Genomic DNA, 288,358 nt, shown 5'->3' with positions numbered 1-288,358 from the left:
TCAGCACAAAACCTGATTCATCAGATAAACAACCTGAAAACCATTTTAGAGCAAAAGGACACAGAAATCGAACACATAAAGCTAAGATTTAGAGAGCGAGAGTTGCCAGCTGGAAACAATGTGTTGACTGTTGGCCATGAAATGGAGATTAAGGAAAATAATAAAGAAATTGAAGCTTTGGAAAAGGAGTTAACAAGTATCAAAAGTCTTGCTGACCAGAGGTCCCAGGATATTATTCTCATTTCAAGAAAACATAGTGATGCAAAGCAATCCATAGATGAAAATCAAACACTTGCTCTGAATCTACAACATCAGATAAAAAACTTGAAGATGGCAATGGAAATGAAAGAGTCTGAATTATCAAAGCTACAAGACACACTCCATCAAACAGAAAAAGATCTTCAATCATCAAATCAAGCAAGTATGAATATGACCAAGCAGCAAAATGATTTGAAAGAACAAATTGAGCATCTCACGCAACAGTTTCATCAAGCTATTCATATCAACAACAGGCAAGAATTTACAATTAAGTCTCTTCATGGAGAATTGCAAAATGAGACCCGAAGAAATGCTGAAAAGGAAACAGAGATAAATAAGTTAGTGGAAGACCTTCAAATGAAATTGTTTAGAACGGGAGAAAATAATAGTATGGATATTACAGAATCTGTTGTTACTTCTCTTCAGAATGATCTTGCAGAAACTAGACGTCTAAAAACAGAGAAAGAAATGGAGATGGCAACTTTGAAAATTGAGCTTGTGAATGAAAAACATACTCTTCAGGAAGAAATGGAAGGCTTGAAGTATCAACTTGAAAAGACAAAATCTCTCCTTGATGATCAAATAAATACAAATTCATCGCTAGAAAATCAGTTGGAAAATCTCAGAAAGAAAGACCATGAACAAAGTGAGAAAATTATTCTGTTGGTGAAAAAGCATAGTGATGAAAAACAACATTTTCAAAAAGAGATTGATGCACTAAAACTTCAGCTTGCTTCTTCCGAAATTAAGTATAATATAGATTCCGATGTTAAAACATCTCATGAGAAAGCAATTGAACTGGCAAGAACATTTAGTAAAGACAAACATGTTCAATTGAAAATCATGACAGAAGAATCACAGAAACACCTACATGAAATTGAACAACTTAAGCTACATCACAAAGAAGAAATGCATGAAAAAGTGGCCACAATTGCATCTTTACAACAAGAGTTGAGAGATGCCAAACAAGTCGCTGAAAATAAAGAACATCAACTACAACTGTCATTGAATGCACATCAAGAACAGGAACATGACTTAGAAAAAGAAATAACTGCACTTCAGATGAAAGTAGTTAGTGCTGAGGTCAAGCATGATATGCATGAAACATCTGATAGAGCTGCCAGTGTTCAAAAAGAACTACAGGCTGAGTTGCAAAGGGTTAAAATGGAAGATATTGGGCGAGAAGCTGCAAAAGATGTAACAATTGCAACAATTAAAAATGTTGCACAAGATAAGGAAAATAATATGAAACAGGTTATTCAGGACAGTCACACACAGAAGCAAGAGTTACAGAAAGTCATTGATAAGCTTGATTTACAGCTTGTCACTGCTGAAGCCAAGCATGACATGAACACCAATTCAAATCTACACCAGAAAGAAATTGAATTGGCAAGAAAGTTTAGCCATGAGAATCATGCACAGTTACAATCCATAACTAAAGAAACACAAACACATCTGGAAGAAGTTCATAGAGACATGGAACAATTGAAGTTGCATCACAATAACGAATTACACAACAAGGACATTCTACTTGCAACTCTGCAACAAGAATTAAAAGATACCAAACACATGTTGGAGGTAAAAGAACAGCAATTTCAAGTGTTGGTCAAAGACAATCAGAAAGAACAACATGACTTGGAGAAGCAAATACATGCTCTTGAGTTAGAAATATCTAGTGCTGAAGTCAAGCATGAGATGCATGAAACTTCTGAGAGAACAACTGATGTTCAAAAACAACTAGAGCTAGCAAGAAAATTCTCACATGAGAAGAATGCGCAATTGCAGATGCTAAAACAAGAGAATCAGAATAAACTTGAGAAATTGCAGGCTGAGTTGCAGAGGGTTAAAATGGAAGACATTGGAAGAGAGGCTGCAAAAGATGTTTCAATTGCAAAACTTCAGCAAGAGCTGAAGGATGTTAAACATGTTGTAAAGGTTAAGGATAATCAACTTACGCAGGTTACTAATGAAAGTAAAAGAAAACAACAGGAATTACAGAAAGTGATTGATAAGTTTGAGTTACAACTGGTAACTGCAGAAGTCAAGCATGGCATGCATGCCAATTCAGATCTAAATGCTATCCACCAAAAAGAAGTTGAATTAGCAAGAAAGTTTAGTCATGAAAATCATGCCCAGTTACAGTCTGTAACTAAAGAAACACAAACACGACTGGAAAAAGTTCACAGGGATATGGAACAATTGAAGCTGCATCACAATAACGAATTACACCAAAAGGATATTGTAATTGCCACTCTGCAACAAGAATTAAGAGATAACAATCACATGTTTGATGCCAAAAAACAACAACTTGAGCTGTGCATGAGAGACAGTCAAAAGGAACAACATGAATTAGAGAAGGAAATACATGCTCTCAAGATGCAAATAACAAAAGTTGAAGTTGAACATGAGATGCATGAAACCTCTGATAGAGCAATGGGTGTCCAGAAACAGCTGGAGCTGGAAAGAAAATTGTCCCATGAGAAGAATGCCCAGGTACAGATGCTAACACAAGAATTCCAGGACAAGCATGACAAACTACAGGCTGAATTGCAAAAGGTTTCAATGCAAGAGTATGAAAACCAATCAAGAAAAGACATACATATTGCCTCACTCCAGCAAGAATTAAGAGATACTAGAAACAAGGTAGATGAAAAGGCTAATAGTCTTAAACAGGTAATTAAAGAAAATCAAATACAACAGCAAGAATTACAACAAGCAATTGCTGAGCTTAAACTAAAGCTTGTCACTGCTGAGGTCAAGCAAGACATACATAGCAGTTCTAATGGAGATACCCTACACCAAAAAGAACTAGAACTGTCAAGAACAATTAGCCATGAGAAGCATGTACAATTACAGTCAATAAATGAGGAAACTCACAGACAACTTGATGGGTTGCACAAAGAAATAGAGAAACTGAAGCTCAGCCACATTGAGGAAATACATGACAAAGATATCACTATTGCTTCCCAGCAACAAGAATTAAGAGATCTTAGACAAATGGCAGTAAATTCTGAACGTCAATTTCAATTGTCCATCAATGAAAATCAGAAGACACAGCATGAGTTAGAGAAAGAAATCAATGCACTCCAGATGAAAATCGTGCGTGATGAAATCAGATATGACTTGCAGGCAAATTCTTGTACAACTACTGGAATCCAAAAAGAACTTGCATTGGCTCATAAGTTCACATATGAACAGAATGCTCAAATACAATCAGTGACACAAGATAGTCAGAGAAGACTTAGTGAATTGCAAGCTGAATTACAAAAACTCAAAGTACAAGAAATAGAAAAACAAACTGAAAAAGATATCAAAATTGCTAGCCTCCAACAGGAGCTTAGAGATGCCAGGGGAAAAGTAGAAGATAAAGATCTTCGCATGAAGCAATTTTTACAGGACAGTCAGAAACAACAACAAGAGGCACAGAAGGAAATAAATGACCTGCACAAACAATTAATTAATACTGAGGTTAAACATTGTATAGGTGTGAGCACTGAAAAAAACATAGACAATCAAAAAGATCAGGAATTAACCAATCAGCTAGCTATATTACAGCATGTTCTTCAAGAGAAAGATCATCAACTACATCTATTAGCACAAGAAAGCCAGAAACAGCAACAGCTTTTACAAAACCAGATACAAGACATGCAATTGAGGTTAGCTACCAAACACGAAACTGTTGAAGAGAGAGAAATACAACATGAGATTATTAGCCTTAAAGGAGAACTGGAAAGAATGAAGTGTAACACTGCTGAATCATTGGACAACACTATGTTAAAGATGCAGTTAGAGAATACAAAGATAAATGCAGAAAGCTCAGCCAAGGATGTAGAGAAGGCTAAAGAAGAATATCAAACCATGAAAAAGATTGCTTCTGATAGGAAACATAGAATACAAGAACTTGAAGAGAAATTGCGATCACTAAAACTCAGAGCACAAGCCTGGAAATTAGATGATAGGGCATTACATGAAGAGCTTGATGTCATGAAGAATTTGGTAGATGTTAAGGAGAAACAAAGCAATACAATTCAAATGGAACTTCAGCATGTGTTATCTGAAAAGCAATATGCAGTGGAAAATGCATCCAAATTACAACATGAGCTAGAAATATTGCAGCAGATTTCCAATGAGCGACAAATTCAAATGGATTCATTGAAACTTGAAATGCAATCAAAGGAACAACGTATTCAAGAGAAAGACAATACAATTACCAACTTGAAACATGGCAGTGATACAAATAAAAAGCTTGCAGACACACAAAAGAGACAGGTTGAATCTCTTGAGCGTGCCATCAATTCTGCCGGTCAAACCATTGAACAAAAACAAGCAGAAATCAACAGTTTGCAAAAGAGCCTGAAGGTAGCAAAAAAAATAGTATCTCAGAAACAGACCAAACTTCATCATGTTCAAGAAAATGTAGATGGGGCAACAATTTTAGCAGCTGAGAGACAGAAGGAAATAATGAATTTGTTTGAAGATCTTGAGAAAAACCGACTGCTGACCTCTGATCAACACATACAGATCGAACTTTTACAAAATGATGTTTACAATGCAAAAGAAGTCATAGCCAAACAAAAAGAAGAATTATTGACTATGAACAAAGAACTAACAGAAGTTAGTGAGGTTGCAGTTGAGAAGCAGTCGCGTTCAGAGAATTTGAAGCTTGAACTTGAAGCAATGAAGAAATTATCAGATGAGTGTAAGAATGAAATCACAGAGCTGCAAAACAAATTGGAAAACATAACATCAGTTTCTAAGGAAAGAGAATTGAAGGTAGTAAAACTAGATACTTTGGTTACAGAACAGAAAAAAGAGAATGCAGGTTTACACAACCAGTTAGAACAACTGAAAGAACAACTGAGAGATATTAATAGAGATATCAAAGAATGTAATGAACAACTTAATCAAAAGTCAGCTGCACTGATGGAAGAAGAAAGCAAGAATAAGAGCCTGAATGAGAAAATAAGAAATCTCAGCACCGATGTTTCAGAGAAAACGAGACACATTGATCACCTTACTCAAAATATGAAGGTATCAACACAGCTTTCTGATGAGCGCCTTGCTGAATTGAAGTCTTCGCAGCTTGAAATTAAACAGCTGCTATCTGAGAACAAAGAATATGATAAGATGTCCATAAAATTGAAGCATGACTTGGAGTCAGCAAAAAACCATGCTGAAAATCGACAGAGAAAGGTTGAAGCAATCAATGGTCGCATTGAAGTGTTTAAAAGATTGGCTGATGAGCGTAGTGATCAGGTTCAAGCTTTGCAGAAAGATTTGAAGGATTCCCTTACATTGGCAACAAATAAACAGACACAGATTGATTCAATGCAGGCAGTGATTATGTAAGTATTCATATATTACTCTCTAAGTTTACAAGTTGTATTTTGATAATTTTCAATTCAGGATGCTTTCTAAGTGGAGCTTTCTGCTATGAGGAGTCATTGTTTCCATTGAATGTTTGGTCTTGGCTTTTTTTTTCATTTATTTTATGAACTCAGGGCACATTTTCCTTCAAATGGAAGTGCATGTTCATTGATTTGTGTACTTGTATTTGATGAAGTATTATTTAAACATTTATTCCAGAAACCAAACATCAGAACTGAAAGATCTAAATGATAAAGTATCTAAGTTTGCAACTGAGAACACCAATAGCATGAAGAAAATACAAGACTTATCAGAGGATCTGAAACAAAAAGTAAGACTTATAATTATTTCATATACATCAAAAATGATAGGGTATTGTGATATTTATGTATATTAATTACAGGAACATTACAAATATATAAACATGCAACAAGTGAAATTCCATATCACGATCATGGCAAATGTGCCTCTCAAACATTTCACTCCAATACATGCTACCACAATTGTATAGTGATTTCAATCATTAATTAATCTACTAATACTGTCCTGTTTTTTTAATATATAGACCAAAGAACTCTCTACGTTACAAGACATCAATCAAACTCTGTTCTATGACAAATGTAAATCGGAATCTGAGAAAAGTGAATTAAACGATGCATTGATTGCTGCTAAACACGTATTAGAGTCTGAGAAAGAAACCAACAAAGCAACACTTCATGCTAATCAACTGCAAATTGTTCAGTCAAGAGAAAAGGTATGTTAATTTCATATAACATAAAATCTCTTCTAAGGTCTCGGGAATACACATGAGCAATGTATAGTAAAAAACAAAACATTTTCTCCAGGTTTCATTATACTCGAATAGTAAATGCCATAGCTAGCATCCTTGAACGCATCATATGAAACTTCACCATGCCATAGTTTTTATTTGTTATTCATACAATTGCTTTAAGATTCAAGCTGCAGAAAATGAACAGAAGAGATTGTCACTTGCCATGGACGAAATGAAGGATCACCTGACTACTGACCTCAACAAAGCTAACAAAAAAGCAGAAAAACTTTCCAATAAGTTATTTGAGTGTGAATCTGAATTGGCATCACTGATACGTCATCATGATGCTGTTACTACATCACTAAAATCTGAGCGAAAGGATAATGGAACTCTCAAAGTAAGTGCAACTTTGATATCATGTGAACTTTCATATGACACATTTAGTAAATATAATATATGATGGAAAAATGCACCAGTTAGACACGTATCATAATGCTTCTGTATGTTATATAGTCCTATGTTTATTTTATGTTACAAGGAATCCGATAGAGAGAGTTTATCTTGAGTCCATTTTGTCTTCATAAGCTCTATATAGAATCACAGATCTTAGAAATACATCTACTGTGATATAATTGAATATTAATTGAAAATGAACTACTTTTATTTACTAAATTAGGAGCAATGTAAACGAGGTGAAGACTCAATTAATGGACTACGAGAGACAGTGAAGGACTTGACCATCGAGGTAGAAAAATCCAAGATAGCACTTCAAACTAGTGAAGATCGCATTGTAATGCTGACAAAAGAAAAGGACAATCTGATAATAGGTGTGTGAAAATTAAATGGATTAGTACTTTTGTCATATCTGTCTTGCAGCAACACTCAAATAAGCTGTACCAAACATGACATCACCAAAGCATGTCTTGGGGTCAATCATAGTGGAATCTACAAAATATTACTCTGAGCCACATAGAAATCACTTGTCAGATTGCGTACGAATGAAATGCTTAGTTCCCATGTATGTAGGAAAGAAACACACAGACAACAAAACAGAACAATGAAATACACATGTACATAGTTATATATTAATACTTTTTATCATATCGATGACATATCAACAATGAATGCAACACAAGGATGTGAAAACGATTAATTAATAGGAATAACATAACATGTTTTTTTTTAGATTTCCACAGTATGAGTGACAGAATTAAAGAGAAGGAACTCATGATACAGGACATATACGATAACAATCAACAAAACATAATTACTATGACTCATGAATTCACACATGAGAAAGACCAACTAGACAGGGAGAAACGTGAACTACAACTAGAACTGAATGAGCACAAAGAACAATGTGAGATGTTACAAAGTCAGATAAACCAAAGAAACACTCAACTGTTAAGCTTTGGAAAGACATTGAGAGATTTAGAAAATGCTAAAAAGTATGTATATTATAATATTATAACTATCCTTTCTGGTTATTTTCATGTGAAGTAATAGTGCAACAGGTCTTCACTGTTTGCTGTTTCTTTTATCAACAGAGTGGTTAAAGAACAGGAAAGTCGTATTAGCCAACTAAACAAAGAAGTGAAAGAAACAAACTCATACCTAACTGATCTGAATGCTTCTGTGTGCGACAAAGACAACAAGCTAGATAAAATGGACAAATCATTTGAGAAGTCACATCGACTAGCAACTACATTAAAAGATCAGCTGAAGCAGCAAAGAGAGACAGCTGCGAAGTCAATCAGAGAACGTGAACAAGAGAAAATTGCGCTGAATGCTACATTAGCTGATGTAAGTGTTCTGTTAGTGATGATTATAAGTGTCATATCCATCTAATTAAATATGTCTTTGTCTGATGTGCACCGCAATATACCCTCATAAACGAATTAACTTAGCTTGATGTTTCTAGAGAATGACTTACTTTGACATTCGATAGATTTCTGAGCCTGTGGGCAATAGGGTAATATATTTGTAAGTTTTTAGTTTATCTGCTCTTGTCACAGATGGAGCACTCATTGCACGCCACAACCCGTGATTTGGAAGGAGTTACAATGACCAAGAAGGCATTAGAGGACAATAACAAAGAATTAATGATCATGGTGAATAAATTACAAGATGATCTTTCAAGTGAAAGACAAAGTCGTGAAGAATCCGAACTTACAGTTAAAGAGCAGATCCGTTCCATAGAGAACTACAAACGAGCAGAGGTAAGACTTAATGATGAGGGGGTGTTGTCTGTGACCATTTTGTGATGAACTTTATAACATGTTGAACAATGTATAATACGATATCTTTGAACTTTTAGGTAATGTTGCAAGAAGATCTATGCCAACTGAGAGACAGTGTTGAATCTATGGAAATAAAATTGAGTGTTGAAAGAAAGAACGTCGACCAGATTAGAGCCGAAAGAGAAGATCTGAAAGCTGCTATTGCTGCAATGGAAAAACGTTCGAGTGAACTACTACAAAAAATGAATCAGTATCAGGTATTTCTATTTCGTTCGTAGAAAATCATTTCATTTACTGCGCGTAGAATTCCTTATAACAGAATACCATGTTATCGAGTATTAGAGTAATATTTTGACAGTTTACAAATAGTACATGTGTTTTACAGAATGAGGTTACCAATGCCAAACTAAAGATGAAATCAAAATTTAGAAATCTGAAAGAAGTAGATGATAAAGTAATTGCTGATTTGCAATACCAAATGTAAGTTCTCGTTTAAAATGTAAGCTGTAAATCACAATCATAATAAATAAACATTGTATTGTATTGTGTTGTATATCCTGGGTGCTATTATACATATTTCTGGTTGTTATTTTACTATGTAGTTCACAGTTTGTTTCATTTTTAATATTTAGTTTTTAGATGCTTTGTTGAATGTTGTTTTTCATAATTTTGTTTAATTTTATATTTTTACTTTATTATCGCCACCTTTATTCCACCTGTATAGGAATTTTCTATGTACTGAAAAGGACAAACAGACCGATCAGCTGAATAGAATGACAAAAGAAATTGACGAGTTAAGGTAAGAAATAGTATAGCCCACTAGTATATTATTTCACTGCAACATCATGAACACAAAACTACACAATATGAGAAAAGCATATCAGTCAGTAAAGCCACAATAAAATGTTAATAATAATACTATCTTCATTTCGTACTGTGGCCATTGGCCTTATGTACAGATACAAATAAATACATAATAAATTAGATTGGAATGCCACAATCAAATGTTATATGTAATGTTATTATTTTATACAGAGAGGTATCTTCAAATAAAAGTGAGACTTGTAGATCGTTAAAAAAACGTTTTGCAGAACTGGAATGCGAAAAGAAAGATATAGCAGCCTCTCTAAAAAAAGCTGAAGAATCTTTGAAAGTGGAAACAACAATGCAGGAGAAATTGAACGTGAGGTGTGTATATATAAATGTTAAAGCGGGGGAGTCGTCACCTGCGCATGCGTCAGATGGCCATAGCGTGTCATGGTTTACAAACAAGCGTCTACGCATGATCCTTTGCATTTTTAGCGCGTGTTGTTATCGTCGCTTGGGTCTCAATTATTTGATTATATATTATAGGACTCATGCACAAATACGTACATTTTTATTTTCTCGGGTAGTATTTAGTCTTATTTAAGCATTCCTACTTTGTATTCGATCAGAAATCAAGAATTGGAAGCTGAAATTGGAAGGATGAGAAAGTCTTTGGCTAAGCTACAGGAACAGATTACTGTATCGCAATATTGCCCGAACCAGACGCCTCCCAATAACAGTGCTGACCAAAGGTAAGACGAACTGTCAAACTAACTCGCCACTAAAAGTAACTACTGTATCTAAATGTTATTACAAGAAAATCTACAGTATTAATATTACTGCTTCTATTGTTTTGACAGTTCATCGGAATTGAAGTCGGCTTTAACTGAGTTAACAAAGCAAATACAAAAACAGCAAACGCCACCTAAGTTGGCCAGTCAAGTCGCATACAAGGACAAGGTATAAGCACACTCCTTTGAATGATATTTGCCATATTTTGACCTATTACTGTAAATTCTACATATTGTTATTGATGTTTCTTAAAGACGACAAAATGGTATGAACTGTATGTCTGGATAAAACACTATTGGATAACATTTTCAGATTTGTGAATTGTGCCTAAGACTAATTGTGCACCAGTATCATACATGCCCAGGCTACTTATTTACTTACTATTGATTTTTTATATCAATGTATTCAACAACAGTTATCACAGTTGGAGTCAGACCTAAATAAAGAGAGGACATACCGTCGAATGGAACAACAACAGTTAACGCTTGTTAACCAAGAAGTGGATCATTTACGTGAGCAATTGAGCAAGTTTAGGACACATAAAAGCAATTCGCCTGCAGCACAGGACAACAGGTGAGAGATGAATGTCCATGTGAATGTTAAACAACCCAGTTGTATTTATATAATGAACATCGTATTTATGTTATAACGGGCAGGGAGAAGGGCGGAGGTGTGCGCAGTAATAGGCGTGACGTAGTGAAGCAGAGAAACCGGGATGCACACGTGGCATCGGTTGACCAATTTAAATGCAACATTTCAGTAATCGACATTATTATAATTTTCTTTTCCACTATATCTTTTGTTTGTCAAGGAGCTCCAGTCGACCTAGAAGACACTGGGTTGATGACGTCAACACTTTAATCGCGGAATCTCAAGCTCGGTCGCAAGCACAAGCACTGTCATTCCAGCGGATGTTGATGGGGGACCCCTCTATGTCAATGGGATATCCATCTCCAATGCCCATATTCAATAACCGACGCCCCGGTTATGACTACTATCATTCAACGCCATTATCGTCCCCAGCAGCTTCTCAGTCTGGCGAACCAAGCGAGGGTGTTCCAGAATAAAACATAATAAAGTTGATTACGTCATAGAAATGAATACTTGAAATAAAGCTAATTGATTATACAATATATTACTGAGCCATTTTCATTACCCCCCCCCCCTCATTCTTCTGAAAACATACATTTTGAGAATATCTATATTTGGAACATTCGTCAACGTCAGCCAACATTGCTGAAAGACAAGAATATTGTATCAGAGCCATTCCATGAACCCTAATTAGCATATTGACTTTTTTCGTACTGCTGCACTATCGTCTTAAAGCGGGGGAGTCGTCACCTGGGCATGCGTCAGATGGCCATACCGTGCCATAGTTTACAAGCAAGCGTCTACACATGTGTGTTTTAGCGTGTGTTGTTATTATCGCTTTGAACGCTTTATGCAAATGCTTGCTACCGGGTCCAATCGTAGTCAATGTCCATATATTTGTGTAAAATTTTAACAATTGGCTTACATTAGTTAGGCCCTCAGTAAACACCTACTTACACAATGACAGATTATCCATAATAAACAACAACAAGTGACTTTCAGTCGCGTGCACAAACGTTCACAATATATAAACCGGCTTCTAACATGGCTGCAATCACAGATGCGTTTCATCCTAGACAACTTTTGTCGGTGACATTTTACTTTCACTGTCAGTCTCACAAATGATACTGCTATTTTTAGTTCATCAGTGTGGATTCCGACAGCAAAATTGATATATAAATAATCAATCCATCCATCGATCGATTTTTGAACAAAAAGGCAGTTCAATGCTTTCATTTGATACTCGTATTTAAAGCCGAGGGGTCGTCACGTGCGCACGCGCAGGAATTGAGTCCCAAGCGACGTTATCAACACACGCTAAAAACGCAAAGGCTCATGGGTAGACGCTTGTTTGTAAACAACAACACGCTATGGCCATCTGACGACTCCCCCGTTTTAACTACGGCCAAGAGTATTCTGGATACATGTAGCTGGGAACAGCCACTGGTGGCACTGTATAAAATCAAAACCTAGTAATCAGTAATCAGTTTAGTATGATAGAAAGAGTGTAGAATCTTCAAATAACCACAATAGACAGAGTGGAGGTAAAGACTGATTATACGTGATTCCGGCGTTTAATATTAAATGATTTCTACCAATAATTGCACTTTAAAATAATATTCATGTTAAAGTTATTAGCATATTGTATACGCAGTGCGCGTTATTCAGGCCCTTTTTTCGTGTCCCACAACGCATGCGTCATCACAGTGAGATCAATTGAAGTTTACGTTTTATGCTTGGTAACGTACAGCACCATCAGTGGGGTTAGTCAATCAGATCTCATTGCTGGTGCTGAACATTATTCTCGTATTCGAAGCCCACACATACGACACCAGATATATACACAAACTAACAAACCACACCAACCCAGCGACTGCTGAGATTGCACAAGATTTGTACACACTTCCACCATGTCATACGCTGTAATATTCAATTACAATTCTGGTTCCCCCATAATGTGTATCAGTTGTTTGTGATTTAAAGCACGGCAGCCGTCGCGCTGCGCATGTGCGATATTTGTGTTGATAAACATTGATATTCCCACAATCCAATGCGCTCTTCTAATGGCAATCACAAATATGTGGTTTTACCTAGGCGCGACTTTCATTAATTACCGCCGGTGACTTCTTTGATACCTTCCAATCACCTAAAAATACCTAATTAAAGTTTCGTAAACGTATCAGTTTGTACTCGTTGATCTGCGCAACAGTCAAAGTCGCCATCTTTGTTTATATGAGACCCACATATATCGCGCATGCCCTTCATTATACAGATTGTCTTACATTTGCTTAATTCACGTATGTCAACTAGAGCAAACATGAAACTACCAACAGCGGCAACACGTCTGTTTGAATGATAACTTACGACTGCTTATGATTTCTTTTGATCTTCGAGTTTTCTTTATTGAATACTGAAGTATTAAAGAACGCCATCATGCGGTCACTTACATTGTCACTTCCGGTGTGCTCTCAACACTCGCTACAGGCCCAAACACACTTTTTAATTAGATTAGATCAGGTATTTCTAAAATTGTGACCATGTATAATGTTAACTAGTGATCGTGAACATTTGGGACAAACAAAGAAACAATTTTAACAACAGGATGGGTGTGTTTGCCATGTAGAATGGTTTAGTCAAAAAATGTAGCGACGGCGATGAAATGATGGAGATATCTCCAATTGTTTAACGTTTTGAAAACGACTATATGATTGGTCGTGATAGGTTGTATTCAGGGTCAATTCATATACCCTGCCATTTCACTGATGACTGGCGCAAATATTTTCATATTTCACTCGCACCCCCCCCCCCCAAAAAAAGCAAAAACGTGCGTCCATACTATCTTGACTCTTAAACAACGTATATATCATCGTGGAATAACACAAACATATACAATATCAACACATGCGCAAATTTTGCCAAGAATTAATGTAGCACGTTAATGTGCGATATAAGTTCCGCTGTAGTATACCTTCCCCATGTTCTGTTTGGTTCAGGTAGCACTTCCTAAACAACAAGGTCAAAACATTTTCTTGTTTTAAAAAAGTACCCTTTTTCGGTTTTTGAGAAATTGCGAACTTTATAAAATACCCTTTTCTACGCGAAATTCCGACAAACATGGGATACATGGATACTCCTCTCGCTACACTTAATCGCCTCGACCGCCGCTCTCACTTAGGTATGGCCACAGTGGTTTGGCGTATTCGTTACCCTCTCCCAAATATCACATGCAGTCTTGTTGTCAATTATGAATACAACTACTATATCAAGACTTACTTATCGCATTGTATCTCTTTTCACTTATTTAGTTGTTATTTGTGCATAACCATTTTACATATCCACCGTCATTTTCAAGTTGGGTCGGAGAACAAGAAACATTTATTTACTGAACCAACACCGACCTGCAAAAAATACATCAATGATTCCTAATTTCACAGTTATATATAAATTATGTATGTTATTGAAAATTAATATTATAATATGTGATGCTATTGCCTGGTAACGACATTGTGTGTTTGTGTAGGATAGTTGTTTTATTAGAGCGTGGCGTGTGCATCAGCTGAGTTATTCGTGCAGTTCGTCTGTATACCCCGGTAGCATCATGATGTTTCTACTTAGAGGTTTAAGAACCTATCTCCTGGATTATATATTTGTCATTCTTCTGTATATAATAGTCGGCGGTGTTGTCGATTTTATGCACACTTTTCAATTAGTTCTAGAAATCGCCTTCGACGGGGAAAGGCCATTACATCCGGCTAACGAGACAAAAGCAGAGATAACAACGACGGCTACCGACAAAGCTTCGCCAAGGCATCCGTAAGTGATCACATTATTGAGTGTCTAAATATACTAATCTCAAGGAAGTCTATAATTTACTACATGGGTAGTGAGACGTAGTTAATCATACTTTTCTGTCATCGAAAGGAATGTAACCTTTGGCACGCCATTTTTTGTCATCGTCATTATTGGACTGAATGGACATTATTTTCCAATGGCTTCAACAAACATTCTACTTTTATTGCGTTTGTTCGTGTTTTTACTGACACAGGAACACATTAAATAATGAATATTAAATAATGTTATTGTGATGACCTCATTTTTTGTCAAAATTGTTTCCACCTAAATTTTAACCAGTATTAGTATTTAGTACTAGTATACCGAGTTTTTATCCAGTCTTGAATTGAACTCTTATTTGTTAATTAATATTTTAATTAATATGTAGATTCTCTAATGGATGCAAAGTTGCAATAGTTACGCTGTGTTCTGTAATAGAAACTCGAATACAAAGCGATATACAAACTTGAAAGGATATGGTTTGTATAGAATGAATGCGATCGTGTTTCCAAGAGAACGTCGGTTAAATTTTTAAAATTAATTAAAAACGCATTGAACCGGTACGTTGATATATTTTGGAAATGAATATGAGTTTGGATAGGTATATCTAATAAGGTACAATGTCATAGTCCGTTCCACACCATCACTTATACTAACTAATTTTTCGTTCTCTCGTTAAGGGGGAATATTACTCGTGTATTTTTTGTCAGCGTACAATGAGATTTTTTTTAGATCCAAGTATGCATATATAATTTATTATTTCAGCAATAGTTCTGGATATGGATACACGTTAATAGAGCACTTAATGTCCTCACACATTATGCACACCAATATTTTACAGTGTATAAATAGGTTCCAAGTTGCAAATACCTCTACGGTTTTAACAGTGCCAGGCCTGTGTTTACTACAAAAGAAAATGTTATTTTTTTCAGAGTTTCAAAACGTCGGTTCTAAGGAATAGTTTCATAGAAATAACAAGTCATAATAGTCCTATTATGTTTCTATTATGTTTTTTTAGATTATCATCGTCAACACTGCGTTTTGAATAGAAATTCTTGAAAATCGTTAATTTCGTTGATTGCTTGGTTTGGCGATTTCGGAAATTCTGCTGGCAGAGTTCGAAAGATGTTAAATTTAAAGGGCGGTGGTCGTCGCGCAGCGCGTGTTCGAATGTCATGTAAACAAACAAATACATTTTTTCACGCGCTGTGTATGTCGCTATGAACACGACTCGGCGTGACGACCACCGCCCTTTAAGTTGTTGTACAGGAGAATGTAGTAACTGGAGAATGCTTTAGTTCTCTGCCCATATCCTTTTAGTTAACATAAACTGGTAGTAAAATCATAAATAAATTTTTGACTTCTTGGAATACACAAGAAAAAATTAACAAGAGAAATTAATCAATTAACATTTTTTTAATATGGAAATTAGCTGTGCATTGAAAACTAATGGTTAATTAGAACACAATATCTATCCATATAGATTCCTTTGCACAACATTTTATGTGGCTAACTAATACACATACCATAAATGATTTACAAATTTGTTATATATTGCTGAGCGAATGGTTACAACAATACATGAAAAAGAGCAAATGAAAAACAAACAAGCTGTTCTCTGATTGGTCTGACTGTAAGATGTTAGGGTTTGGTAGCCAATAAGGTACACTCTTATAAGGAGCTTTGCATTGACTTCAGAAGTGTGTTAGCCAACTCGTATCTAACGCGGTGCTGCGCAACGATCACTCTTTTAATGAATAATATTAATATCTTTTTTTTTCAGAATATGCTGGGCGCAGACAAATGTCGGTTCCATTATTTCGAATTTATTGCCAGCCGTAAGTGAAAAGGCCATACTTGCATTGTTATGTGCTTGTGTTGCATGATGGGTTACGTCACGTCACGTTATGTCATGTCATGTCATGTCACGTTACGTTACGTTACGTTACGTTATGTTATGTTATGAACAACTCAGTTATTATGTCTGTAATCCACTTTTTTAATATTGCTTAATATCATTTTAATCTCATAATATATTTATTATATTTATACTTGTTATCGACTTACATTCTCTTTTGAAGACAGAAGCGATACATCAGTACGTGAGGAGCATACTTGTCCTATCATGCGTACAACACGATTTTCGTCGTGACGCAATGCATCCATGGGGAAGCCTCGTTCAAAGACTAATTTAACTGAGTAGGACATTGTTTTTACAGATGGCGGTTACAACGATATTCCTGCTTTTGACCAAAAGAAAAAACAAGCTCTTGGGTTGTTGTCAGGGACGAGCAGGAGTGGTCGCGTAAGTTTGCGTATGTCCGAGATGATGTACTCATTATTATTCATGATATGCAGAAAAGTTGTTTGTGATCAACCAATGAGCATGTCATATAGTGATGGTCGTGTAAGTTCGTATATGCACGGTTTCTAGTAGCCGTTGTATATGTTAGTGATGGTGTACCTATCGATATTCCTGATATGTAGAAACTATTTATCCACTTGACCAATGAGCACGACGAATAGTGATGGTCGTGTAAGTTGGCGTATGTTCGAGATGATGTACTATAAATATTCATGATATGTAGAAACTATTTATCTATTCGACCAATGAACACGAAGTATAGTGCCCTGCGTCAAATCAATGCCACCTGGCCTACAACGCATTCAAACGGTCAATAGTTCAAAGTTTGGGACAGACATAATAACACAATAGAGATCGTTTTTAAATCGTTTTTTTTTTCAACCAATTTCTGCTTAATTTTAGACCTGTCAACCTATTAGATGACCATAATAGACGTGCTGGATTCTTATTCGCATTTGGTATGACTGGCGCCACCATTGTGGATCTGTTCTATGGTAATTCGTACATTAAACTTGACGTTTCTCCCGAAGTTGGAGGTAATAAAAAAATTATAACATCCGACACGCAGTGCATCAAGGGTAAAACTGGTTTCAACTGGTTTTGAATTTGATGGGCTATATTGTTTTAGATTGACGTGGAGTCGATTCAAGTTTATATATATTGCCGTAACGTGAACGTCTAGACATACGTCTATAACTGTTATGTATCTTGAATTTACCACGTGACAAACAGTGTTTGAACAGTATTCAAAACAAACTTATGAAGATCGAAAATGGCGGCAATATTCAGTATGACGATAATATTCAGATAGCATAAATGTGAGTGTGTTTGTCGTCAGTAGCGTAAGCGACACTTACGTGAAACCCACGAATGATGTGTTGCCTTCAGATGACATCATTGAGAGTCTGGGTGACGTAAATCTGATAAACCGCACGTGACCATGAAAGTCACAAATGATCTTTTGTATTGAGATGACGTAAAGCTATATTAGGATGACGTCATGTTAACAATTGTTTCTTTATATTTAGTATGGGTGACAGCTCTCAATGTGGTGTACATCGCAACAGTTTACTTTCCATTTTTCGTGTGTGTAAGGTATGCCAATAAACTGGTTGGTTCGACGATAGCTGTTATGTTCTGCACATATCATTTTATATTTGACACTGCTAAACGTATCAATTGTAGACGAGAAGACGCCAACACCGTAAGTAACCGGGGACATGCATCATTTGCATTTTCTCAATGCATGTATCAAAACGCGGAATTCGCCTCAAGACTTGTCGGCGTTTATACATATCGAGTTTAAAAAATAACTTTGTTCTTGAATTGAATTTTGATGGAAACAGCATTTTGTAATTACTTGCGCTGATTCTTGATTTTATTTATTTTGATGCATGTCCTTGCAATTGTTGTGATTGTGAATCTTGCGTTTGTATAACAACGTCATCATGGATATTGAGTTGTGTAAAACGTCATCGTGAATCTTGCGTTATGTACAACGTCATTGTGAGTCATGCGTTATATTTCAGCATATTTAAGTAGAAAGTACATCATATCCAGGTCAAAGTTCATATTATATATACAGCGGAACATAACATATTAAAGGGCGGTAGTAGTTGCGCTGCGCATGTGCGACATTTGTGTTGATAAACATTGATTTTCCCACAATCCAATGCGATCTTCTAATATAAATCACGAGTATACGGTTTGACTTGGGTGCGACTTGCACTAATTACCGCCGGTGACTCTTTCAATATCTTTCCAATCACCTGAAAATTCCTAATTAAAGCTTTGTAACGTCTCTCAGTCTGTACTCGTTGATCTGCGCAACTGTCAAAGTCGCCATCTTTGTTTATATAAGACCCATATATCTTGCGCATGCGTGGCGCGGCGACTACCGCCCTTTGAGCAAACAAACGACAATAATATCACAATTGAAAGACACATAGACCTCAATGCAAACAGCCAAGCGATAACACGCATTTCGCAAACCGCCCGCCAGACATCAATTTGAGTAATATTTAATTACTCTTTCAAACTTTTCTTCTTAATTCCACAAATTTATCATTGTATCTGACAAAACATTTTGATTATTGGGTTATTTTGCAGTAATATTATATATTGCGTATTGTTTATATTACAGAATGGTATGTTTTTAACTATTTATTTAATGCCAACATATTTATGCTGTATCAGTTACTATGTGATGCATATTGTTATTATTATACAACAAATCTGTTTGCGATTGAAACAAAAACAGGTGAGAACTCACGTAACTTCGTTCTTCATACGTATACGTTGTGATAAGTTGTATGTGATTCATGTCTAACGCACACGGTTTCAACGTCGCGCCGCGGCCTGTTCGATATGGGACTCATAGCGACGCGTGTGAAATTGTTTGTTTACATGAAATTCGAACGCGCTGCGCGACGACCATCGGCCTATACTATTAATTTTACTGGGTATATTTACTTCAAACTCTTCGCTCTCGTTTTCTATTACATACAGGTGAAAGATCAACACGATGAACTACTTTATTTTTCCGACAGCGTTTATGTCAAAGAACGTTTAAAAACACGCCGAAAACGGTAAGCCACTATTGTCTCAAATCACAATCTTCTAGCGTACAGCAGGACACTATATACATGTCATAGCCGGCTCTTAAAGGGCGGTAGTCGTTGCGCTGCGCATGTGCGACGTTTGTGTTGATAAACATTGATTTTCCCACAATCCAATGTGCTCTTCTAATATAAATCACAAGTATAAGGTTCGGCCTTGGTGCGACTTGCACTAATTACCTGAAAAATCCTAATTAAAGCTTAGTAACGTCTCAGTTAGTACTTGTTGATCGACGCAACAGTCAAAGTCGCCATCTTTGTTACATGAGACCGATGTTTGGGGAGATGTGTATTTCATTCAAACGGACCAACTTAAAATTGTCGGAACCTGTAGAAGGTCGGGTCGGCAAGGGATATTTTCGTAAGCTGTAATCAATTGTTTTTATTTTCGTAATAACGTACTTTGTATAAATAAAACACGTAAATTCGTAGACATGGGCAAGGTATAAAATGTAATCAGCTATTTTATTCGTCCATAATTTGTACAAAGATCTTATTTTTTGTAACCATATATTAAATGTCGTAATTCGTACGCAGTTTCAAGTTTTGATTCTTAAACACAAATAATTAAATATATTATTAATAGGAATTTGCTTTATCTGTAAAGTGAACTTTCATTTTATTTCATGTAAAAACATATTTTATTTCCTGTAACCTGTGACAGCTACCCCCCCCCCCCTCGCGTAGAATAATTGACCAATGATTGGGTTGCCACGTGACTTTACTAGACTGATGAAGCCAGATGAGACTAGAGAAGGTCTGGCGGACACGGCAAATGATTCATTCCCAAGGCAAAACAAATCTGTTTTCGGACCAAATATTTCTTAAAAAACTTTGCTTTGTTATGGATATCAAGCAAGTCGATCGACGCATGAGTGAACGAGATACTGTACCTTCAACGGCAGGTACACTCCTTTTGTCCTTCTTCTTGTCTTTGCGCCGACAAGAACAGATCTATTTTTTTTTTTGGCCTAATATAACATATTTTTTACAGTCATGTAGATGTTGGTCCATACAGCTTCGTCACTCATGTTTGGAGTACATTCCGATCATATTTATATAAACCAGTACCTGGGTTTAAATATTCAACACGTGTGCTCAGCACCTTTTTCCTGTCACTTGCTGCTATTTATATGGTATGTTATTCAAATATTACCTTGCAATGCACGTAAAGTCGCGCTCAGATCAAGAGCGAATCCAAAATTTTATTTTCTCTGGTTCGCGTTTTGTGCTTTATATCCCCTCAAATAATTTAATAAAATGTCTAATGTAGACATGTCATCACATTGTAGGGGCACACACGCCCCCCTCTTTGTTTTAATCACCTGATGTCAATAATTTCGAGATTTCGCAGGCGTATTATTCTCACTGAACAATGAACGGGGAGTCATATTTATCTTGATCCCGATGGAGCCGGCGTTTTGGTACGCGGCGTTAACATTTTCATGCATTTGATTGGCTAAGTAAGTTACATGGACCATCGTGGTAGGCGTATACTCTAGAAACTTCGAAAAAACACATATATATCTGGGCTACTCACTGAAATGAATATCAGACTATATGATGCGCAGTGTATACAAATATTGTCACAATGTCTTGTTGTATTTCATACAAGTAATAAATAATAATAATAATAAGATAATATGTAACAAATTGTACTTTTAATTACAGATGACTGTAATTGAGTTATTTTATGTCATTGGGATCATCGAATCAGTCCAAGCTAGTTTAGAAGGCGGTATTTCCAGTATTCTCAATGGGACGAGGCATGAACATTTTCTTTTTCTCTGGGTTGATTTATCTGACCAATTTCAAGGTGATGTAATCTTATTTTTTACTACATTAGCTCGTATATTTTTTTTATTATACGACCAAAATATATGTGAAACTAAATAGGTTCTTTTGTGATCCTTGCGTGACCTTTCACCTTTACATCCGGGTATTTTCGTTGGTGATGTAAATGAACTGTGCATAATACTGTGCATTCAATGTTAAAATGTGTGGGTTCATGTATAAGAATATTGAGTAGTACTCTATATTTTGACAATTTGAGTATGATGTAAAGAATCACTTGAACACAGATAGTACGTCAATCTTTAGTCTTTTTTTCAACCTCAGTAAACATAGAGTAGCACACAGGGTATCATTATTATTACACCAGGTGGTTGTAGAATGACAGTAATTTGTATATTATTAAAATTCTTACCAGCATAGTACAGCTTATCTTCAGCATATGAGTTAAATTGAGATGATTTAACGAAGTAAAACACATTAAGAAATTGATTTACAAGGAAATGTGTAATATATTTTGACTAAATTTAGGTAGTTATGTAACAATTGAATATTAGCACTAGTACATATTGTAATTTAATCAGATGTTGTGGAAAGATGTTCAACACATCATATTACCAATAGTTTCCCAAAATTCCTTACTAAAAGACGCTGTTGCGTTTTCCCGACTTTCCTTAGCAATTAAGGTGGCGCTGCACCATGATTTATAGGAATTTTAAACAATAAATTACACTACTAAAAAATATGTTAATTTTGTCATGTTATATACCACGTGAAAGCTTATTTTGCCAGCTTTTCAACAGTATGATGCATTTTTTTTTGGCTGCTAACGGTATCGAAAATGGGTTGAAGATGTCTGTTTTGGGTTAAATTTTGTTTAAAGCTATTTAACTTCCGAACGCATAGGTTTATCGAATGACAGTTTGACTTGTTTAAAACATATGTTCACTAGGATTATAGAACAAAAGTTTGTAGTATTTCCATTGAATATTTTTTTCACAATGGCTTCTAAAAGTTTCACACTTTTAAATTGACACGTAATTAACGCTATTGCCGATTGACAATGCAGTTACTTTTTTTCTTCTCGAATTTTGAAATTTTCACTCAAGAACAAGGACGTTTTCTGCTATATAAAAAGTTAAAAAAGTGAAATTCTACCTCTAAATGCATTTTTCCCTGCATCGCCACCTTAATTTACGATGCAATTAGTTTAGTCTTCCCAGTGTTCACAATACTTTGTGTCACGAAATTTATTTCTTATCGATATATTTGTTTTTAATTCAGGTGTTTTCTTTTAATTGGTGCATCGTCACATCAGTATACAATATATTAAAGATCCAGAAAATGTCACCAATATCATCAAAAATATCAATAATATGAACTCAAATCCTTGGAAAAAGCAGAATTATCATAACAAAACAAAACATCTATATTGTTCATAACTCGAAGTTCGATTTACTATTAATTGAAAATCGATTTATAATTTGGGCGTAGTTTCGCAAAAGTGGACGTGGTTTCTAAAATACGGGCGTGGTCATTTTTGTAACTCGATGTTTTTGTAACTCGATATTTTCGTAACTCGATGTTCGTAACTAGATGTTTTCGTAACTCGTTGTTCGTAACTAGATGTTTTCGTAACTCGATGTTCGTAACTAGATGTTTTCGTAAATCTATGTTCGTAACTAGATGTTTTCGTAACTCGATGTTCGTAACTAGATGTTTTCGTAACTCGATTTTCGTAACTAGATGTTTTCGTAACTCTCGGTGTTCGTAACTCGATGTTTTCGTAACTAGATGTTCGTAACTAGATGTTTTCGTAACTGGATGTTTTCGTAACTAGATGTTCGTAACTAGATGTTTTCGTAACTCTCGGTGTTCGTAAATCGATGTTTTCGTGACTCGATGCGTTCGTAATTCGATGTTTTCGTAACTCGATGTCCGTAACTCGAACAAAGCTTATCATCTCCAGACTCTAGATTATTCAAACGAATAGTTACCTTGGCAACAATATTTGTTTTAGTTGTATCACATTACTGAATTCAATAACAGAGTGACGTAGTAATACATAAATACATTTCATCAAAGATGGCCGCCTTCGAATATCTTTCCAAGTAAACTTGACGTCAGTCATGTAATACGCTCTATTAGAAAGGTTTTTATGTTGCATTCGTAAAAGTACTTTCAACTTTCTAAAATCGAGCAATATTATATATTTATTTGTAGGAATTGTTAACATCACCATCGGCCTTACATTGACAATTATAATAACGTTCATGTTACAAATGCTTGTGAGATACAGGTGGGTGACAGGTTTAGTTAGGGATGACCCATTTGAAATCTGAGAGAGGGATTAGAGGGGATTGGTCAATTGTTTACTTTTTTCACACTACTGTGGTAAGCATTTTTTTTTCTGAGCATGTCTGAACTTATTTTTCCCAATAAGAGCGTTTTTCTAAAAGAGCCTTTTTTATTACTATCGATCCTGTGGATTTGTTTTTCTTGATTTCAGCTCACATCTTATTTTCCCAAAAATTCTCCACCCTCCCCGATTTCAAATGGGGGACTCCTTATTACTCTAAAATAACAATAACTACTTAAACCACGTAAAATGGAACTATGTCAACTAATCATTTTTAAAAAGCTATATCCATTTCTAAATATGAATAGATTAATATTACCAGCAATCGATCAAAGTGAGTGTCGGTTTATTAGCAAACTCAATTTTGGTGTTGTTGTGTGCTTGTATACATCTACATATTAAAGTGGGAGAGTTGTCATCTACGCATGCGTCAGATGGCCATAGCGTGTCATTGTTTACAAACAAGCGTCTACCCATGAGCATTTGCGTTCTAAGCGCGTGTTGTTATCGTCGCTTGGGACTCAATTCCCGCGCGTGCGCAGGTGACGAGCTCCCGCTTTAATGTCATACGAGATGGAGTCGGAGTCCACTCACTGCCCATTAAAATATTTACATACACTTTGCAACGAGGTCACGACTCGGTTAGCCTTGCTCAACTGGTTCGTAACCAGTCTTGTGATTGGTTGTTGACAAATGCTGAACAGGCCACGCCTCCAACTGTGTCATGCGTTCGGACTAACCGTTAGGAATTCCTAAATGGAGTCAATTTGTGTAGTTTTTTTGATTTATTCTGCAGATATCGGTAAAATGTAGGTAAGGCTTTGGCAAAATTCGAAGGAGCAACTAATATTCTTCAACCTGGTATTTTTTTTAGATTTTATTTTTCATTCTTTTCGTCTGTTTTTTCGAGTTTAAAAAATGTGAGCTGGCTTGAGCCTTCATCCCTTTGTCTATTTCTTACACTAGATACCAGCCGATACCCCCCCCCCTCGCTCATAGAGACCGCGTATTACAGTTGATTATAGTTCCTGGGCTCCCTGTGGACGAACGAGAACATTCGGAAGGAGGTTATTCGCCTCTTCCATCACTAGAGGGCGCGTAATTCATATGTACGATGACTATTGTCCAAACACATTAATGGGCTTGAATAATCGACAGAGGGAGGGATGACCGACCGATAATTGTATTGCTATAGAGGGCTTTTGTGCTTAGCCAGAGTGACATGTATATTTTACTGGTGAAGATGTGTAAATGTAATAATATGTGTACTACGTTAAACAACTGTTGGTATATACTAGATAAAAAGGTCGCCATGCCATGAAGAGTTGTTGTTATTATTAATAGTATAGTACTAGGTACTAATGTAACACACTGCTCAATAATCGAGTGTTCTCTTGAGAACTACTGATAAATGACCTCACTTCTTATTGTTTGTTCACAGGAAGCATTTATTATTGATGTATCGTGGAGACAAGACATTCTTGCCACCTCCAGGGGGGTCAGCCTGTAGTGCTATGGTATATATTTTACATTATCGCTATAGATAATTACGTGTCAAGTTTAGAGGATATGTCGTCAAATCTTAAAGCATCGATCATTTATTTTGACCCTAAACGACCTTAACATAAGTTGATATATAAAAAATTAAAATAAATTATTTTATTTAAAAAAATCATATGAAATAAACAAATGACAAAACTTATCTTTTGTTTTTGCTTTTTTGTTTTAGGTGTGCTGCTTAAAGTACTCGGGTTTCCAGATCGGTTTTATTTTATGGGGTAAGAGTGAAATGAAATGGTGCATTGGATCTGAATTTCAACTGTTAAATGTGTTGCCATGTTTTTTTGCTCCAGTAATTGTTCGCCCCGCTATCAGTCTTTGACCTGATTAAATTAAGATTAAAATCCGTCCATATTAATTGTATAATTTGCATAATAATTAGTAATTTATTTAGGTAAATGAAGCTTGGTGCACGTAGATACCATTGGATAATGCGCAAATGTGAATAGTTTGAAATCAGTGCATACTAATTACCTTATTTGCATAATTAGTATATACTAGTATATAATTGGAATGATGCGTATGCCTTACTTTGGAGTTGAAATTCATGATTAAAATTGACTTAATTTGCATAAAATAGGCAATTTTCATTTTTCATAAGAACCACCTTACTGACATGATAAATTCAATATTGGAATATGTGCATATTAATGACCTGATCTATATAATTAGCCATTTTTAGCTGATCATATTGATAGCTCAAGATACAACTCATCAGATTTCAATGAAACTTCTTACATGTTGTAACATATTGTAGTTCTTCTTCAGATATTTCCAGTATCACTCAACAAATGTCAGTGATACTTTGTATACAGAGGGTTGATACCTCTGTATATAAATTACCTAATTTGCACAAGTTATGTAACTTTTTAATGTCCCAATAAACACAAGCAGATTTAATCAAAACTTGGTTCATTTATTGCCAATATATAGCTGCATGTTCCAAAGATATCTATAAAGAAACTTGGTACACAGATTCTCTAAGGTAATCCACAGATGTGTTTAGTTTTGGGGTGACATCTATGCATCCACATATATCTCAAAGTGAAGCTTAGAACATAGGTGACCTGGGATACTCCACATACCACAAACCATATATGTACAATCAATTTGTTTTACAGCATTTCAATGCAGTATTATTATCATTGTTTTCACATTGTTCATCTCAACAACTAAAAGTTACTTGTTCGATAGGCTAGTCTTAATGTTTTAAGTATTTTTTGTTCATCCTATATCAACTTACGCTCCCAATACCAACAACACACGTAGTGTTTTATGAGATTTCTTTGACTGTAATATGTATTTAATTATTATTTTGTCATATAGTTTATTTTTATCTAAGTTATAAAATGAAGTATAAATAAAATAAACAAAATATACGCCATACAATACAATCTCGCGGTTGGCAATCTCGCGGTGTGCGATATCACGTGATAGCTTGTTGAACTATGCATAACTTATGTCATTACAGCATTCATAGTCCTTCAGTTATGTGTGGCAGTCACTGGATTTATGATTATGTACCAAGTGGTATTGCCATATAAATACGGCATTGAATCATATTTCGTCAGAAGTATACCCTTGATGTGGCAAGTAGCATTCATAGAGTTTAGTTTGGGTATTGGGACTATTATGGGATGGTCTGAATTTGCGTCGCATTGTGAAAAATAAGTTGGTTCGCTGAAAAAGAATCTGCCTTGCAGCGAGTCCGAATAGAACGTGAATTTGAACACAGTTAATTGGGGGACCGAGACTATTGATATCGTTCCGACGAAATTAGAAACATTCCGACAATGCAACTTTAAAGAGTCATTGAAAATTGTGAATATCAGGTTGTTAAATATTGCATGATGATATTATAACCAACTGTTATTGCTATGGTAAAATAAACACGCTTTATTTAAAGCGCGATTTAAATATTTACGTGCTTTGAATTATTAGAACGTACCATTAAGTCACAACGCATGCGCATTCGTGTAGCTCATTATATCATTGCATGAATACGATTTTGTGAGCGACCTACATATTTAGTTAAAGCACAAGTTCGATTGTTTAGGATGTTATCATTTTATAAATGCCTTTCATCATATCAACCAATCAGCCTGAAAGCAACCGGTTTGTGTTAGACTTGGCTTTTTTTGGGAATGTGAGAAATGTGTGATATGTGATTGAATTGTCGACAGACTACAGTTCAACGTTAAACAATAATCGGTCATCATATAGGTCTTTCTAGTCAATGGCTACAAATCTTCTGACAACTCGGAAATTGTGCTCTATTAATTAATTGTGTTTTTTTAACTCACAGGCCGAGTGGTGTTTTTGGTGCTTTGATATACCTAATACAACTTTGGCTTTCGAAATTCTTTTTTCTTCAAGACAATGGAAAAGTTATCAACGTTGACAACCGGTACGGTTTACAAATATTACTGATACGATCTTATAATTGTGGAATCGCTTTAAAGCGCCGCATTTGTCGCGCATCGTCCTTTTGGATATTGGTCCAATGTGATGGGTCACACGTGACGTATGCTACGTGACAACTGGGGTGCTTGACATGTCACGATAACCGAACATTTGTATTTGTTGTATTGCTGTTTCATGTCATTTTCTTCAACTGTAGTCACAAAGACCAACTGAAGTACATGTATATATCCTTTTCTTAGAAAATATGGAGAGGCTTGCTGATCGTGTACCTAATTGCGTGATTTTCGGAAAACTAGTGACATCTTACCAAATCAACGAATCACCAATTATACTTGTCTACATAATAAATATCAATCCGAAAAACTCTTGAAGGGTGGCAGTCGTCGTGCCGCGTCCTGTTCGACATGGGACTCATAGCGACGTATACAACGCGTGTAATATACATTGTTTATTTACATGAAATTCGAACACTGGCTGCACGACGACCACCGTGCTTTAAATTACATGATAAATTATAAATACTGTGCCCTATCAAACAATCAAATATGCTAAACGGGTGATGTATTTTTGTTTCAGGCGGTGTTTCCACGTGACGTCGTTCGTCATGGTGTACTATAATGTTATACTCGGTATATTTTCCTGTGCATCAAGATTTCTGAGGAACCTAGTTTTTGGTATGTTACTTCTTGGTCGTTTAGATCATAGTGTGTTACCCAGGGATTACGAGCTATTGGATCCAGGTTTGTAACCATGGCAACATGTTAATCATGTTTATCATCAAACGTAAATTAATCAAGAATTTAAATATTATTTATTAAATATATGCTCAAAAATTAAAACCTCGATGTTCTGTTTGAATACTCCTTCTAAAATTATATTCTCTAAACTGCAATTTATTTATCATAGTTTGTACATTGAATTGAAATGGCGGTGGCCGCACCGCTTCCTGTTCGATATGATATGCGACTAGTAGCGGCGAATGTAACGCGTGTAACATACCTTGTTTGTTTTCGAGCAGGCGCTACGCGACGACCACCGCCCTTTCATGAAGGCAGCATGGGACCCACACCGAACAAGTCGCGTCACTACTTACCATAGATTAACTAGTACTTTGACCACATCCCATTCCACTGCCACATGAGCGTTTGTTCTCTGCGCTCGATGATTGGTTGATTTATATTCATGATATAGTTTTGAGCTAATTTAACTTTTCCACCACCAGACTTTCTCGCCCAAATTGTTCTGTACTTTTTTTATATTCTTCAATATTTCTGAAAAATGAACTCTAATTTTGGAGCCAAAAGAAAAAATCTGAGTCAATTATCAGTGTTTACTCAAAAAAATCTTCTGAACGAAAGTGCAGAGTATAAACGGGACTACTTTGTAAATTTGTGATGAAAAGAGGGAACCGGTTGTGAAAAGGTTAATGCAACAGCAAATTATTTTTCTAATTCAGGTTACCGGGCTTATGTTGGATTTCTGAAAGTGGAAGAAGCCCATTGTCATCCCGTGATGAGAACATTCTGTCGCATTTTACAGAAGAATATACAATCAAAGAGAAGTAAGTAATATACCGGTATTTCCAGTTCATCCTTACCGTATATGTGTGTGCCGCCCTCTATCGCACTGTCCTCGGTAATACGGGTGGGGTGAGGGTGGGGGTAGAGTATTCATGATAACACAGTGAGAGTGGTAGTCACTAATAAAACAACAAAGCTTTTGTCGATTTATTAAAGCGGGGAGTCGTCACCTACGCACGCGTCAGATGGTCATAGCGCGTCATTGTTTACCTTTGCGTTTTTAGTGTATGTTGTTATTTTCGCTTGGGACTCAATTCCCGCGCATGCGCAGGTGACAACCCTCCCGCTTTAACGTATTAAATAAATCAGAGATGTTTAAAACAAAATGCATGAATACGACTCAAATATTCAGAATGTTGTCATGGTGACGTTCCTCGTTTGTTGACCTATTATCAATGATTATTTCTAGATTTGAATGACATGCCGATGACGTCATACAGGAAGAAGTCGTTGAGAAGCAAGAACCGTTGGTTGATTGCCTACACAATGATTCATAACCCCAGCCTGCAGCTTCAAAGATCGCCGAAATTACTCGAACGTGTCAGTGTTTTAGACACAAAAGAAAATGTTTTCGTTCGTACACGATACGCATACGCGACCCATACATGACTCATTTGTGTGGGTCTCACGCAGGTGCACGTGGTGTACACATTGGCCTGTACATACGTTCAATTTTGTGGCCAAAAAGTGTTCATATATTTGGAAAATCGAGTGTCTTGTATTTTAAATTGTATGTACCACAATAAGTTCATATATATATTTTTTGTATTGTATTAGTGAAGCACATAATAAATTAATAGTCTAAGCACGTATGTCTGTATCAAGCCAACAACATACACTATACATGTACTACTAAACGTGCTAAGAGAGGACGATAGTCATATTCATAAAATTGAGTTTTGTATTTTTAATTACTTCATTGTCTAACTTGATATTGATGCACCGATCTTAAAGTGTGAACGCGGCTCGTGGTTGGCTTCCCGGTCATAAACCTTTCAGACGAATCAGAGAGCAGTTTGTTGACAGGTTAATTTTGACAGAGTAAGTACTATACTTGTTTAAAGCGGGGGAGTCGTCACATGCGCATGCGTTAGATGGCCATAGCGTGTCATTGTTTGCAAACAAGTGTCTACCCATGAGCCTTTGCGTTTTTAGCGTGTGTTATCGTCGCTTGGGACTCAATTCTCGCGCGTGCGCAGGTGACGACCCTCTCGCTTTAAATGTTTATAAATGAACAAAAACACATACTTGACTTGATGAACTGCAAGCACATACTACTGTGAACCACTCTAATTTCACCAGGAGACAAATTTTATGAATTTCTGAAAATTGCGAAATTTAGTAGCAATTAAAATTTCTCTGTTGTGACATTCACCGGTAGGTCATCAGTTTCATTTTCCAAGCCAGCAACAACGTATTTTAAAACACGGGTACACTAACATATTTCAATGTTATCCAACAGTATTTTATTTTATATGATTCTGAATTTAACTACAGTAATAATACAGTTTCCAACTATTTTCTAACATATTTAAAGCGGGGGAGTCGTCACCTGCGCATGCGATGGCCATAGCGTGTCATTGTTTACAAACAATCGTATACCCATGAGCCTTTGCGTTCTTAGTGTGTGTTGTTATCGTCGCTCGGGACTCAATTCCAGCGCGTGCGCAGGTGACGACCCTCCCGCTTAAATGTTTGAGTCTGAGTGCCCAAGTAAGTTGACCAATGGGAAGAATACTGTTAACTAGGGGAACTAAATAGAGCCTATTTTGGTGTTTGTATTTATCAAGTTATGTATATTGATTATAAATTTGAAAAACAAAATTAAAAAAAATGATTATCTTCAGAGTTATGATGATTTAAATATGAGAAACCATAAACCTGCGAAGGACTTCCGTTTGCGCATCTTGCTATAAAAAAACGCCCTCATGAGGTATAAACAGGTAAGGTAACAAAGCATGATGACGAAATAGTATCTGATTAAATATAAGCAACTTAGGGAGCCATAGTTGGCTGGACAGGTGAATTGACTTCTACTCTAGGTTGTTTCGACTTTTACGTTACATGTAATGTTATTTACAAGCGTATCAACATACAAACATTATGGATGTGCGATTGATCGAGACAGGCATTTTGTTTTGTTTTTTGTCTAACTGTCAAATAAATGCTGTTTCCAGTACTGCACTGTGTGGCATGCAAATTATTCAAAGTATGGATGCTGGAGTATGCAATCTTGAGTTCGTAGGGTGGTGGTGGAAACATTTTCGTCCATGTATTCACGGGGCTGCACTGGCAAATCATGGGACAAGTGTCACAGGAACACCAAGCAGATTGTTCACAGACTTCCGTGTAATTTGAAATAAAACTGTCATCCGAACAAGGGGCATCGTCGACGATATACTCTCATCACTCACACTGGACTGATCTGAATCTTCACAGTATATCGTACTTTTGGTATGTTTTCGATCGTACGCAAAGTCACTACGCAAAGCAATTTTCCACAATGAGGTTTTCCAGCACGATTTGACCTGGAACAACTTCCTTTGACATAACAGGTTATGTCTTTCATTAACCAATCAAAAGTGTCGTAATGATGAAATTTTCCGATTATTCAGTTGACGATGATTTTTTAACGCAATGCGGAAGTGAATTGCCGCAATGTTAAAATGCGATCTGTAGCACTGATTGCAACGAAAAAATGATGATTTTTTCCCCTAAAAACTGGCGATTTGCAATTTCCGAAATAAAAACGACGGTTAATAGTAACCGTGGGTAAACTGAGTGTGGAGGAAGAATTTAAACACCTTTCTCGGTCGCCAACATGTCTCATCGTTCAAACCCTAGGCCTTTCATGGTAGTCTCAAAGTAAACCATGCCCAATAACCAGGTACACGACTTAACGATCACATTTTTGGCTTTTCGAAAGCTACTACTCAAAGAAATATGGATTACTCCAGAATTGCAAAATCGGGGTTCATCCTGAGTAAATGACAGAATAGAAAGGATGCGAACCACGTTGTGTACGTTCGCCATGCACTCTGAATTTAATGCGAGTTTTCTCATAAAACTAAAAGCATGAACCAAACTAACATGCCAATCACGATTATTATGAAATGAAACACACCTTTTACACGCATATTTTAAAGAATATCGTCGACGCCCAGTAAAAACACTCTGGGCTTATAATCGTGAATGCTCTCAACTCGATAAATACCAAGTAAAAATATAGGGATGGGCTTCATACTCGGGAGGGGCTTACGATCGGGGAAGTACGGTACTTTAACGTAATTGGGCTTTCACTCTCAGAATACTGTGGTTCAAACGCATAAGGCTCTAACCCAAGTTTTAAAAAGCACATTGTGCATATAAAAGTTGAGTTTATACTAGTAGTACCAGAGGTACATTACTTGGGGTTTGCAACATGCATAGTACTGTATGGTGACATCATGCCAAGATCCCATTCAAGTCTCATCTCGTAGATAGCGAGACTGGTGCTGCGACCTTCTAACATGACATAGGCGGTTTGTAATAAAACAATAAAACATGTATTACCACATTCATAGTGAAAAATGTAGTTCATCGAAAATGTACAGAAAATATAGTTATCGTAATCCATCATATCGTGAGCAGCTATTTTGATCCACCTGGACATCCCAGTATCCTAGTTACCTCGGGCATGCGCATTCGCATTTTTCTGAGTTGGAACGCTTATGCGAGAGCGAGATTGAAATGGGATCTTGATAACATGTCAACGTAGTTGCAAACCCCAAGTAATGTACCATGGCCTCCATGGTGTTTAATTGCAAGCACTTCAAATGCCTATCCAAGCCACATTTATAATTAAAACAAAATTAAACCACTGCAATATTATTTCGAATACAGTTTAGAATATAAACAACTATAAATTAAGGCCGCATTTAGGTTCGCTTTAAAGGGCGATGGTCGTCGCGTCGCGTCCCGTTCGATATGGGTCACGTGGGACCACCGTTACTTTAGTAACCGTGGTGGGACGTATACAATGCGTGTGTGTTTGCACACAACTCAAACACACGCTGCACGACAACGGTCGCTCTTCAGTGAAGTTTTTGAGACTTTCGGAAACGTGACGATCGATATCAAACGTACACAATAAAATAATCTGGGCTGAAAATTCAAATAAATCGATCAGTACTATATTATTATCTTCCCCCATTTATTAACGCTACTCGTCTAAAAAAAAAAAATCCGGGAAAATAATAATAAATAGTATTTATCATTTTGTTTTATTGTCCCAAATAACGACAATGTGGACGCAGTAAATTTGCTGTTTTATGTTTCGTAAGTTTAAGGTAGCGAGAAGGTTTTGTGACGTTTTTAAATAAAACATTCTCTGTCTGTTGTCTCGTTCAGAACAGTAATTTAGGTTATATATATCAAAAGACTAAGTATAGAGGTGCAAGTTCGCACAAACTGGACAGACATTGTTTACATAATTATCACGTGACATCAAAAATGGCGAACCTTGTAAAAATGACTAAGTACGCGATTGCGAGAGAACACTGCGGAATTTCCTGGTGAAATTTAAGTTATGCATTGTCCGTAATTAAGTCCATTGAAATGCGTCTCCGATAATCAAAAGACCTATTATTCCGATTTCTATGCAGGTTTGTTTTTTTGTCCCAAAATTATTTCATACTTGGCACCTTTAACAGACTATTATTTTGTGACAAAGCATTTTCTTTAAAAACCCAGACATATTTCGCACCATCATTATCTTTTGATCGATAACTGCGAGTTTGAATGTCCTAGTCCGAACGCACTTGATTTGGCGGCGGTCCCAATGAGTCGTTCTCGATCAAAACTTCAACTCGAGAAAAACGCGAAAAACAGTTTTGGTTAATAAAACACTGTAGATTTGCTGCATTATTATAAATATACACTAAAAATGGCCAAACATATTAACCACTGATATCATAGAACTCATAAAGAGTGTCAGATAATGAATAATTTCAAGCTCGAGCGCGAAAAATGAAGAAAACTGCTGGCATTTGAGTCCGTACTGCAGGAACGTTCGGGTTTTCCATTGTTATGCAAACGAACAACGAGGGATAATCCTCTGACAAACATTACTGTCCCACTGTACACGCTGACAGTTTACAAACAAGCTAATCCTTCAAGTGTCTCAGATAAGACATCTCATAAAACGGTTTTCATGGTGAAACAAAATGGCCGATGTTTGAAAAAAAATTGCTGTGTCAAAGTGCGACACTGAGTGGCAGATTTTTCTTTGCCTCGTCTGTCAACGCTTTCTTTCTTTTCTTCGCCATTGCGTTAGAAAAAAAAATGTATTAGTAAAATAGAATATTGACTTGGAAAATAAAACGATTTAAAAGAAAGTTGTGCAAAGTTACAGTACTCCTTTCGCACAACCTCCCGCCCGCTTCCGCTTTCCAATCACCTTTTTCTCTCGCTTTTGCGACCGCTTGTTGAATTCGACCGGACAATTTCCGCTTTGTTTTCGACCGCGCAAACCCCGAAATATCACCGCCCACCTGCTCGCTCGCGCGCATTTAAAATTCGGACTAACAGAATAATTTCCGAGGTTCACATTGTCTTATAATTGTCTTTCTGGTTTTTATAGATGTTGAACAGCTGACAAAAGTTCAAATACTTTTTGTTTTAACTATATATAATTATATGCACGCAACCTGACCCTTTGACCTCGATTTGGCTTGGACTGAATATTTTATTTTAAACAATATTCAGACGTGAAATACAAAATGTATTTCAACACAAGTACGACAGGGTTGTCTGGGGTTTCTTTCCTGATTGTTGAGTCTTCGCAATGTGTTTTGTATAATTATTGTTGTTTCCCCCCGATGCTGAAGGACCGTAAAGCTAAATGGCAGTTACATGCATGGGCTGAGTGAAAGAAAATATTTCTAAGCCTAAAATAAAACCTAATATTACACCTCTTTGTATATTTGTTAATTTTACATATGTTTGTCATGACAGTATGTTTGTAAATATCTAGAAAAATCTCGTCTTTCGTTGTTAATTTCGATTGTTTGTTTGGAATGTCGATCCCTGTTGGTTTCTCCATACTGAGTTTAGGAAGGGCGTCGATCAACACCGTGACAATCAGCCGAGAGAAGACAAACATTGACCGTAATTCATGGAGATCATGTCCGTAATTTGTGGGCTGAAACCCCAAATAATTAATCAAGTATTATTATTTTAATATATATTTTATTTTACATCGCAAAACTAAACCATGCCCAAAACAAAGCTAGAGTTGTTCGCGGTGAAACAACCGCATTGAAGACGATGCAACTTCAGCTAGCCATTTCTTACCTTGAAATAAAAAAAATAAAAATTTCAAAGAGCATCGGGGAAAATATTAATAATCATCCTTATCAATCGCTTGCTTTATTTTATTCGAATCCATGAAATTCACGATTTCTTTTACTTTTGTTGGCAACTTCCGCGCTAAAAATGATTGAAAATGTGGGTGTGGTTATTTTGCAAAGTCCTGTTGATAATACGGACAAATATGGTTCTGTGACCCAGTTCGTGCTCCGATCAGGTGACTCTCAGCCAATCAATGATGTTGTAACAAAGCATATTTGACGCTAATTGAAGGGTCGTCGTACAATCCAATCACCGGCGTCGATTCACATAGTTGTTTGTGCTGTGACAGGCTTCAAAATTATTCGCTGAAAAACATATATTTTGACAAACTGATGGAATTTGACCTTAGTTCAAAAAGAAAATACTAGGCTAAGATACATTAGAGCTCACGCGAATCAGTTTTCTCTGCAAGTTGTGAAATAAAGTAAACCAGAGTAGCGTCGATGATTTTCAGCCCTGAAGGACTTTGAATTGTTCATCGACTGGCCACCAAATAGTTATGGCTATAACTAAATGTGACACGTTTTTCTTTTAAGCCCAATAAATTATTCATACATGTCAAGCTCTGTTCGATTTTTTCAGGGCATGTGGCCGTTTTTAGTCGAAAATATTTTTGTGGGAACACTTTTGCGGTACGTATACGGTATAGACCGAGCTCATTCAATGATCGTGACTTAATTTTAAAAATTGAATGTCAAATTTTACCAGACGTGGACCGATGTGGATTCGATATCGTTATTTTTGGAATTAATCACTAACATTTCCTCGTTTCTCTGCTCTGTCAAAAGGAGTTACCTAGGCTTTTTTTCACGTAACTGTCTCATTAAAATAAAAATAAAAATATTACATCTAGAACAAGCACCCAAAACACGTAACAAGAAGTCCCAGTTCAGTTGCTTTCACGATACAAGTGTAATACAGCTATTAGATTTGAAGTGTCGTTCAGAATGTAATAATAGTTAATACTAGTTGTATGTTCACACTTTACTATCAAAACCACCATTTCGACCACCCATGTGCCAGTTTTCAGTGTTTGGGCGAGCGGTCAATGTTTTCAATGAGCGAGCGAGCGAAAAAAAAAACGCGATTAAAATGCGGTCGGTTTCCGGTCGGACAAGACCGCGTGGTCGGAAATTAAGCGATAAGCGGTCGATGTAAAAGCGGAAGGTTGGGCGAAATGAGTACTGTATGACCATGTTTCTCCGACGAAGTCTCGACTGACAATAATGCTGACAATGGACGTTAGATAAACACGCATTGTTTGCAACTGGAAGCTCATCACCCGTCATATCAGAATCGTCAACAACAGAGTATACAGATAAGATGTTATCATTTAATTCCTTCCAAAGATAAACACTATGCAAATATCCACGAAACGGCAGTTGTAGTCTTTTCTGCTAGTGTTTTAAAACACTAATTTGAGCAACGTTATTTCGCAATTTCGATCTTTTGTAAACCTGGGGTGATGTATCAAGGTCTAAAGTAACCGTTTTATCAATTTTTGAAAAATCAAGAAAAAAGTGAAAATTTCCCTTCTCGCTACCTTAAAACAATGAAATGGGCATCGGCGTCGTCTATCTTTCTTTGGTTAATATAAATTGTCAATAGACGTGGAAAATTAGCCACTTCTACGCAAAGAAAGGTTGTTGTCTATCGTGTGAAAGGTCGTAATGGAGATCTTGAAGGGCGGTAGTCGTCGCGCCACGCATGCGCGAGATGTATGGGTCTCATATAAACAAAGATGGCGACTTTGACTGTAGCGCAAAACTCGCACATGCACGGCGCTTTATTTACAACTTTTGTTTATACAAGGTTACTTAAAATAAATACACGAGTGTCCCTCCTGGTACTGAACCGGGGTAGGGAACTCACCATATAGGTCATTTGGTATCAATCATACAGGGAAAAGCACAGAGAACTATGTATCTATTTAGAAGAAAAACGTTATTGGGCGAGGGAAGAAAGTAAAAAAGTTGACAGCAACGTGGTCGTGAAAAAAAAAATAGGTAAAAGTGGTAAAAAGTAAAATTTGCGCAGCGTTCAGCGTTCCCCTTCCAGAGTTGATAATGGTCCTCCTCTAAGCCACTGTCTACATACTAGTATACCTACGTACAACACATAGTTTCGTTGTCATTATCTATCAACGTGAATACAGGCAGATGAAGTGTGAAAATAGATAATAAACGTTATTTACCCAAAATAACAAAAAAACTGTCAAAGGCCATTACTGCTGCTTTAAAAGGAAAATAGATCGACGCGACTGATTTTATAAATAGCAAGTTAAGACGGGCACTAAGCTATAACAATTAAAAATAAACATATTTTGTTTTATTTCATTGCAAGCACTTTGGGGTTGACAATTGGAAACTTAAATTTGGAAAAGAAATTGCACAGGAAAAGGCAGGGATAGAAATCAATAATAGAAAAAGTCTCTGAGAGAAAACAATTCACAAAGTGGGGGAAAATACAGTATTCCCATCAAACCTAGATAAAGAAAAACAAACAAACAATATTTTGCAGCGCTTTTCTGTCGTCGCCCCATCCAGTTCTAATGGGTCCACCATTTAGTTTATTTTTGTTCAATTACCTGACACTAGAGGGCGGCCGACACCATTTGAGAACGAGGCAAAGGTCAGGTTCCGCATCGCAAACCGCACGGAGCGGAATTTTTGTTTTGAATGAATTGTGTGTTTTACGGTCGCGTAATTATTCACGAACTTGATAATGTCTGTACTGTGTTATCGCTGTGAAGAAGCAGAACCCACATTTGAGTGCAAGAGCTGCTCAGGTGAAGAAGGTGAGTTTCCGTCACAACTTCAAAAATGAAAATCGACAACCAAATACCAATGTGGTCAGAAATTGCCTTCGTCAAGCACGGTAAACTCTGTTTCACTGGACACAGTCCCTTCTCTCGTGATAGAGGGACTGTCTTCTGGAATAGATTATTGTGTTAACGTTGGAGCTCTGCGTGAACAGAGGAATGCCATTGTGTAGAAAACGTGTACTTACAAATGTGTGTGGAATCGTCAGCTATTGATGATCTGATTGGTCGATGCACACAATTCGATATTGAGATGTCGTTTACAGATGTCTCAACCTCAACTTTATAGCAAAACACAGGATTCATTTCATCTTATGTACCAGTTGCCAAATTTTTAAACAATGCATAAAAAACACTAATAGAATTACCGTTAAAGTTTGTAAGACAATTACCATTGTGTCTCTAAAAGCGTAAATATAGTGATTTCCAGGAAAACTCACCAGTATATGCAAGGAATGGTGATTCTGTCTGCAAATGAGGTAAACAGAATATGCCAAAATAAAATGACACGTTCACAGAGATTATGTTTCGTTTGTATTTATGGTGACAGAAAAGCTGTGAAACGAATACATGGGATACTGAATTAGGATCTGCAATTTGTGATATTTATTAATTTATTAAACCTATGTCTTAATTTTCATATGCTTCTAATTTTAAAATTACAACACTTGTTAAATAAACTCACACAAGTCACCCATTGGAGATCTTCCGTATATCACAGCCTTCTGTGTTTTATGAATGCCAGTGATGTAGTATAAGAGTGTGATAGTCTTGTCAACAGAACAGCATATGAAATTGCATAAGACATGACAACAATACAGTTTTGGTGGGGAAATTTGGGTTATGGCTGGTGGTATGTTTGTATGTACCGGTATAATATGATTAATATATTGCCTGCTGATGCCGAATTATCCCATTCATTTTGGTTTTTCATGGAGTGTTTCAGACAGTGATGTGTTACGTTTCAGTATTGTTTGGGTGTTGAAACATTGTTAAAATAATAATTATTCACCAGTGTAATATTAAAAATGGTTACATATACCAAACTCCGCACCTTTTGTGTATATCAAAAATATATATGAACCCACAATGCTGTGTGAAATCATCCTGGCCAATAACTTTATTAGTTTACCTCCAGTGGACCATGTATGATCGAAATTAATTTAAAAAACTCATCTCAAATATACCAAATCTTCATAATGAAATTAACCACTTCATGAAAGAATAGATGCTTCAAAATAAGGTCAACAAGCAGTATCAGGTGACAGGCAATCTAGAAATCTTTGAAGCATTTGTTTTATAACATTCCATTGTCTGTCTACTCTTTCCTGGCCTCCCTTTGGCTCAAATAATTCAGCAGGACTTTTCATAACGCACCATACCAGGTATTTCCTTCATTCATAGAATTTATTGCACATTTTGGGGATTAACCTTTCATTCAATGTCAGTTACTGGACTGTTAACAGCACAGTAGTTGAAATTATGTTCTTAAGTATGCTTTGTTGTGATCCACTGCATGATACAAACAGTACAATTCAACAAGGTATAACTCGTGAGAATAGACCATTTTCAGTTTCCTTTCATCAAACGTAAAAACAAATAGTGCATGGAGTCAAACATTGTGCAGGATTTGACAAATGCAAAAGTATTTTGGGGGATATTTTCGACACTAAATATTGTGCTGTACACATTTGATGATGGTCAATTTTGATGAAGTAAGGGTATCTACACGCAATATTTCCGTGTCAAAGATCGGCCTTTTGATTTTGAGCTATGAAAAAAAGAAATTCAAGTTCAAAACCAAATCGTTCGTTTTTTGCAGCAGTTGTTCAGTCTGCGTCTTTCATGCAGTTTGGAGGATCTTGCAGTTGAACGGAAATCAAATATTTTATATGCTGCTACATGTATATATATTTCAGGAACTGTTCATAAACTGTTGATTGATGTTCTATCAAATGTGGTACTCCCATATGGCTACAACTCTATTGCAAGGTTCTTAAAAACCAAGTTCTACGCATTTGTTGGTTTGGGACAGAATAATGATTTAACTGCTGAGTGAGACAAATGTGCTAACCAATATTCCATGCCCATGTCTAAAAATGATTCATATTATTTGCAGATGGTGCACCATATCCATTTTGTGAACCATGTTACCAGGATATTCACAGAGGGAAGTTGAAATGTCATATTCATGGACCTGTTTCATATGCAGTAAGTTGCTAATATCTATACTGTTTTATATTTTTTTAATATTTTAGATATCAGTGCAGATAACTACTTTCCCAACTAAAGCAATATGTATATGTACACCAGAAACATTGCCTGCTTAGTGTGTTGTGGAAATCTCGTGGCTCGTCTTTGCTTATATGCCAGTTTGTACCATTATCAGTAGTTGACTGGTTGGTGCAGGGATTAGCATATCATTTCTGTGTACTGAAGATCATGGGTTTGAATCCTACACGAGGCAACTTGTAATTTTTCATATTGCATTTATACTTGTATAACCAATTGTTTGCATGAAGTACTGCCTGTAAAATTTAACTACTGAGTGATAGTGACAGCCATGCAGTGACAGTGACAGTTTATTTTATTCATAATGTAGTTGAGTTTGGAAAACATTATGGACTTCCGGCAGGACCAATGCACTGTTAATTTATTGTTTATGCCCTGTTAAGAATATAATTCACTAAATTACTGATTTGTGTTTTATATCAGACACAAAAAGAAGCATTGAGATCAAAGTCTGAGACATTGCACAGGTAATGTAACGTATACTATTCTTTATTTTATATGTTATTTACTCCCTTGTTCTACTTCTTGCATAAATGTGTCTACGATATCGTGATTTTTGTATTGGTCTTTAATCGTATGAATGCCAGTGGTGTCTGGTTGGTAGATGACACATTTATGTGTTGTTAGCTTGATAATTGCTATCTATATTGCATATAGAATTTATGTATCGTTGATTCCCCATCCAAGACTGCTGTCCAATAATGCCTTCCAATAGATCAGTGTTCACCATATATTTTTATGGGTATCAATACATCAGTATTACTTGGCTTGTTAGTGTATACCATGTTTTGTGCTTCATTATAATGCATGGTATATCAGAATGCCAAATTATAGGAATGATGGTTTTTGTGATTAACAGTAAGAAGAGGCGGGTGAATTGGATATTGAATGAACTGCAGTCTGTCGAAACTGACATTGATGAAAGGTAGGCTGGTATCAGGTTTATTTATGTCATTTGTTGGTTTTGAACCTTGTGAACAAATACTGTAGAATACTTTATTTTAGCTGGAATGACTAGTAATTTTCGCTGAAAAAAAACATTTTTGGATGTTTTGTATCAAATTTATTTTCACTGATTTTGGACGAGTTGATTGTACAATCACAGTTCCTCTATCTCTAGTCTAGAAGCGATGAGCGTTCTTTTGTCTCGAACCTTGTTGTGGGTAAACAAACCTTTCGCATCTGTGCTGAGGGAGTCAGGAAGTCAGACAGATTACAATACCATCAGAATATTCATTAAAATCATCAAATTTACTGGATTTTATTTTCACGGAATCATCTCTTCAGCGAAAATAGCGAAAATAAAGTATTCTACAGTATCTAAAATTCACTGCTGTTCCATTGTTTTCAAGTTGTAGATAGTGAAAATAAGAATTGAATGTTGATGTAGTCAACTATTTATATAAAAATGAAAGATGCACATGCTTCAATTTTGGAAAACAATTTGAAGATTAGGGGGTATTATATGCTAATGTAATAATCTTTGTGGTTGTTTGTCATCTATATGTCATGGGCTCTTAATAATGCAAAACAGGCCATTGTGTTACCCTTTTATGGAAGCTTTCAGAAAGTACACAAGTACCTGCAAGTTTTAACCAAGGTTCCCATTGAGTCTGTGGGTAGGGGTTGTCGCTTGTCAGTGTTCAACCCCAGGTAGGATTTGAACTTGAGTCTACCAATATTGAGTCTGATGCAACAACCACTATGCTACCAGTGATCGGTCTAAAAGTGTGTACTTTAACATCAATAAATCAGCCTCTAATGATATTGTGACCATGTCTGTTGTTGTTGTTGTCGTTGTCATCGTTAACAAATTCTCCCTGTGTCCCTGATAACTCAACTGATTTTTGTCCAACCTTTCTCAAACCTAGTTGTCATATCAATCAATGTAAAATTGTAATCTAGCTAAATTTTGGTGTGTTTGGCGTGTATTTTTCAAGATGGCTATGGTTATAGCCACATGGAGAGGATGTATGTTAATGTCACAGATTGTTTACATATTCAGAAAAAACAAAAAGTATATATTGTTTTTTCAGATCTTTGTGCTGTGTTAGGGTTATTGAAGAGTCCTTCTACGAGACACAAAAGAAGTTACAAGACAAAATGAAACAGTTGATTGTTGGAATTGAAAACATTAAGCAAGATAAGAAAAAAAAATTATCAGAAAGTATCACATTCATTGAAAATGAGTTAGAAGAGCTAAATAAGGTGAATTTTACGGGTTTTTTTAAAGTTACACTCAGAGATTGGTGTTTTTGGACTACTTTGTGTTTTGTTGGATGCTTTGAATATAAGGAAATTTATAAAGGACTCTTTTAGATTTACTCTAATTCGTAATTACTGTAGGCCACTCTAATTTCAATTGAATGACAATTGAAAACAATTTTGAATGAAGGGCTGGAAAAATTTTTGGAAATTTTACAGCAGACACTGAAATAAACGGATCAGGAAAACCAATGACAATCTCCCTTGCATATCATGTTACTTCGCAAAGTCTCCATCATGAGATGTCCCACATGTAATGCCTATGAAGAATCTTGAGTGTTTATGCATCTGTGTCCACCTGTATCATGTCGGCCATTTTGGGACCCTGATGCATGTTTGTTTTTAAGACCGGATTCAAATGGCCAGCGGCCGGACATTTTATTTTAATGAATGCTGTTCTAGAGCTATATTTTCATCCTGCCTTGATTGATCATGGTTTTATGTTATATATATAATTCGTACATCATATCACACATGTGCAGATCAGATTAAAAATGGCTGACTGGTGGCCATTTTGTTTTAATGAATGCAGTTCTAGAGTCGCTCACAGGGACTACGTAATGCAAATACTTGTTTAATATTCAAGTAGAGAATAAATCTGGTTTTATTAGCGAAAGTTGAAAAGTTTACAACATGTATCATACAACATTGTGTACTGTTAGGACAGTGATCGCCATGATGCATCTGCACAAAATATGGGACCCATATGAACAATTGTGGCAACTTTGATTGAAAAGAGACGCTATCAAGATTTAATGGGATGATTGTACTGTATCACAGAAGTCAGTGTGCATGGTGACCAGATAAAATCTTTCCTTTTGCCATTGGGTTGTGGAAACATCACCATTCATCAACACAGACCTCGCACATGGGTGGCGCGATTACCATATGATTGTACTGTATCACAGAAGTCAGTGTGCATGGTGACCAGATAAAATCTTTCCTTTTGTCATTGGGTTGTGGAAACATCACCATTCATCAACACAGACCTCGCACATGGGTGGCGCGATTACCATATGATTGTTCTTTAACATATGCGCAACTTGTGTGCTTTTATTACAGCTTGAAGAGGAGACTAACAGTGTTCTCCATTCAAGTGATATCACTGTACTTTATAAGAAGATTCCTTTACTGGAAGAGAAGGTAAGTGTTTACCATACTTGGTCTTCTACAAACACATCTCCAATAGAAGCGCAAATAATACAAATATTGCAAGTATTACCGGTATACACTGGATCATTAGATATAGTCTGACCTATTTCTGTCATTTTAATACGTGCATGTACTACTAATACTAATGGTATATATGCAGTAAGAAATGCATTATAAGACAGGTAAATACATAACATTTGTCTGACCTGTACATTAAGTATATGGATATCCATCATTGTATTATCTTTACCTATGTCTAGTACTGTAAATGCATTAAATAATTATTGGGTTTTAATTTTCTATTTTCGCTGATAAAATCCACTAAATTAAATCTATATTAACATGTAAAATAACAATAAAAATCATTGTTTCCTTGACAAATTTCTGAATTTCAAATTAAAACACTGTGAATATGCTCAAAACATCAAAATAGTGAAATAGTTTGTGAAAATAAATGTGTACTAAGTGTAACCTAGTCTGTACTGAACAGTGAGGAATTGGATAACAGTTCTTTGGTTTGAGTTTTTGTACAGGCAATGGAGAAAGACTGTTTGGCTAGGTTTAGTTATTATACAGGTTTCATTGCTTTTAACGAGTGCCATAATTATTTCTGCAAAAATGTTGGTGAAACATTTTCTTGATTTTTTTTTTAATGTATTTTTCTGTATTTTATTAAAAATTGCACATCATCATTTAACAAAATAAAGTGTGGGTTTTATTTTGTGAAACTCATACTAATAGGATTTTGCTCGTTTTTGACTCCAGTGTGCGAAGCACAAAAGGGAGTCTTTGCAGTTACCCTGTCTGTCTGTCTGTCTGTCTGTCTGTCTGTCTGTCTGTCTGTCTGTCTGTCTGTATGTATGTATGTATGTATGTATGTATGTATGTATGTATGTATGTATGTATGTATGTATGTCTGTACTTTCATTTGTTAATAAAAATTGGGATAATGTCTTTAACAAACTCGAGGACAAGCTCGATTGGTGGACAAAGTATGCTCCAGCATTGTCTTATAGAGGGCGCACTTTAATAATCAATCAACTGGTGGCGTCTAAGCTGCTTCATTGTCTTGTCACGTTAAGTCCTCCAAAACATGTCATTGATGAACTTCAAAAACATTTTCTCAATTTCTTTTGGCAAGGACGGCATTGGATCTCTGCAGAAAAAGTCTATTTAGCACCTGCCAATGGTGGACATGGCCTGATAAATTTTAACACCCGTATTCACTCCTTCCGCATTCAATATATTCAACGTTACCTGTATGCTAACAGTAATCATTCTTGCTTCATATTCACTAGTTATTTTCTTCGAGAATACAACCATCTTAACTATGACAAACAATTGTTTATTGTTGATTACCCAAAATTCAATGCGAACTTACCTGCGTTCTACTGTGGCCTTCTAGATATATGGTCTTCCCTCACAGCACTAAGGAAACACGGTCCGTCAACCCTTCAAGACATTTACCAAGAACCTCTTTTTTTCAATCCGTTAATTCTGCATCCAGTTACGAATATGTCATTCAATATCGTACAATTCCGTGACGCTGGCATTACAAAGGTCGGTGACCTGCTGAACAATAACACCTGGCTTAGTGTCGATGCCATTCACGATATTGTCTCAATTTACTCCAAAAGACTAGTCACTTCGATGCTTGATAATCTACATCGGGCCATACCAAACAAATGGAAAGAAATACTTGAAAGCCACAACATCAATGAAGATACTAATCCACATGACGTTAACTATTCTCTAGAATTAATCTACAGGGACGATGACAACGGTTTGCTCCTCAATTGCCCTCTCTACATTTTTGAAAGGGGTGCAATATATCAATTTCTGTTACTTAATCGATTTTTCACCAAAACCAACCTTTTATATGGTACAGTGTGGCACGATCTCCTCTCTCTGAGTCCACAGGAAAAACCCAACTTTTCAGAGTGTTATTTGCCGCCACTTACAAAAAAAGATGGGGACTTGTCATGGCGAATTCTACATGGTGCCTATCCCACTGGAGGCTTTCTGCTCAAAACTGGTTTCCAAGATTCAGACCTTTGCCCCTTTTGTAGAGAAAAAGATGACCTGGTGCATATATTTATTGATTGTCAACGACTCGTACCTGTTTTTATTCTCCTTAATACATTAATTTCTCAATTGCTGGATGTGCGATTACTTCCGTTGTCACATTATATTCTGGGATCACCTAGGAAGTCAAGAAAAGTGTCGCCACAACAACGCCTCCTATGCTTTATTGTTGGAAATATTAAAGCAGCTATTCATATAACGCGCTACAATAAAATCAAGGACTTAGCTGATACAGATGTGCTGCAATGTTTTAAAGGCCGTATCAGATCCAGGATAAAGAACGAGCACAATTACCATCTACTGGCAAAATGTCGTACCGGATTTGAAGCTCTATGGTGTTTCAACGACGTCCTAGCTGCTGCAGATGGCATGAACTTGCAAATACGAGAATATCTGATAAAATAACAATCTATCATTATCGATTTTACCGTTTTTAAGAACTTTTACTATACATGAACTTTTTTGTAATGCGTTTACGCTATTATCACAATATTTTAATATCGCACATATCTCGAGTATTATGTAAACGTGTAAACTTACCTTATCGTTTATTGACTCTCGAATATATTTTTTGATCGTAAACATGAAACTATTTTTAAATCTGTAACTAAATAATGTAATATTTTTATACTGAGAATAAAACAATAGAAATGTATGTATGTATGTATGTATGTATGTATGTATGTACATTTATGTCACTTTTTTTGTTCCACCATTATCTCAAGAACCACTAATCAAATTTTGGTGAAACTTGGTACATAGATGCTCTGGGATAATGCGCAAAGTTGATTAGGTTTTGGTAAAAATCTATGAATATTAATTACCTAATTTGCATGATAATTAGCTGATTTTTAGCTGTTCCAAGACTGTTCCACTGATATCTGAAGAAGCACTCATTGGATTTTGATGAAATTTGGCACATGGATGCTCTGAACCAATACGCAGATTTGATTAGTTTTGGGTAAAAATCTATGAATATTAATTACCTAATTTGCATAATAATTAACTGATTTTAAGCTGTTCTATGACTGTTCCACCGATTTTTGAAGAACCACTCATTGGATTTCAATGAAACTTGGCACATGGATGCTCTGAACTAATGCACAGGTTTGATTAGTTTTGGGTAAAAATCTGTTAATATTATTAATTACCTAATTTACATAATGATTAATCAATTTTCGGCTTTTCCACTGATATCTCAAATACTAATCATAACATTTCAATAAAACTTGGTACATAGGTGTCATATGACACTGCACATATCTGATAGTTTTTAGGGTAATATCAGTACATATTAATTACCTAATTTGCATAATTAATTAATTTTCAGCTTTTGATATTTCGAGTAGTAATGATCACGTTTCAATGAAACTTGGTACATAGTTACTTGAGGAGTGTGCAGAGACCTCATTAGTTTTTGGGTAAATATTTGTGCATATTAATCACCTTTATTAGCATAATTAGTTAATTTTCAGCTTTTCACCTGATATCTCAAGTACTAATCATCACATTTCAATGAGACTTGCGACATAGATATTCTAGGACTATGCAGAGACCTGATTAATTTTGGGATAAATAATTGTGCCTATTAATTACCTAATTTGCATAATTAGTTAATTTTTTGCTGTTCTATGATGTCTAAAAACCACTCATTCCATTTCAATGAAACTTTTAAAGAGTACCCATCACATTTCAATGAACCTAAGACTATGCACCATACTAGTTTTTGGTAAATATTTATGCTTCTTAATCACCTAATTAACATAATTAATTAATACTGATATCTCAAGTATTGATCATCACATTTGAATAAAACTTGGTACATAAATGCTCCAGGACAATAGACAGTCTGATTAATTTTGGGTTAAAATCTGTTCATATTAATTCTCTAATTAGCATAATAATTAATATTTTTTTGGTTCTAATCACATTTCAATGAAACTTGGTACATTGTGCAGACCTTATTAGTTTTACACTTAAATCTGTTCATATTAGTTACCTTATTTGCATAATTAGTTTTCAGCTATTCCATCAATATCTCAAGTATAAGTAATTTTGAATTAATTTTTAATATGTCTCCAAAACTCTCAGCACACGGGAGTTCTTTCTAAGCTTTCTTTGATTTACGTTTATGTTTTCATTCTTTCAGATTGAGACCAGTCTTGACAGGAAAGCCCTCAGTGATAACTATCCAGAAGGACAGTTTGAAGTCATGATAGATGTCAGTACAATTAAGACTGACATAGATGCCATACAAATTGTAGAAATTGAGTCTAGCACAAGTACTGATGACATTGATTGGACAAATAAAGAAGGTTATTATTAAGGCAGAATTATCAAACCAATTTAAAATTTTCACTACTGAGCTTGCTACCGCACATGTGCAATGCATTATTGTTGGAGAACCTTAAATTAAATATAACCAAAAATTTTTATTTTTCGGGAAACTCGTTAAATGTTAATTTTTTTAACAGTATCATATTGATAATAATTATTGATTTTTCACCTATTGATAACTGGGTAAATTGTCAAGATATGGAAAAATGATTTTATCATACATCATAGAAACTGATGCAAAAGCAAAAATGCTGTTATCTTTGCTGTTATCAGATTGTCTCTTGATAATCAAGTATTTTTGACTGCTTCAAATCACCACATGTGTACCAGCCGGAAGGTCTATTGACTGTTGTGATTGTAACATATTTCTACTCAAATTATGTTTTCCAAGCAAAAGCTGAGTCAAATTCCACTCTAATTCTACTGCACTTCATTGAATTTAACTAATGAGATTAACTCTGACCTTACAGGTGAAGAAGTTCTCGGTTTAGTAGAAGGTCGAATGAATGAAAAGGGTGAGTTCTGGCTGGTTAGAGACTTTGACAAATATCCAATGTTATCAGCTAAGTTGGATGAGATGAAGTTCAGGTACAGGTAAGAATGTCCAAGTATATTAATTACAGATAAACAATGAGGCAGTTTTCTGTAAAGTGATTTAATTTCATGAGAAACATTTGAGTTGCGAGAACTGCAACATTTTATAGCAATGAACATCCCTGGTATTATTAAAACAGAGGATCAAAGAATTAAACTAATTGTTTGGAATCTTTGTTTACAACTTGTGTCCCGATTAGTGTCCTGCCCAAAATTATGGGACAACAACCGTATTTTGCTTGCTTAAGTGACTCAGTACACATTTACTCGAATACCTAAGAATCCAGCCTTCCCGTGCATCTTGAAGTCCCTGTTTAATAATACATGATTACTTATTCCACATCTTTAGTTGTTGTAAAATGTCACCTTTCAACAATCCGGGTGATACAACTTATGTGTTTTGAATTTGTTTTGTAGAAAAGAAATAGTTCTTGGTGAAATTGACTTTGACCCAAAAGATTTGGAAGAAGGCAGTTTATGTTGGGGCTTATTTGATGAAGATAGATCTTGGTATAGAGCAGTCATAGAGAAACTGTTACCGGATAAGGTGTGCAATGACACTTGGATGTTGTATAGCAACACTTGTATGGTGTGTAGTGACACATGGATGGTGTGTAGTGACACTTGGATGGTGTGTAGTGACACTTGGAATGGTGTGTGGTGACACTGGGACGGTGTGTGGTGACACTGGGACGGTGTGTGGTGACACTGGGACGGTGTGTGGTGACGCTTGGACGGTGTGTAGTGACGCTTGGACGGTGTGTAGTGACGCTTGGATGGTGTGTAGTGACGCATGGACAGTGTGTAGTGATGCATGGACAGTGTGTAGTGATGCATGGACAGTGTGTAGTGATGCATGGACAGTGTAGTGACACTTAGACGGTGTGTAGTGACACTTGGACGGTGTGTGGTGACACTGGGACGGTGTGTGGTGACACTGGGACGGTGTGTGGTGACACTGGGACGGTGTGTGGTGACACTGGGACGGTGTGTGGTGACACTGGGACGGTGTGTGGTGACACTGGAACGGTGTGTAGTGACACATGGACAGTGTGTAGTGATGCATGGACGGTGTGTAGTGATGCATGGACGGTGTGTAGTGACACAAGGATGATGTGTAGTGACACTTGGATGGTGTGTAGTGACACTCGGACAGTGTGTGGTGACACTCGGACAGTGTGTGGTGACACTCGGACGGTGTGTGGTGACACTCGGACGGTGTGTGGTGACACTCGGACGGTGTGTGGTGACACTCGGACGGTGTGTGGTGACACTCGGACGGTGTGTGGTGACACTCGGACGGTGTGTGGTGACACTCGGACGGTGTGTGGTGACACTCGGACGGTGTGTGGTGACACTCGGACGGTGTGTGGTGACACTCGGACGGTGTGTGGTGACACTCGGACGGTGTGTAGTGACACTCGGAAGGTGTGTAGTGACATTCGGACGGTGTGTAGTGATGCATGGACGGTGTGTAGTGATGCATGGACGGTGTGTAGTGACGCATGGACGGTGTGTGGTGACGCATGGACGGTGTGTGGTGACGCGCGGACGGTGTGTGGTGACGCGCGGACGGTGTGTGGTGACGCGCGGACGGTGTGTGGTGACGCGCGGACGGTGTGTGGTGACGCGCGGACGGTGTGTGGTGACGCGCGGACGGTGTGTGGTGACGCGCGGACGGTGTGTGGTGACGCGCGGACGGTGTGTGGTGACGCGCGGACGGTGTGTGGTGACGCGCGGACGGTGTGTGGTGACGCGCGGACGGTGTGTGGTGACGCGCGGACGGTGTGTGGTGACGCGCGGACGGTGTGTGGTGACGCGCGGACGGTGGTGTGTGGTGACGCGCGGACGGTGGTGTGTGGTGGCGCGCGGACGGTGGTGTGTGGTGGCGCGCGGACGGTGTCTACTGGCAGTTAGTTGATATATAGCATGAGCAGCTAGCTGCCATTCCCCAGGGTAAGGATGCCTAACTCTTGATGCCTAACTCCTGGTATGTGTTTATACATCATGGTTCTGATAGAACAACATCTTTGCTACCAGTGACTGGTGTTAAAATCTACTTATTAATGTTTTTGCTAACAGAATTCTGCTGCAGTTCGGTGGTTAGACTATGTTAATGGCAGTGAAGTAAAGTTGCATGATTTACTGCCATTAAAAGAACAATTCAGACAATTTCCCTATCAGGTAGGAATAGTTTTTATCATTGTGAAGTTTTTGGGATTACCTTATTTAATGTGTCAGAATACATACTTTTGTAATGTTGTTATATGTCACCTGATCACTTGAGTGTATTTATATGTAAAAAGTAGTGCTGGTGGAAGATAAAAATGACAGAATATATATAAGTAAATTATGAAAACACTCTTTGATGTTCCCTTGATGTTTCTTTGCTGTTCCATGTGTTCCTGAGTCATGGACATTGAATGTGGAAAGATATGATTTGAAGCTTTAAAGCTATTGTGCAATGATAATATTCCCACTTTCACAAAAGCAAGGTTAAATTATTTTTACTATGTTTAATAGATGTACCAGAAATAGCAGTGGGTAGTTAAACAATGAATGTCTCTTTTAAAAAATGGGCATATTTAATGTTTTTTTTTTATTATTATTAACTTATAGGGACTTAGATGTACTCTATTTGATGATCTTGATGATGAAATGCCAAGATATGCTAGATGGCATTTTGCAGATGTTACAACAGGACATCTACTGAAGTGTACTCTAAAAAAGAAAGTGAGTGTTCACTTTTATAATTTCTTGAGATCAGCTACCTGCATTCTGCCACTCAGAGTTTTGTCTTATCAAAAGTGAAAAATTACTGCTCTGCACATTTTAGGTTTTTCAGATGGGTTCGAATGATCATTTATTTCCATTCAGTACATTTATTGCATGTTACGTGATTCTTTGTTATGAATATGTTCTTAATTTATGCGTCTATGTTGGTGCCAAAACTTTGTTACTTTGTTTCTGTTGTCTGCTTTGTCGCGTGTTGGTCTTGCATGGTACTTTTAGAGCAGTGTAATGGGAGGTGTATTATTATCATGTATTGCTTTTGTGGTGAGCATTAATCACATTATTGTTGTTGCTTTTGCATCATGCTTGGTTTGTATATGTGCATCACACATTTTAAGGTAGCATCAGGGGCAGATTGAGTTAAACATCTATCTGTGATTCAGACATTCTCAAAGAGTTACTAAGCGTGCTATTATAACAACCCATAAATGAACTGAAAGCCTTGAAATAGGCGAATACACTGATGCCGTGCCAATGTTTGTCTTAAACATCTTGTTGGTGATCAAAACCTTACTCTGGGAAATCACTAACACTGGTGCCCAACTACCATGATAGCACATGTCTGCAAAGTCCTTTCTTTAAAGAAGTTATGTAATGCAAAATTATAAAGGTTCTGCAGTAAAATATGTAAGAAAATGTGAGACAAAAGTGTGATAAATATGACGGGAATACGATAAATAAGCTTTGTAAAGGCAACAAATGACTTACAACATATGACTTATATGAGAGCTGTACTGTAAATTTAAGCAAAAGTCATGCAAATTCCTGTTGCAGGAGGTGTAGGAAGAAAACCAGCTATGTGTGTGTTAAAAATATGTCAATGTTTTATTAGCTTTCAGATGAAACTCCATTTCCCCTATGGCTTGTGGACATTGAGGACACTGATTCACCATCAAGTGATATTAAACAAGAGCTACAAGAAAAATGTATGTTTTTATGTTTATCTGTTCAATAACTTTTTAGGAACTAGAGTTGTAAGCAGTTGTGTTTTTATTGCAGGAATAGATTAAGTCTTGAAACAGATGTACTTTGTGTAATAAATGTAAAATATGATATTTTTCCTTCTTGCAAGTCTGATTGATTTGATATTATACATAAAGGTACTACAGGTGCACCTCTCTCAGATTTGTTAATTTCGTGATGATTTCTTCTATTTTTTAATTTAAATGTGTATTGCTTACAGCTGAGCTATCTCAGCCGAGAGGCTGCTTGTTAAATAAATTGAAATTGTCTCTGAACTGCAAAGACATTTGTGTGTCACAAAATCAAATTTGTATACAAAACTTAAAAACTAATTATTACTCTTTATATCTGTTAATATTGATACAAAATGGTTATGTTAATGTCGTTCTTGCCTTTTATTGGTTGAAATAATTTATTATAATTGGCTCTGGTGTGACTATGGGTTAGGGTGATTCAAATTCTTCTGCCTTGGTCTTCAAGATGTATTTGCTTTACAAACATAGCTACTGATCAATACAGTTATTCTCTGGCTCACTACTACTTACATGTACCTTTCTACTGTAATGTTACCATCAATACAATCATCAAAGGTAATTATCATTTTTCAATTATTTATTTCAGTGGAACAGAGAAAATACAATACGGTACGTATGACCAGTATAAGTATCCTAACCAGTGTATCACCAGTATAAGTATCCCACCCAGTGTATGACCAGTATAAGTATCCTGCCCAGTGTATGACCAGTATAAGTATCCCACCCAGTGTATGACCAGTATAAGTATCCTACCCAGTGTATGACCAGTATAGGTATCCCACCCAGTGTATGACCAGTATAGGTATCCCGCCCAGTGTATGACCAGTATACGTATCCTGCCCAGTGTATGACCAGTATACGTATCCCACCCAGTGTATGACCAGTACAAGTATCCTAACCAGGGTATGACCAGTATAAGTATCCTACCCAGTGTATGACCAGTACAAGTATCCTGCCCAGTGTATGACCAGTATAGGTATCCCACCCAGTGTATGACCAGTATAAGTATCCTGCCCAGTGTACGACCAGTACAAGTATCCTACCCAGTGTATGACCAGTACAAGTATCCTACCCAGTGTATGACCAGTACAAGTATCCTACCCAGTGTATGACCAGTACAAGTATCCTGCCCAGTGTATGACCAGTATAAGTATCCTGCCCATTGTACGACCAGTACAAGTATCCTACCCAGTGTATGACCAGTATAAGTATCCTACCCAGTGTATGACCAGTATAAGTATCCTAACCAGTGTATAACCAGTACAAGTATTCTGCCCAGTGTATAACCAGTATAGGTATCCCACCCAGTGTATGACTAGTATAAGTATCCTGCCCAGTGTATGACCAGTACAAGTATCCTGCCCAGTGTATGACCAGTACAAGTATCCTGCCCAGTGTATGACCAGTATAAGTATCCTAACCAGTGTATAACCAGTACAAGTATTCTGCCCAGTGTATGACCAGTATAGGTATCCCACCCAGTGTATGACCAGTATAGGTATCCCACCCAGTGTATGACCAGTATAAGTATCCTACCCAGTGTATGACCAGTATAAGTATCCTACCCAGTGTATGACCAGTACAAGTATCCTGCCCAGTGTATGACCAGTATAAGTATCCTGCCCAGTGTATGACCAGTATAAGTGTCCCACCCAGTGTATGACCAGTATAAGTATCCTGCCCAGTGTATGACCAGTATAAGTATCCTACCCAGTGTATGACCAGTACAAGTATCCTGCCCAGTGTATGACAAGTACAAGTATCCTACCCAGTGTATGACAAGTACAAGTATCCTACCCAGTGTATGACCAGTATAAGTATCCTACCCAGTGTATGACAAGTACAAGTATCCTGCTCAGTGTATGACAAGTACAAGTATCCTAACCAGTGTATGACCGGTACAAGTATCCTGCCCAGTGTATGACCAGTATAAGTATCCTGCCCTGTGTATGACCAGTATAAGTATCCTACCCGGTGTCTGACCAGTATAAGTATCCTACCCAGTGTATGACCAGTATAAGTATCCCACCCAGTGTATGACCAGTATAAGTATCCTACCCAGTGTATGACCAGTATAAGTATCCCACCCAGTGTATGACCAGTATAAGTATCCTACCCAATGTATGACCAGTATAAGTATCCCACCCAGTGTATGACCAGTATAAGTATCCTACCCAGTGTATGACCAGTATAAGTATCCCACCCAGTGTATGACTAGTATAAGTGTCCCACCCAATGTATGACCAGTATAAGTATCCTAACCAGTGTACGACCAGTACAAGTATCCTGCCCAGTGTATGACCAGTACAAGTATCCTACCCAGTGTATGACCAGTACAAGTATCCTGCCCAGTGTATGACCAGTACAAGTATCCTGCCCAGTGTATGACCAGTACAAGTATCCTGCCCAGTGTATGACCAGTATAAGTATTCCACCCAGTGTATGACCAGTATAAGTATCCTACCCAGTGTATGACCAGTATAAGTATCCCACCCAGTGTATGACCAGTATAAGTATCCCACCTAGCGTATGACCAGTACAAGTATCCCACCCAGTGTATGACCAGTACAAGTATCCCGCCCAGTGTATGACCAGTACAAGTATCCCGCCCAGTGTATGACCAGTACAAGTATCCTGCCCAGTGTATGACCAGTATAAGTATCACACCCAGTGTATGACCAGTATAGGTATCCTGCCCAGTGTATGACCAGTATAAGTATCCTAACTAGTGTATGACCAGTACAAGTATCCCACCCAGTGTATGACCAGTATAAGTGTCCCACCCAGTGTATGACCAGTATAAGTATCCTGCCCAGTGTATGACCAGTACAAGTATCCTGCCCAGTGTATGACCAGTACAAGTATCCTGCCCAGTGTACGACCAGTACAAGTATCCTGCCCAGTGTACGACCAGTACAAGTATCCTGCCCAGTGTATGACCAGTACAAGTATCCTGCCCAGTGTATGACCAGTACAAGTATCCTGCCCAGTGTATGACCAGTATAAGTATTCTGCCCAGTACAAGTATCCTGCCAAGTGTATGACCAGTACAAGTATCCTGCCCAGTGTACGACCCGTATAACTATCCTGCCCAGTGTATGGCCAGTATATAAAGGTGACAATGGTAGTATATATGCTTTGTTTTCCATTTGTGTGCCTGTCAATGTGGTCATTCAACTTCATTTCTAAGGTGTGCTTGGACTGATTGTGGTACAAGGTCAATTTGGTTTTTACCTTGCCCGTACCATCAAAGATGGAAGGGAAAGGTATATTAAGGGAAAAATTTTGTCCGGCGTTGTCGTTGTTGTTGTCGTCGTCGTCGTTAATAATTGTTATTGTGTGCATAATAACTTTACTAATTCTATTCCAAACTTCATCAAACTTGGTTACCTTATTCATCAGTATAAAGTCTTCCCTGAGTTTCAACAACAGATGTCCTGTATGAAAATATCATGCAAAAATTGAGAAAATCTGATAAAATATTTTGACTGTTTCTACTTGACTGATCACTGGTGATACACATCAAAGGTCACTGATCTCAGTGGAAATATGCATTGTTGTATGTGTTCAATGAAGCAAATGATTCATCTTGTAATAATGTCCTTGGTAATGTATCTCAGAATCCCATACTGGGTTTCAAAACCAACTCATGGAGAGATTGCACAGTCTGATACACATTTGCAAACCTACCAATAAAATCTTTACAGAAAACAAGATGTCAGAAAATCAATATAAGCACTCCTATGAACTGGGTGCCTAACTTTGATCAAGATCTGAAGCTAATACAAAATCTGTTTAGTTCAAAGTTATCAAATCAAAAACAATACATAAAAAATACATTAAAAGCAACACATTTCATCCACATTTTAAAAAGAAAATTATTCTAAAATATATGTATTCTGTATTTGACAAACAATTCATTCGACAAATGAAAACTCACAGGAATATGTTTCAGCTATTAGAACAGAATGATAGAGTTTTTATAATACTGGTTTAAAAACGCACTTCAAAGATTGCAGTGTTTGAAGATGTAGATTCTCAGGAGGCAACAGTACTGTTGACTTCTCCCTCCACTGGACACCAACTATTTAAGTTGATTTGCATACAAAGCAGAGCTTGCAACATGATAGCTATTCATAAAGGGTGTTTTTTTTACTTTTCATATAATACAGTAGTCACACAATGAGGCAGTTCATATTTGTCTCAGTGAATCATTCATTTTTGACAGACACCTGTACAAAATACTTGGACTAAAGCCAGCTAAATTTTTCTGTTATCTTGCATGTTTTATGAATCTATTCACATCTAAATGCAGCACTTTTTTTTTGCAATGAGACATTTGTTTTTATTCTAAAATATCTCAATTACTTTCAATAAAGCTGGAAATTATGTTCCTTAAAATAATTAAAGGGAATTATATTATATAACAAAGGGTAAGGTCACCAGAGTTCAACTATGTTTTTAATTTGTTTGTTCAATGACAGACTTTCATCAATTACTCAGGCATGTATGGGCCAAATTCATTCAATTTTAATGAACATCACTCATGGTAGAATACTTATGCATCTCATTATTTTACATGATTTGATTTATAATGGCTGACTTGCAGTTGTCTTACGATTTTCATGTTTTCTTTGCCATTTCAGGTTCATTTCAGATGAGACAAAAATTGTGCGTCCTCAAATGTTAATTTAACCAAGTATAGTGACTTGTTATAATTGATTATTCTGTAGGATTCTATTGGCTGCAGAGATGTAAGGCTCTCTCTGAACCCAAATGCATTTGAGACTAAAATCACAGTATTCAAAGGAGCAACAAGCACTGAGGAGGATCCTGTATCTGATATTCAAGTTACGAATGTTGATGATAATCATGAAGATTCTGAGTCAGTTAATGAAAAACAATCTATTAATAATGTGCTTGAAAATGGATGTAATGTTAGCTCAGACAAAGATCACAAAGAGGTGAGAATCCATGACCAGGAGAGGTGCATCAACAAAGAATCTAACGACGTGGCAAGTATTACTGACGCTCCTGCTCACCATATGGCTGATGTGAAAATGGAAGGTGATGTCACCAAATGTCTTCAGTCATTTATTGACAACATAGTTGAAAATGCCCTAATTAAAGTTAATTGTCAAAAAACTGATGAAGTTGGAAAAGCTGCGAGTGATTTCGCTCGTGATGATGAATCTAGATTTGTTAGTGTAAAGGATAGTTCAGAAAATAATTGTAAAGAAATGCTTGAACAGGAACATGCTGAGATAAGCTCCAAAAATTGTGATGCCATTGCTGGAGAAAAAGTTCATTACATTGAGCCTTTATTTGAAATGCAACCTGGTGACTCATTGATTTTAGATTACCGTGCTAACAAGGCTGTTGAATCTGTTATTGATGAATCTATCAAACAAATCTTGAATGAAGATAAGCTGAAGAAGTCGGTGGGTGCTCCATCACCGGAAGTCACTAAGCAGTCGGTGGGCACTCCTTCACCGGAAGTCACTAAGCAGTCGGTGGGCACTCCTTCACCGGAAGTCACTAAGCAGTCGGTGGGTGCTCCATTACCTGAAGTCACTAAGCAGTCAGTGGGTGCTCCATTACCTGAAGTCACTAAGCAGTCAGTGGGCGCTCCATTACCGGAAGTCACTGAGCAGTCAGTGGGTGCTCCATCACCGGAAGTCACTAAGCAGTCAGTGGGCACTCCTTCACCGGAAGTCACTAAGCAGTCGGTGGGTGCTCCATTACCTGAAGTCACTAAGCAGTCAGTGGGTGCTCCATTACCTGAAGTCACTAAGCAGTCAGTGGGCGCTCCATTACCGGAAGTCACTGAGCAGTCAGTGGGTGCTCCATCACCAGAAGTCACTAAGCAGTCGGTGGGTGCTCCATTACTTGAAGTCACTGAGCAGTTGATGGGTGCTCCATCACCAGAAGTCACTAAGCAGTCAGTGGGTGCTCCATTACCTGAAGTCACTAAGCAGTCGGTGGGTACTCCATCACCTGAAGTCACTAAGCAGTCAGATCATGAGCCTTGTGATATTGTGTCCAATAGTTCAATGTTGCTGCCAGATATATCAGATGTAGGTATGTCTGAAATGGATGAAGTTAACAGCGATGTTAATCCAGATTTTTACAAGGCGACAGTGAAAGATTTCAGTGACGCAGTAGGTCAACTAAATGATGCTGTGCAAAATTGCAACTCTACTACAGAAGATGTCATGTCTGCAGTGGAAAACGTCAACACTGTATTTGACCAAGCCATCGCAACTGTCAAAGGGGTTAACCCTGCTATAGAAAATAGCAGTGATGCTATAACCTTGCATAGTGAGGTGACAGTGGGAGATGCCAGCAGTGTTACTACTCCTCCATTGAAATATTACGCAATCAATCTTGAGAATGCTGCTCATAGCATGACTGGTGATGTCACATCCACAAGTGGTGATGTCACATCCACAAGTGGTGATGTCACATCCACAAGTGGTGATGTCACATCCACAAGTGGTGATGTCACATCCACAAGTGGTGATGTCACATCCACAACCATTGATGTCACATCCACAACTGGTGATGTTACCACTGCAACCAAAGATATCACTAATATAGCGTATAATACACTTAAAGATGATGTCATAACTACTAAGTATGATGTAATAGACAATGATATCACCAATACAGTTACAGATAGAGTGATGAAAGATTGTGTCACCTCTTCAGTGGATGAATTGACAAAAAATGGTGATGTCACCACAACAGTGGGTAAAGTAATAAAAAGTGATGATGTCATTACTAGAGTAGATGAATTGACAAAAGATGATGATGTCACTACATCAGTGGATGAAGTCAAACAAGACGATGATGTCTCAGCTAAAGTGGATGAAGTAATCAAAGGTGACATGACCAACAATGATGGCATTATGATCACTACTACAGTTAATGAAGAGATGAAAGATGTAACTGGAAATGATATCACTACTACAGTGAAGGAAGGAATTAAAGATGATGTCACAACATCAGTTGATGAAGTAATGAGTGATTATGATGTCATCACTATTGTGGATAAATTAATAACAGATTATGATGTTACCACCACAGTTGATGTCAACACCACAGAAAATAATGCCCCTAGTAACGAAGCAACTGATTCCAGTATTTCAGTTGAACATGATGAATGTGCAAATGGATGGCCTAAGGCTGATGAGCTAGTACAAACTGTCTATGATGAATCAGCTATGAATCAGCAACCTGTCGGATGCTGGACAAATGATTTTGTGGCCATGTCTGCCGAGAGTGATGGTGCCCCTATTCCCAATGTTGGAAATACTGACACACTGACAGCCCAAGCAAGAGCATTCACACCAAGAATGCAGCATGGGGAAGCTCCTTTTTTACAGAACCATCCTCATGGTCCACTACCATTAGGTTTGTATACATTTGTGGATAGTTTACATACCATATTTTATGTATTGTTTTGTGTCTACTATCTGGCATTCATATGAATGTATTGTTTTGTGTCTACAGTATGGCATTTATATGAATGTATGTTTTGTGTCCACAGTATGGCATTCATATGAATGTATTGTTTTGTGTCTACAGTATGGCATTTATATGAATGTATTGTTTTGTGTCTACAGTATGGCATTTATATGAATATATTGTTTTGTGTCTACCATATGGCATTCATATGAATGTATTGTTTAGCCTACTATATGGCATTCATATGAATGTATTGTTTAGTCCACTAAATGGCATTTATATGAGTGTATTGTTTAGTCTACGATATGGCATTTATATAAATGTATTGTTTTGTGTCTACAGTATGGCATTCATATGAATGTTTTGTTTTGTCTACTATATGGCATTCATATGAATGTATTGTTTAGTCTACTATATGGCATTCATATGAATGTATTGTTTAGTCTACTATATGGCATTTATACGAGTGTATTGTTTAGTCTACGATATGGCATTTCTATAAATGTATTTTGTGTCTACAATATGGCATTCATATGAATGTTTTGTTTTGTCCACTATATGGCATTTATATGAATGTATTGTTTTGTGTCTACAGTACAGCATTTATATGAATGTATTGTTTTGTGTCTACTATATGGCATTCATATGAATGTATTGTTTAGTCTACTATATGGCATTCATATGAATGTATTGTTTAGTCCACTAAATGGCATTTATATGAGTGTATTGTTTAGTCTACGATATGGCATTTATATAAATGTATTGTTTTGTGTCTACAATATGGCATTCATATGAATGTTTTGTTTTGTCCACTATATGGCATTCATATGAATGTTTTGTTTTGTCTACTATATGGCATTCATATGAATGTTTTGTTTAGTCTATATGGAATTTATAAATGTATTTTGTGTCTACTATATGGCATTCATATGAATGTATTGTTTTGTCTACTATATGGCTTTTTACCTTGCTCGTACCATCAAAGATGGAAGGGAAAGGTATATTAAGGGAAAAATTTTGTCCGACGTTGTCGTTGACGTCCTCGTCGTCATCGTTAATAATTGTTATTGTGTGCATAATAACTTTACTAATTCTATTCCAAACTTCATCAAACTTGGTCACCTTATTCATCAGTATAAAGTCTTCCCTGAGTTTGAACAACAGATGTCCTGTATGAAAATATCATGCAAAAATTGAGAAAATCTGATAAAATATTTTGACTGTTTCTACTCAACTGATCACTGGTGATACACATCAAAGGTCACTGATCTCAGTGGAAATATGCATTGTTGTATGTGTTCAATGAAGCAAATGATTTATCTTGTAATAATATCCTTGGTAATGTATCTCAAAATCCCATACTGCGTTTTAAAACCAACTCATGGAGAGATTGCACAGTCTGATACACACTTGCAAACCTACCAATAAAATCTTTACAGAAAACAAGATGTCAGATCAATATAAGGACTCCTATGAACTGGGTGCCTAACTTTGATCAAGATCTGAGCTAATAGAAAATCTGTTTAGTTCAAAGTTATCAAATCAAAAACAATACATAAAAAATACATTAAAAGCAACACATTTCATCCACATTTTAAAAAGAAAATTATTCTAAAATATATGTATTCTGTATTTGACAAACAATTCATTCGACAAATGAAAACTCGCAGGAATATGTTTCAGCTATTAGAACAGAATGATAAAGTTTTTATAATACTGGTTTAAAAACGCACTTCAAAGATTGCAGTGTTTGAAGATGTAGATTCTCAGGAGGCAACAGTACTGTTGACTTCTCCCTCCACTGGACACCAACTAACTATTTAAGTTGATTTGCATACAAAGCAGAGCTTGCAACATGATAGCTATTCATAAAGGGTGTTTTTTTTTACTTTTCATATAATACAGTAGTCACACAATGAGGCAGTTCATATTTGTCTCAGTGAATCATTAATTTTTGACAGACACCTGTACAAAATACTTGGACAAAAGCCAGCCAAGATTTTCTGTTTTCTTGCAAGTTTTATGAATCTATTCACATCTAAATGCAGCACCTTTTTTTTTTTGCGATGAGGCATTTGTTTTTATACTAAAATATCTGAATTACTTTGAATAAAGCTGGAAATTATGTCCCTTAAAATAATTAAACAAATAAGGCACCAATGTTTTTGTAAGATATTTACATCTTTAAAGGACATTCAGTAGACTGATTCCCCACTGTTGGTTCAACCCCAAAACTTGTTTGTATTCAAAATTAATTATGACAATGCATATTTATATTGAAACAAACTATGATAAAGTGAATTATATTATATAACAAAGGGCAAGGTCACCAGAGTTCAACTATGTTATATGAATGTATTGTTTTGTGTCTACTATCTGGCATTCATATGCATGTATTGTTTTTTCTACTGTATGGCATTCATGTGAATGTATTGTTTAGTCTACTATATGGCATTAATATGAATGTATTGTTTTGTGTCTACTATCTGGCATTTATATGAATTTATTGTTTAGTCTACTATATGGAATTCATATGAATGTATTGTTTAGTCCATTAAATGGCATTGATACAAATGTATTATTTTGTGTCTGCTATCTGGCATTCATATGAATGTATTGTTTTGTGTCTACAATATGGCATTTATATGAATGTAATGTTTTGTCTACTATATGGCATTCATATCAATGTATTGTTTAGTCCACTAAATGGCATTAATATGAATGTATTGTTCTGTGTCTACTATATGGCATCCATATGAATGTATTGTTTTGTGTCTACTATCTGGCATTCATATGAATGCATTGATTTGTGTCTACTATCTGGTGTTTATATGAATGTATTGCTTTGTCCACTATCTGGCATTCCTATGAATGTATTGTTTTTTCTACTATATGGCATTCATATGAATGTATTGTTTAGTCTACTAAATGGCATTTATATGAATATATTGTTTTGTGTCTACTGTCATTAATATGAATGTATTTTGTCTACTATATGGCTTTTATATGAATGTATTGTTTAGCCTACTATATGGCATTTATAAATGTATTGTTTTTTCTACTATCTAGCATTAATATGAATATATTGTTTTTCTAATATATGGCATTCATATGAATGTATTGTTTTTTCTACTATATGGCATTTATATGAATGTATTGTTTTGTCTACTATATGGCATTCATATGAATGTATTTTATCTACTATATGGCTTTTATATGAATGTATTGTTTAGCCTACTATATGGCATTCATATGAATGTATTGTTTAGCCTACTATATGGCATTTATAAATGTATTGTTTTGTGTCTACTATCTGGCATTCTTATGAATGTATTGGTTAGTCTACTATATGGCATTTATAAATGTATTGTTTTGTGTCTACAATATGGCATTCACATGAATGTATTGCTTTTTCTACTATATGGAATTCATATGAATGTATTGTTTGTCCACTATCTGGCATTCCTATGAATGTATTGGTTAGTCTACTATATGGCATTTATATGAATGTATTGTTTGTTCACTATACGACATTCATATGAATGTATTGTTTGTCCACTATCTGACATTCCTATGAATGTATTGGTTAGTCTACTATATGGCATTTATAAATGTATTGTTTTGTGTCTACAATATGGCATTTATATGAATGTATTGTTTTTTCTACTATATGGCATTCATATCAATGTAATGTTTTGTGTCTGCAATATGGCATTTATATGAATGTATTGTTTTTTCTACTATATGGCATTCATATGAATGTATTTTATCTACTATATGGCTTTTATATGAATGTATTGTTTAGCCTGCTATATGGCATTCATATGAATGTATTGTTTAGCCTACTATATGGCATTCATATGAATGTGTTGTTTAGTCTACTATATGGCATTTATAAATGTATTATTTTGTGTCTACAGTACGGCATTTATATGAATGTATTGTTTTGTGTCTACTATATGGCATTCATATGAATGTATTGTTTAGTCTACTATATGGCATTCATATGAATGTATTGTTTAGTCCACTAAATGGCATTTATATGAGTGTATTGTTTAGTCTACGATATGGCATTTATATAAATGTATTGTTTTGTGTCTACAATATGGCATTCATATGAATGTTTTGTTTTGTCTACTATATGGCATTCATATGAATGTACTGTTTAGCCTACTATATGGCATTCCTATGAATGTATTGTTTTTTCTAATGTATGGTAGCCTATGATTGTATTGTTCTGAATTAGATAGCATGAAAGAGGGGTAACCGGTTTCTTCTGACTGATCAAATTTTAAGTATTAAAATTTATGCAACTTTCATATTTTTACTTTTTTGTGACTAGTTAATCTGCCACATGTGCTGTTAGAGTTGTATGTATATGTCGTGGGTGAAATGACTTCTGATGGTAGATTCTGGATCCAGCATATAAGAAATGAGAAAGAAGAAGAAGAATATCACAAAATGCTGGACAATATGAGAAAGTGAGTCGTTCTGTTTAACACATGATTTTGACAATTTCTTTACTTAATGGATTCTAAATTCTTGTCAAATGACATTGATTGGCTACAAAAGATTAACACTTTGAATGCTCCTGTCAACTTTTTGCACCAGCAACAAAATTGTTTACAGTCTGTTCCTCCTTGCATGAAATGTTGATAAAAATTGACAAATCTTTTGGTCAAAAAACTAAAAGCAATATTTGAAATTGTCGTATGGACCAAAATGATGATAAAATTTAGTGACATTTTTACAAAATATGAAAAATATTTGGTCTTTTTCAATGCAAAGCCCATTTTTATACAAAATAAAGTTCACATGACTTGTAGTTGATGGGAATGTGTGTTTATTTTGTCCAAAATAAACAGAAAATTTGAAGAAAAATACATAGTGTGCAGAATGCTAAACTGAATCTTTGATTTGATTTCTACTTTGGTTTCTAGGCATTTGTCAAACCACCCTACATGTGTTTTTTTGTGTAAACTATTGGCAGCTTTTAATGGTGAAGAGAAGAAATGGTGCAGGGCTAAAGTAGAAGGGCAAAATAGTAACATGGTAAGGCATGGTAACTTATTTGTTAAGCTTATTATCCGCTGGCTTGTTGGTAGGTGATATTTAAATAATAACACATGACCAACAGCGTGAGGGCAGACAAAAAATTGTGATATTGCCCGAATGACCATGTGTTATTTATTTTATCACATCGAGCAGACATTCATCACGAGCAGACATAATCAAGCATTTCTCGGCTGTTTACAGATGGATTTCTTTCAAACTTGGTATATACATTAGAAATTATGGGTTCCTGATGCACGTCATTTTGTTTTTCAGATCGGATTCAAAATTGCTGACTGGCGACCATTTTGTTTTAATGAATGGGCTTCTAGACCCATATCTCTGACTTGCTTTGACTGATAGTATTTTCAAACTTTAAATATTCATTATACATCATGTCATAGATTTACAGATATATTGGTTTGACAATCCTATTCAAATTGGCCGAATGGCGTTCATTTTTGTGCTGAAAAATCATCAAAATCTAGCATTTTTCGGCTGTTTACAGATGGATTTTGTTCAAAATTGGTATATACATTAGACATTATGGGGCATTGATGCAAATAATTTTGTTTGTCAGATACATGTAAGATTCAAAATGGCCGACTGGCAGCCATTTTGTTTTAATGAATGTGGTTCTAGTGCCATATCTCTGACTTGCCTAGACTGATTATGTTCAAATTTTAAATATTCATTATAAATCATGTCATAGATATACAGATATATTGGTTTGACGATCCTATTCAAAATGGCCAAATGGTGGCCATTTTTGTGCTAAAAAATCATCAAATATCAAGCATTTCTGGCATTTATGGATGGATTTTGTTCAAACTTGGTATATACATTAGACATTATGGGTTCCTGATGCACGTCATTTTATTTTTAAAATATAAATTAATTATACATGTATTCAAAATGGCTGATTTTGTTTTAATTAATTCTGTTCCAGAGCAATATCTCTCAATACTTGTTTGACGATCAGATACAAATGTCAATCATTTTAATGTTGAACAATCATCATAATCATCTTCCTGACATGTTTATGTTCCAGCTATATTACTATAAACAAAACTATATATCTTAAACTAATAGGGACTGTGCCATGCATGGCTTGTTTTTCAGGTTAGATTCAAAATGGCCTACCGGCAGCCATGATTGTAGTTCCAGAACTGTCTCTCTGATATACCTTGACGATGACAATGACAGATTCAAGATGGCCAAATGGTTGTCATTTTAATGTTGAAAATGCATCAAAATCTGGCATCCTGGAACTAGATCTCAGTTGTACATGGATAGAAATGTTCTAGAGCTATGTCTCTGACATACGTTGACTGATCGCAATAAAACATCATGTAATTAGTTTCATGTTCTGATTTTAAATGACTGACTTGTTTCAGTTTTGTTTACTGTTGAACCAACGGGGACTTGAATATATGCTACATGTCTAATATATTAAACTACACTCAGACTCTATGTATGTTGCCTATCCTACAGGTGTTTGTGCGTTTTGTTGACTATGGTAATTGTGCTTGGATGTCATCTGATCTTGTACGTGAGCTGCCAGTGGAGTCCCAAGATTATCCATTTCAGGTATCAAGTTTTCTCAGGACATTTAACATGCCTGTTCTGATGCATATCAAAAAACTAGCTTGGGTAGTGCCATTCTTTCTATGTATTAATCAATTTTTCTCTGAAACTCTTCGACATATTTCAATCACTCTAGAAATGTTGTTGATAACTTTACAAGGTTAACTTGATCATTATTTTATTTTCAAATCTGCAAATACCAATTGTCATGTGTGTATTTTAAAGGGTGGTAGTCGTCGCGCCACACATGCTCAAAATATACGGGTCTCATATAAACAGAGATGACGACTTTGGCTGTTACGCAGATCGACAAGTACTAACTGAGACGTTACTAAGCATTAATTAGGTATTTTTTACGTGATTGGAAAGTATCGAAGGAGTCAACGGCGGTAATTAGTGCAAGTTGCTAATTACTAAAGGTCAAACCTCATACTTGTGATTTCCATTAGATCAAGTTTATCAACACATGCGACGACGACTACCACTCTTTAACAGTTTCCTATATGGATTTGATTATGGTTAAATTTTTTATAATTATTTTGTGAATAATAATTATCTAATTTGCATACTGGTAAGTAACTGTTTTTATCATATTTAGTTTATCTTGAAATCTTGCTCAAATAGGTAACAATTTGGTTTTATGTATATTTTTTTGTAGTGGAAAAGCTAGAAATGTTAACCAACAAACGACAAACTTTGAACACAGATATATTTTGAATAATATTTTATATTTGTATCTATACGTAGGCCTTTGAATGTCATATTGGTGGATACACTAGTCACGTATTTTCTGCTGTTGCACAAGCTGAGTTTACAAACTTGACACGTGGGGTGGAACTAAGAGCCTTCATTATGAGCCAGGTAAAGTTAATCCAATCCTGTCGTCTTGTATAAAACAGATTAATTCCTAGACTAGTATTTTTATACATCGCTAAACCTATTTTGCCTTATATTTCTACACTTATGACACATGTATGCTTTTCATTTGTATGTTGCCAAAAAGTCTTATTATCGATCTACATGAATAATCATGTGATTGATTAGTCATATGATGTACAGTAAATAGGTGGAGTGTGTTTGATGTAACTGCATGCTAAATCGTAAAAATTTTGTAACATTTGACATTCTACATGTACCCTTGGGTGGCAAAAAAATTATTTTTCAATTTTTTAAAAACATTTTGATCAACGTCTGAAGAGACTGGGATGTTATGTCTATTTAGCCCAGAATTAACAAAGAAGTGGGCAATGCACTAATGTTTTGAAAGGAGAAAAATGTGCTGCCAACGGTTGAAACAAGGAATCAAAGTGACTCAAATTCATACGTTCTCCCATGTTTCCAATATTTTCATGGTTAACAATATACAAAACATGTGTACATACTTTGTTGATTTCAGAAAGTTCCTGAAAGTGATGTCTATTTTACTAAACTAATAACTAAAGATGGTATCTGTTTGAATGAGAAAGTCTTGAAAGTAGGTGAGTGAAGAATAGGCATGGAAAGAAATAAAAAAAAATAATTACATTGCTGTTCCAATGCTGTACTCTCTGCTTGGTGCTATAAATGTTACTGGAGTAATTAAAAAATTGAAAATAAAAGGCAAATTACAACTTTAAAAAAAATTAAGTTTAATTTAAAGCGCGGTAGTCGTCGCGCTGCGCATGTACGAAATATATGGGTCTCATATAAACAAAGATGGCGACTTTGACTGTTGTGCAGATCAACGAGTACGAACTGACACATTTCCAAGCTTTATTTAGGTAATTTTCATGTGATTGGAAGGTATCGAAGGAGTCACCTGCAGTAATCAGTGCAAGTCGCGCCAAGGTCAAACCTCATACTTGTGATTTCCATTTGAAGAGTGCATTGGATTGTGGGAAAATCAATGTTTATCAACACTAATGTTGAACATGCGCAGCGCAACGACTACCACGCTTTAAGTTTGTGAGTATTTTACTGATGATGTATTGTTTTTTGTTCACATAGATGCAGCTATTCGTAAAATACTGTTACCATTCCCTCATGGGGAGCTTCCAATATACAACCAAAGCCAGCAAAGCATACCATTCGAGCAGTTCAGTAGAGCAGTATTTCAAAGTGATATTCGTCCAGTATATCTGCCGACAGCATCTCAACATTGGATGCGACCAGACTATTCAGCCAATGTACCAGTTATGCTACCACCAAATCGCTTCTCATTACCAAGATCACCACCAGCTCGTCAATTCATGGTGGTACCTCAGAGATTTGGTATGAATCAGGACAGACTGCCTTTACATATCCCACCAAGACAGTCACTAGAATCTTGCATTGATCAGTCATATTCACAGCCACTTTCTCCGAGTAGATCAGCCTCATTTGCTGTGAAACACAATCCTACACCCATATACAGTGTCAGATCAAAGCCGTTACTGTCATCTGGTGTCCACGGGCTGGATCAATCATCAACCCAGCACACATCTACTCCGGTATTGCCACCTAGGGGTGGAGAACACGGCGTTGTCAACGCTTCAGAAGTATGGGAAGAGTCACCACCAGTACAAACTGATGCATCTTATAATGCTAAGTGTGGTAAGTCCTGTATGTAAAAAGTTTTTGACCTTTGCTTCATCAGTATTTGTCCCTGTCGAAAGTAGTCAGAAACAGACTTGTTTGGATTCCACCTGAAAGTCTGAGTGTCAGACAACTTCATAACTTGGATATGCATGGACTAATTTGTTCAAAATTTATAATACCGTACTCGACCGCGTTGCGCCCATGCCCGGGCAAGCGCCCACTTTTGCGCAGTTTTTATATTTGGGGTCACATTCGGCAAAGCACCCACCCCTTCAAAATGCAACTAATTTAAAACTTGGTCTTGCGTAACAAATCTTGGTAATCGTTTTTATATGATACAGCGTGGATATCGATCGCTGTGAACATGTTGTGAATGCGTAGAACACGGTAACCGTGCGTAAACTACGCTTCGACAATGACCTGTTAAAATAAGTAAAATGCGATAAATATTCAGTTTACCTCTCAAAAATGGCTAGTTACTAGTATTTTGGAAAAACCATGTCGTTTATTCACTGAAATCAATTCCAACAGATCGTACTTCGACATCGATTATTCACTTCCGCATTGCGTTACCGGAAAGTCTTCGGGAATTTTCGAAGAATTGCGTCAGTACAACACAGCATTCTGATTAGTTAATAACCAACTTGACCCATTAGATCAAAGGACGCTGCTGCAGGTCAAATCTGCAATTGCATCATGGCGGAAAGTGATTTTCATCAAGAGTTTGCGTACGATCCAACAACTTCGTCAGTGGAAATAATATGACAATTTTGACTTCGACTGTGTTCCAACAGACTCAAATGTTTTTAATTCCGTAAATTATGGTACGTAATTAATATTGTAATAAAATGTGCGTATTTTTTGTGATCATTTCTGTTTCTTCATTGTGAAAATCAATGACGACGCAATTAATTTAGTAATTTGATTTTCCCTCAAAGACGTAATCTGTCACTTGATGAATCAAAATTTTCATTTGCACTCTTTTTCGAGAGGGGTGCTCGGGTAAGCGCCCACCCCTACAAAACCGTGATTTTCTGAGTTGAGGCCCCTGGGCGCTAACGCGGTCGAGTACGGGAATATTCATAAGCACAATGTTCTGTTCTTTGTTTTGTTGACATTTGTCTGATTAGTGTCTGTTTTTGTCCAAGAAACACCAAAGTTCAACATTTGATCATCTACCATGTTTTAAACTTGATACCGACATCACTTACCGGGGGGGTATATTTAGTTCCTGATGCATTTCATTTCGCTATTTAGTTCAAAATGGCGGCCATTTTGTTCTTCATTTGAAAGAAGTCCAAAAAACATTGACTTCTGTGCATCTGTCCATCCACTCGTATTCAAACTTGACATCTCAAGATATATGCATATGCATTTATTTTATTCATAAGATCAGGATGGCCAAATTGGTGGCCATTTTAGTGCTAAAAATTCATCATAATCAAGCATTTCGGCCATTCTGGGACCAATGTATGACAGATTTTGTTCAAACTTATAATGCAACATTCGACATAGATGACCGATTTTGTTTTTAAATGCTGTTTCAGAGCCATATTTCCTGACATGTCTGGACTAATTATCAATAGCTGACTGGTTTCACTGTTTTTTATTATTGCACAACAGGAACTGTCATGTCTAAAACAATGAGAACAGACTTGATCTACATGTTTAAAGTGTACTAGTTTTTGAGTTCCTATATTACAGAATCCGCCACAAAAATGGCTTTCTACAATGGCTGACTCTAATCAGGTGTAATATAGTACAGTTCAGAGATTCAGTGTCTCAATGACGTAACAAAAACAATATAACAGGCAAACAACGTTATTTTCAGTGTTTCTATGAATTACTAAAAAATAAAACTGAAAGTACTTCCAAGTTCTACAATGATAGTAATTCTGTCTTTTCTAGATGTCAACAGATCTGACACCATCCACACTGTCTCTATTCTCTCTTAATTGCCTCATGTATTCATCTCATTTATAGTTTACCAAGACAACCAGTTGAAGCCTTCATCATTTGGAGATACAGATGAGGTGAACCCTACGAGTAAATCCAACAAACCATTTGATGATGATGTCTGGGAAGAAGGAAGAAACCCTGTCACTAACTCTCCATTGGCTCCCGAGGACCAGACAGTCAAACCCAGGTAAATTATTCTAAAATAATACGACTATTATTTATGTGACAAGCATCATCAGTTGCCATGACAGAATGAAAAATGTACCAAAACTGGTCAAACAATTTTTATGATAATTTTTAGCAAATATATAAATCACAAAATATGTTATAATAAAAACTGGACATGCTCATAATTATGTATACTGTAGAATACTTTATTTTCGCTTGGAATTTATTTTCGCTATTTTCGCTGAAGGGATGATTCTGTGAAAATAAATTCTAGCAAATATACTTTTTTTCCTTTATTTCACATTAAACTCATCAAAAATCAGCGAAAATAAAAGTATTCCACAGTAACCTTAATTGAGGTTATTGAATTAAGGATAATTTGCCAGATTCATAAAGATCTAATAATTACAATATTTGTAAAAAATGGCTGGACCTAAGTGAATTCACTGTGAGATCCTATGTTAACCTTTTCACCACCAGTCCAAAATAGTCCCGTTTATAGTCTGCACTTTCCTTCAGAAGATTGGGACAAAAATAGCCAAATTATTGAAATAAAAATGGAAAATGTACTCAAATTTTGTCTGTCGGCTCCAAAATTAGGGTTCATTACCACAAATATTGAAGAATATGAGAAAAAAAGTGCAGACAAATTTGGGAGCGAAAGTCTGGTGGGGAAAAGGTTGAAATCAAACAGAAATACGGGACAAACAAAAGTCATATCATCCCAGTGGTATCAAAACATTGCATAGGAATTTTTATCACATGTATCATGCACTTTCGGTGTAATAACACCCGTGTGATATTTTTGGTATTACACACTTTGAAAGTGACGTCACACTTTAAGTCTGTGATGTGATTGGCCAATACAGCTAATTTCACCTTTGACCTAATCAGCAAAGTTAGTACTGAATTATGCAACACTTATGATGAGGCAGATTTTAATGACAAATTATGTAGAAATTATTACATATTATACTTATTAGATTTTTAGATGCTATATAATCTCTGATTTTATCGCTGTTAAATAAACAAAATATTAAAGATATTAATCACAGTCTCAATTCTCCCAACCCGAAAATAGTTCGGGCATGACAATGTTTCGTCTTCTGTCAATCGTACAAATTTGCATCTCAAAGTAAACAAACCTTCAGCTGATCGAACGTTCAAAATCATGATACATATGGGCGACTTAGTCAATACTTTTGATATAGACGTGACAGAATTTATGAATGATGAGCAAGAAAGACCAAGTGAAGGTACGTTTACGTTTTTTTCTTTCGTCAGAACTGATAAACTGAGATCATGATCACTCAGCATATTGTATGATCGCATAATGCATTGGGTAAAAATACATCACAATACTGCGAGTACTAAATAAAATGATTCCACAACATGAATTTATTTTTATATTTATAATAACAAATGTAACATTTCTTTTCGTCACAGAAAATGCTTCCTTGGGTGAAGCGACAACACAGACCACTGACAGCGACGGCGCCGAGGCCGGGCCTTCACGACCATATAGATTTGTAACATGTGTTGGGGAAATGTGAGCCTATGTACTGATAGTAGCGGTCGTGAATATCTTGAGTTCTCTGAACGGCAAACTAAAACTCGGACTGGAGAAAATCCAAGGGATACCAGAAAAGTGAAGCCAAAGATGTGGGACGTCCCTGCGAATCCCAGAAGATGTCCAGTTGCTATTTTCAAAAAATACCTCAGTTTACGACCAGCTAGTTACACAAATAGTGACGACCCATACTACATCGCCACGCATTCTCGCGGACTGCCCAGACCGGGTGAGCAGTGGTTCCGTCACCAGCCTATCGGAATTAATAAAATAGGTTCCCTGATGAAAAATATGGCAACTGCGGCAAATTTACCCCCAAACAAACGCCTCACAAATCATAGTGCCAGAAAGCATCTCATCCAGAAATTAAGTGACCAAAATATACCACCGACACAAATAATGCAGATCTCCGGTCATCGTAACATTCAGTCCGTCAATGCCTACAGCACTATATCAGAAAACCAACACAGAGAAATTTCTGGCATTTTGAATAATCAAGTAGCCACCCCTAACTATAGCACATCAAACCCGTGCCAAACATCAATACCTTCTGTTATGCAACCTCAACCACAACGTAACATCGCGTCCCAGTTGACATCAACCAATATCAGCCATCATGCCTCGACCTTGAGTTCACAATCCACACCGATATTTGGAGGCCCCATTTCCGGCGGAGTATTTAATGTACACGTACATTACAACATTGCCAACAATGATAGTTCAACAATTCCACCGAAAAGACGTCGGATATATGTGTTTGATTCCTCTCAGTCATCAGATGAGAACTAAATAATAACTTTCAATCGACGCAGCGTTGACTTCCATGTTTGATCTCGTGGACCATGTCAATGACGTCATGGAGTGACGGGGAAACCCCCGATAAATACTTGTAGTTCCTACAGCTTTTTGATGTATTTAATAGTTTTTACTGCTTTCGTTTTTCGCTTTAAGTATTTAAGTTAAAAATAATGTAATTTGTTTATTTGTATTCTAACTAGTTTGGTGTTTGGACCTTTATTAAAGTTCTTTTTGATCGCTTTTGTCTCTTCAATGACTCTTCACTTTTACTTGTTCGACCGAATCAATGCGCCCAGTGTTTGCGTTGTCGATTTCGGCTGCCGACGACAGTGGAAACATTTGGCTTTGAATTACAACAAAAAAGAATACATGTGATAAATAGGATCTCAAATTTGTGACCGTGTAATATCTGATTTATTAAACTCGTGTAGTAATTTTCATATGTTCCTATTACTACACTCGTTTAATAAATCCGATATTACACGGTCACTCATTGGAGATCCTCTATAACAAACGCAAAACTATTTTTGACTCCTGTGTGCGAAGCACAAAAAGGGAGTCTTTGCAGTTAGTGTGTCTGTCTGTGTCTGTCTGTGTGTCTGTGTCTGTCTGTGTGTCTGTCTGTGTGTCTGTGTCTGTCTGTGTCTGTCTGTGTGTCTGTCTGTGTGTCTGTGTGTGTATGTGTGTGTATGTGTGTGTATGTGCATGTGTGTCTGTTCCACTGATATCTCAAGAACCATACATTGATTTTTGATAAAACTTGGTGCATAGATGCTCTTGGCCAAATGCGCAGACTTGATTAGGTTTTGGTAAAAATCCATGCATATTAATTACCTAATTTGCATGATAATTAGCTGATTTTTAGCTGTTCCATGACTGTTCTACTGATATCTAAAGAATCACTCATTGGATTTTGATGAAACTTGGCATATAGATGCTCCAAACTAATGCGCAGATTTGATTAGTTTTGGGTAAAAATCTGTGCAATATTAATTACCTAATTTGCATAATGATTAATCAATTTTTGGCTTTTCCACTGATATCTCAAGTAGTAATCATCACATTTCAATGATACTTGGTACATAGATGTCATAGGACACTGCACAGACCTGATAGTTTTTAGGATAATATGAGTACATAATAGTTGCCTAATTTGCATAATTAATTAATTTTCAGCTTTTGATATTTCAAGTAGTAATCATCACATTTCAATGAAACTTGGCATATATATATCATAGGACACTGCACAGACCTGATAGTTTTTAGAGTAATATCAGTACATATTAATTACCTAATTTGCATAATTAATTAAATTTCAGCTTTTGATATTTCAAGTAGTAATTATCACATTTCAATGAGATTTGGCACATAGATGTCATAGGACACTGCACAGACCTGATAGTTTTCAGGGTAATATGAGTACATATTAATTACCTAATTTGCCTAATTAATTAATTTTCAGCTTTTGATATTTCAAGTAGTAATCATCACATTTCAATGACACTTGGTACATAGATGTCATAGGACACTGCACAGACCTGATAGTTTTTAGGGTAATATCAGTACATATTAATTACCTAATTTGCATAATTAATTAATTTTCAGCTTTTGATATTTCAAACAGTAATCATCACATTTCAATGACACTTGGTACTTAAGATTTTAATGAAACTTTTAAAGAGAACTATGCAGAGACCCAATTAGTTTTTGGTAAATATTTATGCTTATTAATCACCTAATTAACATAATTAATTAACACTGATATCTCAATTTCTGATCATCACATTTGAATAAAATTTGGTACATAAATGCTCTAGAACAATAGTCGGCCTGATTAATTTTGGGTTAAAATTTGTTCATATTAATTCTCTAGTTAGCATAATAATTCATAATTTTTTTGTTCTGTTCTGTTCATATTAGTTACCTGATTTACATAATTAGTTTTCAGCTTTTCCATCAATATCTCTTGTACAAGTAATTTTTAATTAATTTTTAATGTGTCTTTAATACTCTCAGCACACGAGAGTTCTTTCTAAGCTTTCTTTGATTTTGATTAAGTAAGCACATCTCAATGCCATATTTCTTTCTGAAAGATACTGTAGAAGTAGAAATTATTCGCGTGGTTTTAATTTTGCGAATTTATCGAGGAGTGTCCAAAAGCTTAGTATTTAATATAAAGGATACAGTAAATAGGTGCCAGACTGCAATGAGCTGCAAATAGTTGTTGTGTAATACTGGTTGAAGGCTGCACGTGTCTGAAAACAACAAGACATTGACTGACTGCTTCATGTGGTGTGACCCTTTGTTTTATTTTCCAAAAATCCACGAAATCTTTGGACAGCTCAAAACAGTTAAATTAAACACATGCGAAATTAAACGTTTCTACAGTAGGCATTGACATTGAACTATAAAAAATAAATACAAGTTAATAATAAAATCATTTGATCCACGTCCTTCACACATTTTGCTACATCTTGCATTGAATGGAAAATCACCTATTGGATGTGTCTGAGAGTACTCGAGCTGGTTATCTATCTCAAAAATTTTTTTTATAACTCAGATTGAAAAGATGGTTGATGCACTTTATCGGTACATCGGTTGATTCTGTAGAAATTTAAGTGTGAGATGCACTTTTTTAGTAGTAAACTACTTTATCACTTTTTAACCATAATAATTTAAAATAAAATTTTACATTGATGTCAGGAAAAGTGCTGGCTTTCAAAGGTTAACTTGTTTCCATATGACTTCTTATTATTGTTTCCTGAGCATGAGTCATGCATGAATAATAAATTAAATCACATGAAATACATCCTGTCAGCCAGTGTGAATCAAAGTGCGCCCTCTTTGGCAAGTTGACATTCCATTCTTTTGTTTTTATCTCAACTTTGATTGGAACATGTCCAATAAGATCTATCTATTTTACCGAGATCAAATATATAACTACTCAGAGTCGAGCATAGGCTCATGTTTACATTGAAGTGTCAAAACTGTATGATTCAGATGATGGTAAAATTATGACATGTATATATACTTCTGAATTTATTGATTGAGTTTATATTTAATTGATGTCAGTCTCTTTTTTTTATTCCAAACAGTGGACCCCGGGGTACTCATTCATTTGGTGATACCAGACATGTGAAGACTAATTTTCCTAACCGCCCAACGAGAAGTAACTTTCCACAAAGAGAAAGTGATTATGACAATAAAAAGGTATGTGATTATGTTGAGATCCGCCCAGTCACTACCTTGGTAACCAGATGTTATTTTTCAACTGGAAGTGTTAATTCCATGTGCTACCTTTCTACGCTACACTTTGAAAGGACTTATTGACATGTTTTGATCGACTCTCATGGTTTTTGGGAGAGTTTATATCGCTTGCTGTCAACAGTGAAACACTCTTCCTGTCAACTAATAAAGTTACGGTATTGTTATGATCATAAATTGTGTTCTATTTGTTTCCAACAAATAACATATCTGGAGCACACGCTGTGAAAACTAATCGACAATGCAACGAATGCCATTTTAATTGTCTCTTCTGCTGGGCCTTTTCTCTCAGAATAAAAAGGATTCACGCATGTATGACACTGAACTTGAAATTTCAGTTTGTTTAGGCACTGACAAATATCTTTCAATGATACAGAACAAAACTGCCAATAGCTGGTATTACAAAAAGAGAAGTACTGGGACTGTATTGTCAATATCTTGCACCCTGGAACTCTTTTTACTTAGCTCCGTGCATGCACAAACCGCAACATCAGGGTAGATTAGTTACATATATCATTAGCCATATAGTGTCTAGTCGGCTGGGCAATAATGTTATGTTGTGAAAATAAAATAGGTGTCCACAAACTATTGGTACATTTACAAACAAGGGATTTAGGTCACAATGAATTTATTTTTAGTCCCGGTTCGGACGTAATGATCTCAGTTATGCATGGACGGATTTTGTTCAAATTTGGTAAATACATTAAACATAATAGGACCTTGATGCACGTCTTTTTTTTTTTCGGATCAAGTTCGAAATGGCCGACTGGCGGCCATTTTGTTTTAAAGAATTCAGTTCTGGATCCGTATCCGAGACATGTCTGGATTGATCAAGTTCAAACTTCACACACACATGGTACATCATGTCACAAATTGATATGTGCATTTGTTTCATGATCCGCTTAGCAATAGCTGAATGATGGCCATTTAAGGCTGAAAATGCATCAAAATCACATATTTTCACAATTCCAGAACCGGATCTCAGTCGTGCATGAATGGATTTTGTTCAGATTTAGTGCATATATTAAACATAATATAAGCTTGATGCACACCAATTTTTTCTGCGGATCAAGTTCAAAATGGCCGACTGGCAGCCATTTTGTTTTAAAGAATTTAGTTTTTGATCCATATCTCGGACATGCCTGATCAGATCAAGACCAGACTTCACACACATCATACAATGTGTTGTACATATGCAGGTGCATTTCGGATCAGACCACTGAAAGTGGTCTGAGATTTCGGTCATGATCTGCTTTGAATGTATATGTCACTCAAATATGAATGGAACGGGGACATGTCATTGACAATGACTTGTTGATCATTATTTAATTGCTTTGATCGGTACTTGATATGTAGGTTCCTTTATCTGATGCGGTGTAGTTGTCAGATTTTTTCATTTCATGACGTTTTTTTTTCATTCTGTGTTTGTTAGCCTAACCCATGCCTTTTTTGACTCCTGTGTGCGAAGCACAAAAGGGAGTCTTTGCAGTTACCCTGTCTGTATGTATGTCTGTATGTATGTATGTATGTATGTCACTTTTTTTGTTCCACCGTTATCTCAAGAACCACGAATCAAATTTTGGTGAAACTTGGTACATAGATGCTCTGGGAAAATGCGCTGAGTTGATTAGCCTTTGGTAAAAGTCTATGAATATTAATTACCTAATTTGCATGATAATTAGCTGATTTTTAGCTGTTCTATGACTGTTCCACTGATTTTTGAAGAACCACTCATTGGATTTCAATGAAACTTGGCACATAGATGCTCTGAACTAATGTGCAGATTTGATTAGTTTTGAGTAAAAATCTGTTAATATTATTAACTACCTAATTTACATAATGATTAATCAATTTTCGGCTTTTTCACTGATATCTCAAGTACTAATCATAACATTTCAATAAAACTTGGTACATAGATGTCATATGATACTGCACAGACCTGATAGTTTTAGGGTAATTAATTACCTAATTTGCATAATTAATTAATTTTCAGCTTTTGATATTTCGAGTAGTAATGATCACATTTCAATGAAACTTGGTACATTGTTACTTGAGGACAATGCAGAGACCTAATTCGTTTTTGGGTAAATATTTGTGCATATTAATCACCTTATTAGCATAATTAGTTAATTTTCAGCTTTTCACCTGATATCTCAAGTACTAATCGTGACATAGATTTTCTAGGACTATGCAGAGACCTGATTAATTTTGGAATAAATAATTTTACCTATTAATTACCTAATTTGCATAATTAGTTATTATTTTGCTGTTCTATGGCTGTTGCACTGATGTCTAAAAACCACTCATTGGATTTCAATGAAACTTTTAAAGAGTACTCATCACATTTCAATGAACCTAGGACTATACCCCATATTAGTTTTTGGTAAATATTTATGCTTCTTAATTAACATAATTAATTAATACTGATATCTCAAGTATTGATCATCACATTTGAATAAAACTTACATAAATGCTCAAAGACAATAGACAGCCTGATTAATTTTGGGTTAAAATCTGTTCATATTAATTCTCTAATTATTATAATAATTAATATTTTCTTGGTTCTAATCACATTTCAATGAAACTTGGTACATTGTGCAGACCTTATTAGTTTTACACTTAAATCTGTTCATATTAGTTACCTTATTTGCATAATTAGTTTTCTACGTTTCCTTCAACATCTCAAGTTCAAGTAATTTGAATTAATTTTTAATGTGTCTCCAATACTCTCAGCACACGGGAGTTCTTTCTAAGCTTTCTTTGATTTGTGTATTATTTTTATTTAGCAGGTATCAAACAGAAACCGCCGAAGTGGAAAATCAACAAGAACTTCAGTTAAAGACTCTAGATAGATATCAATTGAGTGTTCAAGTGTTCAGTATTGTTTAATTTCATATACAACATGTATGTATAGTTGGATCAGGAATATCCCATGAATATCTCGTGAAGTTAGGCATATCAGTTATGCACACTCGTGATTGGCTTATGAACATCCTGTAAAGTTAGGCATAGATTTATCGTAGTTAGGCATATCAGTTATGCACACTCGGCTTATGAACATTCTGTAAAGTTAGGCATATATTTGTTGTAGTTAGGCATGTCTATATATATCGTACATACCCATTCTCTAAGCACCAACTAATTGTCAATGAGGGGTGTTCGCGAAATCTTAAATCAGTCCCTGCCACAATTCCGATAGGTACTATATGTTTTTCAATAAAACTATTATTTATAAATTACAGGAAATCTGATAAATAGCCATGGAAAAAAATTCCATGAAGATGTTGTCAGTGTAACTAGAATAAGGAATGTGATTAGCAATACAATTCTGTAAAAAGAATAAAAGCACAGAAAACAAAGCATAACGCTTTCTGATTAAGCGAGGTCATAATTATTGCTTTCCTAGGCATATTGTGGACATTTTGTGTAATTTACAAGTAAGTATATCCAGACTTATAGTTAGGCACACCATGGACATATTGAGTAGTTAGGCATATCATGGACACATTGTGTAGATAGGCATATCTACCTACATATTGTGTAGTTAGGCATATCTACCTACATATTGTGTAGTTAGGCATATCTACCTACATATTGTGTAGTTAGGCATATCTACCTACATATTGTATAGTTAGGCATATCTACCTACATATTGTGTAGTTGGGCACACCATGGACGCATTGTGTAGTTAGGCATATCTACGTACATATTGTGGAGTGTTTAATTAGCCAGTGCATTGGGCTAGTTGATGAAATACCGTGACAGGTCTATGTCTACAAAAGACTATACAGTAATATTTACTTTGGTATTTATTTCAATTTATAGATTTTCTGAATATTTTTTACATGAGTGTTTTTTTGCCTTGTAGTTGTCATTGTGTTATTAGTTTTTTCAGTGTTAGGTTTAATAGTACCTTGTTTTATGTTAACATACTTGTGAATCGGACTGCAAGCTGAAGAATCTGAGCCAGCTTTTGGAATACATATTAAAATATGCATGTATAATATGTCTGGTAAAATATCATATATAGTCATTTATTTGTTTATTGTGGCACTTTGTTACAGGGAAGTACCTGTACTTTAAGGAATAGCCTTGTGTTCAAATTTCTTACTTTGAAACTTGTTACGTAATGAAAATGAACTTTAGCAACACACGCATATGTTTTTGGTTTGATCTATGCTTGAATTTTTCAACAACAAAAATAACTTTCTCGAAATTCTGTTTTAAGTTTTATCTCAGATAAATATTTTTTGTTTGTTTTTAGGTGCTTGTATCAGTGCACATACAAGATTTGGTTAACGGTTAATTTACCATAAGTTTGAGTTACTAGATGTGGACGTTCAACAAAAACAAAATTATATGTTGCCCAAACTCAAAGTTCTGTTAACTGTTAATTGAACCACATGTTACAATTTGGGCGTGGTTTTGCAAAAGTGGGCCTAGTTTCTAAAATAAGGGTGTGGTCATTTTTTTTAACTCTTTGTTTTCATGTAACACTGCTTATACAAGATCTTTGTACTTTTGATTTAAAAAAAGATATTGCATCAGTCTTTGTGTTTGTACAGCTCTATATCAAAGTACAGATGTCTTGAATAGATTACTGGTACATATTGTTCAGTTTCGGCTTGATTAGGTGAGAAAGGAGTGGGTGGATACTCTCCATAATTGAGATTATTCAGGGTGTATTTTTCACTTGATTTATTTTGCCCAAATTGGTGCATTTTTCAACTATCATGTTTATAGGAATAATTTAGGTTAGAGTTTGATATCTTAGTTCGACGAATTACTTATTGTCCAAAATATCGGCAATTTCTTGCAATAAACTTTTTGTTTCAAAGTTTTCCATGAAAATCTAGTTATTTATTTTGCATATGACAAATATTTGTTGGTGCTTGTAATGTGGTAGAGCTGTACTTATGTGGTAGAGCTGTACTTATGTGGTAGAGCTGTGCTTGTTATGTGGTAGAGCTGTGCTTGTTATGTGGTAGAGCTGTACTTGTAATGTGGTAGAGCTGTACTTATGTGGTAGAGCTGTGCTTGTTATGTGGTAGAGCTGTGCTTGTTATGTGGTAGAGCTGTACTTGTAATGTGGTAGAGCTGTACTTATGTGGCAGAGCTGTGCTTGTTATGTGGTAGAGCTGTGCTTGTTATGTTGTAGAGCTGTTCTTGTAATGTGGTAGAGCTGTACTTATGTGGTAGAGCTGTGCTTGTTATGTGGTAGAGCAGTGCTTGCTATGTGGTAGAGCTGTTCTTGTTATGTGGTAGAGCAGTGCTTGATATGTGGTAGAGCAGTGCTTGATATGTGGTAGAGCAGTGCTTGATATGTGGTAGAGCAGTGCTTGATATGTGGTAGAGCAGTGCTTGATATGTGGTAGAGCTGTTCTTGTTATGTGGTAGAGCTGTGCTTGTTATGTGGTAGAGCTGTACTTGATATGTGGTAGAGCTGTGCTTGATATGTGGTAGAGCAGTGCTTGATATGTGGTAGAGCTGTACTTGTAATGTGGTAGAGCTGTTGTACTTACGTCGTAGAGCTGTGCTTGTTATGTGGTAGAGCTGTGCTTGTTATGTGGTAGAGCAGTGCTTGCTATGTGGTAGAGCTGTGCTTGTTATGTGGTAGAGCAGTGCTTGATATGTGGTAGAGCAGTGCTTGATATGTGGTAGAGCTGTGCTTGATATGTGGTAGAGCTGTGCTTGATATGTGGTAGAGCAGTGCTTGTTATGTGGTAGAGCTGTGCTTGATATGCGGTAGAGCTGTGCTTGATATGCGGTAGAGCTGTGCTTGATATGTGGTAGAGCTGTGCTTGATATGTGGTAGAGCTGTGCTTGATATGTGGTAGACTTGTGCTTGTTATGTGGTAGACTTGTGCTTGTTATGTGGTAGAACTGTGTTTGTTATGTGGTATAGCTGTGCTTGTTATGTGGTAGAACTGTGCTTGTTATGTGGTAGAGCAGTGCTTGTTATGCGGTAGAGCTGTGCTTGTTATGCGGTAGAGCTGTGCATGTTATGCGGTAGAGCTGTGCATGTTATGCGGTAGAGCTGTGCTTGTTATGCGGTAGAGCTGTGCATGTTATGCGGTAGAGCTGTGCATGTGATGTGGTAGAGCAGTGCTTGTTATGTGGTAGAGCAGTGCTTGTGATGTGGTTGATCTGTGCTTGTTATGTGGTAGAGCAGTGCTTGTGATGTGGTAGAGCAGTGCATGTGATGTGGTTGATCTGTGCTTGTTATGTGGTAGAGCAGTACTCGTTATGTGGTAGAGCTGTGCTCGTTGTGTGGTAGAACTGTGTTTATGATGTGGCAGTGCATGTGATGTGGTTGATCTGTGCTTGTTATGTGGTAGAGCTGTGCTTGTTATGTGGTACACTTGTGCTTGATATGTGGTAGAGCTGTGCTTGATATGTGGTAGAGCAGTGCTTGTTATGTGGTAGAGCTGTGCTTGTTATGTGGTAGAGCTGTGCTTGTTATGTGGTAGAGCTGTGCTTGTTGTGTGGTAGAACTGTGCTTATGTGGTAGAACTGTGCTTGTTATGTGGTAGAGCAGTGCTTGTTATGTGGTAGAGCTGTGCTTGTTATGCGGTAGAGCAGTGCTTGTTATGTGGTAGAGCAGTGCTCATGTGGCAGTGCATGTGATGTGGTAGAACTGTGCTTGTTATGTGGTAGAGCAGTGCTTGTTATGCGGTAGAGCTGTGCTTGTTATGTGGTAGAGCTGTGCATGTTATGTGGTAGAGCAGTGCTCATGTGGCAGTGCATGTGATGTGGTAGAACTGTGCTTGTTATGTGGTAGAGCAGTGCTTGTGATGCGGTAGAGCTGTGCTTGTTATGTAGTAGAGCTGTGCTCATGTGGCAGTGCATGTGATGTGGTAGAACTGTGCTTGTTATGTGGTAGAGCAGTGCTTGTTATGCGGTAGAGCTGTGCTTGTTATGTGGTAGAGCTGTGCATGTTATGTGGTAGAGCAGTGCTTGTGATGTGGTTGATCTGTGCTTGTTATGTGGTAGAGCAGTGCTTGTGATGTGGTTGATCTGTGCTTGTTATGTGGTAGAGCAGTGCTTGTGATGTGGTAGAGCAGTGCATGTGATGTGGTTGATCTGTGCTTGTGTGGTAGAGCAGTACTCGTTATGTGGTAGAACTGTGTTTATGATGTGGCAGTGCATGTGATGTGGTTGATCTGTGCTTGTTATGTAGTACAGCAGTGCGTGTGATGTGGTGGAGCTGTGCTTGTTATGTTGCAGTGCATGTAATGTGGTTGAGCTGTGCTTGTTATGTCGCAGTGCATGTGATGTGGTGGAGCTGTGCTTGTTATGTCGCAGTGCATGTGATGTGGTGGAGCTGTGCTTGTTATGTCGCAGTGCATGTGATGTGGTGGAGCTGTGCTTGTTATGTCGCAGTGCATGTGATGTGGTGGAGCTGTGCTTGTTATGTCGCAGTGCATGTGATGTGGTGGAGCTGTGCTTGTTATGTGGCAGTGCATGTAATGTGGTAGAGCTGTGCTTGTTATGTGGCAGTGCATGTAATGTGGTGGAGCTGTGCTTGTTATGTCGCAGTGCATGTGATGTGGTAGAGCTGTGCTTGTTATGTCACAGTGCATGTGATGTGGTGGAGCCGTGCTTGTTATGTCGCAGTGCATGTGATGTGGTAGAGCTGTGCTTGTTATGTCGCAGTGCATGTGATGTGGTGGAGCTGTGCTTGTTATGTCGCAGTGCATGTGATGTGGTGGAGCTGTGCTTGTTATGTCGCAGTGCATGTGATGTGGTGGAGCTGTGCTTGTTATGTGGCAGTGCATGTAACGTGGTAGAGCTGTGCTTGTTATGTGGCAGTGCATGTAATGTGGTGGAGCTGTGCTTGTTATGTCGCAGTGCATGTGATGTGGTGGAGCTGTGCTTGTTATGTCGCAGTACATGTGATGTGGTTGAGCTGTGCTTGTTATGTCGCAGTGCATGTGATGTGGTGGAGCTGTGCTTGTTATGTCGCAGTGCATGTGATGTGGTAGAGCTGTGCTTGTTATGTCGCAGTGCATGTGATGTGGTTGAGCTGTGCTTGTTATGTCGCAGTGCATGTGATGTGGTGGAGCTGTGCTTGTTATGTCGCAGTGCATGTGATGTGGTAGAGCTGTGCTTGATATGTCGCAGTGCATGTGATGTGGTGGAGCCGTGCTTGTTATGTCGCAGTGCATGTGATGTGGTGGAGCTGTGCTTGTTATGTCGCAGTGCATGTGATGTGGTAGAGCTGTGCTTGATATGTCGCAGTGCATGTGATGTGGTGGAGCCGTGCTTGTTATGTCGCAGTGCATGTGATGTGGTAGAGCTGTGCTTGTTATGTCGCAGTGCATGTGATGTGGTGGAGCTGTGCTTGTTATGTCGCAGTGCATGTGATGTGGTAGAGCTGTGCTTGATATGTCGCAGTGCATGTGATGTGGTGGAGCCGTGCTTGTTATGTCGCAGTGCATGTGATGTGGTGAAGCTGTGCTTGTTATGTCGCAGTGCATGTGATGTGGTGGAGCTGTGCTTGTTATGTCGCAGTGCATGTGATGTGGTAGAGCTGTGCTTGATATGTCGCAGTGCATGTGATGTGGTGGAGCCGTGCTTGTTATGTCGCAGTGCATGTGATGTGGTAGAGCTGTGCTTGTTATGTCGCAGTGCATGTGATGTGGTAGAGCTGTGCTTGATATGTCGCAGTGCATGTGATGTGGTGGAGCTGTGCTTGTTATGTGGCAGTGCATGTGATGTGGTGGAGCTGTGCTTGTTATGTGGCAGTGCATGTGATGTGGTGGAGCTGTGCTTGATATGTCGCAGTGCATGTGATGTGGTGGAGCTGTGCTTGTTATGTGGCAGTGCATGTGATGTGGTGGAGCTGTGCTTGTTATGTCGCAGTGCATGTGATGTGGTAGAGCTGTGCTTGATATGTCGCAGTGCATGTGATGTGGTGGAGCCGTGCTTGTTATGTCGCAGTGCATGTGATGTGGTGGAGCTGTGCTTGTTATGTCGCAGTGCATGTGATGTGGTAGAGCTGTGCTTGTTATGTGGCAGTGCATGTGATGTGGTAGAGCTGTGCTTGATATGTCGCAGTGCATGTGATGTGGTGGAGCTGTGCTTGTTATGTGGCAGTGCATGTGATGTGGTGGAGCTGTGCTTGTTATGTCGCAGTGCATGTGATGTGGTGAAGCTGTGCTTGTTATGTCGCAGTGCATGTGATGTGGTGGAGCTGTGCTTGTTATGTCGCAGTGCATGTGATGTGGTGAAGCTGTGCTTGTTATGTCGCAGTGCATGTGATGTGGTGGAGCTGTGCTTGTTATGTCGCAGTGCATGTGATGTGGTGGAGCTGTGCTTGTTATGTCGCAGTGCATGTGATGTGGTGGAGCTGTGCTTGTTATGTGGCAGTGCATGTGATGTGGTAGAGCTGTGCTTGTTATGTCGCAGTGCATGTGATGTGGTAGAGCTGTGCTTGATATGTCGCAGTGCATGTGATGTGGTGGAGCTGTGCTTGTTATGTGGCAGTGCATGTGATGTGGTGGAGCTGTGCTTGTTATGTCACAGTGCATGTGATGTGGTGGAGCTGTGCTTGTTATGTCGCAGTGCATGTGATGTGGTAGAGCTGTGCTTGATATGTCGCAGTGCATGTAATGTGGTGGAGCTGTGCTTGTTATGTGGCTGTGCATGTGATGTGGTGGAGCTGTGCTTGTTATGTGGCAGTGCATGTGATGTGGTTGGGGCTGTGCTTGTTATGTGGCAGTGCATGTGATGTGGTAGAGCTGTGCTTGTTATGTCGCAGTGCATGTGATGTGGTGGAGCTGTGCTTGTTATGTCGCAGTGCATGTGATGTGGTGGAGCTGTGCTTGTTATGTGGCAGTGCATGTGATGTGGTAGAGCTGTGCTTGTTATGTCGCAGTGCATGTGATGTGGTGGAGCTGTGCTTGTTATGTCGCAGTGCATGTGATGTGGTGGAGCCGTGCTTGTTATGTCGCAGTGCATGTGATGTGGTGGAGCTGTGCTTGTTATGTGGCAGTGCATGTGATGTGGTAGAGCTGTGCTTGATATGTCGCAGTGCATGTGATGTGGTGGAGCCGTGCTTGTTATGTCGCAGTGCATGTGATGTGGTGGAGCTGTGCTTGTTATGTCGCAGTGCATGTGATGTGGTGGAGCTGTGCTTGTTATGTCGCAGTGCATGTGATGTGGTGGAGCCGTGCTTGTTATGTCGCAGTGCATGTGATGTGGTGGAGCTGTGCTTGTTATGTCGCAGTGCATGTGATGTGGTGGAGCTGTGCTTGTTATGTCGCAGTGCATGTGATGTGGTGGAGCTGTGCTTGTTATGTCGCAGTGCATGTGATGTGGTGGAGCCGTGCTTGTTATGTCGCAGTGCATGTGATGTGGTGGAGCTGTGCTTGTTATGTCGCAGTGCATGTGATGTGGTTGAGCTGTGCTTGATATGTCGCAGTGCATGTGATGTGGTGGAGCTGTGCTTGTTATGTGGCAGTGCATGTGATGTGGTAGAGCTGTGCTTGTTATGTCGAAGTGCATGTGATGTGGTGGAGCTGTGCTTGTTATGTCACAGTGCATGTGATGTGGTGGAGCTGTGCTTGTTATGTCGCAGTGCATGTGATGTGGTGGAGCTGTGCTTGTTATGTGGCAGTGCATGTGATGTGGTGGAGCTGTGCTTGTTATATCGCAGTGCATGTGATGTGGTGGAGCTGTGCTTGTTATATCGCAGTGCATGTGATGTGGTAGAGCTGTGCTTGTTATGTCGAAGTGCATGTGATGTGGTGGAGCTGTGCTTGTTATGTCGCAGTGCATGTGATGTGGTAGAGCTGTGCTTGTTATGTCGCAGTGCATGTGATGTGGTAGAGCTGTGCTTGTTATGTGGCAGTGCATGTGATGTGGTGGAGCTGTGCTTGTTATATCGCAGTGCATGTGATGTGGTGGAGCTGTGCTTGTTATATCGCAGTGCATGTGATGTGGTGGAGCTGTGCTTGTTATGTGGCAGTGCATGTGATGTGGTAGAGCTGTGCTTGTTATGTGGCAGTGCATGTGATGTGGTAGAGCTGTGCTTGTTATATCGCAGTGCATGTGATGTGGTGGAGCTGTGCTTGTTATGTCGCAGTGCATGTGATGTGGTGGAGCTGTGCTTGTTATGTCACAGTGCATGTGATGTGGTGGAGCTGTGCTTGTTATGTCGCAGTGCATGTGATGTGGTAGAGCTGTGCTTGTTATGTCGCAGTGCATGTGATGTGGTGGAGCCGTGCTTGTTATGTCGCAGTGCATGTGATGTGGTGGAGCTGTGCTTGTTATGTCGCAGTGCATGTGATGTGGTGGAGCTGTGCTTGTTATGTCGCAGTGCATGTGATGTGGTGGAGCTGTGCTTGTTATGTCGCAGTGCATGTGATGTGGTGGAGCTGTGCTTGTTATGTCGCAGTGCATGTGATGTGGTAGAGCTGTGCTTGATATGTCGCAGTGCATGTGATGTGGTGGAGCTGTGCTTGTTATGTCGCAGTGCATGTGATGTGGTGGAGCTGTGCTTGTTATGTCGCAGTGCATGTGATGTGGTGGAGCTGTGCTTGTTATGTCGCAGTGCATGTGATGTGGTGGAGCTGTGCTTGTTATGTCGCAGTGCATGTGATGTGGTAGAGCTGTGCTTGATATGTCGCAGTGCATGTGATGTGGTGGAGCTGTGCTTGTTATGTCGCAGTGCATGTGATGTGGTGGAGCTGTGCTTGTTATGTGGCAGTGCATGTAATGTGGTAGAGCTGTGCTTGTTATGTCGCAGTGCATGTGATGTGGTGGAGCTGTGCTTGTTATGTCGCAGTGCATGTGATGTGGTGGAGCTGTGCTTGTTATGTCGCAGTGCATGTGATGTGGTGGAGCTGTGCTTGTTATGTCGCAGTGCATGTGATGTGGTGGAGCTGTGCTTGATATGTCGCAGTGCATGTGATGTGGTGGAGCTGTGCTTGTTATGTCGCAGTGCATGTGATGTGGTAGAGCTGTGCTTGATATGTCGCAGTGCATGTGATGTGGTGGAGCTGTGCTTGTTATGTGGCAGTGCATGTAATGTGGTAGAGCTGTGCTTGTTATGTCGCAGTGCATGTGATGTGGTGGAGCTGTGCTTGTTATGTCGCAGTGCATGTGATGTGGTAGAGCTGTGCTTGATATGTCGCAGTGCATGTGATGTGGTAGAGCTGTGCTTGTTATGTGGCAGTGCATGTGATGTGGTGGAGCTGTGCTTGTTATGTCGCAGTGCATGTGATGTGGTGGAGCTGTGCTTGTTATGTCGCAGTGCATGTGATGTGGTGGAGCTGTGCTTGTTATGTCGCAGTGCATGTGATGTGGTAGAGCTGTGCTTGTTATGTCGCAGTGCATGTGATGTGGTAGAGCTGTGCTTGTTATGTCGCAGTGCATGTAATGTGGTAGAGCAGTGCATGTGATGTGGTAGAGCAGTGCATGTGATATGGTAGAGCAGTACTTGTGATGCCTAGAGTTATCTGTGTATCTGATGTGATGTACAGCTGTGCCTGTGCTTGTGTGATGTGATTGTGATGCCATGGAGCTGTGCAAGCAATATGGTAGAGCAGTATATGTGCTGTGGTAGAGAAGCCTGTGCGATAGAAAGATAGTGCACGTTATGTGATAGAGACAGCGTATGATGTGATAGAGACAGCGTATGGTGTGATATGAAACTACATTGGATGGTGTAAATAAAAGTGTAGTATTAATTTTGAGTAACTACTACTTAGTAGACTTTTGGTGGCACTACAGTGCAGTGAATCATTTACATTTCCCTCCGAGAAAAGGAGCACGTTCAAGAGGAGGTAGGATTCCGCTTTTGGACTCTAGGAGGCAGCATTTATCTATATGTTCCTGTTTAACAGTGTCACTTGTTTGTAATAGCGCCCCCATTTAAAATCGTATTCCCGGTATCCCCATGAATAAATCTTACCATAGTTGTGTTGTAACACTAACATTATGTTCATCTACTGTTAGAAATAACTTACTCATCGTGTTTCCCTGCAAAATTGCAATGTACCTACCACGTTATTCGACGTGTTGCGAACATGCGCATCGCCTACGTTAGGATGGTTGTTATCACGACTCATCGCGTCCGTTAAGGGTCCCATACAACGCGTGCATAGTCGCTCTTCCGAAAAAATGGTGGGGGAGGGGGCGTCGCCCCTCCAAAATCAAGCTGAGACCCTTTCTGTCAGCAAAATTTGTCCTTCAAAAATGAAAGAAATAGCGCTTCAGAGGGTCTAGATTTCAAAATGTTTAAGAGGGAGCATGCCCCGGACCCCCTAGTAAGGTATTGCTTTCGGCGCGAGGTTGGTGAGCAGACCCCGCCGCCTCTGAACGTAAAGAAATTCTGTAGCGTAGTGACGTAGTCGCACAACATATCATAATCACTTCAAATCCACAATTCGTATTTTGTCTTGACACATAGACATATCGTAGATGTACCCAGTAGGTACAACACAGATCACCGGTTTCTTATAACGTGCGTGAACTCAATAGATGGTTTGTTTTGTTTAACGTTTTATCTTGCCAATTAACTAATAATTAAAGTTCAAGTTAGCTAAATGTGGACCTTCAACAAAAGCAAGAATGTATTGAACATCGAGTTAATATTTGAGCGTGGTTCCGCAAAAGTGGGCGTGGTTTCTAAAATATGAGTGTGGTTATTTTTGTTACTCGTTGTTTTCATAACTCGATGTCCGTAACCCGAACAATTCAGCATTTCCAATTTTATACTCATAATGTTGTTACATCGTAATAGAAATGTATTTACACTGCGGTCATTTCGCATTGGCAAACGAAACACATTATTTAAAATCAGTGTATAGTATTCGAAATTCGAACGAGCGCCCTCCGACCTTTAATTGAGAAATATTATCTATTCAACTGGTCCTTCATGTCCGTATAAATCTTTTAGGCTTAAAATTAATTTAACCTATCGCCCGGCAATTGTGGATGAGTTTGCATACTTCGCCCAGTGCCATATATTTGAGCGTGTGAGCACTTATCCTAATATCGTCATCACAATTTTTTTAAAAACCCGATCGAATACGTTAATTGAATTGTTACATCGATTTTGTGTTAGTGCGGGCTCTTAGGCGCCTACGGAAACGCGTTATAGCGAGCGAGGCATGTCGGGTCATTGTTTATAGTATTGAATCACACCCCGATCCATAAAACGAGTCTGTTCTTGTCGATCTCAATAACTGTTCAGACAGATGACAATTCGGATTGCTGAAGCTGAAATAATCGCCAATAATTGACAAAACAATCACAAAAGAAAAGGAGGGACGTTCGAATCACAGGACTCTCCACCTTGTGATAATTTTAATACTGGCTATCACTTATTTTGATTTCAATATTTTTGTTTATTTTTATGATCAGAATAGTGCATTCGGTCACATTCCCCATTGTTGGTGTGTTGGTCAAACTGATCCAAGTATCTACGTTATTAACGATATGGTGCAATGAAAGGTATAGTAGAATCAGTAGAACGACTGTGGCAACCGCCTCCGCCACCAACGTGCCAACAAAGGGGCAGGAAACCTTACTCGTCTATTTCTGAGACGTGTTGCACAATTCGAAACTATAAGTAGATGTTTTTACAGTAACCACGTCATTTGTTCACATTTCGCCATCAGGTCGATTATCACCGCAACCGTACATTCTACCCATAATTCACTATGCCATCAGCATGGGGGATAGTATCATTTCAAGCAAGGTTTCAATATTTCTCAAGATGGCGGTAGCTATGGAAACAAAAAATTAAGCATGTGTATTAAACAGAGAAATGATTTTATATATTATATATTAACTTATTAACTTGATTTCTCCGATAGCGACACATTATTCCACTAATTCCGGTTTTAGCGACAAAACAGCTTGATGGCAGAAACAAATGCACTATTGTCGTCAGGATATTGCGAAAATTAAATAAATAAGTGTACTAAAAGACAAACGCGTGTTGAAATAGTTTAAACTAATATAGTCACTTGACCAATTTAATTGTGCGACTTTGGCATTATCAACTTTTGTCGCCCGCCTCAAAATATGCTTTTTAAAACATATTTCGATCTAAACCTATAAGCAGTATTACAATTATAACTTCAATATGATTCGTTTCTAAATTCTGAATTTAATTTAAAACATTTGTCAGTGTGACCACGACATTTCATTCATGTTCCGCCGTTTGTGATTTTGTAAGGGCCTGTAGTAGGACATGCGTTATACTTTTTTTTTTTTTTTTTTGTAGTCGTTGACGGTTACAATCTGTGTTATATTCATGCATTTAAGTTTAACGCCTGGGGCGAAGAGCGACCACAGTATGTTCAGAACCGCCTTTCGTCTACAACTGATGTTCTATAGTAGACATTTTATCTAACATTCAATTCTCTATTCATATAATAATTACGGGTTTTGGAACTAGAAGGGTTGCCTTTTCCGCTCATTGGGCATCTTAATTGTCTAATTAAGCGGCCCTAGGGTACGAGGAAACAATAAAATCATGTCTGCGGTTGAATAAACGTGTTCATGTCGTCAGAAAACACGTGCATTTACTCGGTGTTAGTCCAAGTTGAATCGCAGAAAACACTCACTATGTGTAAACATTTATATTTGCAAATTAATAATTAATATTTCATCTTAGCATTTGGTGTACTTGTATTGTACAAGGAAGCATACACATATAATTTACATATTAAATAATCAGGTGAAGAAAATACGTATATGTTTTCTACTTTCGTGAACATCGTTGTGAGTATTCTTTACTAATACTGCAAAGTGGGTAATTATTCACTGGGTTTTAATTTAGCTTATTTTGCTGACTGGAAAAATGCGCTAAATTAAAACACAGTGAATATGTAAAATTTAGCATAGAACACATTATCTAAATGACGAAACCGTGAATTAAAACCCACTGAATATGCCTGAAATGGTAAATCAGTGTAATTTAAACCCAGTGAAAATTAGTCATTTTACAGTACCCCCCCAAAAAAACAACCCGAAATCACATATGTATGTTGACACTAGGGTTAGCGACGTCTATAGTATTCATTGCGTTGATGTCGATGAGGCCAAATGACGAAATTACGATTAGCATTGTGCGTCAAAATAGGTTAATTTAATCACCTTACGGAGCTCGATACATCTCATAAAAAGGTACTGAGCCAATCTTTTTTTAGCCTATTCTTTAGAATCATTTTATCGAATTGCATTCAAACCTCTGTTCCGCTGTGTGGATTATCGCCTGTTGTTTGTAGGTGCCTTGTAACATGGCATGAAACGGACAATAGAATACACAGCGATCAGTCAATCGTAATGTATTCCTCAATACCGTCATTGACGCACATGTTGCTGGGCTCACCAAATGGCGCATAAATTGGCTGCCAATTTAAATAACTCACGATCACCAGCTTGCGGGCCAGCATGCAAAAAGAAAACAGTCAGACATATAATCGCCAAAACGTACACGATTATTGACAAGTCTTTTCAATCTAGGGCTTTAAAACTGTTAGAATAATTATGTCAGTGCTGTTGGGAATGTTGCGTTAAGTCTGAACAAAAACAATCAAATTCCACGCGCAGAAAATAAAACCTTCAGACCAGAGTTGTAGGCCACAGCTTTTATTTTGATATTATTTTATTTGTTGAAAATAAATAAATTTGAAATTTCTTTATTTTGATTGCCATTCCAGATAGTACATGTCATGCGACATATGCACACTAGTTTGGCTCCTTATTTTAGCATTACATGTGGACGTGCGAAGACTATTATACCCGTTAATAAGCAGTGTGAGAAACAAACCCACGTCAGACCGCCCTTGTCTAACCTTCTCCCTAGTCCAATGCTCATCAACAAACGAAGATGGAAAACAACGTCTTTCAAATCGTTCTCTCAACCCTGTAAACCGGAGTCTGTACCTTATTTGGTTTCGACCCGATAGCTATAACGAAGACGAAATGCATAGATAACGGTACTTTTCATTTTCATTGGCGTACCTTCGTCACTGCTTCTATTCGTGTTGATATATGAGGTACAAACTATTAGGTGCTCAGAGGGGCGGGGGATTTAGGAGAAAAAATGGAATCTGTTAAAATATTACGAGAGATAATTACAGAAAAGAAACCTCCTACACAATTAATAGACAAAATCAAACAATTACAGCAAGACAACAAATCTAGCTTGATAATTTGATAAAAGAACAATACCCCCGAGTTCTAATGATCAACCCCTACGTAAAGATGAGGGCATGGAAATACAGCATGTATCTGATGATATTGTATTGCGTGGATGTCACGGTGTACTGGAAATGTTAGAAAAATCCGAAATTATACCCCGTCTCCTATTTGTCGGGTTTTTAGTTGGCACCGTCACGTGTTTCTTGGATGGTATCGCGTTTTTCCGTCCGACGCGTACTTTTAATCGCAGTATTTGTGATATGACAAGGATGGGTTTCGATGTAGCGTGACAAGGACGTAATTGGAAACAAGGAAATAAATACAAGCATATTTTTACCGCTATGGGTATCTAAATTAAGATCCATCGACGTAGATAGGCAGTTGTAATAGGGGCGGAACATGAAAACAGTGCATGCGGATACTGATTATGTAGATGACCATAGTATAATACGTGCAATGTTATGCCCACCCCTCACTGATTGCCCCAACTTTGGTTTCAAACTGAGCTTCCCGTTAGCCTCACTGTTCACATTATAACTGTCATCGATAATGTCAAGTCACGTCGCCTCCGTGGACGATATAGAAGGGAGTTTTCCAGATCGGCAGTTCAACAGGTTGGTAGTTTCTGTATGTGTTAGATAGAACGCGCGACCGGTGCAGTGAGCGAAACAAGTTGACGTGAATGAAAGTGAGATCGCCCCAGTACAAATAACGAATAACGCAAATAACGCGCGGGCAACGTGGTATCTGTCTATAAAATTGTGTTGTATTGTAAAACTTTCATGGATTCTCACGGTGTGCTAGTTTCAAATCTTCGGTTCAACTACGAGACTGGTGTATGTCCTGATATTTAAAAAAACAACAACAAAAACTAAAATTTAATTGCCTTGACTTAAGAACAGTGTGGATATGTACATTTCATATTCCAATGAATATTTTGTGCTATGCAATGTTTATTCAAGTTTTCGTGAGAACCAGGGGTGGATCATCCCGTAATTTCGCTGCTCTATTATAGCAAAACTCCCATAAGTGTGGGATTTTCGTGACAATGGAATGGACGTGTAGATCAGATTGTCGTCGCTTGTCACGGTATCAGCTTCTAAGCTTCGTTAAATGAATCGATTTTTGTACTAAACCAGTATTTCGATTTCCGTATTGTTTTCGTGATATTAAAGTTTGTTTTTCATTACGCTGGTATTATTATCTCTATATCTTAATTTTTACCGCGGTTGACACATTCTGTAGAGTTCACTGGTAAATCACATTTGATACCGTTAATCTGATTGAAATGATCATTTTATGCAAAATATATCATTGAGCGGGTTAATGAATTCCTTGACAAGTCCACTACATGAAAGCACATTATTATGAAAACACAAATATACAAATCAAATAAGAAATTTAAATAAACAGTTATAAATAAACACGCCGATGTGAGATATAATTGATTTGGAAATAATTGGATGAACATCTGTTGCAAGGTTAACCCCATCCAAAGATAATTAACAATCTCAAAAGATTTACATAAACAATACTGTATTTAAATTTAACAAACATTTTATTTCATTTGTGATCAACACAGAACTATTAATGGGTTAGTTATATTGACTCTGCAAGTGGACCGTCACATAACGCTAAAATCACGATTCCCATTTATATCGTCTCCATATGCTAGTTTGGACAATTTAAAGACACTGTGAATGAGATACCCACTTGCTGATTACCGATTCCCACACCTGGACGTGACCCGTTGTGCGACCCATGCTCACTGGGGGTGGGGATGGAGGGGTCCTATGTTTTGAAACCACAAAGTAAGCGTTGATTTCACATGCAACTCACTACAAAATTTCCGATACGAACGCTACATAGTACAAATTATATTTTTGGAAATTACATTACATTACATCACGTTTGTAAGCAACTGTTTTGTTTGTTTGGGGGGTTCCCCTCCCCCATATCGTTTGAATGATGCCGCAGTGGATACGCAAGTGAAATTCGTACATGCAGAAAAGCTCTGCCTCTATTCATCCACTATTTCTTGGAGATATGGTCTTCATTTCCCGTGTTTAGTAATTAGATCCGGGCAGCTCGGGCCCTGTTTACTGTTTTAACTATGAACAACAGAAATATTCAACTGTGCACCTGAATATTTAATCCAGGGCTTAAGAACGGAGAATTAACGTATTCTCGAGGGCGGACATCCGGGCATTTTCTACCGCCTGGCAACCCTCGCGGTGAAAACAAAGACCAAAAACTCGCAGAAAACGGTACTTTGCGATGGTTGTTGAGAGTCCCCTGAACAGTGTAACAAGATTAGCCCTACGTGTGTAACATATATGAATTTGGTTGTTCAGGATTACTTCAAAGTTGAGTTTGTGTTGTTTTCTCGAGTTTTCACCGGCTCCATCGGCGTTCTACAGCAGCGCGCACAGAGCCCATTAGAAATACGTGGTACAGTGGTGCGCGTCTTAGCAACGTAGAACGTCCGTGACGTAGCTCCGCCCCCGAGGATACAATGTCACAGCGCAGATTTTCGGTTATAAGGTTTATTCTGCTACTTCTGGCTGCCTGTAAGCCAAAACAATACGCTTATGCATAAGCGGCGAGATCTAAGCAACAACTAGATTAATAGTACGAGCGTGCCTAGAGATTATAAAAGCACATCCCGACAAAATCCATGTCCATATTAAGGTTAAAATAAAAAGCGCCGTGGTATTTAATAATAACTAATTTATTGTATTTTACCTATAAACTTACAACTAACGCGGACCAGCCAGGACCATGGATCTAATATCGGTAAATCTCTTACAGCAAACGGCACCGCAATTTGCGTCCGATGCGCACATTTTTGCATTCTATTTGGGAACCTTGGAGGTACAGCACACAATACTTTGACCAATCTTTTAACTACATTTCCATATTTATGCTCAACAATATGTCATCATATGATATTGGGTTCTGATCTGGGCCGCGTTAATTAAATCAAACCCATATACAATACTGATAACAAATTAACTTGGAACCAATGAACATCTGTTTTATCCGTGTTTATAAAACCACAAAACATGTTGTAAGTTTCATTCATTGTAGCCGCGCACTGTAATCAAATAAATTACGTATATTAAAATTGTCTAAATCTAATTATCAATGGATAACTATCCCTCGTCGAATCTTGAATTTAATGTCGCCGCTAGGGGAAAAGACAATATGGACATTTTGTACTATAATTTGTGATGGTGATATGTACACTGGATTGTAGCATTGTAGATTGTGTCTCATCATAAACTGTTGAAATGCGCATGCGTATATAATCACTAGTACGTACTATTAATTCAAATTGCATTGACCGTTTGGTGACATTCGCGTAACCCGTCATTTCATTTCATGTAACGTATACTTATTTCGTGTACGACCAACTAAACGACGTTTTAGTTTATAAGAAGTCGTAATCCATTGACAGTATATTGAGCCACAACATGAGATAACATGTTAGATTAGGCATGCAAACGACAGATGGGAAGTACATTGTAGGTTGACCAAATCTCATAGTTCATTTTATTTCATGCGATTATCACAAATATTTACATGTTATGTAACATATCACTATGTATTTACTCATTTTGAAGTATAACAAATATGAACAAACTTCTGGCGACAAGCGCAGCATAAATACCGCGATCCCATCGTGAGATATGAAGTCCCCATCGAGAATTTCGATTTCATTATTTTATATTAGTTGGATATGTTTTAATAAAAGGGAGGTGCAATCGATAAATTGGTAAAATGATACCATTCTTCCGATTAAATCGTTTGTTTATTATCCCATTCGAAAAATTAATTCAAAATGAAAACGATAAAACTGATTTATAGTAAATATAAAAATGAAAATCATTCTGAAAATTTGAATACATTCAATCCTGTACACATGAGAAATAGAATCTATTGTGTTGATGATGTCATTTAATTTCCGAATATTTTCAACAAAACGTTGCTGTTGAATTGGGCCTCATCGCCGTAGTCATCAATAGACTCATAACCCTCATATTTTGAGAATATTCGCACATTTTCTTTTTAATTCTACTAAATAATTAATTATTCCGGCGACCATGTACAATATTTTGCTCGTTAATGTCAAAAATAATGCATCGTCATAGTAACGGCCAATTTTACTATTTATTGGAGCACAATATACGGGTATCTGTTAGTATTTTCGAAACATGGGGCTTATTTTTATAATCTTTCGACCAATGACCCCGGGGGATGCACAAATGCGGGTTTCGATACGTTTCAGACGGTGCTATGAGCTCAGGTAACTAAAACCAAGGGCATATTAACATATTTTTTATAAACACCCATCCAAGTCAACAATCCATGTTGTAATCTAACCTATAAGATTACCCCTTAATTTAATAACCTTTTAATAGATAAAATACTACTTGTCATGTTTTTACATATATTTAGTACATTGTAGCAGTGACAATATTTAGTGTAAAAAATATACTACAATTAATTGTTTTAGTATTAAGTCAACAGTATGTGGAGTTTTTTGGGTCACTGTCATTTTTTTGTAATTCTTCTAAACACCAAAATCTACCTCGTAAGACACTGTATATCTTTTTTTCACCATCTGTCATCGAGCAACGTTTTAATATGTTGAGATATGTCCTTGGAAAAGAAAACAAAATATGTTATTTTCACTGTATTTTATTGATATACCCTCATATTTTAAAATTAATTTGCTTCTTCCTCGTAATATGATATATCAAATACGTCAAACTAAAAAAATGTGAAATGTAGCGTTCTAAATTTGTTCAATATTGAATGATATGGGTGTTTATGCTTATTACAACTGCCAACATTTGTCTCTGTTTGTTTCTATTTTTGCGGAAAATAAAAAGTTTTAGATCTCCGATTTTATTATATTAAATGTCTTGTCATCAGTTAGTTTGACATCGTCGCCTTGGTGATTCATTGACCATAAAGTAGCGTGTTTCCGGGATTGATTTATTATATCATCCGCCGCTGTACGGTCAGTTTATTTTATCTTGTTTTTGTGAAACATTTAATCAAAAGCCGCGTCACATTCGTCGCGTGGCAAATGTTCGAATTTCGCGTAAACAGCCTATGTTTTCACATAGGATGCATGGGACCCATGTCGATCAGGGCGCGGAGCGACGACTGTGGGGATTTAATATTCGTCTAAGTTTATACTATACCATTCTATCGTTTCCTTCGTGGTGTTAACTCGTACACCGTAATAACTTATCCCGGGTTTCACTTTTTTATAACAATGTGCGAAGTATTCTCCAGTTAAGACTCCTCAGATGAAAAACAACCAGCGTATTATAAAAACACCCTGCAATTTACAAAATGGTACGTTTTACTATAATTAGAAAAAAAACAGTCGCCGGTTGTATTGTTGATGGGCTGCATTTACCCTGTAATGTGTACATGCATTTAAAGTAGGTGTTTTTACAGTAAAAACCCAACATTTGAACAAAAATTGGTATGAACTATGAACAAGGACTACAAACCGTGTATCTGTGTGGATGTTTTCCGGGCTAGGAAAAACTGTTGTTGTTTTTTTACCTTTTTTTTTTAAATTTCAAGGAATCAAACACTTCTTGAACACACCTTAACCCTAATACATTTTTCGAATGATAAAAACACCACAAGAAATAAAGAAATAAACCGAGTCTGAGTGATGACGTGTTTTTTTTTTTGTGTTTTTTTTCATGTATAGACTATAACTTGAATATAAAATGCTATATTTTAGCCCCTATATGGTAATTTTAAATGACCTATTTTAATTAGCATGCGTGTAGTACTGGCGCAGAAGTAAAAACAGTTTTTCCCTCTGACCTGGGCGCCTGCTTTATCGACGTACGCAACTGAAAACTCTCGCAAATGTTCGTTCGCACGTGTTAGTGTCTGCGCTTAAAATAATTCACTCTGTGGGTAGAAAAGTGTACACAGCGAGTCTCCGTTCATTTCTATCCCGAGCCTGTATCTCCGTGCATCGTAAGTTTGATAATCCTTCCAACCTAAATTTTAACTCAAAATAACTTTAATATTTTACTCCTTTAAATATGTTTATTAGATGACACAGCGAGTGTTGCTTCTTCGCCCACGGAAGTGCGCACTTGTTCTGTGTCGACATGAATGCACTGCTGTGATGAATTATCCTTACTAGAGCAAAGTAAACAAATATTCATTCGAATTGAGAAAAAAACAAGAAGGCAATTTATTCGAGAATAAATTTGTAATCGAAAAAAGTAAGACGCCCATCGAATACTGAACCCCACGTGTTCGTCTGATTTGAAATCAATATCTAACTCAATTTTCATTTTGGTGTTCGACAGTGCGAAGATGAACAACTCTGACGATATCAATCTTCCAAGAGGATCCTACAGTACGTGTGAAAATCCCGCAGAATTCGGTCCTGACATCAGAGGTAGGTTTTTTTTTTATCAACACTAATCTGCCCTGTTATATCCCGAGCGCCACGTCCCCGGCTATGTGTTCCGTTCACCAAAATTTGCGAACGATGTCGAAGTGCAGTTTTTTGTCGGAAACATGTCTGGAATTCAAACTTTATCAGTTACAATATTTTTTTTGAAATTAATGAGGTCATATGGTATATTTACATTCATTTTGAACAATTCCAGTGTTTAGATAGTCGTTATAGGCAACCAGACACGCGATTCGACCAATAGTGTATATTAGGATATTTATGACCGGCGGTAGTATATCATCATACTTATGTCTCGATGTAGAAAACTACTACAATACAGGGTGGGGGCGTGGGCATATTTGTGTACAACCCCGAACTCAAAACTTGTAAACTGTTCTAGGAAACTTTGTCTGTAAAAAAATTAACCCCAAACCTATTGTTATTGAGGAGGTCAAACTTTTGGTCATAATGACGGCAATCGCCACCATGTCCGATAATGTTAGTTTGTTCCAATGTTTGGCCAAAAAATAAAAATTTCGTGTTTTAGTTGTTTTTTTTAAATATGATCCATATTTATCCATATCTTAGAGTATTTTCGGGAAAACGTATGATATATGCTCAGGCTTACTGCCAAGCCATTATTACACACACACCATTACTGTAACATGGGATTTGATAGCGCGTATCAAATTCTTGTTCTCAATATTCACGTAATTTCTTGTTTGTTTCGTTCACAGTTGAAGTTGTTGTACGGAGTGAGGTAAGATATTTATATTTATATATATATAAAATGATATTAGTGAGAAAAAATGCCATGATGATGTGTTCAGTCAGCGCGTGTTGTCCGATACCTCTCCAATAACTTGAAAATATCGCCTGACACCGAACGTACGATTTTAGACATTTCAGTCTTTTTTCTTCCTCAATTATTTACAAAAGAATAACACTAAAATTCTAACAAAATACGTGGAAAATAAGTAAAAATTGTTCATTCGTGCCCATGGGGGTAAGTTTTACAAAAACCCTTATCATCTCCGCCACTATGTCGTAACGAGATTTACGGCGAATGCGTTGACACGGACACGCAGTGCAGTCTGGGAGATTGTTTATTGGCCAGTATCAGTGTCAAAATAACAGTCGCGTCACCCAAAACAGTTGCACTATCCTTATATGATTTGTAAATAAATTAAAGCGCTGAGTCGGACGTGTATCGCGTGACAATTGTCTTTAACGACAACATGCGAACAAAAAGTCATCACCAAGCAGTACGGTGACGTAGGCGCGGAACAATACAGTCATTCTTCCCAGTGAGAGAGCTGGAATAATCTCGCGTGATTCGGCCTTTTACTACCTAAAACCCAATTAACCTATCCACATAATAAAACACGCTGCTCCGTGAAACTGATCATTTTTATTTTCTCATTTTAACATGGACTGACAATACGGGCGAATGTAATTATATAGTTTTTTTTTTATCAATTAGAATTTCGAATTCTCTATGCCTGTGAGTTATCACTAAATACTGGTACGTCAACCGTTATGATTTCTGACACCCCCCCCCCCCCCGTCACGGCGACGGGAGGGCGTCCCACATTCGATGTATCTCAGTCGGGCGTATGCGAAACAATTCAGAAACGTATTGACTTGTTTGAAATAAAAAAAAAAATAGGCGATCATTTTTAACAGAAAACACCGCTATCTGAAATCGTCTGATGTTTTCCCCGCTTTTACACTTTTGACTTCAGTAATATTGCATCTAAGCTGCCTCTGTATATCAAATAACGCTGACGTAGTTCGGAGCTGACACAAAGATTTGCTAATTTTGCATTTTCACCATTTTTGGCGGCAGTCTGTGAGTTGTCGTGTACTAGTATTATGTTTAAATTACAATCTACAAACATTGATGTGTCGATGTTTTTGTCAAAATTTGTCTAGAAATCGGTATGGAGACATCCTCATATACAAATGTCTACTGTATTTAGTATTTATCAAAATTTGTCTAGAAATCGGTATGGAGACATCCTCATATACAAATGTCTACTGTATTTAGTATTTATCAAAATTTGTCTAGAAATCGGTATGGAGACATCCTCATATACAAATGTCTACTGTATTTAGTATTTATCAAAATTTGTCTAGAAATCGGTATGGAGACATCCTCATATACAAATGTCTACTGTATTTAGTATTTATCAAAATTTGTCTAGAAATGCGTATTTCAAGTTACCGTTCATTTTATCCGTATTGGTATTTTGTACAATTTCTCAATATAAATATATTATGAAATACTGTCCAGATATATGTGCTCGATTTTTTTCCGCACTCTTGATATTTTGAATAAATTTCAATATAATTATTTTAAGAAATACCCCTGTCCGGATGTCTGAAAATATATTGCAATGGAAATTTGTATTTATTTCCGTTAAACATTAATATGTTGGTATTGCCAATTCTGTACTATATGAACGGTTATTTCAGCAGTGAGTCCACTTATTACCGTTATCCAGTGACTACGCAGTTCTTTCCTAGGTTGTGTTGACCGGTAACTGTTTCTTGTATTATTGTATGTACCGAGTCTATAATTCTGTGCATTTTCCGAGGTTTTTATATGCTCAGAAATTGTAAGTATCTGGGATATCTTGAACAAAAATCCTGTAAAAGGCAAGTTATATTTCGTTTCGTGTTTAGGAGTCGTGAAATAACACGGTCCTCTGTCACTATAAAGTGGCCGTGGCAATACAGACAATTTTCGGGTGTAGTAATGTGAAGTTTACAATTTTCGAACAGTTTGTTTGTAACTTGATAGACATGAGCCTAGTGATCTTAAATGCCAGTTGTGTACCAACATGTTACTAAGTACGACCTAAAATCAAACTCGAAATTGGGGGCCAGCCTCCCGTCATTATCAGTCATAGGAAACAGGAGTTGACAAGCGCATGTGTTCTTAGTCATCATGTAGTTTCTGTGTGGTACTGGGATGGGAAACAGTGTGCGAAATTGCACAGAGTGAGTTGTCAATCAGGTACTATATAATTTTGCAGGTCGATCCAGTTCGAGGTATGTCCATGGACAACACAGAACTACAGAAATGTATGAAGGTACGTAATTGGATATGTCTTTATAGCTTAAAGGGCGGTAGCCGTTTTGCCACGCATGCGCGAGATATATGGGTCCTTATAAACAAAGATTGCGACTTTGACTGTTGCGCAGATCAATGAGTACGAACTGAGACGTTACCAAGCTTTAATTAGGTATTTTTTAGGTGATTGGAAGATATGTCGCACATGTGCAGCGCGATGACCACCGCCCTTTAATTATAAATTTGCGTATTTTTGTAATATTTATTTCGATTGGAATTTATCATTCCGGTTTTGTCCAGTTTGTCGTTGGTTGGTCTCGTGATGGGCCAAGCGACGCTCACCTAAACGGGAAAGAGTTCGTGATATCGAAGTGTGGTCAGCATTCAAGACGCAACGTGTATTCAAGTATATGAGGGAGTTTACAGAATGATGACGCAACTTTTGGGATATCGGGGAGACAGGCTTGTTGTTTGCCATCATATTGTGTTTTTCTCTTCCAAATAGAAAGCGTTCCTCGAACCACAGGAAAAAACTGTTCACGGTGACACGTCACAACCATACTGTGACGTGGTGGTGAGTACACTGGAAAACGTAGCCATCTTTATATGGCAAAGAATGGAGCCACTAATGCCGAAAGGAACACTATACGAAGTCACCGTATGTGATGCAAAGAACGTTGTCTGCTACAGAGGATGACGTCACCAAGTATATTCTGTATATATATATACCAGTTGTATATAGAAGATTCAACCCGCGTATGTCGAGGTGTTTATAAGAGATAAAGCCCTCGTATGATGAGATGTTTATAAAAGATATACTAGTAACCCGCGTATGTCGAGAGGTGTTTATAGAAACGGATATAGCCCGCTTATGTCGAGGCGTTTATAGAAAGAAAAAAGCATCATGATATTTTGTGCTCGTTTTTATAATGTATTTTTTGTTGGCTCGCTACTGTGGGGTGTTTAATACTCACGTGAATTTACCTAAAACTCGAATTTATTAATTATTTATAAATTGAACACTCTCTAATTGAAACAACGCACACAAACTATGAGGATCAGAGAGAGATCCAAACACCGCCCTCGGTGTCAGAATTAACAGATAATCGCCATAGACGAGGAAAGTTGAAAACGAACTTCTGATAAACGAGGCTGTATTTTCTTCCAGGATGTCACGCCCATCATTCATAATATAATTAAAATAGTTTTCAAATGACGCGAGATGTCATGGTGACCAGCGGGACAATACTGGGCACACGTTGGAGACAAATAATAAAAGTCTGGCAACATTGAAACATTGACACCTTTGATACACTATAACGTATACACTAACTCATATGAATATAAATCGAGACTATATGTATTAAATTAAACTTGCTTTCAATATTTATATTTTGTATATGAAGTTTTATGTATTTATTTTTTTCCGCCTACCAATAGCGTCCAAAAATGCCACTTCCAAACAAGAACGTGGGTCGATGCCATTGCCCGGCACATATTCTTTATTTACGCTATAGAGCTGCACTATTCTTAGCTTTATGGTTCAAGCAACAATCACGACAGAGTTTGTAGAAAATACTAAATACTGCCAAATAATATACATTAGTAAGTCACCACATGTTTCGAGTCCTGGTTTCAACTGCACAGTCTCCATAGTATGCGGAGGCGGAGGCACTTTTGGTGAACATTACGTTATGATTTCTTTGATTTCTGGAAATGGCAAAAAGGGACCCCTTTTGCCCTTTTAAAACATTTTATAGTCCCTTTTGGGTGCCTCGCATACGCGTTGAGAAGTTTCCACTAGTGACCCCGGGGTCCCCCTATCCTGAACCCTATGACGGACCCCTGTGCTTCAAGTTTTACGGGACTGTGTCACTTTTTTTTTTAATAATGACAGAAGATTGGTCCTGGCGTTGGGTTTTCTTGATTTTTTTTTTCGTCACGTTTTAGCTGGTGCATCTCAACAAGAATGGAGAAGAACTATCAAAGTTTCCCGAATTTACCTGGGAGGTAGTTGACGCGCCCTCTTTGGCGTAGTCCAGCAGCCTAGTCCACTCACCGTAGAAGGCGCAGGTGCAAAACATAAGGCGCCATTGACACTCCGACAAAGTAGCTTATCTGATAGGGACAAACTGGAAATATTATTATAAGAAGAATGTCAAAATACAGCCCATCAAATCGGTGCCAATGTTCGAGGTATCATAATACCTGGGCTAGGGTGTTTGATTCCGCATAAATTATGATCATGAGACACACAACAAAATAATGAAAGTTCAACAAATTCCAAGACAATGCCAACCCAATTCAAAAACAATATAAAAATGTCAAGACAATGCCAACCTAATGCAAAGACAATATAAAAATGTCAAGACAATGCCAACCCAATTCAAAAACAATATAAAAATGTCAAGACAATGCCAATCTAATGCAAAGACAATATAAAAATATCAAGACAATGCCAACCTAATGCAAAGACAATATAAAAATGTCAAGACAATGCCAACCTAATAGAAAGACAATATAAAAATGTCAAGACAATGCCAACCTAATAGAAAGACAATATAAAAATGTCAAGACAATGCCAACCCAATTCAAAAACAATATAAAAATGTCAAGACAATGCCAACCTAATGCAAAGACAATATAAAAATGTCAAGACAATGCCAACCCAATTCAAAAACAATATAAAAATGTCAAGACAATGCCAACCTAATGCAAAAACAATATGAAAATGTCAAGACAATGCCAACCTAATGCAAAGACAATATAAAAATGTCAAGACAATGCCAACCTAATAGAAAGACAATATAAAAATGTCAAGACAATGCCAACCTAATAGAAAGACAATATAAAAATGTCAAGACAATGCCAACCTAATGCAAAGACAATATAAAAATGTCAAGACAATGCCAATCTAATGCAAAGACAATATAAAAATATCAAGACAATGCCAACCTAATGCAAAGACAATATAAAAATGTCAAGACAATGCCAACCTAATAGAAAGACAATATAAAAATGTCAAGACAATGCCAACCTAATGCAAAAACAATATAAAAATGTCAAGACAATGCCAACCTAATGCAAAGACAATATAAAAATGTCAAGACAATGCCAACCTAATAGAAAGACAATATAAAAATGTCAAGACAATGCCAACCTAATAGAAAGACAATATAAAAATGTCAAGACAATGCCAACCTAATGCAAAGACAATATAAAAATGTCAAGACAATGCCAACCTAATGCAAAGACAATATAAAAATGTCAAGACAATGCCAATCTAATGTAAAGACAATATAACAATGTCAACTTAAGGATAATTTACAGAAGAAAACACTCAAATAAAGCAAATAATATTTTTGGCACTGATCTCACCCCATAGTATCACTACTAATACGGCTAGTTGTAATCATAATATAATCATCACTGAATTTTCAAGATGGCAAATATTCAAGCGTAATTTTCTTTGAAAAGTTAATCACAGGCAGGCTTTAAACCGCCATGCCTTCAAATTATGTTTCTCGTGAGGCATTGGTACAAGGGATCGTGGGGCTGCGGTTGTTGAGCCACATCCTGTGTTATACGTGTCGCATACACAACGTATACAAGATGCAGAGTTCTATATGTTCTTCGTGTAATTAGGTGTTCGTATTCAAGAGATTTTTCCACAGAAATGTTGAATTCGGCCGGATTTTGTTACCGATTGGCTTAATATCGTTTGGCTGTGAAAGATTGGTATTTTTTTCCCCCGATTTGTAGGAATCTGAAAAACAAGTTTCACAACTCGTTTCTTTAGTTTCAAGCCGGCCTCCATATAGTAAATAATGCCGCATTTATCTCATCACTTGTGCGCCAATTGTGTTAGCAACATCAAAGAGACGCATTACATCCGTATTTCAATAACAACCTTATTGCTGTTAGATTGTGGGATTTCCAAAATCATTTTCATGACTGACTACTCGCGTATTTGTTGGATGTGTTATTTATCCGTGATCTTTGTAGAGAACGAATTGCATGTAGTGACTCTTTGAGGAACCTCAATAAAACACACAAATACCAACATTACTATTTCAAAATATTTTATTACCGCTTCACACATTCACACGCATATACAGTAAATACCATTCAAAATATAGCACCTGTGTTAGCAACTGTAAGCACTTGGGGGGGGGGGGGTTCGAGAAAAATAATACATTCATGACGCCTGTTTTACAGTTTTGTAAATTTAAAGTTATTCTAGTAGATGTGTACTTTATTAATACAAGTATAAAAGAAAACGTGGCTTACATTTGCTTACCAAGGTGCCATACTTTCCTACAGCCAAACATATCTACACTGAATAAAAAAAAGCGACCTCAGTGGCAAGCAAGTACTTATTAGTCAGTTCTGCCATAGTGACTGTAAACTATATCATGCATCTATTTTGAAATTCAAACAAACTGACATTTAAAAATTTCTATTTCAGATTTGAATGCTGAATAAATTCAGTTAAATTGCAATTTTGTTTTAAAAAAAGGAGAACATTTATTGAAGACTACAGTTATTTGTATAAACTGAAGGTTTTTATAAAGAGTAAATTAACACGGGCAGTCAACATCTACGACATCAAAAAAAAAGACCTTAAAACATCTTTTGCTGTCGTGGATACCTTAAGAGTAAGATAATTGTTACCGTGACCACTAGTTGACATGGTTACATAAAAAAAATGAGAGCACTCTTGTTTTTGTGATGCGGTTTTACATTCGAACACGCTACTACTTGCACGTTAACGAGCCCATAGGTTGCTGAAGCAAGATCTTACAATCAGATGTCATCTCATTTTTATGTACCCACCCCTTGTAATTTACCCATGCTGAATTAAGATGCAGTACAATTCACCTAAAATAGTGAACCTATCGTTATATGCTATGTTGAAAACCAATACAGAATAATCAAAATGAAATTGTAACACTACATGGAAATATCAATGAAAAAGAAAGCAATTTGTGTACAACTAGTGGTCAAGCAGTTTAAAAAACATCAAAAAAGAAAACACAAAAAATTTGTAGAAAGATAACGCATGTTTAATCTGTTGCAACAAGGTATCTTCCTGGTTAATAGAAATCGTGTGCTATGATCAAAAAAAGGTGACATCAAGTTTAAAGTCTGTATTCCAAGTTTTTTTATAACAGTTGAAATTTTTCGTAAACAAACTATGTACTTATACTTTTATGCAGCATGTGACTTTTGTTAGGCATTGACAACTTTTATATTGGTGCATATTATTTGACAGTGCAAGGCAGTAAACTGAACATTATCTTCAGATAATTATTTTATGCTTGAAACACTAAATTATCTTTTGTTTCTGAAATCCAACTGATTATCAACAACCTCTGAATTACATTTATGATTACAAAAATATTGAGATATTAAAAATATAAAAACCACCAAAGTTTACCTTGTAGTCCCTGACAAATTCCCTGGTATGAAAATGAGTGCATGGTGAAGTTATCAGCATTAAATGAATAAATTTGATAAAGGAATAAATCAACTCAATCTGACAGAGGTCCTACTTATAAAATAACAAAACAGTCTTGCTGGTGGTATTTCAAAACGATGTCAGACATTTTTGTTTTATTGCCAACAGGGAAGCTAAAATCCCGAGAAGATAGGAAGTTCAGGAATTACTTAAAACAAAGAAAACAAGAGATTTTTTTTAAATTTTTTTTTCAAGCATGTAAAGTTGTTTTTATAGATCCAATCAAATTTTAGAGTAGTTAGTACAATGCCTATGTCTCCAAACAAAGAAATGAACAGAACAAAACATTACAAGACATTGTAGAATGAGTGACAAATTTCTGTGAATTTGTAGGAAATCGGTGAAAATCGCAACATTTCATAGCAGTGCAAGTTTTAGGACAGAGTAAATTACTGACAGAAAAAAACACGACTGACAAGAAAAATAGGTATCGGGTATGTAATTTTTTTTTTTAAGTTACTGGCCGTTATGAATTGGAAACAAAAAGAGAATATATTTAAATTATGACATTACCTAGATTAAATTGTCAAAAGTTCTGAACAAAGTATATAGTATCATTACTGATATTTCATATATAGCACATGGTACAAGTGAAGACTGATTACATTGTCATGACAACGGCAGGCAAGTGCTCAAAACATACATGATATTATAATCCCTGAATTCTATGCAATTCTAGAAAATGACGAGATTTTATTTTAGCAGTAACCAAAAAGAAAACGGATCTTTTATTGGATATCAAATTGTGGCTCTCGTATCTGGAGGTAAAAAAACAAACTGAAAAAACACACAAACTAAATACATAAATTGTATGGCCTTTGATATCAAATAAGATAACTTGCAAGATATCTGGTTCAGAAATCTTCAGCAAATTGTAGAGAATTTTGATAGATTATAAACAATACATACTGGTGTTGCCTAGTAGACATGTTTGGTTAGCACTCATAGCAGGAAATAAAACATTATTGTATGTCATAATTTATGCTTGTCCAAGGTAGTAGTGATTTAAAAAATTGGTCAGGATCTGATAAGCCCGAGCATGGAAGTTTTCACCATGTTCTGAGTTCTATGATTCGTGATTTTTTGCCTAAAAGTATTTTTACCGTGATCACTATAAATTATGATTGAGTCATTATTTTCCACAGAGAAGAGTGATGATGAAAGAGTCAATTACCGCATGTTAAGTTATGATCAGTCCGCACATTAAATTAAAATAGAATCCCTAGATTTCAATGAGTTATCTAAAAATCGTGCATTTAGTAACCCCTTTCATTAAAATACTGCGGTATCTATTATTTATTAAAACCAAATTTTATATTTAACCCGACCCCATATAGTACACGTTCAATAACATCTTCCAAATCCTGAAGTTGCGTGAACTTGATTGTAAACATACCCCTAACAAATCTTTACAAGATTCTAATGACAATGATTCTAAAATAACTTTGGTTAAATACTTGCATGTACACCTATCTAAAACACTAAATGACAAAGATGATTATATTTCGTACAAAAATATGCTGCAAAAAACTATGCATTATTGTATAGAATCATTTACTGCTAATTTTGGTCACATTCACAGTGAGAAGTGAATTTGCAAACAAGTTTTACAAGCAAATACGTTCAAACACAAATAGTACTGTTCTTCGCCAACCATCCGAGTAGTTCACCTTACAAATATTCTGTAATAAATTATTATCCATCATGTATCTTGTGTAATGCGCTGTATGGACGCGTTTCGAATGTTTCTCTTATTTGGTGAATGTGTGCCACGTTCGCGTCGCGTTCGAACACATTCCTTTGTTTACATCAGACGCAGAACCACTATCAGCACATGACAGAAACAGAATCTGGTCACTGAGCACAAATTTTGCACAATGCAAAACATTTTTCGTTGCTATTTCAAGCTTTTAATTCTCATTGATGTATAATAATTAGGTTACCGAAAGAATACCCATAAGTATGCACTCAGGCAGAACCAATCAAATCCTGCTACACACCAGTAGATATGATCACCATACTGCCCGAGTGCATACTTTCTGGTATTCTCATGATAAAAATTCTAAAATTAAGTCATTACTGCCACTGAAACTTCTTAAATACATGCACATGCCCCTCCCTCTTTCACTCACGTACAAAAATCCACCTCCCCTATTTCCACAGAGAAGAGGGACTAATACTAGTATAAGCACTATATCCTTGTAAAACTTGAATTACATATAATGTACAATAAATTCACAGACTTTCAACGAAGAACATTCACTTGTATTCAACACACACAAACAAAAGCAAATACAAGACGCATATTGACAGCCTCAGTTTCAGGACTTTCCCCTTGACGTTCAACATGTTAAATACATCTTCAACCAATCAAATATTGTTCTAAAATCAGAACAACTGACATTTTTGCACCAGAATAATGATTCAGTATTTGGAAATGAGAAAAATTAGAAAGACACTACAAGAATTGTAACCGTAGTAACAAAATACTGTAAAACATTTAAATTTTGCTGCTACAAATTGAGATTTTCACTCACTGACATAAAATTTGTCTCTTTGGAAATTAGAGAGGTCCACAGAATAGACATGTTTACTTTGTAAATCCCTAAAAGAGGCACACATGAACCAACAGATTGCTGTTTTATCGAGCAAGTGTGCCTATAATAGAGAAAATAGTTGTAAATTTAACATCAGACTAGCAAATGTATAAATGTTTTACGAGACAGAGAAACAAACAAAAGGTTTTGAATGCTTTGACTGCGACTGCGATAATAAAAACATGTAAACCGATTCGGTTCAATGCCAAATGATAAGCACATGCAGTAGGCATAATCCACGAGCTGTAGATATATTAGTTGAATACATGAATTAGTATTTGCAGGGGGGAGGATTGACATCCGCAAAGACGTTAAGCTCGTACATAATTGCAAACGAAATAACAACAGCGTAACATAAGGTACATATAACGCCCATCTTCTTATCCAGTTTCCAACCATTTAAATGAATCGTACCAAATGCAAATACGACCGTTCCAAACAACATCATTGACGTGAAGGTGAGCCCCGAACTGTAAATATCCACGGGGTCTAGATCATCAGTAATGCTTCGTATGAACCACAGACCACCAAGACATATGTAGATCTCAAAGATATTACTACCAATAATATTAGATATTGCCATGTCTCCTAGACCTGTAAGCAAAAAAAAAACAAACCATTAGCCATTCGAATCCCAAGGTTTGTCAACACTCACAAAGTAAACTGCCTAATTTTTCCAAAATTTTTGGATAAAGAATCGATCTAAAATTAATATTGAATTTATAAAAATTTACACCTTTGAGTTATTAATATTCAAGCAGAATATAAAATTAATTTGATTAATTATAGTCGCAGAACATAACAATTAAAAGTTAAAAATAAGCTTTGGACAACTTAATAAATGCGCAAGTTTATTTCATTTGAGGATTTTATTGCATCTGTGGTCATATATACATTGTTACAAAAGTACACAGATCAAGTCACTCACCATCCATAGCAACAAGAGTACTAGCCATAGCATCAGGAATACTAGTTCCAGCAGCAAGGAATGTGATTCCCATTGCAGAATCAGGAATACCAAAGGTATGACCTAGAATTAAACATTATTGTATAATCAATGTACAATTAAATCACAGTGATCTTGGGTTTGTGACTAGTGAAAAAAGCTAGTTTTAACCTTTTCACCACCAGACTCTCGCCCAAATTTTTCTGTACTTTTTCCTATACTCTTCAATATTTCTGGAAATGAACCTTAATTTTGAAGCCGACAGACAAATTTCAAGTCAATTTTCAGATTTTACTCAATAAATGTGGCAGTTTTTGTGAGTTTGTGATGAAAAGGGGGAAGTGGTGGTGAAAGTTTAAACCACTTCACACAGTTAACAGTTATGGCTAGTTACCAACATAGAACTATTAGTTGGATACCCCATTCAAGTTGTGAGCAGTTACCGCAGTAACCAATGATGTCATAATTTGGAACAGTGCCCTCAGTGTCAAAATTATTTTAAAATATAGAAACTCCAAAAACGGAAAGGAGCCGTGTAGAGACTTAATAGAAAACCATAAAAATTACAACATTGTACAATTTGCACATAAATAATTCACAGGAAATAGTAATATCAAGATAAAGTTATGCAACTTGAATATCCCTGTATTCATATATGCGGTGAAGATCCCCATTTGAGTTCAATGTCAATGTTCACAGAAAGCAATGCATACTGGGAGAAGTTTAATTAAGGAAGCAGAAAAGCATATAATATGCATAGAAACAAATCATTTCTGTCACACACTCACTAATTTGCATAAGTTTACAGGAATATCTTGCAATTTTGTGATTGTTGCCTAACTTGTACAACTTTAAATAAGATCCTCACCACATAACATTCCTTCATCCAATAATCGCGACATTTACTTACCTACAATAGCAACCATCCAAACCATCAAGTACGCTAACAGAGCGATCCATATAGTCGCCATTATAAATGTCAATGGAAAAAACCAATGGAACCTCTTTTTTCGGCTATCAGGGATTGATATAAACATCAATAAAACAACCGGGAGGCCTAAAATCCAGAGAGCGAAGCGGAACGGATGTTTTGGTGGATATATGGGACTTCTACTATGTTCGTATTTAGCGAGGGTATCAACATCTGCGTAATCTGTTACAAAAATAAATTAGTAAGTGTTATTACATGTTTTTTTTTTATCATCTTCCATCACCATAGATATTTGTGTGACAAGTGATAGAGGAAATAACCATATGTAACAACCCATTTACTGGTTAATTACTAACATGGTAGACTTGCATACAGTTTGTCGTTTGTTTTTTAGTGTTTTTTCAATAAAACAAAATATTATGCGAGTGTATAAATGACGAAACAAATGAGACTTGTGTTCCTTGTAAATGCCCTCTTGTGTGACGAGTGATTGGTCTGGTGTCTAGTATGCCACGCAATAATTGATAAGCTTGATAATATTCCACCAATGGAATTAAATGTTTATAAACGTTTGTTTTGTTTTTAGAAACTGTGCCAAAACTGAAATTTCATATGCTTGCACTTTATGATATTCTTCAAAAATTTGTTATAATGCCATTGTAAGACAGCAATGCCATCAGAGTGTTTGGTGAGTGTTTTTATAGTTGAAATACATACAAAATTATGCAAATAAGATGTATTGTTATGTAAATTAGCTGCGATGCTTGGCTTAGAGTCTGGGGAGAACACTGCATACAATGCAAATGCATTCCTGAGTCCTCAGCAATACAACAGTTGTGAGGCTTGTTTTTTGTCTGCATGCAAGTGATTGTTTGCCCGCTGATTACAGCCATCTCGATGGAGCGTAAACTTGTATGTATACATGCTTCACCCATTAAATCCTGTGATATTTAAATTTCGACAATTTGTCATTGAAATAATATTAATAGCAAGGGACAGAAGCCTCTTGTAGCTCGGTAACGGTAACTCGGCTTTTGCCATTTATAAACTTCCATAGTATTGTATTTTATTGAAAAAGAATAAATAAACAGACTGTATGCAAACCTAGTGTCAAGTTTGAACTAAAATCTATTCACACACAATCGAGATCGGGTTGTGGAATTGCAGAAATATTTGATTTTGATGAATTTTAAATATAACAAGACATGAATGTCACAGTCCCTGTCATTTAATTATAAAATACTCATGTTAAAATAATACATGGAACATCTGCAAACAGTTGAATTAATATGTACTCTATGTGGATACAACTCAAGTGATTTCCCTTAATCTAGTATTGTACTGATAACTGAAAACATTGACCCGGGTTCAAAATCTCAGAGTACACTAGTACAACTAAAAACCCTAGCATTACAATCTGAGCTAATTATTTACTCTGAGCATGCTCAGTTGTTCTCTCAGTGGTGTTGGGGTGGGTAATTTTGGATGAAAAACATGAAAAAACCCACTTAGGATTTTCAGAACTGGAAAAAAAATTATGACTTATTTATCAACGTGCCAAGTTTCATCGATATCTGCTGCAGAATTTCTGAGAAAATGTTTGAGATGTCACAGACGAAAACAGGAAATAGGAAACCTTTTCTGGCTGCCCCTAAAATGGTTGTCATTCTGCCATCTTGAATTAAATCATGAAATAAAGGGACATTCCTATGTCTCATCAGCATTTTCGAAATAATATGGTAAATTATTATTTTTGAAAAATTATATTATTTTTGTAAAAGGTGACAGAAGCTGACAGAAGCTATGTTTTGATTTTCAAGAATTTACCTATATTGTCCATGTGTACAGGGTCTTCATATTTATGGGTACCCTTATCGTCACTACTGCTACTGCTGCCATTATTACCGATACCACTGTCTTCAATTCGGTCGTCAAAGCTGGTGTCAGCGTCTATACGAGTATCATCATTTTGATTTGGTATAACAGTTTTAACATCGAGGTGAACTGGAAGCAGCAAGAGAAATGACAAATGGAAAGAATTAAACATTACCCCCAGTACATAACAATGTTGTGATTTTGATGCTTAAAAAATCAAATGCTACAGAGATAATAAAGGGAGTCTTAATGAGCAAGTTGAGGTGATGCGGTATGTGGCAAGCCGCTGACAGGAGTCTGCCTTTTTTTAGTTGGAAAAACACATTGTAAATGTGAAAACCGTGAAATTTGACACCAGAAGCGCACAATGTGGAACTTTCAGAGAAACAAATTTATTTTCAACAAGAATTTTATTCAATGACTTAAAATGAAAGCAATTGACGATGATATTCAAAAACATTGGGATTACCGAATATATTGTTACAAATTTTTGTTGTTTCATGAAAACATCCCAGAATGCCCAGCATGTGGTGAGCTATTTTGGGAGGGGGGGGGGTTCATTCACACAGTCAATGCATTGCTTACCATGAGCAGTTGTTTTAGTTTGAGTGTCATCACCGTTCTCTGTAATAGCCCCATAGTTAGGTGCGCCATTCTTCAACAGTGGTGGGTCATTTTTATGTTTCTTTCTCAATCGTCGTCTTTGTGACCATGCTTGAGCTCTCAATGAAAGCCTTGGATTGAAATACAACAAAATAATATACCCAAAGTAGCCAGAGAAGAGAATAAGACCTTCCCACCTAAAAAAAATATTAAGAAACAAAATATATTGAGGGACGACGTCAAAAGATCGATGTCGGATAAAAAACATAATTCCTTTAATTTTTTTCCAAACCCCCCTACCCCCCCACTGAAACTTAATTGATAAATATTGGTCATGGCGTCAGACTACATTCGAACCAAACCATTTTTCTTTTTTTTTTCCCCTTTTCGGTTATTTCTGTCCATGATTGGATAGAAAAAAAACAAACTACAAATACTCCAAGATTTTTTTGACTTCATTTAAAAATAAACTCGTTTTTGTAGGATGGAAACTTTTTGAGGTCAAAACCCCCCATCCCCAAACTAAAGGAAATAAGTTTTTTATCCGACATCGATCTTTTGACGTCGTCCCTAAGATCTGCGTGACTGGCACACAACAAAGTTACACATTTGATAACGACTTTTTAGTAAAATCTGACAAATGTAATGAATACAAAAAGATCATGCACAGTATATTAAACTTTTTGATTCAAATTTGACAAATTTTGCTTGAAATATATATAAAGCAATATCTTATTTAGGTTTTTTATTATAGAAAAGTGCTGAAAATTAAGCTTATAAAAAAAATTTGATAGTCTTGAATTGCACAAAAAAATGTTGTATGCAGTATAGTGCCTCTTCCCCCCCCCCCCCTCTCTTTTTTTATGATATACTTAGCAGAAAGCAGAAAACAAAAGTTGTGATAGGTCTCTTGAGCCAACAGATATAGGGGTCGACACAAATCATTTTTCGCAAACATGGAGATCAATGAAACTGCCATTCACAGGTCAATCATAGATCACTGGTGGGATGGTAATAGACATGCAAGGAAATTTACTACTTTTATGAGGTCGTTGGCTGCTATATGCTACTGGTAGTGGGGGGGGGGGTTACTACTTTTACAAGGTCGATGACTGATATACCAGTACTCTCAGTTTTATCACCAGGGTTCTCCCAAAGAATTCTTGGCACTCGACTTGAATATTAATTAAGTCAGAAAAATGTGAAATACTTAAGTGTCACAATGAAGTTATCAATGAACAAGAAACAGCATTCAGCCAACGGATGAACATTTCAGCTTTTATAACAGAAATTTTCTAAAAAGAATTGATGCACCCTAGAGGGAACCTAGTCTAATGAACTTAAAAAATGACCCATGCCGAGATATCATTTTACACGAGCACGTGTCACATTTTGAAATTATATTGGACTCCAGCATCACTAAAATATTCTGTGTGTAATAACTAGAAATTAGATGCATCTAGCAAAAAAATATGTTAATGAGACACTCTAAAATCTATTTGTATATATACATTTTTCTACTTATAAATTTAAAATGGTAGATATTAATCCTAATACAACCATTACAAGATTGCTAAAATTACTGCAATAACCTGATGTATCAGGTGGGGTTACTAATGAGAATTTATTTTAAAAGTTGTTATCGAATTTCAAAATCATTTTGATACTGCAAAATTTGGGGTAGAATATTGGAAATTTTATAGGATTTACTGCCATATAAGACAAGTGCCAGAATGTGTGACCATAATGTGTCATGTGTGCAGTTTATTAATAGACAACTTGAAAAACATGTCCAAATGTCTTTTCCGTTGCACACTTGTTTTACATGCAGTCCTTGAATATAATGTTTAATAATTACTACTGCATGAAACTTTTGTCCTTATCTCTTGTATTAAACCTTTTCACCACCAGACTTCCTTGCCCAAATTTTCCGGCACTTTTCCCCCGATATTCTTCAATATTTCTCAAAACGAACCCTTATTTTGTGGAAAACAGAAAATATTTGAGTCAATTTTCAGTTTTTACTCAAAAAAATTGGCTGTTCTTGTCCTAATATTTCAAAGGAAAGTGCAGACTATGAATAGGACTATTTTGTGTAAAAGCCTAAAATCAGTAGTAAACGAGTTTAACATACAGTGCATTTATAGCCCTGTTTAAGCTAAATTTGACACCTTCAAAAAGAGTCGAGATGAAGAACATCACAGAGACAAATTTATCACTAGTTAGTAGTTTCTCATTAGTGAACACATGACTACACATGCCAAATGACATTTCAAAAATATGCAAGTTACAACAAAAGGTCAGTCTGTATAGAGGTCACTCAGTTTACAGAGGTCATAGACGGTCACTGAATAGGTTAATCCAGTATTACTAATGCTTGAAAAAAAAGTCGTATTACTGGTAATCATGTAGGGCAATCTTTTTTTTCACTTATTCAAACACTACTGTACTGCACCCACCTTTATCCTAAAAAATATGTGTGCCGTTAAATATTTAAGCCAAAAATAGAATTTGCCTCACCGCTCCATTTGTAAAAATATTTATTTTTTGTATCGCCAACAATTCATTTATGTTGTATCCATTAAACATAAAAAGAGTGTTCTTTATTATAAAAAAAATTAACAATACATATGATACCGACACATTAAGACTTTCAAGGAATCTAAATTGTTTACAAAAAAAATTAACTAGTAAATCAAGTCTATTAAATAACTAATTTTGAAATTAATAATGATGATGAATTAGCTTAAATATAGATAACTGTTGCAATAATAAATTAGACTTCGTCTGATATTTATATATATCACTTCCACATGTATATCACGTACTGTACAACAAAGCCACAGTGCGGGTTCTGGACCCTGGGCAAGTGTCTGACCTATATAAGGATTCAGACGAGGTCACAAGCACAGACACGTGTCTTTGTACTCTTACATAATTGCATGAATGAATGAATGAATGCATAATCAAGCCGGGTATTCAACCGCCTGAAAATTCACAATTTTGTAAAGAAATCAAAATTTACAATTGTCTGATAGTAAAATATTAGAGACACGCCTCAAGGTCCATCGTGGCACAGATTTTGTTATGTAATGACACAAGCTGTGTATTGAGTGTAAATATTAAAAATAGTGAGCGTATTCATTTTACTTTGCATTTACACATACATTAAATAATCTAATTATTTTTAGTTTTAAATGAACAAAATTTATAGACCAATAGATATTCAATGCTACTGTGATAAAATTACATTATTTTCACTTGGAACTTAAAATCCAGGGAAAATTTTTTTTTTTATACTTAGCATTCAAAAATTTATTACAGCTAAAAGTATTTTAGAGTATATACATTACATTTAGCACAGAAAACAGTAGAATTGTTAGTTACTTAAAAAGATTTATTTCAAAACGTAACTACACTGGAACCTCCTTTTATATGGAGTTCACTGGGTCACCAACTTTGAAAGTGTGGAACACTTTGACGTCACTTATTGACATATTATATTTGAACACTAACAGCAATCGGATTATAATCAATGCGTGATAGTTTAAAGGGAGTTCTCGAATTATGGCAGGTTGCCAAAAAAAAATAATTTCAGTTGGGGGAGAGTCTAATGGCAATTACATCTTGGTAGCGAACAATGATTATAAAAAAAAAATTTCTTTGCCCTTTCTGTCAGTTAAAAATATCTTCTTTATATGTACAGGTGGAGGTGGAGGTGGAGGTGTAGGTGTACATGTTCCTACATGAAATACCTTCCATTTTCTTGGCAAACTTTGCCAATTTGAGAACACCCCTAGGTGAATTTAATCTATTACCAGGGTAGGCAAGTGTCTCGGGTAAGACAAGTCCCATTAACAAAATTTTAAGAAATTGAAATTTGACCCTGGATAACTTTATTAGAGATTGGACCCCAGCTTGCCTGAAAAACTGGGTTCCTTTTCAATAATTGAAGCAAAATATGGGGTTAACGCAATCCCTGTATTACAACAGGTAAATCTGAAGCAAAATTAGGCGCGAAAAACATAATATCAATTTAAAAATATAGCTGCATAGCAGCGATGACGGGTTTCGAGCCTGCGTGGCTCATGACAAATTGCACTTGCTCGATGTGATTATTTGACGAACGTTTCATGTCTAGAATGCAAGATAGCAGACAAACTACACAACATATGGATTTGATTTCACAGGAATATGATAAACTTAATGCAAGGACAAATAGTTCATGAGTTATAGAACTTTTTCTCTTTTACTAAATCCAAGATGGCTGCCAAAGGAAGCCATTTTTAAAAATCTACTTCAGTAACTTTGTAGAGCTATCAACAGAGATACTATATGCTAAATTGCTTTTCAAACAAGCAAGCAGTTTTTAACAAGATATTTTTTTGAGGTTTTTTGAATTTTTGTGATAAATTCAACATGGCCGCCAAAACCACTTGAATCATGGGAAATATTTCCATGAACACATAATCATCTCATTGAGCGGATGTTGTATGCCAAGTTTTGTTTAAATCTGGCAAATCGTTCATAAGTTATAGTGTACTTTCACTTTTTACTAAATCCAAGATGGCTGCCAAAGGAAGCCATTTTTCAAAAATCTGCTTCAGTCACTTTGTGAAGCTATCAACAGAGATACTATATGCCGAATTGTTTTTCAAACAAGCAAGCAGTTTTTTAGAAGATAATTTTTTGAGTTTTTTGGCATTTTTGTTATAAATTCAACATGGCCGCCAAAACCACTTGAATCATGGGAAATATTTTTATGAACACATAATCATCTTATTGAAGGGATGTTGTATGCCAAGTTTTGTTTAAATCTGGCAAATCGTTCATGAGTTATAGCGTACTTTCACTGTTTACTAAATCCAAGATGGCTGCCAAAGGAAGCCATTTTTCGAAAATCGGCTTCAGTAACTTTGTAGAGCTATCAACAGAGATACTATATGCTAAATAGATTGTCAAACAAGCAAGCAGTTTTTAAGATAATAATTTCTTGAGGTTTTTGGCATTTTTGTGATAAATTCAAGATGGCCGCCAAAACCACTTGAGTCATGGGAAATATTTTTATGAAAACATAATCATCTTATTGAGTGGATGTTGTATGCCAAGTTTTGTCGAAATCTGGATAATTGTTCATAATTTATAGCGTAATTTCACTTTTCACTAAATCCAAGATGGCTGCCAAAGGAAGCCATTTTTCAAAAATCTGCTTCAGTACCTTTGTAGAGCTATCAACAGAGATACTATATGCTAAATTGATTGTCAACCAAGCAAGCAGTTTTTAAGAAGATAATTTTTTGAGGTTTTTTGCAATTTTTTGATAAATTCAATATGGCCGCCAATACCACTTGAATCATGGGAAATATTTTTATGAACACATAATCATCTTATCGAAGGGATGTTGTATGCCAAATTTGGTTTAAATCTGGCAAATTGTTCATGAGTTATAGCGTACTTTCACTTTTCACTAAATCCAAGATGGCTGCCAAAGGAAGCCATTTTTCAAAAATCTGCTTCAGTCACTTTGTAGGGCTATGGTCATAGGTGCTGCAAAGCAAATGTCTAATCACATGAACGAACCATTTTTGAGAAGAAGATTTTAAAAATTTTTTGTCAATTTTCACAAAATCCAATATGGCGGCCAAGGTCACATGACCGCTAAAGATTTTATTGCTGATATTTGCTAGACATGAGCCAATGATGCCACACAAAAAAACCGGAAGTTCCTAGACCCTCAGAAAGTGGTGCAATTGAGCACTTCCGGTTTGTGTTCTACCTAAGATGGCGGCCAGGTCATGTGACCTACATGGCTGGTTTTGGGGTATGCACTACAACTTATGGCCCTTCATCAGCATGCAAAATGCCTATTCAATCGCAGCATTATTTTTCAAGTTACAGTGGTTTATAAAAACGGCGGAAAAATAATAATAAGAAATATAGCTGCATAGCAGCGATGACGGGTTTCGAGCCTGCGTGGCTCATGGCAAATTGCACTTGCTCGATGTGATTATTTGACGAATGTTTCATGTCTAGAATGAAAGATAGCAGACAAACTACACAACATATGGATTTGATTTCACAGGAATATGATAAACTTAAGCAAGGACAAATAGTTCATGAGTTATAGAACTTTTTCTCTTTTACTAAATCCAAGATGGCTGCCAAAGGAAGCCATTTTTCGATAATCTACTTTAGTAACTTTGTAGAGCTATCAACAGAGATACTATATGCTAAATTGCTTTTCAAACAAGGAAGCAGTTTTTAACAAGATAATTTTTTGAGGTTTTTTGAATTTTTGTGATAAATTCAATATGGCCGCCAAAACCACTTGAATCATGGGAAATATTTTCATGAACACATAATCATCTCATTGAGCGGATGTTGTATGCCAAGTTTTGTTTAAATCTGGCAAATCGTTCATACGTTATAGCGTACTTTCACTTTTTTACTAAATCCAAGATGGCTGCCAAAGGAAGCCATTTTTCGAAAATCGGCTTCAGTAACTTTGTAGAGCTATCAACAGAGATACTATATGCTAAATAGATTGTCAAACAAGCAAGCAGTTTTTAAGATAATAATTTCTTGAGGTTTTTGGCATTTTTGTGATAAATTCAAGATGGCCGCCAAAACCACTTGAGTCATGGGAAATAGTTTTATGAACACATAATCATCTTATTGAGTGGATGTTGTATGCCAAGTTTTGTCGAAATCTGGAAAATTGTTCATAATTTATAGCGTAATTTCACTTTTCACTAAATCCAAGATGGCTGCCAAAGGAAGCCATTTTTCAAAAATCTGCTTCAGTACCTTTGTAGAGCTATCAACAGAGATACTATATGCTAAATTGATTGTCAACCAAGCAAGCAGTTTTTAAGAAGATAATTTATTGAGGTTTTTTGCAATTTTTTGATAAATTCAATATGGCCGCCAATACCACTTGAATCATGGGACATATTTTTTTGAACACATAATCATCTTATCGAAGGAATGTTGTATGCCAACTTTGGTTTAAATCTGGCAAATTGTTCATGAGTTATAGCGTACTTTCACTTTTTACTAAATCCAAGATGGCTGCCAAAGGAAGCCATTTTTCAAAAATCTGCTTCAGTCACTTTGTAGAGCTATGGCCATAGGTGCTGCAAAGCAAATGTCTAATCACATGAACGAGCCATTTTTGAGAAGAAGATTTTAAAATTTTTTTGTCAATTTTCACAAAATCCAATATGGCGGCCAAGGTCACATGACCGCTAAAGATTTTATTGCTGATATTTGCTAGACATGAGCCAATGATGCCACACAAAAAAACCGGAAGTTCCTAGACCCTCAGAAAGTGGTGCAATTGAGCACTTCCGGTTTGTGTTCTACCTAAGATGGCGGCCAGGTCATGTGACCTACATGGCTGATTTTGGGGTATGCACCACAACTCATGGCCCTTCATCAGCATGCAAAATGCCTAATCAATCGCAGCATTATTTTTCAAGTTACAGTGCTTTAAAAAACGGTGGAAAAATAATAAGAATAAATATAGCTGCATAGCAGCGATGACGGGTTTCGAGCCTGCGTGGCTCATGACAAATTGCACTTGCTCGATGTGATTATTTGACGAACGTTTCATGTCTAGAATGCAAGATAGCAGACAAATTACACAACATATGGATTTGATTTCACAGGAATATGATAAACTTAATGCAAGGACAAATAGTTCATGAGTTATAGAACTTTTTCTCTTTTACTAAATCCAAGATGGCTGCCAAAGGAAGCCATTTTTAAAAATCTACTTCAGTAACTTTGTAGAGCTATCAACAGAGATACTATATGCTAAATTGCTTTTCAAACAAGCAAGCAGTTTTTAACAAGATATTTTTTTGAGGTTTTTTGAATTTTTGTGATAAATTCAACATGGCCGCCAAAACCACTTGAATCATGGGAAATATTTCCATGAACACATAATCATCTCATTGAGCGGATGTTGTATGCCAAGTTTTGTTTAAATCTGGCAAATCGTTCATAAGTTATAGTGTACTTTCACTTTTTACTAAATCCAAGATGGCTGCCAAAGGAAGCCATTTTTCAAAAATCTGCTTCAGTCACTTTGTGAAGCTATCAACAGAGATACTATATGCCGAATTGTTTTTCAAACAAGCAAGCAGTTTTTTAGAAGATAATTTTTTGAGTTTTTTGGCATTTTTGTTATAAATTCAACATGGCCGCCAAAACCACTTGAATCATGGGAAATATATTTATGAACACATAATCATCTTATTGAAGGGATGTTGTATGCCAACTTTGGTTTAAATCTGGCAAATTGTTCATGAGTTATAGCGTACTTTCACTTTTTACTAAATCCAAGATGGCTGCCAAAGGAAGCCATTTTTCAAAAATCTGCTTCAGTCACTTTGTGAAGCTATCAACAGAGATACTATATGCCGAATTGTTTTTCAAACAAGCAAGCAGTTTTTAAGAAGATAATTTTTTGAGTTTTTTGGCATTTTTGTGATAAATTCAACATGGCCGCCAAAACCACTTGAATCATGGGAAATATTTTTATGAACACATAATCATCTTATTGAAGGGATGTTGTATGCCAACTTTGGTTTAAATCTGGCAAATTGTTCATGAGTTATAGCGTACTTTCACTTTTTTTTAAATCCAAGATGGCTGCCAAAGGAAGCCATTTTTCAAAAATCTGCTTCAGTCACTTTGTAGAGCTATGGCCATAGGTGCTGCAAAGCAAATGTATAATCACATGAATGAGCCATTTTTGAGAAGAAGATTTTAAAAGTTTTTTGTCAATTTTCGGAAAATCCAATATGGCGGCCAATGTCACATGACCGCTAAAGATTTTATTGCTGATATTTGCTAGACATGAGCCAATGATGCCACACAAAAAAACCGGAAGTTCCTAGACCCCCAGAAAGTGGTGCAATTGAGCACTTCCGGTTTGTCTTCTACCTAAGATGGCGGCCAGGTCATGTGGCCTACATAGCTGGTTTTGGGGTATGCACCACAACTCATGGCCCTTTATCAGCATGCAAAATAGCAAATCAATCGCAGCATTATTTTTAAAGTTACAGTGCTTTAAAAAACGGTGGAAAAATAATAAGAATAATAATAATAAACATAGCAATTACAAAAGGGTTTCCGACCCATAGGGCTCGAAACCCTAAATATAGCTGCATAGCAGCGATGACGGGTTTCGAGCCTGCGTGGCTCATGACAAATTGCACTTGCTCGATGTGATTATTTGACGAACGTTTCATGTCTAGAATGCAAGATAGCAGACAAACTACACAACATATGGATTTGATTTCACAGGAATATGATAAACTTAATGCAAGGACAAATAGTTCATGAGTTATAGAACTTTTTCTCTTTTACTAAATCCAAGATGGCTGCCAAAGGAAGCCATTTTTAAAAATCTACTTCAGTAACTTTGTAGAGCTATCAACAGAGATACTATAAGCTAAATTGCTTTTCAAACAAGCAAGCAGTTTTTAACAAGATATTTTTTTGAGGTTTTTTGAATTTTTGTGATAAATTCAACATGGCCGCCAAAACCACTTGAATCATGGGAAATATTTCCATGAACACATAATCAGCTCATTGAGCGGATGTTGTATGCCAAGTTTAGTTTAAATCTGGCAAATTGTTCATAAGTTATAGCGTGCTTTCACTTTTTACTAAATCCAAGATGGCTGCCAAAGGAAGCCATTTTTCGAAAATCTGCTTCAGTAACTTTGTAGAGCTATCGACAGAGATACTATATGCTGAATTGCTTTTCAAACAAGGAAGCAGTTTTTAACAAGATAATTTTTTGAGGTTTTTTGAATTTTTGTGACAAATTCAACATGGCCGCCAAAACCACTTGAATCATGGGAAATATTTCCATGAACACATAATCATCTCATTGAGCGGATGTTGTATGCCAAGTTTTGTTTAAATCTGGCAAATCGTTCATAAGATATAGTGTACTTTCACTTTTTACTAAATCCAAGATGGCTGCCAAAAGAAGCCATTTTTCGAAAATCTGCTACAGTTACTTTGTAGAGCTATCAACAGAGATACTATATGCTAAATTGATTGTCAAACAAACAAGCAGTTTTTAAGAAGATAATTTTTTGAGGTTTTTTGCAATTTTTTGACAAATTCAATATGGCCGCCAAAACCACTTGAATCATGGGAAATATTTTTATGAACACATAATCATCTTATTGAAGGGATGTTGTATGCCAACTTTGGTTTAAATCTGGCAAATTGTTCATGAGTTATAGCGTACTTTCACTTTTTATTGAATCCAAGATGGCTGCCAAAGGAAGCCATTTTTCAAAAATCTGATTCAGTCACTTTGTAGGGCTATGCCCATAGGTGCTGCAAAGCAAATGTATAATCACATGAATGAGCCATTTTTGAGAAGAAGATTTTAAAAGTTTTTTGTCAATTTTTGGAAAATCCAATATGGCGGCCAAGGTCACATGACCGCTAAAGATTTTATTGCTGATATTTGCTAGACATGAGCCAATGATGCCACACAAAAAAACCGGAAGTTCCTAGACCCTCAGAAAGTGGTGCAATTGAGCACTTCCGGTTTGTGTTCTACCTAACATGGCGGCCAGGTCATGTGACCTACATAGCTGTTTTTTGGGTATGCACCACAACTCATGGCCCTTTATCAGCATGCAAAATAGCAAATAAATTGCAGCATTATTTTTCAAGTTACAGTGCTTAGAAAAAACGGCGGAAAAATAATAAGAATAAATATAGCTGCAGAGCAGCTATTAACGGCTTTCAAGAAAAAGGGGCCATAACACCATTAAATTTGGAAAAAAAAAAGTTTGAAGATTTGATTTGTGCAATGTATATATGTTTAGGTTACACGACGTTCTGGCCCAATGTTCGAGATATTGTATATATGCATATTTAATGAGTTGTATGACCATATATGGTCAACGGATATGTTGGCCAATTCTCTTTCCTATTGCCTTCAATATAGTGTTTGTTCCATGTTTGTACATAGAATAGCGCTTGAGATATTAGAGACATGCATATTAAATGAGTTCTATGACCATATATGGTCAACGGATATGTTGGCCAATTCTCTTTTCCACTGCCTTCAATATAGCATTGGTACCATGTTTATACATGCAACAGTGCTTGTGATATTGAAGACATGCATATTTAATGAGTTCTATGACCATATATGGTCAGCGGATATGTTGGCCAATTCTCTTTCCCAGTTTCCTCAATATAGCATTGGTACCATGTTTATACATGCAACAGTGCTTGAGATATTGGAGACATGCATATTTAATGAGTTCTATGACCATATATGGTCAGCGGATATGTTGGCCAATTCTCTTTCCCAGTTTCCTCAATATAGCATTGGTACCATGTTTATACATGCAACAGTGCTTGAGATATTGGAGACATGCATATTTAATGAGTTCTATGACCATATATGGTCAGCGGATATGTTGGCCAATTCTCTTTGCTATTGCCTTCAATATAGTGTTTGCTCCATGTTTGTACATGAAATAACGCTTGAGATATTAGAGACATGCATATTAAATGAGTTCTATGACCATATATGGTCAACGGATATGTTGGCCAATTCTCTTTCCCAGTTTCCTCAATATAGCATTGGTACCATGTTTATACATGCAACAGTGCTTGAGATATTGGAGACATGCATATTTAATGAGTTCTATGACCATATATGGTCAGCGGATATGTTGGCCAATTCTCTTTGGTATTGCCTTCAATATAGCATTGGTCCCATGTTTATACATGCAATAGTGCTTGAGATATTGGAGACATGCATATTTAACGAGTTATATGACCATATATGGTCATTGAAGATGTTGACAATTTCTTTTGTCCAAAGCCTTCAATATAGCAATGGTTCCATGTCTGTATGTGCAATAGTGCCTGAGATATTATAGATATGCATATTTAATGAGGTATATGACCTTATATGGTCAACGAATATGTTGGCTCATTCTCTTGACCATTACCTTCAATATAGCGTTAGTTTCACGTTTGTACATACAATAGTGCTTGAGATATAAGAGACATGCATATTTAATGAGTTCTATAACCATATATGGTCAACAAATATTTTGGCCAATTTTCTTTCCCAGTGCCTTCAATATAGTATTGGTAACATGTTTATACTTGCAATGATGCTTGAGATATTGGAGACATGCATATTTAATGAGTTCTATGACCATATATGGTCAACGAATATGTTGGTCAATTTTCTTGTCCATTGCCTTCGGTATACCGTTAGTTCCATGTTTGTACATGCAATAGTGCTTGAGATATTGGAGACATGCATATTTAATGAGTTATATGACCATATATGGTCATTGAAGATGCTGACAATTTCTCTTGTCCAAAGCCTTCAATATAGCATTGGTTCCATGTCTGTATGTGCAATAGTGCCTGAGATATTATAGATATGCAAATTTAATGAGTTCTATGACCATATATGGTCAACGAATATTTTAGCCAATTTATTCTCTTGTGCGTTGCCTTCAATATACCGTTAGTTCCATGTTTGTACATGCAATAGTTTTTGAGATACAAGAGACATGCATATTTAATGAGTTCCAAGATGGCGGCCGAACCACGTGACTAATCGAAAATCTGTTTCAGTCATTTTTAATGGCATGACATGTAGAATGTATATACAAATTTTCAGGCAAAATGGTCCAGCCGTTTCAGAGAAGAAGTCGTTTGAAGTTGGCGGAAGAATAATAATAATAATAATAAACATAACAAAAACAATAGGCTTTCAAGCCTGAAGGGACTTGAAAGCCTAATAATAAACATAGCAATTACAATAGGGTTTCGACCCATCTGGGCTCGAAACCCTAAATATAGCTGCATAGCAGCGATGACGGGTTTCGAGCCTGCGTGGCTCATGGCAAATTGCACTTGCTCGTTGTGATTATTTGACGAATGTTTCATGTCTAGAATGAAAGATAGCAGACAAACTACACAACATATGGATTTGATTTCACAGGAATATGATAAACTTAATGCAAGGACAAATAGTTCATGAGTTATAGAACCTTTTCTCTTTTACTAAATCGAAGATGGCTGCCAAAGGAAGCCATTTTTCGATAATCTACTTCAGTAACTTTGTAGAGCTATCAACAGAGATACTATATGCTAAATTGCTTTTCAAACAAGGAAGCAGTTTTTAACAAGATAATTTTTTGAGGTTTTTTGAATTTTTGTGATAAATTCAACATGGCCGCCAAAACCACTTGAATCATGGGAAATATTTTCATGAACACATAATCATCTCATTGAGCGGATGTTGTATGCCAAGTTTTGTTTAAATCTGGCAAATCGTTCATAAGTTATAGCGTACTTTCACTTTTTTACTAAATCCAAGATGGCTGCCAAAGGAAGCCATTTTTCGAAAATCGGCTTCAGTAACTTTGTAGAGCTATCAACAGAGATACTATATGCTAAATAGATTGTCAAACAAGCAAGCAGTTTTTAAGATAATAATTTCTTGAGGTTTTTGGCATTTTTGTGATAAATTCAAGATGGCCGCCAAAACCACTTGAGTCATGGGAAATATTTTTATGAACACATAATCATCATATTGAGTGGATGTTGTATGCCAAGTTTTGTCGAAATCTGGAAAATTGTTCATAATTTATAGCGTAATTTCACTTTTCACTAAATCCAAGATGGCTGCCAAAGGAAGCCATTTTTCAAAAATCTGCTTCAGTACCTTTGTAGAGCTATCAACAGAGATACTATATGCTAAATTGATTGTCAACCAAGCAAGCAGTTTTTAAGAAGATAATTTTTTGAGGTTTTTTGCAATTTTTTGATAAATTCAATATGGCCGCCAATACCACTTGAATCATGGGAAATATTTTTATGAACACATGATCATCTTATCGAAGGGATGTTGTATGCCAACTTTGGTTTAAATCTGGCAAATTGTTCATGAGTTATAGCGTACTTTCACTTTTTACTAAATCCAAGATGGCTGCCAAAGGAAGCCATTTTTCAAAAATCTGCTTCAGTCACTTTGTAGAGCTATGGCCGTAGGTGCTGCAAAGGAAATGTCTAATCACATGAACGAGCCATTTTTGAGAAGAAGATTTTAAAATTTTTTTGTCAATTTTCACAAAATCCAATATGGCGGCCAAGGTCACATGACCGCTAAAGATTTTATTGCTGATATTTGCTAGACATGAGCCAATGATGCTACACAAAAAGACCGGAAGTTCCTAGACCCTCAGAAAGTGGTGCAATTGAGCACTTCCGGTTTGTGTTCTACCTAAGATGGCGGCCAGGTCATGTGACCTACATGGCTGATTTTGGGGTATGCACCACAACTCATGGCCCTTCATCAGCATGCAAAATGCCTAATCAATCGCAGCATTATTTTTCAAGTTACAGTGCTTTAAAAAACGGTGGAAAAATAATAAGAATAATAATAAATATAGCTGCAGAGCAGCTATTAACGGCTTTCAAGAAAAAAGGGCCATAACACCATTAAATTTGGAAAAAAAAGTTTGAAGATTTGATTTGTGCAATGTATATAAGTGTAGGTTACTCGACGTTCTGGCCCAATGCCTTCATTATAGCGCTATTTCCATGTCTCTAACTTCAATACTGCTTGAAATATTAGAGACATGCATATTTAATGAGATCTATGACCATATATGGTCAACGGATATGTTGGCCAATTCTCTTTTCTATTTCCTTCAATATAATGTTTGTTCCATGTTTGTACATGGAATAGCGATTGAGATATTAGAGACATGCATATTAAATGAGTTCTATGACCATATATGGTCAACGGATATGTTGGCCAATTTTCTTTCCCAGTGCCTTCAAAATAGCATTGGTACCATGTTTATATATGCAATAGTGCTTGAGATATTGGAGACATGCATATTTAATGAGTTATATGACCATATATGGGCATTGAACATGTTGACAATTTCTCTTGTCCAAAGCCTTCAATATAGCAATGGTTCCATGTCTGTATGTGCAATAGTGCCTGATATATTATAGATATGCATATTTAATGAGTTCTATGACCATATATGGTCAACGGATATGTTGGCCAATTCTCTTTTCTATTGCCTTCAATATTGTGTTTGTTCCATGTTTGTACATGGAATAGCACTTGAGATATAGGAGACATCCATATTTAATGAGTTCTATGACCATATATGGTCAACGGATATGTTGGCCAATTTTCTTTCCCAGTGCCTTCAATATAGCATTTGTACCGTGTTTATACATGCAATAGTGCTTGAGATATTGGAGACATGCATATTTAATGAGTTATATGACCATATATGGTCTTTGAACATGTTGACAATTTCTCTTGTCCAAAGCCTTCAAAATAGCAATGGTTCCATTTCTGTATGTGCAATAGTGCCTGAGATATTATAGATATGCATATTTAATGAGGTATATGACCTTATATGGTCAACGAATATGTTGGATCATTCTCTTGACCATTACCTTCAATATAGCGTTAGTTTCATGTTTGTACATGTAATAGTGCTTGAGATATAAGAGACATGCATATTTAATGAGTTCTATGACCATATATAGTCAACGAATAATTTGGCCAATTCGCTTGTCCGTTGCCTTTAATATACCGTTAGTTCCATGTTTGTACATGCAATAGTTTTTGAGATACAAGGGACATGCATATTTAATGAGTTCCAAGATGGCGGCCGAACCACGTGACTAATCGAAAATCTGTTTCAGTCACTTTTAATGGCATGACATGTAGAAGGTATATACAAATTTTCAGGCAAAATGGTTCAGCCGTTTCAGAGAAGAAGTCGTTTGAAGTTGGCGGAAGAATAATAATAATAAATATAGCTGCAGAGCAGCTATTAACGGCTTTCAAGAAAAGGGACCATAACACTATTAAATTTGGAAAAAAAAGTTTGAAGATTTGATTTGTGCAATGTATATACGTGTAGGTTACATGACGTTCTGGCCCAATGCCTTCATTATAGCGCTATTTCTATGTGTCTAACTTCAATAGTGCTCGAGATATTATATATATGCATATATAATGAGTTCTATGACCATATATGGTCAACGGATATGTTGGCCACTTCTCTTTCCATTGCCTTCAATATAGCGTTGGTACCCTGTCTGTACATGCAATACTGTTTGAAATATTAGAGACATGCATATTTAATGAGATCTATGACCATATATGGTCAACGGATATGTTTACCAATTCTCTTTTCTATTTCCTTCAATATAGTGTTTGTTCCATGTTTGTACATGGAATAGCACTTGAGATATTCGAGACATGCATATTTAATGAGTTCTATGACCATATATGGTCAACGGATATGTTGGCCAATTTTCTTGTCCATTGCCTTCAATATATCATTGGTACCATGTTTATACTTGCAATGGTGCTTGAGACACTGGAGACATGCATATTTAATGAGTTCTATGACCATATATGGTCAACGAATATGTTGGTCAATTATCTTGTCCATTGCCTTCGGTATACCGTTAGTTCCATGTTTGTACATGCAATAGTGCTTGAGATATTGGAGACATGCATATTTAATGAGTTATATGACCATATACGGTCATTGAAGATGTTGACAATTTCTCTTGTCCAAAGCCTTCAATATAGCAATGGTTCCATGTCTGTATGTGCAATAGTGCCTGAGATATTATAGGTATGCATATTTAATGAGGTATATGACCTTATATGGTCAACGGATATGTTGGCCAATTCTCTTTTCTATTGTCTTCAATATAGTGTTTGTTCCATGTTTGTACATGGAATAGCGCTTGAGATATTAGAGACATGCATATTAAATGAGTTCTATGACCATATATGGTCAACGAATATTTTGGCCAATTCTCTTGTCAGTTGCCTTCAATATACCGTTAGTTCCATGTTTGTACATGCAATAGTTTTTGAGATACAAGAGACATGCATATTTAATGAGTTCCAAGATGGCGGCCGAACCACGTGACTAATCGAAAATCTGTTTCAGTCACTTTTAATGGCATGACATGTAGAAGGTATATACAAATTTTCAGGCAAAACGGTCCAGCCGTTTCAGAGAAGAAGTCGTTTGAAGTTGGCGGAAGAATAATAATAATAATAATAATAATAATAATAATAATAATAATAATAATAATAATAAACATAACAAAAACAATAGGCTTTCAAGCCTGAAGGGACTTGAAAGCCTAATAATAAACATAACAAAAACAATAGGCTTTCAAGCCTGAAGGGACTTGAAAGCCTAAATATAGCTGCAGAGCAGCTATTAACGGCTTTCAAGAAAAAGGAGCCATAACACCATTAAATTTGGGGAAAAAAAGATTGAAGATTTGATTTGTGCAATGTATATAGGTGTAGGTTACACGAAGTTCTGGCCCAATGCCTTCATTGTAGCGCTATTTCCATGTCTCTAACTTCAATAGTGCTCGAGATATTATATGCATATTTAATGAGCTCTATGACCATATATAGTCAACGGATATGTTGGCCAATTCTCTTTTCTATTGCCTTCAATATAGTGTTTGTTCCATGTTTGTACATGGAATAGCGCTTGAGATATTAGAGACATGCATATTAAATGAGTTCTATGACCATATATGGTCAACGGATATGTTGGCCAATTTTCTTTCCCAGTGCCTTCAATATAGCATTGGTACCATGTTTACACTTGCAATGGTGCTTGAAATATTGGAGACATGCATATTTAATGTGTTCTATAACCATATATGGTCAACGAATATGTTGACAATTTCTCTTGTCCAAAGCCTTCAGTATACCGTTAGTTCCATGTTTGTACATGCAATGGTACATGAGATATTGGAGACATGCATATTTAATGAGTTATATGACCATATATAGTCATTGAACATGTTGACAATTTCTCTTGTCCAAAGCCTTCAATATAGCAATGGTTCCATGCCTGTATGTGCAATAGAGCCTGAGATATTATAGATATGCATATTTAATGAGGTATATGACCTTATATGGTCAACGAATATGGTGCCTCATTCTCTTGACCATTACCTTCAATATAGCGTAAGTTTCACGTTTGTACATGCAATAGTGCTTGAGATATAAGAGACATGCACATTTAATGAGTTCTATGACCATATATGGTCAACGAATATTTTGGCCAATTCTCTTGTCCATTGCCTTTAATATACCGTTAGTTTCACGTTTGTACATGCAATAGTGCTTGAGATATAAGAGACATGCATATTTAATGAGTTCTATGACCATATATGGACAACGAATATTTTGGCCAATTCTCTTGTCCGTTGCCTTTAATATACCGTTAGTTTCACGTTTGTACATGCAATAGTGCTTGAGATATAAGAGACATGCATATTTAATGAGTTCTATGACCATATATGGACAACGAATATTTTGGCCAATTCTCTTGTCCGTTGCCTTTAATATACCGTTAGTTTCACGTTTGTACATGCAATAGTGCTTGAGATATAAGAGACATGCATATTTAATGAGTTCTATGACCATATATGGTCAATGAATATTTTGGCCAATTCTCTTGTCCGTTGCCTTTAATATACCGTTAGTTCCATGTTCGTACATGCAATAGTTTTTGAGTTACAAGAGACATGCATATTTAATGAGTTCCAACATGGCGGCCGAACCACGTGACTAATCGAAAATCTGCTTCAGTCACTTTTAATGGCATGACATGTAGAAGGTATATACAAATTTTCAGGCAAAATGGTGCAGCCGTTTCAGAGAAGAAGTCGTTTGAAGTTGGCGGAAGAATAATAATAATAAATATAGCTGCAGAGCAGCTATTAACGGCTTTCAAGTAAACGCCATACATAACATCATTGAATTTGAAAAAAAAAACGTTTGAAGATTTGATTTGTGCAATGTATATACGTGTATGTTACACAATGTAATGCCTTCATTATAGCACTATTTCCATATCTCTAACTTCAATAGTGCTCGAGATATTATATATATGCATATTTAATGAGTTCCATGACCATGTATGGTCAACCGATATGTTGGGCAATTCTCTTTTCTATTGCCTTCAATATACCGTTAGTTTCATGTTTGTACATGCAATAGTGCTTGAGATAACTGAGACGTACATATTTAATGAGTTATATGACCATATATGGTCAACGAATATTTTAGCCAATTCTCTTGTCCATTGCCTTCAGTATACTTTTAGTACCATGTTTGTACATGCAATAGTGCTTGAGATATTGGAGACATGCATATTTAATGAATTATATGACCATATATGGTCATTGGATATGTTGACAATTTCTCTTGTCCAAAGCCTTCTATATAACAATGGTTCCATGTCTGTATGTGCAATAGTGATTGAAATATTAGAGACATGCATATTTAATGAGTTCTATGACCATATATGGTCAACGGATATGTTGGCCAATTCTCTTTGCTATTGCCTTCAATATAGCATTGGTGCCATGTTTATACATGCAATAGTGCTTGAGATATTGGAGACATGCATATTTAATGAGTTATATGACCATATATGGCCATTGAACATGTTGACAATTTCTCTTGTCCAAAGCCTTCAATATAGCAATGGTTCCATGTCTGTATGTGCAATAGTGCCTGAGATAATATAGATATGCATATTTAATGAGGTATATGACCTTATATGGTCAACGAATATGTTGGCTCATCCTCTTGACCATTACCTTCAATATAGCGTTAGTTTCACGTTTGTACATGCAATATTGCTTGAGATATAAGAGACATGCATATTTAATGAGTTCTATGACCATATATGGTCAACGAATATTTTGGCCAATTCTCTTGTCCGTTGCCTTCAATATACCGTTAGTTCCATGTTTGTACATGCAATAGTTTTTGAGATACAAGAGACATGCATATTTAATGAGTTCCAAGATGGCGGCCGAACCACGTGACTAATCAAAAATCTGTTTCAGTCACTTTTAATGGCATGACATGTAGAAGGTATATACAAATTTTCAGGCAAAACGGTGCAGCCGTTTCAGAGAAGAAGTCGTTTGAAGTTGGCGGAAGAATAATAATAATAATAATAATAATAAACATAACAAAAACAATAGGCTTTCAAGCCTGAAGGGACTTGAAAGCCTAAATATAGCTGCAGAGCAGCTATTAACGGCTTTCAAGAAAAAGGACCATAACACTATTAAATTTGGAAAAAAAAGTTTGAAGATTTGATTTGTGCAATGTATATACGTGTAGGTTACATGACGTTCTGGCCCAATGCCTTCATTATAGCGCTATTTCCATGTCTCTAACTTCAATAGTGCTCGAGATATTGTATATATGCATATTGAATGAGTTCTATGACCATATATGGTCAACGGATATGTTGGCCAATTCTCTTTCCATTGCCTTCAATATAGCGTTGGTACCCTGTCTGTACATGCAGTACTGCTTGAAATATTAGAGACATGCTTATTTAATGAGATCTATGACCATATATGGTCAACGGATATGTTTGCCAATTCTCTTTTCGATTTCCTTCAATATAGTGTTTGTTCCATGTTTGTACATGGAATAGCGCTTGAGATATTCGAGACATGCATATTTAATGAGTTCTATGACCATATATGGTCAACGGATATGTTGGCCAATTTTCTTGTCCATTGCCTTCAATATATCATTGGTACCATGTTTATACTTGCAATGGTGCTTGAGACACTGGAGACATGCATATTTAATGAGTTCTATGACCATATATGGTCAACGAATATGTTGGTCAATTTTCTTGTCCATTGCCTTCGGTATATTGTTAGTTCCATGTTTGTACATGCAATAGTGCTTGAGATATTGGAGACATGCATATTTAATGAGTTATATGACCATATATGGTCATGAAACACGTTGACAATTTCTCTTGTCCAAAGCCTTCAATATAGCAATGGTTCCATGTCTGTATGTGTAATAGTGCCTGAGATATTATAGGTATGCATATTTAATGAGGTATATGACCTTATATGGTCAACGAATATGTTGGCTCATTCTCTTGACCATTTCCTTCAATATAGCGTCAGTTTCACGTTTGTACATGCAATAGTGCTTGAGATATAAGAGACATGCATATTTAATGAGTTCTATGACCATATATGGTCAACGAATATTTTGGCCAATTCTCTTGTCCGTCGCCTTCAATATACCGTTAGTTCCATGTTTGTACATGCAATAGTTTTTGAGATACAAGAGACATGCATATTTAATGAGTTTCAAGATGGCGGCCGAACCACGTGACTAATCGAAAATCTGTTTCAGTCACTTTTAATGGCATGACATGTAGAAGGCATATACACATTTTCAGGCAAAACGGTCCAGCCGTTTCAGAGAAGAAGTCGTTTGAAGTTGGCGGAAGAATAATAATAATAATAATAATAATAAATATAGCTGCAGAGCAGCTATTAACGGCTTTCAAGCCTGAAGGGCCATAACACCATTAAATTTGAAAAAAAAAGTTTGAAGATTTGATTTGTGCAATGTATATACGTGTAGGTTACACGACGTTCTGGCCCAATGTCTTCATTAAGGCGCTATTTCCATGTCTCTAACTTCAATAGTGCTCGATATATTATATATATGCATATTTAATGAGTTCTATGACCATATATGGTCAACGGATATGTTGGCCAATTCTTTTTTCCATTGCCTTCATTATAGCGTTGGTACCCTGTCTGTACATGCAATACTGCTTGAAATATTAGAGACATGCATATTTAATGAGTTCTATGACCATATATGGTCAACGGATATGTTGGCCAATTTTCTTTTCTATTGCCTTCAATATAGTGTTTGTTCCATGTTTGTACATGGAATAGCGCTTGTGATATTAGAGACATGCATATTAAATGAGTTCTATGACCATATATGGTCAACGGATGTGTTGACCAATTTTCTTGTCCATTGCCTTCAATATATCATTGGTACCATGTTTATACTTGCAATGGTGCTTGAGATATTGGAGACATGCATATTTAATGAGTTCTATGACCATATATGGTCAACGAATATGTTGGTCAATTTTCTTGTCCATTGCCTTCGGTATACCGTTAGTTCCATGTTTGTACATGCAATAGTGCTTGAGATATTGGAGACATGCATATTTAATGAGTTATATGACCATATATGGTCATTGAAGATGTTGACAATTTCTCTTGTCCAAAGCCTTCAATATAGCAATGGTTCCATGTCTGTATGTGCAATAGTGCCTGAGATATTATAGGTATGCATATTTAATGAGGTATATGACCTTATATGGTCAACGAATATGTTGGCTCATTCTCTTGACCATTTCCTTCAATATAGCGTCAGTTTCACGTTTGTACATGCAATAGTGCTTGAGATATAAGAGAAATGCATATTTAATGAGTTCTATGACCATATATGGTCAACGAATATTTTGGCCAATTCTCTTGTCCGTTGCCTTCAATATACCGTTAGTTCCATGTTTATACATGCAATAGTTTTTGAGATACAAGAGACATGCATATTTAATGAGTTCCAAGATGGCGGCCGAACCACGTGACTAATCGAAAATCTGTTTCAGTCACTTTTAATGGCATGACATGTAGAAGGTATATACAAATTTTCAGGCAAAACGGTCCAGCCGTTTCAGAGAAGAAGTCGTTTGAAGTTGGCGGAAGAATAATAATAATAATAAATATAGCTGCGTTGCAGCAATGTCGGGTTTCGAGCCCACTGACTTATTAGCAGTGTTCCAAAATCAGCATCATTGACAATAATATATTAAAGGAAATTGCATGGCCTTCATAGTAAACATGTTGCATGTTCCTGTCTGTAACAGTGCTTAAGGTATTACAATCTTGCATATTTAATGATGTCCCATGTCCATATATGGTCATCGGATGTTTTTGTCAGCTCTGTTGTGCAATAACTTCAATATTGCATTGGTTGCATTTTCCTATCTGTAACAGTGCTTGAGATATAACATTTATGCATATTTGATGAGGTCACATGACCATATGTGGTCATCACATTAGTTAGTCACATCTCTTGTTCCATAGATTCGATATTGCACAGGTTGCATGTTCCCGTCTGTAACAGTGCTTGAGTTATTACATTTATGCATATTTAATGATGTCACATGACCGTGTTTGGGCATCAGATGTGTTAGTTACATATCTTGTCTCATAGCTTCGATATTGCACAGGTTGTGTGTTTCTATCTGTTACTGTGTTTCAAATATAACATTTATGCATATTTGATGAGGTCACATGACCATATATGGTCATCACATTAGTTAGTCACATCTCTCGTCCCATAGCTTCGATATTGCACAGGTTGCATGTTCCCCTCTGTAATAGTGCTTGAGTTATTACATTTATGCTTATTTGATGAGATCACATGACCATATATGGTCATCGGATATGTTAGTGACTTCTGTTGTGCAATAGCTTCAATATTGCACTGGTTGCATGTTCCTATCTGTAACAGTGCTTGAGATATAACATTTATGCATATTTGATGAGGTCACATGACCATATATGGTCATCGGATGTGTTAGTCACTTCTGTTGTGCAATAGCTTCAATATTGCACTGGTTGCATGTTCCTATCTGTAACAGTTCTTGAGTTATTACATTTATGCATATTTGATGAAATTACATGACCATATATGGTCATCACATTAGTTAGCCACATCTCTTGTCTCATAGCTTCGATATTGCATAGGTTGCATGTCTCTATCTGTGATTCTGCTTGATATATTACAATTATGCATATTTAATGACGTCACATGACCATATACGGTCATCACATTAGTTACTCACATCTCATGTCCCACAGCTTCGATTTTGCACAGGTTGCATGTTCATGTCTGTAACAGTGCTTGAGATAATTCAATTATGCATATTTAATGAAGTCACATGACCATATATGGTCATCACATTAGTTAGTCACATCTCGTGTCTTATAGCTTCGATATTGCACAGGTTGCATGTCCCTATCTGTAACAGTGCTTGATATATTACATTTATGCATATTTAATGAGATCACATGACCATATATGGTCATCTTGTTTGTTAGTAGAATTTCATGTACCATCACTTCAATATTGCACTGGTTGCATGTTCCTATCTGTAACAGTGCTTGAGATATTGCAATTATGTCTATAAAATGAGGTCACGTGACCATATAAAAGAACAAAAAAATATGAAAAAACATTCTAAAATCTTCTTATAAAAAACGGCTTTTCGCCTGGACATCCATATTTTGGAATTAAATACTATGTCATATGATCTTTCAAAGTTATTCAGGGTTAGTTGATTTGTCGAAAATTATGCAAATGAGATGCAAAACAAAATTTCAAAAAATTCTAAAAAAAAAAGTCACGTGACCGCTAAAGTTTTTTTTGATGAAATTTGTAGCCCTTGTCGCACTGCTACTATCATAAAAAAATTGGAGCACTCAGACCCTCAGAAAGGTGCGCAATTCGGCATTGAAAATTTCGCCTTTAATCCAAGATGGCGGCCTGGTCATGTGACCTATGTGTCTGAACTTAGGATATGCACCAGATCTCATACAGCTTTACCATTGTGGCAAGTATGGAACTGATCGGTCCAACGGTGTTGACATAAAGCGTGACCAAAAATTTAGGCGGAAGAATAATAATAATAATAATAATAATAATAATAATAAACGGAACAATTACAATAGGGTTTCGACCAAATGGGCTCGAAACCCTAATAATAAACATAACAAAAACAATAGGCTTTCAAGCCTGAAGGGACTTGAAAGCCTAATAATAATAATAATAATAATAATAATAATAAACATAACAAAAACAATAGGCTTTCAAGCCTGAAGGGACTTGAAAGCCTAATAATAATAAACATAACAAAAACAATAGGCTTTCAAGCCTGAAGGGACTTGAAAGCCTAATAATAAACATAGCAATTACAAAAGGGTTTCGCCCCATAGGGCTCGAAACCCTAATAATAAACATAGCAATTACAAAAGGGTTTCGCCCCATAGGGCTCGAAACCCTAAATATAGCTGCATAGCAGCGATGACGGGTTTCGAGCCTGCGTGGCTCATGGCAAATTGCACTTGCTCGATGTGATTATTTGACGAACGTTTCATGTCTAGAATGAAAGATAGCAGACAAACTACACAACATATGGATTTGATTTCACAGGAATATGATAAACTTAATGCAAGGACAAATAGTTCATGAGTTATAGAACTTTTTCTCTTTTACTAAATCCAAGATGGCTGCCAAAGGAAGCCATTTTTCGATAATCTACTTCAGTAACTTTGTAGAGCTATCAACAGAGATACTATATGCTAAATTGCTTTTCAAACAAGGAAGCAGTTTTTAACAAGATAATTTTTTGAGGTTTTTTGAATTTTTGTGATAAATTCAACATGGCCGCCAAAACCACTTGAATCATGGGAAATATTTTCATGAACACATAATCATCTCATTGAGCGGATGTTGTATGCCAAGTTTTGTTTAAATCTGGCAAATCGTTCATAAGTTATAGCGTATTTTCACTTTTTTACTAAATCCAAGATGGCTGCCAAAGGAAGCCATTTTTCGAAAATCGGCTTCAGTAACTTTGTAGAGCTATCAACAGAGATACTATATGCTAAATAGATTGTCAAACAAGCAAGCAGTTTTTAAGATAATAATTTCTTGAGGTTTTTGGCATTTTTGTGATAAATTCAAGATGGCCGCCAAAACCACTTGAGTCATGGGAAATATTTTTATGAACACATAATCATCTTATTGAGTGGATGTTGTATGCCAAGTTTTGTCGAAATCTGGAAAATTGTTCATAATTTATAGCGTAATTTCACTTTTCACTAAATCCAAGATGGCTGCCAAAGGAAGCCATTTTTCAAAAATCTGCTTCAGTACCTTTGTAGAGCTATCAACAGAGATACTATATGCTAAATTGATTGTCAACCAAGCAAGCAGTTTTTAAGAAGATAATTTTTTGAGGTTTTTTGCAATTTTTTGATAAATTCAATATGGCCGCCAATACCACTTGAATCATGGGAAATACTTTTATGAACACATAATCATCTTATCGAAGGGATGTTGTATGCCAACTTTGGTTTAAATCTGGCAAATTGTTCATGAGTTATAGCGTACTTTCACCTTTTACTAAATCCAAGATGGCTGCCAAAGGAAGCCATTTTTCAAAAATCTGCTTCAGTCACTTTGTAGAGCTATGGCCATAGGTGCTGCAAAGCAAATGTCTAATCACATGAACGAGCCATTTTTGAGAAGAAGATTTTAAAATTTTTTTGTCAATTTTCACAAAATCCAATATGGCGGCCAAGGTCACATGACCGCTAAAGATTTTATTGCTGATATTTGCTAGACATGAGCCAATGATGCCACACAAAAAAGCCGGAAGTTCCTAGACCCTCAGAAAGTGGTGCAATTGAGCACTTCCGGTTTGTGTTCTACCTAAGATGGCGGCCAGGTCATGTGACCTACATGGCTGGTTTTGGGGTATGCACCACAACTTATGGCCCTTCATCAGCATGCAAAATGCCTTTTCAATCGCAGCATTATTTTTCACGTTACAGTGGTTTATAAAAACGGCGGAAAAATAATAATAAGAATAATAAACATAGCAATTACAAAAGGGTTTCGCCCCATAGGGCTCGAAACCCTAATAATAAACATAGCAATTACAAAAGGGTTTCCGACCCATAGGGCTCGAAACCCTAATAAACATAGCAATTACAATAGGGTTTCGCCCCATAGGGCTCGAAACCCTAATAAACGGAACAATTACAATAGGGTTTCGACCAAATGGGCTCGAAACCCTAATTAAAGCCGCAAGCGGCGTCACCGGGGCCCAAGCTGACAAGATTCTGTTTCATAATCAATGAGGTCACATGTTAGACAATCAGGGAGCTTGAATTATCAGTAACATGAGGTCAAAATGAAGTTGGTACCATGTATTTACTTGGTTTTGTTATCGAAATATGGTTTTCAGGATATATAACGAGCCATGTTCTTATGCACAATAATAAGATTACATTAATCATATATAGCCATTTCTAATGTCAGTTACATCTTTCATTCAATGTCTTCATAATGACACTAGTTACATATCCTGCTCTGCGACAGTGTTTTAGATATGAGTGCTTTGCATATTAATGAGTTCACATGACCATATATGGTCATCTGTTATTTTAATCAAATCTCTTGTTCACTGTTGTCATAATAACACAGGATTCATCTTCCTAACTGCAACAGTGTTTAAGATATAATGGTTATGCATATTAATGAGTTCACATGACCATATATGGTCATCTGTTATTTTAATCAAATCTCTTGTTCACTGTTGTCATAATAACACAGGATTCATCTTGTTAACTGCAACAGTGTTTAAGATATAATGGTTATGCATATTAATGAGTTCACATGACCATATATGGTCATCTGTTATTTTAATCAAATCTCTTGTTCACTGTTGTCATAATAACACAGGATTCATCTTCCTAACTGCGTCAGTGTTTTAGATATGACTGCTATGCATATTAATGAGTTCACATGACCATATATGGTTATCTGTTATTTTAATCAAATCTCTTGTTCACTGTTGTCATAATGACACAGGATTCATCTTCCTAACTGCAACAGTGTTTGAGATATAACGATTACGCATATTAATGAGCTCACGTGACTATATATGGTCATCTGTTATTTTAATCAAATCTTTTGTTCAATGTTGTCATAATAACACAGGATTCCACTTCCTAACTGCAACAGTGTTTGAGATATGACAGTTATGCATATTAATGAGCTCACATGACCATATATGGTCATTTGTTATTTTAATCGAATCTCTTGTTCAAGTTTGTCATAATAACACAGGATTCATCATCCTAACTACAACAGTGCTTGAGTTATAACAGTTATGCATATTAATGAGGTTAGAAGCCCCCACCCCATGGGTGCCCAGCCACGTGGCCTAACAGTGTGCTATTGGGGCAAAATGATGCATCTGATGACACAAATGCACATACAAAATTTGAAAGAAATCAGACTAATACAAAACGTGTAGTTGCATAATTTCTATTTTCACAAAATCCAAGATGGCGGCCAAACCACGTGACTGATCAAAATAATATTATTTTTCTCGTATGCAGCTAAGGCCAGGCATGGTAAATATAAAAACATCTAGTAGATTGGTTGAATCGTCTCTGAGAAACAAATACCCAAACTTTTGGTCAATTTTGCTTAAAATCCAAAATGGCGGCCAAACCTTGTGACTGATCTGAATTTTTTTTTAGGTTTCTGAAAAGGCTTGATACACAGATGCCATGAAGCAAAATTGAAAATATTCCCTCAAGTGTTGCCAGAGTAAAAAACTACTTCCTGTTTAGAAGAAATGCAAAATGGTGGCCAAACCACGTGACCAATCGTAAACATTTTTTCAAACGTAAATGGGATTCATATATAGAAGCTAAATACTACATATGAGAGCATTCTGCTTGGTGGTTCTGAAGAAGAAGATTTTTAAGTGTTTTTTGCCGTTTTTAGGAAAAACAAAATGGCGGGAAAAGTCACATGACCGCTAAAGTTTTTATTGCTGATATTTATTACACATGAGTTGTACTATATACCATAAAAAAATCTAGACGCCTAGACCCTCAGAAAGTGGTCAAACAGCCACTTCCGGTTTTATTTCAATCCAATATGGCTGCCAAACTAATTGACCAAACGAAATTCTGAAAGCATGTTGCACCAGTTCACATTAGGGACTATCAGTATAGAGCATTATCAGACCATTCCGTTCAGCGGTTTTCTCAAACGGCTTGACGAAAAAAGTTACGGAAGAAAGAAAGAAAGAAAGAAAGAAGAAAAAACCGGACAATAAGAATAGGGGCCTCGCCCTTCGGGCTTGGGCCCCTAAAAACCGGACAATAAGAATAGGGGCCTCGCCCTTTGGGCTTGGGCCCCTAAAAAAACCGGACAATAAGAATAGGGGCCTCGCCCTTCGGGCTTGGGCCCCTAATTAAAGCCGCAAGCGGCGTCACCGGGGCCCAAGCTGACAAGATTCTGTTTCATAATTAATGTGGTCACATGTTAGACAATCAGGTAGCTTGAATTATCAGTAACATGAGGTCAAAATGAAGTTGGTACCATGTATTTACCTGGTTTGGTTATCGAATTATGGTTTTCAGGATATATAATGAGCCATGTTCTTAATAATGAGATTACATAATCATATATAGCCATTTCTAATGTCAGTTACATCTTTCATTCAATGTCTTCATAATGACACTTGTTACATGTCCTGCTCTGCGACAGTGTTTTAGATATGACTGCTTTGCATATTAATGACTTCACATGACCATATATGGTCATCTGTTATTTTTAATCAAATCTCTTGTTCACTGTTGTCATAATAACACAGGATTCATCTTCCTAACTGCAACAGTGTTTAAGATATAATGGTTATGCATATTAATGAGTTCATATGACCATATATGGTTATCTGTTATTTTAATCAAATCTCTTGTTCACTGTTGTCATAATAACACAGGATTCATCTTCCTAACTGCAACAGTGTTTAAGATATAATGGTTATGCATATTAATGAGTTCACATGACCATATATGGTCATCTGTTATTTTAATCAAATCTCTTGTTCACTGTTGTCATAATAACACAGGATTTATCTTCCTAACTGCGACAGTGTTTAAGATATAATGGTTATGCATATTAATGAGTTCACATGACCATATATGGTTATCTGTTATTTTAATCAAATCTCTTGTTCACTGTTGTCATAATGACACAGGATTCATCTTCCTAACTGCAACAGTGTTTGAGATATAACGATTACGCATATTAATGAGCTCACGTGACTATATATGGTCATCTGTTATTTTAATCAAATCTTTTGTTCAATGTTGTCATAATAACACAGGATTCCACTTCCTAACTGCAACAGTGTTTGAGATATGACAGTTATGCATATTAATGAGCTCACATGACCATATATGGTCATTTGTTATTTTAATCGAATCTCTTGTTCAAGGTTGTCATAATAACACAGGATTCATCATCCTACCTACAACAGTGCTTGAGTTATAACAGTTATGCATATTAATGAGGTTAGAAGCCCCCACCCCATGGGTGCCCAGCCACGTGACCTAACAGTGTGCTATTGGGGCAAAATGATGCATCTGATGACACAAATGCACATACAAAATTTGAAAGAAATCAGACTAATACAAAACATGTAGTTGCATAATTTCTATTTTCACAAAATCCAAGATGGCGGCCAAACCACGTGACTGATCAAAATAATATTATTTTTCTCGTATGCAGCTAAGGCCAGGCATGGTAAATATAAAAACATCTAGTAAATTGGTTGAATCGTCTCTGAGAAACAAATACCCAAACTTTTGGTCAATTTTGCTTAAAATCCAAAATGGCGGCCAAACCATGTGACTGATCTGAAATTTTTTTTAGGTTTCTGAAAGGGCTTGATACACAGATGCCATGAAGCAAAATTGAAAATATTCCCTCAAGTGTTGCCAGAGTAAAAAACTACTTCCTGTTTAGAAGAAATCCAAAATGGTGGCCAAACCACGTGACCAATCGTAAACATTTTTTCAAACATAAATGGGATTCATATATAGAAGCTAAATACTACATATGAGAGCATTCTGCTTGGTGGTTCTGAAGAAGAAGATTTTTAAGTGTTTTTTGCCGTTTTTAGGAAAAACAAAATGGCGGGAAAAGTCACATGACCGCTAAAGTTTTTATTGCTGATATCTATTACACATGAGTTGTACTATATGCCATAAAAAAATCTAGACGCCTAGACCCTCAGAAAGTGGTCAAACAGCCACTTCCGGTTTTATTTCAATCCAATATGGCTGCCAAACTAATTGACCAATCCAAATTCTGAAAGCATGTTGCACCAGTTCACATTAGGGACTATCAGTATAGAGCATTATCAGACCATTCCGTTCAGCGGTTTTCTCAAACAGCTTGACGAAATAAGTTACGGAAGAAAGAAAGAAAGAAAGAAAGAAAGAAAAAACTGAACGATAATAATAGGGGCCTCGCCCTTTGGGCTTGGGCCCCTAAATATAGCTGCATAGCAGCAATCACCGGTTTTCAAGACCATGGCACATGGCCAAGTCACATGCAATGCATGGCCATGTATGACTGTTTGCAATAGCCCTGAAAATTAACGTTGGTTCCATGTTTGTATATGTGATAGTGTCCGAGATATTACAGCCATGCATATTTAATGAGTTCCATGACCATATATAGTCATAGCGTATGTTTGTCAATTCTCATGTCCAATGTCTTCAATATAGCATTGGTTCAATGTTCCTACTTGCAACAGTGCCTAAGATATTAGAGACATGCATATTTAATGAGTTCTATGACCATACATGGTCATCGAATATGTTGGTCAATCCTTTAGTCAAATGTCTTCAATATAGGTTTGGGTACATGTCTCTATCTTTAAAAGTGCTCGAGATATTATGGATATGCATATTTAATGAGTTCTATGACCATATATGGTCATCAACTATGTTGGTCAATTCTCTTGTTCAATATCTACAATATAGCGTTGGTTCCATGTTTGTACTTGCAATAGTGCAAGAGATATTAGAGACATGCATATTCAATGAGTTCTATGACCATATATGGTCATCGAATATGTTGGTCAATTCTCTCGTCCAATGTCTTCAATATAGCATTGGTTGCATGTTTGTACTTGTAATAGTGCCTGAGATATTAAAGACATGCATATTTAATGAGTTGCATGACCATATATGGTCATCCAATATTTTGGTCAATCCTCTTGTCCAATGTCTTCAGTATAGCGTTAGTTCCATGTTTGTATATACAATAGTTCTCAATATATGTCAATTCAATGTGTATCGTATATGGGCCCTCCCCCCTTTCCCATAATGCATCATTGCTGACTATTTTATATAAAATGTGAAAAATATTCATAAATCAACTGCTCCAAAACTACTGGTCGCACTTTCATGATTCTTTGATTAATCTGTAGTATGTATGATGTTCTTCAAAATTATGGCGTAGAATTTTGATACGATCAAAATTATGCAAATGAGATGCAAAACAATATTTCAGAAAATTCTAAAAAAAAAAGTCACATGACCGTTCAACTTTTTTTTCATGAAATACGTAGCTCTAAGGCGAATGCTTCTTTTAAGCGAAAGTTTGAGACTCCTAGACCCTCAGAAAGGTGTTTAAATGAGCATGCCATTTTTCGTCTTAAATTCAAAATGGCCGCCGTACCACGTGACCTATATGCGTCATCTTAGGATATGCACTAGATCTTATCAAACTTTACAAACATGTGCAAACATTTTCAAGATATATGCAACGGTGTTCGAATGGCGCTTAGCGAAAAATCTGGCGGAATAATAATAAAAAACATAACGATTACAATAGGTTTCCAAGACATGTGTCTTGAAAACCTAAATATAGCTGCAGAGCAGCTATTAACGGCTTTCAAGAAGGAGGGCCATAACACCATTAAATTTGAAAAAAAAAAGTTTGAAGATTTGATTTGTGCAATGTATATACGTGTAGGTTACATGACGTTATGGCCCAATGCCTTCATTATAGCGCTATTTCCATGTCTCTAACATCAATAGTGTTCGAGATATTATACAGATGTATATTTAATGAGTTCCATGGCCATATATGGTCAACGGATATGTTGGCCAATTCTCTTTTCCACTGCCTTCAATACAGCGTTGGTACCCTGTCTGTACATGCTATAGTGCTTGAAATATTAGAGACATGCGTATTTAATGAGTTCTATGACCATATATGGTCAACGGATATGTTGGTCAATTCTCTATGCTATTGCCTTCAATATAGTGTTTGTTCCATGTTTGTACATGGGATAGCGCTTGAGATATTAGAGACATGCATATTAAATGAGTTCTATGACCATATATGGTCAACGGATATGTTGGCCAATTCTCTTTGCTATTGCCTTCAATATAGCATTGGTACCATGTTTATACATGCAATAGTGCTTGAGATATTGGAGACATGCATATTTAATGAGTTATATGACCATATATGGCAATTGAACATGTTGACAATTTCTCTTGTCCAAAGCCTTCAATATAGCAATGGTTCCATGTCTGTATGTGCAATAGTGCCTGAGATATTATAGATATGCATATTTAATGAGTTCTATGACCATATATGGCCATCGAATGTGTTGGTCAATTCTCTTGTCCAATGTCTTCAATATAGGTTTGGGTACATGTTTATATCTTTAAAAGTTATCGAGATATTATGGATATGCATATTTAATGAGTTCTATGACCATATATGGTCATCGAATATGTTGGTCAATTCTTTTGTCCAATGTCTTCAATATAGCGTTGGTTCCATGTTTGTACTTGCAATAATGCCTGAGATATTAGAGACACGCATATTTAATGAGTTATATGACCATATATGGTCATCCAATATTTTGGCCAATTCTCTTGTCCGTTGCCTTCAATATACCGTTAGTTCCATGTTTGTACATGCAATAGTTTTTGAGATACAAGAGACATGCATATTTAATGAGTTCCAACATGGCGGCCGAACCACGTGACTAATCGAAAATCTGTTTCAATCACTTTTAATGGCATGACATGTAGAAGGTATATACAAATTTTCAGGCAAAATGGTCCAGCCGTTTCAGAGAAGAAGTCGTTTGAAGTTGGCGGAAGAATAATAATAATAATAAATATAGCTGCAGAGCAGCTATTAACGGCTTTCAAGAAAGAAGGGCCATAACACCACTAATTTTTGGGAAGAAAAAGTTTGAAGATTTGATTTGTGTAATGTATATACATGTAGGTTACACGACGTTCTGGCCCAATGCCTTCATTATAGCGCTATTTCCATGTCTCTAACTTCAATAGTGCTCGAGATATTATATATATGCATATCTAATGAGTTCTATGACCATATATGGTCAACGGATATGTTGGCCAATTTTCTTTTCTATTGCCTTCAATATAGTGTTTGTTCCATGTTTGTACATGGAATAGCGCTTGGGATATTAGAGACATGCATATTAAATGAGTTCTCTGACCATATATGGTCAACGGATGTGTTGGCCAATTTTCTTGTCCATTGCCTTCAATATATCATTAGTACCATGTTTATACTTGCAATGGTGCTTGAGATATCGGAGACATGCATATTTAACGAGTTCTATGACCATATATGGTCAACGAATATGTTGGTCAATTTTCTTGTCCATTGCCTTCGGTATACCGTTAGTTCCATGTTTGTACATGTAATAGTTCTTGAGATATTGGAGACATGCATATTTAATGAGTTATATGACCATATATGGTCATTGAAGATGTTGGCAATTTCTCTTGTCCAAAGCCTTCAATATAGCAATGGTTCCATGTCTGTATGTGCAATAGTGCCTGAGATATTATAGGTATGCATATTTAATGAGGTATATGACCTTATATGGTCAACGAATATGTTGGCTCATTCTCTAGACCATTTCCTTCAATATAGCATCAGTTTCACGTTTGTACATGCAATAGTGCTTGAGATATAAGAGACATGCATATTTAATGAGTTCTATGACCATATATGGTCAACGAATATTTTGGCCAATTCTCTTGTCCGTTGCCTTCAACATACCGTTAGTTCCATGTTTGTACATGCAATAGTTTTTGAGATACAAGAGACATGCATATTTAATGAGTTCCAAGATGGCGGCCGAACCACGTGACTAATCGAAAATCTGTTTCAGTCACTTTTAATGGCATGACATGTAGAAGGTATATACAAATTTTCAGGCAAAACGGTCCAGCCGTTTCAGAGAAGAAGTCGTTTGAAGTTGGCGGAAGAATAATAATAATAATAATAATAATAATAATAATAATAATAATAATAATAATAATAATAATAATAAACATAACAAAAACAATAGGCTTTCAAGCCTGAAGGGACTTGAAAGCCTAATAATAATAATAAACATAGCAATTACAAAAGGGTTTCCGACCCATAGGGCTCGAAACCCTAAATATAGCTGCATAGCAGCAATGACGGGTTTCGAGCCTGCGTGGCTCATGGCAAATTGCACTTGCTCGTTGTGATTATTTGACGAATGTTTCATGTCTAGAATGAAAGATAGCAGACAAACTACACAACATATGGATTTGATTTCAGAGGAATATGATAAACTTAATGCAAGGACAAATAGTTCATGAGTTATAGAACCTTTTCTCTTTTACTAAATCCAAGATGGCTGCCAAAGGAAGCCATTTTTCGATAATCTACTTCAGTAACTTTGTAGAGCTATCAACAGAGATACTATATGCTGAATTGCTTTTCAAACAAGGAAGCAGTTTTTAACAAGATAATTTTTTGAGATTTTTTGAATTTTTGTGATAAATTCAACATGGCCGCCAAAACCACTTGAATCATGGGAAATATTTTCATGAACACATAATCATCTCATTGAGCGGATGTTGTATGCCAAGTTTTGTTTAAATCTGGCAAATCGTTCATAAGTTATAGCGTACTTTCACTTTTTTACTAAATCCAAGATGGCTGCCAAAGGAAGCCATTTTTCGAAAATCGGCTTCAGTAACTTTGTAGAGCTATCAACAGAGATACTATATGCTAAATAGATTGTCAAACAAGCAAGCAGTTTTTAAGATAATAATTTCTTGAGGTTTTTGGCATTTTTGTGATAAATTCAAGATGGCCGCCAAAACCACTTGAGTCATGGGAAATATTTTTATGAACACATAATCATCATATTGAGTGGATGTTGTATGCCAAGTTTTGTCGAAATCTGGAAAATTGTTCATAATTTATAGCGTAATTTCACTTTTCACTAAATCCAAGATGGCTGCCAAAGGAAGCCATTTTTCAAAAATCTGCTTCAGTACCTTTGTAGAGCTATCAACAGAGATACTATATGCTAAATTGATTGTCAACCAAGCAAGCAGTTTTTAAGAAGATAATTTTTTGAGGTTTTTTGCAATTTTTTGATAAATTCAATATGGCCGCCAATACCACTTGAATCATGGGAAATATTTTTATGAACACATAATCATCTTATCGAAGGGATGTTGTATGCCAACTTTGGTTTAAATCTGGCAAATTGTTCATGAGTTATAGCGTACTTTCACTTTTTACTAAATCCAAGATGGCTGCCAAAGGAAGCCATTTTTCAAAAATCTGCTTCAGTCACTTTGTAGAGCTATGGCCATAGGTGCTGCAAAGCAAATGTCTAATCACATGAACGAGCCATTTTTGAGAAGAAGATTTTAAAATTTTTTTGTCAATTTTCACAAAATCCAATATGGCGGCCAAGGTCACATGACCGCTAAAGATTTTATTGCTGATATTTGCTAGACATGAGCCAATGATGCCACACAAAAAAACCGGAAGTTCCTAGACCCTCAGAAAGTGGTGCAATTGAGCACTTCCGGTTTGTGTTCTACCTAAGATGGCGGCCAGGTCATGTGACCTACATGGCTGATTTTGGGCTATGCACCACAACTCATGGCCCTTCATCAGCATGCAAAATGCCTAATCAATCGCAGCATTATTTTTCAAGTTACAGTGCTTTAAAAAACGGTGGAAAAATAATAAGAATAATAATAATAATAAATATAGCTGCATAGCAGCAATGACGGGTTTCGAGCCTGCATGGCTCATGGCAAATTGCACTTGCTTGATGTGATTATTTGACGAACGTTTCATGTCTAAAATGCAATGTTCCTAACAAGCCCTCTGGTATTTTGCTATTATGAACCACACTGGAATCAACAAACATAACCATTTATAGTCATCTGTCTAATGTCTGGCAAATTGTTCATGAGTTATAGCGTAATTTCACTTTTTACTAAATCCAAGATGGCTGCCAAAAGAAGCCATTTTTCAAAAATCTGCTTCAGTAACTTTGTAGAGCTATCAACAGAGATACTATATGCTAAATTGCTTTTCAAACAAGCAAGCAGTTTTTAACAAGATAATTTTTTTAGGTTTTTTTGCATTTTTGTGATAAATTCAACATGGCCGCCAAAACCACTTGAATCATGGGAAATATTTTCATGAACACATAATCATCTTATTGAGCGGATGTTGTATGCCAAGTTTTGTTTAAATCTGGCAAATTGTTCATAAGTTATAGCGTAATTTCACTTTTTACTAAATCCAAGATGGCTGCCAAAGGAAGCCATTTTTCAAAAATCTGCTTCAAAAACTTTGTATAGCTATCAACATAGATGCCATATTCAGAAATGCTTGTCAAACAAGCCGACAGTTTTTAAGAAGTTGATTTTTTGAGGTTTTTTACATTTTTGTGATAAATCCAACATGGCCGCCAAAACCACTTGAATCATGGGAAATATTTTCATGAACACATAATCATCTCATTGAGCGGATGTTGTATGCCAAGTTTTGTTTAAATCTGGCAAATCGTTCATAAGTTATAGCATACTTTCACTTTTTTACTAAATCCAAGATGGCTGCCAAAGCAAGCCATTTTTCGAAAATCGGCTTCAGTAACTTTGTAGAGCTATCAACAGAGATACTATATGCTAAATAGATTGTCAAACAAGCAAGCAGTTTTTAAGATAATAATTTCTTGAGGTTTTTGGCATTTTTGTGATAAATTCAAGATGGCCGCCAAAACCACTTGAGTCATGGGAAATATTTTTATGAACACATAATCATCTTATTGAGTGGATGTTGTATGCCAAGTTTTGTCGAAATCTGGATAATTGTTCATAATTTATAGCGTAATTTCACTTTTCACTAAATCCAAGATGGCTGCCAAAGGAAGCCATTTTTCAAAAATCTGCAGCAGTACCTTTGTAGAGCTATCAACAGAGATACTATATGCTAAATTGATTGTCAACCAAGCAAGCAGTTTTTAAGAAGATAATTTTTTGAGTTTTTTTTCAATTTTTTGATAAATTCAATATGGCCGCCAATACCACTTGAATCATGGGAAATATTTTTATGAACACATAATCATCTTATCGAAGGGATGTTGTATGCCAAATTTGGTTTAAATCTGGCAAATTGTTCATGAGTTATAGCGTACTTTCACTTTTTACTAAATCCAAGATGGCTGCCAAAGGAAGCCATTTTTCAAAAATCTGCTTCAGTCACTTTGTAGAGCTATGGCCATAGGTGCTGCAAAGCAAATGTCTAATCACATGAACGAGCCATTTTTGAGAAGAAGATTTTAAAAATTTTTTGTCAATTTTCACAAAATCCAATATGGCGGCCAAGGTCACATGACCGCTAAAGATTTTATTGCTGATATTTGCTAGACATGAGCCAATGATGCCACACAAAAAAACCGGAAGTTCCTAGACCCTCAGAAAGTGGTGCAATTGAGCACTTCCGGTTTGTGTTCTACCTAAGATGGCGGCCAGGTCATGTGACCTACATGGCTGGTTTTTGGGTATGCACCACAACTCATGGCCCTTCATCAGCATGCAAAATGACTAATCAATCGCAGCATTATTTTTCAAGTTACAGTGATTTATAAAAACGGCGGAAAAATAATAATAAGAATAATAAACATAGCAATTACAAAAGGGTTTCCGACCCATAGGGCTCGAAACCCTAATAATAAACATAGCAATTACAAAAGGGTTTCCGACCCATAGGGCTCGAAACCCTAAATATAGCTGCATAGCAGCGATGACGGGTTTCGAGCCTGCGTGGCTCATGGCAAATTGCACTTGCTCGATGTGATTATTTGACGAACGTTTCATGTCTAGAATGAAAGATAGCAGACAAACTACACAACATATGGATTTGATTTCACAGGAATATGATAAACTTAATGCAAGGACAAATAGTTCATGAGTTATAGAACTTTTTCTCTTTTACTAAATCCAAGATGGCTGCCAAAGGAAGCCATTTTTCGATAATCTACTTTAGTAACTTTGTAGAGCTATCAACAGAGATACTATATGCTAAATTGCTTTTCAAACAAGGAAGCAGTTTTTAACAAGATAATTTTTTGAGGTTTTTTTAATTTTTGTGATAAATTCAACATGGCCGCCAAAACCACTTGAATCATGGGAAATATTTTCATAAACACATAACCATCTCATTGAGCGGATGTTGTATGCCAAGTTTTGTTTAAATCTGGCAAATCGTTCATAAGTTATAGCGTACTTTCACTTTTTTACTAAATCCAAGATGGCTGCCAAAGGAAGCCATTTTTCGAAAATCGGCTTCAGTAACTTTGTAGAGCTATCAACAGAGATACTATATGCTAAATAGATTGTCAAACAAGCAGGCAGTTTTTAAGATAATAATTTCTTGAGGTTTTTGGCATTTTTGTGATAAATTCAAGATGGCCGCCAAAACCACTTGAGTCATGGGAAATATTTTTATGAACACATAATCATCTTATTGAGTGGATGTTGTATGCCAAGTTTTGTCGAAATCTGGAAAATTGTTCATAATTTATAGCGTAATTTCACTTTTCACTAAATCCAAGATGGCTGCCAAAGGAAGCCATTTTTCAAAAATCTGCTTCAGTACCTTTGTAGAGCTATCAACAGAGATACTATATGCTAAATTGATTGTCAACCAAGCAAGCAGTTTTTAAGAAGATAATTTTTTGAGGTTTTTTGCAATTTTTTGATAAATTCAATATGGCCGCCAATACCACTTGAATCCTGGGAAATATTTTTATGAACACATAATCATCTTATCGAAGGGATGTTGTATGCCAACTTTGGTTTAAATCTGGCAAATTGTTCATGAGTTATAGCGTACTTTCACTTTTTACTAAATCCAAGATGGCTGCCAAAGGAAGCCATTTTTCAAAAATCTGCTTCAGTCACTTTGTAGAGCTATGGCCATAGGTGCTGCAAAGCAAATGTCTAATCACATGAATGAGCCATTTTTGAGAAGAAGATTTTAAAATTTTTTTGTCAATTTTCACAAAATCCAATATGGCGGCCAAGGTCACATGACCGCTAAAGATTTTATTGGTGATATTTGCTAGACATGAGCCAATGATGCCACACAAAAAAACCGGAAGTTCCTAGACCCTCAGAAAGTGGTGCAATTGAGCACTTCCGGTTTGTGTTCTACCTAAGATGGCGGCCAGGTCATGTGACCTACATGGCTGATTTTGGGGTATGCACCACAACTCATGGCCCTTCGTCCGCATGCAAAATGCCTAATCAATTGCAGCATTATTTTTCAAGTTACAGTGCTTTAAAAAACGGTGGAAAAATAATAAGAATAATAATAATAATAATAAATATAGCTGCATAGCAGCGATGACGGGTTTCGAGCCTGCGTGGCTCATGGCAAATTGCACTTGCTCGATGTGATTATTTGACGAATGTTTCATGTCTAGAATGAAAGATAGCAGACAAACTACACAACATATGGATTTGATTTCACAGGAATATGATAAACTTAATGCAAGGACAAATAGTTCATGAGTTATAGAACTTTTTCTCTTTTACTAAATCCAAGATGGCTGCCAAAGGAAGCCATTTTTCGATAATCTAATTTAGTAACTTTGTAGAGCTATCAACAGAGATACTATATGCTAAATTGCTTTTCAAACAAGGAAGCAGTTTTTAACAAGATAATTTTTTGAGGTTTTTTGAATTTTTGTGATAAATTCAACATGGCCGCCAAAACCACTTGAATCATGGGAAATACTTTCATGAACACATAATCATCTCATTGAGCGGATGTTGTATGCCAAGTTTTATTTAAATCTGGCAAATCGTTCATAAGTTATAGCGTACTTTCACTTTATACTAAATCCAAGATGGCTGCCAAAGGAAGCAATTTTTCGAAAATCGGCTTCAGTAACTTTGTAGAGCTATCAACAGAGATACTATATGCTAAATAGATTGTCAAACAAGCAAGCAGTTTTTAAGATAATAATTTCTTGAGGTTTTTGGCATTTTTGTGATAAATTCAAGATGGCCGCCAAAACCACTTGAGTCATGGGAAATATATTTATGAACACATAATCATCTTATTGAGTGGATGTTGTATGCCAAGTTTTGTCGAAATCTTGAAAATTGTTCATAATTTATAGCGTAATTTCACTTTTCACTAAATCCAAGATGGCTGCCAAAGGAAGCCATTTTTCAAAAATCTGCTTCAGTACCTTTGTAGAGCTATCAACAGAGATACTATATTCTAAATTGATTGTCAACCAAGCAAGCAGTTTTTAAGAAGATAATTTTTTGAGGTTTTTGCAATTTTTTGATAAATTCAATATGGCCGCCAAAACCACTTGAATCATGGGAAATATTTTTATGAACACATAATCATCTTATAGAAGGGATGTTGTATGCCAACTTTGGTTTAAATCTGGCAAATTGTTCATGAGTTATAGCGTACTTTCACTTTTTACTAAATCCAAGATGGCTGCCAAAGGAAGCCATTTTTCAAAAATCTGCTTCAGTCACTTTGTAGAGCTATGGCCATAGGTGCTGCAAAGCAAATGTCTTATCACATAAACGAGCCATTTTTGAGAAGAAGATTTTAAAAAATTTTTGTCAATTTTCACAAAATCCAATATGGCGGCCAAGGTCACATGACCGCTAAAGATTTTATTGCTGATATTTGCTAGACATGAGCCAATGATGCCACACAAAAAAACCGGAAGTTCCTAGACCCTCAGAAAGTGGTGCAATTGAGCACTTCCGGTTTGTGTTCTACCTAAGATGGCGGCCAGGTCATGTGACCTACATGGCTGGTTTTGGGGTATGCACCACAACTTATGGCCCTTCATCAGCATGCAAAATGCCTATTCAATCGCAGCATTATTTTTCAAGTTACAGTGGTTTATAAAAACGGCGGAAAAATAATAATAATAAATATAGCTGCAGAGCAGCTATTAACGGCTTTCAAGAAAAAAGGGCCATAACACCATTAAATTTGGAAAAAAAAGTTTGAAGATTTGATTTGTGCAATGTATATAAGTGTAGGTTACTCGACGTTCTGGCCCAATGCCTTCATTATAGCGCTATTTCCATGTCTCTAACTTCAATACTGCTTGAAATATTAGAGACATGCATATTTAATGAGATCTATGACCATATATGGTCAACGGATATGTTGGCCAATTCTCTTTTCTATTTCCTTCAATATAATGTTTGTTCCATGTTTGTACATGGAATAGCGATTGAGATATTAGAGACATGCATATTAAATGAGTTCTATGACCATATATGGTCAACGGATATGTTGGCCAATTTTCTTTCCCAGTGCCTTCAAAATAGCATTGGTACCATGTTTATATATGCAATAGTGCTTGAGATATTGGAGACATGCATATTTAATGAGTTATATGACCATATATGGGCATTGAACATGTTGACAATTTCTCTTGTCCAAAGCCTTCAATATAGCAATGGTTCCATGTCTGTATGTGCAATAGTGCCTGATATATTATAGATATGCATATTTAATGAGCTCTATGACCATATATGGTCAACGGATATGTTGGCCAATTCTCTTTTCTATTGCCTTCAATATAGTGTTTGTTCCATGTTTGTACATGGAATAGCGCTTGAGATATTAGAGACATGCATATTAAATGAGTTCTATGACCATATATGGTCAACGGATATGTTGGCCAATTTTCTTTCCCAGTGCCTTCAATATAGCATTGGTACCATGTTTACACTTGCAATGGTGCTTGAAATATTGGAGACATGCATATTTAATGTGTTCTATAACCATATATGGTCAACGAATATGTTGACAATTTCTCTTGTCCAAAGCCTTCAGTATACCGTTAGTTCCATGTTTGTACATGCAATGGTACATGAGATATTGGAGACATGCATATTTAATGAGTTATATGACCATATATAGTCATTGAACATGTTGACAATTTCTCTTGTCCAAAGCCTTCAATATAGCAATGGTTCCATGCCTGTATGTGCAATAGAGCCTGAGATATTATAGATATGCATATTTAATGAGGTATATGACCTTATATGGTCAACGAATATGGTGCCTCATTCTCTTGACCATTACCTTCAATATAGCGTAAGTTTCACGTTTGTACATGCAATAGTGCTTGAGATATAAGAGACATGCACATTTAATGAGTTCTATGACCATATATGGTCAACGAATATTTTGGCCAATTCTCTTGTCCATTGCCTTTAATATACCGTTAGTTTCACGTTTGTACATGCAATAGTGCTTGAGATATAAGAGACATGCATATTTAATGAGTTCTATGACCATATATGGACAACGAATATTTTGGCCAATTCTCTTGTCCGTTGCCTTTAATATACCGTTAGTTTCACGTTTGTACATGCAATAGTGCTTGAGATATAAGAGACATGCATATTTAATGAGTTCTATGACCATATATGGACAACGAATATTTTGGCCAATTCTCTTGTCCGTTGCCTTTAATATACCGTTAGTTTCACGTTTGTACATGCAATAGTGCTTGAGATATAAGAGACATGCATATTTAATGAGTTCTATGACCATATATGGTCAATGAATATTTTGGCCAATTCTCTTGTCCGTTGCCTTTAATATACCGTTAGTTCCATGTTCGTACATGCAATAGTTTTTGAGTTACAAGAGACATGCATATTTAATGAGTTCCAACATGGCGGCCGAACCACGTGACTAATCGAAAATCTGCTTCAGTCACTTTTAATGGCATGACATGTAGAAGGTATATACAAATTTTCAGGCAAAATGGTGCAGCCGTTTCAGAGAAGAAGTCGTTTGAAGTTGGCGGAAGAATAATAATAATAATAATAATAAACATAACAAAAACAATAGGCTTTCAAGCCTGAAGGGACTTGAAAGCCTAAATATAGCTGCATAGCAGCGATGACGGGTTTCGAGCCTGCGTGGCTCATGACAAATTGCACTTGCTCGATGTGATTATTTGACTAACGTTTCATGTCTAGAATGCAAGATAGCAGACAAACTACACAACATATGGATTTGATTTCACAGGAATATGATAAACTTAATGCAAGGACAAATAGTTCATGAGTTATAGAACTTTTTCTCTTTTACTAAATCCAAGATGGCCGACAAAGGAAGCCATTTTTAAAAATCTACTTCAGTAACTTTGTAGAGCTATCAACAGGGATACTATATGCCAATTTGCTTTTCAAACAAGCAAGCAATTTTTAACAAGATAATTTTTTTGAGGTTTTTTGAATTTTTGTGATAAATTCAACATGGCCGCCAAAACCACTTGAATCATGGGAAATATTTTCATGAACACATAATCATCTCATTGAGCGGATGTTGTATGCCAAGTTTTGTTTAAATCTGGCAGATCGTTCATAAGTTATAGCATACTTTCACTTTTTACTAAATCCAAGATGGCTGCCAAAGGAAGCCATTTTTCGCAAATCTGCTTCAGTAACTTTGTAGAGCTATCAACAGAGATACTATATGCTAAATTACTTTTCAAACAAGCAAGCAGTTTTTAACAAGATATTTTTTTGAGGTTTTTTGAATTTTTGTGATAAATTCAACATGGCCGCCAAAACCACTTGAATCATGGGAAATATTTCCATGAACACATAATCATCTCATTGAGCGGATGTTGTATGCCAAGTTTTGTTTAAATCTGGCAAATCGTTCATAAGTTATAGTGTGCTTTCACTTTTTACTAAAACCAAGATGGCTGCCAAAGGAAACCATTTTTCAAAAATCTGCTTTAGTAACTTTGTAGAGCTATCGACAGTGATACTATATGCTGAATTGCTTTTCAAACAAGCAAGCAGTTTTTAACAAGATATTTTTTGAGGTTTTTTGAATTTTTGTGATAAATTCAACATGGCCGCCAAAACCACTTGAATCATGGGAAATATTTCCATGAACACATAATCAACTCATTGAGCGGATGTTGTATGCCAAGTTTTGTTTAAATCTGGCAAATTGTTCATAAGTTATAGCGTGATTTCACGTTTTAATAAATCCAAGATGGCTGCCAAAGGAAGCCATTTTTCGAAAATCTGCTTCAGTAACTTTGTAGAGCTATCGACAGAGATACTATATGCTGAATTGCTTTTCAAACAAGGAAGCAGTTTTTAACAAGATAATTTTTTGAGGTTTTTTGAATTTTTGTGATAAATTCAACATGGCCGCCAAAACCACTTGAATCATGGGAAATATTTCCATGAACACATAATCATCTCATTGAGCGGATGTTGTATGCCAAGTTTTGTTTAAATCTGGCAAATCGTTCATAAGTTATAGTTTACTTTCACTTTTTACTAAATCCAAGATGGCTGCCAAAAAAAGCCATTTTTCGAAAATCTGCTACAGTAACTTTGTAGAGCTATCAACAGAGATACTATATGCTAAATTGATTGTCAAACATACAAGCAGTTTTTAAGAAGATAATTTTTTGAGTTTTTTTGCAATTTTTTGATAAATTCAATATGGCCGCCAAAACCACTTGAATCATGGGAAATATTTTTATGAACCCATAATCATCTTATTGAAGGGATGTTGTATGCCAACTTTGGTTTAAATCTGGCAAATTGTTCATGAGTTATAGCGTACTATCACTTTTTACTAAATCCAATATGGCTGCCAAAGGAAGCCATTTTTCAAAAATCTGCTTCAGTCACTTTGTGAAGCTATCAACAGAGATACTATATGCCGAATTGTTTTTCAAACAAGCAAGCAGTTTTTAAGAAGATAATTTTTTGAGTTTTTTGGCATTTTTGTGATAAATTCAACATGGCCGCCAAAACCACTTGAATCATGGGAAATATTTTCATGAACACATAATTATCTTATTGAACGGATGTTGTATGCCAAGTTTTGTTTAAATCTGGCAAATTGTTCATAAGTTATAGCGTAATTTCACTTTTCACTAAATCCAAGATGGCTGCCAAACAAAGCCATTTTTCAAAAATCTGCTTCAGTAACTTTGTAGAGCTATCAACAGAGATATTATATACTAAATTGATTGTCAACCAAGCAAGCAGTTTTTAAGAAGATAATTTTTTGAGGTTTTTTGCATTTTTTGATAAATTCAATATGGCCGCCAAAACCACTTGAATCATGGGAAATATTTTTATGAACATATAATCATCTTATCGAAGGGATGTTGTATGCCAACTTTGGTTTAAATCTGGCAAATTGTTCATGAGTTATAGCGTACTTTCACTTTTTACTAAATCCAAGATGGCTGCCAAAGGAAGCCATTTTTCAAAAATCTGCTTCAGTCACTTTGTAGAGCTATGGCCATAGGTGCTGCAAAGCAAATGTCTAATCACATGAACGAGCCATTTTTGAGAAGAAGATTTTAAAAATTTTTTGTCAATTTTCACAAAATCCAATATGGCGGCCAAGGTCACATGACCGCTAAAGATTTTATTGCTGATGTTTGCTAGACATGAGCCAATGATGCCACACAAAAAAACCGGAAGTTCCTAGACCCTCAGAAAGTGGTGCAATTGAGCACTTCCGGTTTGTGTTCTACCTAAGATGGCGGCCAGGTCATGTGACCTACATGGCTGGTTTTTGGATATGCACCACAACTCATGGCCCTTTATGAACATGGAAAATAGCAAATGAATTGCAGCATTATTTTTCAAGTTACAGTGCTTTAAAAAACGGTGGAAAAATAATAAGAATAATAATAATAATAAACATAGCAATTACAAAAGGGTTTCGCCCCATAGGGCTCGAAACCCTAATAAACATAGCAATTACAAAAGGGTTTCCGACCCATAGGGCTCGAAACCCTAATAATAATAATAATAAACATAGCAATTACAAAAGGGTTTCCGACCCATAGGGCTCGAAACCCTAAATATAGCTGCATAGCAGCGATGACGGGTTTCGAGCCTGCGTGGCTCATGACAAATTGCACTTGCTCGATGTGCTTATTTGACGAACGTTTCATGTCTAGAATGCAAGATAGCAGACAAACTACACAACATATGGATTTGATTTCACAGGAATATGATAAACTTAATGCAAGGACAAATAGTTCATGAGTTATAGAACTTTCTCGTTTTTACTAAATCCAAGATGGCTGCCAAAGGAAACCATTTTTAAAAATCTACTTCAGTAACTTTGTAGAGCTATCAACAGAGATACTATATGCTAAATTGCTTTTCAAACAAGCAAGCAGTTTTTAACAAGATATTTTTTTGAGGTTTTTTGAATTTTTGTGATAAATTCAACATGGCCGCCAAAACCACTTGAATCATGGGAAATATTTCCATGAACACATAATCATCTCATTGAGCGGATATTGTATGCCAAGTTTTGTTTAAATCTAGCAAATCGTTCATAAGTTATAGCGTACTTTCACTTTTTACTAAATCGAAGATGGCTGCCAAAGGAAGCCATTTTTTTAAAATCTGCTTTAGTAACTTTGTAGAGCTATCGACAGAGATACTATATGCTAAATTGCTTGTCAAACAAGGAAGCAGTTTTTAACAAGATAATTTTTTGAGCTTTTTTGAATTTTTGTGATAATTTCAACATGGCCGCCAAAACCATTTGAATCATGGGAAATATTTTCATGAACACATAATCATCTCATTGAGCGGATGTTGTATGCCAAGTTTTGTTTAAATCTGGCAAATCGTTCATAAGTTATAGCGTACTTTCACTTTTTACTAAATCCAAGATGGCTGCCAAAGGAAGCAATTTTTCGAAAATCGGCTTCAGTAACTTTGTAGAGCTATCAACAGAGATACTATATGCTAAATAGATTGTCAAACAAGCAAGCAGTTTTTAAGATAATAATTTCTTGAGGTTTTTGGCATTTTTGTGATAAATTCAAGATGGCCGCCAAAACCACTTGAGTCATGGGAAATATTTTTATGAACACATAATCATCTTATTGAGTGGATGTTGTATGCCAAGTTTTGTCGAAATCTGGAAAATTGTTCATAATTTATAGCGTAATTTCACTTTTCACTAAATCCAAGATGGCTGCCAAAGGAAGCCATTTTTCAAAAATCTGCTTCAGTACCTTTGTAGAGCTATCAACAGAGATATTATATGCTAAATTGATTGTCAACCAAGCAAGCAGTTTTTAAGAAGATAATTTTTTGAGGTTTTTTGCAATTTTTTGATAAATTCAATATGGCCGCCAAAACCACTTGAATCATGGGAAATATTTTTATGAACACATAATCACCTTATCGAAGGGATGTTGTATGCCAACTTTGGTTTAAATCTGGCAAATTGTTCATGAGTTATAGCGTACTTTCACTTTTTACTAAATCCAAGATGGCTGCCAAAGGAAGCCATTTTTCAAAAATCTGCTTCAGTCACTTTGTAGAGCTATGGCCATAGGTGCTGCAAAGCAAATGTCTAATCACACGAACGAGCCATTTTTGAGAAGAAGATTTTAAAAATTTTTTGTCAATTTTCACAAAATCCAATATGGCGGCCAAGGTCACATGACCGCTAAAGATTTTATTGCTGATATTTGCTAGACATGAGCCAATGATGCCACACAAAAAAACCGGAAGTTCCTAGACCCTCAGAAAGTGGTGCAATTGAGCACTTCCGGTTTGTGTTCTACCTAAGATGGCGGCCAGGTCATGTGACCTACATGGCTGGTTTTGGGGTATGCACCACAACTCATGGCCCTTCATCAGCATGCAAAATGCCTATTCAATCGCAGCATTATTTTTCAAGTTACAGTGCTTTAAAAAACGGTGGAAAAATAATAAGAATAATAATAATAAATATAGCTGCGTTGCAGCAATGTCGGGTTTCGAGCCCACTGACTTATTAGCAGCGTTCCAAAATCAGCATCATTGACAATAATATATTAAAGGAAATTGCATGGCCTTCATACTAATCATGTTGCATGTTCCTGTCTGTAACAGTGCTTAAGGTATTACAATCTTGCATATTTAATGATGTCACATGACCATATATGGCCATCACATTAGTTAGTCACATCTCTCGTCTCATAGCTTCGATATTGCACATGTTGCATGTTCCCGTCTGTAACAGTGCTTGAGTTATTACATTAATGCATATTTAATGATGTCACATGATCATATATGGTCATAGGATATGTTAGTCACCTTCCTTGTGCAATACATTCAATACTGTACTTGTTGCATGCTCCTGTCTGAAACAGAGCTTGAGTTATTATATGTATGCATATTTGATGAGGTCACATGACCATATACGGATATTGAATATTTTAGTCACCTCTGTTGTGCAATAACTTCAATATTGCACTGGTTACATGTTCCTATCTGTAACAGTGCTTGAGATATAACATTTATGCATATTTGATGAGGTCACATGACCATATATGGTCATCGGATATGTTAGTCACCTTCCTTGTGCAATACCTTCAATACTGCACTGGTTGCATGTTCCTGTCAGAAACAGTGCTTGAGTTATTACATTTATGCATATTTAATGATGTCACATGACCGTGTATGGGCATCAGATGTGTTAGTCACATATCTTGTCTCATAGCTTCGACATTGCACATGTTGTGTGTTTCTATCTGTTACTTTGTTTCAAATATAACATTTATGCATATTTGATGAGGTCACATGACCATATATGGTCATCACATTAGTTAGTCACATCTCTTGTCCCATAGCTTCGATATTGCACAGGTTGCATGTTCCCGTCTGTAACAGTGCTTGAGTTATTACATTTATGCATATTTGATGAGGTCACATGATCATATATAGTCATCACATTAGTTAATCACATCTCTTGACCCATAGCTTCGATATTGCACAGGTTGCATGTCCCTATCTGTAACAGTGCTTGATATATTACATTCATGCATATTTAATGAGATCACATGACCATATATGGTCATCTTGTTTGTTAGTAGAATTTCAAGTACCATCACTTCAAAATTGCACTGGTTGCATGTTCCTATCTGTAACAGTGCTTGAGATATTGCAATTATGTCTATAAAATGAGGTCACGTGACCATATAAAAGAACAAAAAAATATGAAAAAACATTCTAAAATCTTCTTATAAAAAACGGCTTATCGCCTGGACTAGATATTTTGGAATTAAATACTATGTCATATGATCTTTCAAAGTTATTCAGGGTTAGTTGATTTGTCGAAAATTATGCAAATGAGATGCAAAACAAAATTTAAAAAAATTCTAAAAAAAAAAGTCACGTGACCGCTAAAGTTTTTTTTGATGAGATTTGTAGCCCTTGTCGCACTGCTACTATCATAAAAAAATTTGAGCACTCAGACCCTCAGAAAGGTGCGCAATTCGGCATTGAAAATTTCGCCTTTAATCCAAGATGGCGGCCTGGTCATGTGACCTACGTGTCTGAACTTTGGATATGCACCAGATCTCATATAGCTTTACCATTGTGGCAAGTATTGAATTGATCGGTCCAACGGCGTTGACATAAAGCGTGACCAAAAATTTAGGCGGAAGAATAATAATAATAAATATAGCTGCGTTGCAGCAATGTCGGGTTTCGAGCCCACTGGCTTATTAGCAGCGTTCCAAAATCAGCATCATTGACAATAATATATTAAAGGAAATTGCATGGCCTTCATACTAAACATGTTACATGTTCCAGTCTGTAACAGTGCTTAAGGTATTACAATCTTGCATATTTAATGATGTCACATGACCATATATGGTCATTACATTAGTTAGTCACATCACTTGTTCCATAGATTCGATATTGCACAGGTTGCATGTTCCTGTCTGTAACAGTGCTTGAGTTATTACATTTATGACCATATATGGTCATCGGATGTGTTAGTCACTTCTGTTGTGCAATAGCTTCAATATTGCACTGGTTGCATGTTCCTATCTGTAACAGTGCTTGAGTTATTACATTTATGCATATTTGATGAAGTTACATGACCATATATGGTCATCACATTAGTTAGTCACATCTCTTGTCACATAGCTTCGATATTGCATAGGTTGCATGTCTCTATCTGTGATTCTGCTTGAGATATTACAATTATGCATATTTAATGACGGCACATGACCATATACGGTCATCACATTAGTTACTCACATCTCATATCCCATAGCTTCGATTTTGCACAGGTTGCATGTTTCTATCTGTAACAGTGCTTGAGATAATTCAATTATGCATATTTAATGAAGTCACATGACCATATATGGTCATCACATTAGTTAGTCACATCTCTTGACCCATACCTCCGATATTGCACAGGTTGCATGTAACTAACTCTTGCAGTGCTTGACATATTACATTTATGCATATTCAATGAGGTCACATGACCATATATAGTCATCTTGTTTGTTAGTAAAATTTCATGTACCATCACTTCAATATTGCACTGGTTGCATGTTCTCATCTGTAACTGTGCTTGAGTTATTACATTTATGCATATTTGATGAAGTCACATGACCATATATGGTCATCACATTAGTTAGTCACATCTCGTGTCTTATAGCTTCGATATTGCACAGGTTGCATGTCCCTATCTGTAACAGTGCTTGATATATTACATTTATGCATATTTAATGAGATCACATGACCATATATGGTCATCTTGTTTGTTAGTAGAATTTCATGTACCATCACTTCAATATTGCACTGGTTGCATGTTCCTATCTGTAACAGTGCTTGAGATATTGCAATTATGTCTAAAAAATGAGGTCACGTGACCATGTAAAAGAACAAAAAAATATGGAAAAACATTCTAAAATCTTCTTATAAAAAACGGTTTATCGCCTGGACTCAATATTTTGGAATTAAATACTATGTCATATGATCTTTCAAAGTTATTCAGGGTTAGTTGATTTGTCGAAAATTATGCAAATGAGATGCAAAACAAAATTTAAAAAAATTCTAAAAAAAAAAGTCACGTGACCGCTAAAGTTTTTTTTGCTGAAATTTGTAGCCCTTGTCGCACTGCTACTATCGTAAAAAAATTGGAGCACTCAGACCCTCAGAAAGGTGCGCAATTCGGCATTGAAAATTTCGCCTTTAATCCAAGATGGCGGCCTGGCCATGTGACCTATGTGTCTGAACTTAGGATATGCACCAGATCTCATACAGCTTTACCATTGTGGCAAGTATGGAACTGATCGGTCCAACGGTGTTGACATAAAGCGTGACCAAAAATTTAGGCGGAAGAATAATAATAATAATAATAATAATAATAATAATAAACGGAACAATTACAAAAGGGTTTCGACCAAATGGGCTCGAAACCCTAAATATAGCTGCGTTGCAGCAATGTCGGGTTTCGAGCCCACTGACTTATTAGCAGCGTTCCAAAATCAGCATCATTGACAATAATATATTAAAGGAAATTGCATGGCCTTCATACTAAACATGTTGCATGTTCCTGTCTGTAACAGTGCTTAATGTATTACAATCTTGCATATTTAATGATGTCCCATGACCATATATGGTCATCGGATGTTTTTGTCAGCTGTGTTGTGCAATAACTTCAATATTGCATTGGTTGCATTTTCCTATCTGTAACAGTGCTTGAGATATAACATTTATGCATATTTGATGAGGTCACATGACCATATGTGGTCATCACATTAGTTAGTCACATCTCTTGTTCCATAGATTCGATATTGCACAGGTTGCATGTTCCCGTCTGTAACAGTGCTTGAGTTATTACATTTATGCATATTTAACGATGTCACATGACCGTGTATGGGCATCAGATGTGTTAGTCACATATCTTGTCTCATAGCTTCGATATTGCACAGGTTGTGTGTTTCTATCTGTTACCGTGTTTCAAATATAACATTTATGCATATTTGATGAGGTCACATGACCATATATGGTCATCACATTAGTTAGTCACATCTCTTGTTCCATAGATTCGATATTGCACAGGTTGCATGTTCCCGTCTGTAATAGTGCTTGAGTTATTACATTTATGCTTATTTGATGAGGTCACATGACCATATATGGTCATCGGATATGTTAGTGACTTCTGTTGTGCAATAGCTTCAATATTGCACGGGTTGCATGTTCCTATCTGTAACAGTGCTTGAGTTATTACATTTATGCATATTTGATGAAATTACATGACCATATATGGTCATCACATTAGTTAGCCACATCTCTTGTCTCATAGCTTCGATATTGCATAGGTTGCATGTCTCTATCTGTGATTCTGCTTGAGATATTACAATTATGCATATTTAATGACGTCACATGACCATATACGGTCATCACATTAGTTACTCACATCTCATGTCCCACAGCTTCGATTTTGCACAGGTTGCATGTTCATGTCTGTAACAGTGCTTGAGATAATTCAATTATGCATATTTAATGAAGTCACATGACCATATATGGTCATCACATTAGTTAGTCACATCTCTTGACCCATACCTTCGATATTGCACAGGTTGCATGTCCCTAACTCTTGCAGTGCTTGATAAATTACATTTATGCATATTCAATGAGGTCACATGACCATATATGGTCATCGTGTTTGTTAGTAAAATTTCATGTACCATCACTTCAATATTGCACTGGTTGCATGTTCCCGTCTGTAACTGTGCTTGAGTTATTACATTTATGCATATTTGATGAAGTCACATGACCATATATGGTCATCACATTAGTTAGTAACATCTCGTGTCTTATAGCTTCGATATTGCACAGGTTGCATGTCCCTATCTGTAACAGTGCTTGATATATTACATTTATGCATATTTAATGAGATCACATGACCATATATGGTCATCTTGTTTGTTAGTAGAATTTCATGTACCATCACTTCAATATTGCACTAGTTGCATGTTCCTAACTGTAACAGTGCTTAAGATATTGCAATTATGTCTATAAAATGAGGTCACGTGACCATATAAAAGAACAAAAAAATATGAAAAAACATTCTAAAATCTTCTTATAAAAAACGGCTAATCGCCTGGACTTCCATATTTTGGAATTAAATACTATGTCATATGATCTTTCAAAGTTATTCAGGGTTAGTTGATTTGTCGAAAATTATGCAAATGAGATGCAAAACAAAATTTAAAAAAATTCTAAAAAAAAAAGTCACGTGACCGCTAAAGTTTTTTTTGATGAAATTTGTAGCCCTTGTCGCACTGCTACTATCATAAAAAAATTGGAGCACTCAGACCCTCAGAAAGGTGCGCAATTCGGCATTGAAAATTTCGCCTTTAATCCAAGATGGCGGCCTGGTCATGTGACCTATGTGTCTGAACTTAGGATATGCACCAGATCTCATACAGCTTTACCATTGTGGCAAGTATGGAACTGATCGGTCCAACGGTGTTGACATAAAGCGTGACCAAAAATTTAGGCGGAAGAATAATAATAATAATAATAATAATAATAAATATAGCTGCGTTGCAGCAATGTCGGGTTTCGAGCCCACTGACTTATTAGCAGCGTTCCAAAATCAGCATCATTGACAATAATATATTAAGGAAATTGCATGGCCTTCATACTAAACATGTTGCATGTTCCAGTCTGTAACAGTGCATAAGGTATTACAATCTTGCATATTTAATGATGTCCCATGACCATATATGGTCATCGGATGTTTTTGTCAGCTCTGTTGTGCAATAACTTCAATATTGCATTGGTTGCATTTTCCTATCTGTAACAGTGCTTGAGATATAACATTTATGCATATTTGATGAGGTCACATGACCATATGTGGTCATCACATTAGTTAGTCACATCTCTTGTTCCATAGATTCGATATTGCACAGGTTGCATGTTCCCGTCTGTAACAGTGCTTGAGTTATTACATTTATGCATATTTAATTATGTCACATGACCGTGTATGGGCATCAGATGTGTTAGTCACATATCTTGTCTCATAGCTTCGATATTGCACAGGTTGTGTGTTTCTATCTGTTACTGTGTTTCAAATATAACATTTATGCATATTTGATGAGGTCACATGACCATATATGGCCATCACATTAGTTAGTCACATCTCTTGTCCCATAGCTTCGATATTGCACAGGTTGCATGTTCCCGTCTGTAACAGTGCTTGAGTTATTACATTTATGCATATTTGATGAGGTCACATGATCATATATAGTCATCACATTAGTTAGTCACATCTCTTGACCCATAGCTTCGATATTGCACAGGTTGCATGTCCCTAACTCTTACAGTGCTTGATATATTACATTTATGCATATTCAATGAGGTCACATGACCATATATGGTCATCTTGTTTGTTAGTAAAATTTCATGTACCATCACTTCAATATTGCACTGGTTGCATGTTCCTGTCTGTAACTGTGCTTGAGTTATTACATTTATGTATATTTGATGAAGTCACATGACCATATATGGTCATCACATTAGTTAGTCACATCTCGTGTCTTATAGCTTCGATATTGCACAGGTTGCATGTCCCTATCTGTAACAGTGCTTGATATATTACATTCATGCATATTTAATGAGATCACATGACCATATATGGTCATCTTGTTTGTTAGTAAAATTTCTTGTACCATCACTTTAATATTGCACTGGTTACATGTCCTTATCTGTAACAGTGCTTGAGATATTGCAATTATGTCTATAAAATGAGGTCACGTGACCATATAAAAGAACAAAAAAATATGAAAAAACATTCTAAAATCTTCTTCTAAAAAACGGCTTATCGCCTGGACTTCATATTTTGGAATTAAATACTATGTCATCTGATCTTTCAAACTTATGCAGGGTTAGTTGATTAGTCGAAAATTATGCAAATGAGATGCAAAACAAAATTTAAAAAAATTCTAAAAAAAAAAGTCACGTGACCGCTAAAGTTTTTTTTGATGAGATTTGTAGCCCTTGTAGCACTGCTACTATCATAAAAAAATTGGAGCACTCAGACCCTCAGAAAGGTGCGCAATTCGGCATTGAAAATTTCGCCTTTAATCCAAGATGGCGGCCTGGTCATGTGACCTATGGGTCTGAACTTAGGATATGCACCAGATCTCATATAGCTTTACCATTGTGGCAAGTATTGAATTGATCGGTCCAACGGCGTTGACATAAAGCGTGACCAAAAATTTAGGCGGAAGAATAATAATAATAATAATAATAATAATAAACGGAACAATTACAAAAGGGTTTCGACCAAATGGGCTCGAAACCCTAAATATAGCTGCATAGCAGCGATGACGGGTTTCGAGCCTGCGTGGCTCATGACAAATTGCACTTGCTCGATGTGATTATTTGACGAACGTTTCATGTCTAGAATGCAAGATAGCAGACAAATTACACAACATATGGATTTGATTTCACAGGAATATGATAAACTTAATGCAAGGACAAATAGTTCATGAGTTATAGAACTTTTTCTCTTTTACTAAATCCAAGATGGCTGCCAAAGGAAGCCATTTTTAAAAATCTACTTCAGTAACTTTGTAGAGCTATCAACAGAGATACTATATGCTAAATTGCTTTTCAAACAAGCAAGCAGTTTTTAACAAGATATTTTTTTGAGGTTTTTTGAATTTTTGTGATAAATTCAACATGGCCGCCAAAACCACTTGAATCATGGGAAATATTTCCATGAACACATAATCATCTCATTGAGCGGATGTTGTATGCCAAGTTTTGTTTAAATCTGGCAAATCGTTCATAAGTTATAGTGTACTTTCACTTTTTACTAAATCCAAGATGGCTGCCAAAGGAAGCCATTTTTCAAAAATCTGCTTCAGTCACTTTGTGAAGCTATCAACAGAGATACTATATGCCGAATTGTTTTTCAAACAAGCAAGCAGTTTTTTAGAAGATATTTTTTTGAGTTTTTTGGCATTTTTGTTATAAATTCAACATGGCCGCCAAAACCACTTGAATCATGGGAAATATTTTTATGAACACATAATCATCTTATTGAAGGGATGTTGTATGCCAAGTTTGGTTTACATCTGGCAAATTGTTCATGAGTTATAGCGTACTTTCACTTTTTACTAAATCCAAGATGGCTGCCAAAGGAAGCCATTTTTCAAAAATCTGCTTCAGTCACTTTGTGAAGCTATCAACAGAGATACTATATGCCGAATTGTTTTTCAAACAAGCAAGCAGTTTTTAAGAAGATAATTTTTTGAGTTTTTTGGCATTTTTGTGATAAATTCAACATGGCCGCCAAAACCACTTGAATCATGGGAAATATTTTTATGAACACATAATCATCTTATTGAAGGGATGTTGTATGCCAACTTTGGTTTAAATCTGGCAAATTGTTCATGAGTTATAGCGTACTTTCACTTTTTTTTAAATCCAAGATGGCTGCCAAAGGAAGCCATTTTTCAAAAATCTGCTTCAGTCACTTTGTAGAGCTATGGCCATAGGTGCTGCAAAGCAAATGTATAATCACATGAATGAGCCATTTTTGAGAAGAAGATTTTAAAAGTTTTTTGTCAATTTTCGGAAAATCCAATATGGCGGCCAATGTCACATGACCGCTAAAGATTTTATTGCTGATATTTGCTAGACATGAGCCAATGATGCCACACAAAAAAACCGGAAGTTCCTAGACCCCCAGAAAGTGGTGCAATTGAGCACTTCCGGTTTGTCTTCTACCTAAGATGGCGGCCAGGTCATGTGGCCTACATAGCTGGTTTTGGGGTATGCACCACAACTCATGGCCCTTTATCAGCATGCAAAATAGCAAATCAATCGCAGCATTATTTTTAAAGTTACAGTGCTTTAAAAAACGGTGGAAAAATAATAAGAATAATAAATATAGCTGCGTTGCAGCAATGTCGGGTTTCGAGCCCACTGACTTATTAGCAACGTTCCAAAATCAGCATCATTGACAATAATATATTAAAGGAAATTGCATGGCCTTCATACTAAACATGTTACATGTTCCTGTCTGTAACAGTGCTTAAGGTATTATAATCTCGCATATTTAATTATGTCCCATGACCATATATGGTCATCTGATGTTTTTGTCAGCTCTGTTGTGCAATAACTTCAATATTGCATTGGTTGCATGTTCCTATCTGTAACAGTGCTTGAGATATAACATTTATGCATATTTGATGAGGTCACATGACCATATATCGTCATCACATTAGTTAGTCACATCTCTTGTTCCATAGATTCGATATTGCACAGGTTGCATGTTCCCGTCTGTAATAGTGATTGAGTTATTACATTTATGCTTATTTGATGAGGTCACATGACCATATATGGTCATCGGATATGTTAGTGATTTCTGTTATGCAATAGCTTCAATATTGCACTGGTTGCATGTTCCTATCTGTAACAGTGCTTGAGATATAACATTTATGCATATTTGATGAGGTCACATGACCAAATATGGTCATCGGATGTGTTAGTCACTTCTGTTGTGCAATAGCTTCAATATTGCACTGGTTGCATGTTCCTATCTGTAACAGTGCTTGAGTTATTACATTTTTGCATATTTGATGAAATTACATGACCATATATGGTCATCACATTAGTTAGCCACATCTCTTGTCTCATAGCTTCGATATTGCATAGGTTGCATGTCTCTATCTGTGATTCTGCTTGAGATATTACAATTATGCATATTTAATGACGTCACATGACCATATACGGTCATCACATTAGTTACTCACATCTCATGTCCCACAGCTTTGATTTTGCACAGGTTGCATGTTCATGTCTGTAACAGTGCTTGAGATAATTCAATTATGCATATTTAATGAAGTCACATGACCATATATGGTCATCACATTAGTTAGCCACTTCTCTTCACCCATACCTTCGATATTGCACAGGTTGCATGTCCCTAACTCTTGCAGTGCTTGATATATTACATTTATGCATATTCAATGAGGTCACATGACCATATATGGTCATCTTGTTTGTTAGTAAAATTTCATGTACCATCACTTGAATATTGCACTGGTTGCATGTTCCCGTCTGTAACTGTGCTTGAGTTATTACATTTATGCATATTTGATGAAGTCACATGACCATATATGGTCATCACATTAGTTAGTCACATCTCGTGTCTTATAGCTTCGATATTGCACAGGTTGCATGTCCCTATCTGTAACAGTGCTTGATATATTACATTTATGCATATTTAATGAGATCACATGACCATATATGGTCATCTTGTTTGTTAGTAGAATTTCATGTACCATCACTTCAATATTGCACTGGTTGCATGTTCCTATCTGTAACAGTGCTTGAGATATTGCAATTATGTCTATAAAATGAGGTCACGTGACCATATAAAAGAACAAAAAAATATGAAAAAACATTCTAAAATCTTCTTATAAAAAACGGCTTTTCGCCTGGACTTCCATATTTTGAAATTAAATACTATGTCATATGATCTTTCAAAGTTATTCAGGGTTAGTTGATTTGTCGAAAATTATGCAAATGAGATGCAAAACAAAATTTAAAAAAATTCTAAAAAAAAAAGTCACGTGACCGCTAAAGTTTTTTTTGATGAAATTTGTAGCCCTTGTCGCACTGCTACTATCAGAAAAAAATTGGAGCACTCAGACCCTCAGAAAGGTGCGCAATTCGGCATTGAAAATTTCGCCTTTAATCCAAGATGGCGGCCTGGTCATGTGACCTATGTGTCTGAACTTAGGATATGCACCAGATCTCATACAGCTTTACCATTGTGGCAAGTATGAAACTGATCGGTCCAACTGTGTTGACATAAAGCGTGACCAAAAATTTAGGCGGAAGAATAATAATAATAAATATAGCTGCGTTGCAGCAATGTTGGGTTTCGAGCCCACTGACTTATTAGCAGCGTTCCAAAATCAGCATCATTGACAATAATATATTAAAGGAAATTGCATGGCCTTCATACTAAACATGTTGCATGTTCCTGTCTGTAACAGTGCTTAATGTATTACAATCTTGCATATTTAATGATGTCCCATGACCATATATGGTCATCGGATGTTTTTGTCAGCTCTGTTGTGCAATAACTTCAATATTGCATTGGTTGCATTTTCCTATCTGTAACAGTGCTTGAGATATAACATTTATGCATATTTGATGAGGTCACATGACCATATGTGGTCATCACATTAGTTAGTCACATCTCTTGTTCCATAGATTCGATATTGCACAGGTTGCATGTTCCCGTCTGTAACAGTGCTTGAGTTATTACATTTATGCATGTTTAACGATGTCACATGACCGTGTATGGGCATCAGATGTGTTAGTCACATATCTTGTCTCATAGCTTCGATATTGCACAGGTTGTGTGTTTCTATCTGTTACTGTGTTTCAAATATAACATTTATGCATATTTGATGAGGTCACATGACCATATATGGTCATCACATTAGTTAGTCACATCTCTTGTTCCATAGATTCGATATTGCACAGGTTGCATGTTCCCGTCTGTAATAGTGCTTGAGTTATTACATTTATGCTTATTCGATGAGGTCACATGACCATATATGGTCATCGGATATGTTAGTGACTTCTGTTGTGCAATAGCTTCAATATTGCACTGGTTGCATGTTCCTATCTGTAACAGTGCTTGAGATATAACATTTATGCATATTTGATGAGGTCACATGATCATATATGGTCATCGGATGTGTTAGTCACTTCTGTTGTGCAATAGCTTCAATATTGCAGTGGTTGCATGTTCCTATCTGTAACAGTGCTTGAGTTATTACATTTATGCATATTTGATGAAATTACATGACCATATATGGTCATCACATTAGTTAGCCACATCTCTTGTCTCATAGCTTCGATATTGCATAGGTTGCATGTCTCTATCTGTGATTCTGCTTGATATATTACAATTATGCATATTTAATGACGTCACATGACCATATACGGTCATCTCATTAGTTACTCACATCTCATGTCCCATAGCTTCGATTTTGCACAGGTTGCATGTTCATGTCTGCAACAGTGCTTGAGTTATTACATGTATGCATATTTGATGAAGTTACATGACCATATATGGTCATCACATTAGTTGGTCACATCTCTTGTCTCACAGCTTCGATATTGCACAGGTTGCATGTTTCTAACTGTAACAGTGCTTGAGATAATTCAATTATGCATATTTAATGAAGTCACATGACCATATATGGTCATCACATTAGTTAGTCACATCTCTTGTTCCATAGATTCGATATTGCACAGGTTGCATGTTCCCGTCTGTAACAGTGCTTGAGTTATTACATTTATGCATGTTTAACGATGTCACATGACCGTGTATGGGCATCAGATGTGTTAGTCACATATCTTGTCTCATAGCTTCGATATTGCACAGGTTGTGTGTTTCTATCTGTTACTGTGTTTCAAATATAACATTTATGCATATTTGATGAGGTCACATGACCATATATGGTCATCACATTAGTTAGTCACATCTCATGTTCCATAGATTCGATATTGCACAGGTTGCATGTTCCCGTCTGTAATAGAGCTTGAGTTATTACATTTATGCTTATTTGATGAGGTCACATGACCATATATGGTCATCGGATATGTTAGTGACTTCTGTTGTGCAATAGCTTCAATATTGCACTGGTTGCATGTTCCTATCTGTAACAGTGCTTGAGATATAACATTTATGCATATTTGATGAGGTCACATGACCATATATGGTCATCGGATGTGTTAGTCACTTCTGTTGTACAATAGCTTCAATATTGCACTGGTTGCATGTTCCTATCTGTAACAGTGCTTGAGTTATTACATTTATGCATATTTGATGAAATTACATGACCATATATGGTCACCACATTAGTTAGCCACATCTCTTGTCTCATAGCTTCGATATTGCATAGGTTGCATGTCTCTATCTGTGATTGTGCTTGAGATATTACAATTATGCATATTTAATGACGTCACATGACCATATACGGTCATCACATTAGTTACTCACATCTCATGTCCCACAGCTTCGATTGTGCACAGGTTGCATGTTCATGTCTGTAACAGTGCTTGAGATAATTCAATTATGCATATTTAATGAAGTCACATGACCATATATGGTCATCACATTAGTTAGTCACATCTCTTGACCCATACCTTCGATATTGCACAGGTTGCATGTCCCTAACTCTTGCAGTGCTTGATATATTACATTTATGCGTATTCAATGAGGTCACATGACCATATATGGTCATCTTGTTTGTTAGTAAAATTTCATGTACCATCACTTCAATATTGCACTGGTTGCATGTTCCCGTCTGTAACTGTGCTTGAGTTATTACATTTATGCATATTTGATGAAGTCACATGACCATATATGGTCATCACATTAGTTAGTAACATCTCGTGTCTTATAGCTTCGATATTGCACAGGTTGCATGTCCCTATCTGTAACAGTGCTTGATATATTACATTTATGCATATTTAATGAGATCACATGACCATATATGGTCATCTTGTTTGTTAGTAGAATTTCATGTACCATCACTTCAATATTGCACTGGTTGCATGTTCCTAACTGTAACAGTGCTCAAGATATTGCAATTATGTCTATAAAATGAGGTCACGTGACCATATAAAAGAACCAAAAAATATGAAAAAACATTCTAAAATCTTCTTATAAAAAACGGCTTTTCGCCTGGACTTCCATATTTTGGAATTAAATACTATGTCATATGATCTTTCAAAGTTATTCAGGGTTAGTTGATTTGTCGAAAATTATGCAAATGAGATGCAAAACAAAATTTCAAAAAATTCTAAAAAAAAAAGTCACGTGACCGCTAAAGTTTTTTTTGATGACATTTGTAGCCCTTGTCGCACTGCTACTATCATAAAAAAATTGGAGCACTCAGACCCTCAGAAAGGTGCGCAATTCGGCATTGAAAATTTCGCCTTTAATCCAAGATGGCGGCCTGGTCATGTGACCTATGTGTCTGAACTTAGGATATGCACCAGATCTCATACAGCTTTACCATTGTGGCAAGTATGGAACTGATCGGTCCAACGGTGTTGACATAAAGCGTGACCAAAAATTTAGGCGGAAGAATAATAATAATAATAATAATAATAATAATAAATATAGCTGCGTTGCAGCAATGTCGGGTTTCGAGCCCACTGACTTATTAGCAGCGTTCCAAAATCAGCATCATTGGCAATAATATATTGAAGGAAATTGCATGGCCTTCATACTAAACATGTTGCATGTTCCTGTCTGTAACAGTGCTTAAGGTATTACAATCTTGCATATTTAATGATGTCCCATGACCATATATGGTCATCGGATGTTTTTGTCAGCTCTGTTGTGCAATAACTTCAATATTGCATTGGTTGCATTTTCTTATCTGTAACAGTGCTTGAGATATAACATTTATGCATATTTGATGAGGTCACATGACCATATGTGGTCATCACATTAGTTAGTCACATCTCTTGTTCCATAGATTCGATATTGCACAGGTTGCATATTCCCGTCTGTAATAGTGCTTGAATTATTACATTTATGCTTATTTGATGAGGTCACATGACCATATATGGTCAACGGATATGTTAATCACTTCTGTTGTGCAATAGCTTCAATATTGCACTGGTTGCATGTTCCTATCTGTAACAGTGCTTGAGATATAACATTTATGCATATTTGATGAGGTCACATGACCATATATGGTCATCGGATGTGTTAGTCACTTCTGTTGTGCAATAGCTTCAATATTGCACTGGTTGCATGTTCCTATCTGTAACAGTGCTTGAGTTATTACCTTTATGCATATTTGATGAAGTTACATGACCATATATGGTCATCACATTAGTTAGTCATATCTCTTGTCACATAGCTTCGATATTGCATAGGTTGCATGTCTCTATCTGTGATTCTGCTTGAGATATTACAATTATGCATATTTAATGACGGCACATGACCATATACGGTCATCACATTAGTTACTCACATCTCATGTCCCATAGCTTCGATTTTGCACAGGTTGCATGTTTCTATCTGTAACAGTGCTTGAGATAATTCAATTATGCATATTTAATGAAGTCACATGACCATATATGGTCATCACATTAGTTAGCCACATCTCTTGACCCATACCTTCGATATTGCACAGGTTGCATGTCCCTAACTCTTGCAGTGCTTGATATATTACATTTATGCATATTCAATGAGGTCACATGACCATATATGGTCATCTTGTTTGTTAGTAAAATTTCATGTACCATCACTTCAATATTGCACTGGTTGCATGTTCCTAACTGTAACAGTGCTTAAGATATTGCAATTATGTCTATAAAATGAGGTCACGTGACCATATAAAAGAACAAAAAAATATGAAAAAACATTCTAAAATCTTCTTATAAAAAACGGCTTTTCGCCTGGACTTCCATATTTTGGAATTAAATACTATGTCATATGATCTTTCAAAGTTATTCAGGGTTAGTTGATTTGTCGAAAATTATGCAAATGAGATGCAAAACAAAATTTCAAAAAATTCTAAAAAAAAAAGTCACGTGACCGCTAAAGTTTTTTTTGAAGAAATTTGTAGCCCTTGTCGCACTGCTACTATCATAAAAAATTTGGAGCACTCAGACCCTCAGAAAGGTGCGCAATTCGGCATTGAAAATTTCGCCTTTAATCCAAGATGGCGGCCTGGTCATGTGACCTATGTGTCTGAACTTAGGATATGCACCAGATCTCATACAGCTTTACCATTGTGGCAAGTATGGAACTGATCGGTCCAACAGTGTTGACATAAAGCGTGACCAAAAATTTAGGCGGAAGAATAATAATAATAAATATAGCTGCGTTGCAGCAATGTCGGGTTTCGAGCCCACTGACTTATTAGCAGCGTTCCAAAATCAGCATCATTGACAATAATATATTATAGGAAATTGCATGGCCTTCATACTAAACATGTTGCATGTTCCTGTCTGTAACAGTGCTTAAGGTATTACAATCTTGCATATTTAATGATGTCCCATGACCATATATGGTCATCGGATGTTTTTGTCAGCTCTGTTGTGCAATAACTTCAATATTGCATTGGTTGCATTTTCCTATCTGTAACAGTGCTTGAGATATAACATTTATGCATATTTGATGAGGTCACATGACCATATGTGGTCATCACATTAGTTAGTCACATCTCTTGTTCCATAGATTCGATATTGCACAGGTTGCATGTTCCCGTCTGTAACAGTGCTTGAGTTATTACATTTATGCATATTTAATGATGTCACATGACCGTGTATGGGCATCAGATGTGTTAGTCACATATCTTGTCTCATAGCTTCGATATTGCACAGGTTGTGTGTTTCTATCTGTTACTGTGTTTCAAATATAACATTTATGCATATTTGATGAGGTCACATGACCATATATGGTCATCACATTAGTTAGTCACATCTCTTGTCCCATAGCTTCGATATTGCACAGGTTGCATGTTCCCGTCTGTAACAGTGCTTGAGTTATTACATTTATGTATATTTGATGAAGTCACATGACCATATATGGTCATGACATTAGTTAGTCACATCTCGTGTCTTATAGCTTTGATATTGCACAGGTTGCATGTCCCTATCTGTAACAGTGCTTGATATATTACATTCATGCATATTTAATGAGATCACATGACCATATATGGTCATCTTGTTTGTTAGTAGAATTTCATGTACCATCACTTCAAAATTGCACTGGTTGCATGTTCCTATCTGTAACAGTGCTTGAGATATTGCAATTATGTCTATAAAATGAGGTCACGTGACCATATAAAAGAACAAAAAAATATGAAAAAACATTCTAAAATCTTCTTATAAAAAACGGCTTATCGCCTGGACTCGATATTTTGGAATTAAATACTATGTCATATGATCTTTCAAAGTTATTCAGGGTTAGTTGATTTGTCGAAAATTATGCAAATGAGATGCAAAACAAAATTTAAAAAAATTCTAAAAAAAAAAGTCACGTGACCGCTAAAGTTTTTTTTGATGAGATTTGTAGCCCTTGTCGCACTGCTACTATCATAAAAAAAATGGAGCACTCAGACCCTCAGAAAGGTGCGCAATTCGGCATTGAAAATTTCGCCTTTAATCCAAGATGGCGGCCTGGTCATGTGACCTACGTGTCTGAACTTAGGATATGCACCAGATCTCATATAGCTTTACCATTGTGGCAAGTATTGAATTGATCGGTCCAACGGCGTTGACATAAAGCGTGACCAAAAATTTAGGCGGAAGAATAATAATAATAATAATAATAATAATAATAATAAACGGAACAATTACAATAGGGTTTCGACCAAATGGGCTCGAAACCCTAATAAACGGAACAATTACAATAGGGTTTCGACCAAATGGGCTCGAAACCCTAAATATAGCTGCAGAGCAGCTATTAACGGCTTTCAAGCCTGAAGGGCCATAACACCATTAAATTTGTAAAAAAAAGTTTGAAGATTTGATTTGTGCAATGTATATACGTGTAGGTTACACAACGTTCTGGCCCAATGTCTTCATTATAGCGCTATTTCCATGTCTCTAACTTCAATAGTGCTCGAGATATTATAAATATGCATATCTAATGAGTTCTATGACCATATATGGTCAACGGATATGTTGGCCAATTCTCTTTTCCACTGCCTTCAATATAGCGTTGGTACCCTGTCTGTACATGCAATACTGCTTGAAATATTAGAGACATGCATATTTAATGAGTTCTATGACCATATATGGTCAACGGATATGTTGGCCAATTCTCTTTTCTATTGCCTTCAATATAGTGTTTGTTCCATGTTTGTACATGGAATAGCGCTTGAGATATTAGAGACATGCATATTAAATGAGTTCTATGACCATATATGGTCAACGGATATGTTGGCCAATTTTCTTTCCCAGTTCCTTCAATATAGCATTGGTACCATGTTTATACATGCAACAGTGCTTGAGATATTGGAGACATGCATATTTAATGAGTTATATGACCATATATGGTCAACGGATATGTTGGCCAATTCCCTTTGCTATTGCCTTCAATATAGTGTTTGTTCCATGTTTGTACATGAAATAGCGCTTGAGATATTAGAGACATGCATATTAAATGAGTTCTATGACCATATATGGTCAACGGATATGTTGGCCAATTTTCTTTCTCAGTTCCTTTAATATAGCATTGGTAACATGTTTATACATGCAATAGTGCTTGAGATATTGGAGACATGCATATTTAATGAGTTATATGACCATATATGGTCATGGAACATGTTGACAATTTCTCTTGTCCAAAGCCTTCAATAAAGCAATTGTTTCATGTCTGTATGTGCAATAGTGCCTGAGATATTATAGATATGCATATTTAATGAGGTATATGACCTTATATGGTCAACGAATATGTTGGCTCATTCTCTTGACCATTACCTTCAATATAGCGTTAGTTTCACGTTTGTACATGCAATAGTGCTTGAGATATAAGAGACATGCATATTTAATGAGTTCTATGACCATATATGGTCAACGAATATTTTGGCCAATTCTCTTGTCCGTTGCCTTTAATATACCGTTAGTTCCATGTTGGTACATGCAATAGTTTTTGAGATACAAAAGACATGCATATTTAATGAGTTCCAAGATGGCGGCCGAACCACGTGACTAATCGAAAATCGGTTTCAGTCACTTTTAATGGCATGACATGTAGAAGGTATATACAAAGTTTCAGGCAAAATGGTGCAGCCGTTTCAGAGAAGAAGTCGTTTGAAGTTGGCGGAATAATAATAATAATAATAATAATAATAAATATAGCTGCGTTGCAGCAATGTCGGGTTTCGAGCCCACTGACTTATTAGCAGCGTTCCAAAATCAGCATCATTGACAATAATATATTAAAGGAAATTGCATGGCCTTCATACTAAACATGTTGCATGTTCCTGTCTGTAACAGTGCTTAATGTATTACAATCTTGCATATTTAATGATGTCCCATGACCATATATGGTCATCGGATGTTTTTGTCAGCTGTGTTGTGCAATAACTTCAATATTGCATTGGTTGCATTTTCCTATCTGTAACAGTGCTTGAGATATAACATTTATGCATATTTGATGAGGTCACATGACCATATGTGGTCATCACATTAGTTAGTCACATCTCTTGTTCCATAGATTCGATATTGCACAGGTTGCATGTTCCCGTCTGTAACAGTGCTTGAGTTATTACATTTATGCATATTTAACGATGTCACATGACCGTGTATGGGCATCAGATGTGTTAGTCACATATCTTGTCTCATAGCTTCGATATTGCACAGGTTGTGTGTTTCTATCTGTTACCGTGTTTCAAATATAACATTTATGCATATTTGATGAGGTCACATGACCATATATGGTCATCACATTAGTTAGTCACATCTCTTGTTCCATAGATTCGATATTGCACAGGTTGCATGTTCCCGTCTGTAATAGTGCTTGAGTTATTACATTTATGCTTATTTGATGAGGTCACATGACCATATATGGTCATCGGATATGTTAGTGACTTCTGTTGTGCAATAGCTTCAATATTGCACGGGTTGCATGTTCCTATCTGTAACAGTGCTTGAGTTATTACATTTATGCATATTTGATGAAATTACATGACCATATATGGTCATCACATTAGTTAGCCACATCTCTTGTCTCATAGCTTCGATATTGCATAGGTTGCATGTCTCTATCTGTGATTCTGCTTGAGATATTACAATTATGCATATTTAATGACGTCACATGACCATATACGGTCATCACATTAGTTACTCACATCTCATGTCCCACAGCTTCGATTTTGCACAGGTTGCATGTTCATGTCTGTAACAGTGCTTGAGATAATTCAATTATGCATATTTAATGAAGTCACATGACCATATATGGTCATCACATTAGTTAGTCACATCTCTTGACCCATACCTTCGATATTGCACAGGTTGCATGTCCCTAACTCTTGCAGTGCTTGATAAATTACATTTATGCATATTCAATGAGGTCACATGACCATATATGGTCATCGTGTTTGTTAGTAAAATTTCATGTACCATCACTTCAATATTGCACTGGTTGCATGTTCCCGTCTGTAACTGTGCTTGAGTTATTACATTTATGCATATTTGATGAAGTCACATGACCATATATGGTCATCACATTAGTTAGTAACATCTCGTGTCTTATAGCTTCGATATTGCACAGGTTGCATGTCCCTATCTGTAACAGTGCTTGATATATTACATTTATGCATATTTAATGAGATCACATGACCATATATGGTCATCTTGTTTGTTAGTAGAATTTCATGTACCATCACTTCAATATTGCACTAGTTGCATGTTCCTAACTGTAACAGTGCTTAAGATATTGCAATTATGTCTATAAAATGAGGTCACGTGACCATATAAAAGAACAAAAAAATATGAAAAAACATTCTAAAATCTTCTTATAAAAAACGGCTAATCGCCTGGACTTCCATATTTTGGAATTAAATACTATGTCATATGATCTTTCAAAGTTATTCAGGGTTAGTTGATTTGTCGAAAATTATGCAAATGAGATGCAAAACAAAATTTAAAAAAATTCTAAAAAAAAAAGTCACGTGACCGCTAAAGTTTTTTTTGATGAAATTTGTAGCCCTTGTCGCACTGCTACTATCATAAAAAAATTGGAGCACTCAGACCCTCAGAAAGGTGCGCAATTCGGCATTGAAAATTTCGCCTTTAATCCAAGATGGCGGCCTGGTCATGTGACCTATGTGTCTGAACTTAGGATATGCACCAGATCTCATACAGCTTTACCATTGTGGCAAGTATGGAACTGATCGGTCCAACGGTGTTGACATAAAGCGTGACCAAAAATTTAGGCGGAAGAATAATAATAATAAATATAGCTGCGTTGCAGCAATGTCGGGTTTCGAGCCCACTGACTTATTAGCAGCGTTCCAAAATCAGCATCATTGACAATAATATATTAAAGGAAATTGCATGGCCTTCATACTAAACATGTTACATGTTCCTGTCTGTAACAGTGCTTAAGGTATTACAATCTTGCATATTTAATGATGTCACATGACCATATATGGTCATCTGATATTTTTTGTCAGCTCTGTTGTGCAATAACTTCAATATTGCATTGGTTGCATGTTCCTATCTGTAACAGTGCTTGAGATATAACATTTATGCATATTTGATGAGGTCACATGACCATATATGGTCATCACATTAGTTAGTCACATCTCTTGTTCCATAGATTCGATATTGCACAGGTTGCATGTTCCCGTCTGTAATAGTGCTTGAGTTATTACATTTATGCTTATTTGATGAGGTCACATGACCATATATGGTCATCGGATATGTTAGTCACTTCTGTTGTGCAATAGCTTCAATATTGCACTGGTTGCATGTTCCTATCTGTAACAGTGCTTGAGATAATTCAATTATGCATATTTAATGAAGTCACATGACCATATACGGTCATCACATTAGTTACTCACATCTCATGTCCCACAGCTTCGATTTTGCACAGGTTGCATGTTCATGTCAGTAACAGTGCTTCAGATAATTCAATTATGCATATTTAATGAAGTCACATGACCATATATGGTCATCACATTAGTTAGTAACATCTCGTGTCTTATAGCTTCGATATTGCACAGGTTGCATGTCCCTATCTGTAACAGTGCTTGATATATTACATTTATGCATATTTAATGAGATCACATGACCATATATGGTCATCTTGTTTGTTAGTAGAATTTCATGTACCATCACTTCAATATTGCACTGGTTGCATGTTCCTATCTGTAACAGTGCTTAAGATATTGCAATTATGTCTATAAAATGAGGTCACGTGACCATATAAAAGAACAAAAAAATATGAAAAAACATTCTAAAATCTTCTTATAAAAAACGGCTTTTCGCCTGGACTTCCATATTTTGGAATTAAATACTATGTCATATGATCTTTCAAAGTTATTCAGGGTTAGTTGATTTGTCGAAAATTATGCAAATGAGATGCAAAACAAAATTTAAAAAAATTCTAAAAAAAAAAGTCACGTGACCGCTAAAGTTTTTTTTGATGAAATTTGTAGCCCTTGTCGCACTGCTACTATCATAAAAAAATTGGAGCACTCAGACCCTCAGAAAGGTGCGCAATTCGGCATTGAAAATTTCGCCTTTAATCCAAGATGGCGGCCTGGTCATGTGACCTATGTGTCTGAACTTAGGATATGCACCAGATCTCATACAGCTTTACCATTGTGGCAAGTATGGAACTGATCGGTCCAACGGTGTTGACATAAAGCGTGACCAAAAATTTAGGCGGAAGAATAATAATAATAATAATAATAATAATAATAATAAACGGAACAATTACAAAAGGGTTTCGACCAAATGGGCTCGAAACCCTAAATATAGCTGCGTTGCAGCAATGTCGGGTTTCGAGCCCACTGACTTATTAGCAGCGTTCCAAAATCAGCATCATTGACAATAATATATTAAAGGAAATTGCATGGCCTTCATACTAAACATGTTGCATGTTCCTGTCTGTTACAGTGCTTAAGGTATTACAATCTTGCATATTTAATGATGTCCCATGACCATATATGGTCATCGGATGTTTTTGTCAGCTCTGTTGTGCAATAACTTCAATATTGCATTGGTTGCATTTTCCTATCTGTAACAGTGCTTGAGATATAACATTTATGCATATTTGATGAGGTCACATGACCATATGTGGTCATCACATTAGTTAGTCACATCTCTTGTTCCATAGATTCGATATTGCACAGGTTGCATGTTCCCGTCTGTAACAGTGCTTGAGTTATTACATTTATGCATATTTAATGATGTCACATGACCGTGTTTGGGCATCAGATGTGTTAGTTACATATCTTGTCTCATAGCTTCGATATTGCACAGGTTGTGTGTTTCTATCTGTTACTGTGTTTCAAATATAACATTTATGCATATTTGATGAGGTCACATGACCATATATGGTCATCACATTAGTTAGTCACATCTCTTGTCCCATAGCTTTGATATTGCACAGGTTGCATGTTCCCGTCTGTAACAGTGCTTGAGTTATTACATTTATGCATATTGGATGAGGTCACATGATCATATATAGTCATCACATTAGTTAGTCACATCTCTTGTTCCATAGATTCGATATTGCACAGGTTGCATGTTCCCGTCTGTAATAGTGATTGAGTTATTACATTTATGCTTATTTGATGAGGTCACATGACCATATATGATCATCGGATATGTTAGTGACTTCTGTTGTGCAATAGCTTCAATATTGCACTGGTTGCATGTTCCTATCTGTAACAGTGCTTGAGATATAACATTTATGCATATTTGATGAGGTCACATGACCATATATGGTCATCGGATGTGTTAGTCACTTCTGTTGTGCAATAGCTTCAATATTGCACTGGTTGCATGTTCCTATCTGTAACAGTGCTTGAGTTATTACATTTATGCATATTTGATGAAATTACATGACCATATATGGTCATCACATTAGTTAGCCACATCTCTTGTCTCATAGCTTCGATATTGCATAGGTTGCATGACTCTATCTGTGATTCTGCTTGAGATATTACAATTATGCATATTTAATGACACACATGACCATATACGGTCATCACATTAGTTACTCACATCTCATGTCCCACAGCTTCGATTTTGCACAGGTTGCATGTTCATGTCTGTAACAGTTCTTGAGAGAATTCAATTATGCATATTTAATGAAGTCACATGACCATATATGGTCATCACATTAGTTAGCCACATCTCTTGACCCATACCTTCGATATTGCACAGGTTGCATGTCCCTAACTCTTGCAGTGCTTGATATATTATATTTATGCATATTCAATGAGGTCGCATGACCATATATGGTCATCTTGTTTGTTAGTAAAATTTCATGTACCATCACTTCAATATTGCACTGGTTGCATGTTCCCGTCTGTAACTGTGCTTGAGTTATTACATTTATGCATATTTGATGAAGTCACATGACCATATATGGTCATCACATTAGTTAGTCACATCTCGTGTCTTATAGCTTCGATATTGCACAGGTTGCATGTCCCTATCTGTAACAGTGCTTGATATATTACATTTATGCATATTTAATGAGATCACATGACCATATATGGTCATCTTGTTTGTTAGTAGAATTTCATGTACCATCACTTCAATATTGCACTGGTTGCATGTTCCTATCTGTAACAGTGCATGAGATATTGCAATTATGTGACCATATAAAAGAACAAACAAATATGAAAAAACATTCTAAAATCTTCTTATAAAAAACGGCTTATCGCCTGGACTCGATATTTTGGAATTAAATACTATGTCATATGATCTTTCAAAGTTATTCAGGGTTAGTTGATTTGTCGAAAATTATGCAAATGAGATGCAAAACAAAATTTAAAAAAATTCTAAAAAAAAAAGTCACGTGACCGCTAAAGTTTTTTTTGATGAGATTTGTAGCCCTTGTCGCACTGCTACTATCATAAAAAAATTGGAGCACTCAGACCCTCAGAAAGGTGCGCAATTCGTCATTGAAAATTTCGCCTTTAATCCAAGATGGCGGCCTGGTCATGTGACCTACGTGTCTGAACTTAGGATATGCACCAGATCTCATATAGCTTTACCATTGTGGCAAGTATTGAATTGATCGGTCCAACGGCGTTGACATAAAGCGTGACCAAAAATTTAGGCGGAAGAATAATAATAATAATAATAATAAATATAGCTGCGTTGCAGCAATGTCGGGTTTCGAGCCCACTGACTTATTAGCAGCGTTCCAAAATCAGCATCATTGACAAGAATATATTAAAGGAATTGCATGGCCTTCATACTAAACATGTTACATGTTCCTGTCTGTAACAGTGCATAAGGTATTACAATTATGCATATTTAATGATGTCACATGACCATATATGGTCATCGGATATGTTAATCACCTATCTTGTGCAATAGCTTCAATATTGCACTGGTTGCATGTTCCCGTTTGTAACAGTACTTGAGTTATTACATTTATGCATATTTGATGAGGTTACATGACCATATATGGTCATCAGATGTGTTAGTCACTTCTGTTGTGCAATAACTTCAATATTGCACTGGATGCATGGTCCTATCTGTAACAGTGCTTGACATATAACATTTATGCATATTTGATGAGGTCACATGACCATATATGTTCATCGGATGTGTTAGTCACTTCTGTTGTGCAATAGCTTCAATATTGCACTGGTTGCATGTTCCTATCTGTAACAGTGCTTGAGTTATTACATTTATGCATATTTGATGAAGTTACATGACCATATATGGTCATCACATTGCTTAGTCATATCTCTTGTCACATAGCTTCGATATTGCATAGGTTGCATGTCTCTATATGTGATTCTGCTTGAGATATTACAAGTATGCATATTTAATGACGGCACATGACCATATACGGTCATCACATTAGTTACTCAAATCTCATGTCCCATAGCTTCGATTTTGCACAGGTTGCATGTTTCTATCTGTAACAGTGCTTGAGATAATTCAATTATGCATATTTAATAGTCACATGACCATATATGGTCATCACATTAGTTAGTCACATCTCTTGACCCATACCTCCGATATTGCACAGGTTGCATGTAACTAACTCTTGCAGTGCTTGATATATTACATTTATGCATATTCAATGAGGTCACATGACCATATATAGTCATCTTGTTTGTTAGTAAAATTTCATGTACCATCACTTCAATATTGCACTGGTTGCATGTTCGTATTTGTAACAGTGCTTGAGATATTGCAATTATGTCTATAAAATGAGGTCACGTGACCATATAAAAGAACAAAAAAATATGAAAAAACATTCTAAAATCTTCTTATAAAAAACGGCTTATCGCCTGGACTCGGTATTTTGGAATTAAATACTATGTCATATGATCTTTCAAAGTTATTCAGGGTTAGTTGATTTGTCGAAAATTATGCAAATGAGATGCAAAACAAAATTTAAAAAAATTCTAAAAAAAAAAGTCACGTGACCGCTAAAGTTTTTTTTGATGATATTTGTAGCCCTTGTCGCACTGCTACTATCATAAAAAAATTGGAGCACTCGTCTCATAGCTTCGATATTGCACAGGTTGCATGTTCCCGTCTGTAACAGTGCTTGATATATTACATTTATGCATATTTAATGACGTCACATGACCATATATGGTCATCTTGTTTGTTAGTAAAATTTCTTGTACCATCACTTCAGTATTGCATTGGTTGCATGTTCCCGTCTGTAACAGTGCTTGAGTTATCACATTTATGCATATTTGTTGAAGTCACATGACCATATCAATTTTCATCACATTAGTTAGTCACATCTCGTGTCTCATAGCTTCGATATTGCACAGGTTGCATGTCCATATCTGTAACAGTGCTTGAGTTATTACATTAATGCATATTTAATGATATCACATGATCATACATGGTCATCGGATATGTTAGTCACCTTTCTGGTGCAATACCTTCAATACTGCACTAGTTGCATGTTCCTGTCTGTAACAGTGCTTGAGATAATTCACTTATGTATATTTGATGAAGTCACATGACCATATATGGTCATGACATTAGTTAGTCACATCTCGTGTCTTACAGCTTCGATATTGCACAGGTTGCATGTCCCTATCTGTAACAGTGCTTGATATATTACATTCATGCATATTTAATGAGATCACATGACCATATATGGTCATCTTGTTTGTTAGTAGAATTTCATGTACCATCACTTCAAAATTGCACTGGTTGCATGTTCCTATCTGTAACAGTGCTTGAGATATTGCAATTATGTCTATAAAATGAGGTCACGTGACCATATAAAAGAACAAAAAAATATGAAAAAACATTCTAAAATCTTCTTATAAAAAACGGCTTATCGCCTGGACTCGGTATTTTGGAATTAAATACTATGTCATATGATCTTTCAAAGTTATTCAGGGTTAGTTGATTTGTCGAAAATTATGCAAATGAGATGCAAAACAAAATTTAAAAAAATTCTAAAAAAAAAAGTCACGTGACCGCTAAAGTTTTTTTTGATGATATTTGTAGCCCTTGTCGCACTGCTACTATCATAACAAAATTGGAGCACTCAGACCCTCAGAAAGGTGCGCAATTCGGCATTGAAAATTTCGCCTTTAATCCAAGATGGCGGCCTGGTCATGTGACCTACGTGTCTGAACTTAGGATATGCACCAGATCTCATATAGCTTTACCATTGTGGCAAGTATTGAATTGATCGGTCCAACGGCGTTGACATAAAGCGTGACCAAAAATTTAGGCGGAAGAATAATAATAATAATAATAATAATAATAATAATAAACGGAACAATTACAAAAGGGTTTCGACCAAATGGGCTCGAAACCCTAATAATAATAATAAACGGAACAATTACAAAAGGGTTTCGACCAAATGGGCTCGAAACCCTAATAATAATAATAATAATAATAAACGGAACAATTACAATAGGGTTTCGACCAAATGGGCTCGAAACCCTAATAAATATAGCTGCAGAGCAGCTATTAACGGCTTTCAAGAAGGAGGGCCATAACACCATTAAATTTGAAAAAAAAAAGTTTGAAGATTTGATTTGTGCAATGTATATACGTGTAGGTTACATGACGTTATGGCCCTCATTATAGCGCTATTTCCATGTCTCTAACTTCAATAGTGTTCAAGATATTATACAGATGTATATTTAATGAGTTCCATGGCCATATATGGTCAACAGATATGTTGGTCAATTCTCTTTTCCACTGCCTTCAATATAGCGTTGGTACCCTGTCTGTACATGCTATAGTGCTTGAAATATTAGAGACATGCATATTTAATGAGTTCTATGACCATATATGATGAACGGATATGTTGGTCAATAATTCTCTATGCTATTGCCTTCAATATAGTGTTTGTTCCATGTTTGTACATGGGATAGCGCTTGAGATATTAGAGACATGCATATTAAATGAGTTCTATGACCATATATGGTCAACGGATATGTTGGCCAATTCTCTTTGCTATTGCCTTCAATATAGCATTGGTACCATGTTTATACATGCAATAGTGCTTGAGATATTGGAGACATGCATATTTAATGAGTTATATGACCATATATGGCAATTGAACATGTTGACAATTTCTCTTGTCCAAAGCCTTCAATATAGCAATGGTTCCATGTCTGTATGTGCAATAGTGCCTGAGATATTATAGATATGCATATTTAATGAGTTCTATGACCATATATGGCCATCGAATGTGTTGGTCAATTCTCTTGTCCAATGTCTTCAATATAGGTTTGGGTACATGTCTATATCTTTAAAAGTGATCGAGATAATATGGATATGCATATTTAATGAGTTCTATGACCATATATGGTCATCGAATATGTTGGTCAATTCTTTTGACCAATGACTTCAATATAGCGTTGGTTCCATGTTTGTACTTGCAATAATGCCTGAGATATTAGAGACACGCATATTTAATGAGTTCTATGACCATATATGGTCATACACTATGTTGATCAATTCTTTTGTCCAATGTCTTCAATATAGCGTTGGTTCCATCTTTGTACTTGCAATAATGCCTGAGATATTAGAGACATGCATATTTAATGAGTTGCATGACCATATATGGTCATCCAATATTTTGGCCAATTCTCTTGTTCATTGCCTTTAACATACCGTTAGTTCCATGTTTGTACATGCAATAGTTTTTGAGATACAAGAGACATGCATATTTAATGAGTTTCAAGATGGCGGCCGAACCACGTGACTAATCGAAAATCTGTTTCAGTCACTTTTAATGGCATGACATGTAGAAGGTATATACAAATTTTCAGGCAAAACGGTCCAGCCGTTTCAGAGAAGAAGTCGTTTGAAGTTGGCGGAAGAATAATAATAATAATAATAATAAATATAGCTGCAGAGCAGCTATTAACGGCTTTCAAGAAAAAAGGGCCATAACACCATTAAATTTGGAAAAAAAAGTTTGAAGATTTGATTTGTGCAATGTATATAAGTGTAGCTTACACGACGTTCTGGCCCAATGCCTTCATTATAGCGCTATTTCCATGTCTCTAACTTCAATACTGCTTGCAATATTAGAGACATGCATATTAAATGAGTTCTATGACCATATATGGTCAACGGATATGTTGGCCAATTTCCTTTCCCAGTGCCTTCAAAATAGCATTGGTACCATGTTTATATATGCATTAGTGCTTGAGATATTGGAGACATGCATATTTAATGAGTTATATGACCATATATGGTCATTGAAGATGTTGACAATTTCTCTTGTCCAAAGCCTTCAATATAGCAATGGTTCCATGTCTGTATGTGAAATAGTGCCTGAGATATTATAGGTATGCATATTTAATGAGGTATATGACCTTATATGGTCAACGGATATGTTGGCCAATTCTCTTTTCAATTGTCTTCAATATAGTGTTTGTTCCATGTTTGTACATGGAATAGCGCTTGAGATATTAGAGACATGCATATTAAATGAGTTCTATGACCATATATGGTCAACGAATATTTTGGCCAATTCTCTTGTCCGTTGCCTTCAATATACCATTAGTTCCATGTTTGTACATGCAATAGTTTTTGAGATACAAGAGACATGCATATTTAATGAGTTCCAAGATGGCGGCCGAACCACGTGACTAATCGAAAATCTGTTTCAGTCACTTTTAATGGCATGACATGTAGAAGGTATATACAAATTTTCAGGCAAAACGGTCCAGCCGTTTCAGAGAAGAAGTCGTTTGAACTTGGCGGAAGAATAATAATAATAATAATAATAATAATAATAATAATAATAATAATAATAATAATAAACATAACAAAAACAATAGGCTTTCAAGCCTGAAGGGACTTGAAAGCCTAATAATAATAATAAACATAACAAAAACAATAGGCTTTCAAGCCTGAAGGGACTTGAAAGCCTAATAATAATAATAATAATAATAAACGGAACAATTACAAAAGGGTTTCGACCAAATGGGCTCGAAACCCTAATAATAAACATAGCAATTACAAAAGGGTTTCCGACCCATAGGGCTCGAAACCCTAATAATAAACATAACAAAAACAATAGGCTTTCAAGCCTGAAGGGACTTGAAAGCCTAATAATAATAATAAACTTAACAAAAACAATAGGCTTTCAAGCCTGAAGGGACTTGAAAGCCTAATAATAAACATAGCAATTACAAAAGGGTTTCGCCCCATAGGGCTCGAAACCCTAATAAGTCAGGTTATTTTTAGGGATAGGTTGCCTGCAGCAATGTACTACTGAAGCGAGCTGAGCACGGTGTGCATGACAATAAGAATGCATAAATTATGTACTGTGTTTGTTAAAACGAACACGTAATAGACTTTTAGAAATTTTTCAATCTATGTAACTAAAACAGATTTGGCGGAGCATAATTAGTCAAAGCAAAGGGGTCAGTGGTCTGAATACAGGTCAGGAATTGATGGCACGCCTTCTTATACATGTATACTATAAACTGATTTGCTTCTTGCGAGTTACATGAAAATTCGCCAAAATTTGCAGCGAAGAAAATTTCCTTTGTGTACTACGACATGAAGAGTAAGTGATTTTTGTGAAATTTTTTCTTCACGAATGCTATAAAAACCTGAACTCGCAAACATTTCTAGCTGTGAAACGCTTTACAGCATTCAGTTTGAAGGTGTTGTTGAACAAAATTGATTGCCACTACAAAAGTGCTTTGTCATTGTCTTGTACGCTATAAATCTACTACACAGTACATAAAGACATTGGGCACTGTGTGTGACTAGATTATGAAATTTGACGACTGAGACAGATTGTGTCAGTGTATAGATTTGGCAAGAATCAAATCCACACACTGCTAAATGCAGTACTAATTGAACAGCTTGATTCCGAGATAAATTTTGCAAGCAGAAATATATTAAAATGTAATTGCATATTACAGCGTATGACATGGTGCGAGAGAGAACAAGTCTTCAGCTATCGCTGGATTGGTGTGGTTTGTTAGGTGTTGTACATATCTGGTAGCGTCACTTATGTGTGGGCTTCGACTATGGACACAACGTTCAAACCTTATTGACGGTGCTGAATGTTACATTGCATGGAACTTAAACTTCAATTGACCTCATTGTGATGAAGCATGCGTTTGTGAAATACGGAATAAGAGCCCGAAGTATGCGCACTGCGTACACAATATACTAATAACCTTTAACAAGGTTATGACGTAGACATATCTCATGAATATTATTTGAAAGTGAAATTATCAATAGAAAACATTTACTAGTATGTGTAATTCACTTCACTATAACTATAATCCAATTAATTAAAATCTGTGCATTGTATTTATTAATCACACTTTAATATACGATTAATTAAAATCTGTGCATTGTATTTATTAATCACATTTTAATATACGATTAATTAAAATCTGTGCATTGTATTTATTAATCACACTTTAATATACGATTAATTAAAATCTGTGCATTGTATTTATTAATCACACTTCAATATACGATTAATTAAAATCTGTGCAATGTATTTATTAATCACATTTTAATATACGATTAATTAAAATCTGTGCTTTGTATTTATTACATCACACTTTAATATACGATTAATTAAAATCTGTGCATTGTATTTATTAATCACACTTTAATATACGATTAATTAAAATCTGTGCATTGTATTTATTAATCACACTTTAATATACGATTAATTAAAATCTGTGCATTGTATTTATTAATCACATTTTAATATACGATTAATTAAAATCTGTGCATTGTATTTATTAATCACACTTTAATATACGATTAATTAAAATCTGTGCATTGTATTTATTAATCACATTTTAATATACGATTAATTAAAATCTGTGCATTGTATTTATTAATCACACTTTAATATACGATTAATTAAAATCTGTGCAATGTATTTATTACATCACATTTTAATATACGATTAATTAAAATCTGTGCATTGTATTTATTAATCACACTTTAATATACGATTAATTAAAAAAAAAAAAAAAAAAAAAAAAAAAAAAAAAAAAAAAACTATAATCCACAAGTAGCTTATTTTTCAGTCTTTGATGGTGTAATTGTCATGTGATGACAGATTTCAAAGATCAACTTACCACCTGCAGATGTTATCAAACATGACAAGAACCAGTCCAAGAATGCCGATCAAGTACACAATACAATCCCTGCATAGAGGCCACCAATGCAAGGGCACCTCCTACAAATAACAACAAAGTCAAGTGTCAAATTACACTGATAAGATATCTAACAATAATACGCTTTAGACATTGACCTGCTTATTTAAGTTCATGATCTTCAGCATCAACAGTGTACCGATATGAACCTGATACAATCAGTTGTATGCAAGTCATGTATTTGTACGATCTTCAGTGTTCAGTGACGCTGCTACTACATGCAACTGAACGTAGACTAAAGTACTGTTCAAACATGACTGTTCAGAGTGTTCAAATCCAATGTGTTGTATACCACATATACACTGTAAAATGACTAAATTTGACTGGGTTAAAATTTCACCGATTCACCATTTCAGGCATATTTAGTGGGTTTTAAATTCATGGTTTTATCATTTAGATAATGTGTTCTATGCTAAATATTACATATTCACTTGGTTTTACTTGGGCGCATTTTCCAGTCAGCAAAATAAGCAACATTAAAACCCAGTTAATAATTAACCCCTTTACAGTATACAACACTGTTGAAACTTATGAAATTCATCCTTTTTTATTATTCTTGTATTTGATGATAATTTTATTATTTCTAGTGCAAATCTACTTCAACAAATGACTCTAGAGTTACTTACCCTCCCAGCGAAGAAACAGCAACATGCTATTATCATAAAAAGGTTAAATACCAGGGAGCCAACCACAGTGCCTAAACCAATGTCAGTATCAGTAATAAACACACCTGCAAAAAAATAAATAGATTTCCGGTATATGTATCGGTAGTTGGACATACGATACATGCATTATCAAAAATATCGAACATTGTATAAAATACTACGTTCTAAAATGAGCAAAGAAGGTTTAACACCCAGTTTTGTTATAGATTCTGAATACTCTGTAAAACATTGCCCAGGCACCTTGCCCGTGATTTCTAGTGAACTACAAAAGAAAGTAAGAGCTTATGAAAGGATCATAAAACTGAAGCTGTAACTGAAATGTGATCACTGTAGAATAAATCACAGGCAGGACCAGTCATCCATTCTGAATTTGATTTTCATAACAAATTGGAATGCATCAAATTCCCACAATGTTTAATGTATCTACCATGCCTGAACAAAATCCATGCATATAGAACCGAGATCTGGTTCCAGAATGGGATCTGGTTCCAGAATGAGATCTGGTTCCAGAATGAGATTTGGTTCCAGAATGGCATAAATGATAAAATGACATTATTCAGTTGCAGACTACTGCTGTTCAAGTCAAGGAGGCACATTTTCACCAAAATTAAACACTGAGAATATATATTGACTGATAATATACTTCTGAGTTTGAGACAGAAATTACTTGATTTATGGCAACTGCAAGACAGCGTTAACAATAACAACAACAGACAAGATAACCCCTATATGTCGCCACTACATTATTATTACAGGAGGGTTTATTGATAAATTGGATGACTGGCAAATTACACACGTTTTGAAGGTAGCATAGCATCATGATGCTCACAAAACGTAAAATACCCAAGTATTCACTTACCTATTACTGAAGTGGCAAACTCCGGTGCTGATGTCCCAAGAGCCATCAGTGTTGCCCCGGCAACATCATGTTGGAGACCCACCACTGGAAATAAACACAAACGAATAATAAAACCACCATTTCGTAAAAACTGAATTGTAAAGAATAGGTCACTTTAATATCCAGTATATCAACACTGAAAAAAGGTATTAAACTAATAGTTGCACTCAGTCCCAAAGAAAACAAGAAATATATGATGCGCAAATATATCCCGACTCATACTGGATTGACTCAATATCCCTTAACTAACACTGGATTGATTCAATATCCCCTAACTCACCCTGGATTGATTCAATATCCCCTAACTCACCCTGGATTGATTCAATATCCCTAACTCACCCAGGATTGACTCAATATCCCCTAACTCACACTGGATTGATTCAATATCCCCTAACTCACCCTGGATTGATTCAATATCTCCTAACTCACCCAGGATTGACTCAATATCTCCCAACTCACCCAGGATTGACTCAATATCTCCCAACTCACCCAGGATTGACTCAATATCTCCCAACTCACCCAGGATTGACTCAATATCCCCTAACTCACCCAGGATTGACTCAATATCCCCTAACTCACACTGGAATGACTCAATATCCCCTAACTCACACTGGATTGATTCAATATCCCCTAACTCACCCAGGATTGACTCAATATCCCCTAACTCACACTGGATTGACTCAATATCCCCTAACTCACACTGGATTGATTCAATATCCCCTAACTCACCTGGATTGATTCAATATCCCCTAACTCACACCGGATTGACTCAATATCTCTTAACTTAACTCTTAACTTAACTTAACTTAACTCTTAACACTGGGTTGACTGAACTTTCCTGTATTTTAAGTGACTGTCAATGGGCCAGTCAGATCCATCCATTCTCTCATAATTAATACAACATCTTAAAATCATACTTACATTTGCATAAAATTTCTAGCGACGGTACAAAGTAAACTTCACATACATATGCAAGTGATACAAACATATAGCATGCGATGAATATATGAACGACAATCCCGCCTTTGTTCCTCTGTTCGTCACTCATAAAATCAGCAGGAAATTCATCAACAGAACGTGGGGTACAATTTGGTCTAACTCGTAACAAATGTCGTCCATACGAAGTGTATTCGTCTACTTCTGTGAAAACAAAAGTTCAGGAATTAGTATACTGTGGAATACTTCATTTTCGCTGGAATTAATTTTCACAGAAAGGGCTTTTACAGTATTTTACAGTATCTTTCATCTCAATTTATTCTAATTTTACTTTTCTCATATCGATGTATCAGAACTTTTTTTTTTTTTTGACTGGCTCTTGAAAAGTCATGGATAGGTCACATGACTTCCAAATTCTATGCCTTATTTCTACTCAAGACAGTGTATCGAATAATTTCAACATGTCACTTTTTTATGCATGTATATGATACTGTTACTGTGGTTCTTAAGAAAAGAATGGCCATAAATTATCAAATCACATTTCCAACAGTGAATATTTAAAATTTACAGTATTTAAATATTAATTTTCATTATTTAGTAATAGCACATTAATATGAATATATCACTGAAAATATTTCAAGAGCAGAACTTAAAAACAACACATTTTAGTCTAATACCGTATCGGTGAGTATACACCTGGAATCAGTTCTAACATTTGAACTTTTGACTCCTCACTAAGCGGTGACTGGTGCGCTTTTATGACAGTCAGAAAAACTGGACCGTAAGATAGCGATGACATCGATGTTACCATTGAGTAACACGATAGAATAAAGTACTTGATGAATGATATGATGTCAAAGTTCATAGTTTTATAAGTCAGGGATACTATTAAATTATGGTCTGCGTGCAGGACAGTGCGTGATATTTGGAAATTAGATACTGTATTCGTAGTTTTTTTTTTCCCAATGCAGTGATGAAAAATATGCGATACGTCTATAAAATACTTGTCATTTACACCATGGCAACTATCACTAAGGAATAATACTTGTGAAATAGTTAATATATTCGCTCAAAGAAATAATTATGGCAATGTTGAATACATGTGCCCTTAATACCATAAAGTGTTCAAACTCAATACTGTATTTATTTGTTATGAGAAGAGCATACCATTTCTACAGCATAGGCGAGCTAAACAAATGTTTCGGTGTTAATTTTAGACACTGCACGTCAAATCCCAGACATTTCCGTTCAAGGGAGTAATCACTCGCGCTAAAAACAACTGGCCTGAAAAAAAAATTTATTCAAACACATGCAAAATCAATTCTTAGGAGTTATTTTTCTACTCTCCAGTCATTTTCAGAAGCAAAGGCCTGAAAGTCATACTGATCCATCCATGGTAATTTGTCAACTGTTTTTATAACACAGGCCATTTACTTACGTACAGTTTCAAACAGAAAAATGTATGGTAATTTGAAAGTTCGTAGTCTAGATCTATTTGCAGTACACATGTATTTAACTACACACAAGACTGTGTAAATAAATAACTTTAATTTTTAATAACAAAAAATTATATTTGTCTTTTTCTATAACTTATCATATAGCTCCATGCCACCAGGGTCAATTTTATTAGTTTATTTTGTGTTCATCTTATCAATTTACAACTCTTGACTTTATCATGTATAACCAGTTCATCATCCACTGTGGTATAACCATAATGAGAGCTGATTTAGAATCTGGTTACAAAGTAACTACCAGTAAGTGCAATTTTACTACAATTCACCAGTAAACAATTCACAGACTGAAAAAACATTTGAATACAAGTAGAACAGATTTTAAACACTTACAAACTGATAGTAAAATTAGTTAAACAAAAATACATGATTCTGTACATTTGGGAAGAAGATAGGACTTGCAAATCTCAAGTAGTCTGATTCAAGAATTTAACAGTTTCAGTTCCAAAAACATTTTCCCGCCAAAATTTTAGCACAACATTTTCTTCATTTATTATAATTTCTTTGTTAATTTTGGACTATCTTTTTTCAGATTCATTTTAGTATGTCAGTCGAGGCTTTTAGCAGACGATACGATAATTGCCATCTAGGTCTCGAAATGCTTTTGATAATGTGCCTGGCATACATTGAGTTAATTCCACTATGTTTCATTGATAATTTAAAGTGATTTATACCAGGTTATAACACAATCATGTAATAAGTGGAACCACAAACCATTTCTATGGTAACAAATTCTAATGGCAATTTTTTTTTTTATATCGGGGCATGGGAAAGGAAGAAATAATTAGTAACAAAAAGGCTTCACTATTAATGGAGTCTAATTTGTTTAAAAAATAGGATCTTAGTTCGGTAACCATGGAGTTGTTTTCATTCACTGTACGTTATATTAATTATTATTGAATTTTTTTTTCATGTGGCAATAGTTAAAATAAAATATACATATAGTGTAAATAAGAGAAAAAAAATGTACACCGTACAATACAAAATATTTTAATCAGATTGTATCCAAACTTGATTTAAATCCACAAAATTCAATGCAACATAGTTGTTGCCGTGACAATGCATTTCAAATTTTATGTGTACAAACAATTTATTTCACACGTGTTTGCACGAGATGTGATGTATAAATTTTTCTCTTTAAATTATGAAATGAAAACATTCATGAATATAAAGATATCAAATTTCAAATTTTTAATAACTGTACAAATGGATTTGTCTAAACTTTTTAAAAGCTATGATATGATAATGATTAATCTTGCTAGAGAGAGGGACATCAATTAGGACAGGGAATTTTATTTACCAACCACTCCTATTTCATTTATAATTCCTCTCTAATTTTTGGAGAACTATTAGAAGTTGTATCCTATCCACTATATATCAAGATGTTTATGATAAACTACTTGGACATTTATTAGTTATTTTATTTATTATTTTAAGCTGGAATAGTAAAATAATTACCTAAGACATTATTCTTGGAACTGAAACTACCTAATTTGATCGCAAGACTTGTGTTGTCATGGTAATGCCAAGCAATCGGACATCCCAAAAGTATTGCTACTAATTTGGGGTTTGACACTGCCCGGAATCATTAAGAACAAGTGTTGGCAACGTACCACGCCGAATAGAATAGAAACATCAATAAAAAAAATTCAAAAAAAAACACCTAAAACCAGGGACTGAAATAAAATTGATATTTGAATGACGTGGCGAGGTATGACTGGGCACATGGTACAATACAGAGAGAAACTATCCAATTATCTCTATTTAAATTTCTGAATACTGTAAAAAAAACTAGAAGTATAATACATTCATTCAGCAAAGACCTGACTACAGTTTGTCTGAAAAAGTTGGCATCGATCCAAGGAATTTCCCTCTAAATGTAGGGCATGAAGAAACACCGTCTGGGGAACAAATTAAACAATCACCTTAAAAGCATTTTCATCGGCAAGGATAATATACAATTTAAACTGGTAACCATGGTAACAGATCAACTTCGCTTTGGCAAGTTTTTCTATATATAAATTCAATTCAAGATTTTTTTTTTAAATAAAGGCTGACAATCAATTTGTAACTGTAGAACTTGTTTTTTTAGCTAGCTTGTCATTTTAGCCAGTCTGTAATTTCGTTAATTTAAGATTTAGCTAATTAAAATTTGTATTTACTTTAGCTGATTAAGATTTTGTTTATTCATGAATTTAGTCAATTTTCTGAAAGGGCATGTAGCTACTACAATTTGATGTATGCAAATTAGCAGTATGCAAATTAGCAGTATGCAAATTAGCAGTAAGTGTTCTGCATCTTCAGTAAATAACTCCCCAATGAGAACCAGCAATTATGTAAGAGCCATTTTCTGTTTTTGTTTTGTTTTTTTAATTAAAAATAAACTATTATTCTAAATCACATATCAGCTACAACTTTAACCGAATGGGAAAACTGAACAGAACATATTCATGGATCCTCAGGACTGAGAATAGCCTGTCAGAAAATGTGAAGGAATTTGTGCAATAACTGTGGGGGGGGAACAGGCTAGCACTGAGAACAAAAGAAAGGTGTTATTAATCTGCAATAAGCATTGTCCTTTCTTCTTCATGACAAATACTGGCCATGTGCAGCAGAATGTGATGTAGCCAAGTCCTTGAGAATTTACCCTACACAGGTTATCAGGTCATTAAACTTGTCTGACCTTGTTGGACTGCAGCAACAAAACCCATGACAGCAAGATAAAGCCTGTTTGAACTACATTTGCATATGAATAACTATATTTGCATATGAATAGATAACAATAGGAGCTTTCTGGGTTGTCTAGCTTTTGTGTGTGTCATTGGGCTTCTCAGTGCAGTAAGTCCTGCCTGTTCATCAGAAATAGAGATCCTTCAGAAACATGATGAATGTTTTATCACTAAACATGTGAAACATTTGGGTTTACATAAAAAAAAAACAGTTTTTCAAGCATATACTAGAATGCAAGGTATATGGAATTTCAATGAAATTGCTGCAACAAGAATACAATACACATTCATGAAATCACATAATGGAATTGGTCAACTTGTTATCAATGCTGGTGGGGTTTGTACAGAAGTTGTGACTTGCTGCAACTTGTATTGATCTAACATTTTTAACCGATTGAGCACTCAAATGGAGATTTAGCTCAAAATTCTAGTTCAGGCTTGAGTGCTTGGGTCTTTAGCAAAAGACACAATGAGATGGATTGATTTAAACTGTAGAACAAAGAGGTGTTAAAATTAACAGCTTGGAAGCACGAAACAATCAGGCCTAGGAAGAAGAAGAGTAACACTAAACATTTTTTCTTTAGTTGTTAGAGCCAGCTCTACACTCCCAATATTGTTTTCGAGAATAAGCTTGAAAACATTAGCTACCCTTGATAAATAGGTCTGATTACAGCATGGAAGTAAAACATACGATTGCAAATGGTAGTATTACTTGAAAAAAAGAGCTAAAACCAGTGCATCCAAAACTATGTGTCATATTTCACAGCGTTTCTCGTCCTGCTGAGACACAGCGATTTGAAAATTAATATCTGCGGGGTCAAAGGTCGCACTATTCTTAGCTGTTAGTGCTACTGGGTATATTAGAGTGATATTAAATTTCATTTGGCTGCATTCACTTACCAGGTACATTCTGATTTCTGAAAATCGGAAAGGCATTGTTTAAAAGTCTCGTTACTGTCCACATAAATAAAAGTACACATGAATATAGTATTACTAATAGACCATAATGAACGAACAGGTTTCGTGATTTAGTCCTTCCGATTTTCACATGTTCACTCGTACGGCCACGAACCCTTCGACGAGATAACAAGGAACACTCCAAGTCTAAAGCCATTTCGGTTCAAATTCACTTGAATTTTCGAAGTAATTAACAAGCTTCAATCGTTGGCTGGATGCACTGCTTATGAAGTAAAAGGGGGTTCTTTGAGCGATGTAAAACAGCCCACAGGAAGCGCGTACACGTGAAGCGTGGTAGTAGTGCTGGAGTCGGCAGTTCAGTCAGTCCCGGCGTCAGTACAACGCAGAATTTGTCAGGACTACCTGCTGCGTTTCCACTCGCTCGTCGGTGTCAGGTCTACCACATCAGTTTGAATAACTGCTCTCCGAAAAGGCCCGAAAAAGCGATTTCGCTCTAAATTCGGGAGTCTAAATGAGAAACAAGCGACACGACAAAGCAATCACGTTTATCAAACCGCCTACGTGCTCCTCTTCCACGAATGAACTCTGACCTTGATATCACGCCCTCAACCGTCGCGTCAGTATGGAAATTTCGAGTCGTTTCATTGGCGTTTGCTGTTTAAATATAGACCCTCTAACCCTCTGTTAGAGGGTCTATGGTTTAAACAGTGTTTTGTCAAAATGTGTTACTAAATCAATATAGCTTATTGAAACACGTACAATTTCTCCGAATAAATTATATTGATTATACACAATAAAACCGACATTAAAAAATTAAAACAGGCAGAGACAGACAATTACATAATGTCACAGTCCTCAGGGATAATGTCTGTACATGTGCATTGCACTTTTGCATAAGTAATTAAGTAAATAAACAACCACACATTCTAACACATTGTTTATTCGGAATCTTTTGGTAGTCACATAAAACGGGTCATTCTACTATACCATACATTAAAAAAACACTGTTGTAAAAATGAATTCTAACAGATTTATTGATATTCAACTTGCATTATATGCAAGGTACTTACTTTATTTGTCAAAAAGGGGTAGAAAATCTGTTGTTTGACCGTCATTCTCATATTTTTTACCATTTCAATATCACATTTGCCAAATAATCGTTACAGAGTACTGTGACTAGTACATTCTTAGAGACAAGTAAAACAGATAGAAAATAGATAAATTAGAGTCACGGTATATGTTCTCAGTTACAAAGTACTTCCTTCTTTTTTCTTAGTAAGATAATAATTTGTTTTCTTTGTGACAGTGACTCAACGTTTTTATTTTCCTTCTTATTCACTTCTTAGAAATGTTGTCACTGGTATTTATAAAACTATACATGTCATGTTATTCACAGATTTCTTACAAAACGCTTTTTCCAATTTGAATTTAATTTTGACAGCTTATTTTAGAGCACATTTTAGATTATGCATGGTCACATTCCTCTATACTCTTTCCTATAAATCGTATAGACGGACTGTGTACTGTATGCAACTACTAGTGGGTCCATGGTATATAACAAGTAGTTTATTTAGATGAGAGATTAAGTCTAAATATACGTCTGGTACACCCAGTCAATGTAGTTTTACACAATGGAGCATAGATGGCATATACTTCTAATGTATCATACAGTCACAGTTTTAAATAAACTCCTTGGCCCTGACTGCGTCGGTACATGGAGCTGTACTCCCTGGTCGGTATAATGGCGTTGCATGTCATCAATGGAGAACCTTCAGTCCAGTTATGCCACTATGAGCTAAGCCATGGGCTGGCAACATGGCACGTGGGTAATCTTCTACAAAATGGGTCCGATATTACAACATAAATTGTTAAAATTAACAGGACTTAAAGTGTTTCTTTAAATAATCAGAAACTTTCTTGAGATGATGTTGATAGCACAACGCCCTCATAAGTCGTATTGCTACTTTCTGCATAATTCAATATTAATTTTTAATGAGCTGCAGAAATGAAATTCGTTTTGTGTGTGTTTGTACATCACGTGATATAAACAAGGGGCACGGGCTTTTCTTGTACTAAATACTATACTCCATTCTCACTTTGTATGATCTGTAAAAACAACCTAAATAATGTCAAGATCATTATGCATTTTGATTTTGAGTACAGTTAAGAGAAATCGTACCAAACAGAACCGTGACATTGAATTTAGGAAGAACCTTCTAAAATCTTATTTATTTTCTGACCTTCCCCAACTCATATATACGTATCGGGCGATCACGTATAAAAGATACACTTGAGCAGTGGCCATAGCAGATACTTATTGCGCATTATTGCACATTGATGTGAAGCCAGTCAGACGGTTAGTCAATTCAATAAAAATAAAAATCCTGAAAATACAAAAGCTTAATTTTTCTCGATATTATCAATACTAACATTGTGGCAATTTGTGCGGTTACTAGTATATTCTTGCATCACGTCAGTTATACCCTCGTTTTTAGTCTCATGGTTTGCTCTTGTGTGTAAAGTTTACTAATAGTAATTTAGTTATCCGGATGTCAACCAAAAAATCACTATTTTAGAAGAAAAAAAATAATCACCTATATTTATAATAATCAGGCGTCTATGCTCGTTCACTAGTTGGGTGCATGGAAGAAGGGAGATCTTTGGACTGCTGTTGTAGCCAGCCGTGGTGCTAACGAGACAAATGAACTACTCCGACCGGATTCGGGTGGGTCCGATAACAGCAGCATAGTGATAGACATGTGTTTTCACTTATACGCACCCTATAATGACGTATCAGTCGGCATATCGTTATTAAAGACATCTTTCACTTTCGTTGTTGTTTTCATCATCTCCTGTTTTACCCCAAGTCACTACTCAGTGTAAACTCATACCACTAATAAATTCATAATAATAAATTCATAATAATAATAATAATAATAATAATAATAATAATAATAATAATAATAATAATAATAATAATAATAATAATAATAATAATAATAATAATAATAATAATAATAATAATAATAATAATAATAATAATAATAAATGTTTTCTACCAACATGTATATTTCACTTCGCCAGCAGAAAATGCAATAATAATCAAAATAGCACAATTTAACCCAAAATTACTATACGAAAATTTTGAAAATTACTATATAACTACGTATTACTATCTGTTATTGGAACAACTCGGGGATAATATTATCTCCCTTGCTTGGGCCAATCAGAAATGATTTTATCTTCTTTCTTGTTGGGCCACTCAAGGATAATATTATCTCCTTCGTTGTCGAGACCACTCAGGGATAATATTATCTCCCTTGCTTGGGCCAATCAGAAATGATTTTATCTTCTTTCTTGTTGGGCCACTCAAGGATAATATTATCTCCCTCGTTGTCGGGACCACTCGGGAATAATATTATCTCCTTTTTTGTTGGGTACACTCAGGGATAATATTATCTCCCTTGTTGTTGGGGCTACTCAGGAATAATATTACTAGTACCTCTCTTGCTGAGGCCAATCAGAAATGGTATTATCTCCGTTGTCGTTGGGTACACTCAGGGATAATATTATCTCCCTTGTTGTCGGGGCTACTCAGGGATAATATTACTAGTATCTCTCTTGCTGAGGCCAATCAGAAATGGTATTATCTCCATTGTTGTTGGGATCACTCAGGGATAATATTATCCTCTCTTTTCTTGTGACCGTTCAGGGATAATATTATCTTCCTTGTTGTTGGGCCACTCAGGGATAATATTATCCTCTCTTTTCTTGTGACCGTTCAGGGATAATATTATCTTCCTTGTTGCTAGGACCACTCGGGGATAATATTATCTTCCTTGTTGCTAGGACCACTCGGGGATAATATTATCTCCTTCCTTTTTGTGACAACTAAAGGATAATATTATCCCTATTGTTGGGACCACTTATTATCAATAATATTATCTCAATTATATCTCTTTTGTTGTTAGGATCACTCATCAGTCCTTCCCTTAGTGACTAATACCTGTAAAAAATGGAATAATATAATATTAATTCACTAGCTGCCGACAATACATAAAACCAGAGAGATATTATTTTTTACGGTGTTTACCAGTTCAAGATAGTAATGAGAAAATATTGTCTTACCCGCGATGACAATATACTGGTAAAATATAATATTACTCACAAAGTGAGGAGCGATCCGTGGGGTAATAGCATTTCAATTGGATATGCATTACAAGTGGGTTACGCAACAAACTGCGATAAAGAAAAACTTAAAGTACTGGTGGCTTAGAATAACAATTATATGTCTTTAATTGAATATGAAAAACCTTTTGATATCATAAACTTTGCGGTAAAATGAACACAAAATAAAAATTTCAATAATTCATGCTCTCAAAAAAAAGGATGTGAAGCTGAACTGAAATGTAGTATGTGGCACCTCTGGTTACTGATATTTCTTGAACTCAATTCAATACTTTCGCCCCTAATTTTAATTTCGAATAAAGAATATTCATCAACGATAACGTCGCCTGAGTGCAACGTGTACGAGTCTGACTATCAACACTGTCTTTCGTTCTTTCTCTCTATCCTTAATAGTCGTCAGCGTTCTTCTTGTATTTTCATCATTTTTACAATATGAACATCGTGTTGCTTTCTACAAACAATAACGTCTCAAGGGTCAGGCAAGTTTCTAGGAAATAAATATAGAAAAAATAAATAGAAATAAATATAGAAAGTACTATAGTGTATGACAAATACCTCTTAATGTACATGTACATCAAATTCACAGACCGAAAGAACTCACTTAAAATAATATTATCAATCATAAGGCAAAATGTTCAAATCAACGAAACGATTAGATTTGCTAGGCCCTTTCCACCCGGGAAGCGTCAGATAACTAAACCAACTATTGCATCATAATATTCATTACTGTCGTTTGGTGCTACCGCGTCTAACGATGAAATATAATTTAGATTTCCTGCGACTCGAACCCCCTTGACTGGTTATCTCGCACTCCCATGGTATCCTCCTGAGCTGTGACCCTCCTATTGGCTACCTTCCATGCTCATCCTAACGAATAGTTCAGTTGACTTATGTTATGAGGCAAACTGTTGTTTGCGAAGCGAGTGCGCGAAGTCTTTACTATTACGTAACACTGGTGCAATCTTCACTTTTCCTCTTGGTTTTCACCTTTTTTTCGGCATTCTAACTTATGTCGTAACGATTTTTTTATTCTAGGTAAAACTAGGCGTTTTCCCACTCCGGTTTAATGGAATGTCATGCGGAATGTATACACATTGAATATACCATGGATGTACTAACAACTTCTTAGTACATCCATGAATATACATAGATATATAGCTATTTTATAAACAGAAAATAGGGTATAATCATGGAGCTAAGCTCCATGGTATAATGAAGGAAAAACATACAAAATCAATCTTCAAGAAAGCAGACAAATTATAGACTAAACCAAAGTTCAGAAATTAAATAAATAAATGTTCCCAGTGCCGAGCAACCACTCACATTTTTCAACAGAAAACCACAGTTGAGGGACTGTGATAAAACAATGGCTGAAAAGCTCGGCTTCGTTAGAAATAAAGGTGCCAAAAGGGTTAGACGACTAGGCTTGTGGAACAATAGAGGTGTTAGTAAGCCTGGGCACGTGAATGAAGGTGTGAAATAGCATCAAGGAACAGCATATGCCCTTTAGAATGAAGCACAGCCCCTCAACATAAAAGAAAGCGAGTACTGGTACCTTGAAAAAGCTGTAAATTTTTTGATTAACAAAATCCCAGTTAACATAATCCTGGAGGACAAAATTAAGCGGTACTAAAATTTAACATGGCCTTTTTTACAGCAAATATTTTACACCATAATACATCAATCATGTATCAGTCTCGCAATTTGATCTAAAGGTAAAAACGAATTCCCATATTCCGGGAATATTCAACGTTTCGGCCTGTTCTCAAACAGCGCTATGTTATAGTACGGTTTCGATATGTTACATCACAGTCCCTCTATAGAGGTAATCATACATTCGCCGTTTACACTCTATTTTTATATTATATTGATAATAACAAACTCTTGCCGTTATCGACGAAAGTGAATGCAATTTAACAATCCATCGCCACGCATAATACACGTTTATAGCACCTGGAAAATACCATCGAAGTTATGTCAAAAAAACTGCCAGAAGTCGATGAGAAAGCAACAAAAATTGAAGTACAGGAATTAAGAAAGGAGGTTAGCGACCAATCGGACAGGTTAAGGAGGAATAACGTCATTTTTTTTAACATTCCTGAAGGTATGAAAGGAAACTCAACTAGTTTGTCTGATTTTGTTACGAAGTTCTTGGTACGTGATGTCGGCATCGAAGAGGCGAACAATTGGTTAATTCACAGTGGAGGGACTGTGGTTAATTGAACGAGCGCACCGTACTCCAGCAGATCCACCTCGAGGTGGGGGCAGACCAAGACCGATTCACAGTTGGAGGCGTGGCCTGTTCAGCATTTGTCAACAACCATAGACCTTAGAAAACAGGGACATGCAACTTCTGTCTAAGACAAAAGAAAATCCAGTTTCCTGTGTGCAACGTGGGTTATAATCCCCTGTATAGATTAATCCCATTAATACATATACCTATACATCTGAAACAGTTTTAGTTGTTAACATTTTACGCTTTTTTATATGTTTGATAAGTTATGCTGTGCCAATATTCACATTTGTCAGTGTATAACGGGTGCACTATGCTATATCTGTTTTAAATATGATGAAAAATCTACTTGTTATAATGACACAAATTTTGACAGGTCATTGTTTATGTTTAGGCAGTTTTGTTTTCTTGTAGAGAAAACTGACCATTTTTATTTCCCTTTTCTGTATTCATAGTGGAATAAAAACTGTTAACTTTGCAATTTTTAGTTTCACTCATATCAATAGAATGGGCTTGGCTATTCAGTTTTAATCAAATGTAATTTTTCTGATTATATTCTAACCACAAATTTGGCTCATTTTGTGTAGCTACTCCCTGGCAGCCATGTTTGGCTTATGTAACAGGAGAGGATGTAACAGTGGTGTTGACATAGCTTTATTGTCAGTTTCACTGAGGTGTTAAGTGGGTAGAGGATTATAACTAAGGTTACATGAAAGGGATACCTACAGTAGTATGTCCCTGTATTCTAAGGTCTATGCAACAACCAATCATAAGACTGGTTACGAAACACATCGAGGTCACGACTCGGTTAGCTTTGCTCATCTGGTTCGTAACCAGTCTTATGATTGGTTCTTCGCCTCCAACTGTGCCGTGCGTCCGAGAAAACCGTTAATTATTCGTAAATGGAGTCAATTTGTGTAGTTTTCTTGCTCATAGGGAGTGCGTACAGTTGGCGGTAGGATTAAAACCAGTTCAGTAACCTTATTGTTTAGCTCCATGCATAGCTGAAAGAATCAGGGATTACAAACTGAATCACTAAAACAAAAAGCGCGGCCGTGTGCAAATAAACTACTGTCACTGTCAGTGTATTTGTCGTCAGAGTCTGTTTGTCCTACAGAGCTGAAAGAATCAGGGATTACAAAACTGAATGCTAAAACAGAAGGCGCGGGCGTGTGCAAATAAACCACTGTCACTGTGTCACATTGTGTTACAGGTCAATTTGCATCAAACCATGGAACTATAGTTCCATGATCAAACCAACTCGCATCATACCAACTCGCATCAAACCAACTCGCATCATACCAACTCGCATCATACCAACTCGCATCAAACCAACTCGCATCATACCAACTCGCATCAAACCAACTCGCATCAAACCAACTCGCATCATACCAACTCGCATCAAACCAACTCGCATCATACCAACTCGCATCAAACCAACTCGCATCATACCAACTCGCATCAAACCAACTCGCATCATACCACCTCGCATCAAACCAACTCGCATTATACCAATTCGCATCAAACCAACTCGCATCAAACCAACTCGTATCAAACCAACTCGCATCAAACCAACTCGCATCAAACCAACTCGCACCAAACAAACTCGCATCATACCAACTCGCATCAAACCAAATTGCATCAAACCAACTCGCACCAAACAAACTCGCATCAAACCAACTCGCATCAAACCAACTCGCATCATACCAACTCGCATCAAACCAACTCGCATCAAACCAACTCGCATCAAACCAACTCGCATCATACCAACTCGCAATATACCAACTCGCACCACATTGAACCCCTTGACGTCACAACCCCAAACGTTTGAACGGACTGAACAGGGCAGAACTACTAGTATGTTGGCTGTTGCCGAATCAACTGCTCTTGATTGACTCTATCACAATACGACTACGACTACGACTGTTTATCCCAAGATATCACCTTCCCAATGGATTGAAAATGACGAAAAAATCAATCGCAGTGAGGAACTAACTCATTGTAATAATAATCCAAATGATTTGGACGCAAAGTTCATGGCAGTTGCTGTATTATGTACTACCAGCATTTATCTATAAAAAAAAGTTCTTGATTTGTAAACATTAATGTGTTGAACATACAAAACGAAACGATATATTGCATCAATTTCATTTAGAAGTGAACGTTTTATTTTATTTAACATTTATAAATTACGATTAAATATGTTACAATTTGATAGAAGACGTCAAATATGACAATAGGTCACACATTCTATGTCAACAGTTATAAATTTAAAAATGACGGTTAAAATAACTTGACCAATCACAATGCCTTGGCGGGTGAATTCAGTTTGACGTTTATATATATTTTTTAATTAAACGTTTGGTGCAAAACTGTAGTGAAGTTACTATTTTGTAACATGTAACATTTAAAACATGAATCTGAGAAACAATCATTTTCAAGAAACTTAAATTTGATGGGATATATGTTCCGCGTACTAGTATATCGGCAATGACTGAAAGACGCAGAGACTTATGGGTAATGGCGGTGTTGATTCAACACGAAATGGAAATGTATTCATACTCATCTTGGACATTGCATATAATGGGTCATCTGTGTGGTGTTTGCCTATACAGTCCGGTTATGCCCCACTACGTACAACTTAGTGCTCTTTTTAGGCTCTATGCAAATAACCTCCAGTTTTGTATACGTCCATAGTGGAGAGTATCATATATTTTCTTGTATCGTGATTTAATTTCTAATAATGCTAAAATTAAACAACTACTAGTATGTGTTTTACTTTGACAGATCAATCTAAGAAAATCACTCAGCATAAGAGAGAAGACACAACCGAACTGAAGAAAGTGTCGACATAGGCAGTTCATGCTATGGTGGCCATAGCGAAATGGTGACCACAAACATGCAATGTTGCAACATGGATCTATGGTTACAGCATGGAAGGTACCTTCCATGGTTACAGTGACTTTCGACTGCGAGTTAAAGATGTGAATTCCTTGAAGTGGTTAAATACACAAACACATCGTTCAACATCCAAAACAAATAAACTATTTCGGCTCCGTTGCATTATAGCGGTTGCCTCGAAAACCGACATATTATGCTGTAAAATAAAATCTAAATATACAAAATGTTGAATGCAAGTCTATTAGTATACTGCACAGGGGTTTTATTACCTTATTAATATACCTATAAACGAGCCCACTGAACAACTTTGTAAACCAAATAACATCCCTGCCCTTTCGGTGCTTGATTTCGACATGTCCCACTATGGCAATCACACTGGTTCAAAGTATTTCCCTACTATAGAATAGATAATTTGATCTCAATTGTCCTGCGTAATGCTTATCCCTGTGACGAAGCTGATTTATTGACCACCACTGGTGAGATTATTGTCCAATACATGGAACAAGTGGAATAATATAATGTTCATAGCAAGGGTCTATGTATCGTGCAAGTAGGATAAAATTATCCTTCAAGTGATGACCGGTTCATGGGGGAAAAAGTATTATCCCTGAATGGTCCCAACAACATGGGTGATAATATTATTCCTGGGTGGTCCCAATAACAAGGGAGATAATATTATCCCTGAGTGGTTCCAACAACAAGAGAGATAATATTATCCCTGAATGGTCCCAACAACAACAAGGAAGATAATATTAGTCTAGAGTGGCCCAAACAACAAGGGAGATAATGTTATCCCTGATTAGTCCCAACAACAAGGGAGATAATATTATCCCTGAATGGTCCCAACAACATGGGTGATAATATTATCCCTGGGTGGTCCCAACAACAAGAGAGATAATATTATCCCCGAGTGACCCCGACAACAAGGGAGATAATATTAGTCTAGAGTGGCCCAAACAATAAGGGAGATAATATTATCTCTGAGTGGTCCGAACAACAAGAGAGATAATATTATCCCTGTGTGTTCCCAACAACGATGGAGATAATATTATCCCTGAGTGGTCCCAACAACAATGGAGATAATATTATCCCTGATTAGTCCCAACAACAAGAGAGATAATATTATCCCTGATTAGTCCCAACAACAAGAGAGATAATATTATCCCTGATTAGTCCCAACAACAAGGGAGATAATATTATCCCTGATTAGTCCCAACAACTAGGGAGATAATATTATCCCTGATTAGTCCCAACAACTAGGGAGATAATATTATCCCTGATTAGTCCCAACAACTAGGGAGATATTATTATCGCTGATTAGTCCCAACAACAATGGAGATAATATTATCCCTGATTAGTCCCAACAACAAGGAAGATAATATTATCCCTTGATTAGTCCCAACAACTAGGGAGATAATATTATCCCTGATTAGTCCCAACAACTAGGGAGATAATATTATCCCTGATTAGTCCCAACAACAAGAGAGATAATATTATCCCTGATTAGTCCCAACAACTAGGGAGAAAATATTATCCCTGATTAGTCCCAACAACAAGGGAGATATTATTATCGCTGATTAGTCCCAACAACAATGGAGATAATATTATCCCTGATTAGTCCCAACAACAAGGAAGATAATATTATCCCTGATTAGTCCCAACAACTAGGGAGATAATATTATCCCTGATTAGTCCCAACAACTAGGAAGATAATATTATCCCTGATTAGTCCCAACAACTAGGAAGATAATATTATCCCTGATTAGTCCCAACAACTAGGGAGATATTATTATCCCTGATTAGTCCCAACAACTAGGAAGATAATATTATCCCTGATTAGTCCCAACAACTAGGGAGATAATATTATCCCTGATTAGTCCCAACAACTAGGGAGATATTATTATCGCTGATTAGTCCCAACAACTAGGGAGATAATATTATCCCTGATTAGTCCCAACAACAAGGAAGATAATATTATCCCTGATTAGTCCCAACAACAAGGAAGATAATATTATCCCTGATTAGTCCCAACAACAAGGGAGATAATATTATCCCTGATTAGTCCCAACAACTAGGGAGATAATATTATCCCTGATTAGTCCCAATAACAAGAGAGATAATATTATCCCTGATTAGTCCCAACAACTAGGGAGATATTATTATCCCTGATTAGTCCCAACAACAAGGGAGATAATATTATCCCTGATTAGTCCCAACAACTAGGGAGATAATATTATCCCTGATTAGTCCCAACAACAAGAGAGATAATATTATCCCTGATTAGTCCCAACAACTAGGGAGATAATATTATCCCTGATTAGTCCCAACAACTAGGGAGATATTATTATCCCTGATTAGTCCCAACAACAATGGAGATAATATTATCCCTGATTAGTCCCAACAACAAGGAAGACAATGTTATCCCTGATTAGTCCCAACAACAAGGGAGATAATATTATCCCTGATTAGTCCCAACAACAAGAGAGATAATATTATCCCTGATTAGTCCCAACAACAAGAGAGATAATATTATCCCTGATTAGTCCCAACAAGAAGAGAGATAATATTATCCCTGAATGGTCCCAACAACAAGGAAGATAATATTAGTCTAGAGTGGCCCAAACAACAAGGGAGATAATGTTATCCCTGATTAGTCCCAACAACAAGGGAGATAATATTATCCCTGAATGGTCCCAACAACATGGGTGATAATATTATCCCTGAATGGTCCCAACAACAAGGAAGATAATATTAGTCTAGAGTGGCCCAAACAACAAGGGAGATAATGTTATCCCTGATTAGTCCCAACAACAAGGGAGATAATATTATCCCTGAATGGTCCCAACAACATGGGTGATAATATTATCCCTGAATGGTCTCAATAACAAGGGAGATAATATTATCATCTCTGAGTGGTCCGAACAACAAGAGAGATAATATTATCCCTGTGTGTTCCCAATGACGATGGAGATAATATTATCCCTGAGTGGTCCCAACAACAATGGAGATAATATTATCCCTGATTAGTCCCAACAACAAGAGAGATAATATTATCCCTGATTAGTCCCAACAACAAGGAAGATAATATTATCCCTGATTAGTCCCAACAACAAGGGAGATAATATTATCCCTGATTAGTCCCAACAACTAGGGAGATATTATTATCCCTGATTAGTTCCAATAACAAGGGAGATAATATTATCCCTGATTAGTCTCAATAACAAGAAAGATAATATTATCCCTGATTAGTCCCAACAACTAGGGAGATATTATTATCCCTGATTAGTCCTAACAACAATGGAGATAATATTATCCCTGATTAGTCCCAACAACAAGAGAGATAATATTATCCCTGATTAGTCCCAACAACAAGAGAGATAATATTATCCCTGATTAGTCCCAACAACAAGAGAGATAATATTATCCCCGATTAGTTCCAACAACAAGAGAGATAATATTATCCCTGATTAGTCCCAACAACAAGAGAGATAATATTATCCCTGATTAGTCCCAACAACAAGAGAGATAATATTATCCCTGATTAGTCCCAACAACAAGAGAGATAATATTATCCCTGATTAGTCCCAACAACAAGAGAGATAATATTATCCCTGATTAGTCCCAACAACAACAAGAGAGATAATATTATCCCTGATTAGTCCCAACAACAAGGAAGATAATATTATCCCTGATTAGTCCCAATAACGATGGAGATAATATTATCCCCGAGTGTGCCCAATAACAAGGGAGATAATATTACTTCTGAGTGGTCCCAACAACGATGGAGATAATATTATCCCCGAGTGTGCCCAATAGCAAGGGAGATAATATTACTTCTGAGTGGTCTCAACAACGATGGAGATAATATTATCCCCGAGTGTGCCCAATAGCAAGGGAGATAATATTACTTCTGAGTGGTCCCAACAACGATGGAGATAATATTATCCCCGAGTGTGCCCAATAGCAAGGGAGATAATATTACTTCTGAGTGGTCCCAACAACAAGGAAGATAATATTAACCCTGAGTGACCCAAACAACAAGAGAGATAATATTAACCCTGAGTGACCCAAACAACAAGAGAGATAATATTATCCCTGAGTGGCCCAACAACAAGGGAGATAATATTATCCCTGAGTGGCCCAACAACAATGGAGATAATATCATTTCTGATTGGCCCCAGCAAGGGAGATCCAATAACAGATAGTAATACGTAGTTATATAGTAATTTTAAACATTTTCGTAATTTTGGGTTAAATTGTGCTATTTTGACTATTATTGCATTTTCCGCTGGCCAAGTGAAATATTCATGGTCATAATAATTACATGTTTGTAGAAAACATTGTTTGTAACGTCTTCACTGGAGGTTACTTCGCAGTTTTTCAGTAAGATTGTTCTTTTATTTTCAAAATATGAGCAGCTCAAAAGCAAATGTTTTTCATCTTCAATATCGCCTTGATCACATTTTTACAGACTCTTTCTGCTGCTGGTAGTTTTGGTTTTCTCCTTCTCCCCAGTTCAATTTCAAGTGGTCTGAGGTGTAGATTTGCATGTTTATTTCACGGTAACCCGGTTTTCGCCATTTATACATTTTATATACTAGTATTTTATTTTATTGAAACAGACAGCAAACAAATGAAGAGACTGTCTGTGCTCAAAGTAGTATGTTGTCAAACTCTACGCTCTACTTATGCTGCCCACAATTGCACTAAATAGACGACACTATTTCTATACTGCTATTTCAAATCTTAACACGCTTTCCTTTAATTCCTGTTATCAAGCCAACGTTCAGCAAACTATGCCATATTTGTTTTAAACTATATTATTGAATTGACACGAGAATGACAAAGTCTTAGATTTGCGAATGGAATTTTAGTGAAAACCGACCAATCACAAAAAAAAGCATTATACCACAGTCTCTCTATAGATCGGATAGAGGGACTGTGATTATACTGTTGAAAAGCAAAATAAGCTCACGTATGGTATCATATACTAGTAACATGACAAAATTAAAGCGCGGTGGTCGTCGCGCAGCGCGTGTTCGAATTTCATGTAAATGTATTTTACACGCGTTGTATACGTCGCTATCGAACAGTCCCATATCGAACAGGACGCGGCACGACGACTGCCGCCCTTTAACGTATTTGTTAGTAGTGTAATTTATTATTTGAATTCATATAAATCATAGTGCAGCGCCACCTTAATTTGAAAAAAAATAACACTAGACTGTCAACAGTCGGTCGTACCTAATATTAATCTATTAGTATGAATACATATTGTGCATCGTGTGAATAAATTGCGAACGCCAAGACAGGAAGTACTAGTATATTGGGACTAATATCAGGGGGTAATTCTCTCTCTCTGGGTTCTCCACACGTGTCAGGGGGGAAACTCGTCTCGTCTCTCTATCTCGTCCCCTTGAGGTACGGGATCGGGAAAGTCACTTATACTTTACAGTCAAATAAGGCACACACAACGAAATACGTTTCAGCTCTCGTCTTAGTCGGTCAATCGAGCACTCTATAAGACACAGCGCCCTGGGGAAAAATCCCCAAGACAATCACAAGGCTGACCCAAGACTCTCTCAGACTGCGTCAACACTCGCCCCAAGGCTCTCCAGGACTGCCCTCGACTGCCTCTATCGTGCTGTGCTCCCCAAGACCAACTCAAACTCTCTTTATTCATTTTCAAAACTCTAACCAATTACAAAGCAGTAAAAAGACTCTAGGGCGTAACCTTCAATCATAAAGCCAATCACACTAAGTACTGAATACATCATATCTTTTGATTAATCGTTCACTACATTAATAACTACGGATACCAACTGTCAGAATGGCGACGGTTATCTGGTAATAAGTTCCAAATCACTGAGCCAAGTTCCGTCCAAAACTTCAAATAGGCCTAAACGATGACAGACATAACACAGCAATTCAGCTAATAATCAGCTAATTAAGGTAGCGAGACTATTATTTGTGTTGAAAATTACGATTTTCACATTTATTTATTAATTGATGAAATGCACTATAAACTTTCATGTGATAAAGTCAACGAAACATAGAATGTCATGTAAGTTGGTTAAAATGTAGATTTTCTGAAGGGAAGCAAGGCAGCCTCAGTAGTGTTTTCCAAAATCAACAACACAGGTTTAATCTGTGTGCCTATAAGTTTCAAAGATAAACTCAAGACAAAGCAATGTTAGGATGTGTTATCAGTAGCTATCTGACACACAATGAGTGTTTCCAAACATTTGAGTGGTTTGTCTCTGCCCCTGTTTGTTTCACAGATTAGTCATTTGCATATGAATGTGTCAGACACAAGGTCATACAGTCACTGAAAAAAAATCATTGATTTTGGTGTTTTCATATGATGCATTTATTCAATTATAGCTATCCCATTCCTTTATTTTTTTGGTTTCCAATAGCCTTACACATTTGGATGTCCCTACACATGTTAAAACAGACCTTGATGGGAAAACAAATTGATTGTGCCGATAAACAAGTTTGAAAATCTTTGCTGTTACTTCATGGACGTTTTCTAGGAGTTTATGTTTTTCAAAATACAAGGTCTTTAACAAAAAATAACGTATACTTATTGTCGTCGGATTAACACCAAATTTTCACAGCTTTAAGGTGACAGTGAGAGGAACTTGAATGTGTCCAGACAAACTATTTCATCGATTATTTAACAACGAGTTGTGGTTTGAGTTGGGGGCAATGCGACTAAAACAGTAATTGAAATTCAGCACACTATTTTTTAAAACGTGTTGCTTGAATAAAACTGACCAGACACATTCAATTTACCAGACTATTGAACAACTAGGAAAAGTGAAAAAAATACTTCTTATCACCAGCATAAATGCGTAATTATTTTTTTTACAGAAAAAGTAATTTTTCACCTTTGATTGAGTAACGCGTCGTAGAATGCAGATACCGGCATGCAAAATACACTTGTGAAAAGCTTGAAATCTGGCGATTCTAAAAATATATACTTTACCGAGTCTATTTGTAGTCATTTAGTCACAATTAGAAGATGAAAACAAGTATGCAAATAATAGTCCCGCTACCTTAAGTCGGTTAACAGATACGCAAAAACAAATTCATGAGACTAAAGTCACTTGCTTGAAATGTCTAGGATACACAATTACATTAGACCCGGGGACTGTCGACAGTTTAAAATAACACTGGAACTAAAGGGAAACTAAAACGTATGCAGTAACCATGTACGTACGCCCATGCATTAATTAATCACCTGGGCAAACCAATTTTGCGAATATATGACTGTTTACCCCGTTGTTATACATTCATTATGGTAACTGTTTGATTTTAGAAACTAGAAAAACTTGTCTTTAAATGCCGTTCGTTATATAATAAAATCTAGTGGGACTGTGATGGACTGAGGGTCGAAACACAAACAGACCCGCTGTTGAGTCTGTGATCATCAAGTTGTAAACGCGGTGGGACTGAAAAATAATGGCACAAAATAGGACTTCTGTCAGGGTAACCAAACCGCTGGGAAAAATTCTAGATGTTTCGTGAACTGGTCCATGTTAGTCAGGAAAATAAGGGAGTGTTCAGAACTCGGCCACAAAAAAAAAAACCAAAAAAAAAAAAAAAAATGGTATCACTCGTGTCATTGACCAATCAGAGAGCAGTTTGTTTGTTGACAGCTGTTTTCGGCGTATGTAATTCTGCCTTGCATATATGCTCTGACTCAACTTGGAAATTGTAGTTTGTTTTGTTTATAGCTTACGGTTTATATACTAAGGACAAACATACTTCCACAGCTGTTACTTTTTAGTCAGTAGCATGGTTTCCTTATTTGGCTAGATAGATTAAACCACATGGGATAGAGGGACTGAGATCACTGGACTGAGATTAAACATTACAATATTCGCAAATTAGTCATACCATATGTAGGGAGCGACAAGTTTTCATTTTTTTTTCATTTCGTCAGAATTTAATGGAGCCGCAGGTTAAAACTGGTCACTGAAGTTGCGCCTGTAATAAGGCCTGCCTACCCAACGTAACTGGAAATACAACATATTCAGTTTCGGGAGTGTATGCAAAATCATTTGTGAATTGACCCGGGTGATCGACATGTGTTAGTATGCCCTCACCTACGGATTTTCTCGAACGCAAACTATTCCGTCGGAGAGGGCGTGGTAACTTTCACAGTCTTCACACTACTACTGGTATATTAGAAACATTTCTGGTCGGAGATCAGTAACGGAAACCAGAGTAAATTTAAATACTAAAAGCTGTGTTTGAAATATTTTTCTTCTATGTGTGATTAAAATGTGGTCCAACTATACACGATCCCGTATAGTCCGGCGTTGCACCGAGGGTGACAACAGCTGATCCGATACAGGATTGTAGCGAAGTCCACAAATCCGCGCCGTAAGTGGATTCATTTATGGTGTTTAATGAACTGTACCGTGTTATCATTTCCATAAATACAAGGTGTTATGTTAATCAGTGTATTATTTCATCTGAAGTTGAGTTTGAAGCCCGGGGTTACATCCAAATTGTAACACATCGGGCTCAAATCAGGATATTATTAATACGGGATATTTTGTTGCTCATTTCTTGACCTTCAAATGAGGATATTGTATTCTTACCTGTTCCCTATACTTATCGTTGTGCGTATCCGTACGTTCAATTTCATTAAAACTATGCACTATTGCATTTGTTCTTATTTTTGTTTATTAACATATATTTGTTCATTTTTTTAAGTTTTTCATATATCATATCTAGTTAAGGTGACCGAGATATGGCATATACAAAATATGATGATAACTAACAAATAAAACATGGCAATTAAATTTAAAAATAAAATAAAATGGAGCATATACCTACACCAAACTGTTGTATGTTGTGACTTTAACTTTATTTTTGTATTGAGGCAATAAAAATAATCCTGAGTTTTCGGTTCTGGTTGGGTCACGGTTTTATTATCTGTACTCGGTGCCACTGTCCTTACTAAGTGTCTGGGTCGGTACTTAAAAAAAAGACGACCCGTACTTTTCACCCGTACTTAGTAGACATTCAGGTACGCTTATAAATTACAAAACGAGTACTTGCACTGCACTGTACCACTGAACGCAATCCACACATCGCGGATATAAACGACGTAATCTCACTTTTTTAGTCGAAAAATGAAAACTGTTTGTAACTTGTATACTATGAAAGAGGAATACCGTTTGCGAGTGTATTGAAAGCACTCAGTACTCGTACTACTAAGTAAAAAAAATTTGCATAGCGTCCGTTTTACTTGCAGTGAGAAGTAAGAGTGACCAATCAGAAATCATCTCACTAATGACGTTGCAACATGGCGGCAGACATGGACACAAAAGCGGTACGATTAGTGTCGCTTGTCGAGATTGGAACTGAATTTGAGCGAAATTTGTCACCTGCCTCCACCAGAAAGAATTCTGTCGACAAAAAACCGCTGGGACGATTTCATGTGGAGTTCGTCAGCGAGAAACCAGGAGACAAACCGCTTGCAAAGTTGGCCAAATCATTGCCCCGAACATCGAAAACGTCCGTTTCGGAAAGTGATGACGACTATCCCGGCTCGCCGAGAACGCCGGCTTCGCCGCGAAACTGGAATCTGGAAGATTCGATTCACATGAGGACATTTGGACATAATACTCATGAAGCAGTACCAAGTTTAAGTCATTATAGAAATATTTTTTCAACGTCAGCAGCAGACGGTGTGAAAAGCCGGCCCACACTGCAAGAACTACACGAAGAGAAACAGGTAAGGGTACTATATCTACACTGGGGTATTACAACTAGGGGACAGAGATACAGAAGGGAGACTGTTATTCAATATTATTCACCGTGTTTACAATTACAACAGAACTCATTGTTTCACTGGAAAATCGGTGAACTTAAAATCCAGTGATGAAAACATCAAAATAGTTTACAGTAAAATACCAGTGAAGATCAATGCTCTTACTGTATAATATTCATTCAAACACAGTTTGTGTTACAGGTATTCTGGTTCAAAATACTATATGCAACAACTTTTTGGCATCTATACCTATTTTCATGGTAGACAATACAACCATTGTGCCATTGAATCAGATTCTTGTTTCATCCATGGTACCAAATTTACAAAAATATGACAAAGAATTTGTTGTTTTCAGTACAGGTAATATAATAGTACTTTGTAGTATGGTATCAATCAGGGCATTGTTCACATTTTATTTGCTAACTTCTCGTATCCTTGAGTTGTGGTGAGGACATGTACCATTAGTTCGCCTCTTATCTTAGGGTGTGACATATCCATGATTTGTTTATGCTTGGCAAAGTTATCCCTTTCGGTGAATAATATCATTGGTTTAAATGATATCACTGGGGTTGAATTGCATCACTGCAGTTGAATGATACCACTGGGGTTGAATGATATCATTGGGGTTGAATGATATCACTGGGATTGGATGGTATCACTGGGGTTAGATATCACTGGGATTGAATGATATCACTGGGTTAAATGATATCACTCAGGTTGAATGATATCCCTGGGATTGAATGATATCACTGGGGTTGAATAATAACACTGAGGTTGAATGATATCACTGGGTTAAATGATATCACTGGGGTTGAATAATATCACTGAGGTTGAATTCTATCACTGGGTTAAATGATATCATTGAGGTTGAATGATTTCCCTGGGATTGAATGATATCACTGCGGTTGAATAATGTCACTGAGTTTGATTGATATCATTGGGGTTGAATGATGTAACTAGGGTTGGGTGTTATCTCTGAGTTGAATGCTATCCCTGGGGTTGAATGATGTCATTGGGGTGGGATAATGTCACTTGGGATGAATAATGTCACTGAGGTTGAATGATATCACTGAGGTTGAATGATATCACTGAGGTTGAATGATATCACTGAGGTTGAATGATATCACTGACTGAGGTTGAATAATATCACTGACTGAGGTTGAATAATATCACTGAGGTTGAATGATATCACTGAGGTTGAATGATATCACTGACTGAGGTTGAATAATATCACTGACTGAGGTTGAATAATATCACTGACTGAGGTTGAATAATATCACTGAGGTTGAATGATATCACTGAGGTTGAATGATATCACTGAGGTTGAATGATGTCATTGAGGTTGAATGATGTCACTGAGGTTGAATGATATCACTGAGGTTGAATGATATCACTGAGGTTGAATGATATCACTGAGGTTGAATGATATCACTGAGGTTGAATGATATCACTGACTGAGGTTGAATAATATCACTGACTGAGGTTGAATAATATCACTGAGGTTGAATGATATCACTGAGGTTGAATGATATCACTGAGGTTGAATGATATTACTGAGGTTGAATGATGTCATTGAGGTTGAATGATGTCACTGAGGTTGAATGATATCACTGAGGTTGAATGATATCACTGAGGTTGAATGATATCACTGACTGAGGTTGAATGATATCACTGACTGAGGTTGAATAATATCACTGACTGAGGTTGAATAATATCACTGAGGTTGAATGATGTCACTGAGGTTGAATGATGTCACTGAGGTTGAATGATGTCACTGAGGTTGAATGATGTCACTGAGGTTGAATAATGTCATTAGGATAGCATAATATCAGTGGGGTTGAATGCTGTTAGTGTACTGGTATTGAATGATATCACTGAGGTTGAATGATGTCACTGAGGTTGAATGATGTCACTGAGGTTGAATGATGTCACTGAGGTTGAATGATGTCACTGAGGTTGAATGATGTCACTGAGGTTGAATGATGTCACTGAGGTTGAATGATATCACTGAGGTTGAATGATGTCACTGAGGTTGAATGATGTCACTGAGATTGAATGATGTCACTGAGGTTGAATGCTATCACTGGGGTTGAATAATGTCATTAGGATAGCATAATATCAGTGGGGTTGAATGCTGTACTGGTATTGAATGATATCACTGGGGTTGAATGATGTCACTGAGGTTAAATGATGTCACAGGGGTTGAATAATATCCCCGGGGTTGAATAATGTCACTGGGGTTGGGTGTTATCTCTGGGTTGAATGATGTCATTGGGGTGGGATAATGTCACTTGGGATGAATAATGTCACTGGGGTTGAATGATATCACTAGTGTTTTCCACTTTTTTTATCCCTTAAGATAGACTAACAAATATATATCTATGATTGTTTGTTGCTAAGCAACTTCCTTTAACAACAGCATGCATTAATAATTGTAATAGGAGAAAGCTAAGTTGTCTATTGAACTGTTGACACCAGCTGTGATCATTAATGTCTGTAATTTTATCATTTTGAATGCCAAATAGAACTCACAAAATGAATAATTCTGAACATACCATTTAAAAAGTATTCAATATTGTATTCATGGGATTCAAAATTAGCCAATTGTAGACAAATATTGATAAATGTGTAAGATGTATACAAATATAGTATTCATATTTCAGTGTGAAACAAATTTTTTTTAAATGAATGCAAAATGGTATCATTTAATTGAGCAATTCAATTAGAATACTGAACCCAATTTATGATACTGAACTGGTGAGATATAAATTAGTTATGGATACATTTTTATTAGGTTATGATAGGCAGTTTACTTTCGCATTAACTGAGAGAACTGATTCTAAATCCATGATTAATACAAGATCACATCATATTACACAATTGATTTAATTAAAATGGAATGAAATTTGTTTTTGAGTATACTAGGCCCAGACCAACACAAGTACATTCAGATATACATGTACGTACAATGACTTTGGCTCTTCATTAATTAAACCTGTGGCACACTCACCTATGTAGGATTAGAACTCATCACCCATGGCACAATTACAACACTACACGTGACAGTCAATTATTATTTGTTTCTAGACCTTGGAATACATTTTGTGAAATGTTGGTCATGGTTATTGCAAAGTTCATAGTTATTCATTGTTTCCAGTCTTCTATTGTCTTTTATTTCACCTACTGCCAAAATCAAAGTGATTAAATTTGTCTTGTTTTAGGAACCTAATGGATTAGCATTGAAAGATGGAGTCACCATTCCTGAGACAGATTTACAGACACCCCAGGTTGTATCATCACCGCTTAGGTTTGGGTGGATAAAAGGAGTTTTAGTGAGTACTTTTTCTTGAAAGTCCTTTTTTATGTGCTGTTAAGAAATTCTATATTGTCATACATGCACATGCGCATATTAAATAATTACTAAATGACAGACTGATATTCAAAATTTGTGTTTTAAATTGAGACAAGATGCCTGAAATCTAAAAAATGGTGGAAACATTTTTTAAAATTTAATTTTGAATTTTCACTCACATTCCCCATTTCATACAAATACAAGCTTTTAAAACTGTCTCTTAAGATGATGTTTTTATTATGAAAAAGTTTTTAAAGTTGTAAGTCATAGATTTTTCTTTTTAATGTTTGTAGGTACGATGTCTTCTGAATATATGGGGTGTTATGTTGTTTTTACGTTTGTCCTGGGTTGTGGGACAGGCTGGAATTGGTAAGTTCATATGGTATGGTTGAAATATGCTGCGAGAAAAAGTCTCTTTCATTTTTGTACATATTTATAGAAATATCAATACAAGTTTTATCCTGGATATTGATGTTCAGCATGCCAGCCTTCTATGGAAAGCATTTATTATCTATGTTTAATGATAGCCACCACATGCAGTACAGTTTAGGTGATAGTATACTGCTGTCTTACGGGAAAATAAATATATATGTGTTCTAACAACTTGGCTGCCTCACTTTCTGAGATGCCTTCAAGTCATGTGAAAATAGTACTACAGTGTACACCATAAATAATCCATCTATTATTTGAACCACCTAATTTTTGTAAAAAATAATTTGTTGTTCTCCTCTAGCAATTCAACCACTTAGTAAATTTGGATACTTGGCATGTTTACTTGTAGATAAGAAACAAAGCTAATTACACCTATGAGTTTTTCTTATATTTCTGTTTTTTATTTCCATTTTCGCACATTCTGTTCGAAGAAATATGTTCCCGGGACAATGCACAGACCTGATTAGTTTTGGATTGAAATTCAAGCATACTAATAACTTAATTTGCATAATATATAATATTTTATTGAAATTTTTACATAGATGCTCTCGGGTAATTCACAGAGGTGATTAGTTTAATGTTGAAAACCATGCATATTGATCATCAAATTATTATTAGCCAATTTCTGATATTTCAGTATTATAAACTTCAGTACAGTGGATCACATTGTTTTTATGTTGTGCATCTCAAATAACAGACAAATCTTGTTTGAAAGTCTAATATTTAATATGCCTCCAATATTCTAAGCACACAGAAATTTTTTCTATGCCTTCTTTGATTAAATATGTATTTAATTATTTAGTTTTCATATTTTGTTCTCACTTTAATTCTTTGTTTGCTAATCTTTTTTTTTAAAGTAATGTATGTAATAAAAAAACAAAGTAAAATATACACATTTAAAAAAATACACTTATCAAATCTTACATCACTACGAACACCAGATTCTAATCCGACTATGTAATAATAGAACTGCATGTCATGTGACACGTCACACACATACACAGAAATAAATGATAAAGTTATTAAATGAACATTATTTGCAATTTCTATTTCAATGAAAGTAGCTGCACTATACATTTGTTTTATCATGTGTCTAGTTCTGAATTGTCTAGCCAAAGCAATACAGAACAAAATAACCTTAAAGTCCCCAACTTGGCAATTATCTAAGGCACTAGACTTCCTGGTGACTGTGATAAATGCGTACATTCCAATCTCTGTCAATAGAACTCACACTAAGCATGTATTTAATTAATACCCATAATGTATTTTTAATATTTTCAATGATATATTTTAATATTTTGTTCTCCTGAAAGTGTTGAATATTTTATGTCATTTCCTGCTGTAAATTTCTGTGACCTATACATTTAGTGCATACTGTAAAATACTTTATTTTAGCTGGAATTCATTTTTGATGAAAATATATTTTTGGGTGTTTTGTATGGAATTTATTTTCACTGATTTTTGTTTTGACGAGTTGAATGTAAAATATAGGAAAAAAAGTTATATTTGCTGGAATTTATTTTCACTGAATTATTTCTTTAGCGAGAAGAGCGAGAATTAATTCCAAGTGAAAATAAAGTGTTTTACAGTAATACATCAGTGCAGACATTTAATATAATGACTGTTATTCTTGGCCTAATGGCTGTAATCTCACCAACATGAGCAGTACAGTATATCTAATTAAAACACAAAGCAATAACTTGCTGAACTGTCTGGTTGATGAAGGGTAATGTGCACTTTAGGCAAACATTTGCTTTAATATTACGTATGTATACAGAGTTTAATTCTGACATGTGTGCCCACAGTTAGACATCAATTAGACAGCAAATAATCATGCACACAATATATGTTCAAAGCTATCAATTTTAGGGATGTCATTGTTTCTGGTTGCAACACTCAGGACATTTGGCTGTTTAAATCGTTCTGCTATTCGGAACCTCACATTTTGTTTGCCCTTTAATAATAAGATTAGTATTTATCTTTTTTTAATCTCGAAGGAGGAGATGTAGACATGCTCTCGTTGGTTGTGGGTACATATATGTCTAGACACTCTTGCTCATACAAGTGGGATGTGTACATTGAATAGTTTTTTTTTTTAAATGTATTTTGTACATGAACTGAACAATGTGTTTCTTCGACAGAGAAATATTGCTTTCGAATACTCTGACCTCATCGAAATTGTCTATTATCAAATGTGTACAGGACATTATTAAGCATGGAAATATTCTCCAAAATACTTTCGGGTTTGTCGAATCCCACGCGATGTTTGACGCCACTACGATGCTATGACCTTTGTTTGTCCTGTTTTTACGTTCGATTTCATGCATAACGCGTGATTCTCGCAGTGAACTGAAAATGGTCTATTCATGGCAAATTTAGAAAACAGACACAACAAATAGAAGTTACTTTCAATGTGATGCAAATGTTGCTGATGCAAGAACTAAAAATCGACCTCACTCTGATGAAGGAATGTAGGAAATCAAAAACAATTCTCTATCATCATTTTAATTAATTAACAATTGTCTAAATTTAGTTAATCTGCAAAATAATATTGATAATTGTTGTTTATTGTTTTGTTTATAATTTGGTATTCATAAAAATGTAATGGTTTGTATATAGATTGTTTTTGGGGAAAATACTTCAAGTACCATTAGTATACATGTCAAATAGTAAAGCTAAGAATAATTTCAGTTCCACATTGTAGAACATCAACAAATAAATGCACCAAAAATGCAATACCAATACATTACTTTAACATCAACTTTAAAATAAGAATGTCCATGATAAGTGTCTGCATCATAACTTAAGACTAGCTCACCTGCAAAGTACTGTATGAATTTTTGCTGCTAGTAATTTTCACATTTTTAGGATTTTAGGACATTCGTGAAGGCACAAATGTCACTGACACATTGTGTCTCAGAACCCCATAGGAACGTTCACTGCTAAAACATTTCATGAAATTCACAAATATTTATTTTGCCAAATAAGTGATTTACAGTACTACATGTATGTTAAAACTGTGGAAAAGGGAAAAAAATTGTGAAGTGGCATTGATGATCAAAAGCACAATTCATCTTTGATTCATCACCAGCTTTTTCAGTTTGTTTAAATACCCTCTCTCCTAAATATAATATAATAAGGCTGCATAATCTCTAGGCAGTGTGTCCCTTGTAATCAATGACCACAAGCATACCCGTAATAATAATAATAATAATAATAATAATAATAATAATAATAATAATAATAATAATATTTATTGCATCCTTAGTTTTTATTGGTTGACAAGTAATAAAAAAATGTTATGTTTGTTACACATGATACAAATGTTTGCATACTGGACATTTCACACTAACATGATTGTAATAATTGTTGTCCCCTGATAATTATTACAAATCATTCATTTCATCACATTTTCTTTTTACAGTTTTATCTGTTCTAATTATTCTGTTATCTGCTGTTGTCACCGTGTTAACTACGCTGTCCATGTCTGCCATATGTACTAATGGAGAAGTCAAAGGAGGTAAACCACTAATACTATTTTGTCTTTTTAGCTAATATGTATTTTTGCTAATTCAGCAAAAAAATTCTGGTATCGATACTTTTACTAAATTGAGATGCTGCTAATTAGTGCAAAACTGCTAAAATGGTGTAGCTATTTCAAGTGTTTTTCAGTGAATCATGTGTGTGGGTTGGTGATTTCATTACTATTGCTTAGTGTAAAAAAAAGATAGTGAATTTTTGAAATGTTGAGATGATAAGGCCAGACTTTTTTTATTCCTTGTTTCTTGAGTTTTTATAAGGCAATTTTTTTGAGGAGGGCGGGAAAAAAATGAAATTAATTCTTTTTTTCCATTAGATTTGTGTGATTCTCAAAGGATTGTAAGTGAGATCATTGATCGGAGAGAAGAAATTAAATAACATTTTATTCCATGTATAATCTTGTTTCTCATCTGCGCGAGACTTCGGTACTTTGATCATGATACTCCCACGAAAATGCAACTTGGGTTTGTTATGCGGCGGGCGTAAAAATAATGAAGATAAAAATAATTTTTTTTTGCAATTGTTTGCACTTACAAGTCGGCGAGCGCGAGAAATTACGCTGAAATAAAGTTTAATTTTTATTTCATTTTCGGCTTCTGTTCATTCGGCGGGTTCGCGAAACAAGGGATAATAAAAATCTGGCCTAATCTTATAGTCTTGTAAGAGATAACTGAAATGTAGTTGTCTCCTTCGCAATAAATAAATTAAAAAATGTCTTTCAGGTCAACAAATATTATAATTAGTAACTCGTATCTAGATTGACATAACATTATTGACATGTACATTTACCCTAGTGTGAATTTTATCTATCTTTAGTATCCATAAACAGATGTTATGAATTTATTCATCAAAAATTTATATTAAAATTAAATCAACCGTGTCATAAATAGACTGTACTGTATTGCTGCACTGTCCCACTTTGTCACTAACATATTTTAAATGTACTTTTTCCTGACATTTATCTATTGATGGTTAGTGTTATCTGATTGAATAGTTTCTACAAGACACAATGTTGTGAATTCCATTTTCATCTAGGGGAGACAAGGTCATGAGGGAGCAACCTCGTAAATGTTGTTTGATGACAGTGAAATCTCATCCATACAGTGTATGAATCCTCAATTCATCAAATTGTTCACAGTATTTAAATATGTGGAAGCAGTAATTAATGACAACTAATTAATTAATTTTAAACCGATAGAAAAGTAATGCAAGAAAATAAAAATCTTCCAAAAAAAAAAAGCGAAACAAAACACAAAATTCCCTTCTAATTAGATATAAAAAAAATTCGCTTGCGAAAAAAAAAAAGTACATGTGTATGACAAAACATAAACAGTTGCATATAAATATTAATAAAAGTTAGCCACTCGGTGGTGTGCAGAAACAGGAGTCTTATCAAGTTTTTGACTCCCATGTGCGAAGCACAAAATGGGAGTCTTTGCAGTTAGTGTGTCTGTGTGTGTGTGTGTGTGTGTGTGTGTGTGTGTGTGTGTGTGTGTGTGTGTGTGTGTATGTATGTGTGTCCGTGTGTCCGACTGTTCCACTGCTATTTCAAGAACCATACATCGGTTTTTGATGAAACTTGGTGCATAGATGCTCTGGGCCAATGCGCAGATTTGATCAGGTTTTGGTAAAAATCCATGCTCGTTAATTACCTAATTTGCATGATAATTACTGTAAAGGGGGTAATTATTCACTGGGTTTTAATTTAGCTTATTTCGCTGACTGGAAAATGCGCTCAATTAAAACCCAGTGAATATGTAAAATTTAGCATAGAACACATAATCTAAATGACGAAACCGTGAATTTAAAACCCACTGAATATGCCTGAAATGGTAAATCAGTGAAATTTAAACCCAGTGAAAATTAGTCATTTTACAGTAGCTAATTTTTAGCTGTTCTATGACTGTTCCACTGATATCTAAAGAACCACTCATTGGATTTTGATGAAACTTGGTACATAGATGCTCTGTACATATGCGCAGATTTGATTAGTTTTTGGTAAAAATCTGTGCATATTAATTACCTAATTTGCATGATAATTAGCTATTTTTTAGTGGTTCCATGACTGTTCCACTGATATCTAAACAAACACTCATTGGATTTTGATGAAACTTGGTACATAGATGCTCTGAACTAATGCTAGGTTTTGATTAGTTTTTGGTAATAATCCGTGGATACTAATTACCTAATTTGCATAATGATTAGTCAATTTTCGGTTTTTCCACTGATATCTCAAGTATTAATCATCACATTTCAATGAAACTTGGTACATAGATGTCATATGACACTGCACAGACCTGATAGTTTTTATGGTAATATCAGTACATATAATTACCTAATTTGCATAATTAATTAATTTTCAGCTTTTGATATAAGTAGTGAGCATTACATTTCAATGAAACTTGGTTACTTACATACTCAAGGACTATGCAGAGATTGATTGTTTTGGATAAATATTTGTGCATATTAATCACCTAATTTGCATAATTAGTTAATTTTCAGCTTTTCCACGGGTATCTCCAGTACTAATCATCGCATTTCAATGAAACGTGGTACATAGATCCTTTAGGACTATGCAGAGACCTGATTAGTTTCAGGGTAAATAATTGTGCATATTAATTACCTAATTTGCATAATTAATTTTCAGCTTTTTTACTGATATCTAAAGTACTAATCATCACATTTCAATGAATCTAGAATTATGCAGAGACCCAATTAGTTTTTGGTGAATATTTGTGCATATTAATCACCTAATTTGCATAATTAACCAATTTCCAACTTTCACACTGATATCTCAGGTACTAATCATCACATATCAATGAATGTTTATACATGGATGCTGTAGGACAATAGACAGACCTGGATAATTTTGGGTTAAAATCTGTACATATTAATTACCCAATTTGCATAATTAACCAATTTTAAGCTTTCACACTGATATCTAAAGTACTAATTTCCATTTTAATGAAACTTAGTTCAAAGATGCTCTAGGACAATGTACAAACCTAATTAGTTTGGGGTAAAACTCTGTTCATATTATTTCCCTAATTAGCATAATAATTCATAATTTTTTGGTTCTAATCACATTTCAATTAAACTTGGTACATAGAGTTTTTGTTACATTGCGCAGACCTCATTAGTTTTACAATCAAATCTGTTCATGTTATTTTCTGATTTGCATAATTAGTTTTCAGCTAAGTAATTTCAAATTATATTTAATGTGTCTCCAATACTCTCAGCACATGGGAGTTCTTTCTAAGCTTTCTTTGGTTGGTGGGTGGGATTACTGGTAGATGCAGTGAATAAAACTACAAGATTGTACATTAACGGGTGATTTGTACTCATTAATATTTGTAAACTTAACATCGGTAATTGACATGGAACATGTTATTAACAATTCATGACCAGTGCTTTTAATAAAGTTCTCCTCTGAGAACATTCATGAAGCCTTATTATCACATAGTATCAAGGCCATAGCAAAGTTTCATGAATGCCCTCAGATCCAGAAAGAATTACATGTAGAGATGGTTGTGTGTTTTGGGATTATTGTGTGACATGTATTTGATGGTATGAAAAGCCTTAAGGACTTGCCGTTTACTACAGGAAGCATAAATTTATGAAATACCAATGTTTGTGCATTTTGATGTTTCATATACTGTAAAATGACTAATTTTCACTGGGTCTAAATTTCACTGATTTACCATTTCAGGCATATTCAGTGGGTTTTAAATTCACTGTTTCGTCATTTAGATAATGTGTTTTATGCTAAATTTTACATATTCACTGTGTTTTAATTTAGCGCATTTTTCCAGTCAGCGAAATAAGCTAAATTAAAACCCAGTGAATAATTACCCCCTTTACAGTATATTCCCTGCAGTTCATTTCTACCATCAATTCATATCACATTGCAAACACCAATAAACATAAAACTACACGTCTCTAAGTTTTCAAGACTAGAATGGTGGTCTAATATATTAAATAATTTTTCATATATGTGCAATATAGAATAAACCACTAGTATAAGATTTAAATGTATTAATAAAGGTACCTACATGTAGATTTTGAATTACACTTTTTTTCTCAAAGAAACATTGATAAGCATTGGAAAATTACATAATCCTATTTTCCTGAACATTCTTTGCACATAAGTGTTACAATAATTTGAGAAATGCAGTTACCCTAAACATTTTTGCAAGTGTTAACAATGATTCGAGACATGCAGTTACATTAAAATCGCAGTAACTTTGTTAAAAAATATTTAATTAAAATCCCAATAATAAGTCAAATTTATTTAAACATTTCATTTCACCCCTGTAGGCATTTGGTCAGCAATTGATAAAAAAAAAAGTGCAATAATGTATAAAATTTAGAAAAATTGTTGGCTTTGATAATTAATGCAATTGTATATACCGGGGAATGTAAATTTTCAAGACTACAACCAGACAGGTTTTAAATAATCACTGTTTTTATTCTCTTGCTAGGTGGTGCTTATTACATGATATCTAGAAGTTTAGGACCAGAATTTGGTGGTGCTATCGGTTTAATATTTTCAATGGCAAATGCTGTTGCTATAGCAATGTATGTTGTTGGCTTTGCTGAGACTGTGAAAGATCTATTGAAGGTGAGCATTATTCGATTTGCCAACAAGTTATTTTCATCATATTGATTAAAGTGTACTGCAAAGCTACAGTAAAGCTGTCATGCATCAAGCAAACTTCCTGGGAAATTTGTGATTTGTGTCTCACCATGCTTCATGCAATACTTAGGCTTGTAGATACTCGGTGAATATTTTTGTCATTTTTGGTGAAAAGTGATATTTTTGACTTCTTGTTAAAAACCGCAAGTCCGATTGCTTTGATATTACATATATAAATACTACATGTGGACCTCTCTCAGATTTGTTCATTTTGTGATGATATCTTTAATTCTCTAATTTTGATGAATATTTGGGTAATTTTTGGTAAAAAGTGATATTTTCTAATTTGTGATTTGTGTCTCATTATGTATTAAGCTGCTTCATTTAATACTTAGGCTTGTAGATACTTGTGCTTTACACTGTATGTGTTGCTTTATGTTTTATATTTTGTAATCCTAACCAGTTAGCTGTAGAAATCCAACTATCTATATTAAGCCTGTATCATATATTTTATTGGAACGCTGTCATAAATTTACTGTAATATACTGTATTACCATACTTGTCCAACTTAACGCCCAGGGCTCACAGAATCATGGTTTTTAGGGGGGGGGGCATTTTTGTTGACTATTCACCAAGTGCCAGATCTTTGGAATAGTATTTCTTTTTTGGTGGAAGTAAAATTGCGAAATGAGTTGCATCATCATTGATTTTCACAACAATGACGAAACAGAAATGATCACAAAAAATATGCATGTTTTATTAGTCCCCGTTCGGACGCAGTCCGAAAACGGGGACTTATGTTTTGCCCTGTGTGCGTTCGTGCGTCCGTGCGTCCGTGATCACCTGTATCTCGAACATGCATGGACTGATTAAGTTCAAACTTCACTCATACATCACACATTATATGGGACATATGCACATGCATTTTTTTCATGATCCGATTAACGATAGCCGAATAGCGGCCATTTTAAGGCCGAAAATGCATCAAAATCGCACATTTTCACCATTCCGGACCCGGATCTCAGTTATGCATGGACGGATTTTGTTCAAATTTGGTACATACATTAAACATAATAGGACCTTGATGCACGTCATTTTTTTTTTTGGATCGGGTTCGAAATGGCCGACTGGCGGCCATTTTGTTTTAAAGAATTCAGTTCTGGATCCGTATCTGAGACATGCTTGGATTGATTGAGTTCAAACTTCACACACACAAGGTACATCATGTCACAAATATGTATGTGCATTTGTTTCATGATCTCATTAACGATAGCCAAATGGCGGCCGCTTTAAGGCCGAAAATGCATTGAAATAGCACATTTTCACCATTCCGGACCCGGATCTCAGTTATGCATGGACGGATTTCATTCAAATTTGGTACATACATTAAACATAATAGGACCTTGATGCACGTCATTTTTCTTTCCGGATCAAGTTCGAAATAGCCGACTGGCGGCCATTTTGTTTTAAAGAATTCAGTTCTGGATCCGTATCCGAGACATGTCTGGATTGATCAAGTTCAAACTTCACACACACAAGGTACCTCATGTCACAAATATGTATGTGCATTTGTTTCATGATCTCATTAATGATAGCCAAATGGGGGCCGCTTTAAGGCCGAAAATGCATTGAAATCGCACATTTTCACCATTCCGGACCCGTATCTCAGTTATGCATGGATGGATTTTGTTCAAATTTGGTACATACATTAAACATAATAGGACCTTGATGCACGTCTTTTTTTTTTCGGATCAAGTTCGAAATGGCCGACTGGCGGCCATTTTGTTAAAGAATTCAGTTCTGGATCCGTATCCAAGACATGTCTGGATTGATCAAGTTCAAACTTCACACACACATGGTACATCATGTCACAAATAGATATGTGCATTTGTTTCATGATCTGCTTAACAATAGCGGAATGATGGCCATTTTAAGGCCGAAAATGCATCAAAATCACGTATTTTCACAATTCCAGAACCGGATCTCAGTCATGCATGGATGGATTTTGTTCAGATTTAGCACAATGTGTTGTACATATGCAGGTGCATTTCGGTCATGATCTGCTTTGAATGTATATGTCACTCAAATATGAACGGAACGAGGACGTGTCATTGACAATGACTTGTTACAATATTATTTACATACCATCAGAATTTATGGTGTACAAGTCAGTGGGATAATCGTCAAAGTCAAGAGATTATTCATTATTTTCGTTAAATGTTTTTAATTATGTGGAAACTCTCAAGACAATGCAGTTTCCGCCATGATGTTTTTTCGCATAATATGACCTGCAACTGCGGCTTTTTGACCTGATAGCTCAAGTTTGTTATTAACCAATCAGAATGCAGTGCTGTACCAATGCAATACTCTGCGAAGACATTCTTGTAATGCAATATAGAAGTGAATTATCAATGTTGCAGTATGATCCGTCAGGTCATTGTCGAGGCGTAGTTTCTGTACGATACTGTGGTCTATGCATTCACATTATATTAATGGCTGTCAATATCCATGCTGTTATTGTATAAATTTAATTACTGGTACATGTATTCAGAAAAGTCAAGCAATGCTCAAAGACTATACAATCAAATTTGGACCATTTTGGAAGGGTGGCGGATTAGCCGAATGTGAACCCGAAAATAGAAAGTGCGGTAGTGGGGATGTTTAGACAAGCATGGGTGCTGAGATGGACTAGTATGGTAGCTCTATTAGCATATGAACTAATGTAAATGACAGAGGTGTGACCATGATGTTAAAATAATTCAGCATTTGGTTTACTTGCACTTCTATTAGAGATTACCTTCTAATAGAACAACAGTGATATATCAAATGCAACAGATATCACAAGATATCTGGGTCAGAAGCTTGCCAATATCCAAAATTAGGTATCTTATATTTAAAATTTTGGTTGTTGGTAAAATAAAAGTGATACCTAATAAAAGTGATAAAATGTAATTTACAGAATGTCAGAATGCTAGTATTGCATGATATTGTATTATTTGCATTCTTCTTTTTTTTCATTTTCATCTTAGGAGTATGATGCCCAAATTGTTGATGATGTCAACGATGTACGAATCATTGGAGTGATCACAGTTATATTAATATTGGGCATTGCATTGGTTGGAATGGCCTGGGAGGCTAGAGTGAGTACAAATGTTTATTATGTGTACCATATTTTCAGAATTTCCCATCAACGTACTACCGTAAAGGTTCTAATATAAACCACAGTTTATATTACAATGTATCAATTTAAAAATTGAGGTCAAAAGCTCAAGTTCGGGGTGCAGTTTATATTACGTATATATTACAATCCCTAAATGGGCGTGGTCATTTTTTCCCACAACACATGCACACAAAAAACAATACACCTTACAATCTCTTGAATAGGCTCCACTCTGATTTTAATCAGGAAAGATCAAAAGGCCTTAATTTGGTTCTAAAATAGGCGTCACGAAATTTTTAAAAATTATAAGCAATCAAAAAAACTCTTCACATAGTAAAAAAAAATACTTGGTATATTTAATGTGATATGCATTTATTTTTTTAATTTTGTTTGTAACAAAGTATATTCTAAAAGAAGTTTCAAATAAAAAGAAACACGAATGCATTGCTTAGTAGCAAATGATCACTGTAAAATTCAACTTAGTTTCACCGTAAGCGAGTGATTTCAGTCATATGTAAATGCTCGATGTGATACGATATCCACCATTTTTTTTGAATGCACACAAGAGGTCAAGTAGCTAATTAACCAATCAAAATGCTGGATGGTGCCAACATGTTCGAATTACTATAGCTCATTTGAATATGTTAATGACAGCTCAGCGACTTCATGGTGAACGCAACATGGAAGAGATTTACCAATTTTGGCTTTAATTTTGATCACAGATCCACAGAGATCACTATACTATACAGATTGTTATTAAACACTTCTTGGCTTGCACAAAATATTGGGGAAATGCATAGTATTCTTCTTTCCACAGATTTCTATGTGCATCATTTGAATAGCATTCTGACCAACAGTGTATCAACAGCTCATCTCAAAACTGTGACAAGCAACATCTTGCTGTTGCCAGCCACTAGTAAATAGTCAGAAAATTTGCTTTCAATATTTTATATGGTTTTCTTTGATTAAATATACTGTGTGAAAGAGTCAGTCATCTTTTTATATCATTTGGAAATTCAGATCTGTTTTTGGTTGGCATGCACGCCAGTCCAGGATGTTTGTTTTTTTATTTGAAAAAAAAGAGACTGTGAATGTGCATATCATTGATGGTGCAATTTTCCTGCAGCGATATTTTAACACTTTCGATTGACATAGTTTGGTTCAGACTTCTGTAGCTGTGTCACCACATGTTTAGTAGAAAAATGGATTCTAAAGTATCTTTATTCAAATGTTATAAATACACAAACCTTTTTATTGCAGGCTCAGTTGGTGCTTTTATTTATTCTCATCGTTGCCATCATTGATTTTGCTGTTGGAACATTTTTACCTCCGACTGCAGATGAATTATCTCAGGGTTTCCTTGGATACAAAGGTAGGTAATAATAATGATTCTTTAATGCGATTAACAAAAATTAATAACTAATAACATGTCTTGTCTATGTTCTAGCTAAGACAAACTTTACAAGTACGTGGACATTGTATTTATTCATTCATTCACAGGGAGTAAAGATAGGATAATGAGACAACCATTTATTCAATTATTCATCAAAAAAATTATAGGAGCAATACTATCAGCTTGTCTTATCTTCTGGACAAATGATGTCATATAATTATTGTATGTTTTTATTGACAGGTACTATTTTTGTAGAGAATGTTGGGCCGTCATTTACAGAAGGGAATCAGTTCTTCTCAGTGTTTGCTATATTTTTCCCAGCAGCCACTGGTATTTTAGCTGGTGCTAACATATCTGGGGATTTAGCTGTGAGTTGTTCAATTTTTTTCTTGTATTTGTGTACAATTAGACATCTGCCACATCTGGCTGTGCTTTGTGCCATTAACATGTATGATAAATGTTCAATATGTTATTAAATTTTAAAGTTTAAAATGCAGTATTCTAGTTGTTAACCTTTTCACCACCAGTTCCCTGTTTTCATCAGAGATTCACAAAATAGTCCCATTTATAGTCTGCATGACAAAAATAGACAATTTTTTTTTTGTAAAAACTGAAAATTGACTCAAATTTTGTTTGTTGGCTCCAAAATTATGGTTCATTTATAGAAATATTGAAGAATATAAAAACAAAGTGCGGAAAAGGTTAAAGTAATGTAGGTCTTACGTATAAGAGTACTGTAGAATACTTGATTTTCACTGAAGGAATGATTCAGTGAAAATAAATTCCAGCGAATTTTTTTCTATATTTTACATTCAACTTGTCAAAAATCAGTGAAAATAAATTCCATACAAAACACCAAAAAAGTCTTTTCGATGAAAATTAATTTCAGCTAAAATAAAATACCGGTATTTTACAGTGTTGCAAATGTAAGCCTTTAAATGGCAGACAAATTTTGTCACCTTTCATATAGCCTGGTCATAATTACTGTCTGTAAGTAGTGTTTTGTTACAAAGAATTACGAACTGATGGCACTTGTGCATGACAATTAAGCTTTCCAACAGTCAGTCAGTACGTACAAAATACTGTATTCGATATTGAGGTGCTACGAGGTGGTTATGAGAATAATGCAAAATACTGTAAAATGACTAATTTTCACTGGGTTTAAATTTCACTGATTTACCATTTCAGGCATATTCAGTGAGTTTTAAATTCACGGTTTTGTCATTTAGATAATGTGTTCTATGCTAAATTTTACATATTCACTGTGTTTTAATTTAGCGCATTTTTCCAGTCAGCGAAATAAGCTAAATTAAAACCCAGTGAATAATTACCCCTTTTACAGTATGCATAAATGCAGTATGTATGGTGATTGTATCAACCAACACGTATCTGAGGTTGATGCATTCTTGTAGGAGAGTGTTTCAATGTGAAGTGAACAATTTCAAAATAAGGAAAACATTTGAACATGTCCATAACATTTTTGAACACATTGTATAGTGTTATAGATGTTTAATAATATGAGGTTATTATGAGGATACCTCAAAGTATGCACGAAGACAGTACAGCGAGAGTATCTACCCACGCAGGGCGGAGGTCGATGCGAAAACGTACTGTCTGAGTGCTTACCTTGAGGTATCGATATAATAACCTTATTATTATACATCTTTTCCTTCCAAGGATACATCATGAGAATGCTGAAATCCAATACGTTTAGAACAGAATCAGCAAACTTCTTTGTGTGGAGTCCGGTCAGACACTGGTGGCAGCCATGTTTGTTTTTATTATTAGAGGACGCTTACGCGCGTAATCATTCCATATTTGGAATTTGCATTTCTTAATACGATACAATGAAAATATCCAATAAAATACTGCAAAATTACGGCACACTATAACTTGTGACGTAACGGTGACAGATGTATAATAATGTATTTTATGTTTATTTATAGGATGCACAAAGTGCAATTCCCAAAGGTACACTACTATCCATATTAATCAGTACTGCAGTATACATAGGAATGGCTATCATGCTTGGTTCCTGCATTGTGAGGGAAAGTACTGGTATAATTAGTGATATACCAGGTGGTAATTTCACTAAGTTGTGTGAATACCAGTCATGTGATTATGGCCTACTTAATGACATGCAGGTAAGAAACACAATTCTCTGAATATTTGTTGCAAATATTAAAATTGGTAACAATAACAATATTTGAATTTTTCTGTCATAATGTATTAATATAAATAGGATGACAAAAATATAATGTAAAGACTAATAGAAAGACTTAAATACAGTCATGTGGGGGAGACTTCTTATGTGGATTTCAAGCCTTGTGTCTCCCTGTGAAACCCCAAACATTTTCCATTGAAATTGGGCATGGATGTAGATGAGGGGTGCAGAGTTTTGTTTACATTGCCGTTTTGAATATCACGCTTGTAAATAATTATTATTTTATCAATGTTTCAAACCCCCAAACCTTGGCAAAATTTAACCAAAATGTATGGATCACTAACCTATCCAATTCTAATCCTAATTTGTCCCCTGTATAATTCTAAAGTGTTGCACTCATGACTTGTGCAATTAAAAATGGCATTCTTATGACAAACCTTTTACGCACCCTTATACTACACCAATGCCAAAAATTGGAGCAAACAGACATAGTTGCTGGGTCCAGGATTCTAATCACAATGCATGTAACTCAAAGACTTTTTCTCAACATTAGGTTGTACAGACAGCCTCTGCATGGGGACCAATAATTATAGCGGGTATATTCTCTGCTACATTGTCTTCTGCTTTGGCAAGTATGGTTGGTGCTCCCAAAGTCTTTCAGGTGAGTATTCTCGGGGCGAACATTCAGGAAACCATCATGGTGAAAACAAAGACTGAAAATCCTCAGAAAACGGTACTTTAGGATAGCGGGTGTGATTCCCCTGAACAGCGTAACAAGATTATCCCTACATGTGCAACATATATATATTGAATTGCTCAGGATTACTTCAAAGTTGAGCTTGTGGTGTTTTCTTGACTTTAGCTGTTTTCACTGGCTCTTCGACCGGCGTTCCAAAACAGCTTGTGCATAGCCAATAGAAATACATGGTACAACGGTGTGTGTCTTAGCAATAAAGAAGGTTCTGTGACGAAGCTCCGCCCCTGAGAATAGCAAACTGACAAACCTAGTTAAATCCTCTAAACTATGTAGATAATTAGTTGTAATGGGAGAGGAAAAAAAAAATTTCAAAAAACAAAACAAAAAATGCATTATTAATGACAGTAGTTTTACAATGTCTATTTCAAGTTCAAACTATATATATGTGCACATGTTAGATATGATTTTAAAAAAAACCTAAACTAGGTTCTTTCGTTTTTAGTCACCGTTTGAACAATGTCTGATTAATTTTGGCTTACTGGTCCTCGTAGTTTCTGAATTGATTTGTATGTACACAAATATGTTTATCATTTATTCCTAGGCCGTATGTAAAGATAAGATATTTCCAAAGATATACTACTTTGCTGAAGGTACAGGTGCAAATAATGAACCAAGAAGAGCCTATATCTTGACATTCTTCATTGCACTTTCATTTATTCTTATAGGTAAGATCAGAGGTACATTACTTGGGGTTTGCAACTCGCATAGTACTGTATGGTGACATCATGTCAAGATCCCATTCAAGTCTCTTCTCGTAGATAGCGAGACTGAGGCTACGACCTTCTGACATGACGCATATCAATGTTCAAGGTTTGTAATGAAAAAAATAAACTTTTCTTGTCACCATCATAGTGAAAAATGTAATACATCGAAAATGTACAGAAAATATAGTTCTCGTAATCCGTCATATCGTGGGCAGCTATTTTGATCCACCTGGACATCCCAGTATCCTAGTTACCTCGGGCATGCGCATTCGCATTTTTTCTGAGTTGGAACGCTTATGCGAGAGTGGGATCTTGGTATCATGTCACCGTAGTTACAAACCCCAAGTAATGTACCTCTGGTAAGATAAATATTATTTATATTTCACTAACAGACTTTCTGGCCCAAATTTTCCTGCACTTTTTTTTTTTATATAATATTGTTCAATATTTATTGAAATGAACCCAAATTTTGGAGCCATCAAATAACATTTGAGTCAATTTTCATTTTTTACTCAAAAAATTTTGCTATTTTTCTCCCAAACCTCTGAAGGAAAGTGCAGACTATAAACTGGAATATTTTGTGAATTTGTGATAAAAAGAACTGGTGGTGAATAGGTTAAGTCTTCATACAACGTTTATATGTAGCTTTATGTGCAGCGACCTTTAATTGGATGTTTGTATATATAAAAAAAATCAGGTACAGATTTGTGCAATGGGGCAGTATTGTGTTATTCTGTATGGGAAATGACATTTTAAAGAAATCTTATTTATCTATCCACAGGTGAATTGAACGCTATTGCTCCAATTATATCAAACTTCTTCCTGATGTCATATGCTTTGATAAATTTCTCCTGTTTCTTAGCTTCACTAACAAGACCACCAGGTAAAGGTTAAGCTCAATAAATTCAGTGAATACATTAGTATTACTATTGTAAAATCTGTATTAGAAGCTGTGGTTTCTATTAAAATGGTACAATGCAACAGAGGGAAGCGGTTTCTTTTAAAACATCTACACAAATGTGAAATTGTGATTTTTGTTTTGTTTTCAATTGTTCAAAAAAAATGTGTGCGACTTCTGTTAGGGATGTGGCTTCTAATACAGATTTTACGATACTTTATATCTATATTTTCTTTGAAACAAAACGATTGCTGCAACATTTCATAATTGTGTGCAATGTATACAACCCGACTATTGAAAAACATTTTTTTTAACTCAAAATTCAAACACAGTGATTGTATTCTGTGACAGCAAGAAATATTTCAGTGTCAAATCACTGTTAATTCATGGTTCATGATTGAAGTACGTACTACAGACATCTCACTTCAGTCGTCACACCTAGCTGTGTTTGATATGTGTCCCATGCAACAATTGTAAGATATACTGTAAAATACTATGATACTTAAAACAATTTTATTAGATCCTCAGCAACTTCACAAATAATTAATAATACAACAGAATTCGTTGTGATGCATTTGTTGTTGATTTGCGCTATTTGTAGGTTGGCGTCCGGCTTTTGTGTTTTACAACATGTGGTTAGCGTTAGTAGCGTCACTTCTCTGTATAGCCGTTATGTTTATGATTAATTGGTGGGCAGCGTTGATCACTAAGACCATTGTCATAGGATTGTATCTGTATGTGAACCACACTAAACCTGGTAAGTCATTAGAATTTACCATCCTTTGATATCAACATCACATAGATTTTAGTTGTTGAAAATACGATTTCATTTATCCATTTGTTCCAAAAGCGTGGCTTTTTGTTACAAAGACAAAATACACATCTGCAAATCAATTTTGTTTTTGGTTTGACCGTTTTATAAGCAACTGGTGTCAGTTTTCGAAGACTAAACACCTGGTATAGCATAATAGGCAAGTCATATTTGTATAGCTATGTTCCTGTTTCTGTGTTCTCAACAATCCACACAGTAAATATGATTGACATATTATACAGAAGGTATGAATCAACATATATGAAATAATATTTGAAGGGACTTAATTTTTGTTAATAAAACCATTATAGACCTGACTAGGTGATGAAGGTTACTTGGTTGCTTAATTAACCCTTGGAACACAACCATTTTCTACAATTTATTTGTTAATTGATTTTCCATTAGTTACAGACAGGTCTAGATCAAATGTCCTATTTTGAAATAATTTACTTTGGCATACAAAGGGGTGTACAATTTATAAATTTCATTGCATTGTAATTTTATCATGTACATATATAGTTTTGTGTAGTGGTTTATTTACTGTAATGTTCAGTTTTTTTCATAGACTTTATTGCTATGCAGTCTGTGGTTTTTTCAAAACTGGCTACAAGTGCTGCTATCTTTGCCTTGATTTAGCTTCTCTCACAAGGTTGTCATGTTTTTAACATCGCTGCGATCTTTTCTTCAGAAATCAACTGGGGATCATCTACGCAGGCTTTTATTTACACCCAGTCTTTGCAGTCCACACTGAAACTGAACAATATTCCAGAGCATGTGAAAAATTTCAGGTAACGATATAATAAGATATAAGAGAAGATAGAAATTGTCATACATTACAAAACAAATAAAGAAAGAAACAACAACAAAACGCTATTAATGCTCCCAACTCTGGTCTTGATGAACTAAGCTTTGGGAAGTGACATGTTTGTTGCTCATAATAGGAATACATTTATCACTTTTACTACTGGTTCTATGTAAATTTCTGCTCTGTTAAATTAATACAGTCTATGTGCCCTATAAGTGTTTTTATCTTTAACTTAGTTATGTGTACATTGATCACATATATAATATGTCAACTGATAACCCAGCCTGTCCCCTGTCCCCTGTTCTCACTACATATACGTCATTTCTCGGTTCTGCTACTTATCAGGCTTTGCGTTTTGAAAATTGTTTGTGAGCAAGAAATGGCTCTCCTGACCAGTAAGCAATTATGGAGCGATGCTTATTAAAATCTCCTAGAAATGGTGTGATTTGAGAGTGATAATTAGCTCCATGGATCTTTACTGATGGATGCAAGGAGGGGTAACTTTTCTCGAATAACATTTCCCAAAGTACATTACAGTAGCTGTTGTACAACAACATTAAACCAATAGTTATCGAAGTGGAGGGCACAACTGTAAAATTCTTTATTGAGGCCGCAGATTTAATTAAAATTCATTTTTTCAATGGACGAATTCAGATTCGTGAAGTCTTGGTGCGGCTTTAATTAGAGCATTCACTTCAGTAACAGTGGCAATCTGATTAAAATCTGATGTAGTGTACGGGCTTTAATTATTTTGGCTATAAACTTATTTTAATTTTATTTTTTATTACTTTTGTTATTAATGCCTTTTTATTTTACTTTGATTTTGTGATTTTTTTTAATTCTGCCCTACCTACATCTGATCCGACGCCTATGTAAGTCCCGTTCAAATCTCGCGTAAGTAACATCCAATCACAGCCCCCCTTTTATACAGGCTGTCGGTTGCTTACTTTTCAGTGTAGCGATACTCTACGGGCAATCTTTTACAATGTTTGTCATTACATTGAATATTTTTTTCACTTCCAACAAATGTGTACACTTCCAGATACATCTTCGCCAGCCAAGGTTCGTTCATTCAGTCATCGCTTCAATTTTACATCACTGAGCATAATTATCTAGAATGGAAGCAAAAAAATAAGTAAATCGTAATGATTAGAACACTGTAAACAGCTATAGTAAACAATGCAAACTGATTTTAAATTGTATAACGGTCACCGGCCCACGGCATCGACGCAGAAAATTGGAGCAAACAAATATTTCCTGATCAATTGCGATGTGTTCCAAATAAAAAATATGTTATTCCAGTCCAAATCAGCTCAATTACTTTAATAAAGAGTTATTGTATAATGTACAAAATGTTGATACAATTTGACGAATATTTACAGCTACGGCTTCAATACCGTAGACGATGTTGGCCCGATCTTCAACAAAACATCACCCGTCTCCAGGGCAGGCGACTGGAAAAAGACACTGGTGTTCGGTCGAAACGGTGGAAACAAAATCGTCACTCCCAGAATAACTATGCAAAATAACGATCTAAAGTCGAACCATTCGAGCCACAATATTAACATAAAAATGACTTTCGTTGCATTTGACAATGATAAACTTACCGTAAAGCCGTGTTATTCTCGATCGCTAACGTCGGTATAATCCGCCATTTTATTTGAGTGTTTGCCACCCGACTCCGCCCGGTGACGTCATCATGTGCGCTATAGAAAGAGGTCTGTGATTCGTTGACTAAAATCGTCGATAGTGGGTCTCGTTGAAATCTCGTTACGTAGGCATCGGCTCAGATGTAGGTAGGGCGGAATTAAAAAAATCACAAAATCAAAGTAAAATAATAAAATAAAATAAAATAAAATAAAATAAAATAAAAGGGCATTAATAACAAAAGTAATAAAAAATAAAATTAAAATAAGTTTATAGCCAAAATAATTAAAGCCCGTACACTACATCAGATTTTAATCAGATTGTAACAGTGGGAAATTTTTTCAAAAAACAAAGGCCAGAAGGGATAATGATATGCTAATGAGATGCACGACACTCGATTGCAACTTTGTTGCGATTCTAAGCGCACTTTCGTATTTTTACACACAGACAAACTTGTACACAAACAAAATTTCACACTGTATAACATACTGCACAATAATTAATATCTACAAATAGATTTGTATGCATTTGCAGATTACGGTACTGTACTACAATCTCTTGAATAGACTAATTTGTTAGCACTGGTATAGGTCACAAGTGAGAGACAGCCGTCTGACACAGTCGATTGCGTTCGACTTCCGGCAGAGTGACTGTACCGATACATTCCATGTTTAATTTAGACATCCGGGAAATTAAAATAAAAAAATAGAAAAAGTCAATAAAAAAAAAAATGTTTGCATGATACCGGTAACAAAAAAAATACTCAGTATACTATTTCATGTAATATATATTAATTTTCTTATTTTTTTTTGATAACGAAAAGTATATTCTAAAAGAAGTAAAAACAAAAACGAATGCATTCTTAGTAGCTAATGATCACGGTAACGGTCATGCTGCGTTTCACACAAGTGAATAACTTACTTGTTTTCGAAGTGTTATAATTGCTGATTATTACTCAGTAGTGATTACAATAACGTACAAAAAATAAATTCGTTGAATTGTTGTGAAAATTCAACTTAGTTTCACCGCAAGCGAATGATTTCGGTCACATATAAACGCTCGATTCGATACGATATCTGCCATGTTTGTTAAAACATCTTTTTTGACCTGATAGGTCAAGTCGCTATTTAACCAATCAAAACGCTGGATGGTGCCAACGTGATTAAATTACCATAGCTCATTTAAATATGTTAATGTAGTTCAGCGACCTCATGGTAAACAAAACACGGAAGAGATTTATCGTTGTTGTAGTGCGATCGTTTGGCTTTTGATGGGAAAACGGCATGATTTTTTTTTAAATCAAGAAATTAGTTGTTTTCGAAAGATAAGCTGAGCACTTAAGAAGAATTTAACACTTTTGTCGATAATAAAAAAAGCTGTGACCTCAAATATGATTTTTACGGTATTCAGTTTTAATGTTCGGAAGAGAAAATTATTGACTCAATAATATGGGGTTATTATGAAGATATCGAAAAGTATGCACAAAGACAGTACAGTGGGAGTATCAACCCATGCGCAGGGGAGGTCGATGCAACGGCGTAGTGTCTGAGTGCATACTTTGCGGTATCCTTGTAATAACTTTATTATACATCTTTTCAAAAAAGTTTTATTTAGCAAACGTCTTTGTGTGGATTCCGGCAATCCCTGGGGCTGCCATGTTTATTTTTATTATTAGAGGACGCCTACACACATAATATTTCCATATTTGGGATTGCACGTTTCCTAATATGGTAGGATGAAAATACCCAGTGCAATATCGCATATTTACAGCACGCTATAACTTATGGTATGGTAACAGATGATGAGTTTTATTCAGCAATATGTTACCGTGTTTTCAAACATGAGGTATAATAAATCCTATTATTCCTGTAAGTATAAAACAAAAATGATGGTTTATATGTGCAGCTTGTCTTTAAAATAACAATTTGTGTTTTACTGAATATATAATTATATTTGATTCCAGGCCACAGTGTCTTGTGTTGACTGGTGCGCCTAATTGCAGGCCAGCACTGGTACATTTTGTGTCGCATCTTACTAAGAACACCAGTCTGATGGTGTGTGGTCATGTGTTGCAGGTAAGTGTGATAAGCTTCATAGTCAAATGGCAAATATAGCTGAATAAATTGCTATGGAAATTTGAAAAGCAGATGACCATTTTGCAATTGAGTCAATGGGTATCTGTTTTTCAGTAGGAATCAGGCGGAAAGATGGACTGTCACTCTGAGAAGGGTTCATAACTGATAATGTATACTGTTCCTTGTCAAATTTTGACAACAAACTACCCAAATCAACAAACTCATTACACCAAATTTTGTTTTTAACTTTGTCTGGCACCCAAGCGCCTAATGGAACAGTTACACTTGTAAAATGACTAACTTTCCCTCCTTCCACCTGCTCCTGTACCGAATATTGTGGACAGGAACCTGTTATTTCGTTAACTGTATTCAGAACTGCATTTTCAACCACTGTTGTAGTAGCTGGGATGCTCGTACAAGTTGTTGGTGTTGCAATGACCGATTCCCCGAGTGTGTTAGCTTGACTTGTTTGCATCGAGTTTGCTAGTCCATTAGTTCCTGGCTGCAAACAAAGACTGTTAACTTTTTCACCACCAGTTCCCTTTTTTTCATCACAAATTCACAAAATAGTCCATCTATAGTCTGCACTTTCCTTCAGACTATTGGAACAAAAATAGTCAATTTTGTCTGTTGGCTCCAAAATTAGGCGTTATAAGAATTATAAGAAGAAAGTGCAGAAAAATTAGTGAGAGAAAGTCTGATAGTGAAAATGTTATGTTGGGTCTATATTCTTGTCATTTTCCAGATATTGAATTGCTGGATTCATTGACACAAAAATAGCACTTATGGTATTTGTATGTACTTTTCTTTGTGATTCAATTGATATGACCAGCATTCTTGTCACAAAATTTGATAATCTTTCACTGTCTGACCTACTGATATTACATACTTTATATTCTATGGAAATATTTTCAAGTAAATGTCACAGTTAGTTAATTATATTAATCTAAAGTTTGCTTTTTAGCATTATCATTTTCGATACAATACAGAATGACAATGTTCTTGTCTTCAATATTGGTTTAATGAGGCTGGTTGAGATCCATACCACAAATTAACATACAGTCCTTGGAATAATTTTTGTATTTCACTTTGGAAAGAGATTTTGTATCCTTAATCCTTGGTATCTCAGCACAACTTATTATTATTGTCTATGTACAGGGCGAACAGAAAAACAACCTTCCTCAATTGATATCAAACTACCAAAACCAGTGGTTGAAAAAGGAGCGAGTGAAGGCGTTTTATTCACCAACATGTGCTTCTAACTTATTAGTAGGAGTCGAGTCACTCATGCAGGTTAGTGTTACAGCATCACAGTTTTTGGAAGAGCAACTTTAATCACCTCCAGAATGTATTTAGGTTGTTTTAATCACCTCAAGAGGGCACCATATATTACAAGTATTTGTTTTTCCAATCACCTCTAGAGGGCGCTGTACATTACATGTCTTTGTTTTTGATAATCACCTTCAGAGGCAATCTGATTAAAATCTGATGTAGTGTAGGGGCTTTAATTATTTTATTAATTTTTTTTTTTATTATATTTGTTATTAATGCCTTTTTATTTTATTATTTTACTTTGATTTTGATTTTGTGATTTTTTTTAATTCCGCCCTACCTACATCTGATTCGATGCCTATGTAAGTCCCGTTCAAATCTCGCGTAAGTAACAGCCAATCACAGCCTCCCTTTTATACAGGCTGTCAGTTGCTTACTTTTCAGTGTATACGGGCAAGCTTTCTGTACATTATATTTTGCCCACTTGAATAAACCATTAATAGAAAATTGCTAGTACATTTTTATTTACAGAAGAAATTTTACAATTTTTGTCATTACATTGAATATTTTTTTCACTTCCAACAAATGTGTACACTTCCAGATACATCTTCGCCAGCCAAGGTTTGTTCATTCAGTCAGTCATCGCTTCAATTTTACATCAAACACTGAGCATAATTATCTAGAATGGAAGCAAAAAAATGAGTAAATCGTAATGATTAGAACACTGTTAACAGCTATAGTAAACAATGCAAACTGATTTTAAATTGTATAACGGTCACCGGCCCACGGAATCGACGCAGAAAATTGGAGTAAAAAATATTTCTTGATCAATTGCGATGTGTTCCAAATAAAAAATATTTTATTCCAGTCCAAATCAGCTCAATTACTTTAATAAAGATTTATTGTATAATGTACAAAATGTTGATACAATTTGATGAATATTTACAGCTACGGCTTCAATACCGTAGACGATTTTTGCCTGATCGTCAACAAAACATCACCTGTCTCCAGGGCAAGCGACTGGAAAAAGACACCGGTGTTCTGTCGAACCGGTGGAAACAAAATCGTCACTCCCAGAATAACTACGCAAAATAACGATCTAAACTCGAACCATTCGAGCCACAATATTAACATAAAAATGACTTTCGTTGCATTTGACAATGATAAACTTACCGAAAAGCCGTGTTATTCTCGGTCACTAATTATAACGTCGGTATAATTCGCCATTTTATTTGAGTGTGTTTGCCACCTGACTCTGCCCGGTGACGTCATCATGTGCGCTATAGAAGGAGGTCTGTGATTCGTTGACTAAAATCGCCGATAGTGGGTCTCGTTGAAATCTCGTTACATAGGCATCGGATCAGATGTATGTAGGGCGGAATTAAAAAAAACACGAAATCAAAATCAAAGTAAAATGATAATAAAATAAAAAGGCATTAATAACAAAAGTAATAAAAAATAAAATTAAAATAAGTTTATAGCCAAAATAATTAAAGCCCGTACACTACATCAGATTTTAATCAGATTGCTTCAGAGGGCACCATATATTACAAGTATTTGTTTTTCCAATCACCTCTAGAGGGCGCTGTAGATTACAAGCGTTTGTTTATGATAATCACCTCCAGAGGGCACCATATATTACAAGTATTTGGCTGGTTCCCGCCTCAAGTGTCATGGCGTACCAAGCCACAAGAGGCCGGTAACTAGTAATGAATCCGGCATTCTGATTGGTCCATCACTTTCTCGTTGCTTGTTCTATTTCTCTCTGTCACCTGACGTCAGCGCTTACGCTCGTGGCCGTTCAGGGGTTTCCTTTTACTTTCGAAAGTTGGGTGAATAAAAAACTGTTTCTTTTGTTATAAATTTTCACAGAAACAGCGAGGAATGTCAGAAACATCTCAAATGTGTAAATCTAAGCAGGCAGTATGTTTGAGAATGGCTTTATTGTAGTATTATAGACATGTTTACGCAGAACGGAACTTGGAATGTTTTCAAATTACGTCACTCAGTCACGTGCCTTCCGGCCGGAAAACCGGCCCAAATGGAACAATATGGCGATTACTAGTTACCTGCATCCTACTGGCCATTCGCAAAGGACGCCGGGAACCAGCGAATTACAAGTATTTGTTTTTTCAATCACCTCTAGAGGGCGCTGTAGATTACAAGCGTTTGTTTATGATAATCACCTCCAGAGGGCACTATATGTTACAAGTATTTTTTTTTCAAATTACCTCCAGCAGGTGCTGTAGATTGTTTTTTAATAACCTTCAAAAAGTATTTATTTTTTTAAATTGCCTACAGAGGTTGCCTTCTATTCCAGCAGCATTTCTGCTTTAACTTTAGTATGATATAAATATTAAAAAGACACCACTTCATTTCTTGTTTATTTTATTTTAGCTGTGTGGTCTAGGAAAGATGAGAACCAATACCTTGTTTCTTGGATTTAAAAATAACTGGTTAACTGATGATGCTGAAAAAGTTGAAGAATATGTCAATATCATACAGTGAGTTTGACCTGACTGATCCCATTTCATTCACCCATATTAAGCACACTTCTAATTACTTTGGTTCTTTCTTTCATATCTGTAAAGGGGGAAAATTCACTGGGTTTCATATTATCAGAAACCTACTGTAAAGGGGGAAAAATCACTGGGTTTCATATCACAAACTGGGTTTCATATCAGAAACATACTGTAAAGGGAGAAAATTCACTGGTTTCATATCACCATCTGGGTTTCATATCAGAAACATACTGTAAAGGGGAAAAATTCACTGGGTTTCATATCAGAAACCTACGTAAAGAGGGAAAATTCACTGGGTTTCATATTACAAACTGGGTTTCATATCAGAAACATACTGTAAAGGGGGAAATTCACTGGGTTTCATATCAGAAACATACTGTAAAGGGGGAAAATCACTGGGTTTCATATCAGAAACATGCTGTAAAGGGGGAAAATTCACTGGGTTTCATATCAGAAACACACTGTAAAGGGAGAAAATTCACTGGGTTTCATATCAGAAACATACTGTAAAGGGAGAAAATTCACTGGGTTTCATATCACCATCTGGGTTTCATATCATAAACATACTGTAAAGGGGAAAAATTCACTGGGTTTTATATCAGAAACCTACGTAAAGAGGGAAAATTCACTGGGTTTCATATTACAAACTGGGTTTCATATCAGAAACATACTGTAAAGGGTGAAAATTCACTGGGTTTCATATCAGAAACATGCTGTAAAGGGGGAAAATTCACTGGGTTTCATATTACAAACTGGGTTTCATATCAGAAACATACTGTAAAGGGAGAAAATTCACTGGGTTTCATATCACCATCTGGGTTTCATATCAGAAACATACTGTAAAGGGGAAAAATTCTCTGGGTTTTAAATCAGAAACCTACGTAAAGAGGGAAAATTCACTGGGTTTCATATTACAAACTGGGTTTCATATCAGAAACATACTGTAAAGGGTGAAAATTCACTGGGTTTCATATCAGAAACATGCTGTAAAGGGGGAAAATTCACTGGGTTTCATATCAGAAACATGCTGTAAAGGGGGAAAATTCACTGGGTTTCATATTACAAACTGGGTTTCATATCAGAAACATACTGTAAAGGGGGAAAATTCACTGGGTTTCATATCAGAAACATGCTGTAAAGGGGGAAAATTCACTGGGTTTCATATCAGAAACATACTGTAAAGGGGGAAAATTCACTGGGTTTCATATCAGAAACATGCTGTAAAGGGGGAAAATTCACTGGGTTTCATATCAGAAACATACTGTAAAGGGGAAAAATTCACTGGGTTTTATATCAGAAACCTACGTAAAGAGAGAAAATTCACTGGGTTTCATATTACAAACTGGGTTTCATATCAGAAACATGCTGTAAAGGGGGAAAATTCACTGGGTTTCAAATCACCATCTGGGTTTCATATCAGAAACATGCTGTAAAGGGGGAAAATTCACTGGGTTTCATATTACAAACTGGGTTTCATATCAGAAACATACTGTAAAGGGGAAAAATTCACTGGGTTTTATATCAGAAACCTACGTAAAGAGGGAAAATTCACTGGGTTTCATATTACAAACTGGGTTTCATATCAGAAACATACTGTAAAGGGGAAAAATTCACTGGGTTTTATATCAGAAACCTACGTAAAGAGGGAAAATTCACTGGGTTTCATATTACAAACTGGGTTTCATATCAGAAACATACTGTAAAGGGTGAAAATTCACTGGGTTTCATATCAGAAACGTACTGTGAAGGGGGAAATTCACTGGGTTTCATATCAGAAACATGCTGTAAAAGGGGAAAATTCACTGGGTTTAAGTTGAGCTGATTTGAAGTTGCACTATGTTTTGAATTCACTGGTTTGTGAAGAAAACAATACATTTAATTGTTTAACTTTGTATATTCCCTAGGTTTAATTTAGTGCATTCAGCAAAATAAAGCATAAATAAAACCCAGCAAATAATCAAGTCCTATCCAGTATATGATGTCCTCCCACTAAATGACGGAATTTGTTTCTGAATTTGTCAACCAAAGCACCTAAATCATCAACAACCCAAATCAATGTATATATTAATTTACTTTTTATGCCCATACTGCATACTGGTCTAATAAATATGTCTTGATTTGGACAAACAAAATTTGAAACAAATGAAAAAAAATTTTCCATCTTTTTCTAGGAGTTCAGTAAGATGTTATCCATACATAGTTGATTTATAGGCTAATGTAGGCTTAGTGAGAAGCTGACAAATCTTGCTGGCAATTATGTCATGGATTGTTTTTTTATCTTTGTAGTTCTGCATTTGATTTATATTATGCTGTGTGTATCTTGAGAATAAAAGAAGGTTTGGATATATCAGCTGCTTTAGAAGATATTGACGGATACAGTGCTGCATGTGGTGAGTTTTCTGCCATATTTATTTTGTTTATAATCAAATTTGTTTACCACAAATTTTTACAGCAAATAGAATATGAGTTAAGGGTTAAGTCTTGTGTATTTTAGACAAGTAATATAATGTACCAATTTGTAAGCCCACATTTTTTTAATGAGTCAACTGATCGCAGATTTCTCATTTTTTAGAATCAACTGAAAGCAAAGCTAAAGTCCTTGAGGAGCTGTCTGAAAGTGACGAGGATGAAGAAATTGATACAGAATGTACATCTCCGAAGTTGAAGAGTAATGATGAGGTGGCTGTTCCAATGATTGCGAGTAGTACACAGCTAGTGAAAGGCGAACAAATACGTGACGTTATAAAGACATTGAAGAAATTCCAAGAAAAACAAGGCAAAGGAACTATTGATGTTTGGTGGCTGTTTGATGATGGTGGTGAGTTCATGTCGCACCTTATTTGATAATACCAATTGATTCCTTATTTGGTAATAGCTTTTGCAAGATGCTGATTAATTCTGTATTTGGGAATAATTCTTTTGTACTTATGTTAACGAGTTTCTTATTTGATAAATATTTCATGTAAGTTACGAAATTTCTTATTTGGTATTCTGTGACTATTCTGATGAATTCCTTATTTGGTATTTTTTGTATTGCAGTTCTGCTTATGAAATCCTTATTTGGTATTCTGTGACTATATTCTAATGAATTACTTATTTGGTAATTATTCTGTTGCAGTTCTGCTTATGAATTCCTTATTTGGTATTCTGTAACTATATTCTGATGAATTCCATATTTGGTAATTATTCTGTTGCAGTTCAGCTTATGAATTTCTTATTTGGTATTTAGTGACTATATTCTGGTGAATTCCTTATTTGGTAGTTATTGTGTTGCATTTCTGCTTATGAATTCCTTATTTGGTATTTTGTGACTATATTCTGATGAATTCCATATTTGGTAATTATTGTATTGCAGTTCTACTTATGAATTCTTTATTTAGTATTCTGTGTGACTATATTCTGATGAATTCCTTATTTGGTAATTATTGTGTTGCAGTTCTGCTTATGAATTCCTTATTTGGTGTTCAGTGACTATATTCTGGTAAATTCCTTATTTAGTAGTTATTGTGTTGCATTTCTGCTTATGAATTCCTTATTTGGTATTTTGTGACTATATTCTGATGAATTCCATATTTGGTGTTTATTGTGTTGCAGTTCTGCTTATGAATTCCTTATTTGGTATTGTTTGACTAATCTGATGAATTCCCTATTTGGTAATTTTTGTATTGCAGTTCTGCTTATGAATTCCTTATTTGGTATTCTGTGACTATTTTCTGATGAATTCCTTATATGAATTCTTTTATTTAGTATTCTGTGTGACTACTCTAATTATTATTTAGTATTCTGTGTGACTACTCTAATTAATTACTTATTTGGTAATTATTGTGTTGCAGTTCTGCTTATGAATTCTTTATTTGGTATTCTGTGACTATATTCTGATGAATTCCATATTTGGTGTTTATTGTTTTGCAGTTCTGCTTATGAATTCCTTATTTGGTATTGTTTGACTAATCTGATGAATTCCCTATTTGGTAATTTTTGTATTGCAGTTCTGCTTATGAATTCCTTATTTGGTATTCTGTGACTATTTTCTGATGAATTCCTTATTTGGTAATTATTGTGTTGCAGTTCTGCTTATGAATTCCATATTTGGTGTTTATTGTGTTGCAGTTCTGCTTATGAAATTCCTTATTTGGTATTCTAATGAATTCCTTGTATTGGTAACTTCTAACATGGCTATGTGCCCCCCACCAATCAGATCCCCAGATTCACGATATATATTCTCTGTATATAAAACATGGCTTTGTCAGCTAATTTTGATTGACTGTACCGCACAAAACAAATATAATTGAATAAATTGTTTCCATGTTAGAAGCCAGTTATCAAATGACACTATCTTTATACATGGTTATATCTAAATAAAACTTACATGGCAGTGAGTTTGGGGATTCATTCTTGTTTAAATTTGCTCATTCTCAACACAATAATAAGTTACAAAATTATTTTAAAAAGTTATTGTCAAGATATGTGCTCATTAGTAATAATTTTATGAATTTTTCAGGAATCAGTCATCAGATGTCCCCTCCCCTTTTTTAATCTCCTGTGGAAGTAATGAGTTTGGTGTACCTGTATCTTGAGATAATTTGCAGACATTCGAGGCCATGTCTATGCATACTAAGTAGCTAATTTGCATACTTAATTATCTCCTTCTCAGCCTGTTTAAACAAAATCTAAAACTTATGAACAGATTTAGATCAAATTTGTTATATATTGGTGCTGAACATCTGTAGGCTGATAATGCTAGCTTCTAATGCCACTGCTCCTTCTCTGAACGCAGAGTACAACTTTGATTTTTTCTTTGTGATACTTCAATTTTTAGCCACTTATATATTCTACATTCACAGGCTTGACTTTACTCATACCATACTTAATATCCTTGAGATCCCAATGGGATGGATGTAAACTGCGGGTGTTCACCAGTGGTAAAAGAAATCAGATTGACAGGGATAAAATGAAGTAAGTAATTATAATAATATGAGGTTATTATTTTATTATTTTGTTCGAACTTGGTACATACATTAGATATTACAGGTTCCTGATGCACTTATGTTATTTTTTAGATCAGATTCAGAATGGCTGACTAGTGGCCATTTTGTTTTAATGAATTGGCTTCTAGAGCCATATCTCTGACATGCTCTGACTGACTATGTTCAAATTTTATATATTCATTATACATGTATTCAAAATGGCTGATTTTGTTTTAATTAATGCTGTTGCAGAGCAATATCTTTCAATACACGTTTGACGATCAGATACAAATTCAATCATTTAAATGTTAAACAATCATCATATTCCTGACATGTTTATATTCCAGCTATATTACTATAAACTAAACCAAATATCTTAAATTTGATAACTAACGGGGACTGTCTCATGCATGGCTTGTTATTATTGTTATTATACATCTTTTCCTTCCAATGATATATCATTGAAATGTCAAAATCAAAAAAGTTTAGAACAGAATCAGCAAACTTCTTTGTGTAGAGTCAGGTCAAACCCTGGTGGCAGCCATGTTTGTTTTTATTATCAGAGGACGCTTATGCACGTAATCGCATTTCGCATTCGCATTTTCTTATATGGTAAAATGAAAATACCTCGTAAAACAGGGCACATTGTAACCTATTGCATTACGTTGACAGATGTATAATAATAATCCATAAATACAGATAAAAATGTGTGTATTAAATCTATATTTGTTGCCTAATTGGCAGGCCCTCTAGAGATGCAATTAAAATAAAAGATAAACCTCTCGGTGCTGATGTTACATGAAAAAGGTCCACATTTCTTCAATTTTTTGCACCAATCAAGCTACATTCTTGTTGAAAAAATAATAATTCTGAAATAATACTTGTGTAAGGTATATTTTTAAAGCTATACATATGTATGCATTGTTTCAGTAGCCATGAGAACTTCTGATTCTGACTTGTATTGCCCAGTACTGGTAATCCAATGAAGACTTCTCCCTCTTCTCATTTACATATATGTCTACTTTATTCATTTACAGCATGGCCAGTATGTTGAGTAAATACTGGCAATCCAATGAAGACTTCTCCCTCTTCTCATTTACATATATGTCTACTTTATTCATTTACAGCATGGCCAGTATGTTGAGTAAATACTGGCAATCCAATGAAGACTTCTCCCTCTTCTCATTTACATATATGTCTACTTTATTCATTTACAGCATGGCCAGTATGTTGAGTAAATACTGGCAATCCAATGAAGACTTCTCCCTCTTCTCATTTACATATATGTCTACGTTATTCTTTTACAGCATGGCCAGTATGTTGAGTAAATACTGGCAATCCAATGAAGACTTCCCCCTCTTCTCATTTACATATATGTCTACTTTATTCATTTACAGCATGGCCAGTATGTTGAGTAAATACTGGCAATCCAATGAAGACTTCTCCCTCTTCTCATTTACATATATGTCTACTTTATTCATTTACAGCATGGCCAGTATGTTGAGTAAATACTGGCAATCCAATGAAGACTTCCCCCTCTTCTCATTTACATATATGTCTACTTTATTCATTTACAGCATGGCCAGTATGTTGAGTAAATACTGGTAATCCAATGAAGACTTCTCCCTCTTCTCATTTACATATATGTCCGCTTTATTCTTTTACAGCATGGCCAGTATGTTGAGTAAATACTGGCAATCCAATGAAGACTTCCCCCTCTTCTCATTTACATATATGTCTACTTTATTCTTTTACAGCATGGCCAGTATGTTGAGTAAATACTGGCAATCCAATGAAGACTTCCCCCTCTTCTCATTTACATATATGTCTACTTTATTCATTTACAGCATGGCCAGTATGTTGAGTAAATACTGGCAATCCAATGAAGACTTCTCCCTCTTCTCATTTACATATATGTCTACTTTATTCATTTACAGCATGGCCAGTATGTTGAGTAAATACTGGCAATCCAATGAAGACTTCTCCCTCTTCTCATTTACATATATGTCTACTTTATTCATTTACAGCATGGCCAGTATGTTGAGTAAATACTGGCAATCCAATGAAGACTTCTCCCTCTTCTCATTTACATATATGTCTACTTTATTCATTTACAGCATGGCCAGTATGTTGAGTAAATACTGGCAATCCAATGAAGACTTCTCCCTCTTCTCATTTACATATATGTCTACTTTATTCATTTACAGCATGGCCAGTATGTTGAGTAAATACTGGCAATCCAATGAAGACTTCTCCCTCTTCTCATTTACATATATGTCTACTTTATTCATTTACAGCATGGCCAGTATGTTGAGTAAATACTGGCAATCCAATGAAGACTTCTCCCTCTTCTCATTTACATATATGTCTACTTTATTCATTTACAGCATGGCCAGTATGTTGAGTAAATACTGGCAATCCAATGAAGACTTCTCCCTCTTCTCATTTACATATATGTCTACTTTATTCATTTACAGCATGGCCAGTATGTTGAGTAAATACTGGCAATCCAATGAAGACTTCTCCCTCTTCTCATTTACATATATGTCTACTTTATTCATTTACAGCATGGCCAGTATGTTGAGTAAATACTGGCAATCCAATGAAGACTTCTCCCTCTTCTCATTTACATATATGTCTACTTTATTCATTTACAGCATGGCCAGTATGTTGAGTAAATACTGGCAATCCAATGAAGACTTCTCCCTCTTCTCATTTACATATATGTCTACTTTATTCTTTTACAGCATGGCCAGTATGTTGAGTAAATACTGGCAATCCAATGAAGACTTCTTCCTCTTCTCATTTACATATATGTCTACTTTATTCATTTACAGCATGGCCAGTATGTTGAGTAAATACTGGCAATCCAATGAAGACTTCCCCCTCTTCTCATTTACATATATGTCTACTTTATTCATTTACAGCATGGCCAGTATGTTGAGTAAATACTGGCAATCCAATGAAGACTTCTCCCTCTTCTCATTTACATATATGTCTACTTTATTCATTTACAGCATGGCCAGTATGTTGAGTAAATACTGGCAATCCAATGAAGACTTCTCCCTCTTCTCATTTACATATATGTCTACTTTATTCATTTACAGCATGGCCAGTATGTTGAGTAAATACTGGCAATCCAATGAAGACTTCTCCCTCTTCTCATTTACATATATGTCTACTTTATTCATTTACAGCATGGCCAGTATGTTGAGTAAATACTGGCAATCCAATGAAGACTTCTCCCTCTTCTCATTTACATATATGTCTACTTTATTCATTTACAGCATGGCCAGTATGTTGAGTAAATACTGGCAATCCAATGAAGACTTCTCCCTCTTCTCATTTACATATATGTCTACTTTATTCATTTACAGCATGGCCAGTATGTTGAGTAAATACTGGCAATCCAATGAAGACTTCTCCCTCTTCTCATTTACATATATGTCTACTTTATTCATTTACAGCATGGCCAGTATGTTGAGTAAATACTGGCAATCCAATGAAGACTTCTCCCTCTTCTCATTTACATATATGTCTACTTTATTCATTTACAGCATGGCCAGTATGTTGAGTAAATACTGGCAATCCAATGAAGACTTCTCCCTCTTCTCATTTACATATATGTCTACTTTATTCATTTACAGCATGGCCAGTATGTTGAGTAAATACTGGCAATCCAATGAAGACTTCTCCCTCTTCTCATTTACATATATGTCTACTTTATTCATGTACAGCATGGCCAGTATGTTGAGTAAATACTGGCAATCCAATGAAGACTTCTCCCTCTTCTCATTTACATATATGTCTACTTTATTCATTTACAGCATGGCCAGTATGTTGAGTAAATACTGGCAATATACTCAGCATGTACGCTTCTCCCTCTTCTCATTTACATATATGTCTACTTTATTCTTGTACAGCATGGCCAGTATGTTGAGTAAATACTGGCAATCCAATGAAGACTTCTCCCTCTTCTCATTTACATATATGTCTACTTTATTCATTTACAGCATGGCCAGTATGTTGAGTAAATACTGGCAATAAGACTTCTTCCTCTTCTCATTTACATATATGTCTACTTTATTCTTTTACAGCATGGCCAGTATGTTGAGTAAATTTCGTATTGACTACTCAGCTATAGAAGTGCTGTCAGACATCAGTAAGAAACCACAAAAAGAAAGGTACTTATCACCTATTTCTTTTTCTAAGATTTATATGTCTTTCATGGATACAATTGAGGTTACTATATAGGTACTGCAAAAGTATAGACAATGAAAATGCACTAAAGCAATATGGTACATTTTCCTTGTTTTGTGTCATTCCAGTTTGAGGAGGTTTGAAGAACTCATCCAACCACATCTGCTTAAAACGAATGAAGGTGAAACAGAAGAACAGTTTCCTTGGAAAATTACAGCAGAATCATTACTCACATTAACGAATAAAGTAAGAACTCCTTATGCCTTAATACAGAATAAATTTTGAAAGTAATTGTTATTAAGTTACATTAAAAACAGGGACGAAGATATGACCGCGTGTGTGAGTGTCCATTCTCTCCTACATATATCTTGGACATGCCTGGGTCGATCACATCCATAGTTATCATGGTCATTATTTACCAAAAATTCATTAAAATCAAGCATTTTCGCCATTCTCGTCAAGATCTCAACTTTGATGCACATTATTTTGCTTTTCAGTTTGAATTTAAAATGGCCAACTGGGTGCCATTTTGTTTAACAAATGCTGTTTTGGGCCCATATCTCATTAAAATTTCAGACTTACATCATGTCAAACACATGCCCTGACCATCCATGTTGACAACTGTCAGTGATTATGTACTGCAATATTTTTCATCTCCAGACTAATCGGCAGCTTCGTCTAGGGGAGCTATTACATCATCATTCAAAAGACGCTCGCCTCATTGTCATGTAAGTACCACTATTTAATAAGCATCGCATATTTTGCTTTTTGACAAAAAAACAAAACATTGTGTAGTATTGTGGCATTGAAATAATTTTGCAAGGGATGTGTTCAGGTTGTAAACTTCTTTGGAATACATAAGAAATCACTGAAAACTACAATGAAGTATGCAGATCTGATTTACATTTATCTACACTTGGTCACTGTTCTATGTTTGCAAGTGTTGATGTTGTGGCGGTACAAATGTTGATGTGGCAATGCGAGTGTTGATGTTGTGGCCGTGCAAGTGTTGATGTTGTAGCGATGTTGATGTTGTGGCTGTACAAGTGTTGATGTTGTGGCGATGTGAACAATTTTGAACAACAATGAAGTGATCATAATTACAAGAAAAAATTTGTTGGCAGTACAAATGTTGATGTTGTGTCGGTGCAAGTGTTGATGTTGTGGCGTTGCAAATGTTGATGTGGCGGTACAGATGTTGATGTTGTAGCGGTGCAAGTGTTGATGTTATGGCGTTGCAAATGTTGATGTGGCGGTACAAATGTTGATGTTGATGTTGTGGCGGTGCAAGTGTTGATGTTGTGGCAGTGCAAGTGTTGATGTTGTGGCGGTGCAAGTGTTGATGTTGTAGCGATGCAAGTGTTGATCTTGTAGTGGTGCAAGTGTTGGTGTTGTGGCGGTGCAAGTGTTGGTGTTGTGGCGGTGCAAGTGTTGGGGCGTTGGCGGGTCAAGTGTTGGTGTTGTGGCGGTGCAAGTGTTGATGTTGAGGCGGTGCAAGTGTTGGTGTTGAGGCGGTGCAAGTGTTGGTGTTGTGGCGGTACAAGTGTTGATGTTGTGGCTGTGCAAGTGTTGATCTTGTGGTGGTGCAAGTGTTGGTGTTGTGGCGGTGCAAGTGTTGGTTTGTGGCGGTGTTGGTGTTGTGGCGGTGCAAGTTTTGGTGTTGTGGCGGTGCAATTGTTGGTGTTGTGGCGGTGCAATTGTTGGTGTTGTGGCGATGCAAGTGTTGGTGTTGCGGCGGGTCAAGTGTTGGTGTTGTGGCGGGTCAAGTGTTGGTGTTGTGGCGGGTCAAGTGTTGGTGTTGTGGCGGGTCAAGTGTTGGTGTTGTGGCGGGTCAAGTGTTGGTGTTGTGGCGGGTCAAGTGTTGGTGTTGTGGCGGTGCAAGTGTTGGTGTTGTGGCGGTGCAAGTGTTGGTGTTGTGGCGGTGCAAGTGTTGGTGTTGTGGCGGTGCAAGTGTTGGTGTTGTGGCGGTGCAAGTGTTGGTGTTGTGGCGGTGCAAGTGTTGGTGTTGTGGCGGTGCAAGTGTTGGTGTTGTGGCGGTGCAAGTGTTGGTGTTGTGGCGGGTCAAGTGTTGGTGTTGTGGCGGGTCAAGTGTTGGTGTTGTGGCGGGTCAAGTGTTGGTGTTGTGGCGGGTCAAGTGTTGGTGTTGTGGCGGGTCAAGTGTTGGTGTTGTGGCGGGTCAAGTGTTGGTGTTGTGGCGGGTCAAGTGTTGGTGTTGTGGCGGGTCAAGTGTTGGTGTTGTGGCGGGTCAAGTGTTGGTGTTGTGGCGGGTCAAGTGTTGGTGTTGTGGCGGTACAAGTGTTGGTGTTGTGGCGGTGCGAGTGTTGATGTTGCGGCGGTGCGAGTGTTGGTGTTGTGGCGGGTCAAGTGTTGGTGTTGTGGCGGTGCAAGTGTTGGTGTTGTGGCGGTGCAAGTGTTGGTGTTGTGGCGGTGCAAGTGTTGGTGTTGTGGCGGTGCAAGTGTTGGTGTTGTGGCGGTGCAAGTGTTGGTGTTGTGGCGGTGCAAGTGTTGGTGTTGTGGCGGTGCAAGTGTTGGTGTTGTGGCGGTGCAAGTGTTGGTGTTGTGGCGGTGCAAGTGTTGGTGTTGTGGCGGTGCAAGTGTTGGTGTTGTGGCGGTGCAAGTGTTGGTGTTGTGGCGGTGCAAGTGTTGGTGTTGTGGCGGTGCAAGTGTTGGTGTTGTGGCGGGTCAAGTGTTGGTGTTGTGGCGGGTCAAGTGTTGGTGTTGTGGCGGGTCAAGTGTTGGTGTTGTGGCGGGTCAAGTGTTGGTGTTGTGGCGGGTCAAGTGTTGGTGTTGTGGCGGGTCAAGTGTTGGTGTTGTGGCGGGTCAAGTGTTGGTGTTGTGGCGGTACGAGTGTTGGTGTTGTGGCGGTACGAGTGTTGGTGTTGCGGCGGTGCGAGTGTTGGTGTTGCGGCGGTGCGAGTGTTGGTGTTGCGGCGGTGCGAGTGTTGGTGTTGCGGCGGTGCGAGTGTTGGTGTTGCGGCGGTGCGAGTGTTGGTGTTGCGGCGGTGCGATTGTTGGTGTTGCGGCGGCACGAGTGCTGCTGTTGTGGCGGTTTAAGTGTTATTGCAGTGTGGCAAGTGTTGAAAGGAATCTTTCGCTAATAGCATTTTGTTTTTCATCCTAAGGTCTTTACCTATGCCAAGAAAGAAGACTGTTTCATCATATCTTTATATGAGCTGGCTGGAGATGTTATCTAAAGATTTACCTCCAATGTTACTGATGAGAGGGAATCAAGACAGTGTTCTGACATTTTACTCTTAGTGCTGCCCGTGAAAGGGAGAGGAGTCATTTTGATATAAATTTTTTGGACCAAAATGTAGTACAGTATAATATAAAAAAAAGACAGGTCATATCACAGAGGATGATTCACCAGCCATTCAATTTAAGTTCTTACTTTAGATTCTCGTTGTAAAGACATTATTTATATCATTACCATAGTGCTATTAGAGTTAATAGCAATCTGATTAAATTCTGATATTGGTAGGGGTTCCAATTGCTTAAACACATCGCTTTCCCCCTATTCAAACCAGATGCAGATGTGTTCAATAGACCATTTTCTGTTCACTACGAGATTCCGCATTATGCATGAAATTGACCTTACAAACAGGACAAACAAAGGTCACAGCTGCATTGAATGAAGGTAAATTTTGATAAATTATTTGAATGCCGTATTATCCTCTGAATGATCATTATTCCAACATTGAACTATAAAAACAAGAAATTCAAGTTAAAATTGATTTTTGCAGCAGAAATTTGGCCGCATATTTCACGTATTATGCGAGAGTGAATGGAATACCACCTTTTCTGGGTGTCAGTGATATCACTTCTAACTGACCAACTCAGTTCTCTGAACAGTAACCAGTCACAATTTGTGTTAGTCTACTCTAATTTGTTAAAAAATCTCATCAGAGGAGATCTGCATGAGCCATGTATATATAGAAGTGACGCACATTGGCGAGCAGATGTAAAACTGACTGGAGCCTCTGCCTAGATTAGATTTTGAGCAGATTGGATGAATAGGTATCCTTCATATTTGTTTACCCACATAGTAATTTAGTATGCGTTCCTTGTAAGTGACATAGTAGTTGTACTTAATATTAAGCATTTGTCGTGAGATGCAAATTCCAACACTGTCACTTATAGCATTTACAGTTGACCAATAGTTTTATTTTCATTGCCATGATATAAAAATATCCTAGGACCAAGTAATTTTTATTTATTTCCACACTGTTTATTTTAAATACTTTTAGTATTGATATAAAAACTACTGCCTAAAGTCTTGTAAATACATTGTACAGAAAGTACGTTTTTATTCAGTCAACTGCAAACTTTATTCAGATTTAGTAAAAATTATTCCTCTTAGCGACTGTCAATACTTTAGCTTTGATACTGGTGCATTTGCAAAGTATGATAATAATTTATTTAAAGAGTGCACAGAGGCTTATAACCTGCCAGTCTATTTATAAGGTATTTTAGGAGATTTTGATGATTGTTCCTTTACATTGGATCATGGGTACATGCATTTACAGTTGTTTGGCCTACATTGTTGCATCAAAGTCTGCAGTGTTTTTGGGTAGATGTGAGCCCCAAACCATTTGTTTTAGTTGAATTATAGCTTGACATGATGGTTATTACGCCCTCACTAACAGATTCTCTTGGACGGAAACTGCAAACAGGACTGCCAAAGAAAGTGTGTTATAGCAGTATTAAAGTAAAAATGGTTCAGATAATGGGCCATTCCAGTTTATATCTGCACCCCCCCCCCCCCCCTGTTGATGAGCTTGTGTGTTTACTTCATACAGGGTATAATTTCCATGGGTGTATAAGTCATACAAAGTTTTATTTCCAAATCACCATTCACCATACAGTGATGGAAATCCAAAACTATAGTTCCTACTTATGGTGTTGATGAGTTCCATTGTGCCACCATACAGAGTAGGATTTCCAAATATAACTCATCATATGCTAATTTACCAAGTTCAAAAATTTATATTTGATAATGGAAATCCAAACTAGTCCTGATTCACGGTGTTGATAAGCTCATTCGTGCCACCTTATCTAATTTCAGTAATAACTATTTCATACTGGTCCAATTTTTTTAACATATACAGTCAGAATTCTAAGTGTTTTTAGTCATACTGTTGGAAATCCAACCTCATCAACCGGTATGTGGCGAGATAAACTAGGCCATATTTTATTTAGTAGCCATAACTGCCTGGATTTTCAGGAATTTTTTTTCCCATACTCGTCTGGATTTCCAAATTCTGTTTCTCCATATACAGTTGGAATTCTGGGGTATTTTCCCCATCATACAGTGCTGGAAATCCGACATCAACAGAGGGGTGGGGGGGGGGTTTGCAGATATAAACTGGAATGGCCCAATATGTCGGCAAGAGGAATATGTTTTGGGTGACTATTATGTTACAGCTTTCATAATCAACAGCTTCTGAAATTTGATTGGTGTCAACAATATCTTGTCTGTGATGGCAGAAAACTACAGCATTGTTTGTGTCAGGCATAGTTTGTGTCCGAGTGAATGCACCGACGAGGGCGCAATGACAATCACTGACCATTCCAAACTAGTTGGATTCAAGCAAACTAAATTCACAAAAATCCCTTCATGCTAACTTTTTTAACATGTCATTTACATACATTGTAGTTGCATGTTCTTATAGTTTAACTCACTTGGAACCATGGGATTGACATAACATAGGTGTCAGGTTTAAAATAAAAACTAAGTAGACAAAATCTCACCATACCATGTACTATATACCGGGTACTGTATTTGTATCACAACCTTGCCCATTGAGAATCTAGATTAAATAGCAAATATATGGATGGATACAAACACATTATTCTTTGAATAACACAAGTGAGCATAAAAAGTCTTGAAAAAAAGTGATGATATAACGACATATTTTGCGTGAAAAATACTAGCCAAAATTTAGGTTTGAACAATTCTGACCAACTCTGAACAACAATGAACATAATTACATGAAAAAATTGACATTCTTGTTTCTCGAATAATACTACATGTATGGTAATAATTATTATGTATTTATTGAATAATATAACACTTCTATTTAAAGTTTCTAAAAATAGTGGAGCAGCAACTATTCTAAGAAAAATTGTTCCTCAATTATTATTACATGTACTGTTAATAATCACAATGTCCCTTGTTGAATAATATAACATGAATTGTATAATTTAAAAGTTTCCAAATATTAGTGCAGTCAAAAAGATAAGCACAAATAAAATACTAGTATAACTGTGTTTAATTTACAATGACAACAAGAAAATACTTTTTCCCCCTTCTGTTTTGAACTTAATCTACATGATACAGACAAGGTAACTAGCACACAAACATTTGTATTGCATATGTGATACTGTGAAATACTTTATTTTAGCTGGAATTAATCCTCTCTTGTTTTGTATGGAATTTTTTTTCACTGATTTTTGACAAGTTGAATGTATAAAGGTATATTCGCTGGATTTTGTTTTCACTGAATCATTCATTCGAGCAAAATAAAGTACATCTAAGTTTTCGGATTATGTATAGGTTGTTACAGTGGCATACTCTTAACTAGTTTTTTCTGTTACAACCTTAAAGTGTTAGCATTTGTGGATCAGTGAACACGGCTTAAAATTAAATTTTAGTGGAGATGTACCTCTATAAGGGAAAATATGGTATATACGCTGGCATACCAAATATATTTGTCAGATTTGTTTATGTGCTTCTAGAAGCAGGTTTTTCTACACAATTTAAAAAGCTTAAAATGTATATACTGATACCTTATGTTTGTAATTTATTATCGCAAAGATGGGACATCTTTGTTTCAAGCTGTTAAATAAACTACTATTTTTGGCATTCCAAGTGAATGCAAAAAAGAATTTGTAGCATTTGTGGATCAGTGAACACTGCTTAAAATTAAATTTTAGTGGAGATGTACCTCTATAAGAGAAAATATGGTATATACCTCTGTTCTACGCTGGCATACCAAATATATTTGTCAGATTTGTTTATTTGCTTCGAGAAGCAGGTTTTTCTATACAATTTAAAAAGCTTAAAATGTATATACATGTTTGTACTTTATTATTGCAAAGATGGGACATCTTTGTTTCAAGCTGTTAAATAAACTATTATTTTTTGCATTCCAAGTGAATGAACTGAATTATGACACTGCTATGGTTGAGTTATTCATATTGCCACCAATGTGATCAACTATATAGCACCACATTATACAGCAAAGTATGACAGTGTTTATATTACAGTTGTTTGAGGTAGAGATGCAGTTTACCTGACAGGTTTTTTAATTAGTTAATTAGAAAACCAAGATGTCCTCAAAACTATATATTTTCGGAAAGCTCATTGTATGAATTTTAAAATGTTTTTTATGGACCGTGTAGTTTGAAATATGCACAAAAATGTGCTTTTTTGGTCAAAAGTGATTTAAAAAAAATTTGCTTCTAAACCATGCTTCTGTTTCCTGTCAAAATTAGTTTACTATGAAGAAAGTGCTGTCTTGAAAACTGTCTACCAGTTGTCAATTTTGCAGGGCAGCAGCTCAAATTTCACTACTTCAAATTTATGCATAAATTAACACCCAGGCTAGTTGTCTGTGCGATTGCTGTAACACTGTTCAACCAAAAACAATGCCAGACGGCGTTTTGAAGATAAACTCATTGTCAATCATTTGTGAAAATTTCAAAACAAAAGGTCAAAGCGTCAAGGAGCTATTTTTTTTAAAGTTCTGGAATGTGCACTAAAAAGAAGCTGAGATATCTGCTAATTTGCATAACAATTCACTCAGTAAGAATTTTGCTAATGCTCATAATTAAAATGGCTGTAACAGTTCCAAATTTAAATGTATTATCGTTTTGTTAAAAGTTAAATATAGTGCATAATATGGAAATCCCGTCATTTCTTTTTTTCACTATGTTTCTTTGTTATTTATGTACAGCCTTGCTAAATCTTGCTAAGCATTCAAAAGTGACAGTGTTTATATTACAGTTGTTTAATTACACTATAGAGCACCACATTATACAGCAAAGTATGACAGTGTTTATATTACAGTTGTTTAATTACACTAGAGCACCACATTATACAGCAAAGTATAACAGTGTTTATATTACAGTTGTTTAATTACACTAGAGCACCACATTATACAGCAAAGTATGACAGTGTTTATATTACAGTTGTTTAATTACACTATAGAGCACCACATTATACAGCAAAGTATGACAGTGTTTATATTACAGTTGTTTAATTACACTATAGAGCACCACATTATACAACAAAGTATTACAGTGTTTATATTACTGTTGTTTAATTACACTATAGAGCACCACATTATACAGCAAAGTATGACAGTGTTTATATTACAGTTGTTTAATTACACTATAGAGCACCACATTATACAGCAAAGTATAACAGTGTTCATATTACAGTTGTTTAATTACACTATAGAGCACCACATTATACAGCAAAGTATGACAGTGTTTATATTACAGTTTTTTAATTACACTATAGAGCACCACATTATACAACAAAGTATGACAGTGTTTATATTACAGTTGTTTAATTACACTATAGAGCACCACATTATACAGCAATGTATGACAGTGTTTATATTACAGTTGTTTAATTACACTATAGAGCACCACATTATACAGCAAAGTATGACAGTGTTTATATTACAGTTGTTTAATTACACTATAGAGCACCACATTATACAGCAAAGTATGACAGTGTTTATATTACAGTTGTTTAATTACACTATAGAACACCACATTATACAGCAAAGTATGACAGTGTTTATATTACTGTTGTTTAATTACACTATAGAGCACCACATACAGCAAAGTATGACAGTGTTTATATTACAGTTGTTTAATTACACTATAGGGCACCACATTATACAGCAAAGTATGACAGTGTTTATATTACAGTTGTTTAATTACACTATATGGCACCACATTATACAGCAAAGTATGACAGTGTTTATATTACAGTTGTTTAATTACACTATAGGGCACCACATACAGCAAAGTATGACAGTGTTTATATTACAGTTTAATTACACTATATGGCACCACATTATACAGCAAAGTATGACAGTGTTTATATTACAGTTGTTTAATTACACTATAGAGCACCACATTATACAGCAAAGTATGACAGTGTTTATATTACAGTTGTTTAATTACACTATAGAGCACCACATTATACAGCAAAGTATGACAGTGTTTATATTACAGTTGTTTAATTACACTATAGAACACCACATTATACAGCAAAGTATGACAGTGTTTATATTACTGTTGTTTAATTACACTATAGAGCACCACATACAGCAAAGTATGACAGTGTTTATATTACAGTTGTTTAATTACACTATAGGGCACCACATTATACAGCAAAGTATGACAGTGTTTATATTACAGTTGTTTAATTACACTATATGGCACCACATTATACAGCAAAGTATGACAGTGTTTATATTACAGTTGTTTAATTACACTATAGAGCACCACATTTTACAACAAAGTATGACAGTGTTTATATTACAGTTGTTTAATTACACTATAGAGCACCACATTATACAGCAAAGTATGACAGTGTTTATATTACAGTTGTTTAATTACACTATAGAGCACCACATTATACAGCAAAGTATGACAGTGTTTATATTACAGTTGTTTAATTACACTATAGAGCACCACATTATACAGCAAAGTATGACAGTGTTTATATTACAGTTGTTTAATTACACTATAGAACACCACATTATACAGCAAAGTATGACTGTTTATATTACAGTTGTTTAATTACACTATAGAGCACCACATTATACAGCAAAGTATGACAGTGTTTATATTACAGTTGTTTAATTACACTATAGAGCACTACATTATACAGCAAAGTATGACAGTGTTTATATTACAGTTGTTTAATTACACTATAGAGCACCACATTATACAGGAAAGTATGAGTGTTTATATTACAGTTGTTTAATTACACTATAGAGCACCACATTATACAGCAAAGTATGACAGTGTTTATATTACAGTTGTTTAATTACACTATAGGGCACCACATTATACAGCAAAGTATGACAGTGTTTATATTACAGTTGTTTAATTACACTATAGAGCACCACATTATACAGCAAAGTATGACAGTGTTTATATTACAGTTGTTTAATTACACTATATGGCACCTCATTATACAGCAAAGTATTACAGTGTTTATATTACAGTTGTTTAAATACACTATAGAGCACCACATTATACAGCAAAGTATGACAGTGTTTATATTACAGTTGTTTAATTACACTATAGGGCACCACATTATACAACAAAGTATGACAGTGTTTATATTACAGTTGTTTAATTACACTATAGAGCACCACATTATACAGCAAAGTATGACAGTGTTTATATTACAGTTTTTTAATTACACTATAGAGCACCACATTATACAACAAAGTATGACAGTGTTTATATTACAGTTGTTTAATTACATTATAGAGCACCACATTATACAGCAAAGTATGACAGTGTTTATATTACAGTTGTTTAATTACACTATAGAGCACCACATTATACAGCAAAGTATGACAGTGTTTATATTACAGTTGTTTAATTACACTATAGAACACCACATTATACAGCAAAGTATGACAGTGTTTATATTACTGTTGTTTAATTACACTATAGAGCACCACATACAGCAAAGTATGACAGTGTTTATATTACAGTTGTTTAATTACACTATAGGGCACCACATTATACAGCAAAGTATGACAGTGTTTATATTACAGTTGTTTAATTACACTATATGGCACCACATTATACAGCAAAGTATGACAGTGTTTATATTACAGTTGTTTAATTACACTATAGGGCACCACATACAGCAAAGTATGACAGTGTTTATATTACAGTTGTTTAATTACACTATATGGCACCACATTATACAGCAAAGTATGACAGTGTTTATATTACAGTTGTTTAATTACACTATAGAGCACCACATTATACAGCAAAGTATGACAGTGTTTATATTACAGTTGTTTAATTACACTATAGAGCACCACATTATACAGCAAAGTATGACAGTGTTTATATTACAGTTGTTTAATTACACTATAGAACACCACATTATACAGCAAAGTATGACAGTGTTTATATTACTGTTGTTTAATTACACTATAGAGCACCACATACAGCAAAGTATGACAGTGTTTATATTACAGTTGTTTAATTACACTATAGGGCACCACATTATACAGCAAAGTATGACAGTGTTTATATTACAGTTGTTTAATTACACTATATGGCACCACATTATACAGCAAAGTATGACAGTGTTTATATTACAGTTGTTTAATTACACTATAGAGCACCACATTTTACAACAAAGTATGACAGTGTTTATATTACAGTTGTTTAATTACACTATAGAGCACCACATTATACAGCAAAGTATGACAGTGTTTATATTACAGTTGTTTAATTACACTATAGAGCACCACATTATACAGCAAAGTATGACAGTGTTTATATTACAGTTGTTTAATTACACTATAGAGCACCACATTATACAGCAAAGTATGACAGTGTTTATATTACAGTTGTTTAATTACACTATAGAACACCACATTATACAGCAAAGTATGACTGTTTATATTACAGTTGTTTAATTACACTATAGAGCACCACATTATACAGCAAAGTATGACAGTGTTTATATTACAGTTGTTTAATTACACTATAGAGCACTACATTATACAGCAAAGTATGACAGTGTTTATATTACAGTTGTTTAATTACACTATAGAGCACCACATTATACAGCAAAGTATGAGTGTTTATATTACAGTTGTTTAATTACACTATAGAGCACCACATTATACAGCAAAGTATGACAGTGTTTATATTACAGTTGTTTAATTACACTATAGGGCACCACATTATACAGCAAAGTATGACAGTGTTTATATTACAGTTGTTTAATTACACTATAGAGCACCACATTATACAGCAAAGTATGACAGTGTTTATATTACAGTTGTTTAATTACACTATATGGCACCTCATTATACAGCAAAGTATTACAGTGTTTATATTACAGTTGTTTAAATACACTATAGAGCACCACATTATACAGCAAAGTATGACAGTGTTTATATTACAGTTGTTTAATTACACTATAGGGCACCACATTATACAACAAAGTATGACAGTGTTTATATTACAGTTGTTTAATTACACTATAGAGCACCACATTATACAGCAAAGTATGACAGTGTTTATATTACAGTTTTTTAATTACACTATAGAGCACCACATTATACAACAAAGTATGACAGTGTTTATATTACAGTTGTTTAATTACATTATAGAGCACCACATTATACAGCAAAGTATGACAGTGTTTATATTACAGTTGTTTAATTACACTATAGAGCACCACATTATACAGCAAAGTATGACAGTGTTTATATTACAGTTGTTTAATTACACTATAGAGCACCACATTATACAGCAAAGTATGACAGTGTTTATATTACAGTTGTTTAATTACACTATAGAGCACCACATTATACAGCAAAGTATGACAGTGTTTATATTACAGTTGTTTAATTACACTATAGAGCACTACATTATACAGCAAAGTATGACAGTGTTTATATTACAGTTGTTTAATTACACTATAGAGCACCACATTATACAGCAAAGTATGACAGTGTTTATATTACAGTTGTTTAATTACACTATAGAGCACCACATTATACAGCAAAGTATGACAGTGTTTATATTACAGTTGTTTAATTACACTATAGAACACCACATTATACAGCAAAGTATGACAGTGTTTATATTACTGTTGTTTAATTACACTATAGAGCACCACATACAGCAAAGTATGACAGTGTTTATATTACAGTTGTTTAATTACACTATAGGGCACCACATTATACAGCAAAGTATGACAGTGTTTATATTACAGTTGTTTAATTACACTATATGGCACCACATTATACAGCAAAGTATGACAGTGTTTATATTACAGTTGTTTAATTACATTATAGGGCACCACATTATACAGCAAAGTATGACAGTGTTTATATTACAGTTGTTTAATTACACTATAGAGCACCACATTATACAGCAAAGTGTGACAGTGTTTATATTACAGTTGTTTAATTACACTATAGAGCACCACATTATACAGCAAAGTATGACAGTGTTTATATTACAGTTGTTTAATTACACTATAGAGCACCACATTATACAGCAAAGTGTGACAGTGTTTATATTACAGTTGTTTAATTACACTATAGAGCACCACATTATACAGCAAAGTATGACAGTGTTTATATTACAGTTGTTTAATTACACTATAGGGCACCACATTATACAGCAAAGTATGACAGTGTTTATATTACAGTTGTTTAATTACACTATAGAGCACCACATTATACAACAAAGTATGACAGTGTTTATATTACAGTTGTTTAATTACACTATAGAGCACCACATTATACAGCAAAGTGTGACAGTGTTTATATTACAGTTGTTTAATTACACTATAGAGCACCACATTATACAGCAAAGTATGACAGTGTTTATATTACAGTTGTTTAATTACACTATAGAGCACCACATTATACAACAAAGTATGACAGTGTTTATATTACAGTTGTTTAATTACACTATAGAGCACCACATTATACAGCAAAGTGTGACAGTGTTTATATTACAGTTGTTTAATTACACTATAGAGCACCACATTATACAGCAAAGTATGACAGTGTTTATATTACAGTTGTTTAATTACACTATAGGGCACCACATTATACAGCAAAGTATGACAGTGTTTATATTACAGTTGTTTAATTACACTATAGAGCACCACATTATACAACAAAGTATGACAGTGTTTATATTACAGTTGTTTAATTACACTATAGAGCACTACATTATACAGCAAAGTATAACAGTGTTTATATTACCGTTGTTTAATTACACTATAGAGCACCACATTATACAGCAAAGTATGACAGTGTTTATATTACAGTTGTTTAATTACACTATAGGGCACCACATTATACAGCAAAGTATGACAGTGTTTATATTACAGTTGTTTAATTACACTATAGAGCACCACATTATACAACAAAGTATGACAGTGTTTATATTACAGTTGTTTAATTACACTATAGGGCACCACATTATACAGCAAAGTATGACAGTGTTTATATTACAGTTGTTTAATTACACTATAGAGCACCACATTATACAACAAAGTATGACAGTGTTTATATTACAGTTGTTTAATTACACTATAGAGCACCACATTATACAGCAAAGTATGACAGTGTTTATATTACAGTTGTTTAATTACACTATAGAGCACTACATTATACAGCAAAGTATTACAGTGTTTATATTACAGTTGTTTAATTACACTATATGGCACCACATTATACAGCAAAGTATGAGTGTTTATATTACAGTTGTTTAATTACACTATAGAGCACCACATAATACAGCAAAGTACCACAGTGTTTATATTACAGTTGTTTAATTACACTATAGAGCACCACATAATACAGCAAAGTATAACAGTGTTTATATTACAGTTGTTTAATTACACTATAGAGCACCACATTATACAGCAAAGTATAAGTGTTTATATTACAGTTGTTTAATTACACTATATGGCACCACATTATACAGCAAAGTATGACAGTGTTTATATTACAGTTGTTTAATTACACTATATGGCACCACATTATACAGCAAAGTATGACAGTGTTTATATTACAGTTGTATAATTACACTATAGAGCACTACATTATACAGCAAAGTATGACAGTGTTTATATTACAGTTGTTTAATTACACTATAGAGCACCACACTATACAGCAAAGTATGACAGTGCTTATATTACAGTTGTTTAATTACACTATAGAGCACCACATTATACAGCAAAGTATGACACTGTTTATATTACAGTTGTTTAATTACATTATAGAGCACCACATTATACAGCAAAGTATGACAGTGTTTATATTACAGTTGTTTAATTACACTATAGGGCACCACATTATACAGCAAAGTATGACAGTGTTTATATTACAGTTGTTTAATTACATTATAGAGCACCACATTATACAGCAAAGTATGACAGTGTTTATATTACAGTTGTTTAATTACACTATAGGGCACCACATTATACAGCAAAGTATGACAGTGTTTATATTACAGTTGTTTAATTACACTATAGGGCACCACATTATACAGCAAAGTATGACAGTGTTTATATTACAGTTGTTTAATTACACTATAGAGCACCACATTATACAGCAAAGTATGACAGTGTTCATATTACAGTTGTTTAATTACACTATAGAGCACCACATTATACAGCAAAGTATGACAGTGTTCATATTACAGTTGTTTAATTACACTATAGAGCACTACATTATATAGCAAAGTATGACAGTGTTCATATTACAGTTGTGTAATTACACTATAGAGCACTACATTATATAGCAAAGTATAACAGTGTTTATATTACAGTTGTTTAATTACACTATAGAGCACTACATTATACAGCAAATATTACAGTGTTTATATTACAGTTGTTTAATTACACTATAGAGCACCACATTATACAGTAAAGTATGACAGTGTTTATATTAAAACGTAAAATCTGTATTAGAAGCCGCATCCCTAATAGAAGTCGCACCCATTCTTTTTGAATAATTGAGAACCAAAAATTCATCATTTCTCATATGTGTAGATGCTCTAATAGAAGCCGCATTCTCTCTGTTGCATTGTACCATTTTAATAGAAGCCGCGGTTTCTAATACAGATTTTACAGTACAGTTGTTTAATCACACTATAGAGCACCACATTATATAGCAAAGTATTACAGTGTTTATATTACAGTTGTTTAATTACACTATAGAGCACTACATTATACAGCAAAGTATAACAGTGTTTATATTACAGTTGTTTAATTACACTATAGAGCACTACATTATACAGCAAAGTGTGACAGTGTTTATATTACAGTTGTTTAATTACACTATAGAGCACTACATTATACAGCAAAGTATGACAGTGTTTATATTACCGTTGTTTAATTACACTATAGAGCACTACATTATACAGCAAAGTATGACAGTGTTTATATTACAGTTGTTTAATTACACTATAGAGCACTACATTATACAGCAAAGTGTGACAGTGTTTATATTACAGTTGTTTAATTACACTATAGGGCACCACATTATACAGCAAAGTATGACAGTGTTTATATTACAGTTGTTTAATTACACTATAGAGCACTACATTATACAGCAAAGTATGACAGTGTTTATATTACAGTTGTTTAATTACACTATAGAGCACTACATTATACAGCAAAGTATAACAGTGTTTATATTACAGTTGTTTAATTACACTATAGAGCACTACATTATACAGCAAAGTATGACAGTGTTTATATTACAGTTGTTTAATTACACTATAGGGCACCACATTATACAGCAAAGTATGACAGTGTTTATATTACAGTTGTTTAATTACATTATAGAGCACCACATTATACAGCAAAGTATGACAGTGTTTATATTACAGTTGTTTAATTACACTATAGGGCACCACATTATACAGCAAAGTATGACAGTGTTTATATTACAGTTGTTTAATTACACTATAGGGCACCACATTATACAGCAAAGTATGACAGTGTTTATATTACAGTTGTTTAATTACACTATAGGGCACCACATTATACAGCAAAGTATGACAGTGTTTATATTACAGTTGTTTAATTACACTATAGAGCACCACATTATACAGCAAAGTATGACAGTGTTCATATTACAGTTGTTTAATTACACTATAGAGCACCACATTATACAGCAAAGTATGACAGTGTTCATATTACAGTTGTTTAATTACACTATAGAGCACTACATTATATAGCAAAGTATGACAGTGTTCATATTACAGTTGTGTAATTACACTATAGAGCACTACATTATATAGCAAAGTATAACAGTGTTTATATTACAGTTGTTTAATTACACTATAGAGCACTACATTATACAGCAAATATTACAGTGTTTATATTACAGTTGTTTAATTACACTATAGAGCACCACATTATACAGTAAAGTATGACAGTGTTTATATTAAAACGTAAAATCTGTATTAGAAGCCGCATCCCTAATAGAAGTCGCACCCATTCTTTTTGAATAATTGAGAACCAAAAATTCATCATTTCTCATATGTGTAGATGCTCTAATAGAAGCCGCATTCTCTCTGTTGCATTGTACCATTTTAATAGAAGCCGCGGTTTCTAATACAGATTTTACAGTACAGTTGTTTAATCACACTATAGAGCACCACATTATATAGCAAAGTATTACAGTGTTTATATTACAGTTGTTTAATTACACTATAGAGCACTACATTATACAGCAAAGTGTGACAGTGTTTATATTACAGTTGTTTAATTACACTATAGAGCACTACATTATACAGCAAAGTATGACAGTGTTTATATTACCGTTGTTTAATTACACTATAGAGCACTACATTATACAGCAAAGTATGACAGTGTTTATATTACAGTTGTTTAATTACACTATAGAGCACTACATTATACAGCAAAGTATAACAGTGTTTATATTACAGTTGTTTAATTACACTATAGAGCACTACATTATACAGCAAAGTATAACAGTGTTTATATTACAGTTGTTTAATTACACTATAGAGCACTACATTATACAGCAAAGTGTGACAGTGTTTATATTACAGTTGTTTAATTACACTATAGAGCACTACATTATACAGCAAAGTATGACAGTGTTTATACATTGTATTACCGTTGTTTAATTACACTATAGAGCACTACATTATACAGCAAAGTATGACAGTGTTTATATTACAGTTGTTTAATTACACTATAGAGCACTACATTATACAGCAAAGTATAACAGTGTTTATATTACAGTTGTTTAATTACACTATAGAGCACTACATTATACAGCAAAGTGTGACAGTGTTTATATTACAGTTGTTTAATTACACTATAGAGCACTACATTATACAGCAAAGTATGACAGTGTTTATATTACAGTTGTTTAATTACACTATAGAGCACTACATTATACAGCAAAGTGTGACAGTGTTTATATTACAGTTGTTTAATTACACTATAGGGCACCACATTATACAGCAAAGTATGACAGTGTTTATATTACAGTTGTTTAATTACACTATAGAGCACTACATTATACAGCAAAGTATGACAGTGTTTATATTACAGTTGTTTAATTACACTATAGAGCACTACATTATACAGCAAAGTATGACAGTGTTTATATTACAGTTGTTTAATTACACTATAGAGCACTACATTATACAGCAAAGTATAACAGTGTTTATATTACAGTTGTTTAATTACACTATAGAGCACTACATTATACAGCAAAGTGTGACAGTGTTTATATTACAGTTGTTTAATTACACTATAGAGCACTACATTATACAGCAAAGTATGACAGTGTTTATATTACAGTTGTTTAATTACACTATAGAGCACTACATTATACAGCAAAGTGTGACAGTGTTTATATTACAGTTGTTTAATTACACTATAGGGCACCACATTATACAGCAAAGTATGACAGTGTTTATATTACAGTTGTTTAATTACACTATAGAGCACTACATTATACAGCAAAGTATGACAGTGTTTATATTACAGTTGTTTAATTACACTATAGAGCACTACATTATACAGCAAAGTATAACAGTGTTTATATTACAGTTGTTTAATTACACTATAGAGCACTACATTATACAGCAAAGTATTACAGTGTTTATATTACAGTTGTTTAATTACACTATATGGCACCACATTATACAGCAAAGTATGACAGTGTTTATATTACAGTTGTTTAATTACACTATAGAGCACTACATTATACAGCAAAGTATGACAGTGTTTATATTACAGTTGTTTAATTACACTATAGAGCACTACATTATATAGCAAAGTATGACAGTGTTCATATTACAGTTGTGTAATTACACTATAGAGCACTACATTATATAGCAAAGTATAACAGTGTTTATATTACAGTTGTTTAATTACACTATAGAGCACTACATTATACAGCAAATATTACAGTGTTTATATTACAGTTGTTTAATTACACTATAGAGCACCACATTATACAGTAAAGTATGACAGTGTTTATATTAAAACGTAAAATCTGTATTAGAAGCCGCATCCCTAATAGAAGTCGCACCCATTCTTTTTGAATAATTGAGAACCAAAAATTCATCATTTCTCATATGTGTAGATGCTCTAATAGAAGCCGCATTCTCTCTGTTGCATTGTACCATTTTAATAGAAGCCGCGGTTTCTAATACAGATTTTACAGTACAGTTGTTTAATCACACTATAGAGCACCACATTATATAGCAAAGTATTACAGTGTTTATATTACAGTTGTTTAATTACACTATAGAGCACTACATTATACAGCAAAGTATAACAGTGTTTATATTACAGTTGTTTAATTACACTATAGAGCACTACATTATACAGCAAAGTGTGACAGTGTTTATATTACAGTTGTTTAATTACACTATAGAGCACTACATTATACAGCAAAGTATGACAGTGTTTATATTACCGTTGTTTAATTACACTATAGAGCACTACATTATACAGCAAAGTATGACAGTGTTTATATTACAGTTGTTTAATTACACTATAGAGCACTACATTATACAGCAAAGTGTGACAGTGTTTATATTACAGTTGTTTAATTACACTATAGGGCACCACATTATACAGCAAAGTATGACAGTGTTTATATTACAGTTGTTTAATTACACTATAGAGCACTACATTATACAGCAAAGTATGACAGTGTTTATATTACAGTTGTTTAATTACACTATAGAGCACTACATTATACAGCAAAGTGTGACAGTGTTTATATTACAGTTGTTTAATTACACTATAGGGCACCACATTATACAGCAAAGTATGACAGTGTTTATATTACAGTTGTTTAATTACACTATAGAGCACTACATTATACAGCAAAGTATGACAGTGTTTATATTACAGTTGTTTAATTACACTATAGAGCACTACATTATACAGCAAAGTATAACAGTGTTTATATTACAGTTGTTTAATTACACTATAGAGCACTACATTATACAGCAAAGTATGACAGTGTTTATATTACAGTTGTTTAATTACACTATAGGGCACCACATTATACAGCAAAGTATGACAGTGTTTATATTACAGTTGTTTAATTACATTATAGAGCACCACATTATACAGCAAAGTATGACAGTGTTTATATTACAGTTGTTTAATTACACTATAGGGCACCACATTATACAGCAAAGTATGACAGTGTTTATATTACAGTTGTTTAATTACACTATAGGGCACCACATTATACAGCAAAGTATGACAGTGTTTATATTACAGTTGTTTAATTACACTATAGGGCACCACATTATACAGCAAAGTATGACAGTGTTTATATTACAGTTGTTTAATTACACTATAGAGCACCACATTATACAGCAAAGTATGACAGTGTTCATATTACAGTTGTTTAATTACACTATAGAGCACCACATTATACAGCAAAGTATGACAGTGTTCATATTACAGTTGTTTAATTACACTATAGAGCACTACATTATATAGCAAAGTATGACAGTGTTCATATTACAGTTGTGTAATTACACTATAGAGCACTACATTATATAGCAAAGTATAACAGTGTTTATATTACAGTTGTTTAATTACACTATAGAGCACTACATTATACAGCAAATATTACAGTGTTTATATTACAGTTGTTTAATTACACTATAGAGCACCACATTATACAGTAAAGTATGACAGTGTTTATATTAAAACGTAAAATCTGTATTAGAAGCCGCATCCCTAATAGAAGTCGCACCCATTCTTTTTGAATAATTGAGAACCAAAAATTCATCATTTCTCATATGTGTAGATGCTCTAATAGAAGCCGCATTCTCTCTGTTGCATTGTACCATTTTAATAGAAGCCGCGGTTTCTAATACAGATTTTACAGTACAGTTGTTTAATCACACTATAGAGCACCACATTATATAGCAAAGTATTACAGTGTTTATATTACAGTTGTTTAATTACACTATAGAGCACTACATTATACAGCAAAGTATAACAGTGTTTATATTACAGTTGTTTAATTACACTATAGAGCACTACATTATACAGCAAAGTGTGACAGTGTTTATATTACAGTTGTTTAATTACACTATAGAGCACTACATTATACAGCAAAGTATGACAGTGTTTATATTACCGTTGTTTAATTACACTATAGAGCACTACATTATACAGCAAAGTATGACAGTGTTTATATTACAGTTGTTTAATTACACTATAGAGCACTACATTATACAGCAAAGTGTGACAGTGTTTATATTACAGTTGTTTAATTACACTATAGGGCACCACATTATACAGCAAAGTATGACAGTGTTTATATTACAGTTGTTTAATTACACTATAGAGCACTACATTATACAGCAAAGTATGACAGTGTTTATATTACAGTTGTTTAATTACACTATAGAGCACTACATTATACAGCAAAGTATAACAGTGTTTATATTACAGTTGTTTAATTACACTATAGAGCACTACATTATACAGCAAAGTATTACAGTGTTTATATTACAGTTGTTTAATTACACTATATGGCACCACATTATACAGCAAAGTATGACAGTGTTTATATTACAGTTGTTTAATTACACTATAGAGCACTACATTATACAGCAAAGTATGACAGTGTTTATATTACAGTTGTTTAATTACACTATAGAGCACTACATTATATAGCAAAGTATGACAGTGTTCATATTACAGTTGTGTAATTACACTATAGAGCACTACATTATATAGCAAAGTATAACAGTGTTTATATTACAGTTGTTTAATTACACTATAGAGCACTACATTATACAGCAAATATTACAGTGTTTATATTACAGTTGTTTAATTACACTATAGAGCACCACATTATACAGTAAAGTATGACAGTGTTTATATTAAAACGTAAAATCTGTATTAGAAGCCGCATCCCTAATAGAAGTCGCACCCATTCTTTTTGAATAATTGAGAACCAAAAATTCATCATTTCTCATATGTGTAGATGCTCTAATAGAAGCCGCATTCTCTCTGTTGCATTGTACCATTTTAATAGAAGCCGCGGTTTCTAATACAGATTTTACAGTACAGTTGTTTAATCACACTATAGAGCACCACATTATATAGCAAAGTATTACAGTGTTTATATTACAGTTGTTTAATTACACTATAGAGCACTACATTATACAGCAAAGTATAACAGTGTTTATATTACAGTTGTTTAATTACACTATAGAGCACTACATTATACAGCAAAGTGTGACAGTGTTTATATTACAGTTGTTTAATTACACTATAGAGCACTACATTATACAGCAAAGTATGACAGTGTTTATATTACCGTTGTTTAATTACACTATAGAGCACTACATTATACAGCAAAGTATGACAGTGTTTATATTACAGTTGTTTAATTACACTATAGAGCACTACATTATACAGCAAAGTGTGACAGTGTTTATATTACAGTTGTTTAATTACACTATAGGGCACCACATTATACAGCAAAGTATGACAGTGTTTATATTACAGTTGTTTAATTACACTATAGAGCACTACATTATACAGCAAAGTATGACAGTGTTTATATTACAGTTGTTTAATTACACTATAGAGCACTACATTATACAGCAAAGTATAACAGTGTTTATATTACAGTTGTTTAATTACACTATAGAGCACTACATTATACAGCAAAGTATGACAGTGTTTATATTACAGTTGTTTAATTACACTATAGGGCACCACATTATACAGCAAAGTATGACAGTGTTTATATTACAGTTGTTTAATTACATTATAGAGCACCACATTATACAGCAAAGTATGACAGTGTTTATATTACAGTTGTTTAATTACACTATAGGGCACCACATTATACAGCAAAGTATGACAGTGTTTATATTACAGTTGTTTAATTACACTATAGGGCACCACATTATACAGCAAAGTATGACAGTGTTTATATTACAGTTGTTTAATTACACTATAGGGCACCACATTATACAGCAAAGTATGACAGTGTTTATATTACAGTTGTTTAATTACACTATAGAGCACCACATTATACAGCAAAGTATGACAGTGTTCATATTACAGTTGTTTAATTACACTATAGAGCACCACATTATACAGCAAAGTATGACAGTGTTCATATTACAGTTGTTTAATTACACTATAGAGCACTACATTATATAGCAAAGTATGACAGTGTTCATATTACAGTTGTGTAATTACACTATAGAGCACTACATTATATAGCAAAGTATAACAGTGTTTATATTACAGTTGTTTAATTACACTATAGAGCACTACATTATACAGCAAATATTACAGTGTTTATATTACAGTTGTTTAATTACACTATAGAGCACCACATTATACAGTAAAGTATGACAGTGTTTATATTAAAACGTAAAATCTGTATTAGAAGCCGCATCCCTAATAGAAGTCGCACCCATTCTTTTTGAATAATTGAGAACCAAAAATTCATCATTTCTCATATGTGTAGATGCTCTAATAGAAGCCGCATTCTCTCTGTTGCATTGTACCATTTTAATAGAAGCCGCGGTTTCTAATACAGATTTTACAGTACAGTTGTTTAATCACACTATAGAGCACCACATTATATAGCAAAGTATTACAGTGTTTATATTACAGTTGTTTAATTACACTATAGAGCACTACATTATACAGCAAAGTATAACAGTGTTTATATTACAGTTGTTTAATTACACTATAGAGCACCACATAATACAGCAAAGTATAACAGTGTTTATATTACAGTTGTTTAATTACACTAGAGCACCACATTATACAGCAAAGTATGACAGTGTTTATATTACAGTTGTTTAATTACACTAGAGCACCACATAATACAGCAAAGTATAACAGTGTTTATATTACAGTTGTTTAATTACACTAGAGCACCACATTATACAGCAAAGTATGACAGTGTTTATATTACAGTTGTTTAATTACACTATAGAGCACCACATAATACAGCAAAGTATAACAGTGTTTATATTACAGTTGTTTAATTACACTGTAGAGCACCTCATTATACAG

The 288,358-nt window shown here is 35.6% G+C and overlaps 3 protein-coding genes and 2 long non-coding RNA genes across 5 annotated transcripts; 3 read left to right on the top strand and 2 right to left on the bottom strand.

Moving 5' to 3' along the window:
* Window positions 1-69,591: 69,591 nt before the first annotated feature.
* On the top strand, window positions 69,592-77,452 carry LOC100372159 (uncharacterized). The gene is made up of 3 exons (XR_014931325.1): window positions 69,592-69,762; window positions 71,731-71,893; window positions 77,338-77,452. It is a non-coding gene; the product is annotated as an uncharacterized LOC100372159 (long non-coding RNA).
* A 17,663-nt stretch (window positions 77,453-95,115) lies between these two features.
* LOC100370945 (6-pyruvoyl tetrahydrobiopterin synthase-like) lies at window positions 95,116-105,062 on the top strand. The gene is made up of 5 exons (XM_002733077.4): window positions 95,116-95,286; window positions 101,035-101,126; window positions 101,864-101,886; window positions 104,168-104,224; window positions 104,711-105,062. Exons 1-5 carry the CDS (start codon window positions 95,222-95,224, stop codon window positions 104,900-104,902), a joined length of 429 nt encoding a protein of 142 aa, XP_002733123.1. The 5' UTR covers window positions 95,116-95,221; the 3' UTR covers window positions 104,903-105,062.
* A 3,208-nt stretch (window positions 105,063-108,270) lies between these two features.
* On the bottom strand, window positions 108,271-213,742 carry LOC102807900 (sodium/potassium/calcium exchanger 5-like). The gene is made up of 10 exons (XM_085507363.1): window positions 213,253-213,742; window positions 200,387-200,605; window positions 199,427-199,510; window positions 198,529-198,632; window positions 197,825-197,925; window positions 116,661-116,875; window positions 116,028-116,204; window positions 114,180-114,422; window positions 113,252-113,353; window positions 108,271-112,917 (listed from the first exon to the last, which is right to left on the bottom strand). The coding sequence occupies exons 1-10, from the start codon at window positions 213,740-213,742 to the stop codon at window positions 112,595-112,597; spliced, it is 2,058 nt and encodes a 685-aa protein (XP_085363489.1). The 3' UTR covers window positions 108,271-112,594.
* A 10,467-nt stretch (window positions 213,743-224,209) lies between these two features.
* Window positions 224,210-271,178, top strand: LOC102808001 (solute carrier family 12 member 2-like). Its single transcript, XM_085507086.1, has 24 exons — window positions 224,210-224,638; window positions 227,896-228,006; window positions 228,320-228,395; window positions 231,883-231,978; window positions 236,480-236,619; window positions 239,664-239,774; window positions 241,055-241,166; window positions 241,428-241,555; window positions 243,134-243,331; window positions 243,905-244,012; window positions 244,650-244,773; window positions 245,594-245,695; window positions 246,312-246,467; window positions 247,210-247,309; window positions 250,937-251,048; window positions 252,207-252,341; window positions 254,718-254,824; window positions 257,129-257,232; window positions 257,415-257,660; window positions 259,687-259,798; window positions 263,907-263,993; window positions 264,138-264,255; window positions 264,670-264,737; window positions 267,132-271,178. The coding sequence occupies exons 1-24, from the start codon at window positions 224,219-224,221 to the stop codon at window positions 267,265-267,267; spliced, it is 3,207 nt and encodes a 1,068-aa protein (XP_085363212.1). The 5' UTR covers window positions 224,210-224,218; the 3' UTR covers window positions 267,268-271,178.
* LOC146735087 (uncharacterized) lies at window positions 248,092-249,078 on the bottom strand. The gene is made up of 2 exons (XR_014931405.1): window positions 248,934-249,078; window positions 248,092-248,438 (listed from the first exon to the last, which is right to left on the bottom strand). It is a non-coding gene; the product is annotated as an uncharacterized LOC146735087 (long non-coding RNA).
* Window positions 271,179-288,358: the final 17,180 nt, after the last annotated feature.

Source organism: Saccoglossus kowalevskii, chromosome 13 (genome assembly GCF_978046115.1).
Source record: "Saccoglossus kowalevskii chromosome 13, keSacKowa6.1, whole genome shotgun sequence".
Taxonomy (NCBI): domain Eukaryota; kingdom Metazoa; phylum Hemichordata; class Enteropneusta; family Harrimaniidae; genus Saccoglossus; species Saccoglossus kowalevskii.
Note: the sequence above shows the minus strand (reverse complement) of the source record. Positions and strands in the feature narration are given on the sequence as shown.

Coding starts and splice junctions, on each gene's coding strand:
- LOC100370945 (XM_002733077.4), top strand. CDS start 95,222: ATGTCAAGTCACGTCGCCTCCGTGGACGATATAGAAGGGAGTTTTCCA. Junction 101,127..101,863: donor ATTCGGTCCTGACATCAGAG/GTAGGTTTTTTT, acceptor TTTCGTTCACAG/TTGAAGTTGTTGTACGGAGT. Junction 104,225..104,710: donor AACTACAGAAATGTATGAAG/GTACGTAATTGG, acceptor TCTTCCAAATAG/AAAGCGTTCCTCGAACCACA.
- LOC102807900 (XM_085507363.1), bottom strand. CDS start 213,742: ATGCGAGTTGGTTTGATGCGAGTTGGTTTGATGCGAGTTGGTTTGATG. Junction 199,511..200,386: donor GCTAGAAATTTTATGCAAAT/GTAAGTATGATT, acceptor GTTTATTTCCAG/TGGTGGGTCTCCAACATGAT. Junction 112,918..113,251: donor TACTCTTGTTGCTATGGATG/GTGAGTGACTTG, acceptor TTTTGCTTACAG/GTCTAGGAGACATGGCAATA.
- LOC102808001 (XM_085507086.1), top strand. CDS start 224,219: ATGGACACAAAAGCGGTACGATTAGTGTCGCTTGTCGAGATTGGAACT. Junction 231,979..236,479: donor TAATGGAGAAGTCAAAGGAG/GTAAACCACTAA, acceptor TTCTCTTGCTAG/GTGGTGCTTATTACATGATA. Junction 264,738..267,131: donor GACGCTCGCCTCATTGTCAT/GTAAGTACCACT, acceptor TTTCATCCTAAG/GTCTTTACCTATGCCAAGAA.